Here is a 288,358-nt window from a genome sequence, read left to right on the forward strand (position 1 = left end):
GAAAAAAACTAAGGGAAAATGCTGACAAGCTGCAGATGGAGAATGGACAGATAAGTAGAACCTGGGTCATTAGTATCTGCTCTAGGCCAGTGATGGAAGAAATCCTGGACTTGCTCCCGTTTCTGAGCATATAAATTCTTCTCATTGTTAAATCTAGCTTTCAGAGCATATTCTGCTACTTGCATCCAAAAGCATGCTCTCTAATGGATTCAGTGAGTTTACCAATCAATCAAGAACATCTTTTTAACATTGTTACCAAATGTTCAAAACTGCCCAGGTTATATCACTGAAAACAGAAATGGTATTTCTTGACTTAAAGTAAATCTGTTTCTACCAAAGCATTCTATAGATGGATTTTACTTGCTTTGTTCTTATGCCTCTTGAAATAGAAGCCTTATAGTTTTCTCCATAGAGCTTTAAAAAAAGTATATATTGGAGGTACTAAATATGCCAATTGATAAATTTTTAATAAGGAAGAAGAATGAAAGTAGTTCAAGCCCAAATATCGTAGTAAACAGCTATCAGAATTCCTTATGGGAAACTTGCCCTTGTAGTCATTTGTTTAGCATCCAGGGCATGCCGTCCTTCATCATCTATTTTTAAGGTGCAGAGGATGCCCTGCCCTGTCTCTCCTTCAACACCACTTCTTCTGAATGGTCACCCCACCAGCCACTTACTTTACGGAACAACAAAAAAAAAATCTTCCAATGTCACTCAATGTAAGAAGTATCATGAGCCAGTAAGAAAATTTCCAATTATACCCTGACCTAACTTCTTTTATGGTGTCTTTATATTCCCATAAATCAAAACAGGCGAACCTTTAACACCCTCTTTGGAAAGTTAAATTTAAAAAAAAAAAGAAAAGAAAGAAGCAGTTTTTCCTCACTGTCAGATTTTACTGTTATATTGTGAAGACCTTTCAAGACTTTTCCAATATAAACAATGTCAGGAGAAATCTCAAAATACATCGTATGATCTGAATTACAGATGACAAATGGCCCGAGTTTCCCATCATTCCAATGTTGTCAATTTGGCCTTCCTCTTCATTGACTCAGGACAGACAGTGGGACTCCAGACTCAGGCCTGCATTAAGTATCACATCCAGTAAATGAATTTATTTCCTTTACCAATATCATTGCATCAGGGAGAGTTGGGGGGAACACGGGCTTGGAAGAACATTCCTGGTAGCTTCAGATAGTTCCATTTCCTTCCTGTAGTCCTAATAAAGATGAAAAAGAAAGAAACAATGAAGACAGAAGGAGTATTCATCTGTTTTAGAATTCCCCTCCATGTTTCGCACAAATTCACTGCATGATTTAAAAAAAAAAAAAATCCAACACTTGCTCAAAAGAGTGGGCCCACGAGCCCTCCATCTCCACCTGTCCGCCTTCCTCAGAACCACCAAGTTCACAGGTGATGCGGAGGGAGGTGTCTCCGATCCTGGGTGCCAACCCCCGTGATCCAATTTATTCCCTTCCTGAAAGCTTCCTTCCTCAGATGTGGCAATCACACCACCTCACCTGCCTCCTCCAAGAGCTTTGTTAAGTTTCCTGATTTGTTTTCCCCCTGCTTAAATAATCCAAAACCTGCTACTGCACCATAGTACTTCGCAAAAGAACAGATGCGTTTGGGTGCACCTGGGGACAGCTGCGGTCTGGACTCCAGGCCCCCATCAATTATCACCCCTCTTACACTCACCCTCCCCTCCATCACGTTGCCACCTGTGCTTCTGTGTGTTCCTGAGACTCCTTGGGAAAAAAAATGCAGTGAGTGGCATTTGGGAGTCTCTCCGATTCCCACACCATGTAGAGTCCTTCCTTCCATCCTTCTTTTTCAACGTACTCATTGTAAATGCAAATATGAAGAAATGCCTCCAGAAAGCACAGACTTCAAGCTCAACCCAGACAAAGGTGAGCAGCTGCCAGGACTCCCATCTGAGGCATGGCTTTGTAATGACTGCAGGCTAACGATGCCCCTTGCCTTCAAGGGCAGAAATGGCCCAAGAGGGAGGTGACCACTGTGCACCCGAGAGCCGCCCAGCCAGGGGACGTTTTTCAATATATTACAATTATTAAAACACCTGTGTTAAAGACCCTGCTCCAGGATGAAATGTTCCTGAATCTCTGAAATTACTCCTTTCTTACCTCGGCTGGCTTATTGACTGCATTTCGGGCAGCACTAGAAAACGGAGGCAAAGCCAGATTCAGAACGTCTTGTGGCTTTTTCTCACCTGTGTTGTGAGGCATGCTGCATCTGCTTCGAAACTTCTCGCGCTCTCTTATTCTCCTGCTATCCCAGTGAAAGCCAACCCAGATTTAAATGGCACTAAAAAGGCAACGGTAGGCAGGCTGAAGATCCAGCCCCGGGATGAGCCACGCTGTTTACTTGGATTGAGATTGCCGTGGGAGGCGTCTTTCGTGCGTGTTTCCTACTAGCATCAGATGCTTTGGGGAAAGGTCACTTCAGGGAGGAACCCAGCAGGAGGGACAGAAATGCAGTTTTAAGTGAAGAAATTCCCTCCTGCTTCTCAAGATGTACCCAGCGCCCGTGTCAGATGCTCAGAGTGTTTGAAAGCAGCTGGTCACTTAGATCAAAAATCACACAGATGGATGAAAAGTTCTCGCAAGGATTAAGAAATGTCTTTGAAAGAGCCTTGGCCACATGGGTTCTGTGGCCATCGGCAAGGCTAGGACTTCAGCCTCGTTGCTCACAAGCCCACAGACTCCTACCGTCTGAACAGAGTTCTGCCTCTAGCAGAGTTTTTGCTTCCTTCAAATGCAATTTCTTCTTTGGCCCGGGGTTTCTTTCCTAAACAGGAGGGCTCCGTTCAGGTCCTGGCAAGGGAGACAGGGCCCGGTGGAAGGAAGCCATCCCAGGTTCTAAGGAGATTCAACTCCTGTTTACTCTCTGAACTTCCTTGAAGCACGGAAGGGCCCTGGGTCTGCCCTAGAGTTGCACCCACACTTGAACTTCTTGACTATCCCTAGGCTTAGAATCAAATCAGACCAAGCCAGGTTGAGCCCATAAATGCAACCCTTGACTCCCTGCTACCCCCATGCAACCTAGGAACGTACAAGTGGGTGCCATTTGAACCTTGCAAATCTTCTCTTGAGCAACCTCTAACCTTCCATTGGTGCTTAATATGTTCCAGGAACTACCCTAAGGCACCTTACATGAAATGTCTTATGTGTTCCTCACAGCAAGCTGGGGCAGAAGACACTGTTGGTTTTCCCATTTTATAAATGAAGAAGCTGAACTCTAAGGTGCGTCAGTAACTTTCCCAAGGCCACCGGGCTAGAAAATACTAGAACCAGAAGAGGCCCCACACTAATTCCAAGGCCTGTACGCTTTTAACCACCGTGTGACTCACCCCTCCCCCATCAGAGTCATCACACACACACACACACACACACAAATACCTGTTTAACCTCATGAAGAGCATCAGCAGTGTAAAAGAGAGTCACAGTCAGATACGCTTTTCTTTCTCAGACTGGAAAATGTTTACAATAGTATTATCTGGGCAGGGCTGGGGGATGCGGATAAGGATCTCACTGCTTCAGGGGGGTCTAAGTAGGTACAAATTGTCTGGAGGGCAATTGGACAATAGTATCAAATGCTTGGGGATTTCACCTTCTCCTCCAAATCAGCAAATTTATGCCCAAGGATTTCTCCGAAGGCAACGATTTAGACACGTGTGAGAAGATAAATACACCATGATTGCATCATAGCCTTGTTGGCAGTGGAGTGGGAATCAGTCCCAATGTTCAGTAGCAGGCAACTGGCCAAACTGTGGTATATCCATACATTGGAAGACTTATAGTTGCTCAAAGTTGTGATTTAAATGTACACTAAATGATACGGAAATATGTTGAAGATACAAAGCCATATGATCATATAATCCCCCCTCCCCCCCCTTTTTTTTTTTTTGGAACATTTATACACACCCTTGGAGATTTCATGAAAAAGCATTTCTTACTCCCATGTGTTCGACTCCGATTTTCTTTGGCTTGTGGAATTGCGTGCAGGGGTTTTTATTTTTCATTTTCTCTGGCTGAATAATGTGTTATCTGTGTAATCAAAACTTTTTAAAAAGCTGCTCACTGTGGTAATAAGATTAAACTGATTGTATAAATCAGCAAATCTCAACAATATGGTATAGGCAGTTACAGATGTGAGATCAGTTATGACATGTCAACATTTTCTTATTACAAGTAATTCTGAACTAAAATTAGCCAGTGCTTTGTAAATTCAAAGTTATCCCTTTAATAACGACCTTTTTTACTCCCTTTGGTTCCAAGATGCTCTCCTGAGTAGAGGTAGAAGGAAGGGATTAGAATTCCCACTGACCGGGGATGTTCATGCCAACCACAGCTGATGGGATCCAATGCGAAGCCATCTCCCCCCTTCAAAGTGACAGCATCTGGTCTTGGTGGTGGGGGGGGTCAAACTCTAGCTAACGTCTGCATGAGAATGACCATTTGTCACGTGGCCTCTGCAGAAAATAAAAGTTGAGAACAAAAGCCCTAGACTGCTCAGATTATTTCCAAACAAAAAATGTTTAAAGTTCAACACTGTCCAAAAAACTTCATACTTAAAATTTATCACACCACTCCAGTTCTTAATGTTTCAAGCTAAGCCCACAGATTAGAAGATTCTGACTCGAACTCCATCCCTTTCTGCCACTTTCTCCGTCCACCCTTACAAGGCTTTCCAGAGGTCAGATCCCTGGATCCAAGGATGCAGGTCCAAGTCAGTGTCAGGATGTCGACCAATGTGACTCTGAACCATATGCTTATCTCCAATTCCCTACCCCAAATTGTACAGTTTGGCCAAAGGAACCCAAAATAAATTACTCAGCTGAATTGTTTGCCAATGTGGCAAAGATCAAAGCACATGCCTGATAAATTGTAGGCGGCTGACACCTTTCTGGGCTGCAAAAAACAAGCGTTATGTGGCTTGAAACCATCCTGCAACCACGCACTTTTGTTGTTTGTTTATCACTTCATTCAGTAACTGTGCTAACTGATCGTCCAGGGCACGCCCTTCAACAAGATCGAATGTGCCGACAATGTGAGGGCCCAGGTGAGTCATTGTTTCCACCACTGACATTAGGATTAAGCATTTGTCAGATAAGGAAAATCCTACAGTTCAACTGGGAGCATGGGTGACAGTTCAGATAAAAAGTATTTGGAATACACGTTGCTATCTGATAAACATCTCAATCTATTTCCTTGTTGTTATATCCTTGCAGAAATCTGTAGAAATCACAAGATTCTGTTTTTGAATACCATACAGCTATAAACATTTACATTTGTTTGGGTTTAAATAACTATCCATGTATATGTGTATACTGTGTGTATTTGCATATATATCAAGATACATATCGTAATGTGCTATAATTCACACCAAAGTTAAGCCCGAAGCGATTTTGCACACCAAACCGTATTTTAGTCACTTCAATAGAAATATTTAGTGAGCACTCTATGTGCAAGATCTTGTGGAAGATGCTAGCAAGAGACACAAAAATGAATAAGAAATGCAATATGTATACTCTCCAGGAGCTGACAGTCTTTCAGGTGGTTGGAAAGACAAGTAAACAAACACATATTAGGTGAACTCAGCCAAGTGACAACGAGAGAGATGTAAAGAAAGTCTTATGGGTATTTCAAAAATTATATAGAGAGACATATGTAAAGATGGGTCTAGATTAGGGGTTGTCTTTTTCCATAAAGAGCCAGACAGTCAGTAAATTAGGCTTGGTGGACCAAACAGTCCGTCACCACTACTGGAACTGTAGCCAAAAGTACTACAGACAAGACATAAATCAATGGCTGTGGCTCCTTTCCAATGAGACTTTATTTATGGACACTGAAATCTGAATTTCATGTAATTGTCACATATTGCAAAAGATTCGTTTTCTTTTCATTGCTTTTTTTAATCTTTCAAAAATGTAGCAACCATCCTTAGCGTGCACACAATGTGAAAACAGGGGGTGCACTAGAAGTGGTCTGAGAGGTATGGTTTGTGGGCTCCTGATACAGATACAGACGTAGCTAGAGAGCTGGAGATCACAACCAATTGGGGTGTGACAAGAAAGAACTGAGGAAAAAGCTTCATGGAGAAATAGCTTTTGGTGGGCGCCACGAAGAAGGGGGCTGTTTGGAGGAGATTGGCAGTTGGATGGGAAAGGTAATGAGGAGTGCAGGGTTGGGGAGAAGTAACCAAGGTCAGTAGAATGTCAGGCTGAGGAGTTTGGTGGAATTGAGGGATGAATGGCTCAGGAGCTGACCCTGAAGAATCAGGGAAATATTTTAAATAAGAGAAGAATTACCCCAGCAGCCATCCAGAGAGTGGAAGGAGGGATGTTTGTGAGGACAGGGAGGGAGCTACTGCAGCCATCCCGCGGAGTGATCATAAAAGGCACGGCCTTTCAAACTGGCCACGGGACTAAGAATGGGAGGAAGGATTTGAGGGACAAGGATGAAGCCAGGGAGAGATTTGGCGGAAGAGGGAATATGGCGGCTGAGAAGAGAGAAGGAAGCAAATCTGACTCTGCGGTTCTAGTCTGGGAACATGCAAAGGGGATGTCATGAACAGAGACAAAAAGGACAGAAGGATTCGTTTTAGAGGGATTATAGGAAGGACAATGCACATCAAGGCAAGCATACAAAGGAGTTGATGGTCCCCTGGTTCTGAAAGCGGTTTTCCACGTACAGCCTACCTTCTCCAAGCTGCATGCCATCGACATCCTCCCATGGATGATGGAGATGATCTCAAATCAGCATGGAGCGTCACCTCCCAGCAAGCTGTTTTTGGGTGCTATCAAAATCGGGGCTCAAACAGTTGTCATTCACGTCATATGTCTTGGCAGAGAACAGGGGAAGAGCCACTTGGTACCAACCACTCCCAAACTCAAGAATTTAAATCCTCACATTCACCAAAACGCCTGAATAACTGGAAGCTGGGCTTCGTTCCTGCCTTACTTCTTCTTTATCTGCCTGTTTACTGGAAGTCTGGATCTCGAATGACGTTTGGATATCAGGTGAAGTTGAGGAATCAGTAGCACACGGAGCAGCGCTGTCCAGTAGAACATTCCGCAGTGAGGAAATTCTTCTGTATCTGTTCTGGCCAGTGTACTCCAATATGGCGGCCACTAGCTCATGTGGTGACTCTAGGTATCCAGTGGGCAGCATGAAGAGTATCCGAAAATCCCAAAAAGAGGTGGCATTTTAGCATGGGAAGAGGCAGACGAGGTATTAAGGAGCACATGAAAGAAGGTAGCTAGAAAAACTCCCCAAAATAGCTTAAGGAAAGCTAAGGAGGAAAAGAAACTTTAGAAAGGAGGCGTAGTCATCAGTTTCAGCAGGTGTAACCGACATGAAGAGACACAAAGACAAGATGTTTTCACAGACTGTGGATGTGGGGTGACGGCCGGTGACCTGATACCTTACAGGAATGTGATGAGAGAATCGAGTCGCAATGGGTTTAAGAATGAACTGGTGACCAAAGCGGAAGTAGTAACAGTGATCACAGCCACCACCGGGACGTGACGTCGCTCACAGGAACTACTCCGGAAAGAAAACAAACAAAAAGGCGTGCTTCTCAAAATCATGTGTGGCTTGACTCAGAGTTATTGGAAAGACCAGACTGGGAAAGGCCTTGAAATGATTGTATATCCTGAATTCTAGGATGCCTTCAATTATAAGGTGGTTGATCAATATAATAACAGCTTTCTTTGGAGGGGGCAGGGGGAGGCCACCACTTCACACACACATATTAATTCAAATCACCAGACTTTCTAGACTCAAGCGAAGGTAGTAATTACAAAGGTAAAAGGTTTTTCTGTAAAACCCATGGCTTTTTTTTTTCTATTGGAGGAGGAAACTTCAGGTATGTGGACAGACTCCAGACAATTTTATCACGGATTCTCAGAGCATTCTGGCTAAACATTCTTGTGCAAATGGTAGCCAGAGTGAAAAATATACAAAGGTTGCCACAAGAGGTAATGATGTTAGGACAAAGAACAGGGGATGAGCGGAGAGGTATGTTGACTTGGATTCCAACGAGGGTGGGGAACATATTTTTCTGTCACTGGCCTCGATTACAGAGATGAGTCCAGTCTAGGGGTCAAAACCACTCTGAGCACATGGGTCTGTGAGAGACCACATGCTTCGGTGAACTCCGGTTTCAGGTGAGGCCACTTTTGAGAACTGGTGGCAAAAGGACTTCATCAGGGCTGCTACGTCGTTTGACAGTCGAAAGAGACACAAGGCTTTCATCCCCTGTCCCTGTCTCCACTCCTGCCGTTTTGGGAATCCCAGCTTAGAGGCCAAAACTGAGCCTGTTCCTCCACCTTCATCTGTGCAATTACCATCAGCATGGCCGCCAGCCCACCTCTCTAGGCTTTGTGTGCACATTGAGGAGTATTTCCTTTCAGTAAAGACCACAGAATCCTAGAACTAGAGAAGTCATCCTAAAACTACCCTCAGTCTGATACTGTCATCAGACAGCTATTTGTTTATCCTGCCCCTGAAAGATGACTATTTATTTTCTTGCAGATTCCCTAGGGACAGAGACGTGACCTTCTGCCTTGTTTGTTTGCTGCTGCATCTTATCCAGATGTGAGACCCCCCTGTACATCCGTGGTGAGATGCCCCAACCTCGATGCTGAGGGTCTGGGTTCCACTGGGGACTGTGTTCGAATCAAGACGTCGGGGCCACTAAGTTCCTCCCCACAAAGAAACAGCTTCCTGTTTCTTTCTTGCATGTGTTCAGTTCATTTCAAAAATAATCATGGTCGTTCTTTGCCCTTTTGTCCAGTTTGTTTCTCTCTCTCGTATTCTTTTTTAATTAGGGAAATCTAGGGCAACATAGTACGCCTCTGATTCTAAATGTCGAGACAGGAAAGCTCTTCAAACTCAGGGTTTCCGTGGCAAATGCAACTCGGTCTCGCTACCCAGTCACAGAGGCACAAGCATTAACATTTTATGCTATATGACTAAGTATTGCACTTTCGGAAAGCGCTGGGATTAATGTTACTATGACAACTCCAAATTTCTGACTTTTATGTGTGTACAATTTCAAGGATACAGTTGCATTGTAATGCAAGCTTGTTTATAAAATCTCGCTTGACCACTAAGATATTTATTACAAGTCTTCACGGAGACCGATAGAAAGTGTCCCCCCTCCAACCTCGCCGCTCACCAGCACGCATCAGTGAAATAGATGGTGGTGTATATGTGGTGGCAAAATATTATGAAATCAATTAAAATCTTATTTCTTTTCACAGTGGCTATACTTATAAACACACACATACAGTATGCAGCCCTGGATAAAAATACAAATAAAACATAAAGAGAAAACATATAAAACCTCATAAATATACAGTATCCTGCCTTATCAATATTCATTTATGCATATCTCTGCACTCACGCATTAATAAAAAGCACATATATTGGATTTGAATGTGTGAGGGATGGGCCGGGACGCTGTAATCAAGATATTCCAGCTCTCTTCTTCACGGAGAAGTATTACATTATCTCTCTCAGCCTATTATGTTTTCTGAAATTTCCAAATGTATGTTTTGGCCTCTTCAACTATAGTCTTCTGCATTTAAGTAATGAGAAAGTTAAGTACAATAAATGGATCACTCAAGGGCATTACAAAGAATGTTTTGATCTATTTAGAGCCTTTAGCTTCAGAGCAAAGGCCGGGTTTGGTGTGACCTGAGTGAATTCCAACTGTTTTGTTTCACTAACAAGTGAAGCATATATTTCAATAGAATTAATGTATGACTGGCTTCTCCAAGAAGACTCCATTTCAGGGGGCGGTGGGGGGGAGCTCCTTTCTAAATTCCCTCAGAAATTTTTAAGAAAGCATTTTGAGTCCACACGTGAGCGATGTCATATGGCATTTGGCTTTAGTCCTTCGATAACTATGTACATTGAAAAAGCTAAAGCCCTAAACTGTCCTTAGAAACAATCAACAGTACACGGATGTAAATTTCAAAATGGTAATAATAAATAAATAGATAGATAGATAGATAGATAGATAGATAGATAAATAAAAAGCATCTCAAATGTCACGTCAGTTGGGAGGATCTGAGGAGTGGCTGGCCCCACAGCTCTGTTTTATTTCTCTTCGTAATTAGCGGTGCGAAGACGGTTTCCTTCCAGGACTCAAAGTGCTAGCACTGCTTTGTGAGACATCTGGGCTTTTTCTCAGCTGGGTCTGACCTGTTTCCCCATGGGACACGGGGTACAGGGCCCCCTGCTCCCTTTTCATTTGGTAACTGTGAATGCTGAGGCCAAACCCAACTCGGTGAGGAGATTACTGACTGTCTTCTGGGCTTTCGTGTCCCTTATGTGTCTCCCTTTTCTATGGTTTTTGTCATTCCTTTGGCAACGATGAGTAATGCGCCAGCATTCTCACGGAAGACCAGTTGTTTTATGGAACCAGGATGCATCGTTAGCGAATTAATTCATTAGCATCACCCTCCTATTATTGAATCAATCGTCTGTAGAAGCAAGATGCCCTTAGTTTATAAAAGACTTTTGTGCCTGTGCGGGAATAATTGTGAACCTGTTTTTCTAGAAAGAGTTGAGGAAGGCATCTCACATGGAGTTCCTTTGTGTCCCGACGCAAAACAGCTAGAAGAACGTAACAGGGGCCAGAGGCAGCTCGAGGTGCCAGGGGCCACGGGGTCCAACCCAAGAATTATAATAAAGCCTCCAAAATGGAGTCCTTGATTGAATAATAGCCCACACTTATTGAGTTCTTACTGAAAGCAAGGTGCTATTTGTCTTTTTTCTTTTTTCAATTTTCTTTTAGAGGAGGTACCAGGGATTAGAACCCAGGACTTTGTGCGTGCAAAGCACATACTCTACCACTGAGCTATACCCTCCCTAAGGTGCTATGTGAAGTAGTTTTCAGTTACATGCTTTTTTAAAATTTATTTTTAATTGAAGTATAGACAGTTTACAATGTCCTGTCAATTTCTGGTGTACAGCATAGTGTTTCAGTCATATGTGTACATACATATATTCGTTTTCATATTCTTTTTCATTATAGGTTACTACAAGACATTGAATGTAGCTCCCTGTGCTGTACAGAAGAAACTTGGTGTTTCTCTCTTTTATATATAGTAGTTAGTAGCTGCAAATCTCGAACTCCTCCCTTCCCACCCCTTTTCCCTCCTGGTAAATAAGCTTCTTTTCTATGTCTGTGAGTCTGTTTCTGTTTTGTAAATAAGTTTGTTTGTGTCTTTTTGTTGTGGTTTGGTTCCACATATAAGTGGTATCATATAGTATTTTTCTTTCTCTTTCTGGCTTATTTCTCTTAGAATAATGATCTCCAGGTCCATCCATGTTGCTGCAAATGGCATTATTTCATTCTTTTTATGGCTGAGTAGTATTCCATTGTATACATATATCACAGTTTCTCTATCTAGTCAGCATTTACATGCTTCAATCATCACAAAAGCCCCATAAGGATGAGGCAATGACACAACAGAGGATGCAGTGATTTGTTCAAGTTCATACAATCCAGAAAGCAAAGGAGCCAGGATGTGAACCCAGGCAGCCTGGCTGCAGACTGCTCTCACCTGCGTTTCTAGACTTAATTTTATCAGGTCTCTTAAGGAGATTCGGGGTTTTAGGCATAGAGTTTTAGACCCCCTGGAGGCACCCCTATGACCATCTCCATCTGAGGGTGTAATAGATTTTCCTGTAAGTGAAGACTTCAGGGCAGTTCCTCTCTGTTCAGACAGTTTTACCTCCTGCAAGTCTGATTTTCAAATACATAAGGTCCTACTATATAGCACTGGGGATATTCAATATCTTGTAATTGTCTACGATATTAGAAAAAGAACATGAAAAGAAATATATATATATATATATATATATATATATATATATATATATATATATATATAAATGAATCACTATGCTGTACACCAGAAATTAACACACTTAAACATTGTAAAACAACTGTACTTCAATAAAAAAAATTTTTTTAAATACATCATTGACCTTAAGTCAGTGAGATAAGAGAGGACCAAAGTTTTACCTTAATGGTAAAATTTTTCTCTTTATGATTGCAAAGGCTTTTTGTCTTATTATTAAAGTAATAACCTCTTATTTTAGGAAATTTATAAAACACCAACACTATCACTTAATGTTACATCCTTTTAATGATCACTCCTGGCAGTGATGCCATGGAAATTAGCCCTTTAACATATTTGTTGTGTCTGTTTTCCATATTTTGGATCACAATGTGTGTAGTAATTACTCATAATATTTAATGCCAGTGCACTAATATGCCAAAGACAAAGTGTCATATGCACCTTGTTTATTTTCTTTATAACAAAAGCCTCATGCTCCTTGTTTATGACCAGGTCAATGACTTTATGATATTTCATCATGTGTAATACCTAAGGTGTTTATAATTAGACATTTGTGTTTTCTAGTTTTTTTTTTTCAACTATCATAGGGAACACCGAAATGAACATCTTTGTGTGTTTCAGATTATTTCTAACATGGATAAGGTAGACTTCTAGACGTGGGATTACTGTATCAGAGAGGGGGCCCTTTATAAGGTAGTTACTGTCAAAGTAAGTGTTCCTAGAATCTACTACTCAACTCTCCCTAGAAGCCTGAAACATTAAGCGAACCCGCTGTTGCTCGGGGAGGTTGAGTTCAGGGACGTGCCAGCCCTGTCACCAGACTAAACCCTGTTTGGAACTCACTGACGTCAGCCTCTCAGGACGGACTTCCCAAAGCCGTATGTCGAGAGTACGGCCTTGGCTTTCATTGCGGACAATCAGGACCAAGTCTTCGTGGGCAAAAGCACTGCTGAAAACATTGTCTCCCGTGTTGGTCACTGTTTCTCAAATAAGATAAACAAACTTCATCCTGTCTGACTCACCGGCACAATCCATCTTCCTCCTGCAAAAAAAAAAAAAAAAAAAAAAATATATATATATATATATATATATATATATATATATATATATACACACACACACACACATACTATATATATATATAGTTCCATTTTTTGCCTGGACAGTCGGAAAACCTACAACTTAAATAAATATCCCATAGTAGCCTACAACTACAGACTTTTCATTAGCAAAATGTCCCGCCCACCGTTTCCCCCCCCCAATCATAACCTCCTCTTTTTGCTGTAAGTACACTCTCTTTCCTAGACAGTTTAAGTCCCACTTTTTGATGACTCTTCACTTGTCTTCAACATCCTCCTGACACGCACAGTGCCCTGGTCTAAACACCAAATTTGAATCGTACATTAGAGTTTATTTTTTTTACTTGCCTTTTATGTCCAACTTGGTGACTGGGCCATAGGAGGGCCTCTCTCCTGCCACATCCTGTAGGAACTCCTAGAGGAGAGGGTCTCCTAGCTGAGGTTTGTGCAGTGATCTCTCTGTGGTCTATTTGGTATTCCCCAGGGAAGGACAGCGAAGAGAGAAGAATCAGTTACTATCCCTTTTCACCCTTAAGGACTTGAAGTCCCTTTTACATCATAATAACCTGTAATAAAGGCACAGACACTTAAGTCAGGGAGTCATTCTCCTGCAATAGGAACGTAAACTGCTAAACAGGTCCTGCTTTTACTAGGAGGACTACAGCTTAAGTACAAGTCCTCTACAAGATCTCAGCTAGAATCTTCTGAGTGGTTAGCGAAAAACAAATGTTGACTCTACCAAGTATAGGGACCTAACCTCTCTTGGAGAGATGAGGGCATTTCTGAAAACCCCCCTTTCAGCTTGGTTAGGGTTTAGACATTGCTTTCTGTAACCCTGCACCACGGAACCTTTCTCAGCGGCACTCCTTCCACTCAAATAAGGACTCAACCGGGCTTGAGGAAAGAAATCTAGGGTCAGTGTTCCCGTTAGCCTGGCAGAGGAACCAATCCATCGATGAAGCCGCCAGGTAATGAGTAAGTTGGAGGTAATTGAATTTTCTGTCTGGAGAGGTCTTAAACTCTCAGGGGGGTGAGAGAAGAAAGACAGACTTGTTGATTCAAGGGGCTCTTTAAATCTCTCGTGTCTCACATGTGGAAATGTCCAAAACTAGCTATTGAGATAAGATGAAGCCGCTTCAGAACAGGCAGTGACAGCTTCCCTTAATTCCATCAAAAACCTGCAACAGAGAAAATGCAGAAGCCATCACCCAGATCCGGGGGACCGGGAAGTAGCTAGTGGAGCCATATATTCATCGTATTGATTGGTCCATTGATTTTTCTCCCCCGTTTTTAAGCACCCATTGCTTGGTCCTGTGCCAGAGATGCTTTAAAGAGCTTAAACAAAACTTACACCAAATCTTGCCAATGGTCCCCAAGGAGCCTGCAAAGTAACTTTCTCTGTTGGCCCAAGTGCAGCACACAGGTGAATCCCCTCCAGAAGAAATTGCAGAGTTCTGGATCCAAAAAGCTGCTCAACCTGTCAAATTAATAACCCCACCTGGGAGGGGAGGTAAGGAAAACCTAAGTGGTAAGCTTGGACTGTTGCGCCAAGAGGTTATGAAGAAAGAGGTTGGCTCAGGTGGTCCTGTGATTAAAAGTTGAAGGATTCTTATCTCAGCATCAGAGAATGGAGTGTATCCACTCTCACAGGACCAATCACAGATGTTCTGGGACCAGAAATTCCCTAATCCATTAGTGTCCAAACTCTACTGTGTTTGAGAATCATGGGGGCATCATTCTTTTGATACCTGGATGCAACTTCATTGAGTCTGGTTCGGTCAGGAACAGGACCTCAGAACCTGCATCGTAACAAGCAGATTCCTAAGTGAAGGAGGTCTTTGGATTCAACTGCTCGAACTCTGCCAACAGGTTTCCAGAGCAGTGTTGTTTGTCGACTGCTGTGGATGACCTGGACAGGTGTAAAATGGACACTTAAATATTTGGAAGATTGATAATTATCCCTTGATTGTTGTCCCTTCATCCTCCTGCACACAGTAACCGAGAGAGCCTCTGGCCAACCCTCGAGCAACAAAAACACACCAAGATTGGCATTCTCTGGAAACCTTTGATTGCAAGTAGCAGAAACTGGCTTACCGACTTAAGTGAACTCAAGCAAAGCGATGTGACTTTATCAAGAGGCTACCATGGTACCTTATGGCGTTTGATGACCTGAGATCTGGAACCAGAAACACATAACTCTCTGCCTCTCATTTCTTCTTCTCTCAGCATCTATTTCTTGAAACATTACATCCTTGCTTCTTAATTTGCAAAGCAGGACACGGGTGCCCCAAGCAACCTAATTAACATGAGTTCTACAGGCCAAGATGAAATGCCAATTCTAACTTGGGTTGGTTCCTACCTAGGGTACAATCAATACAGATTCCAAGGTCATCCAGAGGTCAGGGGCCCCAAGAAGGGTGGAGGGTAACCTCGACCAGGGAGTGGTAAGGAACTGAAACTTTCAATCCTACTGTTCCTAGGCTTTCCGTTTATCTCAAATCCCCACACTCTGAATAGAGAGAACTCACAACATACTGAGCAGTATGTAGCCTGTCAGCAAGGAACCAGTCGTTCATAGATTGTTCTTTCTTAGAAGGAAAATAAAACATATAAACAGGATTTAGTCTCAGCACCGAGTCAGCTCAAGGCGTAATTGTCAAATGAATGGAAAACATCTGATTCCCCTTACATTCTCCTTCCAAGCCTCTACACTTCACCTGTGTCCTCATGCTCACCCCCCCCACCCCCATCTTCTTCAATCAGAGTATCTGTTATTTAATCATTCGCATCCAATATGCATGGGTTAAGTTGATCTGTCCCTTACTCCAGGGGAAAAATGACCACAGTAAGCTTAAAAACACCCATGGGAATGACAGAACATTAATTTCATTCACCCTGAAGGGACCCCTGTCCTGGAGCATCAGGCATGCGAGTTATTCCTTGTGGTAGGATTTTGGTGCATCTCACATTTGAGCAATAAAGCAAATCAAAAATGGACAGAGTATAATCAGGAGTCCTGATCTCAAAAGTAGATGTGTTCTCAGATATATCTTTTGGCACTTTCCTGACCTATTTGCCTGTATCAGGAGAATTTTCTGTTTTTAAATATTTAAACGGGGTGTAAGAGTTCATTTCAGCCTCAGCGACAGGCAAACCCCATGGCACCCTGCCATGGACAGAATTTTCTTCCTGAAAAAATTCATCCTCCAAAGGTTGAAGGTGGAGGTGCGTGCGTGCGTGCGTGTGTTGCGGGGCAGGAAGGGGGGAAGTTCAGTCACAGCTTAGTAAACCCTGAATGCTTTACAAACTCCATCGTCTACTGCTGGAGGCCGTTTTCACCTACCCAGGTGTTCTGTTCCACTGGCAGCTAGTTGGGGTGTGTGTGTGTGTGTGTGTGTGTGTGTGTGTGTGTGTCTGCAAGCGCGCGCACGCGCTGATTTTAATCAAGCCACAAACTTCTTTGCCTGAAATTTTATAAGTTCTTTCTGGATTTAATCCACGTGTGCATCTGAAGAAAGAATTACCAACAAGCATCCTGTCCTGAGGCTAAAGACCCTTACAAAGCCGCCCATCAGAAACCTGAGCCGGCTTCTAATGAGCCTCCCTTTGAGTCCAGTGAGCACAACCACACCCTCTTCTTTGAGAGGAGATGAGCTCGTGCCCGTGAAACCTGATAGGACAGGAGGCAGCAATTTGCTTCCACACCTCTGCTTCCCTTTGGGAATTCACACTCAGAGGGGAGGTCCCTCTACACTGAGCCACCTAGTGGCCAGTGCGGAGAACAACAGCCAGAGACACAAGTCTTGGGGGACAAAACAAACGGGGGACCCTCTTGGGGAGGGTGTGGCAGTGATTCCATGAGACTCCTGATAAGAAGGAAGCCACTGGATGACAGGGCTTGTTTCTGCTACTCAGTTTGTCTTTTGTAACCACTCTGCAGGGAGATGGTATTATTGGTGTGATCCAGAGCAAAAATCTGGACAGCCACAAAAATGTGTCAATCCTCACTCCACCGGTTGCTGATCACTCAACCTCGGACTAGTTATTCATCCTTGTGAGCCTCTGAAAAATCAGACTGATGATGGTAACCTCCAACCTTTGTTGTGAGAATTAAATGATGATTTAATGATGTGCGGAACGTCTCGCACGAGGATGGGCTCAAAATGTTTTCAGTGGATAACAAGCAAACACACTGCTAACCAGACTTGTCTGGGAAATTCTCACTGTTTCTCCTTTGAAGTTAGATCCGTGCTTCTCTTGTGTGCTCAAAGATTTGATGACAGAGTTGCCTTTTGAGAAAAGAGGAAGAATCTTTTAAGAAGCACTGTTAAGTCAGTGTATTCCTCTTACCACTGTCCAATTCACTAAGTCAAGTAGGACCCACTGTAGAGCACAGGGAACTATATGCAGTTTCTTGTAGTGACATACAATGGAAAAGAATCTAAAAAGAAGAAATATGTATGCATGTATTTGTATAACTGAATCGCTTGGCTGTACATCTGAAATTAACATCGTAAATCAACTACACTTCAATAAAAAATACAATTTTAAAAAATAATAAATCAAGGAGAATCTACTCCTAGCTTCTCTCCAGTTATAAGGAGGATGTCCACCAGGCACCAAGGTGGACTCTGAAGACCCCCCTTCCTCTCTGTCTTTATTGTGCCATATTTGACCAAACTAGATGTCTAGAAGCCTTAGGAGATATTAATCAGAGAAAACAGATCTTTTGACCAGTTCCAGCAGCTTAATTCACATCCATTTAGATGAAAGTTGAAAGCTGTTGATGATGGTCGCACGATCATTTCAGATCACACAGAGAGATTCCGTCTAAAGCACAGGCCACCCGAAGCCAGTGAGAGGAAAGTCCCTTCCCCGTTTCCTCTCTGTCTTCTTCCTTTCTCTTTTAATTTTAACATCAAACGATTCCTTCCCCAGCACGAACCTCCAGGATATATCTGAGAGCATTGTCCATATCACAGACCCTCCACCTCTGCCAATGTGTGGAGGGGGAAAAAATTATAGAAAAATACTATCCAAACCAAATAGACTCCAATTTTGAGTCTGGGTAGTATGCCAACAACAAAAACCTAAATAAAACAGAATGATGTAGGGGATGAAATCGCACATTATTAGCAGAAGGCACCAGACACTCAGCCAGATTCTTCTCTCTCCAATTCTCAGGCTTGGTCTCACCGGAAGAAAGTCTCAGAAAGATGGATTCAATGCACTGAAAGGGCCACAGTCCCAAGTAATGGGGTAAGGCTATTATTTGCCTTATTCGTTTGGGATATTTTAGAGACGGCATGAAAACTAGAGTCAAGGAATCAAAAGACTATCCAAGTGTAGGGACATCGATATTTTAAGTCATAATAACAGAATGTGTGTCTTTGACCCCCTTCCATGATGCGTGTAAGGTAACAAAAGCAGGGAGAAGGCTGTGGGTTCTCCCTCTCTCCTGAAGTGTTCAATCTATTTTGTTGATTCTGTTTTATTTTGAGAGGTGTTACATGAGCCGGAACTATGTTTCATACCACTGTGCAGTTCTTCCCAGTCTGAGAATTCCTTTCAAGTGGGCTGTTTGGTTGGATGTTTACAACAATGAAATGAACTCCACAGATGACGGTTAGAATTCAGATTTGGCCAAGGAGTTTCCAAGTGATTCGGTGATTTGTTCGAAGACATTCTGCCAGCAAATATTCAAGCTGAGATACAAAGATCGTGTGGCTGGGAGCTTCAACGGGATGGCAAGGCAACTTTGGAACTTCCTCTGCTGCAAATCTTCTAGAAACAAAGCTGTTCTTTTCTGCATAAAGCAGTCTGATATGTGGTCCTGACTGCAGATCAGGAAGGAGACCAGAAGACCTCTCCTGAGGGTCCTGTATTAAGACCCGTTTCTTTCTCTCTAAATGGAAGGGCAGTGATGCTAACAATTAAGAGGCAGGCTTCCGTACTTCCTTTGTCTGAGCTCTTCAGCCAGACAGGAAGGAACCACGCCCTCTACAAGGTAGAGCTCTCTCTGCAAGCTGGTTCACATGCTTTCACTCTCTAAACTTTGATTTGGGGTAAAGACGAATGTCTTAGAGGCAGGAGGGTGTCGCTCACTGGTAGAGTGTGTACTAAGCACGCACGAAGTCCTGGGTTCAACCCCCAGTAGCTCCATTAAAAAATAAAGAAACCTAATTACCTCCCCACCAAAAATAAATGAATTAAATAAATAGACAAACTCTTTCTTAAGGAAAACCTCAGGAATCTGCACACCCCAGCAAACGGGAGGTCAGGGCTCCGTTTTCTCAAGCCGGATGTCACCCTTTTAGAAAACTTTCCGAACGAATAAAGTTGGGGCTCTTCTGCATAAAAATGAAGTGAAGGAACCGTCAAAGTCTCTAGTCAGCACCATCTGCAAGTTTAGGGGGAGAGTCTGAAGGCAGAGCACGAACAGAAATGTGAACACTCCCTCGCTCCATCCCCGCCCCCTCCCAGCCTTCCACCTGCAATAGACTGTATTCATATCTCCCAGAGGAAATATGCTATTACTGATAATATGATCACTGAAACACTGGGAGTGGTTAGATCCAGAGCTCTGGCAGTGGGTTAATAAAAGGCCTAATGAAGAACAAAAAATCCTGCCAGTCGCTGTAAAAAAATATTGCCCTCGGGAAATTATAAATCAGACACCATAGTGTGAAGTTTAAAAAAAAAGTGTATATATATATGTGTGTGTGTGTGTGTGTATGTGTGTATATATATATATATGGCATTGACTCACTGATAAATGCAGGAGTGGGCAGACTGGTGACGAAACAAATATGTCACTGGATGCCCTTGAAGTTTCAGTCCCCCTCAGCATGATGAAGTTGAACGCCTCCGCGGTGCAAAGCCAAAACCACATTTACTCAGCCTTGTCACTCTGCCCCGCGCCGCAGAAACAGGATGCTCCGTCCACAAATTAGTTCTAATTCCCAGAGCCTCACTCGCCTTCTCTCTTTTTATTTTTTTCTCTCTCTCTCCTTTATTTATTTATTTTTTTAATTTGTTTGTTTGCCCGATTCCACAGCATTCCTCTCAATAGACTCCTAAAGGCTGTCCCTGGATAGAGACCTGTATTGAGGGTTTTCTTTATCTGTCCACACTGAGCTTGTCTGGAAAGAATCCAGTGGAAATCCGTTTTATGGGCCGCCTCAGCCTAAGGCCAGCAGACCAAACTAGGAAGTACCATGAACAAACTACGGCAGAGGCCCTGATTAGGAGCTCACCTGACCTTTCAGCTACGTGGTCAGTGGTCAGAGAAGGCAGTCGGCCTTTCCCACACTAGGAGCACTCACACACCCGCCTCGCGAGCTGGATGAGCCATTGTCCATCACTGGGTCACTCTTGTCCGTGACCTTCCTACAACCCTCCCTCCAACAGGAGAGTCTTCTCCCAAGGTCCACTTCTGCAGGCTTTTCCCTTGGCAGACTGCATGCCAACTGCGGGCTCTGCATCAGAGACAGGCAAGTCCCCAGGAGACTCAAGGAGAGGGGGCTGAGCAGTGCCCTGGAGGTCCACTACAAGCAGGAGCCCTCCGCCCACCCCTCCCCAGTTGCACCGATCCTACCTGCCCAAGCTGGTAGCTCTCCCCTGGAAGAAGGGCGGAGATGCTGGGATGATTCAGGAACGCCTTTTCATCCCGTGGGGTGTGAGGACAGACTGGGACATCGGGGATACTTCTTTCCTTCCTTCAGGAATTCCAACAGGGCAACTCCAGAAGTACGAGGAAGCTCTCACAGAGAAACCTCCAACTGCCTTAAGGAAATTGAACCACAAACCTCCAAGGGACAATACGGGGCAATAAATCAACTGTGATGAGCAACTGGACCCTCATCCTGAATTCCCTCTCCTGAAATTTACATTTTCCTGGAGATGGCTAAAACATTAGCCTAGTAACTACCATTGTACTGGTTTCAGAGGGTCCGCTGGCCCCAGATGTGGATTCATATTTCTTTCTTTCTTTTTTAATTGAAGTTTAGTCAGTTTACAATGTTGTGTTAATTTCTGGTGTGCAGCACAGTGAGTCATTTATATATATATATATATAATATATATATATATTCCTTTTCATATTCTTCTGCACTATAGGTTATTATAAGATATTCAACAGAGCTCCCTGCACTATACAGTAGGACCATATCACTCATCTATTTTATATATAGTAGTTAGTATCAGCAAATCCCAAACTCCCAGTTTATCCCTGTCCATCCCCTTCCCCCACCCCCACCCCCATAACCATAAGTTTGTTCTCTGTGAGTCTGTTTTAGTTTTGTAAATAAGTTCATTTGTATCTTTTTTTTTTTAGAGTCCACATACAAGTGATATAATATGATATTTTTCTTTCTCTTTCTGGCTTACTTCACTTAGTATGACGATCTCCAGGTCCATCCACGTTGCTGCAAGTGGCATTGTTTTATTCTTTTTTATGGCTGGGTAGTATTCCACTGTATAAATGTACTGCAACTTCTTTATCCAGTCATCTGTTGATGGACATTTAGGTTGTTTCTATACCCTGGCTATTGTAAATAGTGCTGCTATGAACATTGGGGTGCACGTATCTTTTACAATTGGAGTTCCCTCCATATATATATGCCCAGAAGTAGAATTGCTGGATCATAGGGTAAGTCTATTTTTAGTTTTTTAAGGAATCTCCATACTGTTTTCCATATTTCTTTTTTTTTTTTCAGCTGAGATAAGATGAGAATCTATAAACCCAACTCTCCCAAAGATTCAGGGATGGGAAAAAACAGGAAAATAGACAGTAAAGGGAATATACAATTCATTTACAAATAGTACTCTGATTTATGTATTAAAGCTTTGTAAAGCTATCTTTTGGAGCATTGATTTCCATATGCCAGAGCAAGTCTCTGATGGAGTTTTCATTGGTGCACAGTGCAGCAAAATGCAAGAGAACAAAATGCAATGAGACTTTCATATGATGTATATGAAACTTATAGGATATATAATATCATATGATGCATAATATAAATGGTAAATTATATTTATTTTATTTATTTTGAGATTGGGTCCTTTTTCCTCTTATTTCAGAAATAGTCCTCTCTTTCAATAGCAGATTACACTTGCTTTTTCAGTGTCCTTATTTGGTAAAATAAAAAGTTGTCATTCTGTGTTGCCTTCCTACTTTTTAAATTTTACTGGTCCCAGAAATCCAAAAATCTGGAACTTAGCACAGCAAGGGGTGTCTCCTTGCCTTGTCCCCAGTCTGCCTCAACATGACAGAGACTACCTTTCTCTCATCACCACACAACCAGTCACCCTGAACATATCCAGAGTTCTTAAGGTACGGACCCAAAGCAACAGACCCATGTTTCCTCCAAAATATGTGGTTTGCCTTCCACTCCAACCTCAAAGTACCAACTTCAAATTTTTATTCTGAGGACTCTCCTCTTTACAGCTGTCTTTGAGGGAGAATTGGTTTCTGAAATGTGTTGCTAAGATGATGTCTACCACGTGAAGACAACAATTAGACCAGTGGCTCTCTGGTTTGCACCGCCACACTCTTGAGCCAAGCCAGGTATCCACTTTCCCATATGCATATGCTTGTATATATACTTATAGACTCAACAGCAGTATTGTATGTGTTTGGTCTTGTGTGTTATCAGCGGGAGCTTTGTAATGGTGTCAAACGTATAGCCACCAGACTTATTTGTCAAATAAAGTCCTTGATGGAATCTAGTTATTTAGTCATTTTAGTTCATGAATTTCAACTTATGATAGATGTTACTCAATACCTACCGAATAACCCAACCAAGCTGGGTTAACTAATACTTAACTCAGTAAGTTATGCTTAAATAGCTGTTAGCTACATGCAAAAATAAAGGCCATGAAATGGCACATGGTTTACCCCTAATTTCTAAATATTAAAGAAATGACTTGTACCCAAAGAAGACCCTTCAGGAGCAACCATGGGACCACAAACCATTCTTTAAGAATCAACACTCTGAGGGGAGAGGATGTAGCTCAAGTGGTAGAGTGCATTTTTAACATGCATGAGGTCCTGGGTTCAATCCCCAGTACCTCCTCCAAAAATAAACCTAATTATCTCCCCCCCACTGCCAAAATAAAATAATTCAATAACACAATAATAAATAAATAAAATATTTTAAAAAAAGAATCAGCACTTTGAGAACCCCAAGCTACAGATGAATAAGCCATGTAAGGCCAGAATGTTGGCTTGGTAGATTCTTTCTGCGTTGATTTTCTGGGTTTCGTTATTCCTAAGCTTTTAGTTCAGTATTTGTTTTTTTTTAAACATGTCCTGCTGTCCTGAGAGATCTTAAAGAAGCACTTAAGTCTACAGCTGAATTAGGAATACTGAGAGACATCATAGGAGAAGCCTCAAGTCCACATCTGAATTTGGAGTTAGGAAAGAGAAGAAGCAGAGGCCCTGCCAGTGTGTGGTTTCGAAGGAAATATGTGTGCATCTTGGGAACAGAAAGAAGAGATGAAGAACCTCCCACTTGAAGGTTCGTCCTCTTGGCCAATTTTAGAGAACCAGGCTCTCCTCTTACTAAAGATACCACTCAATGCTGTTCGGAAGTCATTGAAGATAAGGACAGAAAATCAATCTTTGACATTGGTCCATGAAGCCTCTTGGTGGTCTTAACCAAAGCAATTGTCGTGGAGCAGCAGGGCTGGGAGCCAGTCTGGAGTTTGTTAAAGAGTGAATTCAGTGAAAGTGTGGAAGCAGACTTTGCAGACCTATCTCGGGAAGCCGAGCTATGAAAAGGTGCAGGGAAATGGGGCAGTAGCGGGGGGGCGACAGGGTAAAGGAAATGTGAAGGTGGGGGCTAAGTCGGCATGTTTGGATGATGGGAAAGATCATTTAGGAAGAGAAAGACTGATGGTGAGAGAGAGAGAGAGAATGGTCAAATGAGAAAAGACCTTAACAAAGGGAGAGAGGCTGAGATCCGGAGTGTGTAAGGAGCTACCCACATTTGAAAGAAGGGAAATGCACTTCATTTTAATAGTAAGGAAAAAGAGGGTAGGTACTGCTACAGAGGGATTTGGATCACCAATTCTAATGATGGAAAAAAATGACCGAGTTCTGTATCTTGTGCTTTCTCCTTTCATAACAATACTAGGTCATTAGCTGAAATGAGGGGGAAAGATAGAAGTAGTGAGAGTAGAGTAGAGTTTTGAATGGTGCTTCTTATTTTTGTAATGTAGAATTGTTGAATAGTCAGTGTTAAGAAGCCATTTGAGGTCTAACATCTTAATTTTTTTTTTCCCCTCAGCTATGGTGTCCTCCTTCATGTGTGCATACGGAAAAAGCAACAAAAGCTGACCAAGGTTGGAAGTTTCCCAACTTTATACAGCAGAGGGAGAGAGGGCAAGAGCATGGAGAGATTTGCAAAGGAGAACTTTTAATCACAAGTCTAAGCTAGAAATGAAAGAATGTGGTACCGGGCATGAGCTAAAGGGTTTTGCGTCAGCAATGAGATCAGTGGGTTGAATGTCATAAAGTAGAAAATACCAGACTAACGAGATGTTGTGGTCAAAGAAAGAGATACACGAATCTGAGATTTTGGAGTAGGTGGAGAGGACGAGGGCACTTCACAGAGAAGTCAAGGAACTGAAAAGCCAAGGTCCCAAGGATGATGAAAGGAGTGTAGAAGAAACTGAAAATATATCCTGAGGCCAAAATTTAATTTAGTGGAAGAAGAGAAGTGGCCAGAAGGAAGTCTGTAAACAATGGTCATGAGACGAAGATGATGGTCTGTCTAGAAGGGCTGAGCCTCAAGGATACAGGGATTGCGGGGGAGGGAGGGGACTCCCAGTCTGAAAGCAGCCTGGTACAGCAGAGGACAACTGTGTCTCCTCTGGTCCTGATAAGGGGGAAGAAACCTCTCCAAGAGAGAGGACTGCTGAGGAGTGAGGTCTTCAGAGGACAGTCAGATGTCAGAACAAGTGGTGAAGTGGTCATTTATCAGAGGCTTTGAGTCCCTGGCTGGTTTACCTCCCACAGGATCTGAAAGTCAGGGAGAGTGAAGGGTGGGGCCAGTTGTCCAGCAATGAGAGTTCAAGTCATGGAGAGCAGAAGAGGACAAGCAGAATTGTGAGGCATGATGGAATGCTCCCAGCTTCTGCTTTTTCCTATGAACATTGCCACGACCATGAGCATCACTGAGTATCTGCAGGGTATGCAGTATTCACGTGCATGATCTCATGGAAACTTCACAATTTATGAGCAAATTGCCTCATTGCCCATTTTACAAAGGATGAAATTAGGACTTGCCCCCAAACACACAGCTTTTAAATGACGGAGCTTAACCACTCTTCTACAGGGTTTAACATTTAGTTGAACAGATGCATTACTGAAGGAGTTGATCATAATCTGAATTTTTGTAAATCAAGCCATCGTCATAATTCACTAAAGAAGTTTGTATTTCTAGGACTACTATTATGAATCCTTTGTCAATGCAAAAATAACTTCCCCAAATGGACACCTCCCGGGTAATCTGTTTGACCACACCCTATTTTCTTGAAGCCAGATCATTTTTATTAAAAGGTGTTGTTACACAGTATTCTAGATCAGAAATGATCAAGGAATTTTACAGACCATAAGTTGTCTCTCTGATTAGAAAAAAAAAAAAAAAAAAAGACCCAATAAGGTCAGTGGCAAAAGCAAGAATTACACCAAGGCGTTATGACACTGCTCACTATAAAACACTGCCATTCCTTCCTCATTAGAAGAGCTTTATATCCTCATTTTCAAATGAGGATATGCTATAAGTGGAAAACAATACATACGGGTTCATTAGTCTTGCTCTTTTAAAGATAAATGCTGTATGTGGGATAAGTGCTGTGAGCAAGAAATTATAAGCAGGTTCCCATATGCTAGATATCTATTTCCACAGTTTGTATCATCATGGTTTCTGGGCACTTTGACAGATAGATGAGGCTAATTCAGGCAACGCAGTACATTCAGAAGAGTAGGTGAAAATCCTCTTTCTCCTTAGCTCCCTGCCTTGAAAAGCAATAATTCCTCAGAAAGTGAGAAGAATAAAAGATTTTCTTGAATGGAAACCTCAGAGAAAAGCTGTACAGAAGGCACAGGTTTCAATCTTTTGGTTCCGAGGAATGTTGACTGTGTGACCCGTTGATCAAGGTGTTTGGCATCTATCCTATGTAAATAATCCTAAATGGGGTAAATGCTGTATGCTAATCATTGCAGCCGACAAAAGGAAAAAATTCCAAAGCAAACAAGACAGAAAAGTGTTCAAAAGTTGGAGAGATTTTCAAATAATTTGTAGTGTATATTTCTCCAAATGTTATGTAACTGTTAAAATCATATGTATAAAAACTGCAGAATTATTTGGGAGAATTCTTATGTGACAAAAGCAGTAATATGTTAAATGTCATATGTCCCAAATATTAAATAAAGAGGTTGATGACAACTGTGAAAAAGAAACAGACAAAGCATAGAAAAAAGGTTGGGTTTAGGTGTTGAGACAAGGAGGAATTTTCTGCTTGTTCTTTTAACTTTTCTGTATTTTTCAAATGTCTGTTAAATAAAAAGTCTTATTTTAAAATAGAAACGATAATGTCATGATCTGGAGGTTTAATAGCTGGAAATTTTACCAATAATTATCACATTTTAAAAATGAATGTGTGTTTCCACTAAGTATATCTTATTGGCTAAACTTATGGTATTTTTAGACCATCTTTAATCAAATGTTCCTGATTTTACATACCTTAAAGTACACTAAAGTGTGGACGGTTGATGAATTTTGAGAAGCGTACGCACTCATATAATTACACCACAGTCAAGCTATCAATCTTGTCCCCACCCCTCCAAAAAGTTTCGTTTTGTGCATTACCAGTCAAATCCTCCCATCTTGTAGGAACAAGCAACCCCTGATCTGTTTTCCATCACTGCAGGTTAATTTTTCCTGTTCCAGAGTTTCATGTAAGTGTAATCATCCACTTTTCATTCTTGTATCTGCCTCTTTTGGCTCAGAATGTTTCAAGGTTAATCCACATTGTTGTATGTATCAATAATTGACTTTTTATTGCTGTGTATATTTATATAGCACATGTATGTATATACTATACCCTTTTATTCATTCACCTGTTGGTAGTCATTTGAGTTGTTTCAGTTCAGGGGTACTATAGACATTTGTGTTCAAATCTTTCTATGAACATGTTTTCACTTCTGTGGGGTAAATACCCACCAGTGGAATTCCTGGGTTGCATGGTAAATGTGTGTTTAACTTCATAAAATTAAACCACCTTCCATGAGGTTTTCCAACGTGGTTTTAAGCATAAAGCTTCTAAGAGAAAATCTTTCAACCTTAGAATATGCAAAAAATTCTGAGATGGGATGCAAACAGCACCAACCATAAAAGAAAATTACTCATATATAAGATTTCATCAAAGTAAAAATGTTCTGTTCTTTTAAAGGCAGCACTTAAGGAAATGAAAAGGCAAGCAAAAGACTGGGAGAAAATATTTACAATATATATATATGTGAAAAAGAACTTGCATCTGAATATATAAATAACTTTTACAACTCAATGATAAGAACTCAAACACCCAATGAAAACATGGGCAAAAGATTTGAACAGACATTTCCACAAAGAAGATAAACAGATGGCAAAAAAAAGCACATGAATAAATATTCAATATCATTAGTCATCAGGGAAATGCAAATTAAAGCCATGATAAGATGCCATTACACTTCTACCAGAGTGTCTAAAATTACAAAGATTGACAATACCAAATGTTGGTGAGGATGTGGAGCAACTGGAACTCTCCAACGCTGTGTTTTTTTTTAGTGGTATGACTCATTTCACATTGGCATCTTAGACAAGTAAAGGATCATTCCCTTGAGTCAGACCTGAGATTTAATTAAAGTTCATACTTGTTCTCTATCTCACTATGCCCTCAGACTTTGCTAATTTCTATGGCATGATTGTTGTTTCATCACTAAATATCAACTACTGTCTACATGAGAAAAGAAACAATTAATATTGACCTGATAACTTATTTTAGGACATCACCTCTAAAACACTACCACTTCTTACATTTACTATCTCATCGCAGCTTTCTTCTAGTCAAAGTTTTATAAATTATTTTAGAGCTCATATTGTACCTCCTTCTTACTATGTAAATCTTGTAATGTCTTTGGCCAAAAGGAATAAAAATTCATACCAGGAACAGTTAGCAAGTTCTTGAGTACCTTTCAGTTTGTATATTAATTTCAAAAGCTAAATTTCCCTTTGACTCCAGTCAAGCTTTATGGAATCAATTAGAATGCTGACTGTGCTAGGTTGTGGAGTTGGAACTGTGAGACTGGGGAAATTCAAAGATAGTTTCATTTACCCTAGACTTAATTTCCCATGGTCTTCTCATAATCTATAATAAAACAGTTGAGTGGTCTTTTGGAAGTGAACACAGGCTCACTCTGAATTTTACTCAGTGTACTTTTCTACAAGCCTTATTTGCTGTTTTGTGTGTGTGTGTTAGTCTGATTTTTTCCAAACCTAAAATCAGATATTTTGGAGGCAGCTGGGAGTGAAACAATCTGAGATATGTTGTTTCTTTGCCAGAATAATGAAATTTCCACAATATTTTGATGATTTATGGAAATAATGGAGCTGATATTTTAAATCCAATTTTTCCTAGATCCTCAGATCATACATTTACTGGAGCTATCGCTGTACCATCACGTGAGGGCAGAAATATGTTTGGATGACGTACTACTGAACCCTTCAAGTTGACACATCAGATGTAGCTGATGATTTTATAAATTGTCTGTGGATTCTGCTCTCCACGACTTACTGACCCCTTTTCAGTACCCATATAAATAGGCTTTACTCCATTATTCATTTCTTCCCAGGTTTCTTTAATATGCTGACACATACAGATTAAATCAGACAGCAGAATTGTTCATGGTACAGCCTGTACCTTCTTGGAGAAACATATTTAATTAATTAAGAAAAAAATAACAGCATTCTTCAGGAAAAGCAAAAAAAAAAATAAATAAATAAAAGCAAGATCAAAACTCCAGCTAAACTCTTTAAGCCATTATGAGTGACCTCTAAACCACAAACAATGCTAAAGTTCTTGGGAAAACTTGGTTTAACTGGCACTCACAATGCATATTAACTCAGAAGCAGAACTCTGCCAAAAATGTAAACCAGTCACTGTTTATAAATGTGAAAAGAAAATTAGCACATGAGGAAGAGGAAAAACACATCTTTGGTGTCAACCCTTCTGTGAACTTCACTACAGTGATTATCGTTGTGTTTGCTGGTTTTCGCAGAGGTGTGATGGACAGAGAAAGGTGCACCTGTGGTGAAGGTGCAGCTGTTTGTAGTTTCAGGCTGCAGCAGGCTGTGGCAGGTGCAACTGCGTTCATTGTTCACGATTCCTGATTTACAGAGCCCCTCAAAATCAATGCAAAAGAAGCAAGAGGTACAGGGGCCCCCAGTTCTGACTCACGTAGACTCACTAGAGTGCAAACAACAAAAACAAAACAAAGCGCTTCAGTGCCTGACTTTCTCCAGGTTCACTAAATAAGAACCCCTGGGCATGGGACCTGGATATCAGTATTCCCTAATAACCCCTGGTGATTCTGATGCACAGTGAGGTCTGAAAAACTCTGTATTAAAACAAACTTTAGCAGCTGTGTCCAACCCAGTCCTCTAAGATGATAGAGGCGGTAGGAACAGGATTGATGGTAATGGAGCTATTTCCAATTTATCAAAAAGTCCAAGAGAAACACACATGCAACCTACAACATCCGGGGGCAGGGGGAGGGTATTGTTTGTTTACTTGTTTATTTGTGTTTTGTCTGTAATTATACTGGTTCAATATTGTGTCATGAAAGAAAGATTTATCTGAGGAATGGGAAATAAAGAAATGAACTATTACATAAGAAAGCATTTCTCAGTGGACAAATATCTTCAAACATGGACTCCATTTGGGGAGAACTAAGAAGATCTCTTGTAGATAGCTGTGGTCTTTGTTTATATAGCATCCATTCTCCTTTTGAAAACAATGCTTTAATTTTGTTTTGGGAAAAGATTGCTCCTCTAAAGTCAGTCGGAGTCTAGGTAAGCCCACCACCTGGTTCTAGAATAAGTATGTGACCCAGACTTGAATAATTCCAATGTCACCTCCCCTCAGCCACAATGGCTGGTTCAGGTCCTTGAAGATGACCCTTATCTGGCCATTAGAACAATTATGTGTCAGCCCTGAACCTTTTCTAGAGGGATAAGAAGGAGCCACCAGGACCATCATGAGAGAAAAGTCTGTGCTAACATGAAGGCATTGCAGAGCAAAGCCGAAAATAGCAAGAAAGACGGAACTGGTCCAGCTGACACGATTGGATCCCTGAGATACAGATCAAGCCAGCAAGCTCTTGGGCTTGTCAGTTATGTGAATAAATAAGTTTAGTTTTATTAAATTTGTTCATTCATTCATTCATTTGGTAAAAGTCACTTTGAATAAAGTTTCTCTTACCAGCAACCAAGTAAGTGTGATAAACACAAGATCATTGTCACTGAAAGTGTCAAAATCAGTAAGAATTCTGGAGATGCTCCACCATTCCATAGGCAGCTTTTGCCCTTTTGTTTTACTAGGCAAACTAAAGCTTTAATTTCCTAGAACCAGAACCTCAAGGAAATTTTTAGCCAATCACTCAATCCATCAACAACTATTAAATGAGTTCCCCATCTGGGCCTGAGCGTCTACTGGGAATGACAGGAAAGAAAAAGAAGGCCTGGTTCCTGCCTTCAGTAAGCTTGCAATCTCCTCAGAGAGACAAAGCAGACACATTAGAAATATCACATAATTTGTTCCATCTGCCAAAAATACAATTTAAATCCAACCTCTTTTGTAACTGATGGGTTACATTGTTGTATCTGATTCATGGCTAGAATTTTAAAATGGAAACATGAGATCTCTGTTTTGAGTGTTTGTATGTCATACACGTAAGGTATTGTCAAAATTAATTGGTAAAAGAATTCTATTTAATTGGCTGAAAGGAATTAAGTGCTTATATGAATACTCAAAAATATAAAGGAAACTGGCCAAGATGAATTTCAGGCTCACGTTGTCTAAAAAGAATTCAGTGCTGGTTATTAGTATTGAAGCTAGCTTAAGCTTGTTGGTTTAACTAATATAGACATGTCTTTAGAGTCATCAATGTTAAGTACAATAGTTCTGTTGTACCTGGGCTTATGGGAGGTCAGATAAGACCTTATTATATCTGTTACAAATTTATCAACAAGGAAAGTAACTCAATGTGAAAAAAAAAAAAAAGCTTTCAAAAAAAGAAAAGTAAACAAGAAAAGAGCTTTGGGGTAAAATCTGTAAGAGTAATCATGTTTTGAGAATGTCTGCCTAAAATTGTCTCTCCAGATTTTGGTACTTGAAACTTAAAACTAAGTTAAAGAGAACTCACTGACTATCTGTGTCATTTATAAAACGCTAAAACATTTATTGCTGGGCAGGTCTAAGTTTACCTACCTTTGCTTTCTTAGGAAAAAAAAAAAAAAAAAAACTAAAGCATAAGTTTCCAATCAGGAAATGCTGATATGACAACCAATTCACAATTGCCTGCTTCTTGGTTTTTTCTCAGAGATTGAAGGTTTTTAAGGGTTAAAATTATAATATATGTGATTAAAGCTACTAAAATATTGAAAATATTTCAGTATGCTAAAAAAATAAGATGTGTGTTTTCAGTAAAAAAAAAGATTTGTGGAAAATAAATACTGAGAAAAGAATTTCATGCATAATCAGAATTTTCTAAGATTGGATTGAATTTAATTAGGTAAAAATGTTTTGTTATCAAAAATAGATAAAAAAGACTAGAGTTTTATTCTCTCTGTTAAGAAAACAAAGCTTGCTTAAAATTCTGCTTTTGATAATGGATTCTGCCTGATTCTTTGCCTTTAAGTGATCGTGTTTGCTTTTAAAATCTTTGGTTAAGTAAATACATATTTAACAAATTCTAAAAGTTCTTTGGACCTCCAGCTAACTTTGAGATTCTTTAAAGGAACCCTGAGGCATCTTAGGCATTAAATTAACTAGGATTATTTGGTATGTTAAGTTAAATGTAATAAGTCATAGTTCTAGTAATTGTAAACACCTCTATCAACTGCAGGTGTTTAACCATGCCTTTTTTAAAAAGTATTTTGTTGTTTATAGACAGTTAAACTGATGTCACAAAGATGCTTCATCTTTAAAAAGATTCATAGGAAGTCTATAGAAACAATGGGTAAAAATCACTTAGACCACCATCTCATTCAAGCCAAGGACATAAAATACTATGGGACTTAACTATTTTATACTAATAGACCTTTGTCCCCACATTGTGTTCATAACTTGTCTCTTCCATGGGTCCAGATGGCTGCTGCCTTGTTAAAATTCATCTGCTCCCAGATCTTCTATTATATCTTCAGGATACATCTAAATACGTGAGACTCCCCAAAATGGGAGCCCAAAGACAAGTGTACCCCAGGAAAATTTCAGCCCCTACGTGAATGCTTATCTTTATCAATAATGCGTGGCACGGGGAAGCCTGTATATTAGGACATTTGGTCTCATTTACAGTTAATAGTCATAATCCTAATCTTCCTCCTTAAACTTTTTGCTCTTTAACTTCTTGGTCAGATTTGTGTCTTCCAGGTTACAACAGTCCCAGATGATGACAATGTGAGGATTCCAGCCCATAACCGCCCTCAGATGCAAAAACAAAAGGCTGCCTGCCCCAGGGGCCCCTAGATTAAACATTGAGAGATTTTTTACCCCCTGATAGGCAGGGTCAGCGCCCCTACTCAGCCATGAAGTAGTTTTAGAAGATGGACCATCACCCCTTTGCACCTCTATAAGTTTATGGGAGTAGAATCTCTGAGGGGGAATGAGACTGGAGGGAAGGGGGCAGAGCACAGCCATTCAAGAAATGACAGCAATTAACGCCAAGATGGTGGAAGATTCAACTCCCAGTAGACCTTGAAGCTCAACATGGCGGGAGATTTGACTTCTAGTGGACCTTGAGCTTCATTATATGCTCACTGTGATATATTAGCATGCCAAATGGCACTCCCACAGGTGCCAGGACCGTTTCAAGGTTAACCATAAAAGGTCAAAAAGTGGGCAGTGGCCCAGTTCCTGGCAATCCCAGCCCCTTCCCCAAAGTAGTTGGAATAACCCTCCCACTTGTTAGCATAGGAAGCTATGGAGCCATAAAAACTAACCACCCCACACCTAGTGGCCATTCTCCCTTCTGAGTGAGGAGGACCACACGCTGTCTGTGGAGTGTGTATGTACTTTCACTAAGCACCCAACCCCCACACCTCGTGGCCTTTCTCTTGCCTTCTGAAACGGCCTGCACTCAAAATGAAATACCACAAAAATCACGTACACATCAGCGGAAAGAAGTATTAATAAGCACGCCGTAAGTGCTTTCTGGGAGCCGGACGTCATATGTTGCAAATGGTACCCAGTGCCTTCAAGGAACGTGTTCTCAAGAACACAGAGCACAGATTCCAGAGATGACCTTAGTGCGTCACAAAGCTCCATGCCATAATTCAACAGCAAACATGGTACCTCAGGATCAAGGTCATGAGCAGCATGATAATTACTTTACTAATTTACTCTAAAAACTCAGACTCCCTAGCACCACCAACTTCAATCTCAGAGGCTAATCTCCACTAAAAGTTGAACCTCTAGGGTTTGAGGTCTTCTCCAAACTCCACCACCAATCCCATGACTTCTCTGTTGCAATATGTCATCCTTAAAAAAATAAAACCACCTCTGCTGGTCCCTCCTTCTCCCTCCTTCTCCAGCTTTTCATTATCCCCCAACTCCTCAGCATCCTTTAATGCTCCATCATCCTCCAGCTCTCCCCCACCTCTCCAGCTCTGTAAACTGTTTGCAGCTCAGTTTCCAGAGCTGCCCAAGTGTATTGTAACATAGTTCTTGTACTGCAGATAGAGGAGGAGAAGATGGAGGGATGGACACAGGAGAGCAGATATTGGATCCATGGTGATACAAACCTCTATTTTCTTTCTTTTTCCTTCGGTTTTCTTTTTCTAATTGAAGAACAGTTGATTTACGGTGTTGTATTAATCTCAGGTGTACAGCTTGGTGATTCTTTTTCATCCTCTGATTTTCTTCCTCCCTTCAACATCCAAACCCAGATTCCTTTGGAAAGAAACTTCTATTGAGTAAAGCATTGCTTTGGCACTGTAAAAGAGGAGTTTGGGAAGAGGGTAGAGTTCAGGGGTAGAGAGCCTGCTTAGCATGCACAAGTTCCTGGGTTCAATCCCCATTACCTCCATTAAATAAATAAACCTAATTACCTACCCCTAAAAAAATTAAAATAAAAGAGGAGTTTGTTCATGCAAATGACTCTCCAGCCTGTGCGTGTCTGTGTCTATATGCACGTGTGTGTGTGGGTGTGTGTCAGTGTGCTAAGGGTTGATATTTCAGATCTTTGGGAAAGGAAGGAGGCCATGAGAGGCTGAGAAAAAAAAATCACCACATAAGGACTCTTGTGTATTTTATGCACTCCTTTATCATTTCTTCAGAGGCTGTGAGTGATAGATCACATTAGCACCACAAATATTCACGTATCAAGAACACAAAGAATGCCTCAGTGACAGAGTCAGAGAACAATCCAAGAATGAAAGGTTCCCTAGGATCGATCAGTTCTGCTGCCTAACTACCTTAATTTTCCCTGTGAATTCTCGGTAATCTTTCTGTGAACGCACTGAGAACGAACACGAGGCATTGAAATGGAAATTACACAATTGGACTACATAGAACTCTTATTTTTAAATAAAAAGTTGACATTTAATTGAACGATGGAATAATAATGTTAAAATATTGGCCAGCATGATCCCACCCACGCACCCCAAGTGGTCTCTCACCACGTCCTTGGCTTACCCGCTGTTCAGTCAGCGAGGCTGTTCCATCAAATTGTTTCAGAGCAGAGGTGGGGCCGCAGAAAACAAAAATGGGAGTTGTTTCTTGGCTTTTGGAGTCAAAAGCCTAAACAAGGAAGGAGAGGAAATAGAAAGGAATCATAATCAAGCAAAAGATTGAAGGTAAAAAATCACGACAAAGCACACGACTTTTCCAAAGTCCTCTCGGCCAATTTAGAAAACAAAGTTCCCTGAATGTCACTGAAGTAGGAACAAAGGAAATGCAATGCGAGAGAGAGACGTCAGTGTCCTGCCAAGAGAGGGTCACTGTCCATGTTCCTAGGCTAAGCCCAAGGCAGAAGGACAAAACCCCTGAGAAGCTGGAGAAATCTAGGTTGAACCAAAGGAGGCAAAACCTAAGAAAAAAAGCGACCACTGAGGACTCTGAGGCAGGTAGAACTTTAGACCCTGGGAATTTCCTGCTTCGCATTGCGGCAGAGGAGAAGGAAGATAATCGATTTTGGTCAAGTGTGGCTTGGAGGTAGCAGGAGCACCATGGACCTGTGATTGTGCTCACCGGAAGAAGGCTTATCTCCATGGCAACATGCGTAGATCAACAGCTGAGGTCCAGATGAGACAGGGAATGTCATAGCCATTGTGGATGGAGATCACTGAGGATCGGATAAAGCAAAGGATGTCTTCAAAGGCACCTAAATGGGAAAATGACATCGAGGACCAGACTTTGCCTGTCCCCATCCCTGCCCATGCATCTTCACCCATAATGCAAGATCTTTAACATTGAATAATTTATAAAGGCAGACGCAATATCTGTTAAGCTCCTTAAAAAATACTGACATATTTAAGCCATCAAAACCCATGATCCAGCTGAATAATAGGGCTCAATGCACTGTTTCTAAGGAAAAACCTTGTTTTTCATGTTGATGATCACAAAATTCTGTAACTGATCTCTTTCTAAAATGAAGATGATCAAAGTTTTACAACTGACAAATATGATCAACAGTTACCGCATGACCTCAAAGTAATAAATGCTAAACCAATCACACTTCCCCTCCACCTTGAAAACAGAGACATGACTGAGATATTTGCAAGCCAGCAGGCACCAAAGGCGTTTCTTCAAACAATGTTCGATAATACCACCATCTTCCCTGTTCCCAGAGCAGTGAGTGGGTGGCTTAGGGCCAGAGCAGAGTAAACCTCTGAGCTTTTATGATGGGAGTAAATTAAAAAGTATTTATAATGTCACTCATTTGATGCCTCCACACTCATGTACCATTTACATCATAGAATGGCATGCTGCTTTTAAATGCCTTGTGCGTTTCTGAGGTCTATGCTTTGGGTCATCAACAAAAGCTGTTGAGGACAAGGATTGCTTCAAATCCAACGCTGGCTGCCTCTTTATTTTATTAGATCTTTCTCCTGCATTTGACATCATTGTCCATTGACTCTTCTTAAATCTCTTTGCACTTTGCTCCTTGACTTGAAACATTGGATCATTCAACAAATAGTTACTGACCACCATGTGGCAGGTACCGCCCTAAGTCCTAGGAGTACTACTATAAACAAGAAGACAAGGGTCTGACTCTTATTTAATCAACATTCCAGTGCAGGAAAAAAGAAACAAAAAAAAAAAGTAATTTAAAAAAGAAATATATGAATGACATAATTTCAGATCATGATGTGTGCTTTTATTTAGGGTTATCAGGTGACTTGTGAACTGAGACTGGAATGATTGGAATGGATCAGACTTGCAAATATCTGGAAGGAATGGGAGTAGCATGTGCAAAGGCTCAGAGGCAGGACCAGCCAAACCTCATGGCGAGAAGACAGTGTGTCTTAAGTGACACACTGAATGGTCCAGAGGGGAGAGGACGTGGCTTGGAGAGGGAGGCAGGGGCCAGCTCTGTTGGGCCTCTCCCTGATGCTCTTCTTTTTTCTGATCATTCCATCTTAATCTCCTCCCTGAACACTTCCTGTTCTGCCGGTCTCATAAGTAGTCGTGTTCCCCAGATTTCTCTCTTGCCTCTTCTCTCCCTTTCAGGCTTTTCCCAGGTTATCAACAACCATTTGATGAAAACTCCAAAATCGTTAAGTCTAGTTGTAGAATGTGTTTGTTATGACTCTTAGGCCCCAGTGGTGGCCTCAGACCCACCTCTGTGTCAACAAATGAGAATGGTCTGAGCCTTATGCCTGTACAACCTCTAGCCAGAGGAGTTGAGGCAGCAGAGTCAGCATACATAGTAATTGTATCTAGGGTCAGTGGAGAAGAGCTGTGGAGGGCTAGGAACAGCATCACCTACAGGAAAACCAATTGTGAGAAAAGAAATTTCGTAACATGGAGCTGTTACACCTCTTCAGAACTTCTCCCAGGGCAGGGTGCACACTGCCCCCTTGTCTCCTAACTTGCTTGAAGATCAAGCTTCCAGGGACAACAGAACATTTATCCCTACAAGACATCTAATGGGCTATTGGAGGCATTCAATCAGCAGTTAAGGTAATGTGCCTTTATAACCCTACCCTAGATTAGTCTAGATGGGATAATTTCATAATGGGAATATTTCTGTAATGTTGAGTAGTCCTGTAATAATTATAAATTATTTGGAAAGGCTACTTACTGGTCATTTCCACTTATGACATGGAAGCCAATGGAGGAAATCTTGCACTGTTGGCTGTAAGTCTTAGACCTCCATTGCTTTGACACCAGCATGGTCCTTCCTTCCTGGTCTGTCCATTTTGATATAGCTAGGACATATGAACTCAACAGACCCTAAACTGAACACCTCATTCTTCACCACAAGCTTAACTCTATACTCCTCCTATACTTCTGATTTATTCAAAGATGATGATTATACTTTCAGGCACCCATGTTAGAATCTAGGAGTCAACTCAGACTCTTCCATCTCCCTCATCCCCCATAGCCAATCAACTAACAGATATTCCCATTTTTATATCTCTTAAGTACATCCCCAAATCCATTCCTTTCTCTACTTTCTCATAACTTCTGTTCAAGTCAGGTTTCATCATCTTTCATTAAACCATTATGATCAATATTTCATTCCTTTTTTAATGTTAAGTAATATTCTGTTTTATGGATATACCATAATTTGTTTACCCATTAATTATTGGATGGACATTAGGGTTAGTTCCAGTTTGGGGCAATTGTGAACAAAGCTGCCACAAACATTTGCATATATGTCTCTGGTAATTAATTGTTTTTGTTTCTCTTGAGCAAATACTTAGAAGTGGAAATGTTGGGTCATATGGTAAGTGTACATCTAATTTAATGAGGAACTGTCAGACTGTTTTCCAAAATGACTGAACCATTTTGCATTCTCACCAGCAAAGTATTAGAATTCTAGTTGTTTTGCATCCATGCCAACACTTGGTATTGTCATTCTTTCTTTAATTTGTATCAGTCTTTTCTTATATATTTCAGAGAAGTCTGATGTCTTGATGTCTAGGGCAGATTTAGGGAATATGCAAGCATTGTAGGTAACAAGGACCAATCTCCAGATAAGTGTTTAAGCAATGTGGTGAAGCCCTGAAGAGTAGAATCTGGTACAAAGGCAGCAGCCGAGACTTTCTAAGCCCTAGGAGCTGAAAGGTGGCAACAAAACTGAAAGGGTTCTTCTTTAGGGTTCAAAAGATAAGAATGCAAAGGATGAGAACGCAACCTTTGTCATTTACAAGCATTAGTAGGGGAAATACAGGGTTAGGATTCCGAGAGCCTCGAGCCACAACATTTTCATCAACCAGTCAAAACGTAACATTGTTTTATGTATGTTTCTGTTTAAAGACATCTATTTAATATGTATTGTTGGTTCATTCACATTGAACTCACGGCCAACAGCACTATGACTCACCTGAATGAAGTTCATCTGACACACGTAATTTTATTCACAAGGCACATCACAGCTGCCTTGTTCTCAGGGACACTAGACAGTACTTCAGGGGTTTGGCAATGTATTTAGGGGCCATGTTAAACAGCAAAATCACCAAAAGCACAAAACTGCACACACAAAAAAATGGGACACTAAATAGACCACAAAAACAGTATGTGTTTTATAATAAGAAAGACAAAACAGGAAAGCAGAGGTTGCCTTGTTCATCCTTAGCTGGGAACATGCACCTCTGCTGACAAGAAATTTCAGGTCCATGAATGAATGATTTGGAGGTTACAGGTAAATTTTAGCAGGTAAATCAGCAAGCATAGAATCTGCAAATAATGAGTGTGTGTGTACTCACAGTAGACAGAACGCTCCGTGAAGACATGAATATTGCTAATATGGCTTTAGAAAGAAAATTAGCTCTCTGTGGATACTCAACAGATCCTGAAGAATCAGTAATTTTTGATCCAACATTAGGAGATCAAAGACATTTATTCAAAGCTCTGTTTCTCTCTGGAGGTGTTAATAAATTAAAATCATTTAACCTCAGTCTCTAGCCTAGCTAAAGGGCTTTGCATACATGATGCTTAACTTTGTGAAATAACAGTTTTATCCAAAATACAGAGTTCAAAAACCAGACACCTTATTGCCATCCATCCAGTTTTCAAGGCTTAGAAAACCAGTTGCTCAGGGTTGGGGTTTTGTGGCCATTCCTTATGGAAACTCAGGATTCAGGTCTTTGTGAGATCATACTTAATTAGCACCCCAATTTTCCCTTCCACTATCTAATTCTTCCTCAGCCCTTTCTGGAAGAAGCAAATACCATTCCTTCCATATTTTAAATAAACTTATGTCACGTTATACCAAGCATAGATTTCTCTTTCCATAATTTTAATATTATTTTTCTTACTGCTCAGGGAAAGGGAATAATAATTGGCCATTCATTCACTTTTTTAATAAAAATCATTTAAGAAATGATGATTGAGTGACCACCATGTCCTAGGTCAACATCACGCTCTCTGTGAGACTCCAACGTCTACTTAATGTTACCCAGCCAGCTCTCTGATGGATCTAATAATCTTAATGCACATTTCCTGAACTTTTGATCACCTTAATGTTTATCTTCTAGTATCTTCTTTCTTGTTCTAAAGAGCTTCTTTTGGTTCAAAAGCCCAGAGCTGAAGCCAAGAAATATCTGACCAATGCAGGTAAAAGCAACAAACAGCAACAAAAAGCCTCTTGGAATTTGAAACAGGTAAAGTTTAAGTTTTTCTAAATATAAAATGAGTGGATTTTATGGTCCCAAAGTATTTAAAATAGCTAGGGAACCTCTAATCCCAGTACCCAGAGATAATGCTTTTTACAATCTGTTGTCTTTGTCTCCTATGTATATTATTTTAGTTTAAATTGACAATTTACACATTTTCTTGCCTTTTCCACTGTCCCATAATTTAAGTTATTTATAAATATAATCATATTCTCTTGTATAATGACATCATAATTTAATTAATCATGCCCATGCTGTTAGGCAAATACATTCCTTGCAACTAAACAATATTGCAAAGGATTAGTTTGCTATCCAAGCGAAGCCTTAGTCATTTTTGACAGGGTTAAATATGGCCTGTTATTTCTGACTGGAATACACAGTGTTAAATTTATTCTTGGAGAATATAATACTTTGTGTTTTTTGACTTCCATTTGTGTTTACCAAGGTCATTTCAAATGTATTCCTACTAAAGGCGTGAATTTAGCAATGAAACTTTAAGTGGTTTTATTATAAATAAATGACACTTGAACAGAAAATATATAGAAGGACATCTCTGCTATAAACAAATCAAACAAAAATAATGTCAGAAGAATAAAAGAAAAGTTAGAACTTACAGTTTTAGAATAAGTCAGGGGGATGTAATGCACAGCCTGGTGACTCTAGTCAATAATACTGTAGTGCACATTTGAAAGTTGTCAAGAGAGTAAATTTAAAAATTCTCATCACAAGGAAAAAGCAATATATTTGTTGCAACTTTGTATGGGGAAAGACGGCAACTAGCCTTATTGTGATGATTATTTCACAGCACATACAAATATTGAATCATTACTTTGCACACCTGAAACTAATATAATGTTATATGTCAATCATATTTTAATTTTTAACTTTTTAAAAAATATAAATAAATAACAAAAATAAAGAATGTTAGAATAATGTCAAAAATGAGTATGGAGTTTATGTCTACTAGAGTTCAAATTTGGCAGTAAAGATAGCAACATGGCCTATTTAGGGCAGTCCATTTCACAATAAATTATAAATTTGATATCATTCATGATAACGAAAAGAAATTAGAGCTCTCATTACCCAGAACTTGTGAAACAAGATCCACTTCTTCAAATGGGAGCATTTACTTTGTAATTTTAATCATTCAAGTCTCCCCACTGAATATTTATTGAGCCCCTCGTTCACCCCAGGAAACATGGCAATGTACCAATTTGCTTTGTATTTGCTGAAAAGAGCAATTAAAATGTCCAGAGAATTTTTATTTTAAAGAAAATGGTTAACTCACTGCTAATAGGTAAAAGGTGCTGTCTCTCTATCCCCAAGGTGAAGAAATAAATAGAACCTCAAATATGATCACCTAAGAGAAGCAGAATTCACTTGCACTGTAATCACTTGCTTAAATGGTAAGAACAGAAATAAGAAAGTAGCTAAGAGGTAGCTTAGCTGTGGCCACCACCCCCATCCTTTCTCTTTCTCTCTCAGTTGTGGGCACCGAGTAAGAGGAAGCTTGTCTTCTGGGAGACGATCTATGGGCAAGAAGTTATGATATAGGCATAAGAAATAGGTCTCAAGAGAAGGGAGTCCAAACTGGATGCTGAAAAGTATGTACACATGGATGATTTTACACAGAAACAAATCCCATTTACCATTCCTCAGAATTTGCACATGGTAAGATTGCACATCCCGCCTCCTTGATGTGAGATGTGGTCATGTGACTTGCACAAGCCAATGAAACCGTGGATGTGCAGCACTTCCTGGTGGCCACTTAAAGAAACAGGGCACAATTTGCCAAGACGCCTCCTTTCCATTGTGATCATAGAGTCACATTTTGAGATGCAACCCAATTTGCTTTGGAAATGTAGCATGCACAAGAAATACATTTTTTATTATTTTAAGCCACAGAGATTTTAGAGTTGTTACTGTTGTCCTACCGTAATTTATCCTGACAGCCACACTTGTGAAAAAAATCTCCAGTCAAAACAGAGAATGTTTCTTGTTCTCAGAACAACTTCATTTGCAGAGCACCAAGTAGAACAAGGGTAGAGACTGGGGTCTTGTGGCTGAATTAATTCTTCACAGCCTATGGACAGGTAATATTTGAAATTTGCCTCTATTGGACACAGAAAACTTGCTGAACAGTCCTTACTCTATGAGGTAAAATCCCTTTCTTAATTCATTTGATTTTGTTCCTTTTTTTTTCATATTTGTTCACTCCACAAACATTTATTTGTTACTGAGTATGAACAAAGGACTTGGAGAGCATCTTCAAAGATGACATGAATCTTATATTGGAGGACTTTATCACCTAAGGGTGGGGTAAAAGACTTCCAAATATTAGGGTATAAAATGGGAAGTGAACTTCCCTGCCGTAACTCAATACTTTGGAAACAGTAATTTAATTTGCTGTATAGCTTTCAGGATTTTGATGCACATAAAAAGTTTTTCTTTACTGTAAAGAGAAATGTACTCTGTATGGGTTTCTGGAACCTGAGTTATTACCATTTCCGGAGCATCTTTCCATATAAATACACACAGACCAACCTCATTATTTTTTTAACAGTTGTTTTGCATTACATTTAGAAATATCTCAGTTTATATAACTAACTGCCTTTTTGTACGTGTCTTTTAAAATATGGTTAAAAATGAATAGTCTTATTATTTATAAAATATACTAAATTGCCAAAGTGACATATGTTTACTCAAACTGAATGGAAGGATATTAAAGGAAAGGAAAAGAATCATCTCAGCTACACCGTAATTCAAAGTTGCTTCAAGAAAAAAGAGTGGCTTCTTTTTATGAACATGTAGATTCGTTTGTTTCTTATTTAACTGAAATGTCCACGGATCTAGCTCTGAGCGTGTAAGCTCTACTCCTTCCTTGTGCTCTGTTTCATCTTTTGTAATATGCAGATGCTGCAACAGTCCCAACATACGTCTTCCCAGACTCACATCCAGAGTAGAGTTCATATTCCCAGAAGCTCACAAACAAGTCCCAAGACTTACTCTCATGGGACCAGCTGGCAAGTCATAACATCCCTGAGCAATCACTGTGGCCCGTGGCATTGGATAGGCTGTTTGATCAGGCGTGGGTCTTAACACCCTACATCTAGAATCACAGTGACAAAGGGACAACCCAAAGTGTGTGAGCTGGGGGAGAAGGAAGAACATAATTATTCAAAAAAAGGAAGAATAAATGTTCTTGGCCAAAAAATAAATTAGTATCCACCGTAGCCTCTGTCTCCCTCCCTGGACTCTGATTGGCTCTGCTCACCTAGGATCACTCTTAACCATCACTCATGGATTCTTTTACACATTTTCTACGAGTATACATGACATACACAAATAGGATCACACCAGAGATTTTTTTTTGCTATTCTACAATTCATTAATAATCCATTCTATACTCTCCATATTAGCCCATAGAAATCTACTTCATGCTTTTCAATGACTACATAATATTCCATTGTAAGTATGTCCTATCATTCATTTAACTAATCCCCTACTGATGAACAATTGGCTTTTTAGGGGGTAGTGTCTTCATTACAAATAATATTCCATTGAAAATACTTGTAGGTAAAGCTGATGCATTTGTTCAAGTTTATCTCTAGATTAAAGTCCTAGACATAAAATTACTGGGTCAAAGAGGATGTGCATTTTAAATGTTAATAAAGGTATTCAGAAATACAAATAAAAGTTCAAACTTCTGTACTCCTATCCGTCGTACATGAGAACGCCTGAGTCTCTTGTACCTTTGCATTTTTGCTCATGATGACTAAAAAGCAGTATTTTTATTTTATTTTGGATGTCACACATTTCTGGGCCACATGAATGCCATTATCTGTGAATTGCTCTTCTCCATGCTCATTTTTCTTCTGGGTGCTGAATTGTTTTCATTGAGCTCTTGATATGTTAAGAAAATTAGCACCTCGTCTGTTACATTAACACACTTCTTCAGACTTTTAACTCTTTCCTTTTTCATGGTATGTTTGCCACGTCAAACTTTGTCAACATTTTATGCATTTAAATTTGTCAATCTCTTTCCCTTGTGGTTTCTGGGTTTTGGTATGTTACTTCAAAGTCACTTTAAATGTGTACAAAATTCACACATGTTTTCTTCTATTCCTTTGTGCCATTTTTTTCTTTAGGTCATGGATCAATCAAAAATGAATGTTAGCCTTGGGATGTCATTAATCACTTGTTTCTCTCTTCTTCCAGATACACAGTGGACGGCAGGTGCACAGTTCATAGTAGGTTGCATTATGAAGCTAGTTCTGGGTAGTCATTTGTGAGTGGACTTGGCACAAGTTCATACTATTTAACTGCAAAGGCAAGGCCTCACTTTTCCCTCTGAGAACGCAATTGGCCAAGTGTGATGTGGTGACTCCTCTACCCGCTTGGGTCTTCAACTTAATGCAATCCACAGAGGTCCCCTGACAACCAGGAGTGAAAAATAAACGTTTGTGGCATTGAGTCACTACAATTTGGTTGCTTTGTAACCACAGCATAACCAGCCCTATTCCAACTGACACAAGAGACCAAGTTGTTTTTTTTCTTGCATTTTTGTCTAATAGATGCTCATTTGTCCAGAATGTTCCACTCTGTATCTGGGGCACAGTTTTCTTAGCAATGGTGTCACTGCCTCTCTTTTATCACCTCCCTGTGAGCATTTGTTTGCATCCAGCCCAGTTTCCAGCTTCCAGCACCAGTTTTGTTGAGGTGTCCCTTAACTGATAGAACTCACTTTGCCCACCTGTTCAACACAGTGTAAGTTTCTGGAATTCATGCCTCCAGGCCTCCAGAAGCAACTCTCAAGCAATATCTGGGGAATAGTAGAGTATGAAAATTCCAGCTCATTTACCCCTTGGGTGAGATAAGTCTGAGGTGGAATTACTCATCTGGGTTTCCAGAGCTTCTCAAGTGGGATTAACCCCATAACAATGCTCAGTATTTATCTAATTACAACTTTGGTAACCCCATTCTTGTAACAACCTGGGATGTCCACATCCCAAAGGAGACATCGTGGAGAGAACATGACATCAGCCCTGAGAGCTTAATGTGAATTAAGACCTAGAAACTTCCAAGTCTCAGGAAATAGAATTGATTTCTATAAAAAGGTAATAAGCCTGTCAATTATTGCATGCTTATTCACATGTAGTGGGTACATTTAACTTTTCTGTTGTTAAATCTGCTTGAAATCCTATTTGAAATTCTTTTCCAGCAAGGATCTCTCAATTTTAAATGGAATGATTGGATTTTAATAAAAGGTATATTTATATAAATTAAGAACAACTATGCCACTATAGGGAACCGGATGGAGGTTCCTTAAAAAACTAAAAATAGATTTACCATATGATCCAGCAATCCCACTCTTAAGCATATATCGAGAAAAGGTGAAAATTCTAATTTGAAAAGATACATGCACCCCAATGTTCTTATTTACAATAACCAAAACTTGGAAGCAACCTAAATATCCATCAAAAGATGAAAGGATATAGAAGATGCGGTATATATGTACAACGGAATGCCACTCAACCATAAAAAAGACTAAAATAATACCATTTGCAGCAACATGGATGGACTTGGAGATTATCATACTAAGTGAAGTCAGAAAGAGAAAGAGAAATACCATATGATATCACTTATATGTGAAATCTAAAATATGATACAAATGAACCTCTTTACAAAAAAGAAACAGACTCACAGACACAGAAAACAAACTTATGGCCACTAAAGGGGAAAGTGGGAGGAAGGTGGGATAAGTCAGGAGTTTGGGATTAACAGTTACACACTACTATATATAAACTAGATAGACAACAAGGCCCTACAGTACAGCACAGGGAACTATATTCAATACCTTGTAATAACCTATAATGGAAGAGAATCTGGAAAAGAATATATGTGTGTGTATATATATTTATAACTGAATCACTTTGCCGCACATCAGAGAAAAAAAAGAACAATTAGTATATAGGTGACCAGGAAAACACAGATGCAATTCAGAGATAATGTAGTCATTCTTTAGGTGACATTAAATTAAATTTGAATATATTTTTATTGCTGATAAACTTCAAGTGAGAAGACATATTTTGAATGAAAGAAGAGTATGGTGGTATCCAAAGGATTGAATATTTATTTATCTCAATTAATTCAAAGCTTATCTAATGTCTCCTATGAGAGGGCATTTCAGGAACGTATGTGAAGCTGATACTTTTCCACCGTGAATTAATCAGCATCCTCAGAGTTGAACAGGTATCAGATGAGAAAGTTCAGGCTTTACTAACATAAAGCAGCAAGAAACCAACAAACTAAAGCCCCTATAATCCATCATCAGACTGCAAATCAAAAACCAAAACACTATTTCAAATGATAGTTTTGAATGTTTTGTCATAAGCCATTATTGCTCTGTATTAGAGAAAAGGAGGTTTAAGGAACACCAAGAGAAAAATTCACTGTGCTGGTTACATGAGATTATGGCTGTGGGAGGAATTTTTCCACTACTAGCAAAGCCAGGGGGGGAAAAAATCTTTGTTTTGTTTTTTTGTTTTTTGCAGAATTTGCAGAAACAATAACTTTAAATCAGCCCTTCCGATCTACCACAGGCTCTGGGTAATTATCCCCAACAGGTCCCTTTAGTGAGTCAGTTTCTATTTTTTTCTTCAAAAGTAGTTTCTTTTTGACATTTTTATGCAGTCTTTCTGTTTGCTAAAATAACAGAAGTCTCCTACTACAAAAACATCCACAACTGTCAGGGATTTTGTTTCTCCAGAGCAGAGCTCTCAAGCCTCCTAACATGGTGGCTAATCTGATCATCTGAAATCTGTGAGTTTCATGTAGATTCTTCCTTCTCTTTAGCAGATTAATGAAACTGAAGTTGAGACTGGCCCACTGCTCAATTTAATGGTCAAACATGTATGCCTCATCCCTGATGTCTATCTGTGAGTTTCTCGAAAGATTCGTTTCTCCTTAATCTTGATCTGAAAGAATCCAGTGTAAGCCAAAAAGAAAAATCAAAATAATAACACCTGCATCAGGCCAGGATGGAGAAAGGGGAACTGATTTACTCTCCCACCTAAAACAATCAAAAATTAGACTAAGAAATAGAAAGCAGTGGTTTTGAAGAGACTGGATCTTCAAGTGATGAAGAATCCTGGTCCCTGAGATATGAGAAATAAATCAAGTGAATTGTATGTTGCTTCACCTTCCTACCGTACAAGAGTCTCCTGGCCACGCCTTGAGAGGGAGAGCCCAGGTGGAGGGAGACAGAGGTGAGAGTCTGAAGAGACCAAGGCAGCTGTAGTTCCCAGGGCAGAGCACCAGAGAGTGAAGCACTGCACAGAGGAAGCACTGCAGACATCAACAGCGTGTCCCCCTTGAGTATTCAGCTGAGAACAGATCAGTGCATGCACGTGAGGGAACTTCCTGAGCCCAGAGAAAGGATCACCCAAAAGCATTAGAGGTACCAGTGCCCAGTGAGCACTCAGGAGTAAGAATAGTCTCAGTACCCAACAGGCAGACTGACAACCTGAAAATTCACAACACATTGAGCACAATACTCAGATGAGGCTTTCTTCAGTGGGGAATAATTAGCCCATGAGTAAACACTACACTGGGTCTGCCTCACAGTTATTAAAAACAAGACCAGAAAGGACCAAACTGTTTCCAAGTAACTTAACTGTGTCCCAGAACAAAGCTCGAGAGTATTGATACAAACACAAGAATATTCAACATCCCACAAGGTATAAATTGCAATGTCTGGCATTCAGTCAAAAAGTTCCAGACACACAAAGAAACAGGAAAATATGATCCATAATGAGGAGATAAATCAATCAATTGAATCTGATTAAGAACTAAGCACAGATGTTAGACTTAGCAGAGAAGGATATTAAAATGGTTATTATAACCATATTCCATATGTTCAAAACGTTAAGCAAAAACATGGAAGATATAAAAAAGATTGACATCAAACTTCTAATGATGAAAACTACAGTGTGTGAAATGAAAAATATACTTTCTAGGATTAACATTAGATTAGACATTGTGAAAGAAAAGATTGGTGATTTTGAAGGCATAGCAATAGAAACAACCCCAAATGCAACATAGAGAACTTTAAAAAAACTGGACAGAGCATCAGTGAGATGTGGGACAATTTCAAGTCACCTAATGTATGAGTAATTGAACTCACAATGGGGAGAGAGGCAAAACAAAACCTATATTTGAAGGAACTATTGATGAAGATTTTCCAAATTTGCTAAAAGCCAAAACACAAGAATCTGAGAAACTACAGAAAATATAAAGAAAATGAAACCAAGGCACAGCATAATCAAACTGATCAAAACCTGTGATAAACAGAAAACCTTAAAAGCAATCAGAGAAAAAGATATGTTATGTACGAAGGAAAAAAGGAAAATTAACAGTTTCTTGTTGCAAACAATGCAAGAGGAAAAAAATGGTGTAGCAAGATCTCTAAAATATTGAAAGGGAAAAATCTGCCATTCTAGAATTCTAGTGAAAAGGTCATTCAAAAATGAAAGCAAAATAAAGACTGTTCAGATGTATGAAAGCTGGAAGAATTCATCAACTTCTTTGAGAAGATTAGTCAAATTGATAATAAATCTCTAGACTAATCAGGGAAAAGGGGGAAATATAAATTATGGATATCAGAAATGAGAGAGTGAATATCACTACAATCTTCACAAATATTAAAATGATACTATATACAAACTTTACACCAAGAAACTCTGAACCTTAAATATAATGGACAAATTCCTTGATAGATGCAGACCATCAAAACTCATTCAAGAAACAACTATTAAAGCTATCGCTTAAATAGCTCTCTGTTGATTAAAGAAGTTAAGATTGTAGTTTAGAAACATACAACAAAGAAATGCAGAAGCCCAGATGGCTTCACTGGAATATTCTAGTAAAGATTTAAGGAATAAATAATATCAATTCTACACAAAGACTTCCACACAACTGAAAAGGAGACAACACTCCCACCTCAGTCTGTGAAGCCAGAATTGCCCTGATAAAACAAACAGATGAAGACATTACAAGAAAAAATTGCAAGCCAATATCCCTTCATGATTGAAATGAAAATTTTCTTACCAAAATTTGAGCAAATTAAGTCTGATACTATGTAAAAGATAAAACAGCATGACCAAACATGCAAGGTTTTGTAAAGTTGATTTAACAATAGAAAATTACCAATGAGCTTTATAATAACAAAACACAAATAAGTGAAATAAGAAAAAATTATATAACATCTCAATAGATGCAGAAGAAAGCATTTGACAAATTTCAACATATATTCCAGATAAAAACTCTTAGAAAACTAGGAATAGAAGGGAACTTTCTTAATTTGATAAAGGGTGTCCACAAAAATACAGCTGAAAAACTGTAAATATAGCTTTATCTAACATGAAGAATGAAGCAGGATGTCCACTCTCACCACTTCTCTTCAATACTGTATTGGAATTTCTTGTCAGTGCAATAAAGCAAGAAAAAGAAATAAAAGGCATCCAGACAGGAAAAGCAGAAATAAAGCTGTTTTCACTCAGAAACAGTATAATTGTTTCTGCATAATCTTCATTGGAATCTATTTTTTAAAAACTGCTATAACTATTAAGTGAGTTTAATGTTTCAGGGTAAGAGATCAATATATAAGAATACAATTGAATTTTTATATATTAGCAATAAACAAGCAGAAATTTAAATAAAAAGAAAACACACCAGAAAAAAAGAACTCTTCCCAACTCATTCTATAAGGTCAGTGTTATTCTGATACCAAACCAAAACAAAAAGCCAAAAAAAAAAAAAAAGAAAAAAAAAAAGAAAAAAAATTACAGGCCAATATCTGGGATAAATATAGATGCAAAAATCCTCAGCAAAATGTTAGCAAACCAACTTCAATAACACATTAAAAGGATCACACACCATGATCAAGTGGGATTTATCCCAGGGATGCAAGGATGGTTCAAAATCTGCAAATCAATCAGCATGATGCACCACATTGGCAAAATTAAGGATTAAATTCACATGATTATCTCAGTAGATGCAGAAAAAGCTTTTAAAAATTCAACTTTCATTTATGATAAAAAAAAAAAACTCTCAACAAAGTGGGAATACAGGGGAAATAACCTCATAATAATAATAACATAATAAAGGCCATTGATGACAAACTCACAGCTAACATCATACTCAATAGTGAAAAGCTGAAAGCATCTCCTCTAAGATCAGGAACAAGACAAGGACACCCTCTCACCATTTTTATTCAACATAGTATTGGAAGTTCTAGCCACAGCAATAAGACAGAGGGAAAAAAAGAAAAGAAAAAAGAAAGAAAGAAAAGGTATCCATATTGGAAAGAAGTAAAACAATCACTCCTTCCAGATGACATACTATATATAGAAAACCCTAAACACTCCACCAAAAGAATTCTTAGAATTAATACATGAATTCAGCACAGTTGCAGAATACAAAATTAACATGCAGAAATCGGTTGCATTTCTATTCAGTAATAATGATCTATCAGAAAGAGAAATTTAAAAGAAAAACCCAGTTACAATTACATCCAAAAGAATAAAATACCTAAGAAAAAATTTAACCAAGTATGTGAAGGACCTATACTCTGGAAACTATAAGACATTGATAAAGGAAACTGAAGACAGCACAAATAAATGGAAAGATATACTGTGCTCATGGATTGGAAGAAGTAATATTGTTATAATTCCCATAGAGCCCCAAAGAATCTACAGATTCAGTGCAATCCCTATCAAAATTCCAATGGCATTTTTTCACAGAACTCAAACACATAATCCTAAAATTCGTATGGAACCACACAAGACCCCAAATAGCCAAAGCAATCTTGAGAAAGAAGAACAAAGCTGGAGGTATAATGCATGCTCCCTGATTTCAAACTATATTACTGAGCTATAGTAATTAAAGCAGTATGGTACTGGCACAAAAACAGACACATAGATCAATAGAACAGAAAAGAGATCTCAGAAATAAACCCACAATTATGTGTTTAATTAAGGTATGACAAAGGAGGCAAGAACATACAATGGGGAAAGGACAGCCTCTTCAATAAATGGTATTGTGAAAACTGGACAGCTACATGCAAAAGAATCAAACCAGACCACTTTCTTATATCATGTACAAAAATAGACTCAAAATGGATTAAAGAGTTAAATGTAAAACCTGAAACCATAAAACTCCTACAAGAAAACATAGGCTGTATGCTCTTTGACATCAATCTTAGCAATATTTTTTTGGATATGTCCCCTCAGACAAGGGAGACAAAAGCAAGAATAAACAAATATGACTACATCGAACTAGAAAGCTTTTGCACAGCAAAGCAAAGCATCAACAAAACGAAAGGGCAAATGGGCAAAGATATTTGCAACAATATATTCTGTAAATGGTTAATATCCAAGTTATATAAATAAATCATAGAACTCAATATGAAAAAAAGTAAACAATCCAATTAAAAATGGGCAGGAGACCTAAACAGACATTAGACATTTCTCCAAAGAAGACATACAAATGACCAACAGGCACATGAAAAGATGTTCAACATCGCTAATCATCAGGGAAATGCAAATCAAAACCACAATGAGGCATCACCTCACACCTGTCAGAATGGCTGTCGTCAAAAAGGCTACAAATAACAAATGTTGGTGAGGATGTGAAGAAAAGGGAACCCTCACGCACTGTTGGTAGAAATGTAAATTGGTGCAACCACTATGGAAAACAGTATGGAGTTTCCTCAAAAAAAAAAAAGGAGCTACTGTAAGATCCAGAAGTTCCACTTCTGGGTATTTGGCCAAAGAAACAAAACCCCTGATTCAAAGGGATAGATGCACCCCTGTGTTCATTGCAGCATCATTTACAATAGCCAAGATATGGAAGCAACCTGTATTTACTAATAGATGAATGGATAAAGAAGATACATGTATGTATGTATGTGTGTATATATATATATCAGCCATAAAAAAGAATGAAATCTTGCCATTTGCAAAAACATGGATGGATCTCAAGGGTACTATGCTAAATGAAATAAATTAGATGAAGACTAATACACATGAACTCACTTGTATGTGGAACCTGAAAACCAAAATAAGTGATCAAACAAAACAAAACAGAAACAGACTTGAAGAAACAGAGAGCAAACTTGTGGTTGCTGGAGGGGGCGGGGGCGGGAATGAAATATATGGAGGGGATTAAGAGGTAGAAACTTCCAGTTATATGATAAGAAAGTCACAGGGATGTAATATACAGCATAAGGAACATAGTAACAGTCTAATTATTTTGTATGGTGACAGTTCCTAGACTTGTGATCATTTTATAATTTATTTAAATGTTGAATCAGTATGTGTTTATGTCAACTATCCTTCAATTACAAAGAGAGAGAGAGTGCTTGCCTTCATAGGAAGGGGAACTAAACTAACAATCAACAATGGCGATAATAAAAGCAAAGAGACTGTGAAATAATATCTTGACAGACTGAGAATATAGGGTATTTAACACAGAACTGAATATACAACCAACGTATCTTCACAGATAAGGGTTCAACTCCTTTGGAAAAAACCATTTGATGGTCTTCTTTAAAAAGTGAAACTAATGTATAATCCAGGCAATTCACTTCTGGATATCTACCCAAGAAAATTAAAGGGTATGTCAGAACAAAGACTTGTACACAAATGTTCCTAATAAATGTATCTGTATTAGCCAAAACCTAGAAACAGCACAAATGCTCAGCCCAGAAAAAAAGGATAAAGAAACTGAGGCATAGCAATATAATGAAACACTACTCAGAGATAAAAATGAATGAACTATTGATACAAACAGCACAAGTGAAGCTCAAAAGAATTATGCTGAGTGAAAGAAGCCAGGACCCTCCCACCCCCCACAACAATGCATACTGTTTGGTTCTATTTGTATACATTTCCAGAAAACACGAACTAACCTACTGGGACAGAAAGCAGCGAAGTGGTTGACTGAGGATGGGAGGGGCCATGAGGAGATGGAGGAGGAAGAGATTAGAAAAACAAATGAGGACACTTTGGGTGTGAAGGGTGTTGCCATTATCTTGATTATGTTGCCAGTTTCGTGGGTGTAAACGTAGGTCAAAACTTACCAGATAGTACACTTTAAATATGCATTGCTTGTTTTATGCCAATTGTTCCTCAGTAAAGCTGATAAAAAATTTTTAAATATGGAATAAGTGGACTTGATCTTTCCTTTTGTGCAAGAATCCAGAAGCCCTTCAGCGCAGACTGGCGGTGAACACTATGGTGGCCCCACAAATAGGCATCAGGCTGTAATCTTAGGCGGTAAGAAGGTTCACCTAGATGTTGAACCAGTTTCTTTTTACCTAAAGCTTGGACAGACCAAGGTCAGATCCAAGGGTTTGGGGTCTAAAGAATGTTAATTTGAGGATGTTAATTTCAGACAAAAATACAGAATTTAAAATATTAAATTAGGTTGGGATGTGATTATTCATATAGCATAAGAAACTGGAAAATGTTTCTAACTTTAAAAAGCTGAAAAACACCTCAATCGCACAAAATTAAAAAAAAATGATGTCCATATTTATTCATTCACCAGTTTCACTTCTTAATACATTTTTTGTGCAAAATTTTCGTTCATCTCTTTTATGATAATTTTTACAGCATTGTCTATAAGAAAATAAAAAGAGAATTCATTCTTTCCTCTGCATATAATCTTAGGAATTGTACATGCAGCATTATTTATTATATTGCTGAAGAGAGCAAACTTTGTTTGACTTGATATTGATAAAAACTCAATCCTCCACTAGCAATTTTACATTTCTAATAATTGGAAGAATTTCCATAGACTCACTTCTACTCCTGTACATTTTGACCCAAATTTCACCTCACTACCTGTACACTTGTAGTGTTGGACCCCTAAGCACCCATTTCGTGATGAAACCTCTGACCCTGCGCGTTGTTGTCACAGTGCCTGGTGAGCTGGCACAGTGGATGGAATGAGGATTCCTGGAAGGCAGTCCTGCCCGGAGGTGGCTAGCAATACCTTAACTAAATAGGGGAGTGTCTGTAGCCCACATACATAGACCCTCTCAAATTGCATCCCCTAGGATTTCTGTAGTAGTTCCAGTTCTACCCAACCCAAGTAAATATAACAGGGCCGAGAGCATTAGAAGGGAGAAAAGACAGTGGGCTTAACCAATATCAGTTAAAAAAATCTAGTTTTTGAAAATTTTGGAAGAATCTGTGACTGTATGAACACATCAGTAGAGTCTCCCCTCTCTCCCCCACAGCCTCAGAAGGGACTCTGCCAGTAAAGGATCCTGGAACTTCAAATCGCTGGTTTCCCAGTGGAATGACCTTCGAAATGATCCTCTGTTTCTTCCTACACGTTCCTATTTTCTCTGTACTGTTTGCTGTCCCCTTCAAGCCATTCCCCGACTCAGTTCCTCAATCTAGGTGATGATAGGCATTTGGCTTTATATGTGATCCATAAAACACCTTGAGAATTATCCCTGCCGAATTTTATCACATGTAAGGGAAGGTATAGTGATGATAATTTCTGTAAAATGAGCAATTATCAAGATAAAGAGAAATACATTTTGCTTAAGATATACTAATGGCAAGGACGGGTATAGCTCAGGGGTAGAGCTCATGCCTAGAATGCATGAGGTCCCAGGTTCAATTCCCAGTACCTCCAATAAATAAGTAAATCTAGTTACCTTTCCCCCTTAAAAAAAAGAACAAAAAAAGAGTTTTAAAGATATACTAATAGATTGCCTCAGATGAGAAACCAATGTGCATTTACATGTTTTAAATTAAGCATATGTAAATAGTTTCAGAATTTTGCCCCTCAAACATAAACCCAGACTCCAGTTTTTGTTATTCCTCTGGAATTCAAACTCTGATTAATTAGAATTATCACAGGATGGCATCATTTAATTAATTTCTTTCTGCCTAACTTAAAATCCTTAGCCAAAACATTCTATGTTTTCATTCTGCATTGTTCAGAATTGTGGTAAGTTTTAAGTGGGACAACTTTTCTCACTTAATAGCCTGAATGGAATTTAATTTGATTATTAGGCTGCTGAATTGCTTCAGGAATGTGATTCTGGAAGTCAGTTCTCCTCATACCAGAGAGCCTGTGTCACCTAGAACCCTTTGTAGCACAAAACACATCAAGTGGCTAAAACTACAAATGGTAGTTTGAGCAACTAAGTTTGCAGTCAGTCCAAGGGCAGTGCTTACTTCAGGTAAGGCTTGATCCAGGAGTTCAATGGCTGTCAGTATGAGCCTGAATTCCTTCTGTCCCAGTGGCTTCAAACTCGGGCTCTACCTGGTGGTAACTCCAGCAGAACCATGCTCTCTCCTGTAGGTAAGAAAATGCTGCCACAATTTCAGAACTCACCTCCTTCATACAATGCAGTTAAAGAAGGGAGCGCCTCATTCCCAGAAGACCAGCAAACATCTCATTCTATTTCATTGGCTCTGAATAGAATGTATTCTTTTTTTTTTTTTTTCTATTCATTTTTGAACTAGGTAGTATGGCAGGGGAAAGGGCAATGAGGAATCGGCTATAGTGGTTGGCTTACGTCAATCTAAGCTCACTTCCAAGGGAAGCGTGGGGTCACTTCTACACAAACTAAATGGCTGTGCCATGGGGTTGGGGGACAGGGAGGGAGGGTAGATTTTCCAGAGGAAAATAATGATGAGGGAGAATGGGTATTAGGGATGCAACCAACAAATATATGTCTGCTACAACATCTATGACGTGATTATGCTTTGAAGTTGGGTGGCGTGGAGTTCTAATTCCATTTGATTCCACCTAATTCCACCATTTATTATTTATAAGACCTTAGGCAAGTTAACTTTTTAAAGGCAGTTACCTCTTCCATAAAATGGTGAAAATGACACCTACCCCCCAGAGTTATTATGAAAGTGACAGAAGGTAATGTACATACAGGGAGTCACAGTGTCTGAGGCATGATAGGTAATAGTAATTGTCACTCTTGCACAAATTCTTTAGTCCTGTGAATGGCTGGTATTAAAATGGGAGGCAGGGGAATTCTCTTTTACAGAGAACAAATCACTATTCTGGCTGAAGGGAGAGCAGCCGTGGACATCGGGGGGCAACTGGCCTCCCCCAATGTATAGAAAATCCCCTTGCAAGCCTCCACTGAGAGGTATGTTAGGATGGAAATAGTCCTGTGGTCCGAAATCAAAACTGGAATCTGTTTTCTCAGAGATAATATGGTCTAAATGGTGATCGATTTCTGACACTAGCTCAGAAGTAGCCATTTAAGTCACAATGCAGCTAACAAATAGTACCTTCAAAAGAATATTTGGACCTGGAGATTGTCATTCTGAGTGAAGTAAGCCAGAAAGAGAAAGAAAAATACCATCTGATATCATTTATATGTGGAATCTTAAAAAATGACACAAATGACCTTGCTTATGAAACAGACACAGACTCACAGATATAGAAAACAAACTTATGGTTACGGGGCGGGGAGGGATAAATTAGGAGTTTGGGATTTACAGATACAAACTACTATATATAAAATAGATAAACACTAAGGTCCTACTGGGAAGCACAGGGAACTATATTCAATGTCTTGCAATAGCCTATAATGGAAAAGAATATGAAAAAGAATATATATATATGTGCAACTGAATCACTATGCTGTACACCAGAAACTAACACAACATTGTAAACCAACTCTACTTCAATAAATTGATAAATAAATAATAAAAAAGTAAATGCACATGCCTGTAATACACATATGGAAAAAAAAAACTTATGGTGGTTCTCACACACACAAAAAGTATATTGGTGTGACTGCAATGGATTCTGTCCCAAAACAGAAGTCCATCCAAGTCAGAGTTTCTATGGGGAAGATATAATCATAAGTGACTTCTAAATGAATGTTCAGTATATGCCCCATTATAAAATAGTGAGTGGCATACTCTGACAGCAGTGCACAGCACACACACACATCACTGAGTATGTAAATATATATTAACATTTAAGAAATCTCCATCATCATCTTACACAGGAAATCGGGGGCAGGAGCAGTGGATGGACAGAGAACAGCAAAACAGCAGATGGTTACAGACAGGTAACACTTCACAAGGTCCATTCCCTCTGCTGCCTAAGCAGTCAGTGGCTCCATACTGCACTGTAGCATCAACAATGGTACTTCTCTGTATTTCTTTGTAAAATGCCCTTTTACATATATGCAGTAGCATTTGTGATCTTGTCTTTGGGGGAGAAGGGATAAAAGTGGAAAAACAAAAACGTTCTCATTGAGAAGCGAATTACTAGACCAGACCAGAAGGAACCCCTTCCCCAGCGCAAACTACGTGACAGTTTCTGGTGGGTCATCTTCAGCTCCAGTGAAGTTCATTGCTTTTATTATTTTTTTTTAATTCACAGCTCCCACTCTGTGTGAAGTTGCAGGTGTGAAGCATCTGTGTTCAAGGTAACATCTCATACATTTGCACAAAGTGGCAGTCTGGGCTTGCATCTTTCTAGTTTTCCTCTTTTCTTTTCTTTCGTTTTCTTTTCTTTTTCATTTGCATTTACAGGACTTCGCTCTAGCACTCAACAGCCATTATGGCCAGGGAACACTTGCTTTAATTCAACATAAAATCCTCCCCCTATAAGACCAAGAAGGCTTCTCTCCTAGACTTCTCTATGATATTTGAGCACAGCTGGTCAATCTATTCTGTATTAAAACCTCTCATGAACTTCAAGATATTATTAGATTTCCTCCCTTCTCCTGGCCACAGAATTATTCCCGCTCATTTGCTATAATATTTCTTGGTTATAAATTGTTTTATCATCTCTGTTTTTCCTATCTACCCTATCCCCCAATTTCCTCATCCTTTCCCGAACTGAATCCCTCACTGTGGTTATGGAATATAACCAAAAGGAATATTGGAATATAATAAAACGAGGGTAAAGTAAAGGATAGGAAAAAAAGGAGAGGAATAGGAATATAAGAAGTGACTAGAAAGGAATATAAGAAGAAGAAAGAAAACCCGTCTTTAGAAAAGGCCAGGAGAAAAAGACATGGTCTTTAGATGGCCCAAGAGTTGAGTCTCGGCTCTGCCGCTGACTTTTTCTGAACAGTCTTACAAATTACTTAACACTTCAGTTCCTTATTACGTAACATAGAGATCATTCATTGGGGGATTGCAAGGACGAAATGATAGACTCCCTGAAGAAAAAACTTTCTTGGCACCAAAAGTCTCAGTAAATGTTGCCCCGCCCAGACCCTCTTGAATTCCTTTGACATTTCTGTGCATTCCTTCCTACTCCTTGGCTTTTACTTCCAATGGCCCTGCACGTGACTCTCCTTAGGAGGAGGAGCCCAGGGCTGTTGGAGCCAAGGTTTCCATGGCCCTGGGCTGGGCATCCGCAGTGACGGGGGCTGCAAGTCCTCCTGGGAGACAGTCAGCTCCCACAGGGGCGCCCTTTTAGGATGAGGCTAAAGCTCTTGCAATGGGACTTGTGAGCCTGAAGTTCGCCTGTCACTGCTTCCTCCCTGTTCTGGTCCTGATGCCTCCGCTCCCTCAACTGGTTTCCCCAGGGAGCACTTCCTTGTATGCACATCCTCATCTCAGGCTCTGCTTCTGAGGTCCTGACCTAAGACAGTTACCAATGCAAATATCATTCTCACTTCCTCATAGTGCAAGGTCTTCAGATACCTCAGTTTAAGAAACAGAATACTGATTTTTGCTCAGCTGAGCAAATATTCTGGAAAAATTCCCAAGTAGGGCAACTTCCATCACGTAGGGTATAGCTCAGTGGTAGAGCACGTGTGCTTAGCATGCACAAGGTCCTGGGTTCAATCCCTAGCACCTCCCCTGAAAAAAAAAAAAAAAAAAAAACAAAACTAGGGTAACTTCCTTAAGTCATCACACTAGAACAAACTATGATGCATAGTGAATTATTTAGTGAATTTACCAGAAGAAAGGAAGGTGTTTAGCAGGTGGCAGAGCCATTTCCGGAATAATTCACGGTTGGAAACCGCCTTGCCATCCCTCACCCTGTTTCTGTACTACTGAGCCTACAGGGAATAAAATCCTTCCCAGCCTGTGGATGTGATTCTGTGCTGCATCCTGAAAACATGGTCCCTGCATGTCTAATCTCCTCCCCTCCGTTGCAAGAGAGCTAGGACTAGACATAGGGCTTGGAGGAGATGGAACGAAGCCTCGTCTCCGTGTCACCCTGGAGAAGGAGCTGGGAGAATCGGACACCTTGGAGTAAGCACACACCCTGAGCAGAGTGGGAGGTCTTACAGAGAAGGGCTGGGGCGAGAACAATGACCTGCACTCACAGAGCATCCCGGGGATTGTCGGCCACCCTTGGGTCATTGCCTCTGAGGTGTGGAGGCCCGTCAGGCTGGCTTAAAAGTCCAGATGCAGAGATTTTAGAGCTGATGACCACAGAGGGTGGGAGTTTATTGTATCTCACTCTCAAGCCACCACTCCTGAGGGGGGCATTTAAAAGACTTTAAAAATTCAGTGACTTGCTCCTCTTCTGGTGCATTTTTTACCTTTGTTTTTAACCCTCCCCGTTGCACCCAACTCCCAGATTGCTCAGCAATGGGTCAGTAAGTCTGCTGTCCCTAATTTAAATGGAACTCAGATAACCAATAGGAATCAGTATGTTGAGGGCCCCCCCTCACCGCCCTCCAGGGCAGGACCACGCCTCCTTTCCTAAGTGAGCTTTGTGACAGCTTTCTCTGAAGAAACTGTATTTCAGTTCGCTGAGACGGCAAAAGAGACAGTCCCAAATATACCAGACAGAGCCATCATTATTTTCCACGTGCATTTGCCTTTCCTGAATTTTATGGGGCAAAGGTCTACGTCCTTTCAATCTGAAAATTAATCGGCTCACTCCCCTCCATCTCTCCCTCTTTGACCAGTTTTTGTTCTACTTAGGCCGAGTTGGAGGCCTTCTAAAAATCAAGGATGGGCTTGGCATCTGTCTCAGCCAAGATTACCCTCCACCCTTGTAGCATAAATCTCTCCGATCAAATCCACCCACACAACTGCAACCCCATTCATTTTTTTAAAAACTGGATTTTTACATTTAAATGGGTAACTATAGAGAGGATTTTAACCACTTACATTAGACGAGTTGTGGGTGTTTTTTTTTTTTTTCCAAAAGATGAGAAATCACTATTTATTTTTCCCTACCTGATGCTCTTGCCAAGGCCAGCATGATAAATATATTGAGAAAGCAAAGAGCGTGCACACACACACATGCACGAAGTTTCTACAAGGCCTCTTTTCCCCGTTGTCATGGTTTCTATTGAAGCCTAGTACTGTGGTAATCCCATTTGGATGATGTTCTGTTTTTTCGTTTGTTTGTTTGCCTATTTGTTTGTCTTAAATATCACATCATTTCCATACTTTAGATCGTAGGATGGTGCTGGTAAGGAATTTAGAACTCTCTTCACCAATATCTTCCTCTCTCTCCAGTCTGCATTTGAACAAGTTGTCCACACCTGAACTCATTTCCTTACTTAATCCATAGAGCTTGATGAGGTGGCCTTGGATTATTTAGACCTTAAGACCAACAGAATTAGGTTCTTCTCAAAGTTACTGATGATAAATTAGGAGCTTAGGATTAGCAGGTACACACTACTAAACATAAAATAGATGAACAACAAGGACCTACTGTAGAGCACAGGGAACTATATTCAATACTTTGTAATAACCTATAATGGAAAAGAATCTGAAAAAGAATATAAATATATACACATAACTGAATCACTTGGCTGTACACCTGAAACCAACACAAACTGTAACTAAACTACACTTCAATTAAAAAAAAACCTTTTTTTTAAGTTACTGATGGAGGGAGGGTATAGCTCAGTGGTAGAGTGCATGCCTAGCATGCTAAAGCCTTGGGTTCAATTCCCAGTACCTCTATTCAAGAAAAGAAATAGGCAAATAAAACCTAAAATTACCTCCCCCTATTTTAAAAACTTTTTTAAAAAAGAAAAAAACTTACTGATGACCTCTGTACTGTTCAATGCAATGGTTAAATCCCATTCAGTGATTCTCCTCTAAGACCTTTCTGCAACATAACATCCAGAATGATCCTGTTAAAAGGTAACTATGATCATCTCAGTCTTCTGCACAAAACCCTCCATTAGCTTCCCATGGGACCTAAGTCAAAAGCCAATGTCCTGTCTATGATTTACCAGGTCCTACATGGTCTGGTCCTCATAACTTCTGTGACATCACCTCCTATAACTCACCCTCTCATTCACTGTATTCTTGTGCCCAGGCTTTTTCCTTTCCCCCACAAAACTGCCAGGCAGGCCCCGGCCCCAGGGCCTTTGTACCTGCTGTTCTCTCTGCCTGGATTCCTCATCCTCCAGATACCCACATGGCTAGGTCTCCCATTTTCTTCAGGTTTTTATTTACAACCACCTTCTCGGTGAGGCTACCCTTACCTCTCTGTCTGAAACTCCTCCTTCCCTCCTTTATTTATTACTAGCCCTTAACACTGTCAAACTTGTCATTTACTGATATTTTTGTTTATGATCTGTCTCACTCACTGAAATGTAAGATCCACAAGGGCAGAAGTTTTGTCTGTCTTGTTCACTACAGAACCCCCAGCTCCCAATGCCAGAAGCATAGTAGGTGCTTAATGGATATTTGTTGAATCAATGGATAGTGCTCAGTAAATACAGAGAGAGTTTTATCTAACCCATCTCACTCATCCATATAAAAAGAAGATAGCGTAAGACTTGCTCTGGGAAAGGATACAAGAATGGTCACAGGAGACCATGCTTGATCATTACTAACGCAATACAAGGTGTCAGACTAGAACCCACGACCGTCCAACTCGACCATGATCCCATATGTACTGGTCATTGGATGCACTTGGTTGGGAAGGAATGGATTTCACCCAACTCATCCAGCAGGTTAGGCTGCCAAGAATTCACTTTGTACTAGATTTCCTGCTGAAGCTTTACCAAACCCTCAACTTTCTTCCATGCCATGAACATAGCAAATTCACCATCCAGTAGCATTGATTTTGTAGGACCTACATCATTGTAAACATGTAAAAATGGAGTTTCTTGACCTTGCTGTATCAGAGAATTATGTGAAGTTTTGTTTAAAAATGGGGTTTTCATAAGCTGATGAGCAGACAGGTCCCCTTCACATCACCTGATTCTCCTGCCCTTTGTTTTCCTGACTTTTACAGTTCTCCCCTTTGCAAATTTTTGTTTGCTTCCCTTTTGTGGTTATTATTATTTTTTAAAAAAAAATTTGAGGGTACATAGCAGGGATTCTGCATAGTTCACCTGAAAGCAACAGAAAATTAGTCAAGGAGGAAAGAAGTACCTGCAGTTTTATTGCTCAGCAGAGACCCATTGAGACAACTTTTCAGAATCGTGGCAAGTCTTCTGATTTTGTTTGTTTGTTGGTCTTTCTGGGTCTGAGGTTCCATCATACCTAAGACTAGTAGGGGGGGCTTCCCTTCCCATATTGTGACAGCTGCAGGCATGAAGATACCTGTAGGCACTCGTGTGCTTATCTGTTCGTCTGGGGACCGGAGATATTACTATTAGGGTGTGGAAGATTTGTTTCATACAGGGAGTTATGTAGCATCTTCAGGGGATCTGAGACCTAGAAAACAGCAGTCTTATTCAAGGAAGACCATGTTACCAGGGAGCCCAGTTATCAATCAATGTACCGCAAAAATTAAACCGTCTCTTATAACAGCAGTGGAAGCACTGTGGGCAATGAATTCTTAGGGGGTGGCAAAACAGATGAAATCCAGTCATCACATTTTACAACAGATCTGCTGCTTGATAAAGTACAACTGGAGAGCAGGCTGTTAGCAATAAGGCCATTTCTAAGAATAAAATGGGAGTTTGTAAAAGATCGATTTGAATTATTAACTCCAAAGAGTGGCTGGAGAAGGAAATGGTTGCGGGGATCCCTGGCTTTTCTCCTCCCGTGGATGATTAGAACAAAGGGAGGCACAGAAGAGCAGGGAAAAGAGGGGAAAGCAAATTTCCCTCCGACATAAGGAGGCACATTTTCACGCAGCGCCTTGTCGATACATAGAGAGGCCACCTACCAGGTACAGAACAACACTGCGTCCATTGTAAAAGCAAGCAGATGCCAAAGCAGGGGAAAACCACACTCATTTTTACCAAACACGGTTGTTTGGTTTTTTTTTTCTTTTGCTTACAAAAGCATTCCTTTAATACCAAGTGGACACCCCAAGCCTTTACTTTCTTCTGCACCCTGTGGACTCCTCTCTGCTCCAAATACCCCAACAACATACAGTCTGAAATGCAAGGCAGGTTGGAAGTCACAAGGAAAAAGCCCGGGTGACCACTACTCTCTCCCTCTCTTGTTCTGACGTTACAAACGGAGGATGAATCGATACAGAAAGATGATACAAGTGTTTTCCAATTCAGTACTTTTCACCACATTAATGGTGAGATTTGAACTTTTCCCTCCCAAGACAAGCAGAGAAATATGTTCACAGGTCACAGTGGTCAACGCTCTCCTTTGATTTGATGAGCACGTGTTCTCCACGTTGTGTGGAGACAGACGCATTCTGACTCCAGAAAATAAGGTGCTTCATTACAGAATCCAGTCCCGGGGAGGAAAAGAGAACTGCACTATCACGGATGCTGGAGACCCCAGGATATAATTTGGCCTTTTCCTCTTCAGGAAGTTGCTCTCAGGACCCTTCCAAGTCTTCCTCTTCAAACCCTTTCAGTAGAAAATCACGAAGTCTTCTTTAAAGAATGTAAAATATGACCTTTCAGAACATGTAGGTCCTATACTGTTAATAAGTAACATCAATGTTTCCTGTTTCCTGTTTCCATCATTGTTAAAGATGCATGCTTTCTTATATAAAGCAAGTGACTGTTAAGATGAGTTATATAATAACAAAGGCCATTAGGATTTAATCGTCTTTCTATTTAAAAGATTGGGGGAATCGAGTTTACATCTCAGATATTGCACATCTGATCAGGGCACTTCAAGAAACACAGTATAATAATGGGAAAGAATATGAAAAAGAATACATATATATGTATATATGTATAACTAAGTCACTACATTGTACACCAGAAACTAACAGAACATTGTAAATTAACTACATTCCAATAAAAAAGAAAGATAGGACAAACATTCCAAATATGAAATACAAGTTTTAAGAAATAAAAAAAAAGAAAGACAATATAGACCCAAGATAGGAAAAAAAAAATCGTCTGGACTTGCTTAGTCTAAATATCTAAAGGATGAAAGGCATATGATCAAAGGTTAGACAATCATCACGGATAATAGACTTCTTCAACAAATTCTGGAATAAGAAGGCTAAAACACCTGAAGGAAGTAGTTTGAGGTTGAATTATTGCAATTGTTTGTGTTGAGTTTTTGTCTTTAGGAAAATTTTTCATATTGCAGGGTGGATGTAGATTTAGAAAACAGTTTTTTTCTATGACATTGTATGTAAGATTCAAAGAAGATTTGGGTTAATTTTATTTGTATTTATTTACTTTGTGTTCAGTAATGTAGGTATTCTTATTATCATCTTTTTTCAGGTGGAAACTGAGGCTCAGAGAGGGTAAGTAACCTTCTTGACATCACACAGCTGATAGGTGGTGGAGTCTGGCCCCAGGGTCTGTGCTCATCACTACTCTGTCACTTCTCATTCAATTACACGTTGGATGAATGGTCAATGAACACCCCAACAGGGAAAGGGGCTGTGCTAAGCTAAGTTAAATACTGTCCTTTCTTCAAAATGTCTACAGATTAAGAAGAGAGATGAGACATGGACACAAATGCCGACATCCTAAAGAAGCACGTGACATGCTACCTAACAGAGACACCTGGACTATATGAAGCAACTTTGTAATCTCTCCACATGGTCCAAGGACAGTGGGACGTGGCGGGAGCAGAAGAAGAGGACAATTTAGGAGGAGGGGGCCCAGCAATCATGCTGTGGGTCGTTAGGAAGGGAGCCCACAGTAAATACCATTCCAGTGTTGAGAAAAGAGAGTTCTCCCTGGGAGAAAAAACAGTTCTTACAAAATACTGGGCTTTTGCCGATTTCAATGTGTCGTAGGCTCAGTGAGGCCAGATGTCTTAGAGCAAAACTTGGCTCTGGCCTTTTTTTCTCACTTGGACAGCAAAGAAACTGACCAAGTATTTGCACACTTTAAAAATATAATTTAGCTATGATACACCCATGAAAAGATTAAAATTGAAAAAAAAAAAAGAGAGAAACTGGGGAAGGGTATAGCTCAAGTGATAGAGCATGTGCTTAACATGCATGAGGTCCTGGGTTCTATCCCCAGTGCCTCCATTAAAACAAATAAATAAATAAACCTAAGTACCTCCCCCCTAGATAAAAAATTTCAATGAAAGAAGTAATATGACTATAGAATTCAAATGTACTTCTAATAAAAAAAAAAACCTGGAGTCCATAAACCAATGATATTGGAATATAAATACAATCTCTGGATCCCTGAGAATTTGTGAAAGATATTGTTTGCTTTTTGTGCAGAAAATTTAGGAAAAGCTCTTAAGCGCAGAGTGAAGAGGAAAGAAGCCACCCACAGTCTTCTCCTGCCACCAAAAGAAAATCACTGTTAATAGTTTGAGAAACTTACTTCCAATGATTTTCTTTCCACGTGTTTAACGAAGTTAACACAGTAAATATAATACTTCAGTATAATATAAAAATGTTTCATACGAACTGAAAAGTTGTTCATAAGTAATTGTACAGGCTACATAATATTGTTTGAGTGGATATTTTGTATTTTACTATGGAAGTGTGAGCATATAAGCCATTTTAATTTTATTTTGCTGGAATAATGTTGAAAGAACGTCTGGGTGAAAAGCTCTTTTCTGATACTGTTTTTAGGACAAAGAATTTCTGGAAATGTACCTTTAACAGAGTATGTGTTAAGAATAGTTCCCACCTACTCTTCCTCTTTTAATCTTGTTTTTTTTAAATTTATTTCTTTTTAATTTTTGGGAGGGAGAGGCAATTAGGGTTGGGGGGTTGTTTTAATGGAGGTACTGGGGATTGAACCCAAGACCTCGTGCATGCTAAGCACGTGCTCTACCACTGAGCTCTACCCTCCCCGCAGTCCCCATGGACTCTTGACAAAATGCCCTTATTGCTACAGAGAGTTCGATGGTATTAAATATGGGGTCAGCCTCAGCCCATGGTTTGTTGGCATCCCAGCTGCCCAAGGAAAAAGAATCACGAGCTGTCTATACCTGAAGTTCAGGTAGACACAGACATACACACTGGACAGAGCATGGGATGGGGAGGAGATGCTGAACTCAGTCTGAAATGTTCCTTTCTACTCTGGCAAGGAATGAGGCGGGACCCCAGCACTGGAAGACGCACCAGAGAGTGAGGGAGAGAGTTGCTCCTCTCACAGCGAGAGGTTGTGATGCTTGCTTCCCTCCCAGGCTGAGGCCCCGAGTGGGTATCCCTGGACGGAGCAGCCTCTGTGTCATCAAAGGATAAAGAAACTGCATCACGTGAACAGGAGGACGGATAAACTATGGCACTGCTGAGGCCATCTTTAAAAGAAGTGGACATGAGATGGTCAGTTTTTCCATTTCACAGCAGAAAACCTGAGAACTATGGACAGACACTCAGAAATAGGGATTCATTGCAAAAGAACTTAAACTCAATGCATCCTGCAAATCTCGTACTCCCAATTTCTCCCTTCCCACCTCCTTCCCCCTACCCTGGAAACCATAAGTTTGTTTTCTATGTCTGTGAGTCTGTTTCTGTTTATTTGCAGATACTAACTAATATATATAAAATACATAAACAACAAGTTCATACTGTATAGCACAGGGAACTGTATTCAATATCTTGCAATAACATAGTGAAAAAGAATATGAAAATGAATATATGTATGTTCCTATATGACTAAAGTATTGTGCTGTACAGCAGAAATTGACACAACATTGTAAACTGATTATACTTCAATAAAAATATATAAAACAAACAAAAACAAAACAAACAAAAAATCTCAACGTATCCTCTAGGCAAGAGGACCTAATGCAAGGTGAAAAGATTTCTCTCTCTCACGCTCTGCCTCAGTAAAGGACTCAGCTAGGAATGTGTTCCAGGGCGAGCAGGCACCAGCTGGAGGGAGCTGAATGGGAAATAGGCAGGAATTTTGCAAACCGGTTTGGTAACTTGAAACTGGCCACAATGGGAGTATTTAGAGCATGGAAATCAGCACATGCCGCATATCAGAGCTTCCCCCACCACCTCCCCCTACCCAGGAAATCTGGTCTACCATCTCACCATCACTCCTGAACCAAAGCGCCTTTTCTGATCTCTCCCCCAAATTCCAGACCCATCACTGCCAACCACATCCAGGACATCTCTCCTCAAACTCACTAGGTTAAAAAGAGAACTCACCGTATTGTCTTCCAGGTGTGATGTGATGAGTGTGTGCCATACTTCTGTTAATAATTTATCCTCTGAACACCCAAAACTCAAAACCTCACAATCATATTTGACACTCTGCTCAATCATAACAAGAGGAAAAAAAAGGAGGAAAACTATTTGAGCAGCATGAATCTCTTAACACATCACGTCAGCCCTTGTGATAAGCCCTTAAACATCCTCGTAACGTCTCCTGAAAGCAGTTATTACTGCAGTTCTGCAAAGGCAAAACGAAGTTCAGGGAAGTTATGTTACTCACCCAAGTTTCACTGCTAACGCATCATTGCAGAACTATGTTTTGAACCCAAGGCCCTCTGCGTACAAAATCCACGGCTGCGTTGCTAACTAATCAGTTGCTAAATTCAGCCCTATAGGACTTTTTTTCGTTGTTTTTATGCGAGTATTACTTACATGCAATGAAATGCACAAATCGGAAATGTACGTGCACCATGTTGACAGACATACACCCATGTGTCAACTAGTACTCATATCAAAATATAGAGCATTTCCATCACCCCAGAAAGTTTTTCTTCCTTACTCCGGTCACTTCCCCCAGAGAGTAACCACTACTTTGATTTATTTCATCAGAAATGAGTTTTATCCGTTCTAGAATGTCATAGAAATGAAGTCCTGGGCATGTCCTCTTCCATGAAAGGCTTCTTTAGTTCAGCATTTTGAGAATTAACCATATTATTCATGGATATCAGTATTTTTATTTTTTTTTTATTGCTGAGTAATACGCCATTGAAAGGATAAATCAATTTTTTATCCACTTTTTATTGATAGACATATGAATGATTGGCTATTATGCATAAGGATGCTATAAATATTCTTATACAAATCTACTTGTTGACATGTGTGTTCATTTGTTTTGGGGTAAAACCTAAAATTATAAGTGCTAACCCATAGGTTAAGTGTATTTTTACCTATGAGAAACTGTCAGACTGATTTCCAAAGTGATCTTCTCATTTTACATTCTGACTAGCAGCATATGATGATTCTGGTTGCTCCACATCTTTGACAACACTTAGTATTGTCCGTCCTTTTAATTTTAGCCACCCCAGTGAGTGTGTGGTGATGACTCATTGGCTTTAGTTTGTATTTCCCTAAAGACATTTCCTTAGTGGCTGACTGTGTAGACCTAGAGATGGAAGAAAACACGGGAGAGTCAGGAGTATATCTGTGTGACTTTAGACAAAAATTCCATTGATGGGACCCAGAAAGCACTAAATTTAAAAGGAAAAAAAATATATATGACTTCATATATGTATACGCACACACACATATATGACTTGATCTATATATACATATATATATATATATATATATATGACTGCATCAAAATTAAAACCTTAAGAAAATGAATGAACAAGCTGCACTCTGAAATAAATATATACACACAAGGGACTTATACCCAGACTATATAAACAACTCTTCCAGCTCAAATTTTTTAAAAAATCCTATGGGAAATTATGGGCAAAAAACAGAGCAGACACTTCATGAAGGAAGGTATACAAGGACCAAAAAGCTCCTGAGAAAATTTGTCAGAGCACTTCATCTTTACCTTTTTGAGGAGCCAACCATTTTGAAGTCTGTACCACAGTTTGTGGAAGTATAACTTCCCACCCAAACTGTAAACCCCTTGAAAGCAGAATGAGTCTGCGAGGCACCCTTGTACCCCCCCCCCCCCCAGGGAGTGTGTACACGTGCAAACAGAGTAGGCTCATAGATATTTTTAAATGGTTGACCAAATGATGTAACAAAGTCTATCTTGAGTCATTTTAGCTGGCTATTAATTTTGTAAGCAAATGAAGCAGTAATATTAGAGCTGTGCCAAGAGGGAAGAAGTAAAACAGGTCGCAAGAAGAATAAACCAAAAATGGGGAAAAAGTATTTCACACAGACAGATGAAATGACATTTCACGGGTTAGTGTAAAATATAAGAGGAAATCGGGTTAGTAGAATAAAACAACAAAATAATGTGAAACAAAATAAGAATATGTATAAAATAATTTCCCAAAATAAGACACCTACTCTTTTGCATGGGCAGCCCATCTCTGTGTCGGTGATTTTACATCTATGAAAGCCCAGGGGAAGCTATCAGACCAAAACAGGAAGCTGTGCATGTGGTCTGAGGCGGAAGTCACCAAGACATGCCTCCTGTGTACTCTGATGTGCATCCTGCTTGCCCGAAAACTCAGATTCCTTGCCAAAAAAATAGACCCAGAAAACGCACATGGCATCATGACTGCGTTACAATAGTGTTTCCAGAGTGTGGTGACATCTTGGAATTCCCAGAGTCCCATAATTTTAACTCCTATCAGGCACGTCCTCCTTGAAATAAAGTTTGTTCACTGGGGCACTTGTGAACTACTTGGGTGAAATTTACTCATCCCCGTGATTCATGAACTACTGTTCAATATTTACAGTTATTCTGAAAGGAATTTTCTAGAAGTGGAAGCTTACCCAAATCATATACCTAATTATCTTAAAATAATGACGTTATCTCTGTTCCCAATGGTGACCTCAAATCCAGTTCTTTAAAGGAAAAAACAAAAAAAAAAAAAACAAAAAAACCTGAATATATTCTAATGATCTTATTTCTGTCCCAGATTTCAAACTAATTTGTGGAAATCATTCAATTCCCTTGTATTGTTTTGGTTTTATTTTTCCCTTCCTGATCAGAACTTTGGCAGATGTGGAAATTCTGACCAACAGGAGTAATTTTCAGGACTTTTCCTTTTTTGAGATTCTCAGGAGGAAAAAAGGAAACTTACTGAATGAATTAAATTACATTTCATGACTAGAGCAGTAAACAAGAACTCTGGGTGGGGTTCATACAGGTCCTGGGAAAAGAAGGAGAAACTGAAGTTCTTTTTTTTTTTTTTTTTTCCTTTTTTAATAAGGAAGAGTTAAAAGATTTGAAAGATCCTTAAAAAATGGGATCTTAGAACTATAAATTGTGTGTGTGTGTGTGTTTGTGAATGTAGAGAAAGATGGTGTATGAGAGTCAGAGAAAAGAAAATCTTCAGTGAAAATTGTAGTTTTACCAAGAAAACCTTGGAGTAAACGTATTTATCTCTAGTCAAGCAAAACACACTCAGATAATTAGCAGAACTCAAACAATGTGATCTCAGCCGAGATGCCACCTCAGAAGCATTATTCTCCAGCTGAGTAGGCCCATCTAACACACACACACACACACACACACACACACACACACACACCCCTTAACACCAGACCTGTCATTGCAGTAATAGACCTAGGGAAGGAGAGATGGAAATAGCAAAATGGCAGAACATGCTTAAATGTGTTGGTTTGGACATACTTACAGCCTTCAAACCGCTCTCCTGATGTCTCACTTCTTTCTCAAGTTTTCTCAACGAAAAGCTAAAAAGAAAAGCCAGTGCTTATGACCAGGGCTGGGAGAAAACAGAAAGCAAATGGTTCACAATCCTAGAGTGACATCGAGGTAAAGGCAGATGCATTCTGGTATTCCATTCTTGGTCCTTCCAAATTATAAGCGGACCTAGGAGACACCATCAAGACTCCTCCTCACTCTCCCTCTTTCAGGGCAACGTTGGCTTAGATCTTTCAACAGATCTGACGCACTGCTGTATGTATATCATTTCTTAGATCTGTCATATATTTTTTTAGTGCTCAAGGAGGCCTGTTATGAAAAGGAGCCCCCTAGTTTATACACATCTAAGTTCCCTCTTTGGCATTTTGAACTTCTCCAAAACTCAGCATATCGGAAAAGTCCTCCATCCCAGACTGATTCCATCCCGTCAGTGGGTCTGCTCCACCCGAATAGCAGGCTTCCGCATGTCATTTCTATACTTTAATTCAGATCCTGTTGGTGACTTCCTGTCCATTTCTATTTTGAATTTTGCTGGGTGGCTTAAAGCATTTACGTCCCTTCGCATCTCTTCTCTAAGATGCTTACTTTGGCGCCTCACATCGTCCCTGCACGGTTTTCTTCACGCGTAATCCTTTGACACCCCAGGCGGCAGGCTCTGAAACAGCTGTTGGGCTTCCTGTGTCCCCCAGACTCTCCCAAGGCATATGGGCGACTTGGGAGCGTCCTAAAGGGTCTGATGCCCCGGGTGACGTGTGCTCTTGTTGAGCGAATTAGCACCGCAGAGAAAGGCGTGCGGAAGGCGTGGCCTCCTGAGGAAGCCTGGCGGTCCGGCTCCGCACGATTCGCTGCCGCGTCAGCAGTCCTCGCATTTTACACTCCTCGACGGTTTTAGCCTTTGAAGTTATGATTTAGGAGCTGTCAGTCGGAACCCATGATCCAGGAGCATGCGGTTTATTCCATCAAAGAGGAGCCTAGTGCCTGTCTTGTTTCTAACTGTGCGCTTCTGCAGGAATGCGGAGTCGATTTTCCAGGGACCTCAGTGCTAATGCAGGTTTTTTTTTAAAATTTGTAATTTACCAATAAATCTACAATGACTATTTTAAGATCTAAATACATGAAGCGTTAAGTGGTGAAAAAGACACCTGCACTAAGGAAGAACCAGTAATACCTACCAGCTAGGCGGTGCTGAGCAGGGGACAGTTAGGAGGCTGTTACCCACATACACCTAATCTTCATAAAACTGCTACAACTTGGGTGCTATTGTTTCTATTTCACAGACAATGAAACTGAGCCCTTACCTTGCTGCCAGTCTATACAGCCTTGAATCCAGAGCCCAAGGTTTTGACTGACACTATATTGCTGCTCTTGGTAATACATTTAAGTACACTTTGAAAAGGCGTCACACTCCGTCAATGTCAGGTGGTACTGTGGCCGTTGGGAAAAGGGCCTTAATCTTGCACTGTTCTTACCGCTACCAACTAAAGGAAGAAGTGCCTTAAAGTGGTTTGAATGGCACAGCTGTCCTGAGAGTCATTTCGGTGAGTGTATTCCTACTTTTCGGAATCAGGGGCAGCACCACTTCAGAACTAGTGTTTTACAATTTCAAGAACTCAAGCGACGGGCCAATGTCATCGGAAGCGGCTGTTACCTACTCGTGAGTGTGGAGAAGGAAAAGCCTTGGCAAAAACTAACAAACAGAACCACTACTTCAAAACGAGTTCAGGTGTCTGTTCCCTGGAAGAGGCCTGTGTGTTAACGTCTCTAAGGAAAAGATTTTGTGTCTGGGACACCCCGAGTTAAAGACATCTGTTTCCTTCATCTGTCACTGTTCTTTTGGAGTGAGATATCGATGGAAGGTCAAAGGTCAAGAGTCCTGAAGCAGAAAACTCAAACGATGTGTTTAGCACTCCCATAACACTACTCTAGTGTATGCGGCTATGACATTTCAGAGTTTATGGGCTGTGGTTTTCTGATCTCTCTCTGTGAAAGAAATATTCTGTGTCAGTCTCCCTTGAAATGGGACCACACATCACTGTTGAGAAATGAGACTAATTCTGCCAATACCTTGATAATTCGGGCAGCGAAGAGCAATTGCAAGTTATCAATAATGGCTTTATGAAGCACACAGATTTCAGCCATATCTCTGCAGGAGAATAATGCTCTCATGACATCAACCCTTTAGCTGAAAAGAGGACTTAATCTGTGGCTGAGATAACTAAAGCGATCTTAATTATAGCTGTGAATTTGGTCTCAACCATAAATTAGGGGAACTACTTTGTTGACCTCAATGGATTCTTATATTTGCAAGAATTTTCTCTCTCCCTGTCTCTCTCTTTGTCACTCTCTCTTTCCCTCTCAATTAAAGAAGAGTCTGCAGGCCTGAGCTGTTGTAGTGAATATCTATTAAGGCATTCAAATATCTACCCCTCTACTGGCATTAGTAAGCATTGCTTTGGGGCAAGCGCAACCACAAACAGCCTCTGTCACTTGCAAGGGGATGTCAATACATCCTTCTGGATGAGGTAAGAGACCTGTGATCACACACCTTCGGGAGAGAAGCAGATGGGCTGTGTTTGGATGAAAAAGGTGAATAAGCCAATTTGGGGACCGTCCAAGCCGAGACTAGCTGGAGAACTGGAATTAGAATGTAGATCAGAGCTGAGGTGCGTAACTGACTTCCACCCCTTTCTAAGCTTTTAAATTCTTATTAGAAAGCTGAGTGGAGAAGCCGTCCACAGTGTCCTCTTGCAGCACCTCTATTTCTTCTGCCCTCAGGAAGTCTAATTTACTGTTGTGTGCAGTTCTGACTTGCTTCGTGTTATTACAGATTCATCCCATTTTGTTTTAAATTGTACTCTGCTTTGTTCTAGAGGGGAAACCTTGAACCTTTAAACCTCCCCGAGGAAAATGTGGTGAAGAATCCATGGTAGGTTTTGTAACAGCTCTCAGACTCTATCTACACAGAGATATGGTTGGAAAGATCATAGGGGTCTGTGTAAATTGTTATTCCTGAGTTAATGAGAAAAGGGCTTTGACCAATTAATACACACTTCTCTGCCTTTAAAGCAATGTGGGAATGTCCTTAAAAGATTTCTGATAGAAATAGCTGAAACATTGTGTGTGTGTGTGCTTGCGTGTGTGTGTGCGTGTGTGTGTGTGTAAAGCCTTAGGTTTGGGTTAGAAGCTGGAAGGAGAGTTGAAAATTAAAAATAATAGGCAAAGTCTTGAAAGTCTAAGTATTGTTTTCGCTTTGAATCTTAAAGAAGAGTTTGAGTGGTTCGTATTCTATCTAAAATGGTTTGTTCATAAATAATGAATGTTAGAAAGGCAGGATGCCTAATGTCCCTTTAAGTCCGAAAGGAAATTTATGAGCCCTTCAAAATTTTAAATCATTTCAGACTGTGTAAAAAGAACCCCTTTAGGTATTATTCTTGACCTGAGCTCTACTCTGCAAACTTGCTAGAGTCATGTTCCATAGAAGGCAGAGTTAACCTCCACACCACTGATACTTTGGACCGGATCATTCTTTGTTATTAGGGGCTATCCTGTGAACTATAGGATGTTTAGCAACATTCCTGGCCTCCCCCTTACTAGTAGTAACCCCACCATCAGTCATGAGACTTAAAAATGTGTCCATATGAAATAAACAAGGACCTACTGTACAGCACAGGGAACTATATTCAATATTTTGTAATAACCTGTAATGAAAAAGAATAGGAAAAAATATATATATGTATCACTGAGTCGCTATGCTGCACACCAGAAACTAGGCCAACATTGTAAATCAGCTATACTTCAATTTAAAAAAAAAAAGTCTCCATACATTGTCAAATGTCCCAAGGGAAAGATTGGGACAAAATCACCCCAACTGAGAACCGACGATTTAAGAATAACGGTGTAGTGTGTGTGTGGCAGAAGGAGGGCCGATCTCACTAAAGACACCAACTGTAAGATAATTTCATCTTTAACTGGGTGTTGTCCGTAGCTGCAACAGTTGGCATCTCCTAAGAATCTGGCCTTGCCTCCTACAGAGCTTTGACAAAAAGGAAATGTGTAAGTGGCATTATGTGACATCTGAAAATAGGTAAGTCTTTCAGCTTCCAGTTTGCAGACTTAAGACGGCTGCCCTGAGACCACCAGGTCAGAAGGCCAGTCTAGCCTCCTGGAAGATGAGCGGCCACGTGAAAACAAAACAAGGTGCTCCAGCCGGCAGCAAGGCCCAACTGCCAGATGTATCTTGGACTTTGCAAGCCAGCTGATCTTCAAGTTAATTCAGCCCCGTAAGTGAACCTGGGTGAGATCAACAGAAGAAATAACCAGCCTACTTACAGACTCAAGAGAAATAAGGAATCTTTATTTTAGGTCTCAAAGTTGGGGGGGTTTCTTATGCAGCAAGAATGACCATGGTTCCCTGGCTGGTACCTGGCTGCTGTGGAGAGATTCCCGCGTGAAAGGTGATGGGTCAGATCCAAAGAGATGAATGCCTTCCAGTTAGAGTCATGAAGACATGGTTCCCATGACCTCAGAGACTTCACACAGCTTCCCCAGGGCACACATGTAGATTACATACTAACTCTACAGAATTGCATTTAATTCAGTGAGGAAAAATTGCATTTATACAGTATCATTGTACAAAGTTAAGAAGGGAAGGACTTTCTACCTTTTTTAAAGTAGGTGAAGACAAAATCTTGACTGTTATTGTGAAAAGAAATAAAACATGATGCTCTGGAACAAATTAAAAAATATAAAACAAATAAGGTTGGTGAGGGGTTTGGATGGATTACTTGTCAACTTGGCTATGCAGGCAGAATTTTTCCAGACTTTCCTTCCACTTATGGTTCTAGATTAAAATTGACCAAAGGAGAAGTTTGCATGAGGTTTTCGAAAGGTGTAGGGGGAGCTGTGGCCATCATGCCCTGAAGGTTCTCACAGTTGGACGCAGTGAGAGACAGATGCAGAGATGCGAATGGAGTCCACCACATCCTTGCTCTGTCCCCCACTCTGTGTCCAGCTCTCCTTCCCAAGTGTTGGTCCAGCTGACCAACAGCTCCCCCAAACTGGACCCTCTGCTGGCTCTCCATGATGGACTTCAGCATCTGGACCCACTTATCTTCCAGATTTTCCTGTGAGCTCTCACTGGTCCTCTTGTCCTATGTAATGAAAGGACTGGCTAGTGGCCTTTATCTTACCCTTCAGCTCTTCCTTTTGGACTTCTCTCCAATGTCCCCCCATTTGTGTAAGGTCTTCCTATAATAGATTCTTTATATCATGATACTCGGGGTAGTTTTTGACTTCCCGGTTGAACTCTGGCAGGTAGGGTAACACAAACAGTTCAGAAACAGGAAATGCTGAGAATAGATTTTGCTCTGGCATTCTGTGTGATCACACTGATTTTGAGGATCCCAATTTGTTTGGTTTCCTAGCGTCAGTGATGCTGGGAGATGCCCCCGTGTTATCCTGTACACACAGTCCACCTGGTGCTGGAGAAGCAGAGGATGGAAGAAACATTCAAATTACTCTTGCTCCTTAGTTGTTGCAATTATAAATCCAGGAAGATTCAAGAAGTAGCAAAGGAGATTAATACACTGTATAAAGAAAGAAAGATTTCACACACAAAAACTGTATTATGATAACACTTTATGTGGAATCTAAAAATAAAAGGACACAAATAAACTTACTTACAAAACAGAGACAGACTCACAGACAGAAAACAAACTTATGGTTATGGGGGGAAAGGGGAAGGGAAGGATAAATTGGGAGTTCGGGATTTGCAGATACTAACTACTATCTATAAAACAGACAAACAACAAGGTCCTACTGTACAGCACAGGGAACTATATTCAATACCTTGTAATGGCCTATAATGAAAAAAATATGAAAAGGAATATATATATATATGTACAAATGAATCACCATGCTGTACACCAGAAATTAATACAACACTGTAAATTGACTATACTTCCATTTTAAAGAAAAGGAACACTAATCAGGGTATTTAATTTAGAGAAGAAGTAACTCTGAGTATTTAGTGAGATGAGAAAATGTTTATGGCATTTGAAGGAAGATGTATCTCTGAAATAATTTAAATAGGTTTCAGTGCCTGTCATAAATACCAAAATACCAAAAGAAAAATCGGCAGGCAAATGCAACCTTGAGGGGTATAAATTAGTAAAGAATAAAAAATTTTCTGTAAGGCAAATTGAAATGTGTCAGGGAGAAATAAATGCTTCGAGCGCCACGCTTGGTAAAATTGAGCGCTGGACTTCTGAAAGCATTGCATGTGCAAAAAGTTACACTGTTTGTGGTGTACTCCATAATGGTCAGAAGGAATTCTGAAATTGTAGAAACAAGGCTGCAAGACTAGAATTCTGAACTGTAGATAATTTGTTAAGCTCAGTGGATCAAGTCAAACATATGCTGCTTTCTTTCACTCACCTTTGGCTCTAAATGGTTAACCCTGGGCTAAATTGGATGGGCTCTCTACACAAACTCTAGGGTACATCTGAAATCACCCGGGGGCTTGCTGAAATATGCCATCTGGCACACATCCAGAGATCCTAACTCAGTTGATCCTGAGTGAAATCATGAAATGTCTACTTTTTGAAATATTCCAGGTGATTCTGACCAAACTAGTCCAAGATCATACCTTGAAAAACAGTTATCTGGACCCAAGAGAATGAGTTCCCAGGCTCTGTGGCGAGTATACCAAATGAAAATCTCTAAATGTTATTTTTAAAATATAAAAATACCACGCAATGTCCAACAAGCCTCTTTGCCGAAGAAAACACGCCATTTGCTTTGTTCCCAAGTAAAACGCATGAAGCTCATTATTTGTGCATGCGCGTGTGCGTGCATGTGTGTCAGCATTCTCTGCTGATTCTCCTGAGGCTGTTGGCAGCTCTGTCTCAGAGGGGAAGGCATGAGGGTCTCAAAATTAGTAGCAGACCCAGGAGGATGGCCCAGACCAAAGCAAAAATTTCCCCCCATAGCATATTGCTAAGTCCAAAGAAATGCATAAAATTCCTCCTGTGAATTTACTGGCCAAGAAAAATCTATATTTTCTTTCTAATGAAGTCCATTTAGGAAAATCAAGGGCACCTTGAGTTCACTATGAAGAGTTTACTTTTGGCAAAAGGGAAAATGTTCAAACAGCCAGCTTCCAAAAATAGCAAAGGTGTTCCCATTTTGTATTTAAGAATTTTGCAATAATTCAGATGTGGGATGGGATCTCAATCATCCACACGTCGCATCTCAATTTTTCCTTCTTATTTTTATTTTTGTGTGTGTGAGTGGTAACGTCATTGCATTTAACAAGGACAAGTGTTTCAAATGTTCTCTCTAGCACCCTTGCTTTGTAGACTTCGTCCCCTCTGTCAGAAATGCATTCCCTATACCTTCTTCACTTAACTAAATCCTGCTTTTGCCTGAGACTCAGCTCAAATGCCACCTCCTGCCGGGGCTGTCCTGGAAATGCCACCCATCGCCACCACCTTACCCTCCCACATGGTCTTATAGTCCCGGTGTTCCCCTCCATCAGTGCCCCGTGACTCTGACGTCTGCACAGCCTTTGCCTCCACCAATAACCTGTGAGTTCCATGAGATGGAAAGCCTCTTCCAATTTGCTTGTTTCTATTTCCGGGACTGAGCAAATAGTAGGGGTTAAAAAAATCTGCATAACAGATGGATTTTAAAAATTGAAATTATTAACATTTGGTACCTCTAACGAAACATAACATTAGTCCCTGAGTATTAGTTGCAGGTATACAAAAAACCAAGAGGTCATTAGTTGTAAGTTGTGTAACTACATCAAGAGAAGCGAACATCGTAACACATCGCACACCCACAGGGGCACACATGGACATCAGTAGAGAACTCAAGGAGTAGTGTGACCTTCTATGTTGAACTGCTATAAAGTGTGGTCAGAACTTGTTTTCCCTAATACACTGAAAAATACACACACACACACACACACACACACACACATACACACACTGTCTCTCTCTCTCTTAAAGACAATGAAGTTTTCTGACCCGTTTGTTTGCTCGGTCCAGCACCTCGCACAGAGCTGAGCAAATGTTGATTTCCTATTTCCTTTGCTCTTTTTAATCGGAACCGTTGAGTACCATTCTTCAAGGCAAGTGTACAGATTCTCCTAACCCAAAATAAGAAAACAACTAAGTGCTTGATTTTCAAAGAAAAAGCAGAAAATGTTCCCTTCCATTGATTCATTTATTTAAAATACAACATCATCACTTAATTAGCATTGCTTATTTGGGTACAATTTTAAATTTGTTTTTACTGCTCAAAACTTTTTTTTAAAAGTGCAGACTGCTTATTTGTTTTGTCTTCTTTTCTCCCATTGCAAGTTGAGCTGTGCAACGCCAAACAAACTGTGATTCAGAAGATGAGTTTTGCTATTAATCAGTTAAATTAAAAAGTTGGCATATGAAGCTCTTAGCTTCTTAAAATAATGACTAAATAAAGAGGTGGTAGTTTAATACGTAGATAGTGAGACAATAATCGGAAGATAATAGAAAACAGACATCTTTAAATAGGTAAAAGTGAGAATCTTATATAATGCATAGGGTTTATATCAATAACCTCCAAAATTAATTTCTCATGAACAGGTGAATGCAGATCACTGCACCTTACTCAGTGCACCTCAATCAGACTGAACCTGCCGTCTGACTACAAAGCTATCATTGCAGAGGCATTTATATCCTCAGCAAACAAATACGGTTCAGGTAGGAAGATGAATACACACGGGAAGGGAAACATGTACATATTTCAGATGAAAAAGTGTTCATTGAATTAAAAACATGGAGACTTCAAATACTTGCAGCCCTACATTCACCCCAGATTTCCTACATCACTTTATACCATTCTTAATCTTAATTCTTTATCTTATACCCAAAATACATTTTATTAAAAAATGTGCAGAAGAAGTGAAGAGACATTTTTCCAGAGAGGAAGTGCTGATGGCCAACAGGCACACAATAAGATTCTCAACATCACTAATTACCAGGGAAATGCAAATCAAAACCACAATGAGATATCAGCGCACCCCTGTCAGATTGGCTGTCATCAAAAAGTCTACAAATAACAAATGTTGGCAAGGAGAAAAGGGAACCCTTGTACACTATTTGTGAGAATGTAAATTTGTGCAGCCACCATGGAAAACAGTATGGAGGCTTCTCAAAAAACTAAAAATAGAACTACCATATGATCCAGCAATCCCACTCCTGGGCATATATCCAAAAGGAACTCTAATTCAAAAAGATACATGCACCCACAATGTTCATAGCAGCACTATTTATGATAGCCAAGACATAGAAACAACCTAAATGCTCATCAAGAGATAATTGGATAAAGAAGTTATGGTATATTTATACAACGGAATGCTACTCAGCCATAAAAAAGAATGAAATTTAGCCATTTGCAGCAACATGGATGGACTTAGAAAGCATCGTGCAAAGTGAAATAACTCAGACAGAGAAAGATAAATATTGTATGAAATTGCTTACATGTGGAACCTAAAAAATACAACAAACTAGTGAATATAATGTAAAAGAAGTGGACTCACAGATATAGAGAACAAATTAGTGGTTATGAGTTGTGAGAGGGGAGGGGCAAGGGAAGGGGGGGAGTGGGAGGAACAAACTACTGGGTTTGTACCAGACAGGCTAAAGGATGTATCGTACAACAGAAGGGAATATAGACAATATTTTGTAGTAACTGTGAGTGGAAAGTAGCCCTTAAAAGTTGTATAAAAATAAAAAATTTAAATATATATATTTTTGTCAATATAAATATTCCCCGAGACTTCTGTACATTATATTGCAGACACTCTTTTATTTGATAGTTTATAGACTTAGAGATATGCATATAGGGAAACTCATTTCTACAAGAGTATCTTAATATATGTAAGTCTGATAAAACTGGGCTTATTTTACAGTCAAAATGTTGAAACTGAGAACTCTGCCTTCCATCTGACATTGGAAGACTTTGGAAAGAAACAATTGAAAGACATTTCTATACTATGTTGTCCTACACCCATTTCCTTGATGAGCTCACCCATATCCACTGCTGATCCACTGATTCTGCGCTATTAACTCGTCCATTTACATTTCCACACCTGCGCCACATCTGTCTTGCCGGTATGACCTCAGCGCTTAGCCAGACATGGGACCAGAGGAGAGTAAGTGTTTTTATTGCTACACTTTTGTTAAATTTCCCCAGGGCCCACCTTTCTAGTCAGAGAAATGTGACCCTGCCTGTAAATTCTACCACTACCGGTAATGGGATTATCCTTGACCTAAGAATGCCCCTGCTCTTCCAGGGAACATGGTCTTCTTCTTCAACTCCCCAGCACATATTTGGGAAAGAGCTTTAAAATTCACCTTGCAGCTTAGGGATGATGAAATGCCTCACCCTTTCACTATCACATCTGGCTCCTTGGGTTCACAACTTGGAATTGACCCTGATTCCTCTCCCCTGTTATTCAAAACCCCTCAAAATACTGATACAGCTTCATCTTCTAGCAGACCCATGATCCGTCCATTACCTATGAAATACATGATCGGAATCCATGCAACAGAGAATGGCAAAGTTATGGAAATTTACTGACAGTCTTCTTTCTGGTTGTAGTGTAGATAAAAGAAAAGCAATAAAACAACACAGCATTCCAAAAGGTGACTCTTGCATTTGTTATCAGCGGTGCAGCTCTTTACATGGGATCTCGTGCCATTTTTTGAATGAAAGTGCGTATAGGGAAGGTATTGGGTCAGGTGGATCCTGCTCCTTTTCCCGTCTTTGATGTCATTGCAAAAGATCAGGTCATAATCATTTTCCTGGTCTACAGCAATCATCTCTTCAATGGCTTTCCCATTCCCGCCCTGCCATAATATTGGTGAAAACACCTTCCTAAAAACTTCTAACCCCTTGCTAGCTCCCTACTGCATGTGAAATGAAGTCTTAACTCCTTCGGAAAGCATCCAGAAAAGAGCCTTAATAATGTGGCCCCGACTCGTTCAGCACTGCTCTCTCCACTGCCTCCCACCTTTTCCTGTGTGCCTTAGAGGGAAACGCTTCATGATGGACATGGCCATACTATTCCATGCGTCCGCGTTGTCCAGCCAGTGACTAACATGGAAACTGACACGTGTCCGATGCCAAAAAAAGAGTCCAGATTCAAGATGGTTGATGAAATGTCCAACCTCCCCCCCCATTCCAAATCACAGGATGGGGGGTGGGGGTGGGAGCAGAGCTGGAAATCTGTCCCTGGCGGCCCTGGAAACACAGGAAGGATGCAAGTGGCAAATGAGCTCAGGCAGGAGTTTGAGGACAATATGGACATTGGCCTAAAACAAGGCTCTTATAAATTTTCATGATTTCCAATTATTTAGGAAAATCAATTTTTTTTAAATTGTAGTAGAGTCGGTTTACAACATTGTGTTAGTTTCTGGCGTACAGCACAGTGATTCAGTTATACACACATATATATACACTCCTTCTCATATTCTTTTTTATTATAGGCTATTACAAGGTATTGAATATATTTCCCTGTGCTGTATAGTAGGACCTTGTTTATTTTATATATAGTAGTGTGTATCTGCAAATCCTGAACTCCCAATTTATCCGTCCACCCCACCTCCCCTCCAGTAACCATAAGTTTGCTTCCTTTTTTCCTTTTCTTAATTTTTAAAACAACTATATTGTGGTATGATTTCTGTACAGTAAACTACACATATTTCAGATGTACAAACTGATGAATTTTGGTATATGTATAAACCCATGAAACCACCACCACAATCAAGATACCTAACATTTCCATCACTCCCCCAGAGGGACAAATTTCCAATTCCCAATTTATCCCTTCCCACTCTTTTTACCCCCTGGTAACCATAAGTCTGTTCTTTATGTCTGTGAGTCTGTTCCTGTTTTGTAAATAAGTTCATCTGTGTTGTTTATTTTAGATTCCCCATAAGAGTGGTAGCATATGGTACTTTTCTTCCTCTTTCTGGTTTACTTCACATAGTATGACAATCTCCAGGTCCATCCATGTTGCTGCAAATGGCATTATTTTATTCTTTTTGTGGCCAAGTAATATTCCATTGTGTATATATAACACATCTTTATCCAGTCAACGGTCAATGGACATTTAGGTTGTTTCTATGTCTTGTCTGTTGTAAATAGTGCTGCTATGAACACTGGGGTGCATGTATCTTTTCAAATAAGAATTCCCTCTGGATACATGCCCAGGAGTGGAATTGCTGGATCATACGGTAAGTCTCTTTTTAGTGTTTTAAGGAATCTCCAATTTCCATAATGGCTGCACCAGACTACATTCCCACCAGCAGTGTAGGAGGGTTCCCTTTTTTCCACACCCTCTCCAGCATTTACCATTTGTGGGTTTTTTAATGATGGACATTCTGACTGGTGTGAGGTGATACCTCACTGCAGTTTTGAGGAAAATTCATTTTCTATCACGGACACAACTGATGAACAAGTTAGTAACCTGGCAGATCAAGCAAAGCAATTGTCTCATATAGTACTGAAAAGATAAAGCTCCGGAAAGTGTAAGGAGACTGTTAGGGGAAATAAAGGATAGATTAAGAAGTTTCAGTTTCTATTTAATAGTGATTCCAGTGAGAGGGAACAAAGAACATGCAGGGTTGGAGTAATTTAAACACGATAAAAGTAAATTTTTTTTTTAGAGAGAGTATAACTTAAGAGGTAAAGAACATGTTTTGCATATACAAGGTCCTGGGTTCAATCCCCAGTGCCTCCTCTAAAAATAAATAAATAAGTAAACCTAGCTACTCCCCTGTCCCCCCCAAAAAGGGGGAGGGGGGGGAAGAAACATTTCCCCAAGCTGGGAAAAAAAAAAGATGCAAATCTTTTGTTGGAAAGGGTTGATATTGCCAAGCTGGAAATTTCTCAACTTAGTGAAAATTCAGCTTCAAAGATAAAGAGAAAAATCACAAAATTGAAATCACAGAAATATGAAAAGAGTTTCCTTCAGCCTCAGAGGAGTTAAGCTAAAATGCAGATTTATTGTCTACAAATCTGGATGCTGGAATGGAAAAAGTTCCTCTCTGGGTCTGAGATTAAATTATTTTGAACGTAGAATTCTATACCCGGCAAAATGATGAATCAAGTGTAAGGGCAAAAGAAAAACATTTAGGGGCATGAGAAGACTAGGACAGCTTAAAATCTAAAAACTTTCTGTAAGAATTACCCAACGCAGTACTCAGACAGAGCAAAAACTGATGTCTATCAATAGAGAGGAGAGCAAAGGATGAAAGAAGAAGTAGTGAAAAAAGAAAGCAGTTAAACTCTTGATTTGGCTTAAATAATCATTATTAAGTGACTGAGACATTTTTAAGAAAATTCTATACTTCTTATGCTCTAGGAATTCCCAAATAAAATAACATTTTATTTTAAAATTTTAATTTAATTTAATTTAATTTTTTTCCCATTTTTAATTGAAGTATAGTTGATTTACAATGTTGTATTCATTTCTGGTGTACAGAACAGTGATTCAATTGTACATATATATATATATTTTTTCTTTTTCATATTCCTTTTCATTACAGGTGACTACAAGCCATCGAATAAAGTTTCCTGTGCTACGCAGTAGGACCTTTTTGTTTATCTATTCTGTATATAATAGTAACAAAGCAATTTGTTTCAAAAGAACAGATGGAAAAACATAAAATAAGAGAATATTATATTATCTATTCCTGTATACCAATATTTTGGTAAACCTAGAAATCCAGGTTCTGAAACTCTCGATTCTAGATTCTAGTGGGTCCCTAATCTTAGAAGGTAAAAGAAATTGTATCTTTATCTCCACTAACCTCTGACTGAATTCAGCAAGACCCTCCGTTGTGAATCTTGGCAATAAACATAGCGGGTGTTAGCGATACCTGTGAATTTTCATGGGTAAAAATCACAGGCGTGTTTATATCACTTTTCAGTTGGTGTGGTGTGTGGAAATATCATTAATAGTAGTCATTAGATCAGCTGTCGATTGCACATAATCTCCAAATTCCTGTTTATAAATGCTCCTGCAAATGAGCTGATCACGCCCTCCCTCCAGGTAAATCTGCCTAGTTAACCCATTACCACTATAGTGACCCCCTCGCCCACTTTACTCTCCAATATTCTTACTCCTTCTGTTCATCAAGAGTTGAAAGGGGGTGCGCTTTTCCCATCATTCTTTAAAGTTCTGTAGAACCTGACAGCTGAGATGAGCAATTTTTAACTCTCCATAAGGCAGGATGGTGTTTTGTAATCCAGAGAACTGAGTGAGCCACCAGTATTAGCCTTGCAAGTTCAAACACATCACATGATGGAGGTAACTGTTGAAGTCTTATTTAAAGTAACTTATTAGTATTCACAGATTGTGCAGTGATACAGGCCGTGTGGGTTACACGTTCTGAGAAGCAAAGGTTCTTTTCTTTGTTTGGATCCTTCTTTGATTCCCGCTTTGTACACTGCTACGAGGTAAAGGCAAGCATACATAGTGTATTACATAAGCAGGCTTTGTGCATTTTTATTCCGTGAAAACACTGAGCATATTGAAATAATATTGTGAGAACATCACAAACATAATCCAGAAACACACACACACACACACACACGGTATTCATAGGAAGGCACAAAAAATCATGTGCTTCCACTCACAATAAAAGTCAAATTCCAGGAAGAACATATTTGAAAATGATTTTAAGAAGTGCCCCATAGATTTCACCAACTGCCAAAGGGGATCATAGCATTTAAATAAGAACCCAAAAGGTAAAGACTCTCTGACTTAGATCAAGTAGGTGTTTCCTAAGAAGGTAAAAATTACCAAAACTAACTCAAGTAGGGAACCAAGGCGGAGAGTACAGCTCGGTAGTAGAGTGAAGGCTTAGCATGCACAGGTCCTCGGTTCAATCCCCAGTACCACCATTAAATAAATAAACCTAATTACCTCCTCCCCCAAAAAAACAATAAAAATTTTTTTAAAAAAAGAAGGGAATCTTAAGATTGTTTAATATGTCTGCGAGTGGGTGGGAAGGGATAAATCTGAAAGTGTGAGATTTACAAATGTTAGCCACTATATACAAAAATAGATTAAAAAAACAAGTTTCTACTGTAGGGCACAAGGAACTATTTTCAATATCTTGTAATAACTTTTAATGAAAAAATATGAAAACAAATATATGTATTATATATATGACTGAAACATTATGCTGCACACCAGAAATGGACACATTATAACTGACTATACTTAAAAAAAAAAAAAAGCTGAGCTAGAGTAACAATTTTAGGAAACACTGAAGGGTAATAAGCAAAGGGTTACATACACATCACCCATCACCCTTACCTGTGCCAAAATGCTGCTACCAAACTCAAAAGGAACAGATCATTTCTCTTATTTAAATCCTTTGAACTCTTAGACAAACAAAAAAACAAAGTGCCCCAAACATTCTTCAAATCAAGTAAAATGACCCTGAAATCAAGACAAAGAAAAGTATGTATACAAAGGAAAACTATTACAGCAATATTACTTCTAAATATAAGTATGCAATTCCTAGGGCATTGAGAGTTATGGTTTTGCAGGCGGCAGCAAAAAAACAAAACAAAACAAAAAGGAGTCAAATAAAATAATAACTATCTAAGCTGGAAAAGCGAAGTGAAGAGGAGAGGAAATAGGTCAACGATCTATGGATCCTGCTGTTGGAATAGAAAGATCAGGTTAAGAAGAGTTCATAAGGAAGATTACTACATATTTTTATTATTGGATCTTAAGTTACAACTTAAAAGAATGAAGTAAATATACATGTACTAAAATGTAAAGCTCCCCAAGACATCGTGCTGAATGTGCTGAATAAAATCAAGACGCACACGTGTGCGTGCATATGTGTGTGTTTTCTCCCAAATGATGCCATTGCAGGGAGAAGGGCCCACACAGTTTTATTTATTTATTTATTTTACTTTTCAGTGGTTTGAGATGTCTACACCTAGTATGCATTTGAATTTTAAAAATATTAAAAAAGCTATTTCCATGTTAGAAAAAAAAATGGTGTGCCTAGGTGCATGACACACAGACATCGCTGTTCTTATTTCTGTTTGTTTTCATCCAATATTTTTTTGATGCAAAATTTTTTTTTTCTTACAGAAGGGAGTCACATTGTGCACACTGTTTTTTATCAGTTCTTTTTCCCACCTTTCCCCTGATATTATATATTTCTCTAGTATCACTTTTAAGGGCTAAATAAAGCCTGGTTGTTAAATATTTATGTTTCATTCAGTTCTTGTTTCTACCAAAAAACACTTCCATAAAAATCTCATAGCTGTAATTTTGCAAACATCTATGACTATTTTCTTAGCGTGAATCCCCCAAAGTAAAAAATGCTGGTTTAAAGGTTTTATGCAAAATTCTGAGGCATTCAATAGACATGGCCAAACTGCCTTCCAGAAAGATTTTAAAAATTTACACTCTCACCAACAGCATATGACAGACTTCTTCCATGCCATTTTGCCAGAACTGAGAATATGACTTTTTTTTCCATCTAGTTTTTAATATGAGGTTCTTCAAACTAGATTTATCATAAAGTTAAGGATTTTTCCATTCTAACTCGATATCAAATTGTATTTTTCAACTCAAATACCACAGTGATAATGACCTGACAGCAGCTTGATGGTGTGAGATACAGAAGTCAGGGCAATCCTTGCTGTACTTCTTACAGACTTCTCTCCTTAAGTGTCCTTTCTTTGCCAATCAGTTACACGGAAAGATTGAGGATTAGATTTTGAGAGTCTCATTCTAACTGCCTCCAATGAGTAAAATTATTAAAATTTAAACGTAACTTTAAAAACTGTGTGTTGGACCTCTGTGCCATGACGAAGGTCAAGTTCAAGCTCCTTATTTAAAAAGACCTCCCCCTGAGGGAGCACAGAAGGCGGTCTATTAACATTACATCTTTCTCCTTTCTTTTCTTCTTTGTTCATTTTAAAGCAAGGCTAATACTGCCTGAATGCTAAAATTGCAGAAAACTGCCATGACTTGTGCATCAATTTTGAGTCTGTTCCCCCCCGGAATCCCTGTAGACAACGAATAGTGAAAATCCTTGATGAATTATCCAGCTAAACAAAGCCTTGCTATTTCGTTTTCTAAACAATACTGGAAAGGACCCATTAAAGATCGCCAACTTGGGATGGGCATTGTACATTATTTTCAAACAAGAAATTTAGAGTTTGGTGTATTTGGAGTTTGGTTACTAAGCATCTTCTTGTTCCTGTAAGAGACAGTGATAAATTTTCTAACAGGCATGCTGTTTGAAATGCTTTGATACTAAACTTTCAGACTGTGAAATGGTCTAAAATTTTTAAATTATTTCTTTTGTTAAGAAGATATTTGCTTGCTGTGGCTACAGTTGTGAGTGTCCATGCAAATAAAATAATAATCCACTGAGAAAAAGATGAAGAGGATGCTTGCAAATGACTTCATTGTGTAGGTACAGCCATATTCTTCAATTAATTATAGTGACAGTGTTAACTTTAATCGTTCATTCTCATGTAAAAATTGCAAAAATGCTACAATGCTGAAAAAAAGAGTAGTTGAGACAGATCAAAGAGGATCAAAAACAATGGAAACCTCTGGTGTCTTAGCAGTTATCAAAGGAAATCACACAGCTCTCAAGACAGGCAATATTTATTTATTTCATTAAAAAGCATACAGTTGAAGTCAAAAACGAAAAGAAAAAAAAAAACAAGCTACCACAATAAAACACTATTTTTCTCTGTAGCTTCACCCCAGATCTTTTCAAACATATAAAAGCCTGCATATCTTATTTACAAAATAATTACAAACCCTAAAACTAAACTTTTGCTTTATCTGCTACTTACCTGACCGCTAACCTGTTTCTTTCATTGCCAAACTCCAATGATAAAAGGTCCACATTGATCAAGGCTGTTTCACTTATGCCCAGCTCAACTTTTTTTGTAATATATCAGAATATGAAGTTCGTAATTTCAGGTGAGTCACCACATTAGAATAACGCCATGTGACAAAGGAGGTGCTCGACCATATGGAAATTTACAGAAGAGGTATGCAGAAACTTGCTTAAGAACTTCCTGGAACCCCTCACCTATTTCAAGGTTATAAAGGGGCCAGATGTGGGAGATGAAAGAGGAATTTGTGAGGGGAATAACTTTAAAGAGAACTGTTCTTGAGTTCAGCTCACAAGGGGAAGGAGGAGAACCCACCACTGCCCACCACCCCAAACCTAGTGGGGCATCAATGAGCCCCCCTGAGCTGCTGCTTCACCTGTGTTCTTTGCAGCTGGGGGACCCAGAGGACCTTGACTGAACTCCTATCTATATGGGAAAGCACAATAGCTCCTATATGGGAACTCTATTGGTGGCAGCACCGTGGGAGGGCCATTGCTGGCCTGGGAGGTTATCTGCGCTTTCCACAGACAACAGGTGAAAATGTGCTTACATCCTAGAGCAGGTGATCAGACTGGAGTAATTCAAACTTCTACCCAAGAGGACCCCAGAGAGAGTCTGTGTGGAGCAGACTGACAGAGGACCAGGGGCGGGGGTTGAGGGTGGGGTGCTGCCCCCTGGAGACCTACCACGTCAAGGGGGTTTCAGTCAGAGAGGCCCAGCAGAGGAAACTCTCAAAACCTACCAAAGTGTCTGAGAGAGAACATGTCGGTGCTGAATGTTTCCCAGACATAGAGAGGGCCACCTTGTCTTCAAATGTATCAGTTACCACTTCTACAGGGAATCTAAAAATGTGATACAAATAAACTTATTTACAAAACAGAAAGAGACTTACAGACATAGAAAACAAATTTATAGTTACCAAAGGGCAAAGAGGGGGGAGCGGATTAATTAGGAGTTTGGGATTAATAGATACATACTACTGTATATAAAATAGATTAAAAAAAAAAAAAACAAGGTCCTACTATGTAGCATAGGGAACTACATCCAAAATCTTGTAATAACCTGCAAGGAAAAAGACTATAAAAAAGAACATACATATATACATGTATAACTGAATCACCATGCTGTACACCAGAAACTAACACAACATTGTAAATTAACTCTACTTCAATTTTTAAAAATGGTACAGTTAAGTGGATTTCCCACCTCTCTGCTCCTTGTGCGTCTCTGCTTCAACCCCTGGAGGGTCGGAAACTCCGATTAGCCAAGTTGAGGAAGGGGAGGGAGAAAGAAAAATGAGTTAACTGTAAATTCAGTTGGATTCACATCAGATGCTCTAAATTCTGAGATGAGATTGTGACTCCAGGTGACCAGAGGATGTGCAGTTACATGAGAAGGACCAGAAGAGTCGAGAAGCCTCTCCAGGTTTCCCACCAGGAGCAGAGAAAGGTTACCCTCTGAGCAGGTTTAAAGGGCATGTGCAAAGCCAACACAGATTATTCATTTCACTTGGTCCCATGAGCCCAATGCTCTTAGGAATCACTGTCTCAAAAATTGATGATCATCTTTAAAAGGCAATGTAGTATAGGGAGAAAATAAATGGACATGGAAACCTAAGATTTGAAATTGAATTCTGAATTCACAGCCAAATATGGAGTGGCCTTGGTGATGTCACGTAACCTCTCTGAATCACATTTTTTTTTTCCCATCTACAAATGTAAGAGGTTGGAATATTTATTCTCTAAAATTCTTTCCTGTTCTTAATGCTGTTTGTTATGGTTTGGATTCCTCAGAAACTGACCCTGAGTCAAGGATTCTAGTGCCACCTGGGAGGTAATCTCAGGAAATTTAGCAGAGAAGCAGGAAAATGAGAAGGAAAGGAAGCCAATAATAATATAATGTGTGTTATCAAGCCAGTTACCACTGCGGGCTCTAGGAGTTCAATCCACTGAACCACCCAGGGAGGCAGTGTAGACCGGCACTGGCCAGTAGACTATGAAGCAATGAAGCAAACTAAACTGGTTGTTTTAAATGTTCTAGTAGCCACATTTAAAAAGATAATAAAAAATGAAATTAATTTTAATAATTTATTCAACCTATTAAATCCAAAATATTAAATTTCAACATATAAAAATTATTAATGACATTAAGTTTTTTTTTACTAAGTCATCTAAATCAATTTTATACTTATAGGATTAACTTGACTTGGACACTAAAGTTTCATCCTGATGTGTATTTAGATTTTGGAAAATTTACAGTTAGCAAGTAGATTTATGTAGCTAAGGTTTTCTAAATCTACTTAAAGGACTTCAAATAACTGAAGAGTATCATGTTTTACTTTAAATTCATTGAAATCAAAACTGAAAATGCAGACCCCCAGTCACACTAGCCACATGCTACATGCTCAGTAAGCACATGCGCCTGGTGGCTACTGCATTGGACAGTGTGTCTCCGGGTTATTCTACCCGAGGACCAAAGAGGCTGGGGCTTTTATCCTCCTCGCGGACCGTCATTGGCTAAGGGCTGCATCTGGGGCGGTTGACAGCTGGGCTCACAAGTGAGCCTGTCTACCACCAGAACAAAGCTCCTTGCAGAGAGATGCAGGTGTTCACAGTAAGAAGCCTTCTGCACAAGGAGGTGACAGCCAAGGGGATGTGGGCAGAGTGCTGACAGCGTCGGCTGCACTCTATGACCTCCACTTTGCCAGGGATTGCCATTTTGATCGAGTCTCTTCTTCGTCTCTTGGAAGGATGTGACAAATCCTTTTTTTTTTTTGCTTGTTTCAAATATCTCCCTCAGTTTCTCATTGTCCTTCACGACCTTGACACTCCTGATGGGTGCCAGATGGATAACAGTCTAACCCTGACACTCTAACCCTGTACATTGGTGGTTTCTCATGATCAGATTAAGGTTATGCACTAACAGGAATGATATCACAGAGGTGAGGGGCCCTGTTCAGTGCATCATGTCAGGGGTCCATGTCCTCTTACTGGTGATGTTAAAAACTATGATCGCTTGATTAAGGTGGCATCTACTATGCTTGTAGGTACAGTGACATTACTCTTTTTCCCTTTGTAAATAATAAATATTTTGAGGCTATGCAAATACCCATTTTCTCCTCAAACTTCTGCCCACTCATTTTAGCATTCGCAGGCGGATCTTGCCTACAGCAAGTCGGACTAATGTTCTAGTGCTCTAGTGACGATTTGCTATTTCCTTCTTTCCTTCTACATTTATTAACTGGAATTCTTCTGCAAGGAGTCAATATTTCTCCACCATTTACTTATCAATCAATTATGTCACTATGGACTTCTGAATATTTATTTTACTGTTTTATAATCCAATATTTTATTTTGTTACTGAAATGGTTCCAGTATTCATTGGTCATCGTGAGGAATTTCAGGTTGGCTCCTGTGTCCTTTCCACGCGCCGCACCCTTTGTACTTCCATATTTTTCGGTATTACAAGATCCTCCAGGCTCACCTTGTATCGTCCCTGCCCAGCCTGAGAATCTATCACCTCTCCAAGGACCTGTTTTCTATCATAGGAATGGATAGTTTAGGACCCTCCACTTTCATCCAGGGAAAGAGGATCAAGTCAGAAAAGAAGCTGGAAGGACCTTGGAGAAGCCCAGAATTCAGGGCTTGAGTAGAAGGGTCTGTCAGCGAAGTGGGAGGAAGCTCAGAGCACGGTGTCGGAGAAGCCAAGCAAAGACACCCCCACAGAGCATACTAACCTGGTCCTGCCATCTTCTCTTACTATTTCCTTTTCAGAGAAGCAGGGCTCTTCCAGCCAGACATCCTCACTGCCCTAGGAGGACCAAATCCCCGACTCTGAGAAACGGCAGTAAACATAACCACAATTACCACATTCAGCCAATGGACTCTAGACCTTCATTCTTCTAGCTGAAATGTTTCCCCTCTCCTCTCTCAACCCAAATCCTACTCTTCTTTCCAAAGCAGGGCAAGTTGCACATTTCCCCAAACGCTCAGCCTACACGTATCATTTGCTTTACACGAATACCGTGGCTCCTGTCTCTTCAGTCGATTCACGTTTGGATTATATTCTTTAAAAAATTTATTCTATTTTTTTCATATTAGTTGTTTCCCCAAAATACTGTAGCTCCTTTATGTCAGAGGCCATACCTCACACTCAGCAGTTAATATCTAAATACCAAATAGACATCTAATAAATATGTATCATTTTAACATTCATATTAATAAATCAACCACTATATTGAGTCATCAAAGAAATAGTTAAGCACTGGGAAGCTTCCAGGAGCTACCTTATCTATGCAGGAATGTTAAAAACTACTCCTTAAAATGCAAAGTTAGAATAGCTATGTGAATTGCTTATGGCTTTGATGATATTCCAAGAAAATATAACCCTGAGCCAGGGTAATTCTTATTTCTCATCAGGAAATAATTCATCAGGATATTTATGGCTTACCTATTAATAAAGTAAGCCCCTGTGATATTTTATATGACCCTTTTTTGCCTTGTTTTATAAAAAAAACTATCTGATCTATTTTCATTTTGAAAATCAAGTACCTGTTACAGAATTACTAATGTATATAGCCATCAAATTTTCAAAGGACAAATGGGAGACTGTTAAAAAAATTCATTGATTTTTTTTAAAAAAAGATAACATCATTGTTTTTCTTATTAAACTAGTACTCATTTGTTGAAAAATATCAAGAAAATAGATAAGCAAAAATAATTTCATAATCCCAACACCCAGAAACGGATACCATTAACATTTGTCCTAGCTTCACTGAGATACAACTGACTCATTAACATTTTATAACGTATCATTTGTGTGTGTATATATGTATATATCTGAAGTATATGTGATCATTTTATACAAATTACTTTGTAACTTACTTTTTTCACTTAATGTTTCATATTTTTCACATCATTAAATATTTTCAACATTATTTCCCTTGTGATAGTGAATGGAATTTTATAGATTAGATGTATTGTAAGTTATTAAACTAGTCTCTATGCTTGGACATTGAGGTGTTTCCCCGCAATGAACATTCTTACACTTAATATGAACACACTCATATTCTTTAGCACAAATTTCTAAAAATGAGTTTCTCTATATGAATGACTCTACACAATTTTAAGGTTTTTGTTTTGTTTTTATGCTGTTAGCATCAGGTGGTGCAAATTTACCATCTCAATCAGTGGTAGTTAAAGCAACTTTCAAAGAATATATCATCTCATATTTTTAAAGGAAACTTGCTCCCTTCTTGAGTCTCCAAAAAGATGATGAAATAAAGCTGCATTTTCTTTTTTTCTATTATGGGAGTGCCCTTTTCCCTGCAATTTTGATTAATTTTTTAACATTTGCTTCCTGATATAAAAAATGCACAACAACCCGCATTATTTAGTGTAAGTTGCAGGGAAAGTAGAAGGTAGTCCGAGGTTAAAAACTTCAAGAAAGAAGAACAAAAATAAAGTTTATTTATTAGGCTCCCACTTGTAATCTCTTGTCAAAAACAATTATTTTTTGAAGTAAGTTTTCTTGCTTTCTTTGGCATGATTAGTATATTTGCATGAAAGATGATATTTTGCACTTTTATTTCAGATTCACCAGTTTTTTTCCTTATACAAAAGAATCTGGATCAGCCAACAGTTGCACATGCACAACTGAGGGACAGTTGCCACATTTAAAATAAATTTCCCAGTAGAAATGTAATCATTAGTTCTTTATTTGTAGTTATGTATACATTGCACAAAGACCAAAAGGGCCAAGAAGAAGGGAAATACAAGTTCGTTAATAACAATTCTGCTTGAACTTCAAATTTGGTTTCATGAATTAGTCCTTCCTGTTTGGAACATAAGTCTTTGTTGTTAATACACACATCAGATTTATTTCATGTGCAACATTAAGATGACAATTCAATAATTTCTAATTATAAATGTTTATATGAAGAGAAATGAACACAAGTCCTTAAAGAAAAAAGAAGCTGATATATATACATGTCCCCATTTCCATAGCTAAAAACCAGAAGAGCAATGTTAAGTTACTTGCAAAAATTTGAACAGTTTTGAAAAACAGTCTACTTTCTTTCCCCTCTAAAGTTCTGAAAGGCAGAGGATGAAATCAACCTTCATTTTTTTTTTTCTATTTGCCTAACATCAATCATGAGTGACTAAATCTCTACAAGTTTGTTCTAAGTTGAAAAGTCCTTTAAACTAATATTGCATTCTTGAACTATTCTTAAACAAATACTGAATTCTTCAAGTGTAAAGGAGACAAAGTTGGCATATAGGGAAAAAGAAACACTATTGGTCCCCAAAGAGACATTAAGACAGCCAAAGATCACATAAGTGGTCTGTTTGGCAGGGGCAATAGTCCAAGGGAGGGGATATTTGTCCTAAACAGGACTGTGTGTGCCCACCAGGACACAGGAATCAGCACACAGGATCTCCTTTTGCTGTTTGCAATATTATTTCTATTTTCTGCAAATTGGATAATATGTATCGATAAGACAAACAACACTGCCTCTTTTTTTAAATTGAAGTACAGTCAGTTACAATGTATCAGTTTTTGGTGTACAGCATCCTGTCTCAGTTATACGTATATTCATTTTCTTATTCTTTTTCACTAATGGCTATTATTATATATAGTGGTTAACATTCTCAAATCTCAAACTCCCTAATTTATCCCTTCCCACCCTTTCCCCTTTGGTAACCATAGTTTGTCTTCTATGTCCATGAGTCTGTTTTTGGTTTGTAAATAGAATTTGTATCATTTTTTTTTTAGATTCCACATATAATTGATATCATATGATATCTGTCCTTGTCTGACTTACTTCACTCAATATGATAATCTCTAGGTCCATCCATGTTGCTGCAAATGGCATGGTATCAACCTAAATGTCCACCAACAGATGATTAGACAAAGAAGATGTGGTGTATAAATGCAATGGAATACTACTCAGCCATAAAAAGAATGAAATAATGCCATATTTTGATTAATGTGTTTCTTCTTTAACTTTTACTTCATTTCTGGACTTACAGAGGCACTGTGCATTTCCCATTTGTTTTAAGCCTCTGGCCAGTAAGCACTTTCCCGATGCTTACAGTGTCAAAGGAAGAGGAGATAACTCAGAAAGAGCCCCAGTTCTTGGTACTCAGAGATTGGCAGCAAAGCATCATCTGGGAATTTACATTAATCTACTGTCTATGTATAAGACCTCCTTCATTGTCTGTTCAGGTTATGGGGATTCGTTTTGTTACAGCAAGATTGTACAGAGAAAGGGAAAAAGTTAATGTTCTGCCTACAACACCCAAAATAAAATATTTTATTCTGCAAAAGATAAGAGACTTGAAAGCCAAGATTTGTTAAGAGAAGATTTTCTCCGAGCCCCATCTTTCCCCCTTTTATCATATCATGAAGCAGGTGGATGCAGACCATAAGCTCTTTCCAAAGAACAGATATCTATTCCACTTATGACCCAGGTTGTGAAGGTTTCCCTTCATTAGGTTTATTTGGAAATAACTGTATTTACAGAAGAGCTGCAAACGTGGTTCTGAGAGATAAATACAGGTAAGTTCATATTTAGAAATTCATATCATAAATGGACATTGCCATGACATCTTAGCATGCAATCGGTGGACTAGTCTTGGTGAACAAGATGTAGACCAGTTTAGGTGTGTTAATCTCTCACGGCGAGTTACTTATACCACTGGCTGCATCCTTATCAGCTGCAGGAAGACCATGTACTTGACCGACGATCCATCAGACAGGCTGATCAATCTATCTGAAAGATGATGGTTTTGAAATCATCACCTTTGGATGGGAATAAAATAGTGACTACTTTGAATGAGAGCTTGTCATCATGTGTTCCTTGGACCTACAATATCAGCATCACCCAGGAACTCCTTAGAAACGCAACTTCTGTGTCTCCACCCAGTGTACTGAACCCCTGGAGGGTGCACCCAGCAATCTGTGTTTTAACGAGCCCTCCAGGTGACTCTGCTGCACATCTGAGTTTAAGAGCTACTGGTTAGAATGTTTTAAGTGAAAGAGTTACGTTCGAGCTGGAGGAAAATGAAACACTATCAATTAAGTGCAAATTATCCCTGCTAGAATGCAGACCTGGAGCCCATGAAAAAAGATCAGACTGGGTACAGGAAAAAGGAAGAAAATGAAACTTTCTTTGCATATTGGAGCAATATGCAGATGCTAAAAGCCAAATACTTTGAGTGGGGATGATTTTTAATCTTTCTCCATAAACTTACCTCTGGAGTTGGGGCTCCACATTTCTAAGCATCACTCATTCCCCAGCCCAGCGCAGCTTGTTTTAACCAAACAGGATCACAGTAATAGGAATGTGAATGAAAAATGAAACAGAGGATGCTGTGGCCATCAAGTCATTAGTTGCCACCACCGACCCTGACAGCGAGGACCCCTCAGGATGGAGACAAGCAGGCAGCCCGGGCTCTGCAGCCACTCCCTACAGTGCCCACTGAGGGAACTCTGGATGGGAAAGAACAGGACACTGGCCCTAGACAGCTAGGTGCGCACCGAAGGAACAATTTCAGTGAGCCCAGAGCTTTGCACCTTCCCGTACATAAGAAAGCGCTAAATTCTTAAACATGAGATAACTTTTTTTTTAATTAACAGTAATCTTTTGATAGTCTGACTACCTGGTCTTTGCAACAGAATTCCCGTATATCGGCTCCTCCTGTGCCTCTTCGGAGCAGACCCTCAGAGCCATCTGAGAGGCTGTCATCCCGGGCTCGAGTCCTCAGAAAGTCCACCAAATAAAACAGAACTCTCAAATTTTAGGTTGCGCATTTTTTCGGTCAACAGGAACAGAAGTGTTTCTTCAGCTTTGCTCTCAGCGCACAGACTGCTGAATTTCTGGCTTTCCTCATGGTCCCTGCAACTATTAATAGCTCAGGAGGACCCTCTTGGCTATTTTGTGATCACCGTCCTTTCCCCTCTGTGACTTCTAGTATATCGTCTTCCCTGGTGCTTGTGTCCCTTCCCAGGTAAGGCTGATATGGTTTGGGCTTAGAATCGGGTTGACCTGGACCTAAGCCCGATCACAGCCAAGAAATTCTCTTCTTTTCCCTCAGTGCTACATTCTCTTACTGGGGGATGCCATCTGGAGCTCCCAGGATCCTCTAAGACCGGCTTTTGCAAACTGATGCACGTACAAACCAGCCGGGGCTCCTGTTCTGGTGCAGGTCTGATCCTGCAGGTCTCGGGTGGGCCTGAGCAGCTGCATTTCTGATAAGCTCCCAGGGGATGCTGATGTTGCCAGTATGCAGACAGTCACGTTGAGACACAAGATTTAAAGCTGCAATTTTTCTGCTTTCACTGTGTCTTCTCCCTGGGTTTTAAACACACGGGAGGGACTGTAGTTACAGGGTGATCAGCTGTCCTGGGTTGACACCCTGTGTCCTGGGGTTCCCCTACACAGTCCTGGGCAAACCCCGGATGACTGGTCATTCCAGCAGCCCCCAACCATTCTGAACAGCTCTCACTCTGCTTCTCCCGAACTTCCCCCACATCTGGCCCTTGTATTCTTGCTTCTTAAGATGAATGTTTTCCCTTGAGGCTCTTCTTTTCTCCTCCATATCACGCCCTCTCTTTTGGCAGACCTGTCTCCACCAGCCCTGAAGACAGAGTCGCATGTGCAACCCATATATTTAGTTAGCTCAGTCTAGGAAGAGCAGTCCATTTAACTTGGTTTGGAAGGTTCCATTGAAGGTTTCCCCACAGTTAGTCAGGTCTAAGAGCCCTCCCCGAGATCAGCCAGGCCCCTATCTGACTGTTCACTCCTGTGCTTTCACATAAACATTCTCATCCGCCGTGGTCCCTGGAAACCAAGTAGCTTTGCCCAGTGCCTGGGAGCAGTGCCTGCCCTGCTTTGCTTCTTAGGTGATGTTGGCTGTTAACTGAAACTATGAAAAACCAAAATCTTCAACTTTGAGGCTTCGCGAATACATGTTTTCCAGGATTTCCAGCTGTCCTGTGCCTGTTGAAGCCATGAATTCTTTTAAGCACAATCTCATGCCTCATCATCTGAGAAATACAGCTCTGATTCTGTCCATCCACAGCTAGAAACCTTCATTAACACTGAATTTCCAGCAGAATAGTTCCCGAACTGTCCCTGTTAGTACAAAGTCAAAACTTTAGCATGCATCTGAATGACCCGGAGGAATGGCTAAATTACAGATTGCTGGCCCCGCCCCTGAGTTTCAGATTTAGTTAAAGCCTGGGTGGGAGCCCAGAAATTCGCATTTCTAACAAGTTCCCAGGGGACACAGATGCTGCTGGTTCACAGACCACACTCCAAGACCCACCAGCCTAGTGGACCCACTGCATCCAGCCACAGGTTATGTTCCTAACACCCAACCACAGCACGTGTTTTCAAAGATAGCCTTTTATTCCCCATTCATACTACATGCCTTCCTACTCTGTGCCTTTGCTCTGTTTCATTCATTTATTCACTCACTTACTGCCTTAGCTAGAAAAAAATACCATAAACTGGGTGGCTTACACAACAGACATTTATTTCTCAGTTCCAGAGGCTGGGAAGTCCAAGATCAAGGTGCCAGTAGATTGAGTTCTTGGTGAGGACCCTCTTCTTGGCTTGCCTTGGGTCTCTTCCTCTTCTAATTCCATCATGGGGCCCCACCCTCATGACTTCATCTAAACCTAATTACTTCCCGAAGGCCCCACCTCCTGATAACCACCACATTGGGGTTTGGGGTTTCAACATACAAATTTGGGGGGACACAGACATTTAGTCCAGAATGCTCATGAATTCATTCATTCAATCAATGGTTCATTACCCTATCTAACTTCCCCCTCCAGTTTTATTGAGGTGTAATTGACAAAAATTATAAACATTTAAGGTTTACAATATGATTTTTTGATATACTTCATTAGAAGTATCTTTAACTTTTTAAAAAACCAACATGACTGGCCCTCATGAAGTTTATGGTATTAAGAGAAGAAAAAGTTTACCCTTTTCATTTACAGAGTGCTTCAAGGTTTCCAAAGAGTTTCTGCGTCTCCCATTGGATCTTCTCCAGAGCCCTGAAAGACCAACAGGTACAGATCATTTCACACATTTCACAGATGAAGAAACTGAAGAAGTGGTTCATCCAAGGTAATGCCAACCCAGGTCTTTCCAGTCCCAGGTCAATGTTGTTTCCACCCAATTCCACAACTTGAGTCTTGGCTACTTGTATTCTCTCCCTTCCTGCTGTCCAAATTTTACCCCTTCTTTAAAGCCCAGTCCCTACCACCTCCATGAAGCCTTCCCTGATAATCCTAGTTAAAATAATTTCTCCTTCTAGGAAACTCTAATTAGAAAAGACACATGCACCTCAATGTTCACAGCAGCACTATTTACAATAGCCAAGACATGGAAGCAACCTAAATGTCCATCGACAGATGACTGGATAAAGAAGTTGTGATATATATGCAGTGGAATATTTTCAGCCATAAAAAAGAATGAAATTACGCCATTTGCAGCAACATGGATGGACCTAGATATTACCACATTAAGTGAAGTAAGTTACACACAGAAAGACAAATATCATATGATATCACTTATACGCGAAATCTAAAATACAGTACAAATGAACTTATTTACAAAACAGAAATTGACTCACAGACATAGGGAAAAAAAACTTATGGCTACCAAAGGGGAAAGGTGGGGGGAGGGATAAAATAGGAGATTAGAATTAGCAGATACAAACTACTATACATAAAGTAGATAAACAACAAGGACCTGCTGTATAGCTCAGGGAAGTATACTTAATATCATGTAATAAACTATAATGGAAAAGAATCTGAAAAGGAAAAAAATGTAAACATACATGTATGTATATCTGAATCACTTTGCTGGACACCAGAAACTAACACAACATTGTAAATCAAGTATACTTCAGTTAAAAAAAAAAAAACTTCTTATGAAGATAGTACTTTATTGTTTCTCTACTGGCATTTAAAAAAAATATAACCTCCATTTCTAGATGCTAATCTCCTTGAGAATAGGATCAATATTTCACTCTTCTTTTTGTCTCCCAAAGCAGTCAGTTCTTATCTTATAGTAGCTGCTCATTAAAGTATGAAATGAACAAAAATTAGAGAGATGAAGATTTCACCTACTTTCTGAGTCAATGGTTATATTCATAAGACAATCAATGAAGAATGTGTTTGAAGACAAAAGCAGAATTGTGTGTTGTCTCTTTAACTCCTAGCTCCATAAACAGGGATGGGGAAAACTAGCATTCACTGAGTGACTGCTGGGCGCCAGGTGTTTTAGGTGATGACATTTTGCTTTCATAACCTTGTAGACAATTACTATTGTTCCTATTTTCAACTGAAGACACTGAAGCCCAGAATTGTTTAGAAATTTTCTCCAAGTCCAGATATTGATGACCTATTGCAGAGAGGACCAAACTCAATTCCATTGAATTTTATGTGGTAATATGAACACATGAAATCACCTCCAATTATATTATAAGAATAATAAATTGTCTGGCATCTATCTCTATAAGAAATTAGTTCAAATTATATCAATAATTTTGAGATCACTTTCATCTTATTATTAATAAGGTAATAATAATACCTTGTAATTGACCCATCATTGATTCACCACTTGTTACATGAATACTTTGATCCATTTTTCCAAAAGAGGAAAGGAATTTCATTATTACTATACTCTTTTTTTGTTCTTCATGTGGCTGGTTATCATTACTTGTGAAATGCTGGCTTGTGACTTAGTAAATCTGCCATGACAAGTGATATGTGTTATAATAGAACATGACTATTAGAAAAGAGAATGTGAAAAGTTTAGGGTAAATCCTGGAATAAAGTGGGTGTGGGGTAGATAACCCTAGAGACGCTTTCATAAATAACCCCAAAAGGAATAACTTTAGCAAAAATGGAAAACTCAGACATTGAAGCAGTTTGTTAACATTTCCCATATTATAGAGCTGTGAATTATTACAGAGTTTAACCAAAGGACGTTATTAATGAATGTCATAGAACCCGGACAGAGGCAGGTAAGAGACAGAAGCATTAAGGAAATGGTTAACTCACCTAGGAGGGTTCACGCCTGGGTTCCGCAGCAGAAGTCTTACAAGAGCAGAGGCCAGCAACATCCTGAAAACCAAATAGACTCATTGAAGGTGACTGCTCTCCCAAGGGTATAAAATACCAATTTGTATCCTTTCCTCTTACAGGTCCTGCAATATTTTACCTGGCAAACACCTGTCAGTATAATTGTGAGGGGTTATTATAAGGTCTTACCATTTCGTTCGTTAGCCATTAAGACAGTTAATAAATCCTGGCATCTTAACAGTTGTTTGAGGGGTTTTTTGTTTGTTTGTTCTGTTTTTGTTTTTGCTTTCACTGAAACTGTCTCAAGTAATAAGAAATTCTACCAAAATCTTCCAAACTTTGGGGATCCGCCAAGTGGAATAAAGTTTCAAAGCACACCTTCAGGTCCCCTAGGGTGTTCAATTTGGAAAAATCAAGTCACAACAAAAGTCCTATTTCTTAAACAGCTTTCTATTGTCAGATCAGGGAGCTGGGAAAAAGTCATGCATCTAGAGAAAGGTGAAATGGAGGCAGCAGATAAATATTTTCTCTAATTCAGGGCTGGTGATATTAATATCAATGGTAATATTGGCTTCAATGAGCAGTTTCAATCACTCATGTACATGTCCTCAGAGATACGACACAAGCAGAGAGACTATGCTTCTTGAAAATAAAAAACAGACGTTTGATTTTTGTCAATCTTTCTTGGAAAGAGTTCAAAAGTGCCCCCTACAACAAGCGGTAGGTAGGTTCCTAGAAATCTCTGCACTGGGGAATTCATAGTAAGGACGAAGAACGATCTACATACAGAAACGAAACTTGTTGCTATCTAAGGACCGGCTAGAGGGAAATGTCATTTTTGTCCAGTCCCTAAGGAGCTGTAGCACAATGAGGTTTATTTGTAAAATAACAATAATAATAGTAGACGGTGCTTACATATTTAAGTTCCACCCAGTGTTCTAAATACATTTAAAGTATATTAATCCTCCCAATCAACTGATGAGGTAGGTACTATAATCATCCTCATTTTACAGGATAAACTTAGAAACAAAAGTTCAACAACTTGTCCATCATCACACGCCTAGTAAGTGGTGACACAGGCAGGCTGGCTCCAGAGTCCAGGCTCTTAGCCAATATGCTTTATAGGTTTTTTCAAATATATAAATAATGGTATATATTTTTGAATATAAGGAACAGATATTGTTAAATATTTAATATTATTAAATTAAATATTTAATATTTATATTTTTAAAAATTTAAATCATTAACAATTTGAGAAAATGAGAAACAGAAGAAAAGAAATGGAAGAAAAGTGCTACTAACCTCACAGAATTAATGTTAGCCTTTGGGAATATTTGCTTTCAGTCATATTTATATGTAAATTTTTTGATTTGCTGTAGTTCTATGATTTTTTTTTTCTCTTCACAGTATATCAGAACTATTTCCTATGTCACTAAAGAGTTCATGGGTGTTCATTTTTAGCACCTGTGTCATACTGCGTAGACTGGGGAGACCGGACTTGTTTGGCAAGTCTCAGTTGTTACCTCTTGAGGTTGGTTACAACAGCCCAGAAGAGATTAAAGGGCAGGCTGTGCACGTAGACAGCCGAGTTCAAATCCTCACTTCTCTATTCACTAGCTACACAATCCTGAGTAAGCTACTTGACCTCTAAATGTCTCAGTTTTCTCATCTATAAAATGAGGAAATGAAAAGTAACTGCCTCCACTTCCTTGGGATTTTGTAAGGCTTGACTGTGTGGATTAAAATATTACCTGCACAGAGTTATTACTATCATAAGTAAGTCTGCCGTGAACATCATCATACATAAAGCAATTCACATTTTAAAAATAATATTTTCTTAATAGATATTCCCAGACATAAGTTTACTTGGTCAAAAGATATAAACACCTTTTTTTTTGTTCTAATATCTGATTTATGTTGCCAGAGTATTTCCAAAAAGTGTTATATAGGTTTATATGCTACCATTTATGTAAGCAGAAACCATTTCTCAATGTACCCTTACTGACTTTGCATATTAACATTAAATTTTCTATTGGTTTTGCCTTCCAGCTTAGCAATCTATTCTCCAGCTCTTCTAATCTGCTCTTAAGCCCATCTATTGAGTTTTTAATTTCTCAGTTCTGGAATTTCCATCTGATTTTTATCATAGTTCCCAGTAACATGCCAAAATTGTCCATCTTCTCACTTAATTTCTTTATTAATCATGGATATTTTAAAGTCTGTTACTCCTGCATCCAGATCGCCTGTAGGTCTGTTTTTGGTCATTTTATCTTGTCTGCTGGTATGCCTGGTAATTTTATTGAATGCCAGATGCTGCATATGGAAACTTATAGAGATAATTTGAGCCTTTGGATGATCTATTGTCAAGTGATGTTTTACTTTAGCTTCTGACAGGTAGTTATGTAAGTGAGCTCTCTCTTGAATTCCTAGCTCTCTGGGTTCTTGGCCTCTCAAGCCCTCTCCACCTTGAAGCTCTCTGATGCCTTTAAACAAATATTTGCTAGATTTTATCCAGCTTTTCTACTTGCTCTCAGAGGATGAGCTGATCTAAATGAAAATACTCTGCAACAGCTGGGAATGTAAATCCCTGATATTCATTTAAAAAATAATTGATTAAACCAAAATATAACATTTTTGTTTTAGTGGATATTCATTTGGTTATTAGTAAAGCTGAATTTATTTTATGTTTGCAAATGTGTTATATTTCATCTTTTGTGAAATGTGATTTTAGTCTTATTTCATATATTAGTTAAATGTGTTTCTATTCTTATCTCACGTACCAGTTCTCAGCCGTGTTATTATGAGTTTGCATGAGCTTCTGTGTAATAATCACATTAACCCTTTCTGTTATGTTTAAATAATTGCACCTAGGCTACTGTTTGTTTTATTGTTGCTTTAATATAATCAAATCCATTTTATCTTTCACTTTGCAATTAGTTACAGTATTCTAATCCTATACGAAACAAGTCCCTTTGGACTTTCTAAGGTTTGAGTTTTGTTAACTTACTATATGTGTGTGATGAGTGTATAAATTGATGTTTTCAAAACTGTTAATCAGTCCACGTATTGTAAGACATTCTCTATTGATTTGTATCCTGAAATTACTGAATATTTAATTATTATACAAAACATAATTTATTTTGACAGTATATTTTGCCTCATTAATCTATGTATGTTGGTGCCTGTATCACATGGTTTTAAGTATTATAACTCTATAATCAATTTTAAAATTTGATAAGACTAGTCTTTCCTCATTATTCTTCTTTCTCAAAACTGATTTCTGCTATTCTTGCCTACTTTATTTTCCAGGTTTATGTCAAAATCAAGTTGCTCTCATCATTATCTCAAAATATGAAAAACAAGAGATTGTCATTAGATTCCTCATTAAATCAATACTTTGAAAAAATTAACAATTTAAAAATATGTTCTCTTTTAAACCAGAAACCAGTCTTTTGTTTAATTTAATATTTCCATGGCTCCTAAAAGCTTTATCTGGATAGGCAACATCTTTCTGTTTAAAACTGATCATAGAACTTTGTATATCTTGTTGCTCTTATAAAGTTAATCTCTTTAAATGGCTATGTTTGAGTTCACGGTTGCAACATTTAGAAATACTCTTGATTTATGTTAATATTCATATGTCTTCACTTTTTATTAATTTATTAAGTCTATTCATATTTTCATTCCCTTCTTGGGGTTTCCAAGCTATAAAAATATTTCCCAGTATATAATGATAATGTTTTTCTTTTTTCACTCTGTATAGTCCTTCTTTCTTTAGTGTGTTTTATTATATTGATCAGGGCTTTTAACATAACATTTAATAAAAGCACTATGGCAAAATCATTATACCACATATACATTTCTAGTATTTTTACATTAATTTTAATGTTGACTCTTAGTTGAAAATATTTATCATCATATTGAAGAAACAGTTTATTTTTCCTTTTTACCATTGAATCAGGATAGGTATTAAATTTTATCCAATGCTTCGAAACACAGTCTGTTAAAGTAATCATTTACTTCTTTTCCTTATTTAACCTATTAATATGAAATATTTCGTTAGTAGAGTTTCTAATTTTGTAAACTTTTGCATGGCTTGAATACACATTACTTTCATTATTTTGCTATGGTGAGTTCTACTGCATTAAAAACAGCATGTATAAATTATTTTTTGTTTAACATGATTTAATGCATAATTTTTCAGTACCATATTCCTTCACTAATATTACATTATTAAATGACTATAAATCAGTCCTCTTTGTCTTTATTTACTGCTTTTTGACAGAAATTCTGCTTTGCTTAATATTCATTATTGTTATATCTGATTTAGATGTGGGCATGTTGCGCTGGAAAGTCTTTGCCCTTTTAAAAAGTATTTTCATGTCATTTCTTCTTTAAGTATGATTCTTTAAGCATCACCAAATCATAAGACTTTCATTTTAATTTAATGTGAAGATCTTTCCATTTGAATGGGGAAATTTAAGCCATTTATACTTGTCATAATTTTTAAGCTTGATTGGACTTATACATTCTTCTTTTCAATAACTCCTAATTGTTTTCTTTCCATCTTGTCTTTTGCATGAACTATGTTTTGTTTACTTTTATCTTCCACAATTACTTAAAAAATACTGTCTCCCATTCAACTAGTACCTATATTAAAAATTTCACAACTATCTTTAAATGCATTCTTATCCAATGATTTAAAGATAAAGCAACAACTTCTAATGTTTTTGTTTTTTCCATCTTCTCTTTCCACATTGTGATCATTAGTTACAGAATCTTCATTTAAAAATTTTAAAACTGCCTTTTCAGAATTATTTTGTTGAAAACATTGCTTCTTTAGTTAAAAAAAAAAAAACCCAATATTTAGCCATCAGCATCAACTGCATTCCTTAGAAGCCACATGTTATCAAAAGGTTTTATAAAAACAATTACTTCAAGGACAAATGGGGCTAAGGGCTAAATAGTTTCAAATACACAATAATGAGATAATTTTTACTACAGTCATTTCAATAATAATGTGCTTTTATATATCTCTTTTTAACTAAATTACAACTAATAAATGTTTCTATCAAAACCAATGGAAAAGAATACATATGTATAAACGAATCACTATTAACACAACATTGTAAATCAACTATACTTCAATACAAAAATAAATAAAATGATGAAACCATCTTAGATGCAATGACTGGGGCCTTGTTAAGAAAGTTACGGTGTATCTACATAATAGATGACATAAAATATTATTTTATGCTATGGAACATGCTCATGTTACATTGATTAACCAGAAAAGTGACTTTAGTCATGATGTACAGATGTCGTGGTGCAGAATCCCTAGCTAACCAGAAAAGAACGTGTAACATGAACAAGAAATAAATCTATGTTGCTTTAAGTAAAAAAAAAAAAAAAAAAACCTTTAAATACAGTTCTCAACAATTCTGACTCAGTAATGTTAAGACTTATGATGTAAAGTAAGACCAGATTTTAGACAAGGAGTTTCTAGGACCATAAAATAAATATTACAATTTGCAACTATCCGAGGTGAGAAAAGGACTCTAACACCAAGCGAGCAACCAGCCATTCAAACACATTTATCCCAAATATTTTTATGGAATAACTTCCCTTCCACAGGTATAACTCCAGTTCTAAACAGCCAGTAAAATGCAAATGATACATCTTAACATATTAGTGATGTTATCCTCAATTCTATCCACAGAGGAAAAGCTCGCATGCTTTCAAAGTACTTCCACAAAATTCCCCTTTTCCTGTAAGCTTACGGAGTCAGCTTCTAGCACTTACAATGAAAGCAAAGGAGAAAACAAAAAAAGAACAAAGGAGACCATTTTTGTGATGCTCATATATTTCAAGTCATTGGTGCATAAGGCCCAAGAAGCCATCAAAGGGAAAACTCATGTCTGACCATTGAAACGCAGAAATGTAATTCTGGCCAGGAGTAACAGTTACTCTGTGAGCACAGGCAACTCCTAAGGTATGTCAGGGCCAGCAACACAGAAGGCCACAGAAACATGCTACAGTACATACGTGATGAAGCAGACTCTTCATTCCAATATCTGGAATATGCTTATTTCATATGTTGCTATTGTTGATACATAAAATTATTTTTCAGATGGTTTCAAAGCCTCTAAAAAAAAATAATCCAGTGGAAGAATGTGTTCATATATTGCAACTCATTCAGTGTCTTTGCAGAAGTCCCTTCAAATATGTATATTGGGATGGAAAAAACTAGCTTAAAAACAGTTTTGTTAAATGTCTGTTTTTCTAATTCAATGAATGATTTTAAAAATTAACTTCATTGTTTTTTAATTTACCATCTGTTAACTCAATAAATATGAGTTCTTAAAGTTAACCTAATAGTCTTGAAATTTGCTGTTTTAGAAGCTGATTAAAGTTATTTAAATTAATTTTATTGTATATCCAGACTAGAACAAAGCATGTCTGCATTTGGATAGATCTTGGCTAATAATTTACAAATAAATGTGCCCACTTTTAAAATGGACTGATTTCATTTATGGTCCTTAATATATATCAGTCAACTTGTAGAAATACAGAGATGCTAATGTTAGGTAACCAAAGAGATACACCAAAAGTTGTAGCCATAGGAAAAACTGATCCAGTACAAAATTTTCATCAACTCTGTCCCTTGTCTAATAAAGAGGAAATGTGGAGCGAATATTAACTAGAATGCAATTTCTTTTTATCCTACATTCCTGTGGATGAGAGGTTTTCTATGCTTCTTTAAATACTGCCTTTCCTCTTGTCACAGTTTATTGGACTAAGTGTGGTCATGGACTCAAGTGGGACAACTGATCAGACTCTTCCCTGAAAACTGTGAAGGACATTAAGATGGTCCTTTCTCTGGATGATTCAAACGGAACACCCAGGGCTCAAGAACAGCCGGCAACCATGTTCTGCCACGTAACTGAGGAGAGGAGAGAGCTGGATGGCCACAAGGCAGAAAGACAAAGAAGAGATACAGAGAAAGAAGACTGACTGGGTTCCCTCAAGCATACCTGACTGGATTCTCTGAAGAGCCCCAGTGTGCTTTCCTCTTAGTGCTTAAGCTCAGAACCAGCTTCTATTACTTAGAGGTCAAAACAACTTGAAAAAATGCACAAGAGAGGAAATCCTCCTGACAGCAGTGATTGTTTAATCATGGAATCCAAACTACTATATACAGAAGAGATAAACAACAAAGTCTCACTGTGTAGCAAAAGGAATTAGTCAATAGCCTGTAATAATCTATAATGAAAAAGAATATGTAATATGTTTAACTGAACCACTATGCTGTACACCTGAAACTAACACATTGTAAATCAACTACTTTCCAATTAAAAACAAAATTAAATTTAAAAAAAATCATGGATTCCCAGGCTTTAACTCCTCCCTCTGCTTTCCTTTAGATGAGACGTCTTTAATTTTAACATGTATTTTATCTATTCTTTTCTTTTATGATTATTGCTATTTCGGCTTATCTAAGAAATCTTTGTCTATCTCCAAGTTATGTTAGGTTTGAAAACATAAAGCTCTAAAATCTATGGTTTTAACTTCTACAGTTACATCTATAATCCATTGCCAATGAATTTTTGTGTATGGTATGAGGTAGGGATCAGGGATTTTTGTTTGTTTTCTAGGTGGATGTCTAGTCATTCTAGCACCATTTGAAAATATTTTCTTTAGCATATTGGGTTGATTTGGAGGAGATTGAAAATGGGGAGGGAGAGCATGAGAGGCCACCTGAAACTAAACTACCGACTTAATACTAAACTAAGGAGGTAGATGTCTTTTATTTTACTTATCTTATTAATGAGTTTAAAAAAGCAATAGTGGCTTCTTCACTTAACAAAAGAATGGGTTGGCAGGCCATTCATCAGAATTCACTTTTTCCATGAAATTGCATGTAATGCACCTAAAACATATCTGATGACCAACAGTTAACTCAGTTTTGTGTTCTGTGCTGTTACCAGTTTACCCCTTTACACTGTCTGTATAATGCACATCTGTTTATGTTCCAAACATTAACTGAGGTCTAGACTAGGACTTGTATTCATTAGATAGGATAGACCATAAATGCCCCAAAATATTAAATAAAACAAAACTGAAAACAAAGTTAAAGTAGGATTCAGCTGCTGGTCCTGCTTATTTGTTTGTCCCACTTCTTTGCACCATAATTGGAGCTTTTATTGTCCTTCCAATTGCATAAACCAACTTCCAAGTCATCTTATGAAGATCCTGGAATAATAATATCATTGGGTTTGAGATGACCCCATAGGGTGAACGATCCTCAAAATCCATTGATTCTCAATGTGCAAGTCACAGATGACCTGTATATACATCACCTTCATGGAACCCATGGAAAATGCTTAATATTCCTCCAAAACAGTGGGGTAAATGGATGAGGCAACTGGCTCAGGAGCTCTGACCACCCTAAGCCTTTCCCAGGTCCTGTTGGGTCACCCGGAAGGCTGAAGGCCTGGGTATCTCGGCACACTGGTTATCCTTTTGTAACACAGCAGTCGGCTCATTCTCATCTAAGTAATTCTAAAAAATGCACAGAAGTGGATGGAAATCTGCAGTCTGGGCAGATAAGCATCCATTTCCCCTATTTCGGGAAAAATTATTCCCAATTTCGTTTGGAGAACCATACCTCCCAGACTACCTGATTTGGGTCGGATGGCTACACTCGCAAGTCCAAGGTGGGCATTTGACCCAAGGCTGGTGAGTTGAAGAGCCACAGCCCTTGACCAGGGTGATGAATGCAGGGACGGGTACAAGAGGCAGTCTGGGCCAGCCACAGCCAGCTGGAATTCTTCAGCTGGAGACTTTGAGAAGGGGAGCTGTTTGTGCTGGGGTTTCTGTGTCAGCAGATCTGAAGCTTGGAGGGACTAGCTCACTCTAGTAAAGGAACAACTAGGCTGAGAACGAAGTGAAAAAAGAAGAAAACAGAAACAAGAGATAGTTGGTGATACCTTATTTGAGCAGCTAGATCTAATTATGCCTAAAGCAGCCCTTAGACTGTAATTTCCAAATAATGTGTGTACGTGTGAGTATGTATGTGTAGGAGAGAAGAAACTATGAAACCAAGCCTTCTTTTCTGAGTTGGACTTACAGCCCAAGTTTCTCAAATCCCTGTGGATTGCTGGATCCCAGCTTGTTTCTCCTGAATCTGGATTTACAGATATGAAGTCAAGGAATCTGCATTTCAAATAAGCATTCTATTTAATTCCCAAACACACTAAAGTTTGAGATCTACTGATCCCATTTTACAGCTTAGGAAACTGAGACTAATAAGGACCAGGTGTCTTTCCCAAGATCACTCGACAACATGTATTTATTCTAGGTACGTGGGAACTCTGGGTGAGAGCAAAGTTTCTTGCCCTCTTGGACATCACCAAACTAGCTGATAGTTATAGAATCAGAACTATGATTCCGTTCCACTCAGTTTTCTTCCTGGTGACTTGATCTTCCCAAAAGTATGCTCTAATACGTTTCTTCCCTAATGCAACATATTTTTCATCTAAAATGTGAACATTTCCTAATGGCCAAGATTTTACCTTGGGCAGCATTCATAGCATATAAAAACAGGAGGTACTTTAACCATCTTAGGTAAATGTTATGAGTGCGTAAGGTCTGGAATTTGCAAACAGTTCCACCGAAGTGATGGAGGAGAGGAAGCAGCAGAAAGGGGCAAATGCAGCCCCCATGCAGTTGTCACGCCCCACCCCCACCCGGCCGCTCAAGTCTCAAATAGTCTGGAGGTCTTTGAAGACTCTTGTTTTTGTTAAAAATTCATGCAAAACGTTGCATTCAATTCCAGTATATGTACAATTCTTTTAATAGAAAAGTCACTTCTTCCAGAATCTTTCAGTAAAAAATAAATATTCCAGAAATAAAGGCCATAATTACTCTCCCTGCTTTGTGTACCCCGGGCACACCAGTAGGACACCCTGGAGGGACTTGCTTCTAGCCCACTACATTCCAGTCAATTCATTTTCGATTCTTGTTTAATCCCAGGATTTCTTTTCTTCTAGTATAATCATGACGACAACAACATTAACAAAAGAAGCAATGGTTAGTCTTAATTGAGTGCTAACTGTGTTGAAACACTGTGCATTTACCTAACTAGAGGAGGTGGGTACAATTATTATTCTCATCATAAGGATGAGGAAGTTGAGGCAGGAACTAGGGGAGCTGCTCAAGGTCACGCAGGTAGTTGAACCAGGATTAGAATCCAGACAGTCAGACCCCAAGGCTGCTTTGCCTATTTACATATCCATTTACTCTCAAGTTCACTCAAAATACTGTGATTCGCTCACGCTGCTCCTTTGTATTCCTAACGCCTGGAACACATAAAACGGGTGAATTTTACTGTATAAAAGGGAGTTGCATAAAAACATTACAATTTATAGAGCAAGTTGTTGAGAATTTAAAGACTTGCTTGTCCAGTGAGCTGAGTGGCTTTGAGAACCTGGACGTGCCCCGGGGAACAGAAGCTACGGGAAACCAGTGACACACCTGCTGCAAGGGTAACTAACATTTATGGGAGTTACGGGAGAGTTGGGGGGGGGGGTTCTCGCAGACTGTGGAGTGGCAGGTGAGTATGACTTCAACACAGGAAAGGAGCTGGGAAAAATGTGTTTAGTGGACTCAATTTTTTTTTTTTTGTAATTGAAAAATTAAACATCATCAAGACAGTTTTGGGCACATGGTACAGGACAGCCTGAGTTATAATATCCTCTGATGGATGATGATAAAGAAACATACGTAAACTATACAAACGGGTCTCTAGTTTCACAGAGCCTGAGTGTACAGTTTTAGGACCTGGTACAAGATCTATCTGTTTAGCTGACATTCCTGAATAAGACGGGAGGATTAGTTAAGTTTAGTCCTAGACAATAGATACTCTGATGCGGGCTGATCTTTGTGCCCTGCACTGAACGATTTACGCATTTAAAAAAAAAAACCAATCATATTTATCATACTGTGATTCAGAAACGTTACATATGATCAATATGAGATCATCACACCCTTGATAAATAAACAGTCTAAGTCTAGGAAGCTTATAACAAACTCAAAATATATGCCCTCCTTTGAAAACTTTCGCTTTCTTCTCTTTCATTCTCTAGCTCTGCAGATGTTGACTAGGAACTCCTTAAGTGGAAAGTCATGTGCTCTAAAACAGGCAGGGTCGTAAAGGGCTTTGCATCATGGCTCAAATGGTTATAGAGAATCAGCTGGCGCTTCCCAGGCTCTGGCTTTTCCTCCATCTGCCACCAGAGCGATCTTTCTAAAGACATCTGGATGGTGCCACCCTCATCCTTATACGTGTCAATGACGCTCCATCTCATGCAGTAGGAGACATGTGACTTGTGGTCCTTAAGCTGATTTTGCCTGGCAGACATGTTTTCCCCCCACACTTGTATTTTAAAAGGTGGAGAAGTTTTCAACATTTAATATCCCAAATGTTTTATACAAATCTGAATCAGTAGCTTCTTTCTGAATGTCGGAAGATCCGACATTTGGCACCATGTGGCAACAACCATCCCATTCAGAGAATCTATTCTGATTGCCACGGTCCCTACCACTGCCTCTGGTCTCAACTCAGTCTGCTCTGTTCATTTATATTCAGGCTTGGACCAAGGTAGACATAAGAGTTCGCAATCCTTGATGGATGGGATAAGGTCTAAACTCTACAGATTATGTCTGCAAGGTCTTTCGCAATTTGAAGCTATCTGGTTTCATCTTTCGCAAAGACCCCATGTTCCAGCCACAGTGAATTCCTTGAAGTTCCCTAAAGGACATGCTTTGTCATCCTCAGGGTTCTTCCTCATCCTGGTGTCTCTGCTTGAAATATCCTCCCTCCACCTTCCTTTTCTACCTAGAGGAATCTCATTTATCCTCAAGACTTGGTTCAATTCCTCTATGGAACTTCCCTAAATCCTGCCAGAGAGTTAACTTGCTTCTTCTCAAGTGTTCGTATAGCATTCTGTGCCTCTGTTAGCATTGCAATAACTTCTTTTTTTTTCTGTCATCCAATTGGAAATGTGTTTCTTGAAAAGGAGAACTCTTTATAAGTCCCTATCCCCAATCCTTAATAGGCGCCTGGCACCCAGTAGGTTCACAATGACTGTTTCCTGAATGAACAAAAAGATGGATCAAGGAATGAATGAATACTTCCAAGAGAATTTTTAAATTTATGTTACAAGATTTTGATGTTTACAATAAGGGAAGTAACTACTCAAGGCCAAATTTCAAAGTTTGATAATGATCATGACATCGTCAGATAACAGTTCTTAAAAGTTCCTGTTCACTGTACCCTGTACAGGAAAACAAGTCTTGAGAAAATAAAATGTGTGTAATGTTAGTAAATAGATAAAGAGTGACTCAAAGTTGACAGTGTGCCGCATTTTGGTGGGGAGGGGTGGACTGTCCACATTCGGAGAGTAGATGGTGAAAGAAGTCAGCTCGCTGTAAGCCGGGGGTTCCTCTGGCACTGTTTATTCTGAAGAATGGGACATTTGGGCCACGAAGTGGCAGGAAGAGTCACTGAGCAGGAGGCTGTCATGCGGACAAGAGTCACTGTGAGTAGGGCAGTCCTTAGAACTGAGAACCACAGCTCTCCACTTTGGGGCATGAGGTAGGCTGCTCTATTTGGCCCTGATGTGATGGTTACAGGGAGTCACGTAATTAGTCCTGGATGATAAGTTGTGAGACTCAGTGATGTGTGTCACTTCTGGCCACAGTATTTAAATACTAGCCTGAGACCTTCCAGAATGCACTTTATTTTCCCCAGAGCAACATGAAACTCAAGACGGGAACTGTTCCATTAGCCTGAGGGGAGAAGACATGGAGCAGACCAGCTGACCTGCAGTGGACTCATAGCAGAACAAAGAAGACAACTTTGGCCACTACAGGTCACTAAAAATCGGAACTGTTTGTTACTCCAGCATAACACAGCCTATCCTGACTAATACAACAGATTTGCTCTGTTTTGCTGCAAGTGGCAGAACTAAGACTGACGGCTGGAAGTTTTAGGGAGACTGATTCTTTGCAATGTAAGAAAAATGTAATAAAGTGAACAAAGGTGGAATGAACTACTTATTGTATTACTCATTCACATTACTAATTTGTATTACTCATACACTGAACTCTACTCTGCAGTAAGTACTCTGCAGATAAAATCATTGCCTTTAGGGAGGTGAGCGGCGAGTTCCCCTTTTCCCTCAAGATGTTTGTATTGATGGCCCCTAAAGTTCTAACTCAACAAATTAACTTTAAAAATACCTCCCAACCTGGAACTGCAGGATGTCTATTTCCTCTGGTCTAAACAAGTAAAAAAAAAAAAAAAAAAAGAGAGAGAGATCTTTTTAAAAGATGCCTTCAATTCAAATCATTTACTGATCCACTGAGTTGTCTTTTCACGTTTTTTTAGAGCTCCTTTGATTTTTTTAATCTTTTCATGTTTTAATGCCATTTTCCTGGCAAATAAGTTCCTTGCAGGCCAGTCCTCTTTTATTCCTCCTTTGCTTCTTTATCATGCTACTTAGTAGGCAATATTTTATTTTCTGTTCTCTTGGGAAAATAATCAGCTTTTGCCACTAGCTATTATTATTGACCAATTGATATGTTTCAGATTTACTTGTCTTTCAACCATTTACATTAGGTTTGGACTTGTTTAAAAAATCTAAGAGCACAATTGTATTACCTTAATAACTTTCAGGCAAAATTCTTTTTTTTTTTCCTTCTGAAAGTCCTGTACTATTGAATTTGTGGCCAATTACAATATTTCATTAACTTCTTAATCCAGTAAGTAGTTAATGTATTCCTACTATGCGCCAGGGGGCAAGGTTTACATAAAGGTTTATCAAGATATGTTACTTCATGCACTGTACCTATCGTTACCTAATTTTATATTATAATAGGACCTACCAGCTCTCTGTACAAGACTACTTGTCGGGGGGACAAATTCACAAGGTTGGGGCAAAATGTTCCCTTGGTTAAATCAGAGGGGCACATCACACTTTAAATTCTGGGTGCTTAGTTGATAACCTGAGGTGGGGCAGATAAGTCAGAGTGTATAAGGTTGAAGAAAAACAATCTTTTTTTTTTTTTAATTTCCATTTCTGTTAAGCTTCATTTCAGGCTTTCAGAATTGGAGAATCAGCTGCCTGCTACAAGAAATTGCTAATAAGCAGTAATTAAAGACTGAGAATTTATTCTTTCCATTCCAAACCTGATGTCATTCCCAGATGGAGATCTTGGTACTAGTCAGGCAACTCAGCATTTTGGTAAATTAAGGCAGGAGGATTTGGTGTCTCTTGGATCCTGTGGAGATGGAAAGCGGTCCAGGAAGGAAAACCTGTGTTTTATTTTGTTTTGCCTATTGCCATTGTTCGTACCTTTTTTTTTTTTTTTTTTGCTTGGCTTCAGAATCAGGAGTTGAGGTGGGCACCTATGTCTTAAAAAATGAGGGGCTAGTTCTCTAAAAGAATGTTAATTCATAAACTTTCTATATTCTTATGTCTTTGGAGTTATCTCTGCGTAAAATGACAATCAACTGAAAAAGACGGATAAATTCCAATGAATTCAATACCCATTGATAGAAAAGAACGAGCATTAAAGAAGGCAGAGTGAATACAGGCGCTCCTCAATTTAGAAATACAGCACAGTTGATGTGCTGTTACAAGGACCTGAAAGTAGAATCAACCACTGTGTAAAAGATAAAATAAGACGGCACGGATATCAGGATTTTCCCAGCGTGCTTTATTCATAAGCATCTGACAGAAGAGGACCTAACAGGGCTTTGAGGAAAAACTGAATTCTCAGCCCAGAGTCACTTTCCAGGAACTTCACTGCAAACAGTGCTCTGTGCTGGCGGGATAGAGATCTTAGCAATCTCCCTCCTGCTTCCATAGTTTCCTTCTCTCTAAATACAATTATTTATGGGGATTTAATAAGAGAGCAAGCCTTGTGTGAACGGAACTCAAGAAAGTGCAGCTTCTAAAAATACACAGAGGCGCCTCTACAGTACTTACTGTTACGAACTGATGTTTGGCAGTTCAAGCCATGAACTTAACAACTAAACACACAGACACAGACACAGACACACAGACACAGACACAGACACAGACACACACACACACACACACACACACACACACACACACACAGAAAGTAAGGACTTTCTTTTTTCCTTTCTGCAATTCCCTTAACTTTGAGTAAACAGTAGTAATTTTCTGTTGTCATACTCAATGCGAATTTCCCACAGACAACACAACACAAAAGACCTGTTAGCTCCTTTAGAGCTGGGGGGGGTGGGGGGAGGAACGGCAGGAAAAGAGGGCTAAGTTGACCGAGTTCCAGTTTCTCCTTATCCTGAACCTGGAGTTGCCCAGATCTTGCAGAGATGTTTGGAGTTTCCGTCCCCTTTTGGAAAGGTTCCCTCTCCCCTTCTTCTCTCCGAGTCTCCCGTCATTAAATCATCTCCCCTGGTCCTTTCCGCTTCCAGTTTTTTGGAGAAATTGGACCTCAGTTTGGGCGTCTTTTTCCAGTGGGTGAAAAAGATGTAAAGCGACCGACGGGAGGATATTGAACAAACGAGCAGGGGCGCGGCGCTGGGGTCTCCGAGAGGGCCCCCTCCTCCTCCTCCCGCCATGTGCTCCGCAGTTGGGGCGCAACGCCCCCGGATGGAGTGCTGAGAGGGGCTAGAGTGGGGTGACGGGAGATGGACAGAGCAGGCTGTAAGGGAAGGAGGCCCTCTAGGAAAGATCATCTCGACCGAACACTGACAACAGAAAAAAAAAAACTGGCCCACATGCCCCTAGTGGGGAGCGATCCACCCCACACAGGCTGGCTTGGGGGGGGGGGGGTGCGTCGAGGCCTCTCACCTGACTTCCTCCTCCGCTGGCACACGCTACAATCACCCCTTTTCCCCCCACCCCACCCCCCAAAAGCCCAGCCAAACAACGAACAACAAGAGGAAGCCGCAGGCGGCAGGAGGAGGGGTGCGCGCGCTGGGGGCCCCGGAGAGGTGAGGGGGCAGGGTTGGCGGGCGTCTAGAACCGCGCCGCTCACCGCCACACGCACCCCCCCGGGCGCCCACACTTACCCTTGCCGCTGGGGGTCGGGGTCTCTGGGGCCGATCGCAGCGCGCGCCTCTTGCCCGCCCGCGCCCCTCCGGCCCGCCGCCCCCCACACCCAGGCCGGCGCGCCGGGAGGGAGCCAGGGAGCGGCGCGCGGTGGCGGCGGCGGCGGCTCGGGCTCGGCTCGGCTCGGGCTCCGGAGCGCCCGGTGTGGCCGGCGGTCGCCGAGGCTCCACCGCCAGGGGGAGAAGCCGGGGCGGGCGCTGGGGAGGCGGGCCGGGCCCTCGCCGCCCAGCCGGCCCGCCCGCGCCGCACACGCTCCACGGCGGCAGCGGCGCGGGGTCCGCCGAACCCCCGGGCGCAGCGTGCCCGGCCGGGGAGCCGCGGCTGGATGCGCGCCCGGGTGGCCGCGGGGTCCCGCGGGGGGCACCCCGGCTGCCCCGGTGCGCCTCCGGACTGCGGGCGCGGCGACCGCAGAGCCGAGAGCGGCTCCCGCCGGCCCCTTCCCCCTCCCGCCCCCGCCGCCGCCCCCTCCCCCTCCCCCCGTTAACATCTCCTCCCTCCACCCCCCCTCTTCCTTCCCTCGGCCCCGCGCGCTCGCTAGCTCGCTCCTCGCCTCGCTCTCCCCTTTAAACGCCCACTTCGGATGGGAAAAGAAGACAACTTGAAGTCAAGTTGCAATTAACTTCCGCGGCAGCCGCAGCTCCGGCGGCGGCGGCGGCGGCACCAGAGGCAGAAGCCGCCGCCTCGGAAGTCCGACGCCGGCGCGCCCTCCCGGGGAGCCGCGCCCGGTCTCGGGCCGCGCTCCACAGCCACCGCCGCCCCCAGCGCCCATGCCTGAGTGAGTTCTGCTCCTTTGCCTCTCTTTTATTTTGCCCCCCACTCTTGCTCTTTCATCTCTGTCTCTCTTTTTTTTCCCGAAATCTATCCAAACTTCACTGTCGCACCCACCCACGGTGCCCCTTGTTGGGGCGGCTCGGCTCCCCTCTCGTGGGCGCCCGGCGTCAGGGGTCTTGCGAACCCCTGCCCTCTCGCGCAGCCGGATCCGGAGGGATGGCGGGTAGAGTGAGGGAGAGCACCCCGGGACGGGGGACTTGAAGATGCCATTCGTTCTCTCTCGGGGTGTGGACCCGCTCACACACCTGCCCGACAGACCCCGGCTGAACAAACTCCTCCAGGTCTTCAGTCTGACCCCTTTTGGAAGAGAAAGGGGGAGTCGAAAAGACGGAAGGAGGCACAGGGGAAAAGGGAGACCCTCTCTGTGCGCCCCGGAGCAGAAAGGTGCCCGGCGGAGTAGGCTGGGGAGTGGAAACGTTCCCCCGCCGGATCGCAAGTAAGCTCAGCATCTTTCCTCGGTCCATCTGCGCCTCCCTCCGCCCCCCGCCGCCGCGGCTGGTTGGAGCGGCGGCAGAGAGGGGCCTGGGAAGTTTGTGGCAACTTCTCCATCCCGGGAGCCGCTCGGGCGCCAGGGCGCTCAAGTTGGAGCCGGGAGTTTGAAAGCCGCGGCACTCCGCGGTTCGAGCCCTCTCCGGTTGTAGGGAGGTCGGTCCTGTAGCGGCTCCTGGAGTGAATGTGGGTTTGGAGTTGGGCTGGAGGCAGGAAGAGGTGCTGCCCTCTTTGCGGGGACAGAGACATCACAGGTGCGGCCTCAGGGTCCGCACCGTGTCTCGCTCCTGCGGTCCCGACCCGAGCGTGGCGGCCTTCTTTGAGCGCTCCCCGACCGAGACTCCCGGGGCGGCGGAGCGTAGGTTTAGACAATCATGACGAGAGGGACGAAACAGGCAGGTGGCAGGTCTGGGGAGTGACAAGCGCGTACCGGGGAAATCCGCTGAGCTGGACTCTGGGGATGACCCCAGAAGACGGAGAGGGGCTTATTTAGGGTCCTTGCTGGGGATTTTGGCCCTGACCTCTGTTAGGGCTTTGCAAATTTCACTTAAAAGTGTCAACCACAGGATTGCCTCTCAAAGTGCCCTGGTTGGCAACTTTGACCTCTGCGCCCTTCCTCGGCGAACTTTCTCAGCAGCATTCCAGATTCCCAGGCAAATGCAGTTAAGACTTGGACTCCACACGGTTGCAAAGAGGTAGAGAAAACAGAAGCACGTCCGATTCTCAGGAGAGAACCTTTCTGCCCCGACTGACTGGGGTTCCATGCTTGCATCCTGGGAAACCAGGGGACCGGACTTTCCCAAGAGGACAGAAGAGGGGGTAAGAAAGAGTAAAACGCGACTGCTAGGTGTCAGGATTTGACCTAATCCGTCCCTGAAATCTACAGTGTTCGTGCTGCTGACCGAGTAACTCATCCAGTTGAAACTTTATTGAAATTTACACCCAATCTTAAAGTGGATTTTTCTGAGATGTCAGGAATTAAGATTTACTCTGTAGTCAAACGTAGCTGGGGGGGGGGGGAAGTACCTCAAGACTGGAATAAACCAAGGTTGAGGTGTTTGCTCTGAAAAACCTTTAATCTGCTGTGTGGTACTAATGCTAGGGTTTAGCAGCCGTCCTTTATTTCTATTGCATATTATTTTAGTAGAACAGTAGTACATTCTTATACTGGCTCCTCCGGTCTGCTGACAAACATTAGCATTCAGGCTTACATTTTTGACAAATGTGCAGACAGGAATAGCATGAATAGGCATCTTAAATATTAACAACCTAAGCATCTGTTGTGAAACAAATTTAATATATTTACTCTGTTTTTCTCACATTGTTAGAAAAGGTTATAATAAGTGCATAATTTCAACTTTAGTTAGCAGAAGTAACCAGCTGTATCTTTCACTACCTCTCCAAGTATTTAACACAATCACCAGACATAAATACTTTAATTAACTTGGTTAGGCACATTATTAAATACACTTTAGACGATGTGTCTACCATGTAAAATGTAACAGTGGCAAAATATGTATCCTATTTGTGCACATTTTAAACGACTATGCATTTTATAAATATACCAGGCATGTTTATTCTTCATCGCCATTTGACACTTATTACTTCATATTTTTCCTAATGGAAACAATATTTTACATGTAGAGTCATTCAGTCATATGTAATACATAATATGTAAACAGTAGCTATAAAATACAAAGCATTGTTAAATTTGAGTATGGCTACACATAACAAGATTATACCAGAGAAATAAAAATCACTGCTCAATTTTGTATTCCTTTCTGAATAATGGATACAAATGATGGGTGGAAAAAGAGCAAATAGGGATTTCCCTCCTAAAGTACCAGTGCCTTAAAACCTGTGTGGGGTGGGGATGGGAGGGGAGGGGCAGGAGGGACAAGGGGAAGAAGCAGGGGGGAAAAAAAAAAGATCAGCAGAGAAAGAAGACTTAAAGAACTTCCAAGAGTCTGAATAGTTATTTCCAGAATCAATGCATTCTTCATTTTCCCACAAGCTGAAATATGTAATATATAATAGTTCTTTGTATGTAAAAGTATTCAAAAGGAATGCCTTTTGTTCAGTTGCTGTAATAAATTAATATATTCTTTGGTTGATCATCTGCAAAAGTAGTTCTTTTGTCTCTCAGCATCTTAAACAAGGACAACAACAAAATGAATATTGGTTTATTTTTGCAAAGGAGTCTGTGGCCGGCTATATGAACCTGCGATTGAATAAGCTGATATGCTGAATGATGGTTAAGAAAATCTGCATTAAATTAGCAAAGACTGAAATATCTGGGGGAGATTTTCCTTCATTTTTTCACATGACAGGTTGTGGATTGTAAGTTAGGCCTAAAAGGTCAGGTGACAGGCACCTGTTCCTCATTATTGTAAAAATCTTTGGGTAACAAACACTATCAAGCTAAACACAACATGGATGTACAGCAGGGACTCTCTAAAGCACTCTAGTGGTTTTTCATCTGCTCTGTAAATTTCCAAAAGGGCCATACATAGATAGGCCCTTTACACAAACACATCTTTTCTTCCAAGACGTGTTTTCTTGAATGATGCTTGTAGTATATTAGTACTCGGGGCTGATGAAGTATATAAAATACATACATATGACAGGATCAATCTTTGGACTGTGTCTAGACATGTTGAAGTCAAATGTAAAAATGTGTTATTTTCCAAACTTCTTTTTCCCTTTACAGTCCACTGATTAATGATCCAAGTTTGTTCGTGTTTTAAATAGAAACCTCCCCAAATTGCCTTTTATGCTTTTTAGAGAAGGTGAGTTCCCATTTGCAGTGATGCCAGGAGATATTCCGCTTGGTACTTGAGTGTAAGGAGACCATGAATTGCTGTATACTGCCATAGCTCTGTGGTGTATAGAAAATGGGAAGAAAACCACATTTTACATGAATGCTGTTAGGAAGGATATCAGTTTGATCTTCACACTTGCCACATCTCTCAGGGGAGTTCAGTAACATTTCGATTAGAATTAAGGAATGTGACTGGGTTTTTATGAATGATTTCCCTTTGGATATTTCAGAGAGCAGAATCAGCATACATATTGATCGGACCTAAGAGGCACAAGGTTGCAAAATGTTAAAGGTGCCAGTTGCTTTTCATTAAGCAGAGGAGGAGGAATTGGAGTAAATTCGCTTGGTAACTGTGATTCTTTAGTTCTGTATGTAAATATGCTCTTTGTCTGTCTTTGATTTGGTATAGCTGCTGCTGATCCTATGAAGTGTTCCTTTTTAGCATTTGTGATCAGATTACAGAACATTACTCCTGCTCTCCAAATTGATTTGGTTTTCCAACTCCCAAACTCTGGGATGATTTTAACAAATTGGTTTACCTTTTAGACAGAACAGAGTTTAAGTTAATTAATAGAGCAGGCACGAAAAATCCTCCACGGTAGGGTATATGTTCTGGTAAAATGAAAGTTATGTCTCAGCGTGATGGCCATCAGGCTTCAGTAATCTGTTCCTCGTGTGGAATGAACACTTCCTACTTTCAGCTAGCAGACACCTACTGTTTATTTACGCTGCATTAAACTGACAGCTCAGCAATCGGAGGAAAAATATTACTTACCTTCCTGAAGTAAATACCAGTTTATAGGTTAGTGCATGTATTTATATTCCTGTCACCACTAAATAACTGCTCTGTCTCCATTTTAATATCTACCTGTACTATAATCCAGGGCTCTGACTCTCCCTGGTTGGGGGCAGGGGTCGAGAGGAGGTTTTCCGATCATCCCCCAGTGGCTACACTTGAAAGACAAGGAATTTCATCTTCTCGTGTCTGTCCTGCGAGTTGAAAGAAATATTACGCACTTTTGCTTTACGTACCTCAACTGTAACATCTAAATCCCCCAAGGATCCGCATGCCACTTAAAATAGTCATCTTAGAGCCACCTCAGGACAAATACGTTCCAACACATTCAAGTGTATGTTTGCTACAGTCGCTCTCCACAAAGTTCCAAATAGGTAACTTCAACTATTTGATTACGTAGATAAAAACTTTGATGAAGTGTCTTCCCTCCCAACCCTTAGTTGGAATGTTGCAGTTTTTAATGGAAATCTGCAAATATGAGTATTTGCAGTATTTGCAAAGTGGGACACGTTGATATTGATTGATGATTGATTGACACTGTTAGCTTTCCTCTGAAAATATTCTTCCCTCCTTTGTCTTTTTGTTAATTTTCCAACCTCAAGGGGAGGGGGAGGTTACAACTTTGTTCCAATACTAAATGCATGTGTGTTTTGTTTTTTTTTAATTGAAAGTCTGTTCTCTTTCGAGACCCCTAGAAACAGCAGAACATTCTTGAAGCTGAATTCCAGAACTTCTGATGAACTTGAGAAAATGCTTGTTTTCACTTCCATTCTAGAAGTAGCTCTTACACTCATCCTGTACACACGGTTGTCAGTCTCTAATCACATATTCCATTGACATCAGAGCAGAATGTGGTCTTAATACAGCATATAAATCAAATCTGTTACACAAGGTTCTTCTCTTTCTATACCAAAGAAAACGTGTCTACTATGGTAATTTATATATCGTTCCTAAGTGCGATTCTCAATGGTAAGTCTGTTTAAACTTGATGTCTTCATAGAGTGTGATCAACACATTAACACACATTATTTAGTACTTTTGAACTTATGCCAACGGTACCTTTTGCTGTTTATTTTTTTAAGTCTTTTTTAAGATCAGATACTTCATTTCAGAGTAAATAGATACAGATTGTGTGTATATATATTCAGGGTGAGATTTAGTAGCGTAGCATTTCTCCAGCATATTGGCCTATTTTTATTCTTTTCAGTTATTCTGTATCACTTCCACAGTTGTTGCTGTCTGAAGGTTCGTAAATAGAAATTCTAATCACCTCTTTTCAATGGACTTTCAAGGATGTAATTAGGTTCTGGGGTGATCTGGTTTAGTTATGAGTGATGAAAATTAGTTAACCGGTACCCTGGCATGTATGTTCCTAGATTCGGCTGAAATTTATTCAATCCAGTTATTTGATATTTTGGGAATGAAATGTCTTGTGATCAAAACTTAAGAGTTGGTTCAGTTTCCAGTGGAGGAAGGAGCTTGCTGGATAAGACATTGAACTGTGCAATATTTTATTACACTCATCACTCACTTGAGATCCCGCTCCTTGTTGCATGAAATTTTGCTGCATCTCGGGGTGCAGGTCATCCAGATGAAGCTAAAATGCTTGCAGAGGAAGCAGATATCAGGCTGCACCTGGTTATGCCTTTGCTAGGATGTCTGTGGACCTGCATTGGCCCCCCCTTCCTTTGCACCCCTTCCCCCCAAGGTGTGCAGGAAGTGGAGGGCGTTGCACCGGGTGAAGTGGGTGGACTCTACCCAGAGCTGTGACCTGATTTGTGACGTACCCTCAGAACTGCAGTAATGGTCCAGCTGCTTCACAGGCAACTGGTAACCACCTCATTTGGGGATGCTTCTGCCTCGCTAGCAGTGCCAGAGCGAACTCCGTCATTGTCACCTCATCAAAGACTACTTCTTGAGAGCGCTCCTCTAGGGCTAGATTCGGAGAGCAGCCTCTGATATTTGGAAGGGTAAGTGCCAGAAAAGTTGCTATTAGTTCCGTATGGAGAATCAGGGCTGCAGCCACAGGGAGAGCCCGGCGTTTGGTGTCCGAGGGAAGTCTCTGGGTTGGGATGTTGCTTTTTCTCAGCAAGGGATGATTTGGAACCAGAGACCCAACAGAAATTCTACAGTGTGCATTCTTCTCTGGGTGATGAAATGTGGGAGGAAGCGCCCAGGAGAAATTACTAGACCTTCTTTTCCTGAGATATTTAAAGAAAAGCTAGTCAGTAATCTGTGTGAGGGGGAATTCTTTAGCTGCAGTTTTCCAGGAAGCTAGGCATATAGTAGAGTTGATTGCCAGACGCTTCTTTTCTAGTCTCACTCAATGGTTTCTGATGTGCCGTTAAGAGCATGTGTACGACAGTTTGGCCTTTACTCTTTATAATGTTAGGGACTTTAAGGTAAAGGCGATTTTATGTTATAAATATTTGATTGTAATTTATAATTATTATAAATAAAATAGAACCTAGTCTACTCAAATATCTTTTGAAATGGAGATAGTCTTGAATAGAGTGTGTCCGTAATTAGCTGTTTGATGTTGAATGCAATTGAGTTTTCTTGTTCCAGTGAAGCAGACAATGGAAATCATCGGGGATTAACAACAGGGCTATGTGATTCTTGCAGTAGCAAACCTATCTCTCCCCATTCACTGGTTTAAAAAAAAAAATTATCAGTAAATAAAGGACTAAATTCAAATGCTTACAGTTTTCAATTTTAAAAGAATATATAGAATGGATAAAATAATCCAAGTGTTTCCCACTGTGTTTCACCAACTGAAATGATACCTAGATGTTCTGTCTAATATGAGACAGGTTTCTCCAGGCTGTCGAGGAAAGAACAATATTTTAATAACTGTGCTTTTAATTTTTTTTTTCCCTTAGAGGTGGGCTCTCTTTTGGGTGGTTTAAGGGGACTCAAAACCAATTGAGAACATTATCTTAAAAGTTTAAAAATGACAGCCTTACTTTGTATGGAGTCATTGTGTTTTAATAATACTGTACGCTTATTAGTGTTATTAGAGCGGTAGACAGTTAATTACAGCCTTTTCTGAGACATGTTAACTGTATATTAACAGTCATGTTAAAAAAGAATGATGTATACTCTTAAATACAAGCTGCTGCTTGCTAGGCTCCTTCAAAAATAGTCTTTGAAAGTGTATGGAGTCAGATTTTTGGTCCAGAATTCTCAAAATATTTTCTGCTAAAGCCACTTAATTTTCAAACTTTACACGGGAATGTACAATTTTCAATTTTCTTCCTGTCTTTTTTTTTTCTTTCTTTCTTTCTCTGAAATAAGCATTGGCTTGATCACCTTTGCCCAGTGGCATTAGAAATCATTGTCCCTCAGCAGTTTTTGCCCTCCCACACTGTATTTTGAGATGCCTGCCTTTTTGTTTTGTGATGACTTTGGCCAACATAAGCCATTAAAAGCTTATTGAGTTGATTTAGCACCTCTGAAGACTCCTCTTTGTGGAATCATTTTAGTCACTGATTCTTGAGCCAAGTTGTGTTTTCTTACAGTTCTCTACAACCTGATATTTAAGGTGCATTTGAGCAATTGATCACAGCAGTAGTTCCAGGTCTATGTTACTTGCCAAATCTGAAGCCTGGGTTTTTCCTTTGGTTTCTGGCAGAACAATGGATGACTGAAACCAGAGGAGTTTAAAGCTGGACTGAGCCTGCCTTAGACAATTCTATCAAGTTGGTTAACGATTTGAATTCCCTTGGTTCATTTGGATATGGAGACCTTTTAACCTTGTTAGACAGCACTTACAGATGCATTGGTATTCCCACTTTACAAATGTTCAGGTGATGCTCCTATTTATTTCTACAAGGTATTAAACTACAAAAAAAATTCAGTGTGAGGTGCACGTCTGTGTTCTGTAAAATAGTAGCAACTTCGCAGTTAGCCTTCTGTGTCTTGTGTAGGGAGCACTCATTAAAGATTTGCTAAATTAAAATAAAATAGCGAATTTAGCTTGTGCTGATATGGTTTAGCGGGAACAGACTTTTCTAATTTTCTTTTTTTGCTGGGGTTATCTGAACACCTCCTCTCCACATGCCCCATTTTCTGCATAATCCAATGTTTTCCTTCTCTGACTAAAGGTCATTTTGGGACCATAGCACTGGGGTTTTGTTTTTTTTTTAACCCTTGTTGACCTTCAGAATGAGGTGAGGTCTCTCTGCTGAGGTTCATGGTCCTTTGGTGTTTGGCTTGTGGTAACAAAGTGTCCGGGAATCAGCACAGAGCACTCCTCTCAGGTCCTTGTAGTCAGGATACCATAGAATTGTTTTTCCGATGTTCTGGGGCCAAAAATACTGTGCACTAATGGCCCAAGTCTGATAGACCTCTACCTGTTCTCTCCTACAATAATGATTTTTTTCAGGACCCCACATGATTATTGCATAAAGAGTTTTTTTTTTTTTTTTTCCATTGTGGCTATATACATTGTTTAAAAATGTTTCAAGATTCAGGGTATTTATATTAATGAAGGTTTCACTCCACTTCTTAAAATTAATGCCAGAGTTGCAACAGGGTTGTGTTAGGTGCCTCTAAAACATTCTGAAAAGTTCTGGGCATTCTATGAAAGTTATCTTAAAAAAAAAAAAACTTCCTCTTTAAATTTCTTTTCATGTGTGGGGCTATTTGCGAGTCAGTCCTACTTAGTTACACAAAGGAAAGTCTTCCTTAAACAGTGCACTGCTGTGTGACCTATTACATTACCATGCACATTCTGTCTCTTTAAAAACAGTCTCCTCTATTTGCCCTATTAATTGTTGATATGTTGCCATCCACGAGACAAAAATTAGAGCTGTAATTAAATAATCATGTGATGCTCCTTAGTGCCAGTGAGAGCAAACTCATTTTTCCAGGCCCTGATGGTCACTGATTATTGTATTACTACTGGCTTGCTTTATTTTTTTTAATGATTCTCTATCTCTATGTTCCCTAACGACTGTCCTTCTTTTCAAAATTAAAGAAAATAGAGAACATTCAGCCAGTTAATTGGCTAGAGGTCCTCAGGGAGGTAAGGTAGACATACCTTTCTCTGCTTTTGGTCACCTGGTAGGTTCTTTGGGGAGGCGACATCAGTGGTGTGGTTGCCTGCCATTTAATTTACACTGGTGTTTTGGCTGGGATGGAGGCATATGGGGGATGCCAGGAGAATTACAAAAGGAGCCGGGTATTAAAATTCAGAAATGATTAAAATTGAAATAAAAGGATGCTGCTTCTTTGCCAGTACTCTGGCAGTCATAATGACACATAGAGATTAGTTTCCACCTTCATCTTTTCCTTCTTTTTCATTTCCTCTTGTTTATTGTTGACACATTTTCCTTATGTCTGTCTCCCGTCTCTGTATCTTTTTGCACCATTATGCATTCCCGCCTCTCCCTCTTTCCTTAAGCCCAGAGATGCCTACTTAACCTTATTATAACAATAACAGAATAGGTTATTAATATTTAATATGCACATGATTAAAATTTCTCTCCCTTAAACATAGGTCAGCTGTATTGTTATTAACCGGCATGTAATTTTTCATTTAAAATATTCTTATTCTGCCCTGGCTGCTTCTGAAATGTAGTCCACTTTTGTAGTGATTTAATACATAATGTTTAGAAAACTGTGGTCGGCTAGTGAGAAAAGAACTTACCAGTCCTGGATAATCAATTATGCATGAATTCAAATGTAACAGATGGAATCTGGTGAGTTAAAGTTTCCCTTTGCCTTAGTGGTTTTTTGTTTTTTAATTTGTTTGTTTGACACCTGTCTCATATATAGATAAACATCTAATGTAGCATGTGAGAAATTTCCTTGTATCTTTATATTCTCTCTAAAGTGAACTTGATTTTTTAAATTAAATTTAAAGGCAGAGATTTTTTTTTTTTTTTTTTTTTTTGTGGTCTTAAAGATGATCAGATTCTTTTCCATCACTTTATAGGTATGGAACCTGGTCTTGCTTGGCTTATGAAGACTCTCTCTCCTAGCTGGCGGAGGGGGAAGCAGGATCTCGGTGTCCCACCTTTTCTCACTGTAGCAGTTGTCCTCTTTTGTAGGAATTGCTTCATTATAGAGCATTATTATGCTTACTCTGGGTTTTAAAGAATTTCTGAGAAAGACTGTAATTGACTAGTCTTAAATTGTGAGACATTCCCTTGTATGACAGGCAAATAGTGTCTGTGAACATATATATACAGCTGTATGTGTATTATACAGACATCTATTCATGCTATGCTGTTGGCCAAACAATTGGATTTACCAAAATCTGGGAATTTTTATTGAAAAGATTTGGTTTATATCCGAAACTACAGCACACGCCAGCCACAAAGATGCCTTTACACTAGCTTGCAGTGTTGTGAATTCTTAGTGACAAAACCCCTTTGTGCAAGGTGAACTGAAAAGTTATTTTTGAGAGTCTTGTTACCTCCACATAGAGATAAGTTTAATTCTCATTAAATATGACATGAATGGGTAGTATCTTTTTGCAGTCGTGTAAGTCATAAAACAGTGGGTATTGTCCATCTTTAAAGCAATTACAGTCTCAAAACAGTTACAAGCTGGTCCCCATCAAAATTTTTCATAAATATGTTGTTTGTTTCTCTCCCAAGCGTATTTTTATATATAAATAAAATACAAATGAAAGTCATCTTTACAGGGTAAATAAAAAGAAATGATTAAAAAAATAGCCTGAAGGCTCAGCAGTTCTGGTTTTAAAGTTATACTTACTTATAAGCATTACTTATCAAGTTTTTGCTTCATATCAGCTGGAAATTTGCATATATATTTATAGTCCACGATAGTTATCTAATGAATCAAATACACAATAAACACACTAATAAAGAAAGCCACACCTGCAAAATAGGTAACGGGATATGCTTGAGTAACAGTTGTCCTGTAAAACTATTTTTTGGTATTTTATATACTTTTATACACAATAAATATGTAAATTTAATTTGGCTTTACTATGTATTCATATTCCTTAGGCATCAGAAAAATACATATACGTAGGTATGAACTTCAATAAGGTATATTTTATATATGACCTACCAATCTATTAAAAACTCCATCGTTGATATAAAAATCCCGAACAGAAATCAGTATGAATAGATGCTAGGAAACAGAATATAGGACAGTATACTCTAGGAAAAGGTGATACTACAAATTACTGCATGCAGAAGTGAATACTACCATGAAAATGTGACTGATAAAATCAAATGTGAAAGTCTTTGGGGTTTTTTTTTATAACAAAAGTTACATTGTCTTGTTAAAATTGCAATCTAGAGTCTCTCTCTAGAGACCATTTATAAATCATTACATTGACTACATTTAGACAATTGTGATCCATCTTGGCTGTGCTTCATGAAAGAGGTGGGCACTCTTAAGGACTGTTTAATTGGGAGGGTCTACTGTTTCATGAGTACAGTTAATTTTGACTCAGTTTGAAAATATCCAAAAAGAATTTTTGGACTCCAGGTACTCTTACTTCTCGATTTGTGTCTATCCTTCTGTCTCTTTTGCTAAAAGACAGCAGTATAGAAGAAAATCTGAAAAAAAGTACCATTTTCCTGCATCAGAGGACCATCAAATTACCTACTTAGGGTGGGATCTTGGTCTCTAATTACCAAGCCATGTTAATTATCCTCGGGTCAGGTATTCCTCGTATGAATTAATTATCCAGCATAGACTGGATTGTGGCTGTTGGCGGGTAAGGACAAAGCAGTGGAGGGGTTGGCAGTGAGGATGGAGTTGTTTAGTAGCTCATTGTTTTTCTGCGTGGTCTGATATTTTCATGGTAATATATGTGTGCCAACCTTAGGAGTAGATGAAAGATTGTTTTGCCTTAGTATTGTGGTTTTTAATTTTTTTTAATTGGGATAAAAGATCTATTCCATAAAATATGCCGTCCCGATGATTCTTAAGTGTACAATTCAGTGGCGTCAGTTACATTCACAGTGTTGAGCAACCCGTTGCCACCATCTCCTCCAAGTCTCTTCCATCATTCCAAATAGAACGTGCTTTAGTTTTGCGTTAAACTTCTTTGCTTCAACAAATTTCAAGCTTTATTGTGGTATGTAATCATTGCCCAGATGTGCTGCAGTGTTTCTGGCAGTTGCTTTTCTTCCTGACAAACAACCCCTCTCCACTGCTTTGTGACCGTGGGCGTGGCAGTACGACATCAGACACTGCCCTTGGCTGGTACTCCCCCAAAACAATCTGGGACTAGGATGCAGGTCTCTGGTAACCTACAGCTGTTTCTCCCTTCAGTTAAACCAGGAGAGATTAGCAGTAACACTCGCATCACTAAGAAGATTTGGTTGGTACGTCTTGGCTAAAGGTTGATTGGGAATGGTTGCTGTTGGACCTCACTTAAATTAAAGTCCCCTGAGCTTCGCAAGAGGACCACACAGCAAGCTTGGTGCCCTCCCATTGGCCCCTGGGCATGGACAGTGTGAATACTACTGTTCTGCTGAAGTACAATGGCTAAGTCTAGAAACGAGCTGAACAGTTTTCAACTGTTTCAAAGGGACTCCCGCTCAAGGTTGAAGTTTTCTGGGAGGAAAAACCCTGCTCAACTGTGTTGGGAGAAAGAATTAGAGAAAACCGGGATGGTTCTGGCTCCAGTAAATAACAGACTGGTTTTAGAACTTCACTTCCACGTGTAATTTTGTGGTTAGTTGCCTATGTCTGTGATGATAAATCATATAGTTGCACCGGATTTCTGGCACCCCCGTAAATCTCAGGCAAATGCCCAAATGCTAATTTATCATGGTTCCTCGAACAGCATGCTTTTTTACTCACCAAATCAATGATCTAATAGCTTGCTCCACACCCGCTCCACCCCCGTGCCCTCCACCTTTTTTTGTTTGAAACTAGTCACTTGCCTGCACACACATTTCCTAAATTTGGGGTGAGTGCTGGTTCATAGAAAAGCCTCAATTTTTCTGAGTGACCCCAGGACGGGGTTACAAACTTCACTTGAGGCTGTCCAAGCAGGTATAGTCAATTTCCTGCCTCCAAAACACTACCTAATATCCAATGGATGCCAAACCCGGCTATACCCTGGAATCACCACGGGAGCTCTAAACCGCCGCCTGCCTGGCTCCGACCCTGGGCCATTCTAGCTTAACTGCAGTGAGTACGGCCTGGACGTCTGGGTTGTTGAAGTAGTTCCTCAGGTCACGTCAACGTGCAGCCGCCCAACTGACTTCCGATCCCGCACCTGGCTTTACTTCTAAGTTTGTGAGAATCTGGCTAAGATTCTTAATAAGCACTCACTCATACAGACAGCGATGGCAGGCACTGGGAGAGACTCCAGGGACACAGACCTAAGTCCACCCTTAGGATCTGGACAGACTCACAGTTGGGAGGGGCAGATGTGTGCATATGAAGTGCCTGCCCCGCTGCAGGACGGCGGTGGGATGGGGCATTGGGGAGGAAGTAACTAATCGCTGGAGAAGGCTTTGGACAGAAGAGGTGCAATCAAGCTGCAAGTTAAAGGATGTGGCAGAAGGGAGGTCCCCAGGTGAGAAGACGGAGGGAGGGCACTCTAGAAGCAATGGGGGAAAAAATAAGGCAACCTGAACCGCTTCAGTACTTTGGTGGTGATAACTACGTGGAGGACTTAGTAGAAACTGCAGGACCCCTGCCCTCTCCCTACTCAGTTTTGGATCTGGATCTAGAGAGAGCTACCGATTTTTGATGGAATTATTACCATTGTGTTTTGTCAAGGTTACGACCCACGCTGACATGTATAGAATGAAAAGTAGCTTTAAAAAAAAAAATTGTCCAGTAAGTCTTTGCTTAAAAAAAGGTAATATTTCTGGGTAAAAGGCCCAGATAGCACGTGTCGGGTTCTCGAAGCCAACTATAATGGCTATGCACGCCCCACAGTCAGCTCTCTTCACATTCGCCTAAACATTGGCCTTTCTTTGCTTCGCTTTAATAATGACCTTTGTCTATTTGAAACCAGAGTCCAAGTGTAATACAACTTGTGATCCCTATGTGTCTGGCTATAACTGAAACCCCACTTATTAGGGAAAAAAGCAGCAAACCCCTTAAGCCCCGTATTTAGAGTTCGTCATTATTTCTCCTTTCTCTCTCCTGAAACGTAGTCGAGGCTTTTGCTGTTATTTTCTGCAGGACACCATTATTTGTTTGGTATTTGGATGCCCTCCCAGTTTGAGTAGGGATCTACATTAAAGCTTCCCAAAAAAGCCATTTCTAATGGCAACCTATGCGTATTTAATGTGGGGATGAGAGTCAGGGTGGGGAATGAGTCTGTGGTTTTTAGCTTCACCTGCGAGCTAGCTCAGTGTTCATGGAAAGCAGCCTTTGGGGTAAACGCATATTATTCCAAATGCACTGTAGGACCCTTTCACACACAGACATGTTCTAGCAAGTTGTCTTCAGTTTGCGTGCAGTGGCACCAAAGCCTCGTGCCACGCAGCTTGATTGACAGACCTATTGGCTTATTCTAAAATGGAAAATGACTTCAATTTGGACATCATTAGAATGTCTGAAAGCCATTCAGCACCTCTAAGACTCTTCCTCGCTAGGTCCAGGATTTACTGAGTCGTCTTTTAGAGAAGTTCTCTTGATAAGTGCTGTCCTATAGAACTTTCTGTGGTGGTGGAAGTGTTCTGTCATCTACACCGTCCCATAGGAGAGCCACAAGCCCCAGGGGGCTCCTGAACACTTGAAATGTGACAAATTTTATTGAATTCCAGTTAATTCCGATTTAAATGATACAGCCACTTGCCCCACCGTTAACCTCATCTCACTTCTGAAACCTCTGAAAGGAGTTGCCTTTGCAGTTAGCCGTGGAAGTGGGTTGCATGGGAGACTGTGAGCTTTGTGCTCTCACTTTGCAAGGATGCTGTATGAATTCCTGGGAATATGGCAGTGAGCAAGGCGCAGCCTCTGCTCTTACGTGGATTACAGTCTAGCATGGGAGATATTTTATGAAGCCAGCAGTCATCCAAATTGTTCACTGACGATGACTGTGACAGAGAAGAAGGGACAGAGGCTATGGGACCATACCTTTGCGTAAGATTACTCAGAGAATTTAATCGGAGCTCTGTTGATTCACTAAAGGGGGAAAGCACGAAGCAGCTTCCCCTCCTCGAGTTCAAGGCTAGGCCAGGCTGGTTGCGGGACCCAGGGCCGGCAGAGCAGGGCAGCTACCCTGGGCCAAGCCCCCGTGACCTCCAGAGAGGTGGGGGTCTGTCTGATTCTGCTGCACGCGTGCACACACACACTGCAAACTTCTGAACCTGATCATACAGATCCTCTGTGAAGCGAGGCAGTTGTGATGATGTCAGTCACAGATAAGACGTGAGAAGAAGGGTGCAAATGTTTACAGGATATTGCATTTCCTCCCCAATATATGTTTTGACAAAGTCGTTTGGGCTCCAGCCCCAGTTTTCTTCCCCCTCTCTGCTCTGACAAATTTGTATTTGGTCCATTCAAGAAACGCTGTGGGAATCAGTCCTGACATCCCAGACAGACAAAATGAGACATATGACAGTAGAACATATGGCTCAAATAGACATCCTTATATGGCCAACACAGACCGGATTCCCAGAAATTCATATATGGAAAACGCCACCTGCAGCTACAGCCAAAAAAACAAAGAGTTGACACGACAAAAAGAGCAATATGCTACGTAAAATGTGCTGCTTTAAGAGGGTAGAGAGGTAGCCAACAGTATTTGAATTTAAAAAGATGGAACAAAAAAAAAAAATGTCCTTAGAAAGTGCTCTGGTGGTAAGCATAGCTTTGCTCACACAGTCACTGGCGGATCTGCCACATCTTAAAAGCGTTCAAATTCTAAATGCTTTCTCTGTTTATTACCAACGTATGTGCTATTCAGAACACTGAATGTGTTTTAATGCTGTCGGATATCTGCCTGCATACTTATCTTAATACGGTGCCATCTGAAACATGCAGTAGTCCTTTTATTATTATGTCCCCCCCTAAAATCTTGTGTACGTGTTATAGTATTTTCTCTTTGCTACCTCTGTGTAGCCAGTCTGAATGCCTTGTCCTGTGATAAAAAATTGATGCACTCTTGTTTTCACTGTACATCCACATGTTAAATAGTTCATGTAAGTGACTTGCAGTATTTCACTTTCTGGAGGTTTTCTATTTTTGATAGCTAGATTTCTAATTTTTTTAAACTTTTTCCCCAATACTTGCGTGCATCTTTATTGCCAGATATAAGATGCCTGTGTAGAATACATGGATGTTTTTCCGCCTCCAACGTGATAGTTTATTTTCACGTATGTCTAGAAGGGTGGTATTTTCCTAATTACCTTTCTTTTCTTCTTCTTTGTTTTAACCTGGATTCATACTGGCCAGTGCTCAGTGGTATTCTAAAGGGGTAAATAATATATAGGAAGTTGATCAGTGTACTGTAGCACTTGGAGGGCATAAACCTCTGTGCCAATTTCCTTATGTCATTTCTTACAGAGTTCTGAAATAAAGAATGTGCTTGAGGAAAATGAGTATCTATATATGATTAATAGATTTATAATTGTACTATATCATTATTTTATAATAAAGCCATTATTTGATGCCTGTATCCTCATTTATTCTGTTTATCATTTTCCAAGGCCATATCCATCCTTATTACATCCTTTTACTTTTTTTATGTTTGACAATTAGTTTGTAATTCCTCGGTGAAAAGTGCTCTTCAAATTTAAAGATTAATATTTTAATCCTCTTGTTATATTAGCATTGGCCAGGTCATTCGGAGGCTGAGGTAATCAGGAAGCTTTTTTTGTCTTAATTTTTTGTGTGAATAATGGGATAAACATCATTTACAATATTTTCTTCCAGTGTCTTAATCTTGATATTTCCAGTAACCATTTTTCAGTCTTTGCTCTCTGCTCAAATTTCATTTTGCCCAACAACTTTCTTCTCTTTCTTTTCTTTTTTTTTTTTCTTTATAAAAAAACATTCAACTTGAGTTGAATTTGCATGGGTACATGATTTGTTGGTAGTCCACTTTAATTTTTCTCTACTTTTAAATTTTGCTATTGTTTGTAAATGTGTACAGTGTGATACTAGAATGCATTGTCCCTACTGAAAATCAGGCAGGTTTCAGAGAAACGAGTGAGGCATCACCAGGCTGAAGCGACTGAAATATTCACCTTGGAAAGTCCCAACTTAACCTATCTTATTGCCAAAATCATTGTCATGATAAAGGTAACTGATTGCTATCCATGTTTTTTAAATATCAGATATCTTCAAAAAATAAGTGTAAGTCGTTCCATCCACAGTACCAACTCTTGACGCCACTGCTACATTTTGCCATGTTTTCTTATTTCCTTATTGAGTATATTTCTTATATTTTAATTAAAATATCCTCCTCCGTGCTTCTTCACATTTCAACTTTTAAAAATATGGTTATCACTTGGACTTTTTTTTTTAGTAATGACTGCCTTATATTTATTTTCTTGTTTTCGATGCTGTGTTTTGTGTTTTATCACATCCGTCCTTTTGCTCTAGGCTTGGGTTTGTATGTGCCAAGATTTCACTGTTGCCTTCCTGGATTTTTGACTAACCTTTATGGTTTGTGGGTGAAACGTGGGTGCCATTACAGTGCTCTGTTTTCACTGTGTTTCTCCTGAACGTGTCCTCCCCAGGAGGTCATTATTTCCGGTACTTTATCTTCTGCTTTACCTTTTTCTGGTCTTAGATTTCTAATGCACAGTGTCTAAGAGTGAGTGGGTAGCTTTAAAGAGCGTAATTTGCACATTTCCCTCTTATCTCAGTACTTGCACTAACTTGTTGCTTTTTTATGTGTAACAAAATGCTTATCTGGATTTTTCTCTTTTCCCTCCTAGTGTATTCTGAAAAATAATTCTTATAACATTTTTGTTTTTGTTTCACGATTAACTTGCCTTCGGGGTTCTAAAATGTTCCTACTGAAACCTAAGCGATAAACCCCGCATCTCTATTTTGAGCCAGACGGCAAGGTTCTTCATTTTTGTAGGAAGTATGTTTAATAAATTATTTAAATAGGACGAGCATACTTGTGTGCCAATGACCATTTACCTACCCGGGTAATTTCTTTAGCTTACGTAAGTATGTACTGCGGGTGTACTTACCCACCCCAACTTTCCTCTCTCTCACCCGGTGTAAATTAAGAATGGTGGCATCTTTCCCTTTGTCAGGTTTTTTTCAAGTGACCCAAATTTTGTCTCACTCGGCCACTGTGGGCCATGTCTTTCTTCCTCCAACGTGTTCTCCGGCTCACAAGTGAGGGAGTTTTGAATCTCCATCTGACTCGTACAGAAAGGCTTACTCATCTTTTTTGAACGTTGGTTCCTAACAGTTTAGTATTCTTACTCCTTTGAGGAGCAATCTTTGCTAGAGCGTTTCAGGGATCCTGGCCTTTATTCCTCTGCAAACGCTCGTGCACCCTCCGCGCTCCTCCCCAGAGCTGGCCCTCCCGATGGGTCCCCTCCGGCCACTTCCTGAAGTCCCCCTACCCCGGCCCTCGGCGCCTGTCACCTGCCCGCCCGGGACCTTCTCCTGCGGGCCGGTGCGCCCTCCCTGCTTCGCCTGTCCCTCGCGTGCCCGCCCCCGACGCTCCCGACGGATTCCTTTCGGTGGCTTTTGTGGCGCGTGGGTGGCTGGTTAGTTTCCCCCGGCCCTCGCCCCCTCCTCCCCATCACTTTCCTCCCCCTCCTCTCCCCGCCCCGCCGGCCCTGCCCCTCCTCCCGGCCCGCGCCCCCGCGCACACCTGCCCCCGCCGCCCGCGCGCCGCGCCGCCCTCCCTGCCGCGCCCGGCGGCCGCGGCCCGGGCCGCCCCCGCCTCCTCCCCGCGCGCCCTCCCCGCGCGCCCGGCGGCCGGCGCTGGCCCGCGCGCGGCGCCCTGTTATTCTGGGTATTGTGTGTAATGAACGTCGGGCCGCCTCACTCTAATCAAGCTCATTACAAATTCTTGCGCGCCCGGGGCCGGAAACCGTGCGCTCCCCCTCCCCGCACTCATTCACTAGTTACTTGTCTCGCTGCTTTTTAACTCGCCGCCCCCGCCCCCTCCCCCAATCCCGGCCCTCCAGCCCGGGTTTTAATCCCCATCCCTTTTCCGCCTTCTCCGTGCACCCTGCCCCCCCCACCCCCACCCCGCCGCCTTCCTCCTCCTCTCCCGCCCCCTCCGCCGCCGCCGCCGCTGCCGCCGCCGCCGCCGCCGCCGCCGCCGCCACTCGCTCGCTCGCTCCCGCTCCCCGGACGCGGCGGCGGAGCCGGCCCCGCTGGGGAAGGGATCGGGGCGGCGGCGGGCGGCCCGGAGGAGGCTGCGTGCTCGGGGCTGGGGCTGCGAGCGGGGTGATTGTGTATTAAAATGAGGAGGAGGAAGAAGAGGCAGCCACAGCGGCGGCGGCGGCGGCAGCAGCAGCAGCGGCGGCAGCAGCGGCGCGGAGGGCTGCAGCCCGGGCGGACGCGCGGGGCCGAGCGGGGCGCGGCGGCGGCCACCGCAGCCGGGAGGAGTCGGCTCCGAATTTGATGGGGGCAGAGCCGGCGGCGAGGGGGAGAGCGGAGCGGCCCCGTCCGGGGACCGGCGCCCGCCCGCACGCACACACACCGCCGCGCGCGCGCCGCTCCCGGGGCCACCCGGCCACCGCCGGCCTCGTCGCCACCGCCGCAGCCGCGGCCGCCCTCTAGCCCGCCTGGGGGCCCAGGCGACTCCGGGGGGCGCCCCCACCCCCTCTTTGCTTTCGGGAAACTCCTGCTCAGTTTTGCCGGGGTTTCTGGCTTTCTTTTCCCCCAAGTCCCAGTGCCATTGTGGGGCTCGTTGTTTACCTCGGACTCCGGCTGAGTGAGAGCTCGGCGACTTTTGGGGGGAGGGGGCGGGGAGTCGGTGGCGGCGGAGGCGGCTGGGGTGCCTTCCGATCCCCCCTCTCCTCCCCCCCCAGCCCTCTTTCTCTGCCTCACTCTCTCGGCTCCCCAGACGCTCGCAGCCCCGCGTCCATGGGCAGGGAGGGGGTCCTCGGGGCTGTCGTCAGCGAGGGCCGAATCAAAAGTGGCATTTTAGTGCCTTGCCGGGGCTTTTTCCGCGACCTTCTGCCCCCCACCCTCTCGGCCCCCCGGTCGATGCCCTCGTTGGGGGCGCGAGGCCGTGGGAAGAAAGTTTAAGGTTTGTTAATATCAGTCGCAATCGTTGGGGAGGGGGCGGGGGCGACCGGAGGGGAGGCGAGCCGGCCTTCCCCTCCCTGCGTTCTCCGGGGTGACTGGAGAATAATATCGCAAGTGACAGCCAGAAGTAGACTTTCTGTCCTCACACCGAAGAACCCCAGCGAGCCGGAGGGAGGGAGGGAAGCCAGGGGACCTTTTTTTTTTTTTTTTTTGCCTTTCTGGAGACCTTGTCCGCAGTGATTTTTTTTTTTTCCTTTTTAAGAATCCTCAGTCACCACCTCGCCTCCCCAGCACCACCACTGTGTACAGCTCCTAACGGGTTTTGCTTTGTTTTTACGATTTCCCCCCACAACGAATCACTTGTCAGATCAATTTTACCTTCTCCCTCCTCCCTGTTTCCCACTCTCTCCTCCTCCCCCATCGAAAACCCCGTTCTCTGAGGTTAGACATTTTACAAACCATATATGTTATTTTTCGAACTGTGATTTTTTTAACCCCCCTCTCCTATGGCTACTCTTCTAGACGTTTATTTCTGCCCTCCCTGCCCTTCCCCCGCTTAGGGGGGCGGGGGTAGGGGAAGAGAAAATAATACAATTTCAGGGGAAGTCGCCTTCAGGTCTGCTGCTTTTTTTTTTTTTTTAATTAAAAAAAAAGGACATAGACAACATCAGTCTTGAACTTCTCTTCAAGAACCCGGGCTGCAAAGGAAATCTCCTTTGTTTTTGTTATTTATATGCTGTCAAGTTTTGAAGTGGTGAGTTTCAGGTCGGTTTTGCTAATTTCACTCAGTAAAACTGCAGTGTTTCTGTTTCTAGATAGTACTTTGCTTCTTTGTCTCTTTAAAAGGTCACAGTGAAAGCTTGGCCTGGATCGTGCCGGCCATATGGAATGGATAAGGGCACACGCTCTTTAAATGTGATTATGGGGTGCTGTGGGGGTGAGGGAGGCGATCCAGCAAGGAACTCGTTGAAAAGGCTCCCACACTGCGAAAAAAAAAGGTTCTTGAAACCGGAATTTCGTGCTTTGCTTTTTCTTTTTAAAGGAAGAAATGGCTGTGTCTGATTTCACTGTTTAATTCATTAATTATCCTAGATGGACTTAGTTGACGGACAGGGAAATGGGGTTTTAAGAAAGTAGCCTGCTTTCTGTGTGCCAACCAGACGTTACCATAAAATGGTTTTTTTTGGTTTTTTGGGTTTTTTTTAATTGTGACTCAAAAGAAACTCTTCAGGCTGGCATCTGTTGAGACCTTAGTTAGTTCCCGAGCTGTCAGTCCAGCAGGCCCCATGGTGGAGGTTGCTGTTCGAGTTCCAAACTGAGGTTTGGTGAACTTAAGCCTTGGGCATAGTTTAACTGAATAAATTGGGTGTTTTATGTGCATGTAATTTTGCTTTATAATGTACAGCTTTTTACAAGATGACCGAGTGTTTAATAGCTGCTTATAGACGGGTATTCAAAGGACAATTTTGCATGACCTATATGATGTTTTGATTGTCAATACATTAACTAAATTATCATCTATCACTTTCGTTTACTGTACAGCTTATAATGCTGTTAAGCCTCATGACTCCTTAATATGTTTTGTAGCATTAACTTTGATGCTGTTGTCTGCTCCCCCCTTTTTCGGGGGGGGGGCCTCTTAAATTGCCCTAAGGGTTAAGTATTTTCTTTTCAAACCGTACGTTTGAAAATTCATCTTCTGCTCTAGGGTAAAGCAACCAATTTCAGAAAAAGCAGTTGTGTCTGATAATCCACGTGAAGCATTATAAAGAGTGTTTTGAATAAGTTAATAATCACCACTAATTTTGGCTTTAGACTCCAGTTTAATAGAATGGAAAAGAGTCATCTTGATAAAAAGTGGTTAAAAGCGGCACATTTATTGTTAATGAACCTCATAACCAAAAACAGATGGGACCTCGATCAACGGTAAACCTTTAGTCTCAGCGAGCCACCCTGGGGTACGAGGATAAATAGCCATTATTTCTCTAACTTTATAGTTCTTCAATTGGCCTTCTTAGGTTGCTTTTAAACCTACAGATTACCATCGCTCCCCCCTCCCTGATCACCTCTTTCCTTGATTATAATGGACAAAGTAATCTATGGTTAAACAGAGGGAATAAGTGCTTACAGAAAGGCCATGCTGATAATACAAGCTGGCTTTCAAATCTGGATCTAAATAGCTTCTTCAGTTCAGTGGAATATATATATTTTTAAGTACAAGATATGTTGAATTGCCAGACAGCTGGAGGAAAGTGATAATTATATTCTCTCTGGTTTTTCTAAATATGGTCCCCTCTCCCTTAATATTGGTAAGCTCAGTACTTCAAGTACCAGCAAAGTTCATGAAATAATTCTGCTCACCTGTTCTTATCGGTGCTAGTTAAAACTGTATTTTAGAAGTGACTTTGATAATGTACTAAATAATTCCTTTATTACAAACAGTATGAAAATTGATGTCCAATGTGTAATACAACTGAAAATAATTATCTGTTAATTTTTTCTGAAGTTAATTAAGATGTTGACTTCATTGCCTGCTGAGATTATTTTTGAACACTGGCAATTGTGTTTTACCAAAATTATCAAGATTTTTCTTTTTTAAAGCGAGCTTAGCAGTTCAATCTAATGTGTCTGTTACAAAATAGTTTTTGCTATTTAAATTGTTAACAGTCTTCTGTTACTAATGGACACCTAAATATTAACTCTAAAATATCTGGGTTGTAATCCTTCAGTACCGGGGCTATTTGAAGAAAATCCTTCACTTCTATCCATTTGCTTAGGGGTGGAGCGATCCAATCACGTTTTGAGCCAAGTCTTAACTAAATCTTTCAAACAGGTCACGCAAGTCTTGACACTTTGACAGTAGAAGACTTTTTCTACAAATTAACCTGAAAAGCCAATAGGAAGTTTAAAAAGCAGATGTTTGCTACTCTCTTTTGAGGCAGTGTATACATATATATTTTTTTTTCTGTATAAGAATTAAACTATATAAAAATACAAATATGTTCAGCTCTAACTAGTATTTTGGACTATGATTATCTTTCCATCTTTGATTAAAGTGTTGTTACTGTGTTCTGTAATAACATTTCTCATTTTTAAAAATTAGGACTACGTAAATACAATTTGCTTTTTTCTTTTTTGCTATCCTTGTCATAATTTTTGTTCCGAAAGTAAACCCATTTCCCCACACTTAAGTTTTGTTGGTAGGTGACAGATGACCTTTTTGTTCATGTGTGTTGGTGCAGTTTCCACGAATTATTCTGTTATCTTGAATGGAAATATAATGCTGTGATCTAGAAATAGAAGAACATCTGCATTATAGTATATATCTAGTTAAGCAATCTTCCAAATATGTTATCTTTGTGGAGAGAAATACGTAGGAATAAAACATTTGCATGATATTACATATACAGAGAGACAGAGAAAGAGATGCAGGGACCCCCCCACCCCACCCAATTATAACGTGTCTCCTTCTTTTTAAATTCTGGCAGGTGATCTTTAGAGAGTAACTGAGTATGGATCATTTGAACGAGGCAACTCAGGGGAAAGAACATTCAGAAATGTCTAACAATGTGAGCGATCCGAAGGGTCCACCAGCCAAGATTGCCCGCCTGGAGCAGAACGGGAGCCCGCTAGGAAGAGGAAGGCTTGGAAGTACAGGTGCAAAAATGCAGGGAGTGCCTTTAAAACACTCGGGCCATCTGATGAAAAGCAACCTTAGGAAAGGTAAATACTTTGGAGCCCAGTCCTGGGAAGCGGCAAGCCCTGCATCCACCCCGGGCTCCTGGTTTTAGGGGGTATCGGGGTGGAGAGGCAGAACAGGGCTTCGTGCGTCCTTTTCCTCGATTCTCTTTCTAGTCTGAAAGGAGTTCTATTCCTGGCTGAAGTGTTAGTCACGTTGGAAAGTGTAAACTCGCGTGCTGGAGCAGAGCAGCTTACTCCACTGTAGACTGGAATCATTGGACTTTGTGGATGATAAGGACTGAATTAGAAATAATGGTCTCCCTTACACAAGGCTTCCACCGACAAGGTGTTATTGTCGTAGAGGGTACGTGGGTGGCTGTTGCTGAAACTGACCCTGATTAAGAATAAAACACTTAAATTGTTCGACTACAAGCGTAGCCTTTTCGTAGGATTACTAGTTGTAAGGCAGTTGCACAGATAATGGAAGTCTCCTGTGGTATGATGTAAAAGTTGTGTGATGTCATTTTTTTTTTTTTTGGTGATTTGTTTTCTTAAGAGTAAACTCATTATTTAGCAGCCAAAAACCTGATGACGCTAGTGTTTTCACTTTTGCTGGATATTTTTTGATAAAAGAAGGGCAGATTTTGGCAGGTTTTTAAGGAGAGAGGGTACGTGACTATGCGATTCCTCCCTGCCTATTTGATACCACATTGTTGAAGTTAAACAACTTGGACTGCATTCAGCACTGTTGTTTCTATAAATCAGGGCCTATGCTGGGAGGCATGTGTGTGCCTTAGAAGGTCTTTATTTGTCTCTGAATAACTGTATAGGATTCAGATTTTCCTTACATTTGCGAAAGCAAAGGCTAAAAATGCCGTCTTGTAGCAACCAAGAATATTAAGTAGATAAAGTTAGAAGGCAGAGGAATTTCATTGTGTGTGATGCATAACATTTATCATACAATCATTTATTTTTTCCTGGGTTTGGTGAAAACAAAGAATATATTGATCCTGAAATGAACAGACACAGCAGTCCGTATTGTTAGATCTTTATCTATTAAAAATGGAAAAACAGCACTTCAGCAAATTCTTTGGCCTCTACTCATGATTACCCTATTTATTGATTGTTTGCCAAGAATGTATGCATCTTAAGAAAGCCAGGGTAAGAGCATTAAAAATATAATTTATTACGGCTTTTCAAACCGAGTGCATTAATATTGTACTGTGAAGCACTGGGGCTCTATAAAAAAGACTTTCTGACGCCTGCAAACATATAAGTTCCATAAATTCCTAAATAGGAGATTTCAGCTGTCTCTGGTATTATGTGATATTTGCACAGCAAACTTTAATGCCAGGACAGTTTTAGACAAGGATTCTACAGACTTCGCTGCTCCTTATGGCAGACGTGCTGTTTACACAGGCTCATAAACCTTCAGCAAGGCTTCTAAGACTGCCTCCAGGTTTAAATCATGCGGTATTTTTAGCAGTCAGCAGTGACCAGTGCACTCCCCCTTTTTTAATGCTGGAAGGTTATGAAGTTGCTGTAGTTGGAAGTCTCGCCCGACACCCAGATTTAGCAGCTGAATTTGGAATTAAATGATACTGTTGTCGCTTTATCAATAGCCACCCTAATTATCTGATAGGGGCCCCCTAAATAGAGTCCAGGATAACTCTTAATGCATTTCCATCGTTTGAAAGACCTACGGTTATTTCACAGGTCTAAGGAGCAGCAGAGAGCAGGACACGTCTGTATCTTCCTATAAGAGGAAAAATCAATGCGTATGTTTTTGTCGTGCTGGTAACCCAACTCTTTGAAGACATCAGGACAGGGGGAGGAGAAACCAAAGTACAGTAATTTCACTTCCTGCCCAAGGGCTTTTTTTTTTTTTTAAAGCATTGCATTCATAGTGACGTTTTAAAAATGCAGTTTAATTGTAGAAGGTCCTCTGCTTACTTTGAACAACAAAATGACTCCAGCCTTTTGGTGGTAGTGTTAGTATTTCCTTTTCTTCTTTTTCACCTGCGTGCTTTTTGCTTCACAGGTGCCAGATAAAAATTGTGGCTGGGATGAGAAAGCCTGGCTTAAGAAAAGGGGTTAATGTTGTAATTTGCCTCGGAGGTTTGGCCAGAGTACCTTCAAGCCAAGGAAGAAAGCACAGTGTTGTTTTTGCTGTGGTCTCCCCAAGTCGTCTTCTGGCCCCTGATGGGTTCCCTCCCCAGTATAAAACAGCTGAAGGAATGACAGGAGGATTGGCAAGCTGTGGGGCTTGTTTTTCATGCCCAGCCTGTTGGGTACCTCCAAATGAGTTTGTGAGCTTTTCTAAGTAAACCTAGAGGGGTTTATTTGTCAGAGCTAGAATCTCTTGTGAACAGTTCACGAAAGCTGCGGTGGAGAAAGAAATGTAGAGAAATGTAGCTTGTTTTACTGCTGGCTTTGTTTGGCGGAAACACGCAAATAGGGCATTTTTAAAGGGCATCTCTGGAGTCTGGAGGACATCCTGATTTTTTAGCTCTGCCTGGCCTGCATGAGACATATTCAGAAGTTGGTTGGATTCTGCGAGTCCACAGGGCAGGGCTGAGAGAGGCATTAATGTTAGAGGACTAATTGGGGACCCTGGGTGCCCTGGTAAAGTAACCCTTGTCATCATTTATGCTAAGGATGACAGTCCCCTGGCAGTGTGCCACCGTACAGTTCAGATGCATCTGCTTTTAACCCTTTTCCGTTTATCATCGGAAGCATGACGGTGCGCTGCGTAAACACCTTGAGAACTGCTGCATTCCAAGATTTGTTTCTTGAAGCCTCTTTTCTAACAACGGTGTGGCCTGTGTTGGTTAATCACCTGGCTGCTGGCTTATTACATGGCATTACAGTAAAGAAAGAGAGAACACAGCACATCTCTGCAGATGCCTTTATCCTAAGATGTCCCGATGAAGCCAGCTTTCTTTCTTCTCATTTTTATCCTATTTACTATAACAAAGATGGTTCGTTTTAAAGACATATGGCTCCTGGGGTATCTTTTGAGTCAGGTAGAATCAGTGAAGAGCCCTAACAGTAAATCTCATTTATCTGTGTTTTGCACATATTGAAATCATATATTTTGAACATCAGTTTGGTTGAGTTTTGTGTTTCTTTTATGGAATCATTAAAGTCAGTATCTTAAAAAAGGACGCAAATGCTGATCACTTTATCATCCAAGACAATGTGTTTGGACACAAACAGGGAAAGTTGAATGTTAGCAAAAGTGTGTAGGACACGTGAAGGTGGTTCTTCCGAAGACCCTGTAGTCAGTTACACGTGCGCGCCAGGTACCACTCGCAGCTCATCAGACCAGACACTCCTCTCTCGTCAGCCTTATTATTTGATCCAAAAGGTAATTCTGCATTCTCTGATTTGGGGAAATGCACTGTTAAAATTAAAGTAGAGCCCAGGTTACCTTAGGACCCGGTTCACATTCTCTTTGACTATTTCTCTTACAACTTCAAAAAAGGAAAGGAGCGTATATGTATGTGTGTGTGCTCGCCTGCCGGTGTGTCTGTGCCCTGTCTGCCTTGGAAACACAGTCTCCCCTTCTCTCACTGTTGCAAAGGTTTATTTTTCATGGCGTAGCTCTCCGTCCCGCCCCCACCACCTAAGACTGTGATTCTGAGGATTGTTGGTTTGCGTCTCTTTTGCTCTGTCTCCTTGATAGGGACCATGCTACCAGTTTTCTGCGTGGTGGAACATTATGAAAACGCCATTGAATACGACTGCAAGGAGGAGCACGCAGAATTTGTGTTGGTGAGAAAAGATATGCTTTTCAACCAGCTGATAGAAATGGCACTGCTGTCGCTGGGCTATTCGCACAGCTCTGCTGCCCAGGCCAAAGGTAAATAAGGCATCCGTGGGGCTTGGAAAAATTGCTCGGCATCCTTTGTTTACCTTGCAGAGAAAGCCCTGGATATTTTTGTTCAAAGGACTGTAGTCTGTGTATTCCATTGGTTCCTGATAGACTGTGGCTTTAAAAAATGGGCTTAATTCAGTTTGGTTTAGTTAACACACATTTTGCTCATGTGGAATGTCGAGGTAGATTTTTTTTTTTTAAATTACTTCAGCTGAATCATTAGTATGCTTATTGACCTTAATAATCTGCTCCACTGAGGACCCACAAGGAAGTGAGGAGCGGATTTGAGCAGATGGACTGTTGAGAGTCAATTTGCATTTATGACTGAATATCTAGTTCTGTTTCTTTTATTCTGTTTCTGATGGTTTTATGGGCTGTAAAGTATTTTTCAATGCTGATTCCCATTGCAGTAGAGAATCTTATCTAAATCGTAAAGCCATTGAGAACTGGTTCAGCTATGTCTTATTAGAACTTCCCGTAAGTTAGGAAAATGTGGCCCAGGCATAGGTTTTATGGATGGGGTTTTATTTCCAAAATAATAAACAACCCTCCAGTCATTTACATAATTTCCCGATTTGGAAAGCTAAGCTGTGAATATTTTCATTGACCTGCCTTTTAGAGGGAAGGGAATTATTCAGACAGAAATAACAATATTGCTTGTGGTGGGGGCAGTGGGGAAAACAAAAACCAAAAAACAAAAAACCTTCAACTAGATGTATGATCTGAAGGGTGCAATCTTTAGTGACACATTCTCTTTATCTGGAATAGGGCTGATCCAGGTTGGAAAGTGGAATCCTGTTCCACTGTCTTATGTGACCGATGCCCCTGATGCTACGGTAGCGGATATGCTCCAGGACGTGTATCATGTGGTCACACTGAAAATTCAGTTACACAGGTGAGTCAGGGCAGCAGTTCTCCTGCGGAACATGCTCCTTACCTGATCTTTTGAAACAAAGCATCTCTGGTCAACCTTCAATTGTTATTTACTCTGGGTTTCAGAAAGGTTAATCCCAATTGATTTTGTGGCCTTAACCCCCTTCTGTTTTATCTTCTCAACTTCAATCTATCATTTAGAAGCCACTTTTCCCCCCAACCTGGGTCGATCTGTGCAGGTTATCAAAAGACAAGACTCTTTTTATTTAGTCAATTAAATGATGCCTTACAAGAAGGCATTTTACATAAAGTTTACTTAAGAGAAAAATATTTTTGCATATCATGAACAGTGCCATCTGGGTACGTTTTGTGAAAGAATGCCTTATTCACGATTGCTGAGATCTTATTTATTTTTATATATGTATATTTATATTCTTTTACCATTTTTATTCGTCTGAGCAGAGTCGTGAAAGGAAAACGGTTACTACGTTAATGGTTTTCACGATGGCTCGTGAGGAAGCAGTACACCTTAAATTGTCTTCCCGAGCGCATCAGAGCAGGGAGGTAGAAGTAACATGAAAAAATAGCCACCACAGGCAGCTGATGTATAATTCATGCATCGATACAGCAGATGTGTTGTATAAAGTAATTAACTAATCGGAACAATCAGGAGACCGAGAGCAATCTCCAGATGCATCTGTTTGATGCACAAAATGAAATCTGTCTGTCTTAAAGGAATGTTCTGCAGCGGGATGCAATCTTGTCATAATCCCCTCTCTAATCTATGTCTCCAATAGTTGCCCCAAACTCGAAGACCTGCCTCCCGAACAGTGGTCGCACACCACCGTCAGGAACGCGCTGAAGGACTTACTGAAGGATATGAACCAGAGTTCCTTGGCCAAGGAGTGCCCCCTTTCACAGGTATTTGGCATCTCTCGGAGTTGATAATACACAATCGTGAGCGGCCCTGGTTTGAGGTGCGAGGGGGTTCCGTAGCCTAAAGCAACTGGTATCCAAAGCAAGGTTCTCCCCCAAATGCCAAGTGACTTGACCACTGGGGCCTTTGAAAAATATGCCTGATTCATTCTGCACAGAGAGCCTTCACTCATTTTCTTCCTTGGGGAAAAGAGCGAAGGAGAGACAGCCCAGCACAACCCTGTGCTAGCTTTAGGTTTCTTCTGAGTGCACTGAGCTTCGCAGCTACACAGTCCTGAGAGCCCCTGCTTAAGGGAATCAAAGTGGTATAAGTTCCTGGAGCCCTGGGTGAGTGGGCGTGGCGTTGCAGGTATTAACATACAAACTTCACCATGCTACCTGAAAAATTAAGAGTACAGTTTTTGGCTACTTTGTTCATTAGCCAAAAAAAAGAAAAAGAAGAAAAAGCATTTTGTAAAAAACATTATAAAAATAAGAACAAAACAGAAGTCTCTTCTGGAAGAATTATTAATTATCAGGATTTTGTCGCCAGCTTTGTGGCATTGGTTTACCTTTTTTTTTTCCTCCCCACTTTTAGTGAGATCATATTTTTTTCCTTGGAGATGCCTGTCATCCCATCAGGGATTTTTGAAATGAGACAAAGATTTATTATTATTGAACTTGATTTTTTTTTTTAGACAATGAATTTTGGTAGCAGGGCAATTAAAACTCCAAGCAAGAGGCTGCCTGTGTTTCAGAATGTAAAGCCAAATACCACTTTTGATAATGCTCAGCTGATTTCAAATCAGAAAGAAAGGGTGCTGTGAGCCCGCTATTCACGGGCTGCCTGTGTGGTCAGGACACAAGTGTGTCACAGTGCCGTCCACCAGTGCCCTAACCATCATTCCACCACAGAGTGTGATTAAAGTGCTGCTCTGACTCCATGCTCACTCACTTTTTTAAGTTTCTTTTTCAATGCATGTTTAAACTGTACGTCTGAATGTTAGTCGTCAGTTATTTGAACTTGAACTGGCTGACTGCAGTAAACATTGCTGCAATTGAGATGTTCTCCAAATGCATTTCCCATGTGATGCCCATAAGGATATTTGGGTGCCTTTGGAGGGAAGCTTGCGGGCTTTTGTGCTGCCGTTTCTTGGAAGCTCCGTGCATTTCAGGTTTGCTGCATTACAGTCCTTCTGCTTGACTTTGATATTTGTTAGCAATTAGAGGAATGAAGCAAATGAATTAAGCTTATAATTAATGATGGCTTTTTATATTCTTTTAAGGTAAGCTGTAGCCACAGGTAAAAAATATCCTCTGGTATTAAGAGTCCATTTCTTGAAATTTAGAGCAAACTCTTTTTTGTCATTCTAGCTGAACTCCTTCCATTATCTCTCACCCTTGGAGTAGAGAGGATGTGAATTTATAACCATCAAATAAAAGTAATTTAAATTAATTAAACACAGTTAAATCAATAGGATGATATAATGAAGCAGGTGACTCTTACCTCTGGGACTTTGGGTTTTGCGACGACTGCACATAATCTGTCAGTTGATTTCTAGCATTTGAACATTTGAAATGTTTTAGAAACAAACTTCTTTTTTTTAATTCAGAGCTAGAATATGGATAAGCACCCATGATAGGAATCCCATGTATGTTCATGTTACCAAATGTCCCATTGATTTTAGAAGGAAATTCAGGCAAAGATTTAAGGCATTTACTGTGAGCTGGAGAAGAGGGTGCTAGGACAAGAATTTATTGATACAGTGGGAACTAGCTGTTAAATGACATCAACATTCAGCCAATAAACTCCACCTCACTGTAGCTTATAAATACAATTGTGAGTTTACTTAACGTTATCATGGGAAATGAATTGAATCCAGACAATTATAACATTAAACAGAATGACACAATGAAATCCAGGACTTGGTTTTGGAGTCAGGCATTGGTGAATTTCTCTAAAGAAGCCTTGAGTGGAACACGTGACCCCGTGTAGCTGGGGACTCCACTGTCATCATTCAGGGGTGAAATTAGACTGTAAGTTCAACATCAGTTGTAATTACAATCTTCTTTTCTTTAAAAAAAAAAGTTGGAAAAAAAAGATTCATCAGTGGAAGCAAATATTCTAAATTAATTTAGGTTTATGAGAAAGTGCAACTTGTTCTCTAAATGAGGGGGTTATTCTATATTCTGCTGCATCATCTTCTCTTTCTTCCTCTAAAATGAATTCCTGAATCTGATCCTCACTTCAGAATGTTTTAATTATGAACTATTTTTCCATTTGCTCCTTTATTTTCTCTTCTGTCAGAAGTTGTTAGTTAGAGCAAACGCAGGCACTCTTAGGCCTACGGCCCCAAATGCATGCTGAGCTTGGTCAAACTCCTCTTTCTTGCCTCTGCGGTGAGATTTGGTGATGAAGAGGGTGTGAAAATCCCTAGCAAGTAAATACTGCCTCCGTCTTACACCAAATGGGGCCCAACACCAAGAAATACTCTGTGTAAAGACTTTTTTTTCCCTTCTTTGAGGTTTGATTCATTCAAGTGATGCTCAGCTTGTAGCACCCAATTCAGCACATGCATTTTGCTGTACCTTAGGGTTCGATTTTGTTGACTGGGATAAAAATACCCCAGTCTCAAATATGACTGTCAAGTCCCTTAATGATACACTTAGCAGAATGTCCACCCCATAGGCAAGTGGGTTCCGTTTACAGAGTAGAGATCCTGCGGAAAGGGGGATTGTCCCACAGTTGCAAAGCACATGTCCAGTTTGCACTTGGAATCTCGGAATCAGACAGATGAAGGAGCCAGTGCCCCTAGAGATTAAAGTCAGAAGCCTGGTTAGGACGGACCCGAAAGCCCTTTCCCACTGGCAAGTTTTAAAGTGTTGATTTTGGAAATGAAGACGTAGGTTTTGGTGCAATCATGTTCTCTCTGGTACTGTTTGCAGGGTTTTTCTCTCTAGCTGCAGAAATTCCATAAGTGTGCATGTGGTTTGACTTATAACTCATGCTTTCATTTCTGTTGCTGCTTCCCTATCATAAATCTGCCCGAATAGCTTGCCATCCATCTATTAAGTTTTTTTGACCCCGTGTTCGTTAATTTTTGTAAAGCATTCTAAGGCTTAAGAAAACCCTAGCTCATTATAATGTGAGGTTGGGCGTTCTGTTATCATTCTTGCTTTTTTTCAGTGGATGTGGTTAGATAAGTTGGATGTTGTATTCTGCCCTGCAAGTAAGGAGGAGAGAATAAAATCTTGGGGACAAGAAAGCTTATGTCATGGGAACTTGAAGAGTGTGGATTTGGAAGGTAAATTGGAATTTGAAAAAGGAAACATTTTGATTTACAATAAAACATTTTATTTTGATTTTAGTTTTCCCTGAAGTTTTGGAAATTGAACTTAAACCTAAGTATATACATTCCCTAGATACATGTATAGGTTAATATAATATAAGCCCTAGATATACACATTCAATATAAGAACAGATTCATTGTGTTAAAAGTGTCATAAGTAAAAGATGAGTTAATTGCTTTTGCCAGGCTAGAGTCTTCCTTCAAAAAATGTTTAGGTCAAAAAAAAAAAAAAATGTTTAGGGCAGATATTCCTGAGGGATTTTAATCTGATGTGTGTGCATTTTTACCACCCCTCCCCACCACACACACATGCACACTTGTGTGTACGCACACACACATCACCACTCTCACATTTTTAAGACACTAGATCTTTCTGTTTCATTTCTCACCTGGGGAAAAGTCGCTCCAAGCCCAAGTCCCACACAAAGTGAGAATTGTCATTTTTATTTCCGAGTAGCAAAAGATGTATAAAATGTGTTAAAATTCGAACATTCTGTCGAGAAGTAATATTGAGAAAAATGATTTTTTTTCTCTCCCGACAGCATCTCGGGATCTATAATGTGCCAGACTTTTTATTAGATCCTGGCAAAATAGCTGAAAAAAGAAACCGCCCTGCCCTCCTGAAGCTTAGCATTTAACCATGCGGATTCTCCAAAACTTGACAGTCATTTCCATAGACCTTAATAAACCCCTGTATTCACCTGATTTTCAGCCTTATTATACAAAGCAACAATTTAAAAATCCCCGTCCGTTAGGCTATGTGTGTGTGTGTGTGTAACATATGTCTATATATATATATATATTTCACTACACTTTGTGTTAATTCTTTTCATAATTTTTAGACCAAACTGGCATTTCTGAAGAAATTTTAATGAACATTAATAATCAACTTCTCTCAAGAGAATATCCAGCAGTAGATTCATATATTGTATTTCACATTGAGAGTCTAATCTATGAAATTTATTTGTGTATTCACATATTTATTCATTCAAAAATATATATATTGGCAGTCTGTTGTGTGACAGGCATCCTGTTTCCTATTGTGTAATGAGGATGACACATCTTAATAGTTGAAATAATAAACCTGCATTTGGTGCTTTTGCAATATCAAGAGTGTGTCTATAACCCCAAGTTGTGTTTAGTTTAAATTCCCCTCTTCAGCTGAGGACCCTGAGCTATGGAATGTTTGAGTCCCATGGTTATGTGGCTGGTAAAGCAAAGGGGCAAGAATTCACACCCAGACCCTGTGAATTTAACCAAGTATTCTTGGCTAGATGGGTAGAGTGCTTATTTTTAAGCCTTTCTCTAGTTAATTTGACATTTTATCAAATACTTACATTTCTCTGCAACTTACTGTTCTCCATTTCTATTTATTCTCACCGCTGAAATGTTTAACGTCTTTTGTTTTTGTAATTTTGATATTGTCATTCTTACATTGACTTGCTTTAGAAATACCATCACTTCTGGGGGTGGGTGGGGATAGCTCTGGGGTAGAGCGCATGCTTAACATGCACAAGGTCCTGGGTTCAATCCCCAGTACCTCCGTTAAAAGAAAAAACAGAAATTTTACTTTAAAAAAAAAAAAAAAAACCATTGTTGCATGCTCCTAAATTAGAGCACGTGAGGGTGATTTAGACCACAGGGGCTGACATCTGGGGTAGTCTGGATTTGTGGGGGGTTCCAGAAGATTTGACTACCAGCTGTGGGACCGTCACTTCCCCCCGTCCTCACGTCTGGATCGGTGGGTATGGCTGAGCTAATGGCCCTTTTTATTTGCGCCCCCACAGCAGTGTTAGACGTCTGCACGGGAAACAGCGGGCAGTTCTTTAAGTCTGTTTGGGAGTGTAGAGCTTAGTTGTCCACTGGCTTGATGTGACGAACGAGTTGATAACTGGCAGCCCCGTTGAGAAACACAGGTTCCTGTTGGAGCTGTGCTTGGAGGATTTTGTACCTGCCCCTTCCTGGTATAATACTGTCAATCTTGTTGTAATTAACATCGTGTATTTTGAGGAAAAGCTCCACAGAGGAACTCTTCTTTCCTGTTTGAAATTGCACAACTTTCCCCAGTTCGTACCCCACGCCCATGGGAGTCCGAGGCTATGAGTATCTGCTTTGCCAGGCACGGAAGCACTTGATACTAATTGGGTTTTATTGTCGCTCTCAGCAGTTGCAGTAATGGCGAGCTGGTCAACCAGTTCTACGTGGGTAGAGGTGTGACTTGCTCAAGTTGCACCCAGTGCTTTTTCCTGTCTCCTTTTTTGAACCGGTTATTGCTTCACTCTAGTACCTCTTTCTCGAATTAGACCGTAGAGGGGGAGGGTATAGCTCCGTGGTAGAGCGCGTGCTTAGCGTGGGCAAGGTCCTGGGTTCAAGCCCCAGTACCTCCGTTAAAAAATGTGCATAAACAAATAAACCTAATTACCTCCCCGCAAAACGAAACAAAACAAAACATCAAATTAGACAGTGAGATGTCTGTCCTGGGTTAGTAATATCCCACACAGAATCTACAATAGACGTGTCCTCCAGGCTGCGAGTTTTTCTTTTTACATCTCCTCTCTCAGGCTCATTTTCAGCCGATTTAGATACATAAGGATTTTACTGTAGCTTGATGTCAGTTTCCTGTAACCTTTCAGATACATTCATCCAAAAAGCCAAACTTAATAAAGCATCTATCTTACAACGGATTGATCTCAAATATTTTATGGCCTATCTTTTCACAATAGTCACACAGACGAGTTTAAGCCATGCCAATTTAGAGAGTGCTTAACAGTGTGTAAGTACTTCATTTTCACTTAATAGATTTTTTACCTATGCTTTGTTTCAGAGCTGAACAAGTTTCCTTTGACCTCAGAATCACTAATGCAAGGAAAATTACCATATCATGAATGCACCTCCCCTATTTTTTTTTTTTCTGATTTGCAGAATAATAAATACAGCCAAGGCTCAGGAGTAGGAATGGCCTGAGAGAAAGCCTCTTAAATGCTCTTTTCTAATTTTTTTTTTTTCTTTTAAAGTTAACCAACTCAGGCTAATCAATCAGATTTTCTTGCTAAAACAGAGCTAGTTTTAAAGTGCTTTTTGAGTGTCTTTTTTTTTTGAAATTTACTACTGAAATTTCAAGTTGGGCTTTATCTGAATTTGGTTTTTAAACCTGTTTTATTTCATGTCAGACAGGGGCCCCCAAGAAACTCATAAACAAACAGAAAACCCTAAATTCGGGATAATCAAGACAAACAGATACACGCACCCAATTTTTCCCCCCTCTTTCTTTGGAAACTGCTTGATCGTAAGGTGCTCTGAGTATTAAAAAAACATAAGAGAGCCTTTAACGTAACAGGAGAGAGCTTCAGCGGGGCCTCACAGCTCACTGCCAATTGAAGTAAGGAACGCTCTGGCTGTTGGGACTTTTAAATCTAGACTTAAAAGTTATTTGTTCTGTTTAGCATTTTTAAAACGATTCTATTAGGAATTGTATGTGCTTCAGTTTTAATTTTAACTCATAATGATTGTAAAGCACCCTGGGATTCCTGCATGAAGGGCGTTATAAGATTGTATTGTGTTCTAATATGCTGTGGTATTATGGGCAGTTCAGAAGGTTACAAAGGAGGTGGCTGACTTCCTTTCAAAGTCTCTTTCCTTTCTCTCATTCTTACTCTAAAACCCTATCCTCTTTAGCCGTGATCTTTTTCTTTCCTTCTTTTCCAAAAGCTATTCTCTTGTACGGCACTATTTTCCCGTTTAAAAAAAAAAAGCAACTCTAACTTGGTTTACGCAGAGGTTAAATTTTATGCAAACCAGATTACGTGTTGAAAGTTAAAGAGCGATTAGCACTTTCCTTGTTAGCACCAGTTGAGATCACTCTTCTTTTCCAGATGACAAGACAGGGTATTTCATCACTGGGTACCACCCGACTGTCCCAGACTTGTCCCAGTTTACTGTCAATCCAGCGTTTATTCCTCTGCAGTTAAACAATGTGGAGCTAACAAGACCAAGTACTAACGCTATGAAATGTCACAGTAGAGATTTCCCAACATGTAGTGACACTCCTGGGTTATTCTGGCATAGGACAGAGCTTGATTTCACTTTATTTCTTAATGAAACTATTTTTTAGATTTATTTCATTAGCAGTTGTGTTCTCTCCCCCTTTGTGGGAGTCTGTGTGTGTTACTGCTTGTTGCCACCCCATAATTAATGCGCTCAGAGCGTTCATTCCATAGGAGTCTAGAAAGTGAGCTGTGCCGTCACGGCTCTGTAAATTCAGGCAAGTGACTCTGTCCCTCAGTTTCCTCATCTCTAAAGCAGAAAGGTAACAGTACTGATTTTTCAGGATTGTTATGAGAATTACATGAGTGAATCCTTGTAAAGCATTGAGAACAGTGCTCAGTTCTAAAGTGTGCAATAACATGGGTTGTTTTTCTAAAACGTGGGGGGTTGAGAGTTTGGCATCGCACTTGTGGGTCTCAGAAACTTTGTTGCTACGTAGAAGATTTCTATGCAAGCGTGAGTTTGTATGGAAACAACCAAGAACTTTTCATTTGTGAAAAAAATTAAAGAAACATTTTATAACTTGTCCTCACCTTGAAGGAGCGCTTTTAGTCGGGTCCTTAGAATCATGTATCTTAAAATGGAAGTGAGGGAAGACTCAGGCAAGCATGATGCTTTAAATAAGCACATTTGCAAGTTAAGCAGATATGATAACTTAGATGGGACAGTGTCGGGGAGGGAAAAGAAACCTCCTGGGACTGTCATCTGGATGTGAGTTTTCCCTAGTGCTCTTTCCTTCACCCTCACCCCTGCTCCCCACACCCAAGGCTCTGTCCCCTCCCTTTATACAGCCCCATAGCAGTTTCCACATTGTTCTGTAATTATCTGTGGACAGACTGTGTCCTCTACGTGAGTAATTGACAGCCACAGAGGGGCTAAGTTTTATTCACCATCACAGTCATGGATCTGGCACACAGGAGGATCTCAGGAATACCTGTCAAGCCGAGATAGCCTTGTAGCGTTTTCATCACATCTATTTCATGAACCAGTAAACTATGTCAGTAGTTTTCTTTGTAGTGTTTTATCTATAGTCTTATTTAGAATATCCTACTTTACAAAATATTTTCCCTATTATGCTTAATTCTGAATTTTTAATTTATGTAACCCAAGAGCAAATTACTTCTGCATTTTTCTCTAAGAACCCCTACTGATAATCCAAGCTGTCCCATAGTTTTGCTTATATTGTGATGTTCTTAAATATATGGATAAAATTATGTTTGTAAGCAGAACAGTAGTCTTGGACCCAAAGATCTGAAAAAAGGACCCAAAGAGCTAAAAAATGCCCTAAGAGACCTAATTATACATCACTGTTAAGCACAATTTAACAACACAATTCAGTACACATTTTAAGTTTTTCTTCTATAATCAGGTGTGTATTTCAGCGTCGCTCATAGTTTTCATTTTTTCTCCATTGTGTTATATTTGAGATCCACACTTTTTTACTGTTAGTTCCATTTGTCTGTTTCTCATTTGAAAAAAAAAATATATATATATATAAAGGGGGGAAATTTCAATAGCAAAGTCAAATGATTTCTAGACCAAGATGTTGGTACTGCCAACATGGAAATGCTAACAGTCAGTACCACCCCATGTTAGTTCACAGTGTCCGTTCTTCATTTGAGGGTCCAAAGTCCACATTTGGCAGTGGAGGCTCCGTTTGGGGCTGTAAACATATAATGTGTAAAAGTCAGCTGTGTACAGGTCCAGAGTCACCTGGGTTTAGAGAGAGCTGCAAATGTAGATAACTGTTCAGCCATTCCAGAACAAAGCCTCAGAGCCTTTGTCCCACCTCCCGCAGGAGCACCAGCTCAGCCTGGAGCCCACGCTTCCAGTGATGGACGGGGCTTGGGACTTCGTGGCGGCCAGCCCATCCATCCAGCACAGATTGACCATTTCGCCCTAACTCCCAAAGAGCTGATCACCAGTATACTGGCATTTTCATAACATTGACAGAGATGAGCCACATTACCTTGATCTTTCTCTCTGACCTCATTCAGAAGTTACATTGGTTTATATTTATTTAGTAGACATGGGAAATCTTGACTAACAACTAATAAAATACAGAAATCAGGGGTATGATTTAGCCTTCAGTCTCCTATGAAATCTTGGATCCGTAGACCCTGCAACAGGCTCCCAAGAGTTTGTGCAGACCCGGAAGTTACGAGTCTCTTGGGGCAGGATGTATGTGGAGAGAGCTTTCGTAAGTTTCATGAAATTCCCAAGGAAAGTCTTTGGCCCTATAAAAAACTAAAAACCAAGCTTACTTCCCCCCCCCCCCCATTTTTAGGCAATGTGACTTAAAATCTAACAGCGTTCATGTAAGGAAGGCGTGCAGAGAAGGAATATAAAATCTGAAGAGTCACAGCCTAATTCTAGTACTTACTTTTGGAAAAATGGGCTGATTGTTCAAACTAGTTCTTTTTTTTTTTTCACTCGGTGCCTTAACATTTTTCAAAATGACTTATTTAGGACCTCTGGAATTTACTACAAATTTGATGTCTTTTCCTGCTATTTCTAAGTACAGATACTAGAAATTTTAATCTCCAGAGAGAATGGGAGCTCTAACCACGCAAGGGCCAGCAGAGAAAGAAGAATCCCGCATTCCCCAAATGTGCAAGTTGGTAGAGAATGCAGGAGGTTTAGAATCTTAGGAAACAGTTTTTGCTATAAAATCAAATAAGGCTCATTCGATTTAGATTTACCTAATGAAAAACTTGTGAAAATTCTATTTGGAGTAGCATAACGTTTAATTCAATAATAGGGAGTATATTTTTAATAATCATATTATAAGCAAGATACCAAGGGACTTTAACCTTCTTAAAAAATAAAACTGTAGTGGGGGATGTTTGCACAGTGAGTGGATGGTACGTATTACAGTTTCAGCTCCCTTAGTCACTGAAGACCCTGTAGGACCTCTGTTGGGGAATACACACAGATCTCATAGAGTCTTCAAGCTGTTAGAAAGGACCTTGGAGATTTTCTAGTTCATTTCCCTTCATATTGCAGATGAGCAAACGTAAGCCTCTATGTGCAATTAATTTGAAATGTTACATGCCCTTCGTAATAATACACTTTTTAACAAATATTTTCTAATTTAAGCCAGCATAGTCAATTAGTTTGAATGAGAAGGTTTCAGAATAGTAAGAACGATCTATACGGGTTCTCAAACAAAAAGACAGAATAGAGAATCTGGTCAAAAGATACTCTCCGGGCTTTATATAAAATTCCTTTAATTATGTGGCAAAGCCACGTGAACTGCGAACCAGCGTTTTCTTTTAAAATTACAAATTGGATATTTCAATCATTAAATGAAATTTCTGTGCTTCAAAATGATCGCAATGTCATCTTTAGGAAATGTGATAAGAGAATTCAGGCAGAATTGGATGGGTTCTCTTTCTGCTTGCTTTCATAGACCTTTGGGGCTCTGTCCCCAGTTTCTGTTTTTAGCACAACACAAGGATTGCTTGGTGTGAAGATGCTGTTTGCAGGCACTGGGGTTGATCAAGATGGCAAGAACCACAATGATGACAACTGGAGTTTAAGTAAAATTTAGAAGTGATTAGTCTCTCCTTAACAAATTGAGATTTCGAATATGCCCCAGTTGTGTCTCCCCAGAGAATAGCTTAGAAGGCAATAGAGGATCCGGAGGGAAAGATCTGGGGAACGTAAGCTAACATCACAAACAGAATATTACACCCAGAGGTCCTGCCATTTGCTTCCCATAAATTGAAGCCCGTTTCCCTCCCTTCTTGGCACCCCCGCCTAGTACCCGATAGGGTCTACCTGTGAATTTTCACCAAGTTCATTCCATGTCACCATCTCCTATGATGTTTTTTAGAGCTTGTTTGTAGAATTTGATATCCTTTGGGATTTAAAGAAAACTTCATGTGCTGAGAACCATGAGATAGTATTTGAATATGGGGCTGATTCCATTTGCTCTGAAGTTAAAGTTTGACCTTGGAGTTCTCCACCACGCACATAAAAACCCCCGCTGTGAAAATTCAGGCCATAGGCAGACAGGACCTGGAGAAAGGGGAGTGTCATTAGTGTGTGTGGAGTTGTACTGCTCAAAAGATAAAAATGTAAGGGAATAGAGAGCCAGCAGTTTGACAGATTGTTCAGTAAATGCTCATTTTATTGAAAATTATAAAAAGGTGCTTAATGTCTCTATGCCATTAATATAATACATAAAAAGGTTACTGTCAAGATTAGTGTTCCAGCCCTGAAAATTAACTGCTGGGTTTTATAAACCATCACTCTGCGTCGCCTGAGAAGTTAAAGGTTTCTGTATATACATTTTGCACACGTGGACACTTATCTCAGAAAACAATTATTTTAGACTTTACGCCAAAGGCATTAGCAGTGATAGGCTTTCATTTAAAACATGGACCTAAGTGCTGTATATTACAAACAAGGTGAAACCATGAAAGATCGCCTTGCAGAATTAAATGTGTGCAAGATTATTTCCCTTGCTGTCTCTGGAGTATTCGATTCAAAACATACATCCCTTCCTACAGAAGAAGAGATTCAGATTCCTTAGTTGAAATTAATTAGCATTCAGAAACCAGATAGCATGTTTTTGGGTATTCATGAGATCTCTGTTTGAAAAAAAATGTTTTTAACTTGTAGAAATGTGTTGCAACACACAGATGGGAAGAAAAAGAAAAAAAAAATCTCTTTAGCAAGCACTGTGTGTAAAAGGAATATTACATTTTGCACGCTCCTGATTGCTCTGTGTAAACAGTTTTTGACATCTGTCTTTATAGTTTTCTAGGAGAGGAAGACTTTGTTAAAAGAATCATTTTTATACAGCAGTCACCATTTTAGTCTTGCTTTACCTGTATTATGAAAGCAGATGGTCTGCATGTCTTTTGAATATTTATAACTATCAAAAACAATCTCTTGCTATTCACCCTTAGGCTTATGAGATGTCAGGACTGTTCTGGTTGAAAAAAAATCATCTTGGGTGTTTACAGAAAGAGGATTACATTAAGCTGAAATGACTATACATTTTCCAGTTTAATATTTGTCCATCAGCTGTTTAATCGTATTTAGATAATTGTGTAAATAAGATGTGGTAGCTTTTGGCCTCTCTGCTGATGGAGCCTGAAAGCTTTAAACGTGGGTGAACCACCCATTTCGGAGATGCTCTTGGTACCTACATCCACCTGTGCTAAACCATCAGCAAGTCTTTAGTAAGTTTGGGTCATGATGTCACAGTCCTCTTTGTGGAGGGGGAAAAAAATTGTGCACAGAAAGCCCGTATGGAGATCACAGGAAAGCTAGGGAGCTGCTGGCTTCTGGGACAGGCTGTTTAGTTTATTAGAGTATATTGTAATATGCAAATATGGTACAGCACTCCAGTTACCCTTTAAAGATGACAGGGCTTTCCCTTTATTCTCTGCATGCTCGCAGCGCTTTGAGGGTATTTTGGAAAACTTTTGGTATAGTGGGGGTTAACTGTTTTTTGACTGGAAGCTGAGCAGTCAGAGATAACAGATTTTGCTGTGGTTGGTTGATTTGGCAGAAAAGCATGAACAGTTTTGGTTTAAATGATTGAATAACCTGATTAGCATTGTTTTGGGGTGGGTTTTTTTTTTTTTTTTTTTTGGTTGTTGTTAAAGGCACAACAAAGCAATTTGAAGGGTAATCAGATCCCTGTCTTCTCCCAGTTGACGAACGTATTTTTCAGAAGGCTTCCCCTCTCCCCAAAGTCTTCATTGGCTGCAAAGATGACCAAGTAGAAAAATAAAACTATCTCCCCTCAGTGTCTAAGTGTGTTATAAATACAGCCCTCCAATTCGTGTCATATTCTAGCAGGGGTTTGAAAGAATATAATCTTTTGAAAAATGATGTAACCTCAACCAACTCCTTGTGGGGTTTTTTTTTGGGGGGATGTGTATTTTGTTTTTCAGATGTACAGCCCTGCTGTGTTTCAGAGCTAAGGTTCAGAATGTTCTAACCAGCTCGAAGTCGGGGCTTTAGGAAAATTCCACCCTTACCTTTTCACAATTAGAAAGGTTATAAATAATGTATTTGGCTGAAAAGGAAGCCCAGCCGGTGGCAGATGGTACGATTCTAGAGTACCGGGGCTTCTGTGAAGATGGCGTTCTTTTAGATCGGAACTTCAGCAGACTCTCAGAGAAAGCCAGAACTCCTCACCGGGCGCAGACATGTGCTTTATGGCTCTTAGGAAAGCTTACAACCTGGCCCCTCGAGGGGAAGATTGTGTCACCCTGGTGTTAGCAAGCACGTCACAGCCAATGTCTGCTGACTTCCAAATTGTGTCTCCCGACGCTGGTGGCTGGGGACCTCGTCATTGGTGGGGGTTACGCTGTAGCTTTTGAACTTGGGCTTTAAACCGGAGGAGTTTTTTTCAGCCTGATTGTTTCCTTCCCTGAACGTGGATGCTTTTACACGACCGGCCACTGACTAGGAAGATTCGTGGTGCAGATCGTGCCCTTTTCCCGGTGCTTTGGAGAAGCTTGTATAAATAGACACTGGGAGAACCGGGGTAGCGTCAGCACCGAGCGCTGATTTCTGAGACATCTGTGTGGATGGAGCTTAAAAAGCATGGGAAGGAATCTCTTACAAATGAAAGAACAAAGGTTCCTCAGACTCTGAGTTCTCTCTTGACAGCTAAAAGTGATGGATTTTAAAAGATTCACGTGACAATTAAGCTGCCATCACCTTTGACCTTGATAGAAAACAGGAGTGAGAGGAGGATTTTCTGGTAGCCTGCAGGCACGACTTATTTCAGTGACCTTTTACTGATCACCAAATATGTGCCCAGACCTGTGATGAGTCCCGGCTACACAGAAATAAGACCCAAGTCTCACCACCTAGTAGAAAATAAACAGCATTGGCAGGTGCTCTGTACAGGACGTTTGGGCCATCGGGAAAGGCCTTGCAGGAGTCCCCACTGAAACTGTACCCGAAAGGGTGAGCAGCTGTTACCTAGACATGGGAGAGGGCGTGGGTCACCCCTCCAAGTCAGGGGAGTCAGTTACCAGGTGCAGGCCAGCTTCAGAAGACACCACCAAATTGGAATATTGAACCAAATGGAAATACTTTTTTTTTTGTTGGTGTCTCCTCTTGCTATCCCTGGACCTGACTTATAATTTAATAATTTAATTTGTATACTCTTTGTTTTTCCTAAGGAAATTTACTGGACTTAAAAGACATCATTTGAAGATTTTATCTGAGACTCTTTTGTTGTTTAAAGCAAAGTCTTCCAACTGGTCTGAAAGGTGGTCGTATAACAAAAGCCAGTGAGGAGGGAGACGGAGGGCTGTCATGGTAATTAACTTCCCTTAAGTCCAAGCTTAAGGAAGTTCCAGGCTGGGTGCTAATTGCATCACATTGGTTATTTTGTCTGTTGTCTGCCCAAGTGTAGATAGTATGTGTCTTCAAGGCATTATTTTTCTAGTGACTTGTCCAGTGCTTGGCACATAGGAGTTTGGTAGGTAGATGCTGAATGAGTTGGGGGAGGGGGGAGAAACACCTGTATGAATGGATGCTCAGGACAACCCATGAGGTCCGCGCCGCTGTTCAGGTCCCATTTAGGACCGGGGATCGCGATGGTAGTTGATTCATTTGACTGAGGTCGCAGTACCAGTGTGCGACCCATCTTGGACTTGAATGCAGATTTAGCCAATTCTGCTTCATCAAATGAATATTTAGTGTGTGCTTAAGACACACCAGGCATTTGGGCTGGAAAGGAACACAGGGCCCCAGACCTGCAGGGACTCACAGTGTACAGAGTAGTGTTTTTAGCTACTGGTCTTTAAACCAGTGTTTCCTTTTGATTGATAGAAGAATCCTAAGCCTCCCCCCTTAAAAACGTGGATCTTTGTCTACCTCCCCCCCCCCCCCCGCCCCGCCCTCTGGTCTGTCTTTACCGTGCAGGAAAATCCCATCACACTTGACTTTCTGCTATTGGTGTTATCAAAACAATAAGTGGTTCTTTATGATTTTCCAAATTGAAGATACACCACTGAATACGGTCTTTCAAATACCATGTGCTCCACAAAAGTCTGAAATCTCTCTTCCCTGCCCTTGAACCTCATAGCACTAGTCAGGTGCCACCCCAGAGCCTTCAGGAGGGATTTTACCACGAGGGGGAAAAAAGTCTCGTGCGGTGGCTGTCTGCGCAGTTGAGTCGTGAGACAGATCACTGCGTATTATTCCAGTAAAAACAGAGTTGACCCCAAGTTACCTGAATTATGGAATATTTCCCAGCCCCCTGAAAGCACAGGAAGATAGAGAACCTTGAATGCTGCTTTGGCATGCGTCATAACCCATGGATTAGCCTTTTGATTTGTGTCTTGCTTGGGCTAATATTTACATTAATCCGAGTTCCCTAAGCACACCCTACTTGACAGAGGGGAAAGCATCCAAAAAGTCACTTAAGGACAGAGCCTACCAATTTAGGGTTAAACAAAGGCAGAAGGGAGCTTTGATGATTACGCACATATGGGTATTATTTTCCACACATGGATAATAATGAACTGCGTAGCACTGTTACATATGGGCTCCCGTTGTATAAAAATATTCTAGAATTTTTTCCCCGCACACATGATGTATTTTTTCTCCTCCCCCCCCCACCATATATTTTCCACTGTTGGTCTACTGAATCCCATTAGGTTGAAATGATCTGTTTACATGTCTCTTCCTAATAGTAAACTTCTTGTTGGCAGAGGCTGTGTCTTACCCTTCTTTGCATCCCTGGTACAGCCGGGCACATAGTAGGTATGAGGCAAAGAGCAAATCTCATAGACAGAACAGCGGGCAAACTCCAGTAGCCTGGACGTTTGTCAGCAAAATTTAGATGTGTCATCCATTTCTGAAAAGGACATCAGCTACATCAGAATTTCCATGTACTGTAATATGAATGTTTAAGAATCTTCCAGCACGTCTATATTGAAGCGTAATAATTTTTTTAATTGGACCAAAGTAGAAGACTGTGGGCTGTCTGTCGCCCATTTGCAGAATCAACGGTGATTCATCAGCATTCTCACTAGTTTTATTAGCGTCTGACTTTATTGATCCGTCATTACAATAGAGTAAGTGTGATTGAAGCTGACAGATTGTTAACCAGATCGGGTGATCTTCTGGCTCAGGCTTTGGCAACCTTGCTAAGTATCTTTTTGGACTTTGGACGGGAAGGATGCTTTTAGTAAAACTGCACGCTCCTGGATTAATGGCGAAGCATCACGAGCCCATGAAAAATGTCTTTTTAGGGAAATAAAATGTGAAAATGACTATAAAGTAGGACATGTCGAGAAAAAAAGATAGCCCAGTGCCTCTTAGGAGAGCGAGCCGTGTTTTACATAAATAATGCACCCCCAGCTTACCCTTCCCTGGAAGTTCTTCAAAGATCTCCAGGGTTTACATATAACAGGAATGTGTGCATGTTATGAAGTTAACACTGATCACGGATATCAGGAAAATCTGTGGGAACCACAAGGAGGGCTTTACCTGAGAAGTCGCTTAAAGAAGATACTGCTATAAAAATACTTTTGTCCCCAGACTGGCTTTTTCGGTTGTTCACCGGCCTCCCAAACAAGGCTGCCTTCTGTAAACTGTCTCACCATAGTCTAACTGAAGTCTGAAATGTCAGTTCTCCAGTTTCTATACAGAGGAGTGGAGGATGGATTGGTGCTGCAAAGTCTAATTATTCCTGCGACTCAATTGGAAATTAATTTAGCCGCTACTAGAGGATATGAGTGTTGTGGTTAAAAATAACCGTGATTGAGTCACTGAAATTATCGGTACCAAAATTCGCTGGGAAGAAAATGAGTTTTAGAAAACTAGCAAACTAGTAATACATCAAAAATCATTGTCTTTCTTCATTTGTATATGTTAAACTGTCAACTCTGTTTTTCAGGCTTTTGTTAGAAAAAGGATGCAGACATGTGACAAAATAAGTCATTTGCTTTTTGTGTGTGTGTGTGTGTGTGTGTGTGTGGTGTCCTTGAGAAATCAGTTACCATGAAATGCATATATTTAAAAATTGTAGGGGTAGTTGGAAATTCAGAGCCCAAGCTTTACTCTACGTGAAGCCAGCAGTAAGATGGCAGCCTAGTTTTTTTTGCTCTTGTTTTTTTCCTTCTGCTGGAGGTTCTTTGTGAATAGTTTGTTTCTCCTTCAGTATGGTCAGTCAGCCTTTGAACAGTGCTAGTTTGGCTCTAGTTGAAACCCAAATAATAAGAGTGGAAAGAACAAGTGGTGGTTCCCAAACTCTAATGTGCACGCAGATCCCCAGGGGGACCTGAAAAAATGCAGGTACTGAGTGACTGTCCGCGGGAGGGTCCACTGCTCTGCATCTCTGATAAGCTCCCAGGTGATGCCAAAAGTGCTGGTCCCTGGGCCATACTGGGAGTTGCAAGGATGGAGAGCCCAGACTCTAAACCAGAAAGTGTCATTTATTTCTGAATTGCATTCAGAAAGTCACCTTCAAATATTCGGATTTATCGGGATCGGTGAAAGTTCATCAGCCCAGGAGTAGCCAACATTGATGGAGGTCCCTTAAATTCAAGGGCAGAGTCTGTGGGTGTGATAGCTTTATACCAGTCTCCGTGGGCTGTTGCTTTCTACTGAAATAAGCACTGGATGGTCCACTTTATGAATTTTAAGAAGTCGAGGCTTTAGGCTAAAGTGTGAAACAAAAAAGGTATGGGTACTCAGTTGATGTGGAAAAAAAAAATACATTCCCACCATCGAATTCATTTCTGTGTCCTGCCTTGCGTTTCGATGTATTACAAATGTTTCCCCCCCTTCTCCATGCAGAGTATGATTTCTTCCATTGTGAACAGCACTTACTATGCAAATGTCTCAGCAGCAAAATGTCAAGAATTTGGAAGGTGGTACAAACATTTCAAGAAGACAAAAGATATGATGGGTAAGCAGAAATCCCTGCCGGGGGTGGCTCTGTACCATTACTTGTCATTGGGGGGTGGGAGCGGTGATCAAAGTCACACCGAAAGCCAGGTCTTGTGATTGCCCAATTAGAGATCCATTTAAAATCTTTCTTTGCTGGTGGGGAGTGGGTCTGAGTCTAATGAGATAATGAAATTCCATAAATGTTTGTGTTTAAATCAGCCCAACTGACTTGGTTGTCAGACTTGCCGGAGATCCAGGCGAGGGGAGAGGAGCTGTCATTTTTTAACATCTCAGTGAAGACCTAACCTGGCCTTGAATAATGAATATTGGCTGTGGTTCCTCTCAGAGAGAAATCATGCTTTTATGTTTTGGGATTTTTGTTTAAGAGACGGGGAGGGTGTCTAGTTTTCCACCCAAGTTTTAAGGAAATTAAATAGTGTTTATAGTCCCCAGAGTTGGGCTCAAGGGACTGTTAGAGCTGCCCCCTTGGTAGGTACAAGGGTGAACATCCTTTTTTTCCCTTTTTTTTTTTGGTGGGGGGAGGTCTGAGCATCCTGTCACCATCCTTACCCAGAGAACCATTGCGTCATTTCTAAACTTTGCATGCCAACATGGCGTCCTATCTCAAAATATAACTTTAGGTCAATATTTGTTACGCAGGAAATACATTAAAATTATCTGCAGTGTGCAATGACAGATAAAAGTTGTGTGTTGTACCTGAGCATTTAGATTATGACATTTTCTCCCTGTTGAGTTCGTTAGTGTTCATAAAAGCAAACACTGTGATTAAGGTTAATGTTTTAATTTTCTATTAAGGTTTTCTTTCACATACTGGTACCTTCCAAATAAAATATCTTTAAAATAATATAGGAGTGGGACATTTAATATGCATAGCATTATGTCCTGTTTTAAATCTGTTTCTGTTTCCTGCCATGACATTCCTTTAATAAAGCAACAATATTAACTTTTCCTTAAGATTTTAAGAGGCAAGAGAACCTGAATTTTGAGCATGTTTTAGCTTTTAATATTTGAAGCAAAACCATCCATCTACCAAAACAGATTCTCTGCCTTTTATAGCTTAGAGCTGTAATGAAGACAATGCATCATTTTTGGAATAATTGCTTGAATTACTATTCCCTCTGAATGGCCCACTTGGGCTGATATCACTGGTAGAAAGGGAAGGTTTCTTCCCCAATTCTTAGTTATATTTTGCACATCTCAGTGACTATAGCAATCAGTTCCTCTAAATATAAAAGCCTGAATATATAATGAAAAGAGAAATGATGATTGAAATTTACCCGGAGTCCATACATGGAAAGCACGGTGTACTATTTGGAAAGACTCACCTGTTTCCCATCCTCAATCTTTCCAGTCGAGAGCATCAAACCAGCCTCCTCCTTGTAACAGCAAAGTGTTTGGCATACTGACTGCTCACTCTCAGTCCATCCACTTGCAAGATATAGCCCGGGGAGACATATCCAGCCTGGGTGGCTGGTTGTAAATTGCAAAATCGTGACAGTATCACCATTGTGCCAGAACTGACTCCCCACCCCTTCCTTGAGAGATTGTTTTTGGCATCTGGTGATAGCCATAACTTCTTCAAGAAACATTTGGGTCTTGGCAATACTGGGTATACCGGCTTGCAGTACAATAAATCATTTGCTTCATTCTAAGAAATATTTGCGGACATCCCTGCCGTCTAACAGGATGGTTAGAATTACGTGACACAGGATATATAAGATACTCAACACAGTGTTCAATATGCACTTTGTTATCATTACTTATCATCATGACCCACTTTTATTATTTATTATATTGATTGCTTTTTTATATATTCATGGCTAGGTTAAAATTTAACATAAATAACATTTATGTCCTCTTTTTTTCTTTCAAACCTTTTGCCTAGAATAGTGAAAGTTAATATGTATTAGGAGAAAATACGGGTGTATTTCTTTTTTCTTAAGTTTGCCTATGGACTTTTCTTAGCCCCACCCACTCCTAATTACCATTAAGCAAATAGTGTTCTTCTAGAAGTTACTTTAAAATAAACATTGCTTTATAAGCCTCTTTGGGGTGATAAGTAAGAGTGAATAATAGTTTGACCCCAAAACTAGTCACATAGAATTTGAAAATAATTGATTTCATGCCTTCAACCTAAACTGCCTTCTAAAATGAGACCAAAAAGTGTCATCCCACTTTTTGAAAGTTGGTGGAAAGGTGCAGAAGAGGGAAGTCAAAAGACAGACAGTGGGGTTCCAGCCTGGAATGTTCTGGGTTTAGTTGGATCTGTGGTGTGCCCCGTGTGCCGGCTGTCTCCTTGCAGGGAATGATGGGAGATCTTTATCAAAGCGGGTCACCATTGGCTTAACATGATTTTGCTTTTTATCCACTTTAGTCGAAATGGATAGTCTTTCTGAACTGTCCCAGCAAGGTGCCAACCACGTCAGCTTCGGCCAGCAGCCGGTCCCAGGGAACACGGCGGAGCAGCCCCCATCCCCCGCGCAGCTCTCCCACGGCAGCCAGCCCTCTGTCCGGACCCCGCTTCCGAACCTGCACCCTGGGCTTGTGTCAACGCCCATTAGTCCTCAACTGGTCAACCAGCAGCTGGTGATGGCCCAGCTGCTAAACCAGCAGTACGCAGTGAACAGACTTCTCGCCCAGCAGTCCTTAAACCAACAATACTTGAACCACCCTCCCCCCGTCAGTCGATCTATGAATAAGCCTTTGGAGCAACAGGTTTCAACCAACACAGAGGTGTCTTCCGAAATCTACCAGTGGGTACGCGATGAACTGAAACGAGCAGGAATCTCCCAGGCAGTATTTGCACGTGTGGCTTTTAACAGAACTCAGGTCAGTTTTGTTTTGCTCAATTTGGAAATGGTTCTCCTCTCTCTTTCTCTTTCTTCTTTAATCCCAGCTATACTAATATTTATTCTTTGATTCTCTACTCACATTTTCTCCTTCTCTCCCTGTGATTGTGTTGTCTTTTCCTGGGAGAGGTGCCTAAATTTGATCACTCCTTTCCCTATCAGAAACGGGGGCTCCTCTCCCAAGAGAGAGCTGTGGATAGACGGCTTCTGATTCAGGAACCTTGAAAGAATAAATATCGAAAATACTCTAAACTGACACTTTTACATAATGGAATCATGGACTGTTGGTAGTAGCGGACTGAACAGTTGCATGACTTCATCGAGGCCATTGGTAGGACCCCAGGCTCTAGCCTGCTCTCTGTCTTTCTGAGACCAGGGATCCGAAGACCTCTTCTGTAGCAGGCCAGACAGTAAATATTTTAGGCTTTGCGGACCATAGCAGCCAGAGACAGAAATGAATGGAGGTGAATTTGGTGTTTTAGTCCAGCTATTTACCACAGGCCCTGGGGTAGGTTTAACCTTGGAGGCCTTAGCTGGAGACATGTCACTGAGATCTGCATAAATCCCCTGTGTTCCCACCTTTGTCCTCCAGGGCAAATTCCTGTGAAGATATGATCAGCATGGGTGCTGTTTAGCAGAATGTGGAGAAAGGGTGATACCCATGGGAAGGCCTCTGATAAAGATAGTTGAAAAGCCCGAAATGAATTCATTCTATTAAACTGTGAATGAGAGGATTTTTTTAAACCTTTTTTGGAAACTGGTATGATATATATGGTGTTTATCTGGGGCCTAGGCACACACGCACACCAAAAAAAAAAAAAAAAAAAAACCAGCAGAACATGTAACTTTGATTAGAATGAGGACATGATGTCCTTTTAACTTTCTTGTTTTGCCGCTCTTCTTTCTTTTGTCAATTTTTTTTTTTTGGCCTGACTCATACTTTCCCTTCATATTTAAGTTATTTTGTTTATTACGTGATTATAAGAATAAAATCCCGGTACAAAAATATCTAGTATTAATTCCTTGCTGGCAGAGTTTCCAGACCTAGGAGAGTCCCAGCTGTGACTTATTTTTGGCTTGCCTTACTGGATTGAAAGTTAGGAGGCCTTACAAAGCCTTTAACTCAGTGTTTGTGTTCCGTTTCTTTCACTGTTTTTTTGTGCATCATTTGTCTGATTTTAACAGGGCGGTTGCAGTGTTAGGTCTCATGTTAAAATTGTATGGTTTTACCTAGTTGTATATTTTTACAAGCTAAAAATGTCTTTATTAATTTGCTGGTAAATTTAATATGACAGCTCCATTCGGTTGGGGGTGGGTCATTATTTTTAAAAAAACGAACCAATGAATGTATCAAGTCAACCTTCTAGAGGCTTCTGTTTCTGGGGCATTCTTTATTTTCGTAAATAGCAGTAACGACCAGTAGTGCAAAAAAACAGACAGGCCTCTGCATAAAAGTTCAATGAGATGCTTGTTGAGTTGGATTGAAAGCCCACGAAGACAGCATTGACTTGGACACAAATGACTTACCGATAAGCACTTTGGAAATTGAGCAAATTGTTCTTTGTTAAAGCACCAAGGAGGGCATGTTTTATATGGTGAAGAGGGTCCAGCTGAAGGAGAAAAGGGTGAGGTCAGCCCCCATCAGTGCATTCTGTCTTCTCTGGGGCTGTAAGGTCCAGACTTTCCCCAGGAAAGTGACCATTTGTTCTCCTTGGGTTAGCACATGGACGGAGTCCACAGATACCAATAGGATTTGTTACTGGAAAAAAAGCCAGAGCTCTCTGTCTTTTTGTACCATATTAATCTCTCCAAAAAGATAGTCATCTCTGTGGTTAACATCGAAAATGGTGACTTCATGTTCTTTTTGAGGGTGAGAGGAGAATGAAGTCCTGCTTGTTACTGGTCTCTTTATTAGAAAGAGTCGTTACCGAAAAATTACTGGGATCCCCGGGTGACAGAGGGGTCTGATTTTACACCTTCCTATTGGTAATCGGTACTCCTCAGTTAAAGCGGTTATTGGACCGTATCTGAGGCTGTTTGATTTCAATGAGAGTCAATTTCTATGTATATTTAAGTGTTCACTTTTGGGGAATTTGCTTTGGGACATGCAAGCCATGCGTGTCTTTCCGGTGGTCACACTTAAACACCGCGCACGCGCACACGCACACGCACAGCTGCATTTATCTTAATGATTACACATTCATATGAATGCATGTAGTGTGTTTATTTCAAAGTGTATGCATTTCAATAAAAGCAGGTGCAGCGCGAGAGTGTATGGTGTGAGTGTGGAGGACGAAAATACGCATGCTAATGCATATGTATAGAGCGGGAGCTCTGCGGAGTTATACTGCACATCACACATTTGTGTGCACTTACTACAATGTGCAATTCCAGCTCCAAGTTTAAAAAAAAATGTAAAATATGTACATACAAATGCAGAATTCTGTGATATGATCGGATAAAGACGTTGGGACCCTATAAACAGAGTATCAAAACATTCATATAACAGATAATGCTGGTGTGAGTTGAGAATATTTTAGCCATTTAGCCATTGACATTAAAATCCTGGGTTTCATGTTTTAACTCTTAATTAGAGAATTTTCTCATCATCCTAATTGGGTCTCCTAAATTAAAACAAACCCCTCTCTTAAGACGTTCACTTATCACTATTAAAAAAATTAAAAAGTCTACCTTTTCTGAAAATTTGTGATGAAATTTATATAATTACTTGGGTTTTTTAAAATTTTCTTTTTAATGAAGTGTAGTTGATTTACAATGTTAGTTTCAGCTGTACAGCAAAGCAATTCAGCTATACATATACATACGTATATATACATATGTTTTCAAATTCTTTTCCATTATAGGCCATTACAAGAAATTGAATATAGTTCCCCATGCTATACAGTAGGTCCTTGTTGTTTATCTGTTTTATATACAATAGTGTCTGTCTGTTAATCCTGAACTCCTAGTAGAATTACTTGTTTTAAGGACTCTTTCCCTTTCTAAATTGATGGGTATATGTTCTTTAATTGCTACTGAAGGTACCAGCTTTTAGCATATGTCATTCATTCAGTTATGCCTACTTGATGTCTTTTTAATGGAAACCTATGGCTCACATTAATTGCCGAAGCCTCTAGATTTATACTTTTCAGTTCACTTCTCTGTATTATTGCTATTTAAAGGTTGTGATAGAAGAAACTATATTCTTTAGTGCTTTTTTTTTTTTTTTTAATAAAACCCAGAGTTTAACTCTGATCCCATTCTCTGCCTTTTTCCCTTTTTTTCCTCCCCCCCTCCTGGTCTTTGGCACACTTCATTTTCCAGTAAAATAAAGAATGAAGATGGATTATTCAAAACTGATAACAGTAATGGACCATCATGTAATGTTTTATTGAATTTGAGTTCTGTAAATTATGTGGTGGAGAGAAATTTGCCTGCTTAAGTATAACAGAAATCGCTCCTGTGTCCCTATAATTCTTCACAGTGTAATTTAAGAAAAGTCTACTATCCATATCACTATTGAATAAAAGGTAAAAAGGTGCTATTACCCCGACGTGACAGCTCTCGTTTGGCCTCGCAAACGACAGAGATAAATGTGTCTGCTTATAACTTATTTGGCCTGAGTCCAAGGTAGTGGGTGGAGTTTGAAAGTAGCCTTCCACCTGGACATGTGATTGGAAATTCACCCAACAACAGAGGCAGGTAGTCTTGAAGAATATTAATATTCTCCATGTTTTATTTTTAGGGGGAGGTTTTATCAAATCGTATTTTCCTGTGGAGGGCTTTGAAGTGCCACGAAGCTGATAAAATCTATTTGAATCAGTGATGATGTTCAAAGAGGAGACAAACTAGAGGCCAAACTGGCTTTTTTGTTCAGATTGGCAGTCTCTTTCACTTATCTGCCGTTTTAAAGAATTCGTAATTAGCTTTTGGAAGTGCTGATAATACTTACTGAAGGTTTTTTCTTTCTATTACAATTACTAATGAATTTTACTTGTAAACTCTTTCTGGAATGTAAAAAGAAAAAAAAAAGTTTAGGAATTCACCTGCAAGTTCACTCTTTAACTGGAAAAATTAGAATGCTCACAATCACTGTGTAACGACCGTGCAGACTGATTTTATGTTTTCAAGGGGTCAGAGCAAATACTGAATGATTTGAAGATGTGACGCACAACAAAAAGCAGCTTCTCATTCCCCAAAAAATCAATGTCCGTGAGGTGCTGGTAACTTTACATAACGGACCAATTCTCAAGTTCTTTGCAGAAACAAGAAGGACTAATGATTTTGCTCCATTTCATTCAGCAACTGTGTTATGTCCCTGTGGTGCACAGTAGTGATTCATTTTAGTCCTAGTGTGTCCGCCATAGCCAAGTATGGTACTTGACAAGCTTGATGTATTATCTTTTATCATGAAGAAGAGTTTTTGGTAAGACATCCCTCTTACTATGCACCATGGGGGATTACTACACATGACCTTGACCTAACTTGGCAAGTCCTAACTGTATTTTCAACCATGTGGAAATGCGAGACAAGAGCCATGGGCATCTTGAATCCATAAATGTGGCTACTCAAGTAACAGCAACCAGAATAGGACCAAAACATGCATTTCTGCATCCAGATTCTAATGGCAGTCATTTTGCATCCAGAATTTTCTCAGGTGATCACTTTTTTTTTTTTTTTGTAAGTAATTAACACTTTCTAATCAGGACATTTTCTAATAATATTTTCAAGCATTTCCACCAGGGGGCACTCCCCTCATTGAAAGCCTGGGCCAAGGAAAAAAAAAAAGAAAGAAAGAAAAAGAAAAACCCCAAAGGTTTGTAAAACACCTGAGACTGTCTACACCGGCTGCCTGAGTGTTCCAGGGTTTGAAATATCACTCCAGACTTTCAACATATTCCAGGCAGAAAAAAAAAAAACTGCACTTGCTTTAGTTAGAATAATTAAGTGGAAATAAAATGTTTTGCCCTGAAAACATTTTATATGCTCAAATGGGAAGTCATGCCAACATCAAAATATGGGGAGAGAAATTTCTAAATCCTCCCCCCAGGTGGCCTGCTGTCTTTTCCTTTAAGCCATACAGGAATGACTCATGTTAGCAAGACTTGACGTTATTGTGTATTTTTTCACATGCTGGCTTTCTCACTGTAGTTCCCTGCTGTCTCGGAAACATTCCTAACAGAAAGATGATATTTTGTTATTGGAGATTTCTGAATGCCTAACTTCAAATTTCCCAAATATGATAACATCCTAAGTGTTTACAGGATCTCTTTTGACTTGAAGTATTTTTTTTTTCAATTATGGAACAATTTAGTCTGGATAAACAAACATCGTAGAGAGTGCCACATAACTTCTCACTGAAGGCTCACCTTGAGCAAATTAATAATTACCAATAGACTTTTCCCAGGGGTAGCATATCTCGTCCTTAGGTTTGTCACCCATTTGTAATTTTCTCCTTCTATGGTCTGAATATATGTAATCCATTTAGTAAATATTTATCAAACACCTATGTGGCAGGCATCTTGCTGGGATGACGGATCATTCTACCCAAGGAATTTATAACATTGTATTTAGGTGTACCGGATGTTTCTACATCTTTCTGTATAATTAAGATATATTGCTTTGCCAAGTCCATCTTTTAATACCTTTTAAACTTTTTATCCCCATTTAGTGGGGAAGAGTGGAGAGCAAGGGTTATTTTTTCCCACCTGTTTTCCAACATTGTTTTGGAGACCTGGGTTTTTCGGTTCCAACGTGATACTTTGAAAACACAGTCTGATTCGCTGGCCTTGTGTGAATTAAATAGCTGGATGATTGACTGCCTTTTAGTTTGACTGAATTTTAGTTAAATTGACTGGATGTTGTGCTCTTGTGTAAACATGGTTGCAGTGGTACTTGTCAGTGTTATGAATGGAAGGACATGTACCCTTCATCCTTCAATAGCGTTTCTTAGGGTGAAACCAAAGGTTTGGGTCTCATTTGCATAGACACAAGTGATAGACTAAAGTGTACGCTTAAGCCCCCTGAGCCTATTGGAAGTTCTTTTTTAATAGCAGCCCATAGACCATTTTTAAAGTGGATAGTGCTTTTATATTGTCTATACCCAACTGTTCTATTGGGGCAGTAGGATACACTCTCCCAGAGGAATTGGGGATGAAACCAGGTTGGCAACTTCTAGAAAACCATTGAAAAACCGCAATGGTATAACCTGGGGCTCGATTATTTTGTCAGAACACTTAACCTCCTTTCCCCAAATGTATCGTGTCACCATTTCTGCAGGGTTATGAGAAAGTGAAATTTGCAGATTATTTGGAGATCTTGACATTTTATTCTGAGCTCTTGTGTGACGAGCTGAAATGTGGGAAGCAGACATGGCTTGGCATGCCAGGCATCGCTTCATGTGCGGCTGGAAGAGGTCAGGGCTGCTCAGCTCTAATCAAATGGAGAGAAAATGTTTCTAATCCCTGTATTTCATATAATCCCGTATATAATCCCTTAAACAAAAATGTGGAAAACCACCCTTTTTTTTTTTTTAAAGCATTTCTCCAAAAATTAAAGTAGTTGACATTGACAATACTCTGTTATTTGGGGAGGAACACCATAAAGGAGTTTACTCACGGTTTGTGAATTTCTTTATCACTAATAAAAATGTGTATTTCTCGAGAAATCTGATTATTACGTAATTTGACATTCTTTTCCTAGCATACTAAGATGGATTTTTGCAATGTGGCAAAGGGGTTGTGTATTTCAAATTGAAAGGCTGGCTTCTTAAGTTCAAAATTTCAACCTGTCACCCAGAGGTATCCTGGATAGGAAGATGGTATTTAGAATCATTAGGGTAGTCAGTATAGTTTCCTTAAGCAGTAAATAGAATCTCCTGTCCTCAACTCATTTGAAAACCATATCAATCAAATGACTGAAAAATCATTTGAAAACCAAGGAATAACTTAAAATATTGCCCATGAAAGCGTCGCGTAAATCTTAGACGATGCCCTAGTAATATTCTCTTTCCTAATACGTTGCAATCCATTTTCTAGTATTTCCTTTATAAATCCTGCTTCTCTAGAAATGGCTGGATATCTTTACATATGGGGCTGTTGGCATTCTACTGGCTTTGTCTGGGCAGCTTGCAGACTATACAGTTCAGCGCTGTTGTAGTAGGAGCATTTCATTTATTCCTAACTTCCCTCAGTCCTCTCTCCGTGAAAGATTTCATGGCAAGTTAAGCGACTCAAAGGAGGGAGACCAATTAGGCAGTTTCAGTTGATGTTATATGTACAGCGGAGGCTTAATAACATTAGGAATACAATTGAGGCTCTCTTCTCCACCATTTCAGTTGTAACTAATATATTCCTACGTGGAGTGGGTGCTCCGGCCGGTTCATTTTCTGAGCAGAGTGGAGGAGGAAAGGCAAGGACCGCGGACTCGGGCAGGGCAGAGCGGGGCGCACGCTCACCCTGTGCCTTTCGTCCCCCGCAGGGCTTGCTTTCAGAAATCCTTCGAAAGGAAGAGGACCCCAAGACCGCATCCCAGTCTTTGCTGGTAAACCTTCGGGCTATGCAGAACTTCTTGCAGTTACCGGAAGCGGAAAGAGATCGAATTTACCAGGATGAGAGGGAAAGGAGCTTGAACGCAGCCTCGGCGATGGGTCCTGCCCCACTGATAAGCACACCGCCCAGCCGCCCTCCCCAGGTGAAGTCTCTTTTTCCTTCTCACTTTTCTTTCTGCTTTTGGTTTAAAAAAAAAAAAAAAATGTCCAAGGGAGAATCTCGACAAGGTATTAGAAAGATAGATGGATAGGGGTTTACCAAAAAAAAAAAAAAAAAAAGTAGCTCATAGACTGCTTGAGGACATTTGGGTCGCAAATTACTCATTCTGGTATAAAAAAAACTACTGATTTAGATAGAGGGGGAAAAATTGCTTTGTGTTGCTTATTTTGGGGGTTCTTTGGGGTTGAAAAGTCATCTTTACATGAGATATTTGTCTCTTTTTTTTTTTTTTTTTTTGAATTATAGTTGGCTTACAATGTTGTGTTAGTTTCTGGTGTACAGCATAGTGATTCAGCTATATACATACATGTATTCCTTTTCATATTCTTTTTCATTATAGGCTATCTCCTACATAAGAAAAGAAAGTGTTAAGTAAAGAAGTATTTTCAACTCAATAGGGAAAAAAATGTAATGAAGTCAGTTTTATCCCTCCGAGTTTTAGATCCACCATTTGAATAGTAAATAAATAAAAATAAATAATTCCATTTGTATTTACCCTTTCCGATAAGAACTGCAGCTGGTCCCAATTACATACCATCTCGTTTGTAATCTTTCATAATTAAGTTTAATACAATCCTTGAAGGCAGCTTTAAATGGGGCTGATAAGGAATTCCATCTGTATTCCCAGAAATGGGCACATTTTCTATTTTCCAAATTTTTGCACTTTTTAGAAAGGGCAAAAGTCACCTTCCAGGTAATTTTGTGTGTACGCATCTGTATTGTTTTTTTTTTAATCAAGTTTAAAAGGTAGCCTCAAAGAATTCAAAAGAAGTTAATTTTCAGTACAGCTATCAGATAAAAGATTGACAGTGGTTTAGCCTTGAAATCCATAAGCAGATTTATTTCTTGCACCATTTAATTTGTGGCATGTGCAACTCTTAAAAGTAAGGTCAGCAAAAACTGGATGAAAAGTGAATATGGAATACAAATTTTAAGTATTTATGTAACATAATGTCATAATGAAATTATATCCTAATGTTAATTTCATCAGTAGTTAAAAAAATAACCATCCATTTCCAAGTATAGAAAGAGAGGAAACGCTCATTCAACACTAAAAATGAAACTGCCACAGATACTCATTTTAAATAAGGAATTGGCATAACATACAGCCACTTGTTGAGGGTCTTAAACTGCATAGTGTACTGTCCTGAAATGATTATTTTTTAGAAACATCACAAAAGTCCACTTTCTCCATTTTATTCAGTGAAAATCAATTTGGTCTTGGTGTCTATCAGAGCAAACTGTCAGGCAGTCATGGCTGTAACTGTGAGAAAGTCACGTTTCTCCAGCAGAAAAAAATGGCGTCTGTATCCATGCATACACACCCACCTGCCCACATTCACATGCTCATTGAATTTGATTTGTCAAGCCTTGGATGAAATAGTTCTTACAAAAAAGAGGGAGGAGTTCTTTACTTACATATATGACTTTTGTGAGAGTGATGAAACAGAAGGTAAGGTGCTTTGGACTTGATCTGACGCTTAGACCACTTAGTTGTGGCGTTTAGAGTTCACGGCATCCTTAGTTCATTTTGCTGCTACAGTCCTCACTGGAAGCCCTCTAGGCAGAATCCTTTTACTTATCACTTAGTCTGCAATACTAACAAAAGAATGGCTTGGTTAAGACCAGTATGAATTTAAGCATTGAGCTCTTTTTTTTTTAAGTCTATCCAAATATTTGACTTAGTATAGTAGTTTCTTAATATAGTTTTTGTTTTCTAATTTTTCTAGGACTTTAATGTTTTTATTTGTTTTCCGCATGTGATTCTGCTGTCTTTACCCATCAGGTTTTTTTTCTTTAGCCAAAGTTACATTAATTCTTAATTCATATTTATTTTTGTATACTATTAAGATATTCTTGGGTTGCTTTCTTATGTGTATGTCTAAAGACTATATGCTGACACGTTGGGATAGAAAATAGAATTTATTTTAGCCTGAATTACTGATTAACTGGTTGAGCCACCTTCAGCTGTGTATGTGTGTTCTCAAGCAGAGTTGAGACCACACCTTTGGTTGGGGTGGTTATTTAATCATTGATGGACGTATTAAGTCCATAGATAGTGTCACTTCTTACTGAAGCTCTTTCGAAGGAAAAAAATTTCCATTAACACAGTATTCTTGGCCATCTAACCAAATTCTGAAATGATCATCTGATAGGTGTGAATAATTTTATTTCACCGCCGTCATTTAAATCTTCAGGGTGTCTTGTGCGCCCTCATTGAGAATCCCCTTCCGTGACTTAACATCACCCTCACAGAGTTTGTTCACCTTTTACCCTTTGACACTGACTCAGTGAATAGAGTTTAAGGAAATTTTTAAGGTATGAGACGTATTATCAATGTAAGACGAGTACTTGGGATTTGGAAAAATGAGTTAGAGAGCAGCTGAGCCAGCACCGTTTTGCAGCAGTCGAAGTAAAATGCTTAGGCTGGAACCAGTGTATCACAGGTAAGGTTTAACACGCTAATTTACTAATGACTGGAGTGAAAGGGGGAAAAGGGTGAGACTGCAGTTACAGAAACAGACTGCAAAGTTTTGTCTTTCTTAATTTTATCTTTGGCCAGAGAGGAGTCTCTGTGACATCACTGTGCATTTCGTCCCCCTCCCCCACCTAATTTAGATAGAACATATTTTGAGCCAGATCTTTGGCTTGGGTTGGATCCAAACTGAATTGTTGAAGGCAGAGGTCCTTGGTGGCTCACAGAGGCCCCAGGCCACATCTAGATCTGAGAAATTGGATTCTCTTCCCTGGAGAGTTTAGGTCACATGGAAGATGTTTGGGGTGACCCTGGGTCATACTAGACAGAGGATCTAACTATTAAGGAACGCAGATTCTAAATCATCTTCAAGAAGGGGCTTCCTTCAGGCCCCAGGTTTTATTCTTAGTAATACCACCCCCCCAGGGAAAACCTAGATGAGCCTCGGGACGCCTCGGTGAGCTGTTCCCTGTCCGCACCTGTCCCTCACAGCTCCGTAGAGGTAGCCATGCCGGGAGCTTTGTCTCCTGGCTGGGGCAGTGGGCTCCAGGCCAGACCTGTTTGTCCAAAGCGTATTTTCCCAACTTATGTGCTCTTAATTCAAGAAATACGAATACCTTGCCCTTACGATGGTTCACACTTCTAAGCACCATCATGTACATGAATTCATTGAGTCCTCATGCCAACCAAGTCCAAGATTTAGTCAGTTTTTAAACCTGCCATTAAGTCTGTTGCCCACTTCAAGCTGCCTCCTCGAAACAGACATTTTAGAAAGGAGAAAGTGAAACTGGGGGACTCTCTCTGTTTGTCATGGAGGATGAGCAGTTTTACTGTTAGGTTAGGAAGAGGAATGTGTAGAGAACACTCTCCTGATAGACTGCATCACGTATGTGGCAGATGACCCACTTTGGAAGACTTTGAGTGATTGGGCATTTCTTCCAAACGTCACTAGTATGGACCCAACCCCTCCAAACGTCCCTGGTCTTAAAGGTTTCTTTTCTGACTGTGCTTAGCAAATTTTCCAGATGAGTTTACGAGATTGATTTGATTAATATTAATTAATTACTGTTTTCTGGGATTAGTCTATTCCAGATCAGTTTTAAGTTGGTTTCTGTGTAGGTGTGTACTTGTTATGGTTTTTAATTTGTGTGTTTTAATACGTGTTGACTTTTGGAGTTAAATTAGCAATTTCTGTCTTCATAAGGACTGTTTGACAGCCTGTAATCATCGGGTTATAACTTTTACGTGAATTATATCATTACTTTTGCCTTTATATTTTTTACATCTCATCATGTAATTCTTTGTTTTTCCCCCTAATGTAAGATGTGATATTTTATTACAACACTTTAGAAAATGTAGGGAGTTTATATAAGCAACATGTAATTAATTTAATCTGATAGCTGCACTTTTCTGTCCCTTTACAACAAATCCTTCAATAATATAATGAAACATAGATTCTAGTTATGGGCAGAAACTTCATACTTGATAAGTTTTATTTGTTATGAATCCCTTGACCAGTTTTATGTTAAGATTACTTATGTGCTTATAAAATGCTTCTCATTAATAGTCATCTTTTAAAAGCTAGAGGAATTTTGAAAGTCCAGATTTGGAAAGAAATGAATATTGTTTCTACAAAAGGAAGAAAAGCATTAAAAGATATCATCCTGATACTCAAAACAGTGTTAATATATAAAAATTTGAAAATAGGGACTACTTTTTTATCACCAATAGGAATTCCTCAGAGTAGCACATTTCATACACAGCATTACTAAGAACACACTTCTAGTTTGCATAACTTAACTAAATTCAGATTGGAGTCTTTAACCTAACAATAAGACCATTCGCCACTAAAAATTAGATGTTAATGGGCTAGACTTAGCAAAGGGCTGCCAAAAAGCATGTCTTAAAAAATAAGAATTTTTTCAAGTAAAGAAATCCTGTATAAAACATCATAACCTCCGTATATTTGCAGTGGTTTTTAAGATCAGTATTGGCAGTAGACAGACTTAAGTTCAGTTCTCAGCCTTGCCCCATGGACAAATCCCTTAACTTCTTTGTTAGTTTTAAAATGGAGACATTTTGCAGGTTAGAGTTCATGTATGTTAACACAGTACCCTGCTCATGATAAACAATTGATCAATGTTAGTCTCTGTTATCATTAATAATTGTTATTAAAACTCCATCAACCTTTATGTGTGTGCATGCTCTCACACACGTGTGCAATACGTGTGTGCAGGAAACTCCTCCCGCGTCAGGGGACGGCACAGTCACCAAGCAGGACCCCAGTGGAGTCCGTTCTGTGCAGCATGTACGTAGGTAGCACACGGGGGCGTGTGGAGTGTGTATGGTCCATTTTGTAGTGTGGGTTGATGGATTCAACAGTCCGTGAAGAAGCAAAAAAGCCTTTGCATGGAAAATGTGCGTCCTCCTGCACAGTTTCAATGAAATGAAACAGAGACCCCAGTGCTGCACCCTATCCCCACGTGGAAGGGTAAATACCAAAACTCCAATCCTTAACTACTTCCCCGGCGCCGCCGTAATGATGGAGTAGAACCCGCTACCTTGATAAAAGCTATTCGGAAAGCGACTGCATTTATTTTACCTCCTGTGTTATTTGCGGAGAAGAGCTGAAGAGTAGTTTGTTTTGCCTGGAATGAACTACTTTATGAATTTTAATGTGTGATATAATATTAAAAGCTAAACCAGGATTAAAGAAGATTTTTTTCGGTGCTAAGCTAAAATAGTACTTAGTAGAGTGAGGTATAAAAGATTCTTGTTTCCATTTTTACCTGGGGGAAAAAAAAATTCAGCTTTCATATTTTTGAAAAGCTGTCCAAGTCAGTTCCCCTTAAGCAATAGCTTGTGTTTAGGAAGAAAGAATGTGATTCCAAAATTCTAATAGCTTATCTGTGATAAGATGCATATCCAAGCCAACAAGATGATAAAGAAAAGCTTTTCTAAATATTTCTTAAGTGAGTAATACAGTTTCTTATTATTTTTAAAAGTTGTTGCTCTCGCTTTTTTTTTTAAGTGTTTCATGTTACTTCTTACCCACTTCTGATTGTGTTGGCTACTAGGAAATGGTTCTTTGATTTTTTTTTAATGATTTAAAAGTTTTGCTTTTTGGTTCAAGTTGTAATTGCTTTATTTAAAAAAAAAAATTAAAGCCAAGAAAATTTTAGCAAGAAAATCACAGGGTTGAAACAAATGATGATAGCCCACCTCGAAGATACATTCTTAAGCGTAATTTTTACAAAGGAATGAAAATTATTTTAAAAACACTGAGTTTCCAAAGTCTGCTCTCTGAACTATGCAGATTGCTACCAAGGAACTATTTCTTCCAGTGCGCTGGACTTCACGCCTCCATTTCCGTAACATTCAATTTTCAAAGCGATTGAAATGGCTTTTCTTTTCTCTTTCATTTAAGCAGTGAGAAAAATAGGTATTAAAAGGGACCCCATGGGGTGATCAAATCTATCCTTCTGCCTCAAAGCAAGACCACCCCAGAGCAAAGTTGCGAATCTCACCAAAGCAACTTTGTAGGCAATTTATGGTAATGCGTTAACTCTTCTGGCTCCTAAAGTGGTGTTTAGCAGATTATTGCTTCAAAGCCCTGTGTCTGTGCCTAGTGGTCTCCAGTCGTTAATATACCTCCGTGAGTGCCCTTGCTTACGAATCACAGAGCTGGCAGGGGACAGCTGGAAATCTAACCCCTGCTCTTGCCGTCTCTGTCCCCGGATGATGGTTTGGGACAAGCCAGTGAGGCTAGCCTGTTGGGTACTTGTCCTGCCTCACCTTCTGCGTCCTCACTTGGGGCGTGTGGTCCAGCTGTTTCTCATCGTCATCCTTTCCGTGCTCACAAGGGTCCAGGTGGGAGAGTCTAGCTGCCTCCTTCAGATAAGCCCGAGGTGAGTTCTTTTGCTAAATGGCTAGAAGTTAGGAGTCAGAAGGCACGTTTTAAAGGAGCCTCATCTTTACTCTGTAAGTGCAGGGAATTAAATTGCTTAGAATAACCTCCGCCCCTCTTTTGATATCAAATATTTAGGGGCAGGGTGAAATAAACATTGCAAGACTTGCTGCACAACCAGGAGGAATGTCATTTAGTGTCAGAAGATCATTTGTTTATCTTAAAATGAGCTTCATTTTCTATTGTTCATAGTGGATGAGAGAAATGGTCTGAGATGGTAAGTTTCTAGAGCACAGAAACCTGGGCTCTGTAAAGGACCCTAAGCAATGCGGTTCTTGATGACTCATTTTGTCAGGAGAAACATGGTCCTGCACCTGTGGTAACTTTTCATTTATGTTTTCATCAGTTTCCCAGAAAACAGCTGCCCCATGGTTCATATGTAAATTTTCCAGGCTGGTTCATGTATCTGCGTGATAAAGTCAAATTTTTATTTTAAAGATTTTAAGTTTTAAAGATTCTTTTTTAACTGTTGAAAATTAATGATGGCATCAATAAATCTTGAGGTTATTTGATTTTCCCAAGTTTTGTGGCATTTTTCTGCTGATACCCACTTATGATTATTCCCAAAGGCATTGATACTGACTTCACACTCAAAATTATACATTTTGCATATACCTGTAAAGTCACTGATGATATATTTTGTGTAACTTGCAGTCATATTCTATTAAATATTGTGAAACATTTTCTTATCATCTGGCTCCACAAGTCAAAAGGAAATAGTTATATACAGGGGTGCCAGGAAACGATGAAATAATTATACAGAACAGCTTGGACATGCACGTGTAAAATGCAACCAGCCTTTATGATAATTAAGCAAGGCACTCTACCTGTTTCATGGATGGGTAGAAGATTTAAATATGCAGCTCTGCAAATGGCTTTGTTATGGAAGACTTTTTAAATGAAACATAAGAGGAAAAGGCATAAAAGAAGAGTCTAAAATTAAAAAGGCCATAGTATGTAATCACTATTAGTGATGCAATTGTCTGTCAGGCACCCGGTACCCAGTGAAGATACGGCAGTGTGCATTATAATTTTAATTGTGAATTTCCTTTGTTAGAATGGCAATGGAAGGTAATTGGGAAACAATTAGTTTAGGGTTTTCAAGTCTTTGAAACTATCCCGTTTTCCAGAAAACTTACTTTATGGCATTATAATTCCTGGCTGTCAGCTGGCGGTTGCTGTCATATTACAGATGCAATCACCTGTGACAATGTGACTCCCTTAACTTAAGCAATCTGATCTCCGGGTAATAACTAATGTTGAATGACCGCCCTGTTGGTCACCTTGATCGTAAAAGGAGCGACACTGTCCAGTTTGGATGCCTAGCCTGAGAAGCTTCAGAACCATTTGGCCAGTGGAAAATGACGGGCATGTCCAAAATGTTTTGTAGGTGAAAACGGCTACTATTGCCACGGAGAGAAATGGGAAACCAGAGAACAACACCATGAACATTAATGCTTCCATTTACGATGAGATTCAGCAGGAAATGAAGCGCGCTAAGGTTTCCCAAGCACTGTTTGCAAAGGTGGCAGCAACCAAAAGCCAGGTAAGAGCCTCTGTCAGGCATTGAGAACTCTGAGCTGCGTTACCTGGGAAAGCCCACTCAGAGGGGTATCACTTCTCAGTTGGAACTGGTGTCCCTGAGAGGTCATGGTCTCCAGGGTTATGGACAGAACTCTGTGATGAAACACGGTGTTCAGATTCAGGGTAACAGACACTTGGTTGGGTTTCCTCCAACACTCACTCTCCAAACCACGGATTTCTCGGCAAGTCCCCGAGTCGGTTAACGTTTACAGAAGCGTATTGTCATGTGTCATTCCTCCAGCTGGTCTAGGTAGTGGAACAAATAACTTGAATTACTATTATTTCATTAGTACTTCGATGACTTTCATTTCCATCCTAAAATACTACAAACATGATCTTTTTTTTCTGTTCCAACTCAGACATCTGAAACTATTAGGTGCACTTATTAAAACAGACACACATACTCACATATGTGTTTGCATATTAATGATTTTAGTTTTTCTATAAATATATGTAATATGTAAGTATATAATGTATAGTAAATAAAATAAATATAATAAATATATAATCATAATAAATAAATATATATAAATAATAAATATATATGATACAAATTTAATTACAATTAGAAAAACTGCCTAAATCTTTTGACTTATAAAGGAATAGAATGGAATTGGAGAAGTCAAAAATTCCTACAAGATGAAGACATAATGAAGGATGGATAATGGAGTCTTTTATCAGTAGGGTTGTCATATGTTGATCATATATGTTCATCCAAAGTAGAGTCATCTTTGTAGGAACAAACTTAGAGTTATCTACAACCCTGTGTTCAAAGCTGAGAATACTTTTAAAGGACTGGAAGGATACTGAAGTCTCTTCCCGTTTGCAAAAAGATTTGAAAACACTATCAAGGTGGGACTGAGAGGCAGTCGGGGGATCGAATGAGATTTTAACAACTTGAAATTTTAAACAAATATACTTCACTCTCATTAATGAACTCGCCTTTATAAAACAGCCTGGCTGCTGTCAACTTCGGATAAAATGATACAATCCTGAGAGTATTTCCAATATGACATATTTACCGTACGATACTTTCACGATTCACTTTTTCTGAAATTATCAACGTTAATAGCGGTAACTTGAGGGGAATTTTGCTTTGGAAACGGTTGTTCTTGTTTTAAGTTATAGGCTAGATGAAATACTTCAGGGATATCTTGGAAATGTTATATAAAAATGATTAAACTCAAGCTGTGGACTGTAAAAATTACAGCTTTATAGGCCACACGCCTGCCTACCCTTCAATCACTGTCAAAGTGATAATTTCTACAATAATATGTTTCTTTTATTGTGAGATTCTAAACATCAAGTGCTGTTTAAACATTAAACGGAATTGTTTATGTTAGCGCCTCACTCAGTGTGTCACACATCGGGCCACCGTAATCTCTCATGGAATGTAAAATTCTGTCATGAATCATGGCTTGTATATCAGAAATTACTGTAATTTTGATTGGAAATTACAGGGCTCTTGAAATGTTTCTAATTATGATAGAATGTTAGAGCCGCTTCAAACCTGTGTGCGTCTTTAGATATCTTCACTGACATGCCAAGACGAGGCATTGAGGAGAAATGTCCTGCTCTCGCGTCATCCTCCCACCCTGCACCTTCTTGTTTGGGCCACTTAGTCTAATTATGATGAGGATCTCATATTTAAACATATATCATCCTGTCTTTCTTTCTGATTCTCCATCTCTTCTGACCTGTCCCATTAAATGATGGAAACTCACAGTCTGTCTTCCTACAGGGCCACTTTCCCCAAATCTCCAAGGTAGGCAGACAGAGAATCGAGGTGTGTTATTGTGATGAGGGTCTGCCCTAAAACCAACCAACAAAAATAAATCTTGAAAGTTTTTGATGCTTGGCATCAGTCATTTAATGACCGCCTGCCCCGCCCTCCTTCCTGGCTAGAGCATCGCTTCTTCTGGCCAGCAGCTTCTTTTGCTACCTTTATTCTTTTCTTTCTTTAAAATGAGATCCCAGATTCTCCGCACCTGGGCGGGGTTTCCGATGTGCGGACTAGTCACACAGTGGCAGCTGTTGGTTGATAGCGAGTGTGAGTCATGTTCTGAGTGTTGTGTGTGATCATGTGAGTCATGTTCTGAGTTTCTGAACATCCTTGTTCCTTGTACCCCTGTCCTGTGAAGCTCCCCCTGAGTCACCTTCAATGATGTCGGTTGGCAGCTTCTGTGTATCTGCCCTCATGGTGTGTTCCCCAGAACCCCCAAAGCTGCACGCTGTCTCCTCCTTGCTGGTGGAAAGAGAATTCAAGGGGGCCAGTTGTAGGCTATTGGGGTCCAGCCAACTGTTAACTTTCATTCTCTCCAGATAGGTATTCCTAACTACTAATTTACTGTAACTTCCTAGCAGAGCATTTTTGTAGCTTTCTCTTAGCTGTTCAGTTTTGATGTTAGCACAGCCCTCTTTACGAAAATATAAAGATGGATGATTACTGAAAAATAAGACAGTCCAAAAACTGCATGTATCCCCAGGAGAGGAGGTCTGACTTCACAAGGGAAGGTCATCATTTACTTAAGTTCTGTTCTCCTGCCGTGATTTTTGTGAAGGAAATAGAAAAACTAAAACACAAAAAAAGAATCTTCCAATCAGACTGACCTTTTTCATAGTCAGAATTCTTAACGTGTAACAGAGTTAGTTATTCCTTGGAAGCAGGTGCTGAGGCTTGTCAGAGTGAGGCAGGGGTCCCCCCAAATGAAGGGCATGTGAAGAGGGAAGAGCTGGGACCACTCGTATCTCAGCTGGTCCAGCCGCAGCTGCTTCTGTGTCTCGCCCTGATTCTCTAGGTTGGCTTAACATTCATCACCCCTGTTGTGCTAGACCCCACCGTGTGTTGTAGATGATCTGCATTTAGTTCTCAGGATAACCCTGTGGGCTGCAACGTTGATTTCCTCGGTTACACCTGAGAGTCACTTGACTAATAAGAAGCAGGGCCAGCCCCGAATTCTCTGCATCTCCCTGACAATTGCAGTGTCTCCTCAGGGTTCCAGGGAGCATCAAGACTGAAGTTATCCTCTGCCCCACGAAAGAGAAATTAAGGGATGCTGGATGACTTGATAGCGGAAATAGTGGGGACTTTCCTTTCTTCATTGACATATTCATGGAATATGGCTTCTTGCCTACATAGGGCCCTCGGAATCCAAGCTCCTTCATGGCTGTTTGGGGCTGGGGTACGGAGAAAGGGTAGTGATGGAGGACTCAAAGGAGACTACAGTCCAAGCTGTGTCACTGGTGTCAGAGTATTGGGAAATGATTTAACCTTAATGAGCCCAGAATCCTTTTTCACACGGGAAGGGGTCACATGCTGGACAGAAGAGCTTTTAAACTGACAGCACTGCGCACAAATGGATAATGTCTTAGAACGTGCTGAGCAAGGAGCTCAGACCTCCACACGGAGTGACGTATGTATTATCTCTGTATGTATCTCAGAAACCTTTCTGTTTCAAAGGTAACGCTTTCAAGTCGGGCCCCTGCATGGCAGGCAGCATAATTATTTTAAAGATGACAGCCCCAGAATGTCGTGGAACCAGACCCGTCGTCACTGTGGCATGCAGTGACTAAGGCACAACGTATTTTCAGTAAAAGACACCGACTGCAGATTCCACCATTTCACTTGTATTATATTATCTCTTCTCTCCGATGAGTAATAGAAATGAGATTGTTTTTAGCCCTAATAGAAATGTCTGAATAAAATATGCATACTGAAGGCAGGCTACTTTTTGTGCTTGAGTAGGAAAGCAGGCTCGTGCAAACTTTAAAAAGATGAGATGTTCTAACCATACTGCGAATAACGCCAAATGAATACATTTTATATTCTGAGTATTCAAATAAGAAGCCTTTTTTTTTTCCAAGTGAATCGTATTGGAATTTGATCAAACATTTAGTCTGATAACATTCAAATAATTATGAGAGCAGAATTCACTAATTTTACTGTTTTTTAAAAAAATAGTTGATTTGGGTAATAACCATTATGGTATCAAGGTTCAGTTACTGTTCATTGGTTATAGTGTTTTCATATGGGAGATGGAAATGGAATTTTTTCCTTAATGGTGGCAGATGTTGGAATCTAATTTTATGCCACAGCAAACCCCCTGAGAGCTCTGGGACTAAAGGTGTATGTCCAGCAAGGGGACATTAGCAACACCAGAAGCCTTGCCTTGTACATCGAATTGTTACATTGATTTTCATGTCTGCAGCGTTAGAGCTGCAAATGCAGTAACGCAGGCAGAGGAAAGGCTTGTACAGAGCCGCTGCCTCGCCGCTCGCGTTTGGAAAATGATTTCTCTCTGGTGCTTTAGTGAACAGGATGCTTCTTTGAGGTAAAGCCACGAGGTGATGTAAGTTCTATTTGACTGAACGTGTTTTCCAGAGTCTTCTGCAGTCTCTCCCCACCAGTCCTGTGGAGTTACTGGACTCTTTGGTTGCTACACCTTCACCTGGTTGTGATAGGTGTGGTTTTTAACCCTCAAAAAAAAATTCCTGCCTCTGTGAAGGTAGCAGGACCAGTAGAAGAAACCAGAGAATTCAAAGGCGTTGGCTTTCTTCCATCGACTTTTCAGACACTTGTCATTGAGATTCAAGACCTCTAGGATGAAAGAGAAGGGAGGGTGAGAAAGCTTTAGCGCTCTTTGGGCTTGTAGGTGGGTGGGAGCGGGCGAAGCGTCTTTCTGACCTTTGGATTTGGAAATTCCTAGATGGTGATCGGAATGCCTTAGATACAAGTGACATATGATATGTCACAAATCAGTGGCGGGGGGGTAGAAATAGGGCTAAAGATGTCATTTTCATGGCTGGTTATAGGAATCTACGGTGATAAAATCCAGGGGGGCAAAAAAAAAAAAATCACAGAACCATGACTGCGTGCTGTATTCTAGCACGTCAGTGGAGGCATCTTTTATTTTGTTAGAATTAAATCACACTCCCTGGAAACGACACTGTGAAGCTCTGTGCTGATTCATCCTTTTCGAATGTTCATGTAACCAGACTTTGCGGCAACACGACTTTACCTGGGTGGCCTCCTGTTTAAGACGCGCAGGAGGGCCCTGCGGATGGGAGAGTCACGCTTCCCGTTACTTCTGGTGCCGCACGCTTCGCTGGCAGTCTGGGGGAAGATCTAGCGCCGTGTCCTCAGAGCCCCTTCTCTGAGTTTCCTTCAGCCAGGATCTAAGACAGGGACTGCCTCTTCACACATTCTCCACCTAGTGTCTTATTTTATTTTATTCTTTTTTAATTGGGTAGAGGGGACCCTGGGGAGATAGTTTAGGTTTCCCTGGAACATCTTCTGTGGAGGAGGACGAGGCAGGTTGGTTGCTTGAAAGGAGAGCAAGAAGAGACCTGAGACATCTCAGCTCTTCCCGGGGTTCAGTTTAACCCACATTTGGGGAGGCCCCAGTGCTGCCTTCTTGATAAGAAGGACGTGGGGTCCCATCCCTCTCCTACTGAAGGTGCCCCACATTGGTAGGTATCTCTGAAAATCTCCACTGTCTAAATTTTGGGAATCCACACTGGATTTCATTCTCTACAGTGTAGACCTTTCTTTATGTCTCTAAGTTGACTGCTAAACTGAACTCTTAAAACATAATGGCTTTAAATGCATAAATATTGACATACTCTTAACAGTTTAAAGGTACACGATGGTCTGTTATGTGATGTTTTAAGAACTAAATTTGTGAATCTGAATATGAGCCTTTCTCATATTTCTGTTATTAAAAAAGCATATGTTTTCATTAATCTAGGCTTTGATCAAGGAGGTTCAGAATTATTAAATAGAACACGTATTTGCCCATTATATTGTTGGCTAAAAAATGTCAAGGGGTGTTTATCCCTTAGACACTGGACATTTTCTATTTAAACAAGTTGGACAGAAAATGTGTGGTTATCTTATTGCCACCTTTAAATCATTAAACAATTTCTTTTCCTCTAAATTTAAAATTAATTAACTAGAGTCCTGTAAATATCTCTTCCTTATTCTCCCATCAGTAAGTTAATAGTAACAGGTATAGTCATCACTCGTTAAGCCTGGTTTCCCCATCTTGAGAAAATGTCATAAGAAAATTTTCATCAAGATTTGAAAAGAAGCACCTTGTAAACATTGAGCCAACTCTTTCAAGAGGATCATCACATGAGGAAGTCTAGGGAAGGTCACCCCAGAAGTGGTCCACTTTAAGGCAAGCTAGTCTCATGCATTCTAAAGCATGAATAGCCCAATTGTATTTGTAGAATCTGCTTTAATCTGAGGCCCTTTTTGTCCTGAAATGTAGTATAAGTTGAAAAATGTGGACTCAGAATATCCTATGAAATTTCCTCTTTTTGGAAACTCTTCTGTCAACAGCTTTGACAATTGAAGAGTTAAAATTCTTCAGGACAGGATCCACTAGCTACAGAATGGGAGTAGGGAAGAGATCAAACCAGTGGGGTTTAACTCTTAGTAGGAATTAATTTTACAACAATGTCATTCAGTTAAACGTAGCTAGCACATAATTACAGCACTGATACAGTTCTTTAACAGACTACCACGGTAAAATACAAAGTGTGTTCTCTGAAGTCTCACCAGTTGTCTTTTATGGTTTGGGTAGTAAAAAGAGGTTTTATTTTAGCTTTATCTTCTTTTTTCCCTCATATGAGAAATGAAAATAAAGGCCCTGTGAAATGAATGAGCTATGAAAATGCATTTATGCAAAATGACAATAGAAAAATAGCTCCGGAAGAAACTGCACCATTAAAATTTCACATCACTGAAAGGTGCTAAGAGAAGGATGGAAAAACTTCTGTTGGTGATGTGAATCTGATGTAGGATTTTTCAGTCCTGCCAAAAGAATACCTTCCAGTACCTTAAAAAGTAACCTTGGAGGTTATTCATTTTTTGTAAGTGTAGTTGTTCTGCTTCGAATACATGCAGTTCTTCTGCATGACAAAATGGCATCTGAATCAATAGGCCACCCATTTAAAAAATATATATATGTTTTAGAGATTAGTAGATATATAGCCATTTTATAATTTCTCATTAAATTCCTTGTAGAACTATCAGCTGCAATCCATGGGTAGCACTGTCAAACAATTGCTACATTGATGAAATTGTCCTTTTTCTAAATCTTCATCTACTTCTATTGTATGTTAATAGAGAACCTATTCTCCTTTGATTTCTTGATTCAACAATTCCAGTTGCCTTTGTGTACTTTTTGGGTTTTTTTTTCCTTTAACAATTCCCTTTTCAACCAGTGTGCTTCAGGAATCGGGTTTAAAACACACTGTTTCATAAACTGCCAGCCTCCTCGGCCGCCTCAGTGCCTCTGATTCTGTAAATCAGATCATAGGCAGCATGCTGTCATATAATAAGGTGTCTGATCCTTATTACCAGTTTGTTGATGCACAGACTCCTTCAAATTGACCATTGCAACACATGGTTTCCCCTGAAACTAGCTGTGATAATTAGCGTGGTTCTAATGAGACAGAATGTCACTGATCTTGTGCTGAACTGTCGAGTACCAACGCTACGGATGGGAACTGTCAGAGCCTGCCATCTGTGACAGCGCTTGGCGTATTCCAGGGGCAAGGTAGAGCATGCTCAGTAGAGTGTTTTCAAACAAATGGCCCTTTTCTTGACGAGGGCTCTGTGTTCCGTTCAACTCAGACAATGTTTGCCCCAACTTTGGCCAATGCCGAAACCCATTTTGAGATCCAAACGCGAATAAATATTTAGATCTCTGTGATGTGTTACCTAAGAGAAGACTCCTTTGTTTAGCAGGTGAATTTTAAGCAGCATTCCTTCCCCTGGTTTGTGAGCAATTATTTATTTATTTTTTTGCTTCTGTTTTTGTTTTTGTTTGCGTCTCCTGATTGCCCCGTATTGTGAGCAGGAAAGCACTCATTTAAGCTACTTTTTCCCCCAATTTGAACATCGCCTTGTTTAAAAGCGATCTGTTGGGGAGTGGGGAGGTCTTGACAGAATGAAGCAGTTTGACTGAGAGAGGGGAAAGGAAAAATCGTTCCGAGTGTGTCTAGAAGCACACCCGCTGAAGAGCAGAATTAAAATGGACAGGACCGTTAGAGCCGGGGGCTCCGGAGGGAAGCGGAGATGTTTTTGCCGGAGTAAAAAGTCCAGTGCTGCTTATCATCCCAAAATATGCTTTGTTGCTTTTTATTTCCTCGTCTCTGGCAGACCACACAGGGCTTGTTCTGAAGAACATTTTCACTAATCTGATCAGGCAGCCAAATACGCCGGGAAAACTGCTTTAATGATCCCACTAATTACCTCAAGTCAATATGAACTGTATTATTAGACTGAGGGAAAATATTCCATTAGGTCTCCCCCTTGGGAGTTTCTCCGCTTTGTGATGTCACCGAAGCCTTCACCCTCTCGCTTGTAATTAATTTTATTTACACACGCAGGCACGCACAAGGTCACACCTGCACAACCGGCGCTGGCCAGGGAGCTCGCGGCACTCCGGCTTAATCAGATCTGTCATAATTACCATTCTGCATGTTTCTGACACACGCTGTGAAATATTTCAATTTAACTGCCGCTACCAGCACAACCAGATGTAGTGCGAGTGAGGCTGCATTGGAAATATTATTCCTCGGGATAAACTCTCTCCTCCTCCCCTCTCCTCCCACCCCCCCAGCCCGGCCTCCCCGCCTTTGCAGCTAATGTGGCACAGAAGCTGATAGATCCTGTAAATCTTGAATGCAGCGCTAGATTGATAACAGGCGATTAGACAGTTTAACCACAAACAGCTTGTTCATTTTTCACAAATGAAAACCACATGTGGTGTAACTAAAATTTCAGCCCCCCCCCCTTTTTTTTAAGAGTGGGGGCATGTCTGTGTGTGTGTGTTGAAGATGTGCTTAAATAAAAATAAAAGGCAAGGAAAGAAGTTAAGTGTCTAGAAAAATGGAGAAGTGGCCTAGTTTTTTTTTTTTTTTTTCCAGGTTTTTTAATCCAAACTGTCATCAAATTCCATTTTTTCACTTTCACCAAAACTTGAATGGGAAAAAGATTTCCTGTTTTTTTCTGTTTTTTTTTTTTTTTTTTTTTTTGGATGGGGGTGATAATATCCCTTTAATCTCTGCTTTTTTTTTTTTTTTTTTTTTTTTTTTTTTAGTGTTGAAACTTACTTGAACATAAATTCTGGAAGAATTTCTGCAGTGGGCATATGCAGTTTTTATGATTTGTTTTTTAATGAAAAGTTAGTTTAGGCATGCTTGGTCGTATCCCAGACAGCCCCAAAACAGAAATGGACCCAATCAGAAGATTGATTGTCTAGAGAGGTGTGTTGATTTGTAGAATGACTTTGAAAGGTAGAGTTGAAAACCAGCGAATTCCGCTTCTGCAGAAATATTGGCGCTAACAGGGCAGAAGTAGGTAACCATATGAGGCCAGAATTATCACCAGTCTCAGAAGAATCCAGTCATAAAAAAATTGAAGTACTGGAGCCATAAGAAGGGAAATAAGCTGGTGGAAAACTAAAATTAAGAGAGGAGGAAGAAATAGGATCGGCGGTGATTCAGAATCGTACCTCTAGAGAAGGTTTACAACGATCCACTTTAGAGAACATTTAAAACATACATAGAGCTAGTTAAATGTCTTTTAATACCAAATAAAGCACATGCTTTTTCTTTTTATCTTTATTTTTGTTTTACAACTTAAGTTATGAACCTCGTTTGGAAGCTTCCTAAAATTCTGTGGTGATTTCTGCTGTCAGGCTGATAAGAGGTGCTGTTTCCCCTAGGACACTGGGTTTTCCCCCTTTGTCCCCTTCCTTTAACCATTTTCCCTCTTCCTTATTTTCTCACATTAAAAAAAACCCAAAAAACAAAAAAAAAAGTCCAATTTTTCACTGTTTTGTGTTTGCTCCATAATATCTTTGAAATCTAGCATTTTTCCTGTCTATTCTTACTGTCTTCTGGTCTCCATGTCACTTTAGAGGAAAAGAAAGTATTTGCCTTTTAGCTGGAGCCCTTCTTCCATCTCAGATGCTAAACCATTCACGTAGTTCCTACCTACTCATTAGGTCAGTATCTTCGAACAGTCTTTACCTTCATTTGTAGTCATTTTGCAAGTTACAGTTATCGTGGAAGATTGGCTCCAAGCCTCAGATCACCGGTCTGTCAAAGTACCGATTTCTCTGAGTACAGATACCACCTCAGAATCCTTCTTAACACAGAAGTGAAAGCACTAGTCGCTAATCAGTGCGACCCACCTGCCACAGCTGCGGTCACTTGTGTTTTAGGATTCCCAAGAAGGTGTTTGACGTACATAGCATAGTTATATGAGGATGAGTCCAAGAAATAAGAGTGAAGGTTCACGTATAACTGAAAAATTGTGCTCTACGCTGGAATTTGATACAACATTGTAAAATGACTATAACTGAATAAAAAAATGTTAAAAAAAAAAAAAAAAAGAAAAGTGAAGGTAAAAAAAAATTATAATTTATGACTTCATTGCTACTGCCCTTGCTTTAATGACCCTGAAGATTTTGCACAGCTACTTCAGGATATGTTGGGGATAGGCCAGAGTGCAAATTGAATCACATTGTGCAGTCATTGGTAAAAACTCACTACTTAAAGGAAACTTGACTTGTTTCTTTGCAGCTGAAAGATTTTATTTATAATCTGAAAACTCTTCCCTAGCTTTCCATGTTGGCAAACTTTAGTTTTCATGTGCTAAGATTTCTTTCTTTCTAAGCACACCTGTTGATACGAAAGGAAAGAGAAAAGAGAACGAAAAAAAAATCAGAATTGCTGTTTAGGGATGCTGGAGGTATATATGGAATTTGAGGATGTGTCTTTCCATTAAATTTAATGAGACTGCAAGAATCCCTTTATTAAAGAGAAATACTGTCATTTTCTTTAAGGACGCTGCTAGGTCCCTGTCTAAAAAACAGTATATTTTGCAGGGATCTGTTAGCAAGTCCCAGCTGAAGATTCAGTAGAAAAGTAGTTCACGAACTTGACCCTGAACTCAGTCCACCTTCCTCGACCACTCTGCAGTCTCTCTTCTCTGCTGCCCTCGGATCCTTAGGAAAACGTACAGGAAGAAAAAGCAGTTTCTTTGAATGCCTTCTGCTATTTTCTTTTGGACCCACTGTCTGCATTTCTCAGCAGCATCGCTGAAGTCAGCAACATCCTTTAGAGCATAGCTCACGTTTTTCATTCCAAGCTGAAAGGGGTGGGAGGGCGTGGTTCCTGGTTATCCACATCAGACAGAAATAGTGTTGATCTGCAAACTCAACATGCAGTGTATGTAATAACTTGTACAAGGACTGCATCTTTTAGAGAAGGCAATGAGGATTGCACAGAGTTGGGGGGGGGGGTGTCCCGTTCCACTTTTACCATGTTGTGTAGCCCCAGGCAAGTTACTTGACCTTTCAGGCTAACTTCCCCTTCAGGAAGGTAGAATGGGTGGGGTCAGATTTATGTCTCGTGTCCCTGGCAGTTCCAGGGTCTGTGAGTTTGTTGCTGGAACAGGTGCACAAGTGTGAAAGAGATGCTATTTCTATTGAAGGTACTGCCGACAGGTGTGGTAGTCTGGGAACGAGTCACAGAGGAAGTGAAGTTTTGAATAATGGGGGGGTTTAGTTTGGGGGAACCAAGCGCTATGTTGGAGTCGGTAGCCAAAAAGGATTATTTATGTGTGGCATACAGTGAGGAGAAATGATTGTTTGGAGTCTGGGGTATGAACTCCATATTATATAGCGTGAGATGAGCTCAAGACTGATGCGATCTCATCTGGGACTTGTTACTAGAAAACTGGAAGCCGTCCTCCCCCGCCCCATCAGGGACCTAGCGGTCAGAACCCTGTAGGGAGGGGTGAGCTTCATTCAGGTGGGGATTGGGGTGGCTGAATACATGCTGGCTTGGTGGTTTCCAACACGATATGACTCACACGTTGCTAAAGTGTTTCCTCCTTTAACATGTATTTTGGGGGTTTTTAACTGATGCCTGAAAATCCACCTTTAACTTCTCATTTTGGGGGATTGATAAAAGTTCTTCAGGGAAGAATAGCACATTAAAGAGGGAAAAATAGACTCAGTCCGTGAGAAACCACAGGTTTGGAAGAGGTTACTGAAACAGGGAATAAAACAAGGAGGAGGCAGGGCGTTCACTGCTGATTGGAAGGAATAGCTTGAAGCCCGTATTTGCAAACCCAGCACGTGGTACCTGTAACATTTAAGACCTGCTGAGCAGTGCCGGCCCCCAGATGTGTCCTTTAAACGTTTACCCATCTGACTTCTGGTACCAACCCAAGCGCTACTTGCCCGAGCGTTACTTGGCTGGGTTCATTGGTAGAGTAGTTGGTAGTTTAATAGGTAAAAATAAATTACTTTCAATAAGGTCAGGGGAGCAAAGTATGTCACAAACAGAGACATACTGTTAGGAAATCCAGCTCAGTCCACGCCAAGCTGTTCCTGTCTAAATTGCCTCCTTTCTTCCTGGCTGGCAATTAATTTTTGCTTGTGTGTTTGGAGATTGGGGGAAGGGTAATAGCCTAATGGGTAATGATTTTATTTTAGTATTTTGATTAAAGAGACTAAATAACTTAGACCCTGGGTAACCATAAGGACTAAAGTCTTATCCATCAAGCTTAATTGTCAGACGGAAAGTTGTGTTTATGTTTTTGGAGAAATTTTGCATTAAGCTGTATATAATATGAAGTAATGAGATGGTTAGATGTTGATTTTGTACCTCTCCCCCCTTCCTTTATCATCTTTCCTGCTCACTGTTTTTTTTTTTCTTTAATCCTTTGGCTAGCTTCCTTCCGCCCTGTTCTCGAATCCTAAAGGCGTATCCTGTATAACCGTGTGTTCTTTGAAGAGGTGATGAGAGGGAATACTAACCATTATTTGATTTCTGCTGGTTTCCCAGCATTTGCAAGCCTCCCTCCCTGTCCCCAGCCGGATCCCCCATCACACAGCATGCCCACGCCACCATTCCTCGCCTTTCCCCGCTTCCATCCTGTATCTGCCTTGCTATTTGGGAAACTCCAGGGTCTTTGGGAAAAAAATTGTTACTGTTCCTCTCCTGCCAGAGGGACATTTCTCAAAGGATACTTTGGTGCTATGCCTACCTTTATACTTATTTAGATGGTATGAAGTTGACCAAGTATGGACGTTTTCTTAACTCAGAGCTTGTCAACCCATTTACTGAATTTGTAACAGGACAAGGAAGAAAATCAGTGACATATATATATCTGCTACTGCAATTTGTCAATCCAGAACGGTTAAGCTGTAAAGCTGTTATTTTATGAGTGAAATCTCATCCAGAACTGAAATACAGAAAGCAGATAAAGGTCTTCCTCCATTTTGATTGACTTGAGGGTTGAGTGGGGGGCGGGACCTTCTCATCAGCATGCCACCCTACATCCACACAGCCGGGGCACGGCAGAAACACCCCTATGGGGTCCTCAGGACCCAGTCTGGGAACCATTAACTAGAGATTAACTGGTTTCCGCCAACCCATCTCTAAGAGGCATGGTCCTATAGTGACAAAAAATAAATAAAATAAAATAAAATAAAATAAAATAAAATACCACAATAAGGAAATCTGTTCCAAGAATTCATAAATACCAAAGTTTTCTAATCTACTGGGAGCTTATGTAAGATGGTTCTGGAGTAATGTTTGAAATATATATGTGTGTGTGTGTGTATATGTAGGTATACAAACGTATATGTTGGGGGCGGTTCCTCTTCAGGAGCTCTTAACCTATATCCTACCTTCCCGCAAGAGGTCCATGAATGAACTTGGGTAGAAAAAAAAACCCTTTATCTTTACTCATGTCTTCCTGAAATTTGACTTTGTATTCAATTTTCAATATGCAACAAGTCCCAGTAGTGTTAGCAATACCTATGAATTTATCACCAATGAAAATCACACATTTCAATGACATGCTGTCTGGGATTATATATTAAAAAGCCGCTAAGTACATGATGGTACACACAAAAATCACACATTTTCATATCACATTTCTACCCTAAATCTCTCACAGTACTATTTTTTGTTCATCACTGTAAAATTGTGGTGGGTGTTAGAGCTGCTCCTAGATCTTGCTATTTGGGGTCTTAAGAAAGAAGCATGTATATTGCCATATGACGTGTTTTCGATGGCTGTGTTTCAGTACAGTTGGTTGTCTTTGTGATCGGACAGATCTTATTCTGGGTACATAAAAACATTGTTCTGAAAGGCATCATTTGTCGGCTTTACCAGACAGGGTCCAGAAGGGTCCACGACACAAGAGAGATGAGATCCATGATTAGATAAATTGTGTGCTGGAAGGTAGAATTTTATTTTTTTTAACCCATTAGCTGAGGAATTCTTGAATTTACATGAGAAAGATTTGTTTGTTAATTATTACTTTTTAGGATGCTTATTTTTCCAATGGCCTTCACTCCAGAGCAGGTAAGCTGGGGTTACGATTATTGCAAGAACATTAAAACAAGAACAAAAACCTCCCAGACAACCTTTTCTCCAACTTTCTGATGCCCACAGAGAGTGCCAGATTTTGGGAGAGAGTGAGTGCCTTTGCCCTCAGACTCGAAATTTTTTGTCAGTTAAACTATGCCTTTACCGTCTGCTTACCCGTGAAGTTTAAGCCGTTCCTACCTTGCGGGACAGTAGGTGCCAGGAGGAGTGGTTCCCCGTCGTGACTGTCCCCAAATCTCCTCCTACTCTACACAGCGGGCAACCCCTTGATGGCACTTTGTGATTATTTATGGAAGGATGGGATGCTTCAAAAGCAGATTTCATCTGCTCATAATTTTGTCCTCCCAAAAGCTGGCATATTCCTAAGGTAGTCCCGGTGGGAGGAGTTGGGGCCCTGGGATCAGGAAGAATCAGGCCAGACTCCACTCTTGTCCTTCTGTCCCCAGACCCCTCTCTGGGCTTGACTTTCTCAGTATGTATAAGGCAGGCCTAGTGGTTGTGAGGAGTAACTGATGGCCTGTGGGAAGCCCCAGCCCCTCCTTGTCTCTTCTTATTGGTTAATTTCTAACCTGTCCATTATCATTGGAACTCACATGATGCTTCTAGAAATATTTATGCTTTTTTTAATTTAAATTTTTTTAATTCATTTATTTATTTTTATGGGGGGAGGTAATTAGGTTTATCTATTTTTATTTATTTATTTAATGGAAGTACTGGGGATTGAACCCAGGACCTTGTACATGCTAAGCGGGCGCTCTACCACTGAGCTATACCCTCCCCTCACCCAATGCTGTCTTTTTTTTTTTTCTAAACCCTACTTGTGAATCGCAAGATTTGGGCCCCTCCGTTAATTCGACTTCTGAGTAGTTGGTTTGCATCATGGATGAAAAGATGTGGTTTGGAGCCACAAATTGGGTGTTACTTTATCAGCAAAATCATTAGCAGCTTGGGAGCTTGTCATGACCCTGCCCACTTGATTGTTTCTCTAAGATACAAACCCTAGAACTTTCACAGTCCCGAATTGCCTTCCCCTGGATTGAAGCGTTCTTTGTTCTCTTTCCTAGACTATCACAGAGGGAAGATTTAAGTTTTTAATTCCCAGCCCGTAAATATGCCTTTTGGGAAGAAGAGCTCATTTCAGGAGATATCCACAGTGTTGAAAAGTTTTATATAAATCAGTTCAAAAGGCAATGGCAGAAATATTTGTTTCAGTTAACCTGATAAGTTATTTTTGTAAGCAAACAGGCCAGCGTAGCAAGTAAATTATCACCTAAAACTTACTCATTTTGTAAGTTCTTATTTTTATAGGTTTTTTTTTTGCACACGGCATGTACAGATACTCAGCAACCTTTTTTTCTTAGTGATCATTATCATTTCGAAGAGAAAAATAAATCTTGTAAATTTTTGATAGTGACTTTAGAATGCAACACGGTAAGAAATTTGCTTCGTAACATTATCGTGTAAGAGCACGTATTTATTGAGGTTGAAGGGTTTGGAAAAAAAGTTAAGTTTCCTGGGAAGCTTTGACTTTGTCCTGGCAGATGTATTTGCCTTTGACAGAAGCCATTCCTAGTGCTTTTCTGCTTCCTTGAACTGGTAGACTGAGTTCAGTTTGCATCTTATTCCTTTGAAATGCAACAACGTTATTGTGAATGTAAGTCATTGGACTTGGCGGCAATACCCAATTCCTCAGGAACGATCGAGGTGTATATTAGTTTTTGCTGCTCACTAAATGGCCCAGACTGTGCCATTTTTATATTTTCCTGTGATTCTCCCAACTTAGGGCCACTGCGGTGCGTTGCGTGGAATCTTTTGCTCTATTTCTAGACTCACTTATTGAAGTGTGAGCCTCAGGGCGTTTCCGAGCCCCTCAAGGGTGAAGGAAAGTGATGAGTGTCTCATTCAGGGGCTGTCGGTGTTGACAATTGTTTATAATAACTGTAACTCAGAGGGCAGAGATGAGCATGCATGTGAATAAAGAAACCCATCCGCCTCTCTAGCTTTGAGATGCTTCAGAGGGCCCCTAAAACATCTCCCAAAAAAGTATTAAACTAACTAGGTTCATTTAACATCTTAAATTACACAAAAAGTATTATCAAATAAGTAATAAATCTTAGGTTATACTGCATGGGTAAATGTTATTAATATAGATATTCTAAAAATTATTTAAAAATTCCTAAAGATGTGGTATGTCTTAATAAAGTATTATCAATTGTTAAAAAAAAAAAAAGTCAGCCTTAGTTCCTGGAAGAAATGCTGAGGGTCTGAACTAGAGCGGTAGGAATGGAAAAGAAAGAACACATTCAAGGGACATTCTGAAGGAGTAGAATTGACAGAGATTCGTGATTGTTCGCTTATGGAGGAAACAAACAGGAAAAATCAGATTTTTTATTGAAGCTGTTTGAAATTTTAACTAAAAACCAGTACTAACCACTATAGGAAAAAATTTTAATGTACGCGTAAAGGAAGAAAGAACAAAAAATGCTCATAATCCCAACTGACTGGAGATAGCCTGATTTCTGTTCTTTATATGCAATGCATATATGTGTCTGTTTGTGCAGATATGTAATATACATATGTGTATGTGCATTTATATGCCTTACATTCATTCATAGGCTCTGTTCACCTTCTAATTCCCTATGGAGGTATATTTAACTTGTATTCAACTTTTGCTATCATAAATATTGCTCATGTGAACATTATTATGGTTAAATGTTTGTGTGCATCTTTAATTATAACTTCCTTAGGATTAATTCACAGAAGTAGAATTGTTGGATCAAAAAAGGCATCAGTGTTTTAAAGGTAACTGCTAGACATTTCTACATTCAACATTTCCACATTGCGCTTCAGAAAGATTATACCAGTTTATACTTCCAATAACAGCCTTTCAGCCCAGGTGACTGGGTGAGTGGTGACGCTGTTAACTTGAGTTAAACTGTATGGGAGGAACCTAGTTTGTGGGAGAAAGACGGTGGGTTTAGGTTGGGATGTGGTAACTGAATTGTTTTCATTAATCCCCTAGTTATTCAAACTTCTTTGATTATCTTTGTGATAATGACAACAATCAGAAAAATAATAATAGTTGATGGTCATCAAACTGTTACTGCAACAAGCCCCCTGAATGAACTTTCTCACTAATTCTTGTAACCCTATGAGTGGTGGTAAGATTACCCCCATTTTACAGAGGAGAAAATTGAGGTCTAGAGAACCTGAGTAACTTGACCAAGGTTACAGGGCTAGTCAGTAGGAGAACAGATGTTAAAATGAAAACCCAGGCTTCCTTAACAAGTAGATCTTAGAAGTACCTTATATAAAGGAGAAGTCACAGTGGTTAAGTTGCACCCTCAAGAGGGTGTGGTAAAGAGCTATGGTGAGTGTTAGGTACAGTGGGTTCAAAAGCAACTGGTCTACCTATTTCTCCTAGCACATTGCTAATTCATTTCACTCTTTTTTCCATTATTCTTCCCACTTTATAAATATTGCCGATTCTTCAAAGCTAGGCCAGCATTACTCTCCATCAGCAAAGACTTCCTTGACCACCCCAGCCCACCTCTTCCTCCTCTGCTCTCGGTTGCCCCTTGATGTCTGCGCATTATTGACCTTCATTGCATACTGCTTTGCTCTAATAATTATGTTTGACTGCCACGTCTTCCCGAATGTACTGTGAGCCATTGAAGGCAAATGCTTTTAGTTACGTTCATCAGACCTTTGTGTAGTTTTGTGGGCCAGGCACCAGGCTGCATGTATCCTGTTTCACTTGTACCAGCCACCATCTTCTGCGATTAGTACCATCATTGTCTGCACTTTGCAGAGGAGGAGCTGAGGGTCAGGAAGGGAATTTACTCAAGTCCACACACACAGACATGCCTATACTGGGTGTAACCCTTGATTGGTAGATTGAGGTGATTGAGAGAGACTTGAAGGAGCGTTAGTTTTTGGATGGGCGGAAAAAAGTAGAAAGGGCTTTCCTGTCTGAGAGAACAATATGAGAAGGGGGAATAGAGTGTGGGAAGGGGTCGGGCAGCAGCTAATAAATGGTCCAATAAATTACGATGTGAGTGTGATCAGAGGAGACTTCAGAGCAGCTCTAGGGAGTGTGAACTGGTATTGGGAAGCATGGAAGGTCATTTTGAGCCGTAGGATAACTTGGGGGAGTTTGAAAGCAAAGACCAGAGCAAGGGTTTTCATCCTAATTTCCCTTCCCCAAGGGCGTCTCAAAGAGGGCTGAGCGGATTCGAGAAAGCTTAATTAAACCTGCGTATTTACACGTTGGGAAGTTTCATAGGCCAAGTTGACTGTCATATTTATTTGCTTTTTGTAGGAATCCCAACTCTGTGCCATCACCCTTGTTATCTCATTCTGCCCTCGATCTCATTGGTATACTCTTTGCCCTAAGTTAAGAGAGGAAAAGGAATGATTACTTAAAGGCTTCTTTTTTTTTTTTGGTTCAGAAATTAAAATAATTGTCCACTGGACATAATGAAAAAGAATGTTTGGTGCTTAAGAGCATCATCCAAGGAAGAGGTGCCCTGGCGCCGTCAAGTCAGTGGTGGACAAAATGGAAAGGAACAGACAGTTCTTCATGATAGAAACTGAGGTGGAAATTGACGCAAGTATTACAGTGTCAGCCTCGGGGGATTGGCTTTTTCTGTCTTTTAATGATGCTCGCTATGAAAAATGAGGAGAGAATAAAAACTTAAGTAAGATTTTAAGGCAAGAGAGCATAATTGTTAAACAGGAGCCAAATCATATCACTGAAACATATATAATATCAAAAATACTTCTCAGATTGGGAGAAAAAAAACAAATTCTTTTTCAGAGTCCCTATTCAAGTATCGGACTTGTAAACCCGATGTTTGCTTCATTTAAGCTTTGAAGAAACCACCTTAGAAGCAGGTTTGAAGTATATGAAAAAAATTAATCTTTTAAATTAAATATCTTCCAAATCTAATGTTTTAAAAATAAAATGAAGGCTTTCTTTGGAAATTCTCTATCAGTCGAATTAAGAGATTATCTTCTTGCTAGCTAGTTTAATAGGCTGTCTAAAATTTCACAGTTCCATCTTCATTCCTCCTTTTTCTCCTTCTCAGATACTTCTTCCTGAAAATATTCTTGAGAACTTTCCTGATAATCTTTTGAAGTGAGAACCATTTTTATGTTTTTATCTACTCTGGCCAGATTATCATCTGATAATCTTGTTATGAAGCAAACAATCTGTAGGAAAAGAAAAAAACACCATACTTATGTGTTCCCTCAGGTCAGTAGCTTAGAGAAGGTAAAAAAGAGGTGAACAATAAAACCACAGAACACAAGTCATGTTCTCTCTCGCTCTTTTTTTTTTTTTTTTTTTTTGCTTGATTGCATTTTAAGCAAAATTGAAAAATAAAATTCATTTATCAGTGATTCTGAATATTTCTTCTAAATTCGCTAAATTTATCACATGAGCTTCTGCCAGACTGGAGAAACATTTCTCTTTGCTAATACCAAACCTCCAGAAATTCTGCTAGATGTGTTTAACCTCTTAAAGACAAAGTGGCAAAAATTTACTCAAGTGGGAAATTTATGGGTAGCCGTTTTATGGCCTCTAAATACTGTAATATGGAAGCCCACAGATTTTGGCTGAGATACTGAGTCCCTTAAATAAATTGTAGAGTCTAGAGAGAGTTTAAAACAGTTTGGAAGTTTAAAATAGTAATAATTTTAAAGATTAGTATGATTGATTTTTTTTGTCCTTCAAAAATACAAGCATCAGAAACCACACCTTGAAAATAAATATATTTGGGGATACACACATACACGTATATTCCATTTAAATATGTTTAGATCCCATCTTTGAGTAAAGTGGAGGTAATGTGCTACTTTTAGAATGGAAAATGCATTTGTTGGGTAGGTCTCTGTTCGACTTTATTTCACATGTTTTCTTGAGTAAGACCAGTGTTAACTTAGCAGGAAAAGTGACTTGCACCGCCTGCTGAAATTCTCTTCACTTTTACACGAAGTAGATGTTATTACACTGGGGAGAAAGATCAATGTATTTCCTGCTAATTCCATAGAGAACATGTATCTTTATTAATGTTAATGGTGGGGCTCCCTCATTATGTTCTGGAATAATCTGCTTTAGCAAAGGTTTTTCTCCTCAAGAACTTCATAACATTTAAAGGTTAATATGTTAGGTAAAGAACAATATCTTAAGACAAGCGTTTTTGTTACAGGACATGATGGGATGGTTTTTATTAAATTACATGATGATTTGAATGGGGAGGAAGAAATACATCACTCCTTTGCCCTCAACTTTAATGCCTTTAATCAAATAATGACCTTCTGGAAAATAGTTAATTTTAAGCATTTGGGAAGATCAATACCACTTTGCCACCAAAAAATGGCCCAGACGATGAAATTTGATGTATTTGGAGTCTCATTTCACCCTTTTAACCTAGTAAATAATTTAAAATGCTTTCAGGATCGCTTTGCCTCTGTTTTGTTTCTCACTGTTCAGAGTGTCAGGATTGTTCTCGAAAAAGCCTCACACCTTGAAGTGGGCTTGTACCTCCATCAGGCCTTGTGTGACTCTACATTAGGGGCCCGGACGAAGGAACACGTTTTCGTACTCTATGTGAAGCAGAGTGTGTACAGAGCAAAAAAGTGTGAAAATGGAACCTTTCTGGAATGTTAAAGGGTGTGGTGTAAGAGCTCATTAGTCACATTGCATCTCTTGTGACATCTTTAAACCTTTATGTTAGGGGTAGGATTCAGTAGCTCTGACAATTAGAATCCATTTCCGCCCCCCCACCCCCCACCCCCAGCCTATAGAACCTTGGTATGAAATTACCCTTGAGTGCCGACAGCTTTGTAAAAAAAAAAAAAAAAAAAAAAAAAAATTGCCGCCTATTAGCATGTTTGTGGGCAGATTAAAAACTGTCTTCATTAGCATAAGTAACACTTACAGATTCTTTTAAAAGTAGAAAATTATTTGCTGAATGATAAATTGCTAGCTTTATAGTTAGTTGTTGTTGAAAATGTACTCATTCAAAATGCCTGGTGTAGTTTAGTCTACAATAGTGAATTTTTTTGTGTGTGTTAGAAGTACTGTTTAATGGATTATGTACTTAATCCTGTGCCTACCTACTTGCTTAATGTAATTCATGCTTTCCACTAAAATGTTTGTATCAAATCTCTCCCTATTTAGATTGATTTCTCTTAATATCATATATTATTATACTATATGCCCCAGAGATCGGAACAAAATACTCCTGCAAATAACACATAAAGATGAGGGTGAGGGAGGGGATAAATACAGACTATAAAATGTTTTGCTTTTTAGAACTCAAATTACCATTCTGTTTCTTTAAGTGTATTTTTCCTTCTTAGTTACAGGATGAATTATTTGTCATTTTCTTTCTCTTTTTACAGCTCCTGGGTTTAAAACGTATACATACTATAGACATATCTGTATCTTGTATGAAATGACTTTCTCAGGGAATGCTGAAGTCTGTTTGCCCCTGGAACACGAGTTGTTCCGTGCTCCCAGCTTTGTCACAGACCAGACCCTGGAAAGGTCCGCTTTTTCTGTGCGTGAGGCTTTAGAGGTACCGTAAATCCATTAGTGAAAAGAGGGGGCTTTCTTGGCTCAATTAAAATCATTGTGCACCCCTGATCCGTTCAAACGTTAGAAGTGAATCGGTTTGAATTAGCTGTTCTGAAAAGAGTAGGGTGGAAATCAGAGCTGGAGTTTGGGTGGATATTCGCAGCTGAGAGAGAAAGGTGCCAGAATTTGTATTTAAAAGAGGTGCAACCAGATTCCGTGGGTAAAGCACGTCATTAGGATCTTGAGTTTAGAACTGCTAATTTTTCCTTGGAAATGAGCATACAGTCGATGTGTTTCATGGACCATACTTAATTGTCATTGTGTTGTCGTTGAGTTTGTTTTGCTTTTTTTTTTTCAGTACTGGTTTGGCAGTCGTTCTGTATTTTCTCTTTTTCCTTTTTCTACCCCCAACCTCCATCTTCCCTTTTCTTTTGTAGATGCGGAACCAAAACCAGCCCAAAGAATGGTATTGATTTCATGCCGCCTGAGATTTAGCGTCTTCTGCAGCTTTTTTTTTTTTTTTTTTTTTTTTGCTTACAGTGGCAAGACATTGGTAGATGGTTCTTGGTCCCTCTAAAGTGCCTCACAGTATTTCCTTTTGTGGCAGATGGATTGAAGAAGACTTTTAGTTCTCAATAAATGTAGGTTTACAATACATAACTTTACAGGATTTGTGTTGTATATAACAGGTTTGAACATATTATCTCAGAATTCATCTGCATGGCATTTTCAGCTCGAGCAGGGTCCATGCCAGTTTTTTTAAGTAATAGGGGGAGGACTGTGATTGATAGCAACCGCTCAAGGCGTGATTTTGAATAGAAACAAAGGGTTTCGAACAGAAGGTGTCAAATTAAACTTTGTCAGTTTGAAAAGTAGTCACATCCTGAAAGTTTTACTAATTTATTTACATGTGGCTACTGTTTATATTTTGCCCTCTTTAAATGCAGTGTAATGTTGCTTGGCAAATTTACTACATTTAAAGTTTAGGTTGTTCCTTGTACCATTTTAGTTTTTCTGAGACTCGATAGGTCGCCTCATTTTCAGGCTGTTCGTCTCCTGTCTTTTCTCCTGTTCAGAAGAACAGTTGTGATCTGATTTAATTGTCAGAGTAGTTCCCTGAGCCTGCCTGCCTGTGGTCTTACAATATTTCAAGTCCCAGAGACCTCGCTTAAAACGTCATTATGTTCACATTTTGCAACAGAGTGCTGCATTGTATTCACTCTTTTTCACCATCTCTCCTCCACCAAGCAAATCTATGCATTTATCATTTAAAAACCAATCTAGTACTGAGGGAAATAATTATTTTTATGTGTCAAATATTACAAATATCCTGGCACATCACTGTCTTTCTGAGTTTATTTACTCTAACAATATCGCTTATGGAAAAGTCACCTAGGAAAAGGTACTGGGGAATCAGAGAGCATTTGGCTCTTTTAGTCTCTTTCGGCAAAACATAGATCAGATTTACTGTCATCATTAATAGAGTCTCAATCCATAGAATCTGAAGTCGGAATATTCCGAGGTATTTAAATAGTATTATAATAAATTAATCTTCTTTTTGTCAGTGTAAATTGGGAAGGAGCCAGTTTATTTCTCTGCTGACAAAGATCTAGCCTGTCAAAATATCTGTTTTCCATTATTTGTTGAGAGAGATGAGATGCACATGAAAAAAGGCACGTCCCTACCACCACCACCCCCAGTCTTGTTTTTTGGAATACCCACGTAGAACTAACAGTTCCCAGCTGCACCGTTAAATATTTTTCTAAGAAGCATCTGATTTCAGTCTCTTAAAACCATCGTGTCTCTTGAAAGGCTAGCGGAGACATGCTTCAGATATATAATTCATCAAATTATTTTTAGATAAGGAATTAGAAGTATTATTGAAGGGCAGAGGTTAATGGCAAACTACTGGAAATGTTATGTTAGTCATGGGCAATTAATAAAAATAAGAATCTGTCTCGTAAGTACAGAGACTCAGAAGTGACAATATGAGCAAAATATTTGTTAAAAGAGTCAGGGCTCTTTTTCTGAAATATTTGTTAAACCAGCATGAGTGTGATTGTTTAGGAATTAGCTATCATTATTAGCCATTTTAAAAGAACTAATGATTTTCTTTTCCAAAGAACATCTGTGAGCCACATGGTTTTTTTCTCCCCCCACATATATCCAAGTGCTAACCGATCTCTGCGTTACTTTAAAAAGTTTTTGAAAGGATTTGAAAAATTATGGGAGGTTTTCAGCTTTCTCCCAAGAAGAGTTTCTTACATGAATCATTCTTAATTTAACTTTTAGCAATTTTTAGTTACAAGCATTTATTTCTTAAAAAAGAAAAAAGAAAAGAGAAAGAAACTTAGAGGCTCGCTATTAAGCACTTACTCAAATAGTATAATTCTAGCTAAGTATAAAAAAATTTTTTTCTGTTCTGTGCTTTATGAACCTTCTAATGTCTCTTGGAAGGTAAATAAAATTGTAGTGATGTGTTTAAGCATGGGGGCCTGTCAGTTGCTATAGTTGAAAGTTGGCAGGGTAGGGGGTTTAATCTTAACTATAGTTAATATTCAAGCCTACAGGAAGATTTAGAACTGAAACCTGCACTGCATCAAAACATAGAGGTCAGGTGTAAAGAAATCGCTTAGATGTGGAAAAATATAAAATATTTTCATGGTGTGATCCAGATAGCACACAGTTGTCAGTAAGAACTAAATAAACATCTCCAGGGCACCATATGCAAGTGATCTCAAATATTTCAAATACTCAAATACGGTTTTGTACTTAATGTTACATTCACATGAATAGAGCTGAAATATGCCATCTCATCGCATGATTCTAGAAATCGGCACAGAATTGCCGTGGTTAGGAGAGAGGCATGTTCAGTGACACTGTCACCACAATTATTTTTGTTTTTTATTTCGTACATCTTCCATTTACTGTCTGCTCCCTTAGCCTGGAATTTTGCATTCAGTGGCATCAAATGGATGCACAAGTGCATGACTGCCCCCAGGTACATATTTGTTTAATTAAAAGACATGTTGAATGGAGAGTCAGAGGCGTCTCAGAGACACTAGTAGATGTCATGAGGTTGTGGCAGCTGTCGCCCTTGGCTGGGTGGTAGGTGGGCCTTGGCAGGCTGGGGTCTCAGGCTCCGTCTTTCAAAATTTCTCTCATAGGCCATTTGGGGGAAAATGGGCCTTCCTTCTTCCCACTGTATATTACAGTTGGAAGAGAATTTCTCTGGTGGTTCTGTTTAAGAAGAAGGGAAGGAATATCATACCATTTTATGATTCACCCAAAGGTCTAAAGGTAACATTAAAGAAAAAAAAGCAGTTCCCCTTGGCCAGTAAATCAGATCAGAAATTGTACTCTTTCCATTCTCATCCATCTAATTTACTTGGAATTTCCTTTGTCTTTGGTTGACTTCTTAAAGCAGAGCCTGAGATTAGGAATTGATACCCTCATGATATAGTGAGGGACTAGAAGCAGTTAGGGAGGATAAGACAAAGGGAGGAGTCCAGTAAGAACGTGGTCTCAGGTAAAGTCTGCATTGATGGGGAGACGGAGCAAGAAGATGAGGGAGGGCCATCTCTGGAGACTCAAAGGTAGAGTGACTCTGGGGCCAGAGGCAAGAACTTGGTACCACTGGGTCAGCAGTCACTGGCCACCCAGGGTGAAGGGGTCAGGGAGGAAGTGGAGTGAGCATCCTGGCATCTCTGGGGGAGAGGGCTCCACGACATTTCTCCAGAAAAGAGCATAGCTGTGAGCTGTGGGTAGGCAACCCGGAAACTAAGGCTGGTTGCCTTGGTGGCTGGTGAAGGGGGTCTGGGTGGGACACTCTCCCTCTCCACCCCATTACTTTGTGTCCATCATGGCAGCCAAGATGAAGAAGGTTTGAGACGATGATTGGAAAACGTTAGACGGTATAGTCTGTTGGACCACTCGGTTCTTGATGGAGAATGAGAGTCAAAAACGGGGCCTCAGAAGGCATCAGAGAGGTTCAGGATTTGGCATGCCTTGGACATTGCCTTCTCTCTTAGCCAGGAAATCTTTGAAAATCCTTGCCCAACAAAACATATGTGTATACTGCAGCAGGCAACACGCCGAGGTGTCTTTCTGGAAAGTTCTGTCTTGAAGAATTCTTCTAATACCTGTTCTAGATGTAACACCTCACCTTGGGACAACATTCTTGCTCACATAACTGCACACATCCTTTCCTCCACACACTCACACACACACACAAATATTCACACAGTTGCCTTTCTAAGACAAAAATTATAAACGTCAAAAATCCTTTTAGGAAAAAAAATCATTCTAAAAAATCTGACCTGTCCGTTCTTAAATACCTTCAGAACCTCAGCCGGCACTCGTCAGACAAAGAAGTCAGGTCACACTCCTCACCCACATGCTGTAGAGTCCGTGGTAATAAATGGGTCTTCCCCCTGGAGTCTGAAAAATACGACCTTCCTTTAAGATGCAAATCTGAGCATTTACTGAACACAGAGCCAGCCTTCTTGATAGCCGCAGCTCTTCTCTCTTAACAGGTTAAAAAAAAATTGTTTAAGCAGATTGGAGTGTTTTGAGCTTGTGACAAAAGTTAATTTCACAAAGCTCTCCCTTTCTAAGCTCCTCATGGTGCCTGTCGGGCTCCCCACCCCCAACCCCAGCAACCCCACACCATTGATGGGAACTGACCTGTCATGCCCTTGTCTCTAAGGGGTGGTTGTGTGAGCTGTTACGCTGGAAAGAAGATCCTTCTCCAGAAAACAGGACCCTGTGGGAGAACCTGTCCATGATCCGAAGGTTCCTGAGCCTCCCTCAGCCGGAACGGGATGCCATCTACGAGCAGGAGAGCAACGCGGTGCATCACCATGGCGACAGGCCGCCCCACATCATCCACGTGCCCGCAGAGCAGATTCAGGTTCGTTTACCTTGGCCCATTCAGTATAGCACTAAGTAAGCAGAGGTTTAAATTTAGCAGGGAAATGAGCGTTTCTCTTCTGCCCTCCAGTCTAACCATGGGCTTTTTTAGCAAGAGGTGATGGTACACTGCCGGCTCACGCAGGGGGAGAAAAGGAGACAGAACATGCTCTTCCCAGCACGTGTCTTGTGTTCCTCTCCCTTCGCAGCCCCTACCCCCAAGCGGCAGAAACCCCCTTTTCTGCTTCTTTGTCAGAATTGGGTTGCTTTGTGGTGTGAGAGCGTAAGGGTTTTTTGTTTGTTTTTTAAAAAGCAGAATCTTTCCAACACCAGCCTATTTCTTAATGAATACCAATGCTGTCCCCAAGGAAAGGCGTGACTGCGGTTTCTGTAGAAGCTTGTAGCGTCACAGTTGTCAACCTTGGATTCTGTCCAAAAAAGAGGAAGGGAGGGAAACCAAACTGGGATCTCGCCTCTGACTCCCTGGCCCCTGCCGTCACTTTGTTGCTCTGTCTCCCCTGCACCCGCCCAGAGCACAGGTTGGGGGTGAGTCATGTCTGTTTGTCTTTCCTTTAGAGCCCCTCTCCCACCACCCTTGGGAAAAGAGAGTCTAGAGGCGTTTTCTTGCCAGGCCTGCCGACCCCCGCACCGTGGCTCGGTGCTGCTCCTCAGGTGAGCGGGCACAGGTTACCTATGCCAGCAGGAGAGGGACACACGGAGGCATGGCATCAAGACCGGCTCCCGTGGTCAGGATTTGCAGCCTTACCAAGGCCACACTAACTGTGATGATGGCCAAAGACCACTGTGTGGGCAGAGTCAGCCTCGGTTCAGCTTGTCCTGTCCTGGGACCTGTCTCCATTCATCCACCGAGGGAATGGCCCAGTGAATTGAGATTGGGAAACTCTGAGCTCAGGTAGTCTGTTGGTGCTTTTATGGCCTGGACTGCTTAGGAAATGCGTTGAAATTGAATTTGAGCTGTACAGATGATTCCTCCTCAATCTAAGAGGGTGTTTTTAGCTTTCCCCTCTAAGGGAAAATACCATTGCCCACCAGAGTCCTAAAAGTCTATAGTCTGTTGAATCACATGTGTATTATTTCTTGGTATTGCTGGCGGAGGGGCCGGGAGATGGTTGGATGGATGGATAGACAGAAAGAAAGATAGATAGATATACACAAACACAAATAATAATAGGATTATCCATCCACTAGGAAAAAATGAAAAATCCTTGAGTGTATATTAAAGATAAATTGAAAAAGAGAATCCCTTAGGAGATCAAGTACTAAAATAATTGTGAAAGCCTATAAAACTTACTATTTAGCAAAAACACAAACAAAAAAGAAAGATAAATGTTAAGTAATAGGAATAGTACTTGCTTGAAAATGTAAGTTGTTTTTAATAAAATTGCTTCATAGGGGAATTAAGGAAATGCTTAGGGCGCAGTACAGATGTTCTAATATTTTACCGCTTATTCAGGTGGATTTGCTTTGCTGGTCAGAATCCTGGACACAGAGTTGAGATACGCAGTATGTGCCTGTGTCACACATTTGTTATGTATAATCGTGTATGAAAATTACAGCACATGTACTGATACTAGTTATGAAAAAGTGTCTGCACTAAATCTAAATCCTAATTACATCCGAGTTTCCTACAGACAAAACAGTTTGCTAGCCGTTGTGGGGTGGAGTGAACCTTTATTTAAGAAAAAAACTTGCAGTGTCAGCCTAGTGCGATTTGAAGTAAGAATTGTGTGTCTGTTAGGACTGGAACTGCCTGGTGGGAAATTCACAAACGTGAGAATCTCAGATATCCTTTCGATTCACAAGGGCTAATGCTGCAGAAAAGCAAACGCTTGCCCATTTCATATTTCTATATATTTCAATACTTCTAATTGTTATTTAAAATTTTTTTTATATTTTAAATAAGACTTTCTGTGCTTGCTCCATCTGATAAGATGGGACAAAACATATCTCCTTCCCCACGGCTCCATAGCTCACCTTTCCACAATGACTTTGAAATCTTTACTTCTCGGTCTTCATTTTAAATCTGTTAATTACTGACATCATAATATGCTGTTGCTGCCTCTGATGCATTTCTTTTTTGGTGAAGTTCATGGCTCATATTTTCAGAGCGCTGAGTTCTCACTTCCCGTGAGCCTGTCTGAACTTTGGCCAGGAAGCCTGAGGGCCCCAAAGCCCTCGGAACTCCTCCCTTCCTAGTGATCACTTTGACTCTCTTCCCAATGCTGTGGGCCACGGAGCCCGCCAGGCAGGCGCACGTGGGATCCCCAACCGCGGGCTCGCTCCTTCCCAGGCCGCATGCGCAGTGGCCGAGCGCGCAGCTGACCTGTGCTTGTTCCTTCCCCGCAGCAGCAGCCGGCGCAGGCGCAGCAGCAGCCCGCCCCGCCGCCCCCGCAGGCGCAGGCGCAGCAGCCGCCGGCCGGGCCCCGGCTCCCCCCGCGGCAGCCCACGGTGGCCGCGCCCGCCGAGGCGGAGGACGAGAGCCGGCAGAAGGCGCGGCCGCGGACCAAGATCTCCGTGGAGGCCCTGGGCATCCTGCAGAGCTTCATCCAGGACGTGGGCCTGTACCCGGACGAGGAGGCCATCCAGACTCTGTCCGCCCAGCTGGACCTCCCCAAGTACACCATCATCAAGTTCTTTCAGAACCAGCGGTACTATCTCAAGCATCACGGCAAGCTGAAGGACAACTCCGGCCTGGAGGTGGACGTGGCCGAGTACAAGGAGGAGGAGTTGCTTAAGGACTTGGAGGAGAGTGCCCAAGACAAAAATGCTAACACCCTTTTCTCGGTGAAACTAGAAGACGAGCTGTCGGTGGAAGGGAACACAGACCTGAACGCAGACGTCAAGGACTGAGATGAACGCCTACTCCTCCTCCATCAGTGCCACCGGTAACGGACTCACGCAGCGGAAAGTCCACCTTGTGCTTGCTCGGAAAACCTTGGTTGTCCATTGTTTGGCCAATGAATCTTCGGAAACTTGCACAAACAGGAAAAGTCGACAAAGGGATGATACAGACTGCACTAAACGTTTTACTCTGTTTTACAAACTGCTTGGCAGCCCCAGGTGAAGCATCGAGGATTGTTTGGTATTAAAAATGGAAATTTTTGTGTTCACGGGACACACCCAGGTGTGGACCCCGTCAGCATGATACCAGTGATATTTTTTTTTTTTTATTATTACTATTCTGGAGCCTCAAACAAGCATTATAACTTCTGTGATTATTATTTCCTTCCTTTAATTATTTCTGTAACACTTCACACTGATCTTTGGAAACTCGCCCCTTGTTTTAAAAAAAAAAAAAGAGTTTGTTACTCTATTGTATGTTACAAAAGAACTATAGACTGTGGAATGCAGTTTAAAGATGACATATGCCAACAAATGCCTTGTATTATATGGCACTGCCGTAATTCAAATTTGTTTTTATTTTGGAAATAAAAGTTCACTGTAATTTTTTTTTCATTCTCATTGTTACATGGTTTTTAAAAAAAAAAAAAAGGAAAGAAAATGTGAAACACAGTTTAGTCCTCATTATTTATTTGTAGATCCTGCAACATCATATTGTAATTAATTTTTTGGAAGTTTCCGTTAAATGTAATATTGCTTCTCTTGTTACCATACTGATTCTTTTCTATTTATAAATGTATTTTGATGGGCAGTAAAACAAAGTGTCTTAAAAGTTTTAAATAGATAAAATGTGCTTTACACAGTTGCCTATAAAAAGTGCTCTATGTTATCCAAGCAATTCATACTATAAGCTTCACTCTTATTGTTGTATGCAATTTTTACTATCATGCAAATAAGCTTAGATAAATAAAACTAATAGATCACCTTAGAAAATTATGCAATTAATGTGAAAATAATTGATGTTTGCAATGTGTCTTCCTTTGGTTTACAATCAATTTTAAAGCTACATCTGTATAAAATTTCTGTATAAAGGTGTATTTCTTTTTTATGAGTTTATGGCTATGAAAACACCAGCTATTTTGTTACAGCTGGCTGTTTTTATAAGTGTATCACAATTTTCTTTATGCAGAAATGTTCTGATTAGGAGTGGTTATTGACTGTAACTACACAATTAAAATTGTTTGTATGGTATGACATGGTAGGGTTTGTCTGCTTATGTGAAGTAACTTTCAGAAGTCCAAGATGGCCCACTCAGTTAGATGCATGGTAATACTTTCTTGATGATATTTTACTGATTTTAAAAAGAGCAATTGAAAAGTCACTTGAAACACTGTAAATTTAACTCACAAACATGCTCTTTTTTTTTTTTTTTTTTTTTTTTTAACAATGAGGACGATAACCTGTTTTTGGTTACTATCTTAATAAACAGAGATAGCAGAATGGTCAAATGACTCGCCAGCAAAGATATCAATTCAGTCTCCAGCAGACGCATGCTTAGAATGGATTCATCTGCAGTGACTTCACAATGCTTCCATCATGGCAGCATTTTTTCAAGCTAACAGAAATATTTTTAAAGGCTATTAATAGTAAAAATAAGTAGGGGAAAAAATGGACTGTGTGTAAAAAGTAAGCAGTGTAATTTTTTTAAGTTGTAAATGGAATATAAGTTAATAACTTGGAGCTCATTTGGTTGTGTTATGTCATAACTATATGAACTCCATGAAGGAAATAAGAATAACACACCTGGAATTCAAGCAGGATCTTCAAAATTTTTGCAACGTAAAACTCAGTAAACTCCAGGATACAAGATGAGGTGGGCTAACGGTCCTGGAAAGGATTGAGACCAGTGTTGCAGTTTTTGCTTATTATTATTAGGTTTATACCCACTTTTTATTTTTTGCTGCTGCTTTTTACGATTTCCTCCTTGTTACAGGGTGTCTGAGTTCCTCGGCACTTAGCTCTGAAATCACCCATTTTCTTCCTGCCTGTCTTTTCCCTAAGCCCTGCTGAGCTCATTGGCAGGCAACTGGGCTGCTTTAATGTTGAACTTCAGAAACGAAAATAGGGTCACTGAAAACTCCCAATTTGGCTTTAAAAGTCACTATTTTACTTTCGAAGCACAGCTGAACTACTCTGAAGACAGCTGTTTGGCTGTAAACTTGATATGGGAAAAGTTTTCGGTTTTGTTTTTTTTTTTAATTAGATGAGAAAGCAACTTTTAAACATTCTTGTGTATGACTAGAGTTCAGAAAATCATTTCAGCAAAAGGAATTTGAGTTAAAAACTAGATTTTATATATTAATAAATAGAAACTAGTATGCCATGATTTTTTTTTTTAAATCTGTCTTCTTTTCTCTGAGTTTAAGGGGAAAGACTAGAACAGAGAATATAGTTTTTTATTGTTTTAAACCAGCACAATGCCTAACATAACGTGTCTGAAATTTAATACCCTTTTTAGGAGAATTTGAGTTGTCAATAAGATTCCCCACTCCCAGGAACCTAACTTCTTTGGAGATAACGTTTTCAATGAATTGTTAAGTATGTATGTGTAAGAAATCAACATGGTGATACTAAGAAAAATAAAACGCTCACTTAGCCCCTTTAACTTAAGCAGCATAATCTTGTTAATATGATATTTTAAACCAAAAAAGCACATGTCAGTAAACAACGATGGTCATGATGGAGTGAGCAAAATTGTTTTCAGGGAAGACGACGCATTTTGCAAAAGATTTGTCTGGGGAACCCTCCACGTTGCTCTCCCAACGTCATTTTTTGCTCATACCAGTCCCAGTGTTGCCAGTGGCTGTGGAAAAAATTCCTTGAACAAGCTGCCTTGTGTCCAAGTATTTCAGAGACTTTTAAAAGCGGGGCATGACATAGCGCTTCGTGCTGTTAAGACCTTAGCAGAGTCAGGTAGTTTACGGGTAATATTCAACCTTGGGCATCTGAATCTGTCATGGATTCCTTCCCTCAGCACTTTGCCACTAATTTGTATTACACTCTGTGGCCATATAATACTTGCACATTATGCAAAAAATAATGTTGATAGTATCTCCTTGGCGCGTAATATGCAGAGTTGACATATAACCTTTGAGAACCAAGGTAACTAATATGCGTGCCCTACTTGCGTGGCACTTGGTTACAAAGTCTGTACATATTATATATAAAATGTGTATCTATTAACATTTAGTCCTAAGGAATTCTGAGCTGAAAAGAGGTGTTTTTTTTTTCTCTCCAAGTAGTGATAACTATATCTAACTGTGCTTATCTAAAATTTGTAGCTTGAGAAGAGAACATTTTCACATGGTTCAAGATGGACTGAAAATGACAATCCCATAATTCCATTATTAAAGTCTTCCCTATTCCATATTGTTACCATTGGCTGATCTTAAGGTCCTTGATTGTCACGATATTATCAATAAATGAGGTATTCTGGACTGCCTGGTGATATTTTCAAAAAGAGCATTTAAAATGTGTCTCCCCTATTATGTAGCCAATAGAAATTAGACTATTGTGTTAAAACAAGCCAGGAATTTGCATGATAGTGCGGAAACCAATGGAGGTCCAAAAACATTAATCCTATCTAAAATACCAGAAGATACTGATATGGTAACTTACCTTACAGAGAAATTTTTTACTTCTTAAAGGAGCATATTATGGATTTAACATTTCTTCTGAGGCAATTCATTTAATGTAAATATTAAATACTTGCATGTCTCTTGACAAAGGCTAAACTACAGTCTGTTAACGTACTACACATTTTTTGATAAAATACAAAGAAACATGGTGGAAGGTGTATGTTCAGGATACTACTACGTGTTTAGTAATACCAAATGTTAAATAAAAATAGTTTGGAATTCATGTTTCAAAGATGAGCCACATTTTTAAGCCTTCCTTACTTTACCTCCCTATGTGGATCGTATGTACATCCACATTTAATTTTACCAAAATAAGTCTACAAAAGTTCCATTTTGGTTTCTTGCCCTATATCAAGGTTCATGTATGAAGTCACCTTCTATCAACTGTCAACTGGGAAGATCCCTCTTGTGATCCAAAGCACGTGACTTGGGCCGTGGTCTCCGGTCCTCGTTGATGAGGTGATTAAGGAGCAGCAGAGCCCTACGTTATTTTTGCTGCCTGGTAAAGAAAATACGGAGAAACTCTAAAGTGACAGATTTGGCACCAAGTTAAATGTTGAACATTATTTCTTTACTCTCAGTTGCATTAATTTTTACTGTTCTTGAATATTCTCTTTTTATGGTATTCAAATTAGTTTTCATCACAGTGGCAGTCTCTGATTCATGCCCCTAAGCCTCTCAGAAAGCGTGTCCCCTGGACTGCTGATTTTCTAGTCACAAAAGAACCAACAGTAGCTGTTAAATGAGAATGTTGAGAAGGTTCAAATATTTAAATGTGGGCATTAATTCACTGAGTCTGTGGCAATGGGATGCAAAGCAAGCATTCGTCCAGCGTGTAAACCCATCCAACAGCATCTTAATGCCAGATGGGTTCGCCTACTCCACCTTTTGTTTTCAATTTTAATTTCCAAATATTTGTTCCACCAGACAAAGCATACAAAGGCTTCTGACTTTCTGAGGTCCCATCCCTAGAATTGCCCTCAAAGATGCTTCAAATGATAGCAACATTTGTAGAACGCTTCGTTTTCCAAGACACTGCTTGTAAAGCACTACCACAAATACATCTGCACTCTACTGTGGGTTCTTCCAAAATGCCCACTTCAGCGACAAGGGAGGGGAGACTCAAATAGGGTAACTGATTTGTTCAGCTTGTGAACAAAAAATACTGCAAACCGTATCAGTAAACAAAGAATGCTGAAGCCATCAAGTCATCAGAGGCTGCCCCCCAGCAGTGCAGCCCGGCCTCTGCACCCACTCACAGTGGTGCACCCTGAGGGGACTCAGAATAAGAAAGGACAGGATACTAGCCCTAGATAGCTAGGTGCTTGTCAAAGGAATGAATTCAATGAGCTCAAATGTTTGCTTCCTCCACATAGAATAGCACTAAATTCTTTAACTTGAGATGCCTGGTTTTCTTTAGTTAACAAGTAATTTTTTAACGTTCCAACTACGTGGTCTTTGTTGTGAAACTCCAGTATATCCTAGCCTCTCCCCTACCTCTTCAGAGCAGTCCCTCAAAGCCCTCTGAGATGCTGTCATCGGGGGCTCGAAGGGATTCGAGTCCTCAGAAATGCCCACCAAATAAAACATAACTTTCAACTTTTAAGCTGTGCATTTATTTCAGTCGACAGGCTGTTAGGTGGACATACTGGTTTCAAACCCAAGTCTTATATCTACAAATTTCTATCTCTGTTTTCTCCTTAATGAAAGTTTTTTAAATGCAGAAAAAATTTAATGCAACTCAAATTTTTCAGAAATATGATGTAACATTTTACTAATATGAAAAAGTCCATCCCTAAGTAATTGAAATTGAAGTCAACTGAATGAAAAATTAACCCCCAAACTCTGCCATCCTGGTGTAAAATCCATATGCATACATCCCAAATTTTTAAAAACATACCTTTTATTACAGGAATTTTCAAATACACACAAAAAAGTAGAATAGCATAATGAACCCCCAAGAATTCAGCACCCAGTTCAACAACTGTAACATTTTTCTAGTAATAAATACTTTGTGAAACTTGTTAGAATTCTGATGAAGCTTATGAAAATATCCAAACTGTTTAGTGGCTTTTGCCCATCATGATGTTATGACATCGTCTCGCTTTTGCAAAGTAATGAATTTTCTGATTTCCAGAGAAAATACTAAAGCCTGAAGTGTTTCTCAGGGCGCTCTGAGAATTTCAAAAAGCCAATTTTAGAAAGAAAACCTGCGAGAATTCCACAAATATTTGTAACATTAAAAAAATAGAGACAAACCAGCCGCTCTTTATTTATAAACAATACATGCTTTCATATCATTGTTGAAACTAAAGTACATAATTTTCAGTTATGCATAATAAAATATGTAATTAAGCAACATTCCATGGTGGATTAAAGAATTAAAAGCTTCAGGTGCAGAAAAGAATTTGTTGGCATTTTCTTTTTCAAGGTGGTATTTTGAGGTGTTACTTTTCATTTTCCTTTGACATCTTATACACAAATAAATAGACAGGAACAGGTGAGAAGCAGAGAAACGAAGAATTGGCTCTACTACAATGGACCTGAAAAAAAAAGAGCGTGGTGGAGTGTTTGCAACATGCCCGTGAAGGCAAAATTAAAAAGGACAGAAAGCTCCTTAGCCTGGGGAGAAAAAAAAAAAATCTCTAAACAGGGGTATGCGCTTCAAGAAAAAGAAATAACACACAAAGTGCATTCAGTAAGTCCTCTATTTCAAACTACATTAAATGAATTCCCACTCCAATGGGTACAGTCCAGTGAACTTCTTTTTCAAATGAAAAACTACATCTAATTAATAATTCTGTGCTATAAACACTGCAGTTCACAGAGGCGTCTGGCATGCATCCTATTTTTAAAAAAGGGTAATACATCAAATAAAATCAAACCGCTCAAATGTCAGAATGTGTCAGGATGACTCTGAGAATAAATTACTCTACTGAACATCTAAGAAAGAAAATAATAAAGAGGTGAAGCTCCATCTAGCATTAGTAGAACTTTCGACCCATATCTACAGTTTTTCGTGCGATGCTTAAACTACGGTTACAATCAACCATGTAAGAACAAGTAAATTCAGTATCGTGTGTTTGTATTACTCAAATCCTGCCACGGGAATATGCATTTGAAAGTAAATGAATGAATAAATGAGATCAGACCAGTCAGAAGAGGTGTTGGGTGTAGAGTAGGAAATGAATGCCATATCCCACGGACAGTTCTCTTGGTGACACATTTTAAATGGACATTTGTCAAGAGGCTTTTGTTAGCATCCCATGGTCCTGCTGAAATACGGCATGATTGTATTGTTTGTGTGTGTGTGTGTTCTACCCCCATCTTATTACAAAAAGAATTTGCGAAGGCTTTCATATATACTATAATAACATAGGAGAAAAAAGAAAACAAAATTAATCCAAAACTTGGATAGGAAATAACACAAAATGAAAGGTATGTCTGACACACAGAAATGCGTATCATGAGAGCCTGTACAATTTATGAGGATGGGCTACCAAAGGATTTAACAGCTTTGTTGAGGTATAATTGATACACCATAAACTGTATGATATTTCAAGTATCCAGTTTGGTAAGTTTTGACATAATGTCAAATACAAATATGACAGACACACACACACAACTGGGAACAAAATGAACACACCCAGCATCCCAGTAGTTTCCTTGTCCCCTTTTGTAATATTTCCTCCCTCCCACCTTTCCCATCTTCATCTGTCACCGTCCCCATGAAACCACCGATCTGCTTTCTGTCGCTGTAGGTGAGTTTGCATGGTCTAGAATTTTATATAAATAGAATAATTCAGAGTGTACTCACTTTTTTCTGGCTTCTTTCACAAAGCATGATTATTTTCAGATTCATCCATGCTCATTCTATGTATTATTGCAAAATATTGCCTTTTGTGGACATAGTGCAGTTTGTTTATCCAGTAAGCGTTTGATGGATATTTGGGTTGTTTCCAGTTTGGGGCTGTTACGGATAAAGATGCTATGAGCACGTATAGACATGCCTTTGTATAGGCAGATTGCTTTTCTCTTGGGTGAATCCCTAGGAGTAAAATAACTTCTCGCATTATAAGTATTAGTTTAACCTTATAAGAAACTGACAAACTGTTTTCCAAACGCATTGTACTGTTTTACGTTTCCAGCAGCAGTTTCTGAGAGTTCCTGTTACTTCAATTCTTGTCAACACATGACAGGGTCAGTGTTTTTCATTTTAAACTTTCTCAGTGGGGTGTAGTGATATCTCCTTGTGATTTTAAATTGCATTTCTGTAGTAAGTTGCATTTCTGTAATTGAATATCTTTTTATATGATTTGCTATTTATATATCTTGCTTTAAGAACTGTCTGTTCTTTTACCTCTTTTTTTATTAGGTTGTTCGTTTTCTTATTGTTGAGTTTTGAGTGTCTTTTATATGTTATGGTTACAAGTCCTTTGTCAGATACATGATTTGCAAATATTTTCTGTCAGTCTCTGGCTTATATTTTTATTCTCTGAACAGTGTCCTTTAAACAACAGGAAAAATTCTTGATTTTGATGACATCCAATTTAACAATTTCTTTCTTTTAAAGGTTGTGCTTTCAGTGTTGTATGTAAGTAATATTTGCCTAATTGAAGGTCACAGGATTTACATTTAAAACTATGATCCATTTTGAGTTAATTTTTTGTACATGGTGCAAAGTATCAAGGTACGCATCAAAATTGTTTTTTCTTTTCTTTTTTTAAAAAAAAAAATGTATTTCCAATTGTTCCAGTACCATTTGTTTAAAAGACTATTCTTTCTCCGTTGAATTGCCTTTGCCCCTTTGTCAAAAATCAGCTGACCATACACGAGTCATTTCTGGGCTTTCCATTTTGTTTTGTCGCTCTATCAACCTTTCCACTAAGACCACACGGTCTTGATTACTATAACTTTCTAATAAGCCTGCAGGCAACCTACGTCTTCTAACTTCATTCTTCTTCTAAGTCATTTGGATGGTTCTGGGTCTTTTCATTTCCCTGTGAATTTTAGATGCAGTTTGTCAATTTCTACAAAAAAAAAAAAAATGCTGGATTAGGACTGGGATTGCTTCGACTCCATAGATCATTTTGGGAAGAATGGACATTCTAACAATACTGACTCTTTAGACTTGTGAACACGATATAGCTCTTCATTTATTCAGGGCTTCTTTCATTTCTGCAGCAATGTTTTAACATTTTTATTGTCCAGTTCTAGCATGGTTGTCAGATTTCTCGCTAAATGGTTTCATATTTTTTATTCCAGGGCATAGGATATATTTTTTACATTTTGACTTCCAATGACTTATTCTTAGTATATAGAAACACAATTGTTTGGTTTTTTTTTTGTATATTTATATTTTATCCTGCAACCTAGCCTAAACTCACTTCATAGTTCTAGCAGCATTTCTGCAGATTCCGTCAGGTTTTCTACACAGACCATCATGTCCTCCACAAACAAAGACAGTTTTTTTCTTCTTTCCCATCTCAATGCCTTTCTTTCTTCCTTTCTTTCTTTCTTTCTTTCTTTCTTTCTTTCTTTCTTTCTTTCTTTCTTTCTTTTCTTTCTGTGTTCTTTTTCTTTTTTTTACTTTTTTTTATTGAGTTATAGTCATTTTACAATGTTGTGTCAAATTCCAGTGTAGAGCACAATTTTTCAGTTATCCATGAACATATATATATTCATTGTCACATTTTTTTTCACGGTGAGCTACAATAAGATCTTGTATGTATTTCCCTGTGCTATGCTGTATAATCTTGTTTATCTGTTCTATATTTTGAAGTCCCAGTCTGTCCCTTCCCATCCCCTGCCCCCTTGGCAACCAGAAGTTTGTATTCTGTATCTATGAGTCTGTTTCTGTTTTGTATTTATGTTTTGTTTTTTTTAGATTCCACATATGAGCAATCTCATATGGTATTTTTCTTTCTCTTTCTGGCTTACTTCACTTAGAATCACATCCTCTAGGAACATCCATGTTGCTGCAAATGGCATTATGTTGTCGGTTTTTATGGCTGAATTGTATTCCATTGTATTAATATACCACATCTTCTTTACTCAGTCATCTGTTGATGGACATTTAGCCTGTTTCCATGTCTTGGCTATTGTAAATAGTGCTGCTATGAACATTGGGGTGCAGGTGTCATTTTGAAGTAGGGTTACTTCTGGATATATGCCCAGGAGAAGGATTCCTGGGTCATATGGTAAGTCTATACGACTTAACAAGAAAGAAACAAACAACCCCATCCAAAAATGGGCAAAAACCCTAAACAACCAATTCGCCAAGAAAGAAATACAAATGATCAATAGGCGCATGAAAAAATGCTCAAGATCACTAATTATCAGAGAAATGCAAATCAAAACTGCAATGAGATATCACCTCACACCAGCCAGAATGGCCATCATTCAAAAATCCACAAATGACAAATGCTGGAGAGGCTGTGGAGAAAAGGGAACCCTCCTCCACTGCAGGTGGGAATGCACTTTGGTGCAGCCACTTTGGAAAACAGTATGGAGATTCCTCAAAAGACTAGGAATAGACTTATAAATGCTTTCTTTAGTTTCTTTATTTTATTTTTTAGAATGTCCAGTATGATGTTGGCTAGATAGGCTAAGAGCAAATATCCTTGCCTTGTTCCTGAACTTCATGTGTTAGCACTGTCCTAGGTCCTTTACACGACAAACCCAATCTGCTTCACAACCATAGAAGGGAGACACATTATTATCCTTGTATTATGGAAAATCCAACTGAGGCACAGAGGGTCTGTGTTACTGGCCGCAGTGGACATACCTCCAAACATCTCTTTCACCTCTTAAAAGGCAGTTGTTGTTTTCGCCTGGGCACTCACTGTTTTAGCCTTATTTGCCACAAAGGTGACAGCTTTAACACTCAACTCTCGATTAGGTCGTCAGGCTCAGCCACAAAATTCTGTCTGACCCAGTGAAGTTGAAACATGGAAAGGGAGTAAGTGGAGGACTGTGCAAAAAAAATAACAAAACACGAAGGGAGGAAAAGGAGCTAGGGAAAGAAGAGGGGCACAGGAAGAGAAGGACGAAGATGCTGGGGAGGAAATAGAAAAACCTTGGCCGGTATGTGAGATTACTCAAAGGCAGGGGGGCAAAACTTCTGCAAATTTCCATATTATGAGTAAAAAAAAAAAAATTGGGACTCACACAGCAAACTGACCTCTTTTAGTGGTTCTAGAAACACTGTCTATTTTTAAGTATGGTGCTTGCAATAAGTACCCTAATTTTAGAAAGGGAAAGATTTTTATATATATAATATAATATATATTATATAATATCAGAGAGGATCAAATGAGTCTCAGTGCCCCAGATCAGAGATCGGTAAACCGCGATCCATAGGTCAAGTCTATCCTACTGCCTGTATTATAAATAAAGTTTTATTGGCACATAGCCACCATGCTCATGCATTTACCTGTCATCTGTGACTGTTTTGTGCTACAGCAGTAGAATTAAGAGTGGTTGTGAAAGAGATCATACTCTCAAGTCTAAAATATTTACTCTCTGACCCTTTTCTAGACAACATTTGTCAACCTCTGCCCTGGGTCGTTAAGCTGTGCCTACATTTGCAAAGGAAAAGAATTAAAGCAATTTTCTGGATAACTTGTGTCAAGACAAAAGAATCATTTTAGCATTTTTCAGAAGAGTTGGAGCATAGATTAACTAGACAACTCTTTTGTTCTCAATTCCACATTTCACTTGACGTGGATGAAGAACCTGATTCTTTCATTCTACGAATTCTCTCATTGGTCTACACGAGACCGGAGATCCTACACCCTGTTGCTCACCAGTAACTGTTCTATAAATTTAGAAAATTATTGACTAGGAATTTCACCCCTTCTTGATAAACTCAAGAAGTGTTAATATTCTTGGCAAAATTGTTCTTGCGCTAATTGCCGCATCCATCTGCTCTGTGAGATGGATGAGACTCTGAGAGCATTTGCTCTCTGCTGCCGTCAGCGCTTCCCGGCCCAGCAGAAAGTGAGAGCTGTCTTATTCCTATCCTGAGAAGGGCACAACACCGACACCTGTAAACGTCTCCTGTGAGGACTGGAGATTAAATTGGCACTTGGCTTGATGGCCCTTGGGGAAATGATTCAGTCTAGAGAGAGTTTTGTTGAGGTAAAGCCAGACAACAGGGGTTTAAATGATTTCTTCTTGCATAAAGAACCTTCCCAATTTCAGAAAGGCTGTTTCTGTAGGTCCGGTGGTTGGGTGCCAGGTTCTGGAGAAATGCAGGAGGAACAAAGGGCCCTGCCTTCATCTCTCTTATCTCTTGGGCTCATGAAACCCACAGAGACTGAATAATGCTGTCAGTGTGTCTAGGGAAAGAAGCTTCAGAGTCTAAATCTGTCTGGGTTTGAACCCAGTATTCTATTCCTTTATTTATTTAGTGCTAAAAATAAACCTATCACAACAGCCTCTGGGTGGAAAGAAAGAAAGGAAGGAAGGAAGGAAGGAAGGAAGGAAAGTAGGAAGAAAGGAAGGAAGGACAGAAGGAAGGAAGAAGTATAATAAACATTTATCCAAAAATAGCAACAAGCTTCTGCCCTGACAGTGCTTCTCAGGGACCTGATGACTACACCATGTTGGAAAAGTACCCCAGCACCTGGGTGTATGTGGTGCAATGTCCTACACGAACCAGCTTTTATATGCTCCTTACTGAGGGCCAGGTGGTGTGAGTGTAAAGTCACCATTGCTGGAGAGAGAATCTAGGGCAGGAGTTTCCACATGCTTGTCTCTCCACCAGTACTTATGTAAAATGGCGTTTCCATTGGACCAGGGTGGGTTGAGAAAAATGAAAAAGACTTGGAGGTAAAATCAAGTACAGAAAGAAAAAAAAAAAATGGCCAATGCAGAGATTAAGGAGGGGATAGGAAGGAGAGAGGGTGTGGCTATAAAAAGGTGCCATGATGGAAATGTTCTATATCTTGATTGCATCAGTGGCAATGTCTTCCTTGTGATAATTGTGTTATAGTTTTTTTATTGAAGTGTAGTTGATTTACAATGTTAGTTTCAAGAGTACAGCAAAGCAATTCAGTTATACATATAAATACATATATATTTTTCCTTTTTAGATTCTTTTCCATTGTAGGTTATTACGAGAAAACTGAATAGAGTTCTGTGCTATACAGTAGGTCCTGTGCTATAGTTTTTGAGATCTTACCATGGGGGAAAATTGGGTAAAGAATAAGTAGATCTCTTTGTATTATTTCTTACAACTGCATATGAATCTAAAATTCTCTCAAAATATAAAGACTTATAATAGGACAATAAAGTATTGAATTAAAAATAGAATTACTATATGATTTAGCAATTCCACTTCTGGGTATAAATCCAAAAGAACTGAAAGCAGAGTGTGAAGATATCTGCACACCTATATGTGTAGCAGTGCTATTTACAATAGCCAAGAGGTTAAAGCAACCCAGATGTCCATTGATGGATGAATAGATAAATGAAATATAGTATATACATAAAGTGGAATATTATTTAACCTTAAAAACAAAAGAAATCCTGTCACATGCTACAACAGGGATGGATCTGGAGAACATTATGCTAAATAAAATGAACCAGTCACAAAAAAACACATACTGTTTAATTCCACTTACATGAATGTATCTAAAGTGGTCAAATTCTTAGACACAGAAGGTAGTATGGAGGTTACCAAGGTGGAGGAGGGGGAAAGGAAGGTTGTTGTTTAATGGGTATAGAGTCTCAGATTTGCAAGATGAAGAGTTCCAGAGAGCTGTTTCACAACAATGTGAATATATTTAACACTACTGACTATACACATAAAAATGGTTAAAATGGTAAATTTCATGTTATGTGTTTTTTTTACCACAATCAAAAAATAGGAAAAATAAATAAATTATTGACGATGCCAAAGATCTTTTGTTTTTATGGATTGCATCTATTGATACCATATTTGACATTAAAGTTGAGAAATGTTTAGAATAGTTATTTACAAATTCATTAAAAACAATAATCTAAAAGTCATTACCTATTTAAATAAATATATTTATATATTAATACAGATAATTCTATTAATTAATAATTAATATATTGATATATTTATGTTAATAAATGCTATGCTTTTGTTTAAAATTACCATATATTTGAAAATAATTAGCAAGAATATTGGCATTGTTTTACATTTTGCAAATCTCTTGAATATAATCTGCCTCCTCAGAAGATAGCTGGATTTTCACATCTGCTTCTTCAATCAATCTGTTGTCATGTTACACATCTTATAGACCCTGGGAAAGGGCACTGCACACTCGTAAGAGAATAAGAGTAAACAAATCAAATAATATCTCATGATTTTTATCATGAACATAGTTTCAACCTTGCAGACCTCTTCTCAGGTCTCAGGGATTCCCACAGGTTTCCAGATCCCACTTGAAGAACCACTAAGCAAGACCATTCATCACCCCAACCAGCCAGGACTTTGTGGTCTATTGAGTTATTGGTTACAATTCCTGACTCTCAGGAGGTAGGAGTTGCATTCACACTCTTGCCATAGCCAAGTACATTCTCTGACTCCTTGAGTTTGGGCTTGGCCATGGGACTTGCGTTGGCCCATGGAACATTGGTTGTCTTGAGGCAAGCAGAGGCATTCAGCATCTTGGGTCGCTACTTCTCTTTCTGCTGGAGGCAGAATAAACACACATGGAGCAGACTTGAGTCCAACTCACAGGGAAGAGCCAAGCTCAACCAAAAGCCCAGAATGAAACACAGTCCAGCTGAGCCCGCCCTAGAACAGCTGATCCTACAGCAAAACTGAAGACTCATGACCATGAGAGTAAATACTCATTGTTGAATGCCACTGAGTTTTTAGGACAGGAGCCATGAAATATTACTGAAGGAGGCCCTGGAAGGAAGAGGCTCTCTTTCCTTGCATGGGGGGTCTTTTGTAACAGGTGGCTTTATGGCTCAAGATTGACAGACAGTCTTGTCAACCCAAGAAAAAGAGTCTAAAATAGCAGAGGATGTGAGAGAGGTGAAGAAATTATGTAGAGGGTGTTTGCCCAGAAAATTTCAGTGTCGTCGTGCGTTCTCGTATGTAATGGTCTATTGGTCGTGCTTCCTTTCTTATGAAACTACATTTAAAAATCTATCCAGCAAATATTTATTGAATAACTACTATTTTATGTTGGATTCCATGAAAGCAGACATTAAGACTTAGACTTGAGTGCCAGCAGCGTATCTGGGACAAGAGTGAAGGGGTTGGCAAAATGAGAAGGGAAGGGAAAAACACCAGTGAAAAGTGTGCATTAATCAGCGGATTATAAGGAGAGCCACCGGGGCTGAGGTCCATTAAAGACTCAGAAGAACCATGTGGAATAAAACTCAGAATTGTCCCCCAGGGCTGGGAATGCTGGGGTACTTATCCATTCATGGCCACCTCTGACTGGTGCCACGTTGCTTTTGGGTTTGTTCAACCTCCATCACTATCTTAGTTATTCTTAACATAATTTTATTGTCGAAGTGTTTTCAAATACAGCAGGAAATCCCTGGACTACTAAAAATGTGATTGGGGTGGAACAGGCTAACTGAACGTATTCCTGGTAACTCCTTATCTGGGCGTATTAATAAACCACATATGGATTAAAGCCGTGGCTTTCATAACGTGGTCCGGAGAGGAATGCCCTTGGTGCTTTCAAGAGAGTCATTCACAGTGAAATTTAAAACCTATGCGTTGGGCTACCATCAGCCCCGAGCTAAGATTCCTTTAACAGGAAAGGATGGCACATTGGGGCAAGATTTTTTTTCATTCTTGAAAACTTCATATTAGAGGTTGCTAATTTGCATATTAGTAGCCCCAACTCTGCGTATCATTATATATTTCAGCTCATCTTTTGACTTGTGTCAAATAAATCATGACTAGAAATGCCTGCAATGAGGAAAATACCATGATAACATAGAGAAAAATCTCTCTCCAGGACACCCAAGCCTTTATTCCTGAAAATGTTCCATGGTTGCTTAATGGTTTTTAAAATCTTATCCTATCAAGAAGCTCCCTTTTTTATTGAAAGGATGAATGTTTTCCCCCTACTATCAGGAAAAGGCAAGGATGTCCTAAGAAATAAAAGACAAAGAATTTAAAAAGAGATTAAATATCCCCTTTTGCAAATAACATGACTTTTTTGAATGTAGAAAATTCCAAGGAATCTACCAAAAAACTTCAGGAAATAATAAATGAGTTTAGCAAGGCCACAGGAACCAAGGTGAACAAATGAAAATTAATCCAATTTCTGTAAACAAGCAATGCAAAATTAGAAATGGAAGTTTTGGAAAACAAGATCATTTACAGCAGTGTTAAACAGGTGAGATGATCTGGGCCTTGCTCTTGGCCAGTCAGGCACAATCTGAACAGAGACAGTTCTATTTCTGTTCTTTGAAGGCAGACACTTTTCGCTGGAGCTGAGAAAGCTCAGTGAATAATGTAAAACAGAAGAAACAAAGATTTAGAGAGCACTCATTGGCTTTCTAAAAGCTGGTACCAAATAATCCAATCATCTGATTCTAGATATCCACCCAAGAGAAATGAAAGCACGTGTCCGTATAAAGACTTGTGCACAAATGTTCATAGCTGCTTTATTCATAATATTCTTAAGCTTTAAACAACCTAAATGGCCATCAGCTGGTGAATGGATGAAGAAATCGTGGCACATCCATCCTATGGAATATTACTCAGCAGTAAAAGGGAGTGAGTTACTGATATATGTGTGGATGAAATGCAGAAACATTATCCTGAAATGAAAGAAGCCAGACACAAAAAGTATACACTGTATAGTTCCATTTATATGTAATTCTGCAACAGGAAAAACCAACGTACAGTGACAGAAAGCAGATTAGTGGTTACCTGAGGCAGTGGCTTGAGGACAATTGAGGAGCATGAGGAGCGAGGGAGGTGTTCTATCAATGGTGCTGGCAGATACACTGATAAATAAAGGTCTCATAACTCATTGAAATTGTTCCACTTAAAATGGAGCTTTTTAGTTTAGGCAAAGTATATCTCATTACTGTTGATTAAAAAAAGGACAATCACTTTTCTTTACAATCTTCTATGAACCTTAGAGTTTTCTTTTTCTCTTTTCTTTTCTTTCTTTCTTTCTTTTCTTTTCTTTCTTTCTTTCTTTCTCTTTCTTTCTTTCTTTCTTTCTTTCTGTCTTTCTGTCTTTCTTTCTTTCCTTTTCTTTCCTTTTTTCTTTCTTTTCTTTTTCCTTTCTTTTTCTTTTCCTTCCTTCCTTCCCACCTCTCTCTCTTTCCTTTTTTATTTTCCCTTTTCATTTTTTCCTTGTTTGTTTTATTTATTTTTCCTTAAAAAAAATTTTTTTCCAACTCCAGTGCCCCTCAACCTGCAGGTGGTTCCATTAATCTTGTACTAATAAGGAAGGCAATATCCTCTGGTCAACAAGCTGGAATATGAAAAGGGTCTGACACCATGCTGTAACTATTTGGAGTCAGGTGTGATGAAAACATATGCAGTCAACTGGCTGATGGCATAAATCAGATCTGTACATGTATTTCTAAAACAAGCAAGGCTCCTCATGTCGAAAGACTGCAGCGGAAGAGAAGAGTTTTGGAGGCAAAAGGTATTTATTGCCAATGGCAACTACGCTGACTGAACCACCTCAACAGACAAAACTAAAGAAAGATAGCACTTCCTCTTAATATCAGATTCGGATCAATGAAGAATGATTCCTTCAGAGAGGAAAACCTCTGCTTGGTTCATTGAGATAATAGTCTTTATATATATATATATATATATATTTCCTAACCATGGAGATCAGGACTCTTCCAAAGGACAACTCACAAAGCAACTAAAAATGCAATCAAAGAGATTTCTTGACACTGAACACAGAGATTTAACTAATATAAATTTTCCTGTCTTTCTTTTCTTTTCTTTTCTTTTCTTTTTCTTTGTGTGTGTGTTTTTAATTTTTTTGTTTGAGGGAGGAATTCGATTTATTTATTCATTTTTAGAGGAAGTACCAAGACCTCGTGCATGCTAAGCACACACTCTACCACTTGAGCTATATCCTCCCCCTTCATTTTTCCACACATTTTATTTGCAGTCACAATCGAAACCCCATCTCTCCATCTGAAGTTCACAGAGCCAGAAAGGAACCAGAAAGATTGTATCTGTGCATCCGCATGAGGGCATAAATCAATTGGGCCTTGGCAGGCAGGCCAGATTATGAGTTTGAGTCATGAGGATGTGACCAGGATCACTCCAGTTCAGAGGACAAAGCCACGTAGTGGCTGGATGATTTGGCCAAACATCCCAAGGAAGTTGGTACAAGTGCGAGGGATACATACATATGTGATGGTTTCCTGCATGCAGAGGCTAATGGCTACATCTTGAAGGAACAGCCGCTGAAAGTTTGAAGTGTCCATTCCATTGCATGTTCATTTTATGTTAGCTACACCCTGCCAAAGAACAGCCAAAAGTTTGATCGTCAAAGAATGACCTAAAAATGAGAGGAACCAAACTGTTTCCTAGACAAACAGAGACGAAGTTTCATTCCTGGGCAAAAATTATTTTTTTAATTATAAAAAAATATATTGACAAAAAAAGTTATTTGGAAAGATAAAAACCGAGTATCATCACCCTAATAGGACTGTTTTCAATTTTGGCATTTCCTTCCTATTGGTCCATAAGAATAAAGACTTGTTTCTTTTACTAAAGTCTTAGCTTATTTATAATTTTGTTTTATGATTTTTGTCACTTAGCAATAATTTTCATGAAGCCTAAAAATACTATTTTTAAAGGATTTCTTAGCTAGAAACAGGCATATGGATCATTCAATCTGGCCTCTCTTAAAGTGCTTTATCTGGATTTTAATAAGTGTTAACCTGAGAAAAGATTCCGTGATTAAATAAATTGGCTGACCTGTGGTAAAGGTCGCATAGACTTGAGGAATGACTGCAGATACGACATATTTTCTGAACCTGTTTGATTGTAGCCCCCCTTTGAAAAGGAGCATTGCACAGGCTTTGTGTTTTACATAATTTGTTCTTTACAAAACAGTTCTTAGATGAATTTCTCAATCAGGAAACTGAGGCCCAGAGACATTAATTAAGACTCAACATTACACAGTTAATATGTGACAGAATCCAGACCAGAAAATTTATAAATAAGTTTCCAGAAATAAAACTTCAACCCAAATCTCCTTTACTATTTTGGCTGAAATATTCTTACACAGCCACCAAAATTTCTCAGTTAGTGACAATTCCATGAATACATTCCATATCATAACATCCTTCTGTTGAGTCAGTGGGACCAATGAGCACCTTAGGACAAAACGAGGTGTTGAAGCAACATCTATGGCAGGGTAGATACTGAAGGAGTGACCTGGGGGCCCAGAGCTCGTGACAGATTAAGAAAGTTTATGCCTGGTTATGTGCAAATCAGACCAAATTGTTACTAAGTCCTGTAAGTGGGGATGACAGAAGAATGCTGTTGAGAAACTCCCCCAGGAAAATTTTGAGCAAAACGTTTCATTTTTTTGCTTTGATTTCTAAATGTCCTAAAATGAAACTATTAAAAAATGCTGCAGGAGACTATAATTCACAAGGAAAGGAACTGTCTTAGTGAAAGAACAGGTTTTTCTTGGTCCTCTAATGCTTTAATTTTGATTCTGAAATCCTACCAAATATTTGGTCTGCTTGTCAGAATTGACGGATGAAATCCCACTATATTACCAAGGAATGGATTCTTGGCATCACATACAGTTCTTTCTTAAACATTGTTATTAGCTCACATACTAAAGTTACTTAAGGGCAACTCTATTACTAATGTCTTACTTCAAAGCACTGCTGTGGGTTAGGGTTATTTCTGCTTGTTAGAAGAGAAAAGAAAAGAGAAAAGAAATGAAAAGAAGAAAGCAAAGTTAAGTATTCTCTGCCTCATCCTCAGGATAGCAGATGACAATCCCACGGTAAATTTGTGTTTCTTTTCATTAAGATTGTATCCCTTTGCTGTGCTGATATAACCAAGACCTCATGGGTTTATAAAGGCAGATGAATTGTCAGGACCCCAAAGTTGTTGTTCTTGCCTTGTCTGTCCAGAATGGAATCTTCTTCTACTTTTAAAATCTCCGCAGAGTATTTCTGGGAGTCTCCAGAGGGCTGACCTTTACCTGGCAGATACTGGGGTACCCGTGATTCACAACTGGCTTCTAGTCTAATGGGCCACTCTCAGGTATTTTGTGCTGATATTCACATATGGGCTGACAAACAGACATCCAGTGTGCTCCGGACCATGACTGGCCCCTGGCAGTTGCGTGTCTCAAATATTCACTCTCAAATGTGACTCCTGCCAAGGTCAATAGAGCTCACTGTGAAACAGTCTGCCTTCAGTGCTTCCCGAGTTACCGGTGTTTGATGTGTCACGGGGAACTGTGCCTAAAGGAAGGACTTGCACAAAGTCCGTGCCACACGGTGTCACCTGGAACCTGAAAGCTGACTTGCTTCTGCCCAGAGCTTCACAAAGTCCCTCATGAAAGCACATGAAGCGTCTGATCAGAGCCCTCAGATCCATCACCAGATGGACCCACTCCCAGCCTGGAGAGCTGGGTAAGTCTCAGAGGTTTCATCCTCTCTTCCAGAGTGCCACCCACTCTCTGCACTTCTGAACTCTGTCCTCAGCCAAATTCTTCCCCTTTCAACTAGTCACAAAGTGAAGATCCCTGTGAATATCGGTGGCTGCCACCTGATGCCCGTGGTGCCTTGGGAGTGACTGTTGTTCTCACCAGTTGCCACCTGGATCACAAGTCAAACCAGAAAAAATACCCCTTGACACTCTTACAAAGCAGTAGTCCTTGGAGGGCTACACGTGCACATTGGTATATATAAAATGACTTGCATCAGTAACAAGGGAGAGTGTGGAGGGGTGGGAAGGCTGTGATGAAGCCATCTGGAGCATTTATATTGAAATAGCTGTTTCTTGGAGATTTAATAAAAGCATTGCCTGTTGACAACATAGACTGTTCTATCTCTACTGAGAAATGCCTTCCTTCTTAACTCAAAAAAAAAAAAAATGCCTCGGTATCTTTTAATTTTGTTTCAGATGGCAGGAATTTAAGTTATAGAATTATTCCTTCAGATTTAAGGCCGCAGTGAAAATCTGATCTTTGAGATTTCCCATTTGAAAACAATGGATGCTATAAAAGAATGGAAACCCTGAGGATTGGCAGCCATGGTCAGTGGGAAACTTGAATGATGTTGGTCAAATTTGATTCCCAGAAGCTCCTTTAAACAATCTGAGATGATGCAGTCTTTCAAATAAGTCATGAAGTTTCAATCAGTGGAGCTGGAATATTTCCAAGATTAAAAAATGGTAATCATCTGAAGCTGATTTCACATATTAAATCAATGTATCAACATAACTGTGACATCTAATATGACACTTGGCTCTGGTTTTGATGCTGAAAGAAATACACAAAAAGTTATAATATGGTCACGTAGTTTAGTAAAAAATGTTACTTTTCATTGGGAATTTTCTTCAGTTTAAACTTATATTGTGATGGCAACTCTCAAACATACTGGTTTGTAAGTAACAATAATGGTCGGTTTCTCTGGTTTGATTTAGTTAGAGGAGAGACTCCAGTAGTCTTTATAAGGGGACAAGGGTACAGAGCAAAGGGGCATGGGAAGTATCTCAGAGGCACGATCCAGGAGGCACAGTGGTTGGATGGAGGTAGGTCATGATGAGGAGAGAGAAGGTAAGATCATTTCTGTTTTGCGTGTCTGCTTGGTTTGCTTTTGCCCTGGAGCCAAGGTAGGCAACCTGTTGTGTGGTGAGTTTGAAAGGATTTCAAATCCACTGGCATGTGACCAGAATGGAGTTGTAAAGTTGTTTTGATCTAAACGTGAAATTGTATTGTCAGGATGGCCACTTGTGACTGTCCCACAAGCACTCAGGAGCTCCGCCACTGAGGGCACCGCTGGGGCGGAGCGATAACAGATGAAGAAGAAACTACAGCGAGGAGACCCTTAGACTGCAGACGCCAGAGTTTGTGAGGACTCTCCCAGGGCAAGGCGACTGTTGGATGAGCTAAATAGCTTTCTGAAGACCTTGGGGCGCTAGCTCCTGTGCAGGCAGTGGTGCAAACCATGCAGCGGCTGGAGGAAAAGCTCATCTTGCCGCCAACACTGGAGCCTTCCTCCCTAGCCACGTGCAGTAGCATCAAGGGACTTAGCTGGACGTCAGCTCCTGGCTGGCTAAGCCCACTCTCCTGAGAAGCAGCTCAAGGAAACTTACACTTCAGGCTTTAATCCTGTCTTCTCCTCCCTGACTGGAGCAATCGTGTAATTCATCTATCATCGTTTGCCTTTTTTCATAGTGAGGGGTGTTGGTAATACAGAAATATAAAACTGCCTATTTTCTATGAGGAAACCAAAGGAGCCAGGTCCATCCTTTTCCTGTCCTAGGCAGACACAGATCTAGGCTGGGCCACTGGGGACAATCTCTTCCATGATTTACAATTTTTTTTTTTTTAAGTATGGTAGATTTACAGTGTTGTGTTAGTTTCTGATGAACAGCAGGGTGACTCAGTTACATATATATATATATATATACACACAGACATACACATATATATTCTTTTTCAGATTCTTTCTCATTGCAGGTTGTTACAAGATATTGAATATAGTTCCCTGTGCTGTACAGTAGGACCTTGTTGTTTATCTATTTTATATATAGTAGTGTGTATCTGCTAATCCCAAACTCCTAATTTATCCTTCTCACCCACCCCTTTCCCCTTTGGTAACCATAAGTCCGTTTTCTCTGTCTGTGAGTCTGTTTCTGTTTTGTAAATAAGTTCAGTTGTATCATTTTTTACATTCCACATGTAAGTGATACCATGTGATACTTGTCTTTCTATGTCTGACTTCACTTACAATACGTATGATAAGTATGATCATCTCTAGGTCCATCTATGTTGCTGCAAATGGCATTATTTCATTCTTTTTTATGGCTGAGTAGTACTCCATGGTATAAATATACCCGAGCTTCTTTATCCAGTCATCTGTCAATGGACATTTAGGTTGTTAATGTCTTGGCTGTTGGTAAATAGTGCTGCTGTGAACATTGGGGTGCAAGTATCTTTTCATCTTTTCCAGATATATGCCCAGGAGTGGGATTGCTGGATCATATGGTAAGTCTATTTTTAGTTTTTTAAGGAACCCCCACACTTTCCTCCATAGTGGCTGCACCAATTTACATTCCCACCAACAGTACAGGAGGGTTCCCTTTTCTCCACACCCTCTCTGGCATTTATTATTTGTCGACTTTTTGATGATGGATATTCTGATTGTGTGTGAAGTGTGACGTGGTACCTCATTGTAGTTTTGATTTACATTTCTCTAATAATTAGCAATACTGAACATCTTTTGTGCCTATTGGCCGTCTGGATGTCTTCTTTGGAGAAATGTCTATTTAGGTCTTCTGCCCGTCTTTTGATTGGGTTGCTTAGTTTTTTGTTATTGAGTTGTATGAGCTGTTTGTGGGTTTTGGAAATGAAGCCTGTCAGTTGCATCGCTTGCAAACATTTTCTCCCAGTCTGAAGGTTGTCTTTTTGTTTTGCTTATGGTTTCCTTTGCTGTGCAAAAGCTTGTAAGTTTCATTAGGTCCCATTTGTTTATTTTTGCTTTTATTTCTGTTGTCTTGGGAGACTGACCTAAGAAAATGTTGCTATGACTTACGTCAGAGAATGTTTTGTCTATGTTCTCTTCTAGGAGGTGTATGGTGTCCGGTCTTATGTTTAAGTCTTTAAGCCATTTTGAGTTTATTTTTGTGTATGGTGTGAGGGAGTGTTCTAACTTCATTGCTTTACATGTGTCTGCATGATTTGCTATTTTTACTGGGAACAGCAAGAAGACAGGGAATAGTCTGGATTCACACACCATGATGGTGATGTGGACTAGACTGGACATGGTGTGTGAACATAGTGGTAGTTATTTCACCCAGTTTACTTGTCTCTCCTGATCTTGCAGTTTTCTTTTTTTTTTTTTTCATTTTTTTCCCAATGAACTCACTTCTACTTAAGATAAATAGCTAACATAAAGTTAAATTAGTTATAGCTAAAAAGATCGCCTATAATAGTTTTGAAGTGGGAGGAAAGAGGGCAGGGCACAACCACTGAAGGAATGACACAGCAGTGAGGACAGGACAGACTGGTTAGAACCAAGATGGTGGAAGATTCGACTTCCAGTTGACCTTGAGCCTCATGGCACAGCCACAGGGCCATGGCAGCTCCTAGGCTGACCATGAAAGGTCCAAAAGTGGGCAGGGGGTGCATTTCTTAGAAATCCTCGCCCCTTCCCCAAAGTAGTTGGAATAATCCTCCTACTCATTAGTATATGAAATTACCAAGCCCATTAAATCTAACAACTCAGCACTTCAAGGTCGCTCTCTCTCTGACCTTCTGAGACGGCCCGCACTCTGTCTATGGAGTGTGGATCTGCTTTTACTTTAAACTAAACACCCTACACCTCTCAGTCTCTTTCCCTCTCACCTTTCTGAGATGGCCCACATTCTGCCAATGGAGTGTGTGTCTCCTAAGCTGTTTTCCCTTCTGAGTGAGACAGATCCCACTCTGTCTATGCCATGTGTATCTCTCTAAATAAACTTGCTTTCACTTTACCATGCCTTGTTTTGAATTCTTTCCTGCAACAGGCAAGAACCTATTCTCCCACAACAGTTTCATTGTATAGATAAGATGAATAAACTCAGGTTCAGTAGTATGAAAATCACCCAAGTTCATTGAGTTAATATGGCTAAATGGGACTAGAACTCATGTCTCTTAACTTCTTGGCTAAGACACTGGTTTTGGTTTTTGTTGTTATCGTGGTAAAATACGTACAACATAAAATATACCATTTTAACCATTTTTAAGTGAAGAGCTCAGTAGTGTTAGCTACACCCCGATTGTTGTGCAACTAATTTCCAGAACGCTTTCCATCTTGGACAAAGATGCTTTCCATTGTACCGCTGGCGGCACATGACCAGCCCAAATAAATCTCCCTTCCCGGCCTCCCTTGCATCTAGGACTGGGCAGTGGGTTGTGAGGAGATGTGACTTGTGCAGCCTCCAGGCTGTAACCTTGAGAGGAAGGAACACATCTTTCTTTTTCCTCTTTTCCACTTGAAATAAATGTGGACCATGAGCCGTTCTCATGGAGCCAGTACTTAGGGATGAAGGCAGAACAAACTTGAAGATCATCCTTGACAACTTCACGAAACAGAGCTGCCATGATAGCTCTGACAATTATACATTAAAAAAAAAAATCTTATACCATTTAAGCTCTTTTTTTTTTTCTGGCTTGGGGAGCATTTCTCTTAGAGAAGCTGAACCAGTTGTACTTTATACATCAATACTGACTATTATTTCCCTTCTCAGACACTGCATGAAAAAAATACAAGGGATTTACCTTCATTCCTTATGAAATGTTGAATAAGTGGAGACCCACATTTTTTATTCTTGGACCCCAAATGCAAGCTTAGTTTATCCTGTCAGCAATGTTAAGTTGACAGAGACTCACATGCATAAAATGCTATAGTTTTGTTACCAGGGGGAAGCTAGGAGGGAATTTATTTTGGGGCAATGTGTTTGAATTGGGACAAAACAAAACAAAACAGCTTACCAGATAAATGAAGGGAAAAAAATAACCCTCTTTTTTATTCATATTTATTTCTGGAAGATAAGTGTGTGCAGGTGGGGCGGGGGATGAGCAACAAGAATTTGAACGTATTCTTACACGTGTGAAATGAGGAATATTCACTCAGGAGCTGCCGGTTCCGGCAGGTGGTAAATGCTGGATGAAGAATCCAGGAAAGAATGTTTAAGGTTTGTATTTAGCAAACGACAGAGAGTACTATAAACGTATTCGTTCTAATTCACAAAAGTCTGTAATTCTTATGAAACACTCACTTTGGATAAAGATGAATTATAATGCTGCATACTTTCTTCTAGGAGCGACTCAGATAGATAAATCAATTATGCACTACTGCAAAAACAAAGCTACTTAATTTCCCCCCAGTATCAGTGTAGTCAAAATAGATGCTCAGTACCTTAAAATCACTTGTCTGTGTATCAGACAGACTTAGGTACAAATCCTGACTCAACTACTGGATACGGTTTGAAGAAAGCTACCTAAATTTTCTAAGCCTCAGTTTCCTCACCTGAAATCGGAGGTAATCCTATTTGCACGATGGGGTTGATATGATGGTTAGAGAATATAATTATGTGAAGTGCTTAGCATGTTAACAAGTGCTCAGTGAATTGTACATGCTGTTACAGTTTATTGTTATTCATCTTACTATTTCTAAACAATAATTTCATTATAATGGAGCTTAATAGCTGTGGGTCCCCTCTCCCATGTTTCTTCTTGGATTTTCTTGACCCTGGTGAGTTCATATTTTTGAATGTGAATACTGAACTTTAAATTAGAGAAATTTCAATGAGAAATGTAAAAGGAAATTCTACTTGAATTCAAATCAAGTTGAATCTTTTCTTAAAAGAGGGGAGACAGAGAGAGAGAATCCAGTTCACTTAGAAAAATGCCAAAAACAAAGGAACCAAAAAGAAACCATAAATAACAGAAAGCCAAAAACTAAGATGCCTAGTACTTTGTCAGTGCTCAGTAAATGTTAGGTATCACTAGTGCGAAATGTTAGTGTTGAAAAACTTTGCATCAACATCAATGGAGAACAGTTGTTGGAAATAATAATATACAAAACCCTTTCTGCAACCACTTAACCCACCCAGTCTTAAACCGAAGATACAAGTGAAAAGTAAATAATGATACAATATAATTTCTATAATTGAATTGAGTTAATATTATATGTGCATTAATCTTTAGACCTTTCAGAAAATACAGCTGCTTTAGGCAACTCTAGAACATGCATAAAATGTATGAATCTAAAAGGTCTTTCCTACTTCTAAAAAGCTGTATTAATACAGGCTCTGAATTTCCATGCAAAGAAAACAGGAATCAGTACTTCAAGTTAAAATGTAAAGGCCCACCTACTCATAAACTTGAAAAGCAACTTTTGTGCAGAAGAGATAATAAAAAAGCACAATTACAAAAATATTCAGAAACTAGTGATGACAACATTGTGTATCTGTTAACTGTGCATAATGTTTATTGTGTTATTTTTTTGTATCAAAATTAAACTTTAAAAAAAAAGCTAAAACTGATCATTCTTTCTTTTGTTATTTATAACTTTTCTTGTCCCCAATTATACTATTTTTTTCCTTGCTTTTTGCCCCTTTTTCTTTTTGATCAACTTTAGGGAAAAGGTTTAAAACTTGCACTTAATACATTTGTTTCTTTTTATAATAATTTTGAGATTTTGTTTTGAGATAATTTTAGGTTTAAGGAAGAATTTCAAAAACAGTGTTGAAGGTTGCTGAATATCAGTGATTTTGTGTGTATATCAATCCTATCGGGAAGAACTGATACCTTAATAATACCGAGTCTTCCAATCCGCTTAATATATTTGTAGTTCTATTTTATTTGTAAGAAAGTCCACTTTATATGTGTGGCTGTAATATTATTTGGATCAGGAAGGTTTGTGATTTTTATACTTTCTTTGTTAAACATACTTTTTATTAATGTAAAATGACCTTTCAAGACAAGTAACTCCTTTATCTGTTGTACTGAATTCTACTTTGTCTGATATTAGCCTTGCAATATTGTTTCCTTTGACTAGAATTCATTAAATACACCTTTTTTTGGACTTCAATGTTTGATTGCACACTCTGTGTCAGTTTTTGATATATGTTATCATCACTAGTATATAGTTAGATTTTGATTTTGATCCACTGTAAGTCTTGGCTTTCCATGTGGGGATTTAATTTACTTATTTTTTTGTTACAGCTTAAATATTGGCTTTTAAATCTATCCCCTTACCTTGTGCAATCTATTTTAGCTTTCTTGTTTTTCCACTCTTTTTCTTACTTTTGCTATATAAATTATGTTTTCCTATTTTATCCTCTCCCAGGTGTGTAAAGATAGATTCTGATTTTAATTATATCATTGGCTATATTTAACAGTTTCAAAATAAATCTTTAACCTCTATTTCTCTGATTTTCAACAACCTCAGTGAAACAACAAATTTTGAGTTTTCCCCCACCTCTTTGTAAGTAAAAGAGTTCAGGACACTTTCTTTCCTATACCTTACTTCTCAATTTTTTTTCTTTTTTCTTTTTTTTTTTTTTCTTAGATATCTTTTTTTTTTTTTAATTGAAGTGTAATCAGTTTACAATTTTCCATCAATTTCTGGTGCACAGCATCATGTTTCAGTCATACATACACATACACATATTCCTTTTCATATGCTTTTTCATTACAGGTTACTATAAGCTATTGAATATAGTTCCCTGTGCTAGACAAGAAACCTGCTGTTTACCTATTTTATGTATAGTAGCTTGTATTTGCGAATCTCAAGCCCAATTTATCCCTTCCCATCCTCTTTCCCCCCATTCTTACTATAATCAGGAGTTTTAGAAGCTCATTATTATACTTTTTTTTCAGTTACTGGGTATTGTCAGTTTTGAAAACAATTCTTGACAATTTTAACCATTTAATAATCAGTTCATTAATAGCAATTATCAATAATTATTTTATTAATAACATTGTCATGCTTCATATTTATTGATACAGGTAACTGGCAGTGCTTACTCCCTTTTGTATCCATCTCTCCCTTTCCTGCAGCTTTGTGTTTATTCACTAAGTTCTTTGGAAAATATCACTAATTTTTTTCCAGGAAGGACATATGGGTGGTATATTTTAAGAACTCTTGGATATCGGAGACTATCTTGGCTCTGGATAAAATCAAGTCATCGAGTCAGAATATTTTCTCCAAATTCAGTTGATATTCCTTTACCAATCTTCCACATAGTGCTGTAGAAGAGAAGTCTAAGGCTATTTTTATTTTTGTTTTCCCAAGTAACTTTTAGGTAGAGTGCCTGTTTATTATGAGCATATAACTATTTTTCATGTATCTTATATATATGAAATTATATATAATAATTTTTGCATTCACATATAAGTTCATAATTCAAAAATGGTAACAGAGCACATTAGCTGTCTATTGCTGTATAAAAAATTACCCACCCCGATTTAGTAGCTTAAAACTACAAACATCTGTTACCATTGCTGTGGGTCAGAGTCTAGCAGAGGCTTAGCTGGGTGCTTTTGACTTGGTGTCACTGATGACGCGCAGCCCAGTTGCCAGCCGGGGCTGCAGGCATCTGAAGGCTTGCCTGGGGCTGGAGCATCCAAGCAGATCATGGCTGCTGGCTGGTGACTGGAAGTCTCAGCTCCTTTCTGGGAGTCATCAGGATGCATCCGTTCCTAACCACAGGTACCTCTCTGTAGGGCTGTTCAGCCTGTGGCAGCTGACTTCCCCCAAAACAAGTGATGAGAGAGAAGGGTGGGGCCGGGGCATGGAGAGAGAGAGAAAACAGGAAGCTCTGGTGCCTTTTAAGTCCTAGTCTCTAAGTCATACTCTGCCATTTCCACTTTATTTTATTTGTTTGTTAGAAGCAAGTCACTTAGAAGTAAGCCAGAAAGAGAAAGAATAATACCATACGATATCACTCATATATGAAATAAAAAAAAAAAAAAAGAGGACACTAATGAATTCATCTACAAAACAGAAACAGACTTGCTGACATAGCAAACAATCTATGGTTATGGGGGAAAAGGGGTGGGAAGGGATAAATCTGGGAGTTTGAGATCTGCAAATCTTAGCCACTGTATATAAAAATGGATTAAAAAAACCCCCCAAAACTCAAGTTTCTTCCGTACAGCACAGGAAACTATATTCAATATCTTGTAGTAACCTTTAATGAAAAAGATATGAAAATGAATATATGTATGTACATGCATCACGGGGACATTGTGTTGTACACCAGAAATGATACATTGTAACTGAGTATACTTCAATTAAAAAAATAATAATATTAATAAAAGAGAGAGAGAAAAAAAGGGAAGCAAGTCACTTAATCTGGTCCACACTGAAGGGAAAGGGAATTAAGATCCACCTCTTGAAGAGAGCTTTTTCTCTGCTGTGACACAGGGCATAACATTTTCACAAGGCATCTTTGGAGAGCACAGTCAATGACAAGCAACATACAATAGTGGTCCAGCTCCCTAAATAACAATCACCAGACAAAGCGGACACCCTCTCCCATGTGCACAAATCTGCACAGAAAAGTACTAACCTTTTAGACTTGGACTCATGTACTTTAACTACAAGAGAATGAGAGGGCTTTCTTTTTTTTTTAAATCATCGCACAGAATAAGCCATTTGAGGGTATGATTTCACTGAATTTTCCCCTGCAAATTATCAGCCTATACTTCCTAATTTTTATTTTGTTTGCAAAGTTGTTTTCAATCATTTCTTTGGTATTTTCTTCAGTTGCATTTGCTCTAGCTTTTCTGCACGAATTCTAATTATTCTACAGTATTTATTTCAGCTTTCTATCCTCTTTGTATCTGGCAACTTTGATGTCTGTGTTCATCTGTCTGCTTTTCCTTTGTAATTTGGTAAAGGATCCCCAGTTTGTGGTTGACATCAGTTCTTCTCCTTAGGCCTCCAATAGCCCCTTCAACTTTTAATTTCTCTACAGTCCGGCATACCATCCACCTCTATTTTTAGCTCTTGCTGTTGGCTTTTCATGACAACTTGTTGGCTTTCTTCCTGGGTTATTCTCACCATACACATTTCAGCTCCTCTTCATTGAAGTAATTTTTCCTTTTATCAGTCAAAGATGCCAAAGAGTTTTATGAATTTTTTTTCTGAACTAGCAGTTGATCATTTTCATAGTTACGCTCCTCATCAGAATTGTGCACTTTGCATTTTCTCATAGGCTGACTGGTGTTGCTTTTCACTTTTGTTATAAGCTTAGCATAGATCCACATGTGGCTTCCCTTGCTTCTGTCCACTTGCGCGATGGTGACTTTTTTTAAAAAAAACTTATCATGACAACTAAAGGGCAACTTGATGCGTTTACTCCAAGTTCAACACCTAACTTCTAGAAAGTACTCATCTATTGCAGCTCTGCTTTATTGAGATGTCAGCTACTAATGCTAATGTCTGGCTTTATGACGCTGTCAACATGCAGAATGCTTGGAATCTGTCTACTCTTTGATGCACGTCTCTCAGCACCCTCCTTACCTCTGTGCTCCTGACTTACAGAGTTTGCTTTGGGAACTGCAACATCCCTTAGGATGGGAGGCGTTACCACCAGCATCCCATTTGTTCTATCCCTTTTCGTTCTGGGCATAGCTGTCTCTGTAGTGGTGAAGAATAATGTGGTATTGAAAAGAAGGACGCACATTGTTAAGAAGCAACAGGGCTAGTGCAAAGAATAGCTTCTAAGTTTCTGCTGGGTGAAGATCTTGGATTCTGAGTAGGGGACAAACAGTGGGAGAATGTACAGTATCATATCTTTTTTTTTTTTTTGCCCCCAAGTGGTATCTGTTTCATAGGGATGAAGATTAGGCATTTCAGGAGATGAAATTTAAAGAGTGTTTTGTTTGCTCAGCTTTTTGTCTTAAAATAGCATTGACTCCTTTCAGGTTCTTGCATTAAATTGTTTGTGAATCACAGAATTCTGGTGAGTTTTTGTTGTTCTCTGCCCTTTACAGTTATTTTCCTTGAAAATTAGATGAAGTTTTATTGTGGTGACCAGCCAGGATGGCATTTTAGCCTGGAAATTTCTCTTGGCATTATTTATATTAGTGAAAAAAAAAAAAAGGAAATACTTTGAATGCCGAGCAATAGGGACAAACACAATAAATTATGTCATATGTCTGAGAAAGAACACTTTGTAGTCTTTAGAAATTACCTTGTTGAAGTACATTTAATGGCAGAGGGAAATGCCCACAGTTTATCATTTGGCAAAAAGAATTACAGAACAGTATATGCAACGTGGCTCCAATTTCATAAAACAGCCAAAAAGGGAAAACAAAAAAAAAAAACCCAGGAAAGATCTATAATGTAACATTCACAGAGGTCCTCTGGACAGTGGAACTAGGGGTAACGTCTATGTTTTATTTTGAAGGTGTTTTCTTTTTAAATTTTAGGCTAAAATATGTATTACTTATTAAAATAAGGAAAACAATTTTTAATTAGTTTCCTTATTTTATAGTTTATAACTGCAAGTTAGTTATTTTCAAAGGTGTTACCTTTAAGGATTAATATAGTATCCATAGTGGTGTGGTGGTGGGAAAGGAAATGTACTCTCAGGGATAGAGGGAAAAGGCCCTAAGAGCAAAGATATGTGAGAACCAGAGCATTCTATATTTAATGACACTAGCTAGGTATGGATTTATTGTCCTTCAAAGTAATTGATATATAAAATTATAACATATATACGTGTATACACACACACACACACACATACACACAGACACTGAGTGTGTCTTCTAGAACTGATTTGAAGGTAACTGATTGCCACTTTAATAGGATGCTGGTATCTCACATCCATGAGAGGACAATAATGGAGTAAATCTATAGCCGGGTGGTTCTCAAAGTGTGGTCCTTGGACCAGCAGTGACAGCATCTCTTGGGCTCATAGTACAAATGCAAATCCTCAAGCTCCACCTCGGGGCTGGAACTACTGAATCAGAAATTCACCCTGTGTTTTAAGAAGCCCTCCAGATGACTCTGATATATACACCTTTGAAAGTCACAGCTCAGGATATTAATTAACACCCACTGAAGTGGGCATTGTCAAGCGAAAAGAAGCCTTTTATAAGTATGGTCATGAAGAACCGAAAACACTCTGAGAGGCAGAAGCAGCTCTGATACTCAGCTAGATACCTGCTCAGAAGACGTGATCTATCACAAGTGTCTGATGGAACAATAGGAAAGTGAGAACTCAGCCTTACTTCTTCCGGGGCTCTGTTGTTCCACATGTATTTATTGTAGAAAATAAAAGTTTAAAACATCACGTGTACTATAAACTTCTTGTGAACCCGTCAGCTTAACTCATATACCATTGTTTTGTGAGAGCTGACAGAGGCCCAGAAACATGCTACCCTGTGCTTCAGCGGAAATAGCTTGCCATCTCTCCCTCCCTGGGGAGGGGGGTGCTGATGCTGCCACGCCAAGTCTAAGGTCACGTGTGGGACCGCAGCACTTAGTCGGGGAGATTTGGGAGTAAAGATAAAAGGCCCCAGAGCTCAGAGAACCTGAGTCCGGCCGGCCCCGCCCAGTCTCCCTTCGTCTCCCTTCCTTCTTCTACATGGTTAACATGATGGAGGGGCTTGGGCCATGTTCCTGGGGATGCTGGGACTGAGAGGATTTGACACGGTGCTGTAAACTTTTAGGGAAGAGGTTTCCTCCACTTGCTTACTTGTGGTATCCTTTGCTGGCAAGTGGGCTGTGTAATGACGTATGTGACTGGGATGTGGGTGCTGGTCCAGGTGAAAGGGTCCAAGCAGGGCACTTGCCTCAGGCTTACACGTAGCCCAGGTGCTGGGAGTCCTTTTCTTCTTAGAAGGGTTGCCGGGTTTAGCAAAAACCAAACCAAACCAAACCAAACCAACAAACAGAAAAACCCAGTGCACAGGTAAATTTAAATTTTGGATAAGCAATCAATATTTTTAGTATAAATATGGTCTATTCAATACTTCGGACTTACATAGTATATTGCATGCATTATTTTAGTATATGATATTTAATATATATAATACTTTGTATGTTATTGTGGTATATAGTTAATATTTCATTATATTGTGTGTCTACATGTCTTTTCTCACACGATTAGCTGTTTTGGTGGGGTTATGGATTATACTTTACATTCCTAGTATGCAATCTTTGGGACATACTTACCCTAAAAGATGATCTATTTATCTAAAATTCAAATTTAACTGGGTGCCCTATATTTTATCTGGCAACCCTCCTAGGTAAGCTTGGCTAAGCGGGAGGCTCCATGAGGATCTGGGACAAAAGCCCTACAAGAAAAACAAAGATTTTGCTTGAATGCTGTCCTCCTGGCCTGGTAACAGGCGCCTGGCTGTGAACTGGGGGTGTTCAGTGTTCCTGTACCCACCTCATCCTGACACTATCTCAGCCCAGCTGACAAAGAGCGGCTATACACCAGACTGGCTAGAGAGTTGTCACTGTTTTTCTTCTTGAATAATTCGAAATTTCTCAAGGATGTTCAAAAGGGGCGAGGGGGTGGGACGCGGTCTTCTGCATGCCCCATGATGAATTTCTTATGAGAAATGTATTTTCCTGGCTCAGTCAAAGCAGAAGACACCATCTCGTTTCCTGTGCATGCAGCTTCCAAACAGCAGTAAGAGCGTACTGATCAATAGGTCCTGATCTCCGGGGTTCACAGCCACACGCAGCCAGGAGCTCAGAAAAGCAGTTCTGATTCAAATTTGGTTTTTACTTTCCTGCTTCAATGGTAGTTCAGGGAACCAATTTTGCTACCGAATTTTTTTTTTTTTTTTTTTTTTTTTTGTCAATAAGAAGAAAGGCCATTTTATTAAAAAAACAAAAAACAAAAACCAAGTCTGAAGATGATCAAAGAAGGTTAAAGGAACTTGTCTTGTGTTCCCCAGCTTGGTCTGTTTGTCAGTCTGGGAGCACGGCTCTGTGCAAAGGCTTTGTGTGCTGCTGGCTTTCAGCTGGGGAAGTTGTGTGTGAGCGATGGCTCCTCTCCCAGGTGAGAACAGGTGTACACCACTTTAAATTTCCCGTGGATCTGATTGCATCATTTGTTATATTATCCAACATAATGACATGAAATACGTAAATAATAAAATGCCAGTTGCCTGCTGAAAATTTAAAGTGGCAGATTCTCTTTCTTCCGTCGGAGCGGCTGCTGTCAGTTGATGGAGTTTTCACCGCTGAAAAATGATGCTGAAGGGGGCCTCAAGGGAAAACTTACTCCTCTGGCTGAGAAAGCGAATACAAAAAGGAACGGCAGGACATCACCCCTTCTCCGCTCTGCACCACCGCCCTCTCTTGCTGCAGTTATCATATGTTTAACAAAACAAGTTCCCTTTAAGCAGCATTTAAATTGTAAGACAATGGAAAGGAGTGTGTTCAAAGGTGAAATGCTCTGCTCTAAATCACGTGAAAGAGATACCACCATTTTCCACTATGTTTTTGAAAAATATACATGGTCACTTTTGCTTGTCCTTTTATCCAAGTGTCAACTGGGTAGGTAAGTGTTTGTATTGGATGGAATCCTTAGCACAAATGCAAAGCGGAAGAGGCTGATTAAACATTTCCCATGGATTTGGGATCTCAAGGCAAACCCCGCCCAACCATTCCACATACTGTTTGTCTTGCTCCCTGGGTTCCTTACAATCCAAGAATTTCCCCCCCTAAACTTGAGTAACGTTATCAGCAGATTTCCATCTGCAGCCTAAACAAAATAAACCACAATTTTTAAAGTTCAGTTGGAGTCAACACAAATGCACCAAACACCCATTCTGGAAGCTTCCTGTGAGTTGCAAAGAGCTCAACAGTGAGTAAAATATGGTTTCTTCTCCCAAGGCCCTTATGGTCTGGCAGATCATTTTAGTAGGAATTCATCTACATTGTCATCTATAATGTCGTCTATAATACCATCTATAATGTCATTTGCAACCAAGAGATGAATCATGAAGAAGCCTGCAGGAAACGACCTTTCTTTACCTTCAAATTCCTTTTTAAAAAAGCACAAAGGTGTAATCTTTACACCTGCTCTGTAACCGTTAGTGCAGAAGTGACAACTGGCTCATCAAATGCCTCTACATAGTGACACTGGGACAAAAGTTGTAAGGGATAAATAAGCCAATGGACCATGAGAAGAAATATCCCATAAGCAAACTACCATTTGTCCTGATCAATATAGCTGGGCTTCCAGTTCTGGGCCGACAAAGAGGAGATGCACAGAATACATTCTGGAGGCCTTACAGGAGACATAAACAGTGTGGTGAAGGACTTAACAGGGGATTTGGCTATAGTGCAGTTGCCCGTGTGTTGATTGAGGAAGGGATGCCAACACCACACACAGCTCTGAGACTTGCCAGCTCCAAGTATTATCTGCTTATGAATTAAGAATGCCTTTTGATGGAGCTCTGCTAATTTGCCTAAAGGAATGAGGGTGAGAGCTAGAAAAATGGAAGCATCTCCACCAGCGAGACATTGATGACCTCAGCCATCGGTAAGTTGGAGTCCTCTATGTCTGTGGTGGGAGAAACATGATGTATTTTTATTGTTACTGTTTGGGGCTGTGTTTTGGATGGTACACCGTCTGACTATAACTATTCTGCCTTGAAATTTGTCATTTGCAGCAATAGTGAAAATGGGTTTTTGAGATGTTGTTCAGAACGATCATGGTGCATTATGCTTGTTTCTCGTTCATATGCGTTAGCATCCCTTCTGTGCTTTGTCTGCCCTCTCCCTTTCCTCCACTTTCAACTTATTTCCTCTTGGGCATGAGAGTGGAAACGTATTGCAAACTGAGGATGGCCTAAAAGTATGAATCTGGATTAATGAGATGTAAATAATATTTCCCCCCAAATTGAAAAGTTATACAAAATTCCATTATAGTTGTCTGTGTGTGTCTTACCTCATTTGTGAGTGTTTTGAGGGCATGGATCTTACTTTATACCTCTAGGAATCCTCTATACTACCTTGAACACAACAGATGCTCCCTGATCATAACTGGATAAATGAACACATGAATAATTCTAGAGAAACAGGAGAGAATTGCTCACAGACCTGTTGCAAAATGATGCGTAACACCACGCGTTGTCTGTGGACTGGAGATAGACAAATGAAGGGTCAGAAATATCAAAAATATCTGTGCCTGTAACAAATAGTGCTTTCTCGTTTCAAACCTGCCTAATGAATCACTATTTCATTGTAACAGATCTCAAGTTTGCCATCAACATGGTAGGCCATCATCTCAAGTTTATAGGATGAGCTGATCTTTTCCCTCAAGCCCTGCTTCTATTTGCTTTTGGTCTTTCCATTCAAAGACTGACATTCCATAGTCTGAGGTGAGAGCTACAGAACTCGTTCTGATATGTTCGGCTGTTAGAGGCCAGACAGCTAGAAAATAAACTAGTTAAGCCAAAGGTTTAAGCCTTGAAATTCAGCTCTTCTACTTGCTGGCAACTTGACCTTGGCTCTCATTTCTCTCTTCTATAAATGAGGGAAAGTAGTTGTGAGCAATAAGTTAGATAAATGAGTATAAAGCATATGACACATAGTAAGATCTTTTGGGTAATAAAGTTGTAGACTACTTGGGCAGAGGGGATTATTTTTCCTGATGAAAGTTGGAAGTAAATTTTGAGCTTTAAGGGGGAGCCGGGAGTGTTTTCTTTTTGTTTTGTTTTAGGCACAGAAACAAGGGAATGAGGTTCTAGACAGAGGAAATAGCACGAGCAAAGGCACTGGGGTTAGAAAATACAGATATGTTCAGGAGTCAGAAGACCATCCACCTATGGTCCATTGGTGGCCCCTGAACCATAGTAGAGAGCACACAGGATGGGGAGGAGGACACTCAGAGCCGTGGACTTGTTCGTAGCACAGATGACGTTAGAACCTGCCTCTTGACTCCCAGTGAGTGATTTCCTCAACAAATACCAATCTTCCTGAAGCTAGAATTGAAATTTCCAGCAGTTTTCAGTATCTTTCAGAAGCTGAAATGCAGTCTACATCAATTGCTGGGTAGAGGATCTTTATTCAAGCCCTTGAAAGCCAGGAGCCTACCTGTTCTGGGTGAAGATTAAAGCCTTCTCAGTGTGCCCTGACAATGAGGCAGATGTTGCTGCCAAAATTTTTAGACAGAATTCAGAGACCTGCTAAGAATCCTGAGCAGCTGAGCAGTTACTCTCCACATAGGCTATTCGTCACCCCCCAGACACATCTCTAAATGCCCTGGGACGAAGTTTACTCTTCGAGCTCACGCAATTCCAACAGCAGCTGTTGGTGGACGGTTACTTAGTAATTGTGACTTCAAGAAGTGCAGTGGGGTCCTCAGTGAGTGGACCGACCTATTTATAGACAGGAAGCCCAGCGTTACTGTCGTGCTTTGGGAAAATTATGGTTCTACCCATAATGACTTCTTACTTTCCATTACGTTTGGTGAAAGGGAAGTAAGAACTGTATGTTTTTTAACTTGGTTTTTGGATTGACTGGGCAGGAGTGCACTGATTGATTAGCATCAAATGTTCAACAGCACATAGACACCTAGCATCTGGCAGGTACTCAGTGACATATGTTAGGCATGTTTTCAATCAGTATCTGTTGAATGAATGAATGAATGAGTGAAATCAGCCAAACTATATTTTTTAGCTGAAGTACAGTCAGTGTTGTGTCAGTTTCTGGTGTACAACATCACGTTTCAGTCACACATACGCATACATGTTTTCGTATTCTTTTTCATTATAGGTTACTATAAGATATTCAATGTAGTTCCCTGTGCTGTACAGTAGAAACTTGTTGTTTATCTATTTTATATACAGCAGTGTTTATCTAAAGCCATATTTTTAACTTGGGTTTCAGAATGTGTGGAGCATTGGCTAAAGCTATGACCTATGACCATTTTGTTGTTATATGCAGAAAAGAAGCAATATATATTCCAGAAAGATTCCCAGGCAGGTGTCAGTTTCCTGACCCCGAGCTGGTCATTTACCCTCTCTTATTTCCTCTTAGAAAAATGAAGGATTTGAACTTGGTGACAGCTACTGTTCCTCCTAACTCCAAAACCCTGTGCATGATCCAATTTCTGGTTTGGCTGATGCCAGAAGTCATGCAATGGCCCTTTGTCACACTGGCCCGAAGTTGAACTGTTTTGTTTCGCATCGAAAGCATCACAGCCCGTCTTAAATTTCTTTATGGAAATAATGTCTTCTTTAATGGTTTGCCGCCTTATTTGAGTGTTTTGCTTCTGTACAACCGTTGCACTGTGTGTGTGTACATTTCTGATTCTGGTCTCTCCCTCTCGAGCTGGGCATCCGGAAAGGCAGGAGCTGTGCCTTATTCATCTTTGTGCACTTTGAGCACCTAACACGGTGCCACTCATAACAGGATTCTTCTTTACAATCCCAGAGTTATTTAACAGTCATCCCTGTATAATGGTTCCCCCCTAATTTGTGGGTTTAATAAAGTGCAGCTGCTACAAGAGCCAACCTATCTCATCTCTGTTTCTCTCCCTCACTGTGTTCTAGCCCCTGGGCCGTCTTGTGAGTCCTCAGAAATGCCACGTTTGCTGTGGCTTCTGGGACCTTGTCCTGCCTGAAATGCTTGTTCCTGAGGTCCTCATTCAGGTGTCATTACCCAAGTGACCATCTCACAGAAGAATTTCCTGACCACTCAGCAATTACTGTCTCCTCCTTTATAACACCACTACCGGAAATGGTGATAGATTTTAAACTACTTTTGTTTTCCTTTCCCACCAGAATATAACCTCCATGGAAGCACAGAGTATGTCTCTCTTGCGTTTCCCTCTATTGCCAGCAGCTGGATCGGTGCCTGGAACGTAGTAGGTGCCTGTTAAATCTTTGTGGGATGACTTCCGGGGCCTCTCCCACCCGCTTCACCACCTGCTGCTCCTTTCCACTCTGTCCTCCATGCTCTCCTCTTTTGCTTTGGGTCCACCTTAGTCACTGGCCATCCATCACTCGGCATTTCCACGAAACATCGTTTACCGTAACTTTCTTTTTTTGCTACCTTCAGCACGATTGACCAGAAAGCTCCCTTATAATCTGCCCCACTTTGTGACTAAAAATAGGAATTGTCATCTGTAAACAAGTCAAGATTTTATTTTGTCAGGGAACAGAGAAGAATTCTTTGAAATTTTAATGTGATGTTATTGCTAGACATTACATGATTAGAATAATGGGGATGGCGTTGAAGGCATCCCGGAAACTTGCCAGTGGATGGAATAAACGTGTGCTAATAATAATTGCTATAAGACTTGGGCTCCATATACAGAAGAAAAAAATAAATAGATCATCAGGCAAGGCGAATAAATAATTTTTAAAAAATCATAAGCTGATGACGTCAGAGGATGTATTGCATGTGTGTTATCAGGACAGCCTCTCCTACGATGTTTGCCTCACAGAACGGTCCCCTCTCTCAAGTTCCCTTAGATAACTTAGAGGCAGAAGAACAAGCAGAAGGAGTTTCAGACATAATTCTGCTCCAGTTCCAAACTTTTCCTTAGGAGGCTGTGGCAGTCCTGGGACTGTCCCAGCTCTGCTCTGTGTCACAAAGGACTGGAATGTGTGTGTCCCAGTCCCCTTGACAACTAACTGGCCTTCAGTTAGACTCTAGCAATGGGAGGTCGTGGAAAGAAATTGGATTGGAAGGAGAGAAAAGCGGGTGTATTTCTCCTCCTGTTTCTCTGCTCTGGACCGTGTCTCCCACAGCAGCTGCCTGTCCCCTCTGGATGGAAGCCTGAGCACCCGGCTCTGGTTACACAACGTCTTCCTTTGGTCCTTCCAGCCCTAGAGATGAGGACAGCTTCCTGCTGTGGTTATTAAGTCCTGGGCACACTCACCGTCTCCGCTTTTCCCTTTTGTTCTTACAACATCTTCCTAGATATTTCCTGAGGCAGATTTCCCTCTTTGGAAAGAGCTGATGGCTGTTCTCTTGTTCTAAGGAAACCCTGGTGGTTACAATTGCCTGGCAGCCATCAGTTTGGGACCTTGGGGTTTAAATCTCTGAACCTGTGGTCTCTGGAGAGGTCTTTTTTTTTTTTAAACATTTTTTATTGATTTATAATCATTTTATAATGTTGTGTCAAATTGCAGTGTAGAGCACAATTTTTCAGTTATACATGAACATGTATATATTCATTGTCACATTGTTTTCTCTGTGAGCTACCATAAGATCTAGTGTATATTTCCCTGTGCTATACAGTATAATCTGATTTATCTATTCTACAATTTTGAAATTCCGTCTATCCCTTCGCACCCTCCACCCCCTTTGCAACCACAAGTTTGTATTCTATGCCTATGAGTCTATTTTTGTTTTGTATTTATGCTTCATTTGTTTGTTTTTGTTTTTGTTTTTTAGATTCCACACATGAGCGATCTCATATGGTATTTTTCTTTCTCTTTCTGGCTTACTTCACTTAGAATGACATTCTCCAGGAGCATCCATGTTGCTGCAAATGGCATTATGTTGTCAGTTTTTATGGCTGAGTAGTATTCCAGTGTATAAATATACCACTTCTTCTTTAACCAGTCATCTGTTGATGGACATTTAAGCTGTTTCCATGTTTTGGCTATTGTAAATAGTGCTTCTATGAACAGTGGGGTGCAGGTGTCATCCTGAAGTAGGGTTCCTTCTGGATATATGCCCAGGAGTGGGATTCCTGGGTCATACGGTGAGTCCATTTCTAGTCTTTTGAGGAATCTCCACATTGTTTTCCATAGTGGCTGCACCAAACTGCATTCCCACCAGCAGTGTAGGAGGGTTCCCCTTTCCCCACAGCCTCTCTGGAGAGATCTTAAGAAAGCAAAAAGCCCTTCTCCATCAACTCAGACCCTATTCTTTGCAGGTACTCTATACAGTGCTTTATCGCCACTGGGAAAAAGCAATTGCAGTTTCAGGATGATGGAAGATTCATACATAATAATGATGAAAGCATGATTTAAATATAATAATGGGAACTTTAGTTTTCAAAAGACCCATTTAAGTATCTAATTAATAAAGGAACAAGGAGGGCAAGAGAAAGTTCTCAACGCAAAGCAACTCACCCAGAGCACAGAAGAAACCGGCTTTCTTAGAAAGCAAGGATGTTTGCCTATTCACAGAACACCGACAGCTCAAAACCCATTCTGCTGATCCCTGAGGACAAGCGAAATTCGAAGTCAGACCACACTGAACCAAGCATTGCCAGAGAATTATGTGTCTCCACACAATATGTGGGGAAGACGAGCAAGAAGGGATTCAAAAAGCACTGCAAATGATTCCAGCCCAGAGCCCCTCATGGTACCGACAAGTTGGACCGTGCATTCCAAGAGTGGGCACGTGCTTTACTGGCACAGGGGAGGGACTAGACTGGTAGGAAACTGGAAACAAATTAGAGTGCACACAGTTTTAAAATTTTAATTTATGTGAGGCAAACACCCTGAGACATAGAGTTGTCTCTCTTTCACAGAGATACAGTAGCCAGAGGGGTTTTGAGGTCACCTCCTAAGGTGTGCTGTGATTTTCAGCCCGTGCTTCACAAAAGGCATGACCGGATAACTGTGCCTCAGATGGAAGTTTCCATTAAAAAGGGTTTAACCTGTAAAACTGGGCTTTGCCCATTTATTCTGCTTCTTCTTACCCTCCTCAGACAATAAAGATCTCTCCTTTCTTCTCTGGCTTCTGCAGTCTAACTCCTGAGACCATGAAGACGCCTTCTTTTTGATGACTTCTTTTCTCCTCTGATGGCAGACCATGTTCTCATGGTTCAAGAGCTTGTCGTTAAAAACAGATCTGGCACAAAGACGTCCTGAGGAATAGGGGATCGTTAACCTTTCAAAATGCTGCCTATTCTGGAGACAGAGTTAAAGGTATGAAGTGTTAACAAGCCACTGATGTTAATTCCAGCTCCAACACTCGCGTATTGCACGATATTAAACAAGCTGCTGAACTGCTGTATGTCTTCAAAGGAAGGTAATATTCCTAGTCCCGGACTGCTCAAGTTTCTTAGTTGCAAACAACAGAATCCACTTTGGCTGTTATAAGGTGAAACTGAACATTTTAAGGCTATTGGGCAGCTCATAAAATTAGTGGGAGCAATAAAGTCCCAGGCTTAATTCTAAAGTTTTGGCCACAATGAACAGTGCCCTAAGCCATGAGGAAGAACTGGATGAATGAGGGAGGTCCTATGACAGCTGCTTCCTGAGCCCTAGGGCACAGGAACTCTTCTGAATTTCCCACTGCCCGTCCCCCATTTCTGCTTTTACCAGTCCAGATAAATGAATGCCCCTCCCGCATCCCTCAATTCTGAATGAAGCCTTGTAAGGGTGAATCCGTTAGGTTGAAAGGATGACACATCTCCACCTTAGCTGCAAAGGAGTCTGGGGGAAGCAGATGTTTGTGTACACCTTGGGAAGATGGGCCTCGCATAGGGAATTATCAAAACAACAGGTGTCTGCTGCCAGACGACCAGATATGACTGGAGCGGGGAACGCTTGAGATGATGCACATAAAACATTTAACAGGTGTTCAGCACATACATAACACACCCTGAAAGAGGATGGGTTTTATTAATAGTTGTTATATGAAGCTGGGTTTAACCCAGATACCCAAACTTAGCACCAACTAATGGTTCATCAGGGAAAATCAGCTCAGCCACTGGGAGCTCTCATATGACTAACCTAATATTTACATTAAGAGGTCAAGAGCAAGGCCTCCACCTTGTGAATATGGAGACACAAGTGTAGTCATGGGGCGGAGGACTGGGAAAGCGGGGGCAGGGATTCCGCAGATTCGTGTGAGTAGCCCCAGGGGAATCCTGGGAAGCAGACATCTGATTGAGCAGACGCGAGAGGAATCAGGGGATTTGACTGTAAATCGAATCTTGCTCATCAAAGAATTCTTGGCCTCTTGTGACTGTTTTTATCCGCTTATTTCTAGATAAAAGATATTTGCAACACTTTGGTTGAGTGGTACTTGTGAAAAGAGGGTGTTATTCTTTAATGGCATTTGTTGAAATAGAAAACAGAACATGTGACTAAAGAAACTTAGGACCCTCACCTTACCCTCTTTTCTTCTCCAGACTCTATTTAGAATTGCACTCCTTTGTGTAACACAGAGGATGTGATTCTTCCACCATCGGACGAGGCACGTGGCGGTTTGCATGGAAGCTCGCGTGTTGCATGGCCCTTTTCCTTGGCTCCCAGAAGATGTGCTTGCATTTTGCTTCCCTTTAGCATACGAGGCACCTTCAGTTTAAAATGCAGATGTTCTTGGTTACAGTTGCTATGTGAGATGTTGTGAGCCAGAAATTACTGTCATAATTAATAACAGGTAAAGGCTTTACCTTTGATGTGCAGCAGCCTACGTTTGATTGAGTCTTTCTGATTGTATTGACGGTACCTCTCTACCTTCCTCTTGGTTTTCTAGCTGGCTGTGTGCTTCGCTTGGTGTCTCTTTCTATTCAGTCAAGGTGATTAATACCTTTCAGACTTATTTTCAACTGCTTTGTAAACCCATATGGTTTAAGTTTAAAGGGAAGTTTGCACTATGACTCTCTCGGATATTAAAACCCACTTGTGTCCTTCTCTGTTTTGCTGTCCTTAAAAGAGGTGGTGATTTATAAAGAAGGGACATATAATTTTGTGTTCACGGTAGCCAAAATAAGAACAAAGATGCTCCAGGAATTAGGCTCTCCCAAAGCCAAAGATTTTGGTCAAATAAAGACCCCAAACATATGTGAAGTTGTTACAACTTACAAAGCCTGTTCACCTCTGTCTGGGAGGTACTTAACGTAGCCAGGGTGGACACTGCACACTTTTACTTGTCCAGCATCTTTTCCTCTTTCTTCTGGAAATAATGTCCTAATTTTGCTTTGGGAAATGCCCTCTCCCCAGTTGAACACAATATTGGTGAGGCTGCTGATCAAGGTTACATGACATCTCCTGGCAAGCGGGTGGGCACATGGTTAAGGAGATGGTGGTCTCCTTCCTCCTAAAATGGGACCATTGAGCACAGTTCCTCAAAGACCAAAGATAATTGCAGGTCATTCATTTGGACCATTCAGCCCTTAAAAGGCTGCTTGTTCAAGTTCTAGTACTTTCCAAAGCTTAAGTTTGAGCTTTTCCTCCAATGCCAAAGGCTATCTGATATCCATTTAGTAAGACTATGCCTTCTTTTTCCTTAGGATCTTTTATTTGCAACCAAAGAACCCTGATAGAAAATTTGCAACCAAAAAACCCTGTTAGCTGGAGTAGGAACCAGCTAACCACCAGGGAAATGTGTAATAGATGGAATTGGTAACTGGGCAGAAGACACGGAGGCACTAACTTACTGCCTTTCCATACTTAGCATTGTGTGCCCAATGGAAACAAAAATCTAGGGTACATGTTTCAACTCTGCAGAACAACTTAAAAGGCATGAGGAATTCTGGGACTGGAGTGAAGTTAGCCTTGATTGTCATTAAGGTGAGAAGACGGAAAATTGAAAGACATGAATTCTTGCCTCAAGGTCCTAAATGAACTTCAGAGACCGTCCTGACTGTGCTGAAAGCATCTCTTGCCTCCTACAGATAAGGGCTAGGACCGCCCCCCCTCCCCCGCCAAATACAAAGCCCAGGGAAGAGTCATAAGGTCACTGAGCAATAATGACAGTTGAATTCACAGCCACACAAAGCCTTTTAGGTGGAGGTTAGGTAGTGGCCTGACTCCCAAAAATAGGAGTGAGAATTTAGACACCACCAACCCCCTGGGAAGAACTCCCATGAAGTAACCGCCCCCCCCCCCGCCCCGCTTACTTCCTACATCGCCTAAGGAGGCAGAGTGGAGACTAACCACAGCTGCTCACTCTCTGCTCCCATCCCCTCCGTTCTCAGCATGGGAGGCCGTGGGGAGGGGAATACGGAGTCAGGGCAAAGAAAAGAGTTGCACAGCATGTTAACATATATCATTAAAATCTGTGGTTTATTGGGGAGGGGGGGTGGATTTGGAAAGTACTTGATTCCAAAGCATGAACCGGTCTGAATTCTACGATATGAATGTGCCTGTAGGATGTTTGGCCTCAGACAGCTGCCTGTGGTTCTCAAAGCTCTCTGGGTGGGTTAATGCAAACATAGATCTAACGCTTTCCCCCGGTAAATTATATTGAAAGGCCAGAAATCCTATGATGTAACCTAGAACAACGGTTCGTGGGTCCCAGACCAGTGGCATCAGCATCACTTGAGAACGTGTTAGAAATGCAGACTCTCAGGCCCCAGCCCAGACCTTCTGACTCAGATACGTAGGGGACGAGGCCCAACAAAGCGTTCCAGGGAGCCCTCCAGGAGAGTCTGATGCATGTTCACGCTGAAGATGTAAGCGAAGGAATTCAAAAACAGGGAGGCCCAAATGCTGGTTTGTTTCCATCAGGTACTTTCTGCCCACTCCCTCCCCACTGGGGCCCTTCTAGAAGGGCCATGAGATTCTCTCTCATTCAGGAAGGCCTTGAGCACAAAATCAGAATGACCCCTCTGGGCTCGTCTCTCTAGGACAGAAAGACTTCAGGAAAGGCCTATACTAGGAACTGCCCAGAACTTCAGTGGGCATGACCGCACAACGACAGAGACCAGCTGTACGTAGGCCTGAAGGCTGGTGAGGCAATCAGAACTGGGAGGCTACACTTACTCACTGATACCTCTGGACGTGCTTGATTAAACATGGCTTGCAAGCATTGCAACGAATAAACAACCACCCTTAAGTCTTTTCTTGATTTACTCAAGAAACAATTAAAAACATTCCAGCCCTGGCAACTAAAAGTCCAACTTGAGCCGTCACCTTAGAACCCCGCAGCCTCTCGCCAGATCTCAGACCTGAGTCAGTTTTGGACCCAGAGTCCTAAGGACGAAAGAAAGATGGAATATGTGGGAGGGAACGTCTATTCTTAACTGTTGATGTTTACTTTGCGCATAGCCCTTCCAGGAAGGGGCCTACACACATGTATCAAGGCAACTGTTTACTGTGAAAAAGGACAAATTTGGGGGATTTTGACTTAATTCTGCCTTATGGTAGGTCCAATAGGAACTCTTTTTTTGCAGGGGGGAGGTAATTTGATTGATTGATTGATGGAGGTACAGGGAATTGAACCTAGGACCTCGTGCATGCTAAGCACATGCTCTACTGTTGCAGAAAAGCATGTTACAGCTCAGTGTTACAGCTCGGTGTTACAGCTCAGTTGTGACAGCAACCTGGATCCAGGCGAGAGACCAAGCAGCACTCGGAGAGTTGGAGAACTCAGGTTTATTACACCAGCAGGCCCAGAGGAGTTAACACTCCAAGCCCCGGACCCCACCTGTAGGTTTACACAGGCTTTTATAGGCTGCCAGTTTACACTTTGCAACATCATATGCAAATAACGTATAACCAAAGTTGACTAATTAAGAATAAGCTTTACAAAAGCTCTACAGAAATGGACCAATCAGGGGTGAGGGAAATGGACCAATCAGGAGTGAGAGAAATAACCAATCAGGAGTGAGCTCCATGCAAATGAAGCACTACAGATGGACTAATCAGGAGTTAGCTCAGGGAACCAATAGAATTTTAGGGATAAGTTCCACTTTCCTAGAAGTAAGCCATTTCAGAGGCAAAAAGTGAGATAAAGCCACTTGGCCAGGGAACCAGATGGTGCTGGCAGGAGAGTAGTGGCCCCTGCCTGGGGGTCCTGCTGGTCTTTTTTATGGGGCTTCCCACCTCACTACCACTGAGTTATAACCTCCCCCCCAAAAACATCTTGAATATATCTAAGAGTTAATCCTTCAGATTTTTAATACAGAGTTGCAATAGATGTTGTTGGCAACTGTCAGGATTCCTTCTTTAGATCTTTGAGTAAGACAGGGCCATGCCAGAGAGGGACCAGTTGAACTGATGCTGCTCCCTCTCCGTGTCAAAGAAACAAATCAAAAGGCACTGAGCATCCCTGAAGGGAGTGTGGCGATCAGAGCCGTCCTGTGATGTAGCAGACTTGATGGATGTAGGTAAGTGTGACATTCATGTACCAGTCACTAAAACTAAGGGTAGGGTTCAAGAATTGGTGGTGAATGATGTTCATTCCCAGGGACGATAGCAGGGCACAGTGGTCAGGAGCATGGACTCCAGCACCAGACTCCCTGGGTTTGATCCCAGCTCTGCCACCTATGAGCTGTGTGGCCACAGCTGTCACTTAACCTCTGTGTGTCTAAATTCTGCCCCCTGGATACAGTGGAGATGGTAGTCCTAATGGATAGGATTATTATGAGGAATTAATGAGTTAACATTGACAAGGCACTTAATACAGTATATAGCACATGCAAAATGCTCTCAGAGATGTTTTTTAAAATCAGAGAAATTCAGAGCTATGCTTTAGTTCGCTTTTATTTATCCCTGAACAATGGCTACACGTGTTCTGTAGATTTTCTGTGTTAAGGGTTTTTAGTTGGTTCAAGCCAGCTATAGTTGATATGCTCATCTAGTCAACGGATGGCCCTTTCATTGCATCTGTATTAGTTTCCTGGGGCTGCTTGAACAAAGTACCACTGACTGGATGGCATGAAATAGCAATTTATTTTCTCATAGTTCTGGAGGCTAGAAACCAAAACTGAGGCATCAGTTGGGCCAAACTCCCTCTACAACTTGTAGGGAATCTTCTCTTGTCTCTTCGTAGCTTCTGGTGCATTGCCAGCAGTACTTGGCGTTTCTTGGTTTGTAGATGCATCTCTCCAATCCTCCGTCTTTGCATTGCCTTGTCCTATATCCCTGTGTCTCTTCTCCTCTTACAAGTACATCTGCCATATTTGATGAGGGGCCCCCATACTCCCCTGGCCTATGACCATACTTCCCCTATGATCTCATCTTAACTTTACTAATTACACGTACAATGACCCTGTTTTTAATAAAGTCACATTTTGAGGTACTAGGAGTTAGGGCTTCAAAATACCTTTTCTGGGGAGATACAGGTCAACCTATAATAGTATCTTAAAATGAATTGCAGTGGGGGGAGGGTATAGCTCAATGGTAGAGCACATGCTTAGCATGCATGAGGCCCTGGGTTCAATCCCATTAATAAAAAAACTTTATAATGACTTGTTATGTCTGAAGGTAGGGATATGTTTTTGATTTTACCACAGTTGCCACCACTCCGTGTCCCCTCATTACATACCTAGCCTGCTTTAATTTACATGACCTGCTTTCCCTTTGCGCTAGACCTCTAGACCAGGAATATTAACTGACATATGGATCAGAAAAACAGAAAGAATTTTATAAAAATGTCATCTTCAAAACTCGGTCATACCAGGTGCATGGACACCTGTGGTGTGCGTCTGTCTGTGATTGCTTTAAAGGATACCAGATTTTGAACTTTTTCTCCTTAAGAGCTCAAGCTTTGGAGTCAGATTCACTGGGGGCAGACCGCAGCTCCACCACTCACAATGAGTCTAAACTGAGCTCATTTTATCATGTATAAAATGGACAAATTAGTGCTTATCATATAGAATTGATCTGATTATTGAATAGACTCGTGTATGTGTGGTAATTAGTACAGTTCTTGGCACATAGTAGGCTCTCCAAAAATGGTAGGGCAGCAATGGCAGTAATGACACTAGTAGTAACTTCTAGTTGTTCCTGGACAGGGATTAATATCAAAATTGGCAAAGCTGTACTTTACCCATGCTTTCTGCTTTTTCATTACATTTGTTGCTTGTATATTCTTATTCATCATTTTTTTAACTGTTTGTTTAATTTAGCACCTTTTTCTAAGAAAATAAGGTCTTAATACTTACCTGTCCTTGACACAGGGGCTTGCCTCCTCTTGACAGATTGACCCTGTCTGCACCTGATGACATTAATTCCTGAAATTTAATGACATTAACACCTGAAAATTAATTCCATATATTTTTTATATTCAGCTGCATCTTCTGCCTGCTCTTAGCATTCAGACTTCATATATCCTTGGTCTATGTTTGCATTCTTTGTTCACCCCTAGAGAAGAAAGCCAAAGAAAGATTAATTCATAAAAAATGAATGGTTGTTGAAACTCTTCAAAGCCTTGATTTACTGCATAATTAGTAGACAACACTAGAAAACAGAGTATCTTTCTGCCTGTGAATTAAGTAAATTGATTAATTCATTAATTACATATGATAACCCCATAGATAGGATAATTGTATTGCTGGTTAACAAAACACAGCAAAGGAATCAAGCATGTTCTCAACATGGTCAAAAATTTAATTTACAATATTGGGTTCCTCTCTTAGAATCCTAATTAAAGATCTCCGGAAAGCCATATATAGTCCCAACACATTTCTAGAAAGACGGCTGCATTACTTACAAAGCATTGCCACAATTAGAAATGATCCTTTTTTTCTCCCAGAATTCCATCCCAATCAGAAATAACTCATTCATTCATTTATCATTAACCGCATATTATGGGCATTATCTGTATTCCAGGGGCTTTTGTAAGAATTGGGGATACAGCCATGAACAAATTAAACAAAGATCCCTGCCTTCATGGAATAGACATTTGAGAGCTGTTCTGTTCATTATGGTAGCCAGTAGCCCCATGTGGCCAATGACATTTAAATTTAAATTGATTAAGTTTAAGATTTCAGTACCTCAGTCCCACTAGACAAATTTCAAGTGACCAAAAACCATGTGTGACAAGTTGTTGCTATATGAGGACAGCACAGAAGAACATTTTCAACACTGGCAGAAAGTTCTTTCCAACCATGCTATTCTAGAGGGTGGAGACAGACAAATGAATGATAAATAATTAAATGAGGGAGACATCTGTAGAAGGAGCTAAAAACTCTGAAGGAAATAAACAGGGGGATGTGCTAGAGATCATTTGGAGGCTGGGATGGCCACTTTCTACAAGGAGATTGGGATAGACTCCTGCGACAAGAGCGCATTTTAACCAAAACTTAAAAAATTCGACGCTGTATAAAGCTGTCAGAGCAGAGGAATCAGCACTTGCAAAGGCCCTGAGGCATGAAAGGAGTAGGTTCTTGAGGACAAAAAGAAGATTCTTGAGGACAAGAAGAGGTGCAGCTGGAGGACGGGGAGAGAGGAACTAAAAGACCAGATGGAGCAGGGGAGGAAGCTTTGACAAAGAGCTGGGTCTTCGGTTACATTCCACGGGAAATCACTAGAAAGACTTTAAAGAAATGACATGTCTGATTAATGTTTAAAAATACAGGGTTCTGTGTGAGGAACAGATTGGGTGGGGACAAAGGTGGAGGCTGAGAGTCCTGTTCGGAGGTAAGATATTAGAGTAAATGGAACCAGAAGGGCAGCAGTGCAGTTGGAAGTTAGGATGGAACTGAAATATAATTTGGAGGAGAAACGACTGGAATGCTGATGGCTGAGACATTGGGAGTGAGGAAAAAAGAAGAATCAGAGATGACTCCTGAATGTCTGCACTGGGCAGCTGAGAGGCTTGTGGTACCATCAACGGACTCAGAAGTGACCCAAGGGCAAATTTGAGGTAACTTCACACTACTTCTCATTTGATTGTTAAGCTTAAAATGTCCGTTAACACCTGAATCAGAATGTTGAACCATAGATAGATGGGTAGGTAGATAGCTCTGGAGCCTGCAGAAAAATTAAAGGTGATATATGCTTTTGAAATTCTCAAAAAAGAGATGGTATTAAAGCCACAAGATTGAATGGAATCATCAGGGCTGAATGGAGACAGAGAGGAAATAAAAGAGTCCTGAGACCAGCCACGGGACGTTCTAATATTTAACAGTGAGGTTGAGACAAAGGAGCCAGCAGAGGGGCCAGAGGAGAAGCAGCCGAGAGGGAGGAGGAGGACCAGAGGGAGTGGTGGCAAGGATGCAGAGTGGGAGACGGGAACTGCTGAGCACGGGAGAGGGGTGAGGACAGGAAGGTCGCGCTAAGGCATTCCAGGAAGCCTTTGGAGACCTCGCCAAGAGTCGTTCCATTGAGTAGTGGGGACATAAGCCGGAATGGACTAGGCTGAAACACGAATGAAAAGTTGAGTTCAGCATCTTTTCAGAAATGGGGCAGAGCTGCAGTGGGATGTGGTCACAAAAGAGGACCTTGTTTAGAATGAGAGAGAGTGGAGTGGGCTTGAGAAGGCAACAGAAGACAGACACAGCTTTTCGGGGTTTTCTTTGCAGGTTGGGAGGAGATAATTAGGTTTATTTACCTATTTTCTTTAGCGGAGGTACCGAAGACTGAACCCAGGACCTCATGCATGCTAGGCGTGCACTCTACCACTGAGCTACACCCTTCCCCTTTGTTTTCGGGGGGTTTGGGGAGGTTGTGTTGGTTTTTGAGGGGGAGAGGGGAGTTGTTTTTCTATTGCACTAGGAGGAAAAGCAGAAACTGCGGGTCCAGGTGCAGACAGATTTGTAGATTAAGAGGCTGGCTTAGAAGGTAAAAGAGTTCCAGGAATATTGCTTGTGGCTTCACAACTTCACCAATGAAAAAAAAAGTTCTGAAAGCCACCGTTGTCAGATGCAATAGTGTAAATGAGTCTATTTTTCATCACCTTGGCTCAGAGAAGAAAACCGTTTCGGGTCCTCTGAAGTTATGAGCCGAGGAATGCCCAGGGCCGGAGTTAGACTCAGTATCAAATCAAAACATACTCCCTCCGTGACGAGCTTTTGTGACTTTGAGCAAGTTATTTGAATTCTCTCTGTCTCCACCTCTTCATCTGTAAATTGGCAAAAACCACGTGCTTGGCCCATGCAGGTTCTGGGTAATACGTACATAGCATATATGCATATGAAGGACTTTTGAAAAGACAAGCAAAGGAAACATAAAAACTCTGCAACCAATCAGAGGTTGCAATCAGATTAAGGAACAAGACGGTCACCCGTATTGTGACTGTCAAAGAAGGAGAAGCTTTCGAGATGGGGGAATAGATCATAGACTCACGCGATCCAGAAAGATGGGGAGGACTCAAGCTGAGAGATGGTGCTGGATTTGCTCACGAAAAGGTCACTGTTGAGCTGTAGTGTTATAGTTCCTGTGAGATGGGAGGCCCCCAAAGCAGAATGCATGGGCTCTGGATGTAAGGAGGAAGTGAGCAAACAAAGGGAGATACAGTGGGGTACTTTTTTTTTTTTTTTTTTAAGTAAGGAAAATGAAGGACAGGGAATACAAGAGCAGAGCTGGAACAAGAGAAAGTCCTCTTTCAGTGTGAAGGCAATGGAGCTATGCTGTAGGCAGATGGGAAGGAATTATGCCAAGGGAAAGAAAATTCAAGAAGGGGCACCCATGCAAACAGGAGCAAAGTATCCCAGGGGCTACGTGGAGCTGGAACTTTGGAAGAACAGATAGTTTCTGTCCTTATAGACAGCTAAAGGGACCAGGTTTGGGGATGGTAGGCCCTCCAAGAGGGAAAGAAGCAGTGGAGTGAGTGCCAAATGCAAATCAGGGTCATCAGGAAATCGGAGAAATTAAGGAAGGGAACGTGCAGGTTTAATAGCATCAGACTTGGTAGACAGAGATGTCTTCAAAATCAGGATATACCTGTCTGGAAGATGGATTTTCCCAATGGCCTGAGGAACATCAGCCTTCTTGACTTCTGAGAACCAGAAATGCCAACCTGTGGTTCTTTGGTTATTCTTTTTCTGTGATCTGTTCTCAAACAGGATACAGTACATCAGATCAGGTCTCTTTCCAGGACTGCAACTGAATTTCTGATCCATTTTTCTGAGATGTCTCCTAGGTCACTGTCACTCTGATTGAGATTTCTTTTAGGTACTCCCAAATGCTTGAGTCACCAGCTTGCAGATGTCACTCCAGTTGGCTGATCAAATCTACTGTGGGTGGAAGGTATTCATTTAATCCTTAGTAGAAAACCCTGGGGTGCGGCTTCTATGAAGACCACAAACAGGATGTAGCTAAAAGTCAAACAATTGCCAGATTGATGTTAACAGGTGCTCATATTGGAATGAACTGTCCATCAGAGCCTCTTTTCAGCCTCTTTTTCTCTGTGTCTCTCTCAATCTCTCCCTCTCTCCATTGTCTACACCCGACAGAGGACCTGAGCTGTACAGTGGAAACGGTCATAAATTTTCTCCATCGCAGCCTCCACACCCGAACACCATGTCATTCATTAGCTGGCATTCCTCAAACTTCCACGTTGTCAAAGGAGTCTATTTATAAACTATCCGGCTATGGCGTATAATAAACAATGCCAGAGTGAACTAAAAACAGGCGAATTTAATAAGCGATTCCTTTCCCCTACACTGTTTAAATTTACATAATCAACTGGCTATAGTATTTAGCATACTTTTAATGTGTCTCATTTGTTTACACTACAATTCTGTGCTTCAGATTTCTCCATTCACCAAAATATTGATTGCCCTACAAAGGGTTCAAAACAGCAAATATTCCACTGGTAATCATTTTGTGAATGTGACAGAAGTGAGGGGTAGATCTACTGTATTTTTCTGGCTAATTACAAACTTAATATTCTATTAAAATTTATGAGATGACAAACTCTCCACAAACTCTTTAAAGCCATTACCAGCGGATAAGAGTATATTCTCCCAAAGTATTAATATTAGCATCATTAAAAGAGTTTTATCCATGCACCTCCACTAAAAAAAAAAATAAAAAAAAAAAACAACAAGAAAAAGAGTTTTATCCAGTGCACATTTGTCTCCACCTTGGAAACAAAACAACAGCCCAAAAGAAGACAAATGCCTTTGAGTGTTGCAAAAAACAACAGCAACTTGAGGGCCCCATAAAGTCGTCCTGTGGCTTCACAAGTACAAGAAAACAAAACAAGAAAAACTCTTGAAGCCACAGTTCTAAGAAGGAACAGAGTAAATGAGTCTATTTTTCATCACCTTGGGCTCTGGGAAGCAAACATCGCCGGGCTATCATGATATGGAAAGGGCTCAGATATTAAAATACATTAACTTTACTTAATTGATTTAAACAGATCCAGAGCTTTCGAAATGCAGATGATGTTATTTCTGCATTAGTGGACAAAATAGATCTGTTTTAGATTGCAAAGCTCTGTCTCGCTCTCGTGTCTGGTAAGGAGAGAAAAACCTCTCCATTTCTTAGTCTTTTTTTTTTTTTTTTTTTAACAAAACAACACAGGAAACCATATACATATACATATATATTTTGCTCCATCTTAATTCTTTCTGCATCCTTTCCTCAAAGACTTCTTTTTGTAATATGAATACATTGTTATCCCAGAGCTCAGAATGCTGTGGTCACAGAACAATAACAACAGATAAGACTAATTGAGTTTTTACTCTGTCCCAAGCACTGCGCTGCATTATGTTACTTTGTTTAATCCTCAAGTGAGGTAGATCTCTCATTTTTTTATCTCCATTTATACGGATGAGGAAACTGAGGCCCCAAGAGGTTGGGCAAGTTGCCCAGACAGCAGGCTGGTGAGATGGGTTATGAAGTCCCAGGGGATTCTGGGACCCAGGCTCTGTACCACAATTTCAAGATGTGACCTCTTGGGGGGCGGAAGAGGAGGTAGTTAAAGCCAAAGTCAAGGTCAAAGCTTCTTCCATGCACCATAAACACGAAATGTGTACACCGATCTCCAGCTGAAGCGGTTTCTTTCATCAGTTTCTTCCTCTCTGTTATTCTCATTGTTTGTTTGTTATTCTCTTTGTTACAGAATTATTTTTAAGGCAGAGATGAATCATCGAAGGACAGAACTAACTGGAAAGGCTCACCAGACACAAACCACATCACATGGCCCATTCAAGATGAGGATGCTAGACGGAGGAAGAGGCGTAACTTACCACAGAACTTGCTTATGGCACAGTCCACCTCCGATCGCCTTCATGTGATTTTTTTATACACGTTTCTGGTGTCCAAGAGAGAAAAGAAAGAGAAGTGTGAAAATGTGCTTCCATTTCAACTAATTCCTTTTAAATGTAGAATATTTCAGTTTTGGATCAAAAACCTGTCACAATCTCATGGTTTTTTTTTTTTTCCTTTGATGGGGGGAGGAGGTAATTAGGTCTTTTAAAAAAATACTTACTGATCTATTTTAATGGAGGTACTAAGGATTGAACCCAGGACCTCATGCATGCTAAGCATGTGCTCTACCACTGAGCTCCACCCTCATCCTGACAATCTCCTGTTCTGATATGAGAAGAATGGAGGAATTTGGGGGTGTTTCTCTGGCTGTTGAATTATGTAACGAAGCTTCCTCTTTGTCTCTTGGTTCGCACACAATATTTTCTTCCTGAGTTCCTGCAGCTTGGAGTTCTGCTTTTAATCTTGGCTTCACTGAGCATCAGTCAGGGCCATAAAAAGAACGTTAGAAACCAATGCTGGTTCTTGGGAAGGTGATGTCCATGATGGGGAAGCAGTAAGGCACCCCCAGCCCCCGTTCAATGCACTGCTTCACAGGCAGGAAGCAGCAAACGGAAGGGCCCACGTTCACACGCAGCATGAGAGTCACATCTCTGTGTGTCTTCAACAATCCTGAGAAAATGTTATTGAAGGGACTGCTTTAAGTGCTCTGTTTATTTCCGGGAAATATTTCCAATGGAAGCCTTCCTTTGTGGGGCTATGAAAAGCCTTTTATAAAAGGATCCTCACTATATGCTGAAAGTTAAAAGTGTCATTGAGTCAGAGTACTGCTGGATGAAATGCCAATATACCATCTCACAGATCTACTAATTTAGGCGAAGTCCTGATCCTCGATTTCTAGCTGAGAACTGGAATTATTTAGCAATTATTTAGCTGAGCATAAATATTTAGAGACAGTTTTTGCTAACAAATCTTGCCTCTAGGAGCCGGGCCCATAACAATATTCTTGGCTCTAGTTTTCCCCACGTAAATCAAGCATCTTACTTCATTCACACCTTCTCTATTTCATTTTTACTATTTCGTGGGGGTACCGTCGCTCTTTTTTATTTCTCGTCTTCTTCTGCTGGCCCGTGGAACGGAAACCCGGCTGACCTGCTGTAGCCTGTGCTGAAAATCTGAAAAACTGCTCGAAGAAAGTGCGTTGGGTCCTTCCCAAGTTTTCCGTTCTGGATTTGTCAAATTTACGAGAAGTTTGGGATTTTCAAGGTCTGGGGTCTTACTTTCATAAAATATGCTTGCAGCTAAATGTTTTCTCTGTCCCCTGTTCTGTGTATGGGCACGTACGCACAGTATACGCCCCTGTTTCAGGACTTGGAAGGCTATGAAAAACACTGGGATGTTTCTCCCCCTGCAAGAGTGGTTTGTGAAGTGAAGTGCATTGTTTGATCTCCCTAGTCAGTTTAAACAACCAACCAGTTGTGACTCTGAAATCAAGTGTTCAGAGCAATTTGTTCTCTTTAGTGGGGTGGGGTGGACCTTCCTGTTAGTTAATCCAGGAAGCACTGGGATTCCTGTTAACTTTTTTTGAGGTAGGGGGAGGTAATTAGGTTTATTTACTTGTTTATTTATTTTAATAGAAGTCCTGGGGCTGGAACCCCGAACCTTGTGCATGCTAAGCAGATGCTCTACCACTGAGCTACACCCTCCCCCTTTTCTCCTGTTAACTTTTATCCTTTGAAAATGTGCAGCTTCTTCAGAGAGTTCAGATTTTTTTCCAACTTTCTGCACAAATTTCCTGGGAGCGGCTGAGACAGGCAGCACTCCAGCTGAGTTGTCTATATACGGTAAATAAATCACGGGAACAACAGTCCCCAATTTCACATGAATTGTTCCGCAATCTCCACAACATCAAACATTTTGTTAAAAGTCTAGAAAAAAATAAGTGTAGCTCTTTTGTTGCGGTCCTCATTGTTTTGCTTCAGAGTGATTTGCGCTAAATACAGCTTAACAGGCAGATGACTGGTTTGTGACTAGAGTATCTTTTCTGAGATGAAAAAGCAATACAAATGCTCCCCAAAAGGATGCCAGGCAGGCGCAGAGCCCACATGGGGACCGGGGACTGGGTGCACCTGGGGAAATCCTTATCACAAACTGGATTGACAGGGAGGGCTCGGTTCCTGCCCCAGTACCCGTGCCTCCAAAAAGCTGAGAAGGAGTCACATGCTTTAGGAGAGAGACCTGGGAATTGCCTGTAGATGAGAGTTTCAAATTGCTCAGGCATTAAGAGAATAGGAACATGAGATGCAAATATTGCAGGAATAAAGGGGGAGCAGATATGGCGCAAAACGCGTAACTGTGGAGAAAATCGCTGAGAACCTGGAGCCCTGCGCTGGGATTGGATGTCGGAAGATGGCTTGTTCCTCCTGTTGAAACTCACTTTCACAGCTCACGTCTGCGCATCTGAACCGAAAGGGAAGGTGGAGATTCCTCCAGAATTCGGTGGAGCATGGAAGCGGAAAATCTATTTAGATCCCTGTCGCTCAAGATCTTTCCCACTAGTGAAAAAAAATTACCAGAGTGAAAGATAAGAGAAAGCCAGGCTATATTTGTATGCAAGAGTCGCTGTAAAGGTTAGAAATGAAGGGCTTTATTTTTTTTATGCCATAGCTCCTTGGCTCCCCTAAATGCAAGATGCCACTGCCTCTATTATCTGGAAGGTTTAAGTAGCATGAAGATCAAACAATGAACTTCACTCCACAATACTCACCTAGAAATGTGGTCAGATTTCTTTCGGGTTCTCCTCTGTTAACTTTTCATTTCAGAGTCTGCCTTGCAGGTAAGATTATGGTGAATTTCATCCCTGGTTTTCTTTTTTTCAAGAAGGATTTCAAAAATATCTGCTTTAAAGTGTTTCTTCTATCCAATCAATCATGCACCCCGTCCTGCAAATGATCATTTTGCTATTATTCTGATGAACCCATTCATCTAAGCTACGGGCACGTGCATTAAGTTACTGACTTCTGAAGTTACAGGAAACCTTAGACATATTTCACGCAAAGACTTCTGGAGGAGAGAACGCTGATCCCCACAGAGGAGAAGGCACTACATAAAAATCACAAAAGCAATTTTACGGCCAAGCTGAGGGCAGAAATAGCAGCCTGGATTCTTTCTACATTTGAAACAGGATTGGGATGCTTGCCTAGACTGGTGTCAATGAAGCTTCAACACTGCAGTATCCGGATGGAAGAAACGCATCCTGTTGACTTTTGTCAACAGAACACAAGAGCTTGTTCAGCAAATGAACAATATGAGATCACGGCTTTTCCCCCTAAAGTATTAGCACCTCTATCTTGATTTGCCCCCACCCTGTGCAATGTCTGAAATATTCTCAAGAAGAGGAGAAGTGTTCCTTTCACAGAGTTGTGACTGATGGATGGATGGGCCCATCAGATTGGTAAGTGGGAGGACTGGGTAAGGGGGCTACACTCTGCCCGTGGCCCTTGGGAACCACAAGCCGGCTCACTGCCCTTCATAAAGACCCATATTGCTGCTTTCTAGGATGGAAACAACCCTGACTCACTATTTTGAGGACTTGACTTCCCTTCTTCCTGGTGGTGTTCTCTGCAAACCCCGCAGAACTCTTACCAAGGGGCTCCTTTGCTACTGGCTGGACCTGACTTAGCTCTTGAGTAAGTTGCCAAAGTTCTCTAAGGCTCACCCCATCCTGTGTAACTGAACTAGTGCCGCTATCTCCAAGGGCACTTAGGAACACTGAATGACAGAAGGCAATAGCGTAATCACCCAAATGCCTGGCTCATAACAAACTTACAATAATGCTTGCTTTGGGAGCCATTATTCTTAAAGTATGTTCAATACTATTTCTGGAATAGTTCCGTGACCAAGTAAGGAACAACTAGGCAAAGGTCTCTGCCCTCAACCTTGAAAGTGCTTTTCAGTAAAAGGTCGACCCAACATTTCCCCTGGGGCTCCCCCTTGGGCATCCCCCAAGGTTCTAATGTTCTCCATGCTGCTGGCCCTGAAGTCAGGAGGGCTCCCACCCTGGAATTCTTTGGTTTTGTGTTTATTTTATTTTATTTTATTTTTTACTGGAAGCTAAAAATGAAAGGCTCAGTCAGTCTAGTGATCCCTGGAAGAGCAAAGCAAAAACAGTGATACCAATTAGGAGCTACCGAGCTGTTCAGCACGGCAATAAACTGTAAATTTATGGTTTTGTTAAGAGTCAGGATACATTTGAAATCTTTTATATAATATTAGATATGAAAATACACACCATCTGGACCTCTTGCTGGTAGCCTTGAAATGTCTACATCTCACAGGAATCAAACCCATTTTACCTGCTAGGGAATAAAACACCTGTTTCACATATTACTTCACACTGGGTGATGAACATTTCCACCATCTCCAGCCAGAAAGAAAAAAATGAAACCGTGGCTTCACATTGTTTAGTAGATTTTAAAAAGCTAGCAGGGTTGTGGGCTGTTTCATTATCTGGTTGGGAGAAGGCTCTGCAAATTGCTCCTGTATTAGTAGCAGCTCCCTAATAATTTGGGGGAGTTCTCGGAAGCCCTGCTTAGTGTCGATGGAAACACATTTCCCTCTCGTTATAAATCTGTTTATGAAAACACTTAGTGAAATGAGCCAACTGCATCTTGGCTGCTAGTTGCGTCTTGTAATGGATGGTCCCAAAGTGGGTAGAAGGCTGTAATTCACCAGAGGAACTCGGCTGATGACATAAAATAGTGGAGCAGTTTAGGAATAGCCCTAGAATCTGGAGAGAGAATGAGGCTTTGCATTTTTTCCTAGGACATCTGCTGGTAGTCTATAGAGCTTCTTCTATAAAATTAAAAAAGAAAAGTTTCTTTTGTGTAAATTTCCTTGCCGTGTTCCATAAGTCCTTTTGTTCTTCAGATCAAATCCAACTGCGCTGATAGGGAATTAGGTTGCATTTTTTAAAAAACATAATCACCATACCATTGTCTCTCTTAAAAATAGTGCAATGATTCCTTAATACTTTCAAATGTCCAGTCAGTGTTAATGTTTCCAATTGACTCATGATCTATTGAAGTTGATGTGTTTGAATCAGAATAAAAGATGGTTTAGCCATTGCTCTTTCCTTTCAAATAGCAGGACTATTTGTTATACAGAGGTTCCCACAGTCTGGATTTTGCCGATCGCATCTCTGTGGTGTCTTTTAACATGTTCTCACGTCCTCTGTATTTTTTGCGTACTGGTTTATAGCATATGCGGTATATTCTGTATATTAGAGGCTGAATGCTATTCAGGTTTGACTTCTTTGGTGAGTCAGCTTCACTGGTGGTGTTTTTCCTTCTATCAGGAGGCATGAATGACCTGGTTGCTTCTATTCATACAATGTCAATGATCGTTAATGGTCGATATTAAGATTCATTAGTCATTCCTTGAAAAGTCTTGCTATTCTAATCCTTTCACACCTTCCTCATGTATTAGCTTTGAAAAATCTCTTTAGAGAAAATTTGCCCCGATCTGCTGATGGTTTCTCAGTGACACAGAAAGGCAGGATGAACACTTGATTTTTCCCCTTTATCCAACAATTTTCAAAATGGCACATTGCTTTTCTAGTATGGTCCAGTAGTTATCTATTTGCTTTTCTTAAGTAGCAGCATGAACTCATGGATTTAAACATATTTGAAAGTTTGATAGTAAAGTTTTATGAGACTCATAAATTGAATCAGGAATTATTTGTTCTTTGTCCTATATTCTGGAAAGTTTGGGGGTAAGTTTGGAATGATTTTTTAAAAAAAGTTTTTGTAGACTCACTTTAAAAACCATTTGGGATTGGTGTTTACTTTGTAGAAATATTTTAAACTATTGATTAATTTCTTTTCTGGGTCTAATTCTTGAAAAAGGTTTAAATCTATTGTGAGTATATAGTGGTTCCTTTTTTTTTTTTAAAGACTGTGTTTTCTATGATTTAAATGTTTCATAAATGTCCTAAATCACAAATTTATTAGCTGTGCTTTTCAAATAGTCTAACTTTACTAAGTTTTTGGCTGTTAGAAGAGGTATTTTGAAATATATCATTATAATCATGGATATGTAATTTTCTCCCTGATTTCTTCTATCCATTGATTTATTTATTTAGAGATATTTTAGAGATTTGTAAACATTTTAATTTTTATATCTTCCTGGAAAAATTGAACTTTATAGTTTGACTAGGCCTTCTTCTTGGCATATTTAACTATTACAGTGCCTGTTGTGGTAGGCAGAAATCTAAAATGTCCCTGAAGGCCTCCTGCCCCTTGCTGTACACACCCTGCATGGTCCTGGGGCTGTGACTTTGATGGCTTTTATCCCGTGATTGTGTTATGACACAGCTGACCATCAGAAAGGGAGATGATTTGGGTGAACCTAACCTAATCACACAAGCCTTTTAACTGCAGAGAGGTTTCTCTGGCTGGAAACAGAAGCAGAAGTCAGAGGGATTTGAAGTATGAGATAGATTCGATACAAGGGAAGTTCTTTGTTGCTGAGATCAGGGGAACCACAGGGCAAGGATCTGAGAGTGGCCTTGAAAAGATGAAAATGATCCCTGGTTAACAGCTAGCAAGACACCAGTGACCTCAGTCCTAGAGCAACAAGGAAATAAATTCTGCCAACAAGCAGAAGGTGCTGCCCCCCAATCAAGCCTTGGAATGGGGATGCCACAACCAGACAATACCTTGATATCCACTTTATGAGACCCGAAACACAGATCCTAGCCACGATGTGCCAGACTTCTGGCCATGGAGAGGATAAACTGATGTCTTTTTAAGATCCAGTCTGCAACCCTTTGTTATGCAGCAATAGAAAACTAATATACTCTCTCTATCCTTAAGAATGTCTTTTTAATCTTTACATCAGTTTTGTTTGTTACTATTATAGTTATACCAGTTTCCTTTTGTTAGTATTCTGGGTGTATGTTTTCCATCTCATTATTTTCAGCCTTTCCATTTTCTTATATTTGGGGTATTATTTTGTAAGCAGCATACACTGAATTTTAAAAATTCAATCTGAAAATCTTTGTCTTTTAACTTAAGAATTTTGTCCAAATACATTTATTGTAATTACTAATGTCTTTGAATTTGGATCTACTGTGTTCTTTTCTATGATTCTTTAAAAAATTTTTTTGTCCTTTATTGTCTTTAAAAAAACAGAGTTAGCATTTGCTTTTTGTTTTATCTTTTTCCTATTGAATATTTCCTCTTTATTGGTTTGGAAGTTAAACACTCTTATTCTATTCTTGCAGTGGTTACTCTTGAAGTTTTACTCTGCATATTTAATAAAAATATGGGAATTTTCATGAATATGCATGCCATTCTTATACATGAAACCATGATTTTTTTCCTATATTGTTTAAATTTAGTCAACATGGAACTGAAGTAAGAAGTTTCCTGGTGTTCTTTGCCTACTTACTTCACTTTCTTTGAAAATGGGGTGGGGGATGTCTTCCTATTCTTCCTCCTTTGCTCTGTCCACGCTAATGTCATCTTATGCAACAGGGCTCAGATTCCAAAATTCTTGCTTGCTGTGTACCACTGAGCAAGTTCCTTTGCTCAGCTACAAAACAGGGTATAGTAAAAACTAATTTACTGGAGGTTTTGTGAAAAGTAAGATAATATATGTATGGTGTTTCGATAAATGCCTAGCATTCAGTAAAATCATTATTTTTATTCAGTATTGACTGTTTTTTGCATGATAAGTTCTTTTGCTTGTATAACTTCTCTCCTCTTAAAAGTATGTTATGTTTATGTGTGTCTGTGTTCATATCATATTCCACTTTGTCTCACTAAATTATATCACCCAATTAGACAGTCTATTAAGGGCCTTTATGTATAGGATGTAGAGTGTGAAGGTTATCCCTGGCAAATGGAGAGTGTTCCCTAGGGACCACCCTTCTGTATGTTATCATAATACTATTGAACATAACATGCCATGAAATGAATGAGCAGCAATAAATGGTAACCCTAAGGAAAGAATTATCACCATCTATAGCCAAGAAGGACAGAGCAACTCTAGTAAGCTGATGTAAATCGAATACAATACAATTTTTAACCTATGCATTTGGACTTAAGCAAAAGCCAAGTGGAAAGCATTGCTCCAAAATAGGCTTTCAGAAAAGGGTTCATGAGATTTCGGTAGCTTCCTAAATTTGACCATGGATGCTTATACCTTCTAATTTAGTGGACTTGAAATTCTTGGCTTCCAAGTAGCATGTTGTAAGAAGCTTATTTCTGGACCTTCTCCACATGTAATGTATAAAATTAGCATCCTTCTTTGGCAACTCTTCGTTCAAAGCTCCAAGCAAACCCAACTCATCAGATTGTTATAAGTGAAGACTAATTAAATGTCCTTCTGTGAATTTCACTTTAAAGTATTTTTTTGGTACAGGTACCTAGAGGTCAGACTTGAGTGGCATGAGTCAAATAAATGATCAGCACCATTACAATTATATCAGGACACATAAGGCTTTAAAAAAATGCAGCAAAAACCCAAATGACTGCTTGGTGAATCACATTAAAGTCACAATATAATTATAATTGTTGATCTTCAAAGATTCAACCTAAGTGTAAGAAGAAGGAAGTCTGCTTAAGGTTATTTCAGACCCTCACAGTTCTTTCTTTTCTGGAATTGACCAGCTGTGATGAAAACAGCCAAAACGTCTGCCTTGAATAAGAATAACAAGAAACATCCCCACCGTTGCCAAGATGGCTAGAACCCATGCAGGCAGAGAGGCTGACACTGTTAGAAAGCATAGAAAACATCCCTGCACGATGGATAAAGAGACATGTCCGAGGCCTCCACTGCCAGGGGCAGGCAGGAGAGCTCTTTGAAGACTGAAAGACACACAGAAAACCATGCTGTTTTCATTTTTCAAGGAACTGAGAACATTATAGGCAGCAAAATGTGGAACTGGGGAATAGACAAGCAATATAACAAGGTTTCATTGTATGTCTCCTTTCAGAAGTTTCCCCAAAATAAGAAAATTAAATCATTCTGCAGCATGGCCACATTGGAAAGAAAAAAAAATCTATGGAGCGTGTGAGGAGGAGAGGTGTGCACAGAGGATGAGTTTGTTTTGTCTTTAGAAATCTATACAGTGTTGGCGCCTTGCTCCAAGGCACTTTGAATTATTAATGGTATTTAGTTATTCTTCCCAACAGCCCTGTGGGACAACACCATTTTACAGATAAGGAAATGAAGGTAAGGCAGACTCAAGACATAATACTCATAATACTTCCATCTGTTGGCAGGAATTACCAATGCACCCGACATTGAATTAGTGAATTAGAAAATATTATCTCCTTGAATACAGGCCACAGGCACAGGGATAGGCCACCTGATCCCCATGTTAAAGGCACAGATGGAAGCTCAGAGAAGCAGAGCAATTTCCCCCGAAGGCAAGTTGTGAGGCAACAGCAGATTCAAGATTTGAACCCAAGCCTGTTGGATTCCAAAGTCTTGCAACTCTTTTAAAAAGTGCTCTAATAAAAAGTCTCCCCTCAATGCACTACATTGTTGATAACGTCCAAGAAGTGCAGGACAGTGAACAGTCCTGATGGCCCCACAGCAAGAGTGGAGCTATTGCTCTGGTGCGCCCCCTCAGGCTGGAGGACCACACTGCTCTGGGAAACTGGTAGCTCTGTATTAAATCACACTCACTACTGGTGGTCCAGCATCAAAGCAAAACCTGGGATGGCCCCAATAGACAGGCTCTCTGTGGCTGCTACCACAGGTGCTGGAGCCCACGATGTCACCCGGTTCTGTGAGCTTCAGCCTCTGCCCCAGTTGTTGTCCCTGCCGCTACTGTAAATTGGTACCCAAGCCCCCTTGTCTCCTTCAAGATGTGAGAGAGGACAATGCCCAGCTTACAACATGTGCCAGGCCCCTGGTACTCTTTATAGTCATTCCATCCCCCTTTCTCCCAGGTACAAGCCTGCCCTTGGAGTGGCTGGGGGACACAGGCTTGAGGACCATTCTCCTGTAACCACTCAACTCAGTCCTGGCTCTTCTTACCCTCATGGGAATTTAGAGTTATCTCAGAGATCCCCCGGCCTGACTCAGGACCTTGGAGACATTTGTTTCTCTAACCCAATGATTTTCTGAGAAATTCAGTGCCCTGCCACAGTGGTTTTGTTTGTTTGTTTGTTTTTTCTGCTATTGATTCACTGAAGGAAGAAATGAAGCATCTCCCATCTTTCTCTCAGAGGAGAGACACCAGCAGTATGTTTCTAAAAAACTGACTTCTTGCTGAGGTGGGTTGGTGATGCAAGGAGTGGTTATAGTGCTTCATATTTCAAAGCTAGTAGAGCATTTGAATCTGGACTCCACTGCTGTTCAACCTTGTGCAAGTTACTGAACCTCTCTGTGCCTCAGTTTTGTTTTTTGGTTTTTTTGTTTGTTTGTTTGTTTTTTTTTTTTTTTTTTTGTCAAATGGAGATGATCTCCTAACTTCATGGAATTGTTGTGAGGATTAAATGAAGGCAAACAAGCGAAGGGCTAGAATGGGTTTTGAGCCACAGTAAGTGTTATGTAGTGTCTGTTCAACAAAATAAAGAGAAGGGTTATCAAGGTGTTTCCACTATATTGCCATGGGGGCAGGGATGGGTTGAGGTTGTGCCCCTCAAGGACTAATAAGGTTAGCCTGACTCTGGATGATACTAGAGACTAGGAAGGGGAGACAGAAAATTAGGAGTACCATGGGGGACAGAGATGGGATTGCCATGTGTGGTATAATAAGAAATACATATTATGTCTTTGTCCTGGGTTCTGGCACACAGCTCCTAAAACCCTTGGAACCTCTGGAAGGTTGAGTGTCATTTGTACTGTGATGAAATGACCAGTGGCTGAGGATAAAGCTGGCCACCCAAAAGACCAAGGCATGATTAGGGGATTGGAACTTTAAACTCCATTGCCGACCTCTGGGGAGGGGAGAGGAGCTGGAGGTTGAGTTAATTATCGAGGTCCAATGATTTAATCAGGCATTTCCACACAATGAAACCTCCGTAAATAACCCTGATGGAGTTTGGGGAGCTTCCAAGTTAGTGAGCACATCAAGATGCTAGAAGGGCGGTACACCCGGAGAGAGCATGGAGGCTCCCCGCAACGCCCTCACACAGATACCTTGCCCTACACATCTCCTCCACTTGGCTCTTCTTCAGATGTATCCTTTCTGATAAAACAGTAAAAGTAAGCAAAGTGTTTTTGCAAGTTTTATGAGCTGTTCAAGTACATTGTAGAACCTGAAGATGGGGTCATGGGAACCCCCTATTTATAGCCAGTTGTTAGAAGTTCAGGTGCAGCCTGGGACTTGCAGCTGGTGTCTGAAATGGGGACAATCTTGTGGGACTGAGCCCCTAACTTGTAGGGGTCTGCTTGTTTGCCAGGTAGTTTGTGTCAGAATTGAATTGAATGGCACGACACTCAGTTGGCGTCCAGCGAATTAGAGAACTGATGGCGTGAGGAAATAACCCACACATGTGGGGTCAGAAGTGTTGAAAAAGTGTGCGGACCGTGTGAACCACCATAGGACGTTGGCTGTGTGGTTAACCATGAGGGCTGGGCTTTTAGGCACCATGGCCTTAAAGATTCTAGAGGCTGAGTTTGGTTTGGAGGAAGTGGAGTGACACCAGAAATGGAATTTTAAACAATCCATGCAGGGCTGAGCAAAAAACTACACGGGAGCCTGAGAACCTAGGTCTTCCTTCATCAATCCCTAAGTAAATCGCTAAGATCTTGTATGATTGAAAGAAGCAGAAGAGGGTCCTTGAAATGGAATTGACCCATGTTGGTTTCCTCATCAGTCTTGTCGAGTGGTAGCTAGGTCTGGACTGAATTTAATTTCCCTCAAACAAACAAAAGAATGTGACCCTTGTTGCTCACAGATCTATCAGTTACATCCATCTTTCCTCTTCTTCTTTAACTCGGCTGCTTTTGCAGGACTAGGGACAACTGTGAGGCTTGGATGCTTTTGCCACGTACTGTGGAATTTTATCATGAACCATGGGAAGCAAGAAGCAGACAAGCAGCCCGAGGGACTGTCACTGACAGTGAGCTGCTGTTTTCACCCAAACTTGCCTTTCTAGTGATGAGAGAAGCACTGGGAGGGTCATTGCTTTCCTAGCCCCTCTTTGATGACATAAGACAATTCTCACAAAGAGTAAGGACCTTTAGGGAGGGGTGGACTCCCCTTCTGAGAGGAGCTTTCTGTGGCTTTAAAGCCATGAACTTGGCTTCTGCCACACACATCCAAGATGGTGGCTGCTGGGCGTGAAACTCAGCACCTCTAACCACTCGCTGAGAGACAAGCTCAGAGCCTCCTGCTTTATCCTTCTCCGAGGAACTCACTGAAGTTCTCAGAATAGGGGAGGAATCTCCATTTTAGAGTTAAAAGACTGAGGTCTAACTGCTTCAGTTAGCTGACGTAACAGATCTCTGACTCTCCCCGGGAGGGTCTGGTACTGGAAGACCTGGGTTCAAATCCTGAATTGGTCATTTACCAGCTATGAGACCTTGAGCAGGTTGTTTAATTTCTTTGTACCTCAGTCTCTCCACCTCCCCCCTTATTAAAAAGAGAATAATAATAAACACTTAATTGCTATGAGGATTAAACATACAACGCACTTGTAATTCATCAATAAAATACACTCGTAATCATTGTGGTATGTGATAAGGACTCCAGTGCTGGCTACCATTCTTTTACTAGTGTTATCATCCTGGAGAGTACCTCATGCAGTCATCTGCGGTCATGTGGTGATGTATCCCCATGGGATTTTGTGGTCTCTACATTGGACATTCACTGGAATGTCCCAGCTGGAGTTTGGACTCTGTTCACCGCTAGAGATCAGAAAAGGCTAGAAGTGCTGAGAGGCACGTGGTGTGGACTCCCAGGGTCTATAGTGTCAGAAGCTAGAAGAGCTTCCTGGGAGATCGGGGAGGAAGCATCCGGGACTCACCGTGGGGACAGAGTCTTCAGGTTCACTGCTTGGCTGATCAACAGTGGCCAAGTTGTTGGAAATGATGGGAGAGTGGATTCCAGATACCTCAAAGGGACCGAGGCTGCCCTCCCCAACCCCCCTGGTTATTGAATCCTACAAAAATTAGGCACTATGAGAAAAACCAAAAGCACTATTTTCATGGGAACCTTGGTTAGACTTTAAGGAATCCTCAAGAACTCCTCATGTAACAGTTTTCCTTTACCCCAGGAACAGAGGGTCCCGATGGATCAGGACCGGTTTAGCTCAGCCAGGGAGGTCTGGGAAACACCCTTCAGATTCCTAACAGCTGTCTGTGGGGGGATCTGAATGTTTTTAACTGTGGGCAGAAAACGTCATTCCTTTCTTTTGGTCATGAAGAGAGTCTTAGGGCATGGAGGGGGGTTCACTGAGGACGAAAAGTGAAATTGATGGCGCTCATTCAGGGGTGGGGGGTTAAAGTAAACTGAACATGTCGCTTGCTCCAGAGCTGGCAGTCCGAATGATTTTTTTCAGAAAGACTGGCCTGGGCTGCCTTCATACTTCAAAATTCTAGTCATAGGGTACAAAGCTTCAAGTAGGAAAGAGAAAAATATGATTGGAGATCTACTATACAGCATAGTGCCTGTAGCTAATAATAATAATTAATAATTAGTTACTTACAGTTTGCTAAGAGGGTAGCTCTTTTTTCTAACTAAAAAAATTGGGGGGGGTAATTTGGTTTATTTATTTATTTTTAATGGAGGTACTGGGGATTGAACCCAGGACCTCATGTATGCTAAGCTCCACCACTGAGCTATACCCTGCCCCCTCCACCCCTGAGGGCAGCTCTTATGTTAAGTGTTCTTATCATACAAACAAAAATATTTACTACAACAACAATAATAATGATAATGATAAAGGAGGTGGGAGGAAAATTGGATTAGGGATGGATCTGTTTATGACCTGGATGGTGGTGATGGCTTCATGGGTGTATATAATCCCCAAATCCATTTAAGTATATGTATTAACTATGTACAGCTTTCTACATGTCAAACAGAACTTAATAAAATGATTTTTAAAATAATAAGGTTAAAACAAGTCTTTGGTGGAAGCTTTTCCCTGTCGTGTCCTATGTTTTCTCACGTGGGTATCTTTGCTTCTGGCCCAAGTCCAGGAAGACACCAGGGTCTTCTGAAGGCAACTGCATGCCGTTTGGTTTTGGTCTGTATCTTAAGGTGGCAGTGATACGCTCTCCTCTGTGTGCACACAAACTTCTACTCTGCTCCATCCTTCCCTGTTTTGCCATCCCTTCAGAAGAGGTCAAGTCTCCTTCATAAAGCCCTGTTTTAATGTAGAGACATTTATCTTAAAGATTGAATGGCCATAATTTAAAAATCCACAAATGATAAATGCTGGGGAGGGTGTGGAGAAAAGGGAACCCTCCTACACTGTTGGTGGAAATGTAATTTGGTACAGTCATTATGGAAAACACTATGGAGATTCCTTAAAAAACTAAAAACTGACTTATATGATCCAACGATCCCACTCCTGGGCTATATATCCAGAGGAAACTCTAATTCGAAAAGATACATGAACCCCAATGTTCATAGCAGCACTATTTACAGCAGCCAAGACATAGAAGCAATCTAAACGTCCATTGACAGATGACTGGATAAAGAAGATGTGATTTATATATAAACACACACACACACAGACACACACACACACACACACACACACAGGAATACTACTCAGTCGTAAAAAAGAATGAAATAATGCCATTTGCAGCAACATGGATGGTAGACCTAGTGATTATCATACGAAGTGAAGTAAGTCAGACAGAGAAAGAGAAATATATGATATCACTTATATGTGGAATCTTTAAAAATGGCATAAATGCACTTATTTGCAGAAGAGAAACTGAGTCGCAGACATAGAAAACAAACTATGGTTACCAAAGGGGTGGGGGAGGGATAAATTGGGAGTTTGGGATTCACAGATACACACTGCTGTATATATAATAGAGAAGCAACAAGGTCATACTGTAGAGCATAGGGAACTCTATTCACTATCTTGTAATAACCTATATTGATAAAGAATATGAAAAAGAACATATGTATGTATCACTGAATCACTGTGCTGTGCACAGAAACTAACATAATATTTTAAGCCAACTGTATTTCAATTAAAAAATAAGAAAATAAAAAAAAGAGAGAGAGAATACATTCTATCCCTCCGGAAAGAACGAGGTGAAGGGACAGGTCCTCTTAGAATAAGTGTGGGAAGCTGATGGGAGACACGAGATGTGGTCCAGCCAGGAGGTCTGGCTTCTGCCGCACTCCGGCCTGTGTCCGCATTGTGACTGGTCGTGGGAACCAGAAACCAAAAGCTGTGGTCTGCCCAGAATGCAACCATGAACGAAGACAGCAGGAGCTTTGACAAAAGATTAGCTCACACCACCCCTGGAGGAGAGGACCCTCCTAGGGCTCGGGGTCAGAACGCTTTCACAGGTTATGCTCTAGGGCTTTGGGTTTTGTCGCAGGCATACTCCTTGACTATTTTCTAAAATCCAGTAAAATCTCTTGTTCTGGTGACTTACTGATGAATTTCTCCACAGGCCACCTCCCTGGGAGCTTTTGAGAACTTCCATATATCAAAGCTGTTGAATTATACATTCCTTAAATAGAATGCTTCAATTTATCGTTGAGTGTCTTGACAGTTGCCCTATTTATCTGATATTGCTAATCTAACTTAATCTAGCTGAACCAAAAAAAAAAAAAGAAAGAAAGAAAAAATAAGGCTGTTGGTGCCACAGAATTCAGGGGAACCCTCTTCACTTTCTGACTACAAAGCTTGCTGCTCAATTGTACAAATATTTGTGGGTTTGGAGAAGGCGGGGTGCTAATTTGTTGTTTAGTATAAAGCTGGAGAGTTGAGAAGAGTGCTAAGGAAACGGGGCCGAAGTGCGCGTGATGTGCTGAGTTCTCAGGAAAAGTGAAGTCTTCTGCAGATAGGATTCAACAAGTAGAAGCTTGCAGAAAATCTGAAAGGAAATAGGTAAACAGAACAGGCAACCAGAAAAACAGGCAAGAACCCATCCTGGGGGCCCAAAAGCCTTTGTCTCCCTCTGTGTAGAGATGCCTTCATTTGCTAGCTCACTGCCATTTGGTTTTCACTTTAGAAATTGGTTTAGGGATTATAAGGAGGGGAATGATTTAAGGAGTCATAATGCCTCAGCCAGGAAATTAGAATCCTTAACAATGAGAAACAGTCAAATAATTAGAAATGGCAACGATGCCTCTCTTTATGCATCTCTAAAATAGGTGTAGCGTCCCATTAGGAAGAGGAATTAGTTAGTGACTGGAGACCCTCAGGTGAAAGCTTTATTGCTCTGTCGTCCTGATCTGTCTGAGTTAAGTGTTCTGTGCGCTCAGGCAATGCCTCTCTGACTTGAATGTGCACACGGATCCCACGGGGTTCTTGTTAAAATGAGGGTTCTGATCCGGCAGGATTGGAGTGTGGCTTAGCATCTGCACTTCCGATAAGCTTCCAGGGGGTTCGGTGCTGCTGGACCACATTTGAATCACCAGGGTCTGAAGTCCGTCTCTCTCTAAGTGGGTGCACATTGGAATCACCTGAAGAGCTTTTAAAACACGCCCGAAAGGCTGTGATTGAATTAGCCTGGGGCATGGCCCTGGCGCTGGGATATTTTTTTTAAGCCTATGTCCTGGCCCCTCTTCCTCTCCCAACCTGAGTCTCGTGTGCCGCCAAGTGCGAGAACCACCGCGGTCTAAGGTGCAGGGTCGGGTCCACTCCAGAAGGCTGCTGAGGGGATTAAATGAGAAAATGCGGCAAGTACTCAGCCCCGCCCCTGCCCGAGTGGTCCTTCAGTGAACCCTGACTGTTAGGGGCATCTTTGGCTGTAACAAGGGATACTCGCCCCAGGGTGCAGACACCACCAGCCCATGGAATAGTGGATGTCAAAGTCATGGGCAGGACAAGGGAAACTGGCACATTTTAGAGGTGAAGCATATACTGCTCTGTGAGCGGGACAGGAGAGGGAGAAATGGGGCAGCTGTAAAGTCATGTGTCACGGCCTCTGAGGATTCTGGGAACCTGAGAAGGGACCTCAAAAGGGGGCTCACACTATGGAAAACAGAGTGGCAGTTCCTCAAACAATTAAAAATGAAATTACCATATGATTCAGCAATCCTACTGTTGGGTATATACCCTAAAGAATTGGAAACAGGATCCAGAAGAGAGATTCGTACAGGTATGTTCACAGCAGCATTATTCAAAAAAAAAACAAAAACAAAAACAAAAAGCTGGTAGCCGAAACGTGGAAACAGCTCATGTGTCCATCAGTGGATGAATGCATAAATAAAATACGGTATATACACACAGCAGAATATCATACAACTTTAAAGAGAAAGGAAATTCGGACACATGCTAAACTATGAATAAACCTTGAGGACGTGATGGTCAGTGAAATAAGCCAGTCACAAAAAAACAAATCCTGTTTGTTCCACTTACCGGAGTACCAAGTGTAGTCAAATTCATCAGAACAGAAAGTAAAACAGTGGTTGCCGGGGGCTGGTGGAGGAGGATGGGGAAATGTTTGATGAGTATAGAGTTTCATTTTTGCAAGACGAAAAGAATTCGGGAGCTTAGTTGCACCACAGCGTGAATTACTTAACACTACTGAGCTGTACGCTGCAAAAATACTTCCATTTATCTTCATTTCAGCTCTGTGAATCCACAAGTACCATCCCATTTTCCTGATTAGGAAATTGAGGCTGAGCGAGGTTAAAGTTTTCAAAGAGCAAGAACTGAGATTCAAGCCCAAACGAAACCTGTGC

At 40.2% G+C, this 288,358-nt stretch overlaps 1 protein-coding gene and 2 long non-coding RNA genes across 25 annotated transcripts; 1 reads left to right on the top strand and 2 right to left on the bottom strand.

Annotated features, from left to right (window-relative positions):
* Positions 1-27,492: 27,492 nt before the first annotated feature.
* On the bottom strand, positions 27,493-118,653 carry LOC105077609 (uncharacterized). Of its 15 annotated transcripts, XR_012509555.1 has the most exons (9): positions 118,127-118,653; positions 101,977-102,039; positions 99,889-99,960; positions 92,627-92,723; positions 70,916-70,973; positions 35,491-35,623; positions 34,936-35,040; positions 34,044-34,191; positions 27,493-29,490 (listed from the first exon to the last, which is right to left on the bottom strand). It is a non-coding gene; the product is annotated as an uncharacterized LOC105077609 (long non-coding RNA). The 15 variants fall into 15 exon arrangements; XR_012509557.1 differs by lacking the exon at positions 92,627-92,723; XR_012509558.1 differs by lacking the exons at positions 27,493-29,490; positions 34,044-34,191; positions 34,936-35,040; positions 35,491-35,623 and adding an exon at positions 68,134-68,724.
* On the top strand, positions 118,027-218,824 carry SATB1 (SATB homeobox 1). 9 transcript variants are annotated; one of them, XM_074371810.1, is made up of 13 exons: positions 138,303-139,247; positions 139,901-140,000; positions 142,735-142,969; positions 146,616-146,792; positions 147,576-147,702; positions 148,478-148,601; positions 166,781-166,892; positions 169,269-169,723; positions 177,223-177,435; positions 185,346-185,501; positions 212,263-212,466; positions 213,042-213,137; positions 214,833-218,824. In XM_074371810.1, the coding sequence occupies exons 3-13, from the start codon at positions 142,759-142,761 to the stop codon at positions 215,334-215,336; spliced, it is 2,379 nt and encodes a 792-aa protein (XP_074227911.1). In that variant the 5' UTR covers positions 138,303-139,247; positions 139,901-140,000; positions 142,735-142,758; the 3' UTR covers positions 215,337-218,824. The 9 variants fall into 9 exon arrangements, with proteins under 9 accessions (XP_074227931.1, XP_074227938.1, XP_074227921.1 ...); XM_074371830.1 differs by lacking the exons at positions 138,303-139,247; positions 139,901-140,000 and adding an exon at positions 118,027-118,048; XM_074371820.1 differs by lacking the exons at positions 138,303-139,247; positions 139,901-140,000 and adding an exon at positions 118,776-118,941.
* A 39,668-nt stretch (positions 218,825-258,492) lies between these two features.
* On the bottom strand, positions 258,493-270,554 carry LOC141578824 (uncharacterized). Its single transcript, XR_012509564.1, has 4 exons — positions 270,489-270,554; positions 268,234-268,526; positions 264,513-264,711; positions 258,493-258,975 (listed from the first exon to the last, which is right to left on the bottom strand). It is a non-coding gene; the product is annotated as an uncharacterized LOC141578824 (long non-coding RNA).
* Positions 270,555-288,358: the final 17,804 nt, after the last annotated feature.

This window comes from Camelus bactrianus, chromosome 1 (assembly GCF_048773025.1).
Source record: "Camelus bactrianus isolate YW-2024 breed Bactrian camel chromosome 1, ASM4877302v1, whole genome shotgun sequence".
In the NCBI taxonomy this organism is placed as follows: domain Eukaryota; kingdom Metazoa; phylum Chordata; class Mammalia; order Artiodactyla; family Camelidae; genus Camelus; species Camelus bactrianus.

Excerpts from the sequence above, each read along its gene's own strand:
- SATB1 (XM_074371830.1), top strand. The coding sequence starts at position 142,759 with ATGGATCATTTGAACGAGGCAACTCAGGGGAAAGAACATTCAGAAATG. Across the intron at positions 166,893-169,268 it reads GAAGACAAAAGATATGATGG|TCGAAATGGATAGTCTTTCT; the intron begins GTAAGCAGAAAT and ends TATCCACTTTAG. Across the intron at positions 212,467-213,041 it reads TGCCCGCAGAGCAGATTCAG|AGCCCCTCTCCCACCACCCT; the intron begins GTTCGTTTACCT and ends TCTTTCCTTTAG.